The sequence below is a fragment of the Callorhinchus milii genome, unplaced genomic scaffold (assembly GCF_018977255.1).
Source record: "Callorhinchus milii isolate IMCB2004 unplaced genomic scaffold, IMCB_Cmil_1.0 Scaffold1, whole genome shotgun sequence".
NCBI classification, from domain to species: domain Eukaryota; kingdom Metazoa; phylum Chordata; class Chondrichthyes; order Chimaeriformes; family Callorhinchidae; genus Callorhinchus; species Callorhinchus milii.
The window spans coordinates 50,281,000-50,569,357 of NW_024704742.1; the positions used below are offsets into that span (position 1 = coordinate 50,281,000).

The 288,358-nt window shown below is 40.2% G+C and overlaps 3 protein-coding genes across 5 annotated transcripts; 1 reads left to right on the plus strand and 2 right to left on the minus strand.

Moving 5' to 3' along the window:
- Nucleotides 1-37,202: 37,202 nt before the first annotated feature.
- On the minus strand, nt 37,203-63,106 carry LOC103178214 (gamma-aminobutyric acid type A receptor subunit alpha4). The gene is made up of 10 exons (XM_042336670.1): nt 62,968-63,106; nt 62,638-62,759; nt 61,368-61,435; nt 60,193-60,413; nt 55,727-55,809; nt 55,186-55,329; nt 54,889-55,041; nt 42,072-42,331; nt 38,148-38,211; nt 37,203-37,901 (listed from the first exon to the last, which is right to left on the minus strand). Exons 1-10 carry the CDS (start codon nt 63,051-63,053, stop codon nt 37,663-37,665), a joined length of 1,440 nt encoding a protein of 479 aa, XP_042192604.1. The 5' UTR covers nt 63,054-63,106; the 3' UTR covers nt 37,203-37,662.
- A 2,038-nt stretch (nt 63,107-65,144) lies between these two features.
- Nucleotides 65,145-241,724, plus strand: LOC103178136 (gamma-aminobutyric acid type A receptor subunit beta1). Of its 2 annotated transcripts, none has more exons than XM_007892704.2 (9): nt 65,145-65,331; nt 65,561-65,652; nt 65,886-65,953; nt 169,684-169,904; nt 202,711-202,793; nt 217,129-217,266; nt 220,194-220,346; nt 220,924-221,174; nt 241,358-241,724. In XM_007892704.2, exons 1-9 carry the CDS (start codon nt 65,252-65,254, stop codon nt 241,703-241,705), a joined length of 1,434 nt encoding a protein of 477 aa, XP_007890895.1. In that variant the 5' UTR covers nt 65,145-65,251; the 3' UTR covers nt 241,706-241,724. The 2 variants fall into 2 exon arrangements, with proteins under 2 accessions (XP_007890895.1, XP_007890896.1); XM_007892705.2 differs by having other exon boundaries at nt 220,924-221,168.
- Nucleotides 241,725-276,224: 34,500 nt separating this feature from the next.
- On the minus strand, nt 276,225-283,022 carry commd8 (COMM domain containing 8). Of its 2 annotated transcripts, XM_007892706.2 has the most exons (5): nt 282,829-283,022; nt 282,398-282,553; nt 278,627-278,779; nt 277,885-278,040; nt 276,225-277,036 (listed from the first exon to the last, which is right to left on the minus strand). In XM_007892706.2, exons 1-5 carry the CDS (start codon nt 282,871-282,873, stop codon nt 277,016-277,018), a joined length of 531 nt encoding a protein of 176 aa, XP_007890897.1. In that variant the 5' UTR covers nt 282,874-283,022; the 3' UTR covers nt 276,225-277,015. The 2 variants fall into 2 exon arrangements, with proteins under 2 accessions (XP_007890897.1, XP_042197659.1); XM_042341725.1 differs by lacking the exon at nt 282,829-283,022 and having other exon boundaries at nt 282,398-282,693.
- Between the last annotated feature and the right edge of the window lie 5,336 nt (nt 283,023-288,358).

A 288,358-nucleotide genomic window follows, 5' to 3' on the forward strand; every position in this document is an offset into this window, starting at 1 on the left:
TCTGGCCTGTTTTCTGCTCTTTCCTTTCCTATCTATATAGATTAGTTAACAGCTACAATCGCTGTTGCTGTTTGTTTGTGCAGTCACAAGGCATGGCTGGAAACGTAACTTAATGAAAGTGGGGATAAGCACTTGCACTTAGTACTGAGTAGTTCAAAGTATCTGAATAATGCTAAACCATGTAGAAAACAGCAGTCAATGGCTCTACCAGCTAAACTGAGAAACATGTCTACTGAAAAGAAAAATGTAAATGACTGTTTTGTGACACATGTTCCAGATTATGAGTATTGGGATTTGAAAGTCACGCAAAACCAAGACAGAGGAACAAGAGAGCGCAGGTTCAGGGTTGCCAAGGGCATTTTCAGGAGAGACACCAGGAAATATTTATTTATCCAGAGGGTAATTAACAACTGGAACAAGTTACCAGCAGTAGATGAGCCAAGACACAGGACTCATTTAAGAATTAGCTTGATGCTGAACTAGGAGGACTGTGTAGTGGGTATTCTGAGAGATCTGGGTTCAATTCCCAGCAGGGCGAAATGTTGGGCAAGTTTCCTTACTCCCCATGTCTCTGTTTACCTAGCACTAAGTAGGAACCCGATTGTTAGTCGATTGGCGGATCGCTTTTCTGGGGTAATAATTCGTACACAAAAAAAAATTGGTCACTTCAATCCACAACTCTTTATAGGACACTGCTGTGTGCAATTGGCTGCCACGTTTTGTCCACAAAATATACAGTCAATTCACTTTGCAGTATATTCTATGAAGCGCTTTGAGACGTCTCGAAGACGTGATAAGGCTCTATATCAAATACAAAGATTATTATTATATTATTAAAGATCTGGAGTAGAAACATTTACAGGTACTGGTAATGACAGAGCTTCTCATACCACAATATAAATATTATAGTTTAATCTTCACCCAGGTCAAACACTGAGCATTGCCGCTACAAGCAACATGTGAAAGCATGTGATGTGAAAAGAAAAAGTGAAAACGTGGAGAAACGTGACCTCTGAGACATTTTTTCTATCAGTTCATCAAGCTGTTTAATATGATCTATAGAATGTGCTGAAATAGTTCAGCAGTAAAGACTATTTTAGCAAATAATAAGCATTTTTGCGTGCTTAATTTTTTTAATATAAATTTTTGAAAAAGTATTTTGGACCATAATTGGAATGTCAGCATAAGTTACATACTTTCCAATAGGGTTACATGGCTACAATTCTGATGTCAATATTGTTCTCTGATATGATTAAGAAGTTATGCTTCTTCAAATCAGCAGTTTATAAGCAAAATGACAAATACTTATTTCTGAAAGCATTGTAAATTCAACAAAAACTCACCATCAATTGTAGTTGTCTTTTGCTAGGAAACTTAAAAAAAAGCTAAAGATTTATTCAAACATTATTATATATAAGACCGTACCTTTGACCACCCTCCTACCCCTACCCTCCCTGACCTATTAAAAATATCTACTGTGAATTTTGGAGAAAATAATAACATACAACTCCTTTGGGAATATATATTAATATTAGCAGATTTTATTTTAACAATTTTATATCTTTGTCTCTTTACAGCTTGTAAATATTTTAGTGTGCTTATTATCCAATATTTTTGTTCATTCCATGTGTACTTTTCTCTTAATAATGGTTGACTTTGCATTTCTTTTGATGTGCATTTATATAATTAATAGTTTAATTTTCCCATTACTATACTCTCCTATTGGCCTGTATCTATTTCATAATTATGCTTACCTATTTATTTTCAAGGTTTATTTGGCATTTTTTAAATGTATTGCAGTTTGATTTCTTTGTTTCATCTGTATTTCTTCCTTTTCCAATGCATATATTGTGCATTTCAATGTAAAGATGACTGCTACAATTATTGAAGTCTTCTTGGTCTATTGTCTCGTCATTTTATATTGTACAGAATTTTGATTCTTAAATTGTTTTAACTTGGAACCCAATGAACTGAGGCTCTTGAATACAAACCGTGGAAAATCAGCTTCGACATCAAGAATTAATTCACAAATTTGCAAAAATCTTATTAAATTATAATTGAATTATATTAAAATTAGATTGTACTACATTAAATTTTAAGGCAATGAACTGAAGACTAAAACTCTGAGAAATGTTGCTACCTGCTTACTGAGACATGAACTCACCAGGTTCATGCCAAAACTGTGTCCTTGCAAAAAAAACCCTGAAGAGCTTCCATTCACTGTTGTTGATCTGGTCGTCTCTAAATTACATCTCACTTTGCATGTCCACAAGTGCATATCTCCTATTCTGTTTGCTGACAATATAATTCTGCCAAATGCAATTACAAACTCCCAATCAACGCACAGAATCAAACATTACTGGAACCTTAAGATATTTTTAGTCACTGAACAAAATGGTCAAAGAAATAGACTTTGAATGCCTGTTTAGACAATAAAAATAGTTCAGCACCAAATAACACCTAAACAGGTCACTTAATATCCTTACAGAAAATTACAGTGTGCAAAACATGGTCATAGTTTCATCCCCAACAACCTATTGTTGTCAGCAACAAGTCACATTAGCTGAAGGTGCCTTTTGTAAAGTGAATATCAGGAATCTAAAGGCTAAATCATGATCACACAGTGATAGAATTAGATGTCTTTATGAGATAAAAGAAGATCGAGAGGGATTTTAGGTGGTCTATTTGAAGTACCTTAAACTTTTTAATGTTATTTGATTGGTTATCACACCCCTGCCTCTTTAATAGCCATAAAGTAATCAGCATTCACTGCAGGTTAGCAGACAACTGCATAATGTTGACTTGAGACCATCTGTAGAGCTCTGAGTAGTTCTTTAGAAGGAGAGATTTTAGTGCAAAATATGAATGGTGATAATTCACTACAAAAGTATAAATCAGGTATTAAATAGCTCCTTCAAAAATATGTTCTCATCAATCTTTTTATTTGGTCACAATAGGATTCACAAAGGATTTGAAAACATTGTAGCTTGCCAGATTTAAGATGCTGTGTGCACCAAGCTGACTCCTGAGAATTCAGTCAATCTTCTTCAGGGTGCGATAGAGCAGAGTTCTTACAAATCCTCCTCTTCGACCCCATCCTATTCTCCCTGCCCTCCATCTTCCGTGATGTCAACCCCTCGGGTCCAAGTCCCTGACTGGCCAGTGCCTTGGAACATCCTCCCGACGTGAAAGGCGCTATACAAATGTAATTTATTGGTGTTTCCGATCCCCTTTGAAACTGATACCGTTTTGATCCCTATCACGATAGTTTGGCACACAGCAAAGGATAATCCCGTATTCAAACGGTTAAATAGAGAAGGGTTACCTAGCGGTTCACAATTGTTCTTCTTAATACGAAATATAGAAACAAATCAAATCGCTAAGGCTTCATAATTATTATAATTAAGATTGGGTGAAACTGGCAGACCATTGTGGTACACTTACGAATGTATCCAGTAACTTGGTATACAACAAGAACTTTCATTTACATAACGACCTTCACACGGGTGTATTATTCAGCACAACATGCACACATCGGTGTCTGCAAAGAATCATCATCAAAACAATTTTATAAACCACCCACTATATGCCAAAATTAGCAGGTGCAATTAGCAGATAGACCAAGCTGCCTGCAAAACCTCCACAGAAGTTACATTCTGGCATTTTCAAACAGCATTTCCGTATGAGGTAGAAAATATGATATTATTTGCAAGGTTTTATTTTCCCCTATTGATGCATAATAAAATGCTTAACCCTTTTGCATGGCTTTTCTTAAAATGAATCATCCCAGATATATAAGCTGGATCCTCACTGGCAAAATCCCAGGTATAAAATGCCTTATCTCAAGGAGTCTGCCCAACCTCATTGCAATAGGTTACCATCTGATTAGAATACCAGCCTCAACCCCATAAAGACATAACCTTTCAATCTAGGCTGTGGATGTCAACATTAACACTAGATTTTTGGCACTTTCTATTCCACTTCCTTCACCACCCACCTTCCTTGTTTGCCACAGAATACTAAATAGACAGTATTGTATCCAGTGTAGCCTGAACCATGCATGGAAAACATATCTGAAACTAGCCTAAAATGGACTATTTTAGTAAAGTAAATCTGAAGCTACCCTAAAATGGGTTATTCTGGTAATGGTAAAAGTATACAATGGGTGTGAGTTTGATTGATTGCAACAACAAAGAGCAAAATAGATATAAATTGAAAGATTGAGAAAATGTGTTCTAACCTGCAAGAGTTATATAAGGATTAGAATTCTGGTATTTCTAAACACACTCCTGTCTTTAGTTATTGCCAAAAAATAATTAAGGAACAACATGGAAATTATGGGTGAAATATATCCTTAAAACTGATTTGCATAGTTCTCCTTAAACCTGATTTGACCATCCCCGGTGGGGGGTTATCGGCACCAAGGTGACGTGTTTGGCAACGGAATGTCAGAATTGAGCCAGACCCCTGTGGCAGTCTTGTTAGTCCAGTTCCAGAGCCAGGAGGGTCTACAGTATTCCAAGGCACTGCTGATGACAGCAAAGCCAGTCTGGCTCATCAGCAGGACCTGGAAGGGCAGACCTGTCACTTAGGGCAGGGAGTCATCCCAATCAGCTAATGTTAACCCTGCAAGCCAAAACCCTAATCGATAGGGTGGTCCTAGCTGGAGAAGCATCAAGAAAACTTTCATTGCCAAGCTGTGTGATTTTAGCTGGTTAGACGCAAGCAGTACCCCAACACCTACTCTGGTGTCCCCAAGTCTTGCCTCTTACCACCTGCACCTAATACATTCTGGAATTCTGGAATGTATTCCATTCCACCAATCTATCTCTGGGATTTCCTCTTGTAGGTGGGATACATGAAAATCTCAGCTTGGTTTGGGTACTCTTAAGTATGGTGATGGGTTTCCGCATGTGTCAGACATCCGACTAACAGTCCCACTCCTCCCGAAAAAAAATATTTTAATGGGGAGTTTGGAACTGAATGCTCCCCTCATTCAACTCCTAAACAATGGTTTCTCCTGCAGGATTTTCACATTTTCAATCAACCGTAGCCAATTTAGTGAGGTGGCTAAGATTTTCATTCACAGCATTCTAACTTATAATTCCAACTTTCAAAAATAATTGTAGGTTTGTATCTGGCAAAGAATCACTAAATCTCTCCTCTCGGGGGTAGGATTGAAGTTCATTGAAATCCTGATTTCCCTGAGGAGTACATTTTAAAGACCACTATCTGTGATTACATTGGATCTGAGTGGCTTTTGCCAGGTTATCGCCACATTAGTTGACAGCCTGGCTCAGGTGGTAGGACTCTCGCCTCTGAGACAGAAGTTTGTGGGTTTAAGTCCCATGTCGGAACTTTTAATTCTCATTCTGGACCGACATTCCATTGCAGTCCTGGGAATGTGCTGCCTTGTTGGAGGTGGTGTTCTTTGGATCAGACGTTAAACCAAGGTTCTGTCTGCATGTTCAAGTGAATGTTAAAGATCCCGGAGCCTATATGAAAGGAGGAGTTTTTCCGGGTGTCCTGACAAACAAATTGGTCATACACTTCATGGCTAGTTTTGGGGCATCATTGTGCTCAAATGGCTGCCACATTTATTTACAAAATATACAGTCATGACACTTTACAGTAATTCTTGTAAAGTGCTCTGAGATATCATCGGGACGTGAAAGGCACTATATCAAATGCAAGAATTATTATCACCCCCTGAGCCTACTCCTGGAAGATGTACAAGAGTAGGAAAGGAGGATTACAAATTTTTCCTTTTTTTCCCAATCAGAGAATGATAATAATAATCCTTGCATTTTACATAGACCTTATCACATTGTCAAGACAAAGGGCTTCACAGGATATTTAGTAAAATGAATTGACTGTATTTTGTGGGTGTACGCAACAGCCAATATCAAATAATCTTATTGAGAGAATACTCAACAACAACCTTTTATATTTCTATAGCACATTTTACTTCAGGAGGATGCCTCAAAACACTTTGGAAAGCTGACTGGAAACGTCATGGTATATTCACACCGACAAGATCTGCGCATTTACCAGTGACTGAAGGTTACCTCTCTATGGATTAGAACAAACTGTAATAGTGAATTTGGAGATCAGCTCACCAATCTGAAAGAGGATGACAACCAGTGAACATAAAAGCAGCCAAGGCCAATGAGGGGAAAATGACTGGCATTTAAATAATATCCAAGCTATTAGTCTACCTCAAGCTGCAGAATGTGGTAATTTCATGTAAAATTTGGCTGAAGTAAATGTAGATCTCAATCTCAATATGCTTTCTAAAAGGATACAGCACAGAGCAGCCAGGACACCAGAAGGTGCTATTGTTGATGCTTGGTAGCATTTATAGACACTTCAAAAGCTTAATTTCATTTAATGAACAAATTCTGACTGAACCAAATTCCCAATCCAAAGTGACCTGGATTGAAGGAGTTACAATTAAATTACTGAATACGTGAATGCAGCCAATTCAGATAATTGTGTACAAATATAAATGACCCTTTAAAGCCACAGCTCCTATTTACAGAAGTACATCTGTCATAATTGTTCTTGTCTGCATGCTTGTTGTCATGAATGCAGCTGTTTTCTATGGCTAGAAAATGGAGAAACACAGTCAATTATTGATTATAATTACGAAAAATAATAATTGTCAAATGATTCTGACATAAAGGTGAGTTCTGTAGTAATATATTTTGGAATGATTCAGACTTTGGAAAAATACTATTTGTCTTTCTCTTGAGCTCCCAGTGGGTCTTTTTGAGTAACAGACACTGATACTGAATTTCATCATGAGGTCAGCTAACTGTACATATGCATGTACATATTTACATGTTCTAATGAGGCTGTGATGAGTCAGGATTATTGTGTCCTACCAGTCACGTCAGATGGTTTTGTTGCCTAAGGTGTTGGAAACCTGAATTAAATTGAATAGTAATTTTAACACTGAATTCTTGTAGTCTGATTTATGTGAAGATGCTACACATGTGCCATTTGTGCTAATGAGCTGAGCAATCCAATCTGTCTACTATTAAAATACACTGTAGGAAAAATTTGATGTGCATCAAAGAGTAGATAGTTCTTCAAAGGGAAACCCTAAGGCGAGTGTTATTATGCATTGGTATAAAGAAAGAACTCCAGGAGATTGAGGACAGGTTCACACAATTAGGTACAGGAGGGTCTTCGGCACGGCTAAGAATTACCATTCCCTTTTCCTGGTTCTGTTGGGAAATTCAAGGAGTGGCCAGGTTACATATTACAATGCAGTCCTCTCAATTCTCAGTTTTATAACTTATTGGGCTGCAAGCAGGCCAATTTGTCAATGAGAGATTAAATAAATAAGAAATCAAATACAAAACAGAGTTAGAGACAGATATAGCAAAAAGTACTAGAGATAGCATATATTCACTACAGTCACTCCACTTTACAGTATATCCTATGAAGCGCTTTAAGACGTCTCAATGATATAAGGCGCTATATCAAATGCAAGGATTATTATTAGTAGTAGTAGTAGTCATGTGGGGCATTGCTGTGTGCAAATTGGCTGGCCCGTTCACTGACAAAACACACAGTGCAGTATATCCCGTGAAACGCTTTGAGACATTCTCCTGACATGAAAGGTGCTGTATCAAATGTAAGATTATTATTGTATATAGAATTGTGTAAAAGTAATGTTTAGATCACAGTGAACAAATTAAAGTTAAAATAAGAAAGGGCAGAAAGAGAAAATAGAAAGAAAAAATGATGTCAAGGGTAGACAGCTGTTCTACACATACTTGAGGACCAAGATCACAATAGATAAGGCATCTGCTGCTTCATTATAGGAGGTGCAGGTAGTAAAGGATTATGAATATTATACCAGATTCCCCCTGTGTAAGAATTATGGAATTACATTGTAAGAACAATTAGCACAAGAATCAAAAGCACAAAATCATAAGTCAGTGAAATAATGCAAAAATATCAGCCCAATAAAAAGGAAAGGATACATTTGTAAGTCACCCCTCTGCAAATTAGGGAGAAATTCTTCTGGACTCTAGCAGAGTCCTGAAGTAAAACTAAGACTCTGTGTAAGACACCAATCAATCGTGATATATCCGTTTTGGTGCTCTAATTCTTATTCTTCAAAGAAAAAATAAAAAGCTTTTAAAATACACAATCATTACACCTTATAGTAAATCTTGTGAAACGCTTTGGATATCCTCATGACAGAAAAGGAGCTACATCAAAAGCATGGATATTATTTTATTTTACTTTCGAAAATTCATTGCTTTCATTCATTTCATTAGCTTCCTCACTCAGAGATGAACATTATAGTGATGTGCATTGTGGAGAGCTTGCAGTGGTAGGAAAATGTTTGGTCTACAGCATGTGAGCAATTTGCATAAGGACATGTGAGGAAACCTCTTTGTGTTCATGTTATCACATGGAGTTTTTTTTGGCATTTACTCTGCAATGTGATGGGATAATCACATAATTCTGGTTTGTAATAATAGTGGTGTTGCTAGGGATACAGTCACATTAATTCGGCATTCTAAGAGAGCATCCAAAATCCGTATGGTCAAAGGCTAGCCTGCATAAGTAAAGCGTCTGCACAAGCCACAGGAGATTCAACAATGATAGTAAAAGGCAATCAGATACCGATCGGATCATCAGACTACTAGAGAATCAGGCAACTACTCACCAAAACATTGGCAGGAAATTCAGAAGCACATCAAGTGCTGGATCAGCAGTGAATCAACCACATCCTTTCTTTTATACCAAAGGGAAGCAACCATGCTGTAACAGTATGAAGGAATGTGAATGCATACAAACTGCTAGACTATTAGGCAATAGGAAATAGATACCCAGATAGTAGATTATATAATACAGTAGAATTTACATTTATGTAGCACCTTTCAAATTTCGAGGATATCTCCAAGCATTTTATTCAGCTGGCTTGGCACAGAGTTATGGAGATGAAAGGGGAAACTGAAGATAGTGGAAAAGTGACCAAAAACACAGTCAATCAATTAAGGCATGCTTTAAAAGTGGGAAAGGTGGGGGTGAGTCAAATGGAATTCCAACGACAACAACAACTTGCATTTATATAGTGCTTTTTACACAGAGTGACATCTCATAGCGATTTAGCAATGATGGAGCCTGACTCCATGATCAATGGTACAGTCATAGAGGAAAGTCTTCAAGGGGGACTCTGAAGGTGGACAAGGAGGTGGTAAAACAGAGGGATTGAGGTGGAGAGCTTCAGAGTCTCATGGCATAGTGGCTGAAAGCTTAACCACCAATGATGAAGTGGAGGGGACAAGAGACGGGCAAAGCTGCTGAAGGCTCACCCACCAATGGTAAACCAGCCCAAACGAGGTACATGAAACAGGCCAGTGTTCTCTGAGTGGAGTGAGCGGCCAGCAATCAGTAAGATTGTAGGAGGCTACAGAGGTAGGCTGGGGTCAGGCCATGGAAGGATTTGGATATGAGGGCAAGGATCTTGAATTTGATGTGCTATGGGATGGGGAGCCAGTGGAACATCTAAACACAATAAAAGAACCTTAGAGAAAGGGAATAAAGTACGTAAGTACACTGAAACCCATGAGCAACATTTAACCAGGAAATCTTTACTTTTTCCTTTGAGTAGTTATTCTTTGGTATACATGAGTTGCTTCTTTGAAATTATATTGACTCAGGTATTGGAGAGTGAGCAGACAAAATAACTGCTGATTCAGTTTCATCATAATAGCCTTTCTCTTTTCAAATAGTTTTACTTTGATTTTTCCAATTCAACAGCACGACATTTTAAGTGCAATGCATGCTTACTTCAGATACACCTGGAGACAAGTCATACTTTTGAGTTATTTACAGGAGGACATTTTCAACCATTTGATAATTGAAACTGCTATTAATTAGCGCATCAGAATTACAATTTTCATCCCAGAGGCAAAGATTCAAGCAGAAACAGATATTTAGCCTACCCATCTAAAATGATTAATTTAATATATCTATCTCATAATCTAAAAGTAAACTTCTGAAGCTTGTCACTCCAAGGGAAACAGGCTCAGTGAACGAGTTAACTCAGTGGTGAGTTAGACATGTGTATAGATGCATAAATAAATGCGGATGGGATATTGACAGGATGACGACTTAACAACAACAACAAGATTACATTTGTATAGCGCCTTTCACGTTGGGAGGACGTCTCAAGGCGCTGGACAGAGTACAGCATTTCAGACCCGAGCTGGGGTCAGGTGGGGGGGAGGGAGTTAAAGGGTGTTAAAGACTTAAATGGTAGTGACAAGTTTAGCCAAGGTCGAGTTATCAAAGCTTATTAACCTTATATGCAGAAAGTTGGCTAAGTCTTTTCCTTAAATCCCTTTATAATTTCTTGTTCCACCATCTGTGCTGCTAATTTATTCCATTGCCTATCGCCCTCCTAGAAAAAAAGATTCTGTTGCATTTCCTGTTCACTTTTGTTGTTGCTATTTTGAAGCTGTGATTATCTTTTGACTTGAATGTTCTACATGTTAGGAAAACCTATCTGCACTCAAATATTGAGATCCCTGTATAATTTTAAAACACCTCTAACAAGGCCCCACTCTGTCACCTCTGAGAGAGAATAGTTCTTTGGTAGCCAATGTTTCCTCACAACAATGTTCCTGAAATTCTGGAATTAATCCCACAGTTCCCACCCTGCCCCCTCTTCACTGCACTTCGTCTGAAAACTGACCATTTGTATCTCTTTTTAACTAGACAGGCTAAAACAGCCTGTAGTACTCCAGCAGCCTAGAATTTCAGTCTTGGCTTTAATCTTAACATTTCAGAATGCATAGACTTTTTGGCATCCGGTCTTGTTTAGTTCCTAAACAGATTTGCATTAAAATGACCTCAAAACTGAGACTGAATTTAAAAATTTGCCGCAATTCTACACAACATGAAATTTTAAAATAATAGCCATAAAGCTAAAACAGTCCAAAATCACCAAGGCACCTCTCGGCTGGATACCTCCCCATGCATCATTATTTAATCCTGTCAATCAGATAACGATTTATTGAAAAGTAAATAGCTACTCTTGACAATCTGGGTGATCTTCCGATCATTGGTAAAAAAGGCCAGGGTGGCATTAATTTGTTTAACTTCAATACATTTTGAATAAAGGGGTGCCATGGGGGAATCATAGCCAACGTGCATTAAACTGAAAAAAGAACATTCTGTGAAGTCTTAATGACTTGGTCTTTAGTGTAGTTTGGAGTTTGCAGTGTATGAAATGTCTATTTGAGATCTCAGATTTCCTGGAACATTTCACAGTACTTTCAGAATGAAAGTAATGATTAAGATACTGTTTTTTCCTCTGATTGTCTTGTTATCTTTTAGCACCAGCACTTAGCCCTCTTAATTTTAATTAAGCTATATCATTATGTGATCTATGTATTCAGGACACAATGAATGGGTTCAGTGTTGTTTCTAGTGTAAATGGATGACTTTCTGGATGATTGCTTTTGTGAGTTCAATGTTGAGGACAGTGAGTCACCAGTTAACTTAGAACATGTTTGAAGCTATTTTCAAAGTCTAAAAGATTGTTTCCTTGATCAGATGGCATAAATGGTTTTAGAATACATAAAGGCATGATCATCCCAAATTGCTGAAAATCCTCTATGAGGGCATATTGTCAGTGGAACAAAAGCCGAGATTGTATTTAATGTACAGCAAAGCTCTAGGGTGAATTTACTTGTGAATGGAATTGAAGGTACTTCCATTTCTCCGGCTTTGCTCAGAGGTGTAATGCTTTGCACATAGCGATTATAGAACACACAGATAAAAACTAAATTGTCCCCTATTCAAACCACCTGGGAGTGACAATTTATCTTGGAAATAAAGGGGTGAAATGAGGTGTGATGCAATTATCACTGTTGATAATTGTCACATCACACACTGCATTTTTAACCTCTTTATTTCAAACAGTCAAATGGTAATCAAATGTCTTACCAAATATAACAACTTGTACTATGAACAGGTTAAAAAGTGAATGCATGAGTTTATCAAAAATAGTACCAAAAATGTAATTACATTGATTAGCTTGTACATGGAACCAAGTAATGAGATCATTGTGGAAATGTCCTTCTGGTGAACCTTTTAAGAGCTCTGGGAAAACCAGCTCTAAATTTAAAGTGTTTGTAAGAATTTTTTCCAAAATTCTGTATTATGTTCAATTGCAAGACCAACAATTATTTTTGTCTCTGGTGAGAAAACAATGGAAATAAAGCTTTATAACAGAGATCACTAATGTACGATTACCCCAATGTTTTGATTGAGCAAAGAAGTTGGGTGAACTGTAAGTGATTACATTGCAAGATTCAGGGTGTAGTGAACCTCATGCAAGTTAATTTAGAGGTATCTTCCATAAAAAACAATGGTTTCCCACAAGAGTAAACAAGTCCATTTATTAAGAGCACTTAAGGAGAACCATAGAAATTTAGGGCACAGAAGAAGGCCACTCAGCACATCATGTCTGTGCTGGCTCCCTCCAGAGAATCCTTCAGTCGCTTTTTCCACCATCAATGGTTTTTCTGACTTAGTTATTGCTGGAATGTTTTGCCATTGCACTTTTTTCACCTTATGAAAGCATTTACAAATCTCCCCACTATGCTCTTTGAGTCGTGGGCCTTGCATTATGAATATTGGCCATGCTTTCTCAGGCCTGCATGCACTCAGACCAATTGACAGGCTTTGCTATGATGACCCCTCCCCCACTTTAGCCAATATATTGTAGACTATGAATGACTCTTCAGTATTAGTAAAAAAAATCTTTACTGAGTGTTTTCAAACAGCACATCTATATTGTGGAACATATTCTTACAGAGGTTATACCATATATAAGAAGTTATATGCCAGATGTCAGTCTGGCACAGTGATAGCACTCTCATTTCTGAATGTTTGTGGGTCCAAGACCCATGTTAGGATTCAAACTCACATAGACTAGGCTGATACTCCAATACAGTGTTGGAGATGCGTTGCATTGTCAGAGATGCTGTCCTTTGGATGACACATAAACCAGGGTCTTGTCTGCCTGTTCAGAGGGACATTAAAGATCCCATGGTACTACACAAAACGAGAAGGAAGTTTCTCCCAATGTCATGGCCAACAATCCTCCAAATAAAATTGGTTATTTGTTTCATGGGTGATTGTGGGACATTTCTGTGCTCAAAGGGGTGGCACGGTTATCTACAAATATAGTCACTCCACTTCACAGTAAATGCCATGAGGCACTTTGAGATGTCCTCCTGATGTAAAAGACGCTGTACAAACTGAAGGAATATTATTATTACCTTACCTTGTGAAAGTGGTATTTTAAATGTATCCCGTGTCCTGGTCTCAACCACTGTTCTTGGCAACCTATTCCAGTCATTAATTACCCTCTGAGTAAAGAACGATTTTTTGGTATTTGTTCTGAAATTGCCCTCTACAATAATGTTCTCTTATTTTACTATCTTTACACATCATAAAGTTTTGCCCTGAGTTTACTTTTTTAATCTATTTTAAAATGTTATACCCTCATTGCGGTCCTCTCTAAGTCATCTCCAGTCTCTTTTGTCTTCCACATATGTGCTGAATTAAAATTAGACATCATCAAATGCTGCAATAATTTAGTTTTATAGAGGTGCATTATACATTAATTTGAAAACAATTATATCACATTAAGTCATTCTAGGGAATCTAAGTGTGCCGTAGACTGTTTATCAATTTTCCATTGATACAGTGTTATACCCAGCTTCTAAGCCATTCAGACTGTCTTCCAAAATCAATTCACAAGATCAAAGGAAAGTTTTGGATGAAGAAGGTCCCTTGGCCCATTTGATCTCATGCTTCCAAATTCCAAATACTGGATACGTTGAATAGATTGGTGATATATAATAATAATAACAATAATAATAATTCTTTCATTTGATATAGCACCTTATTATGTATTCAAGGCATCTCAAACCACTTCACAGAATATACTGTAAAATGATTTGATTGTATATTTTGTAGACAAAATGTGGCAGATAATTGTGCACTGGAGTATCCCACAAACAGTCGTGCATCAAAATGATCAATTTATTATTATTATTTTCCTTGTCTCACTCTTCTTCTGATCTTTGAACATATTGCTATCTCATTGTTGTTGTTCTCAGTAAAGATTTCCAATAAGTCTCACAACTTTCTCTTTTTTGTTCAAAGTTGCTGATGTAGTTAGTGCCTGCCTGGGAAATGTTATTGTAATAGTTTGAGAACCAAAAGAGGTAAGAATATGGGTCAATTATACAATGTAATACAATTTACATTTATGTAGTACCCTTCACATTGGGAGGACATCACAAACTATTAGATTATGTGATAGAATGGGCAGGGGTAACATCCAAGAATAGTGAATTCCATTTTTATGGAGACCAGAAAGTATGCAACCTTGGCAGTTTTGGATTTGATATCATTTGCAATGTCATTTTCCTGAAGAGTGCTTCCTCAAGATTTGTTACATCAGGTGCTGAAAAGCTAAGCTTCACACTTAAATATTGCATCTGTGAACTAAGAATAGTGCTACTAACAAAAAAAAATCTTAGTGAGCAATGGACTGTAACTCCTCCATGCCTGCCAGCCAGCTTACACTGGAAACATTTAACGCTGAAATAAAGCAGGAACCAACATTATATGGACACAACCAGGTCAATCTTTTACATGTAAAAATAGGTCAATCCAGAAGGGCTGCAGTGATCGAGTTCCTTCAGCTTGCCCTTTCTTCGCCTCCTTCAAGATCTGCCTGAAGACCTTTCTCTTTGATTGCACTTTTGCCCAGAACCCAGTTGAAAGTATAAATTCACTCTTATATTAAAACAACAAAAAGATCACATTCGTATAGCACCTTTCACGTGAGGAGGTCATTCCAAGGCGCTGGACAGTGCACCAGGGGGGGAGAAGGGAGGGGAGGGGAAGTGGGGTGACAGATGGCATGGTCGAAGAGGAGGGTTTTGAGGCGGGACCTGAGGGAGGCTAAGGAGGGGGCGAGGTGGAGTGACTGGGGGATGGAATTCCAGAGGTTGGGGCCAGAGTGGCTGAAGGCTCCCCCACCAATGGTGGGGCAGGTGGGTCGGGGGACGTTGAGCAGGCTGGAGCCGGCTGAGCGAAGGGAGCGGGCGGGTTGGTAGGAGGTTAGGAGGTCACAGAGGTAGGGTGGGAGATTTACATAACAGGTTGTTTTGAAGGAGATTTACATAACACGTTGTTTGACTGGAAACCTTCATCTTTGACAGCAGTTACAGTCACCTCCTCCCTCCCACCAGGCTCGGAGTCGGACTTCGCCACTGTTAAGCGCTCTGAGATGCCTCCCCACATGATAGGCACTGTGTAAATGCAAGTTGTTGTTGTATTGTCTATATAATGGAATTCGGAGTCCTGTAGCTCAGTGGTTAGAGCACTCGGCTTGCAAGCAAGACATCTGGGTTCAATTCCAGGGGCGAAACCTTACTCCACACGCCTAATAATAATCCCTCCAAAAAAGAAAAACAATAATAAATGGGTCATTTTCAATCCACGACTGTTTGTGGCACACTGCTGTGCGCAATTGGCTGCCACGTTTCGCCCACAAATATACAGTCAATTCACTTTACAGTCTATTCTGTGAAGTGTTTGAGATGTCGAGGAGACATGAAAAGCGCTCTATCAAATACAAGGATTATTATTATATTTTATAATTCTCTTCAAATCAATGGAGATGACAAAACTATAGAATTTTATAGCATAGAAAACGGCAACAAGTCTGCACCGGTATTTTTCTCTGCATGTACAACCTCAGCTAACCCTACTGTCCTGTTTGTGTCCCATACCCATTAACATTCTTGTTTTATAAACATCGTCCTAATTAAATTTCAAAAGAACTTGTGTAATTAAAACCATAGAAATTTACAGCACACAAGGAGACCATTTGGTCCATCATGTTAGTGCTGGCTTTCTGAAAGACTATCTATTTAATCCAATTCTGCTGCCTTTCCCCAAACCCTTTTATATCTCTCATTTCAGATATTTATCACATTTTCTAATAAAAACTATTATGGATTTTGCCTCAACCATATCCAGGCTTGTACAATGATTATGGCAGAGCACTTCATATTCTATTCACCATCCATGCAAAGGAATTATTTCTGATAACCTCCCCTTTAATTCTTTCTGAAATGTAGAAAATATATGGGTATGGATGGCAGCTGGCTTGTTCCCAAATCATTTGTTGAAAAATATTGCATTGTAAAATATCAAATCATGTTAATATTGTAATTGCCATTTAAATGAAGTGTAGCGTTTAATGAAATCCAAAATTTAATTTGAAAAAGATCAACCATTAATTAAAATACAGTAACAGTAATGCATTGGCTCCTGTATCACAGGAGGGATAATGAATTCCTATAGTTGAATGATTCACAGTAGATTAATATTTGGAAAAATAATGATATGCATCTGTTTGCCAGTATCAATGCTTCCAATTTAACTTAGATTGCAAATTTCTAGCCATCCCCCACCCCTACACTTAATGAATAAAACAAGTCTGACCTATTCAAATGAAATGGATTCCCTCTCCACTCAGTAATTGTATTCTTTGATGTGTTAGCCAACTTATCTCAGTCTATTATAGCCACATTTAATAGTAAATAAATGCTGTGGAATATGTTTTGGATTAGTACAATACAATACAATATTACATTTGTATAGCGCCTTTCACGTCAGGAGGACGTCCCAAGGTGCTGGACAGTCAGGGGATTTGGACCGGTTTGGGGAATAGGATCAGGGAGGGTGGAGGGCAGGGAAGGTAGCCGAAGCCTCAGTTGAAGGGGAGGGTTTTGAGACTTCCTTGAAAGAGTCTAGGGAGGGAGCGAGGCGAAGGGAATATGGGATGGAGTTCCATAGGTTGGGGGTAGAAAGGCTGAAGGCCCGGCTGTCGATGGTGGGGCGGGCCGAGCAGGGGATGTGGAACAGGCCACAGCCTGCTGAGCGGAGGGATATGGGGTCAGCAGGTCATGGTGGCAGGAAGAAGCAAGGCCATGGAGAGCCTTGAAGGTGAGGACGAGGATTTTGAATTCTATCCTCTGGAGGATGGGAAGTCAATGGAGCCAGGAAAAGGTGGGGGTGATGGGGTCACGGAGCTTGGTGTGGGAGAGGACACGAGCTGCAGAATTCTAGATGATCTGCAGCTTGTGGAGGGAAAAGTTGGGAAAGTCGACAAGCAGGGAGTTGGTGTAGTCAGCCTAGATATATAATAATGATAGGACTATAGAATAAAATCTTTGCATTTGATATTGCATTTTAACAAGTCTCAAAGCACTTCACAGGATATAGTGTAACGTGAATGACTGTACATTTTGTGGGCAAATTGCGGCAGCCAATTACCCACAGCAGTGACCCACAAAGAGTCGTGGATTGAGTCACCAAATTTATTCATTTTTTTTGGAAGGATTATTGTCCCCAGAAAAGCGATCCATCAATCAACTAACAACCGGGTTCCTGCTTACTGCTAGGTAAATAGTATCTCCAGTATCTGCAGAAAATCTTTTGTAGGTATAAATGCTCCGGGACACGACCCTGCGTGAAGGGTGCTATATAAATCCAAGTTGTTGTTGTAATCCAAGCAAAATCCTACTTTAATCTTTTGCAGCATTCCACTGTACTAAATATCTATGAACTTCCATTACCCAGGTATGATTATTTTCATAAATGAACAATGTCAGCAAATGCAGATTTACTAATATTCAGAATGCTAAATGGTACTGGTCTTGCACATTGAAAAATCTTTAATATCCTAAAAACATTCTTGTACAACAAAACAATGAAGTGTTTCAATGCAAACCTGTTTTGTATCTGTTTTGTTGAAATGGAGACAGTTACAAATATCATGCATTAATCAACGCTGCATTTATTAATGTATTTGTCAGGATTCTTGATGTTTTCTATTTTCTGGAAATAAAAAATAATCAATTGATTCAAATTAGATAGATCACAGGAAGAAAGAAAAAAATCCAACTGTTTTGTTGCATGATTTTAAATTCTGATCATGTTCCATATTATTTCTCATCATAGATTCCAAGCATTCAACATAGTGTCACGTAACAATCCCCCCCACCCCGACATATATCGTGAAAGCCTTTTCTCATACAGTAGAGATGGGATGCTTGCGATCATTCCCACTGCATTTTCTTAAGCAGTTGCCATTTTATTAGCCTTTTTGTGATGCAGTGCTTGGTTGAGTTCACCATGAGATGAACAAGATGTGCTTTCTCTATTGTCTATTTATAGCAGTCTGTGCCCTTAGCATAAAATGTACTAAAAGCTCAAGTGGTCTTCGTATGAATTGAGCTTTGTTGCACTAAATATAGTTTTAGGCAATGTTTGGCCATTGTATTCAAGCATTTTGTTCAGTGAGGTAGCACAGTTCAATTCAATTTATTGCCCAGTTCAATTAAATTAATTCTGGAATGAAATTGAAACAGGAAATTATTTCTTATCAGTTGTTATTCTCATTAGTGGCCTCAAAGTGCATTTTTAATTGTCAGTACAATGACTAATGTAAAGATGCATGCTAATTATGGTGTCCAATTGCCTAATTGAAGCAAAATAATAAAAGGACTATAAAAGCCAGCAGAGTGGGAAGACATGTTTTCAATGATTTCACCCCATAATATTCTTCACTTTGACCTGATTTCACTACAGTCAGTGAGCATGGAACTGGCCTGTGCACACCATTCCTCAAGAACAAAGAACAATTCTGTCCCTGCTCTGTTTCAGGATAGATCACAAGAGGGTGAAACAGGTCATAGCAAATGCACGATTTCCAGGTTGCTCTGCATAAAATTAACCTGCATCACTAAAGTGATATTTCTGAAAAGATTCCTTAATAAGGAATCTGAGTCATGCTAACAGGGACTCTTACTGTTAACTTGAAATATGTCATGCTGACCCAGGCATTGAAGTAAATTCTAATTGTTTTTTTTATTAATTAAAAAAACCCACACATTAGCACCTAATATTTTGCTGGCATTATCACTGTTTTGCATGCCTAGCATTGCTGTTGTGTCTACATCCCAGTTTACACTATCAATATTAATTACGCTCAGCTCACTAAAGCAGCACTTAACTGTACTCCCACACAGACAGAGCCACATCTTGTGGACAGAGCTCTGCTAAGGTTCTCTCCACAACCAGCACTAACATATTACCTCGATCTTGAAGCATGCAATACTATTGAACCTGTATATGTATGTTTTTGCCACATATAATGAACCATATATGTGGCAAAAAAAATGGCATTATTGTGCATTATAGGAATACAGTTGAAGGAAGATATAAGCAAATTGCAGTAATGTGAAAAGCCTTGTAAGGATTCAAACATACATATAATCTATCATAATTGGATCTCAAAATATATGCATTGACATAGAGGCAATGCAAATGAGTGAGATGTAATCAGAAATACAGTTAATTCCTTCTTATCCTTTTTATAGACTGTGAGGTTTAATTTGAGATTTATTTGAACGTGAATTATAGCTCTGCTTCAAACTGTTACTAATTTTAGTTTGCATCTGTGATCCATCCAAGCCTGTGTCTAAATGCTTTATAAGTGACAGCAAATTAGCCTGTGTTTCCTTTGTGTTTTGAATGCCTACTGTTTTTTTCCGAACACTTTCCTTCTTACACAGAATAATTTTCTTTCTGCAAATTTCTTATTTCTTAATTTGGAAAGCAATGTGAAAAGGCCAGTCATGACTCACCCCATCTTATGTTATACAAGTAGCTAGCAGCTATATCTGTCACACACTGATAATTATATCCATTTGATATTTTCTACATTAAGAAAATACAACCTGAAATGTAGACTTTTGTTAACGATACAATCACAATAAAAATATTTCTGCTCCCTTGTTGAGTCCCGTAATTTAGTGGTTAGCGTGCTCACCTTATAAGCAAGAGGACCCAAGTTTGATTCCAGGGTGGAACAAAACCTTAGACAAGTTTCCTTACTCCACACACTCCTGCTCACCTAACAGCAAGTAGGAACTCGATTGTTAGTCAATTGGCGGATCACTTTCCAGGCATAATAATCCCTCAAGAAAAATGTGGTCTCTCAATCCATTACTGTTCATGGGACAGTGCTTTGCATAATTGGCTGCCGCATTTTGCCCACAAAATACACAGTCACTTTACTTTGCAATATATTGTATGAAGCTCTTTGAGGCATTGCAATGATGTAATAAGGTGGTATATCAAATGCAAAGATTATTATTATTTTATTATTATTGTAAACTATGCCCTATATTCTAGAAGCCTCAAATAGGCACAACAATAAAAAGAATCAAAGATGTAACGATACAGTCTTAGAATTTCAATTTACCATTAGGCTTTAGTTAATTTGTTTTATATAAAATTTCTAATCCAGATTAACAACAACAACAAGATCACATTTGTATAGCACCTTTCACGTTGGGAGGACATCCCAAGGCGCTGGACAGTGTACAGCATTTCCGACCTGAGCTGGGGTCAGGGGGGAGAAAGGAGAAGGGGGGTGACCAATGGCATGGTTGAAGAGTAGGGTTTTGAGGCGGGACTTGAAGGAGGCTAAGGAGGGGCCGAGGTGGAATGATTGGGGGATGGAATTCCAGAGGTTGGGGGCAGAGTGGCTGAAGGCTCTCCCGCCAATGGTGGGGCGGGTGGGTCGGGGGCCGTGGAGCAGGCCAGAGTCGGCTGAGCGGAGGGAGCGGGCAGATTGGTAGGGGGTTAGGAGGTCGCAGAGGTAGGGTGGGGCAAGGCCATGGAGGGCTTTGTAGTCGAGGACCAGGATCTTGAACTGGATCCTCTGAAGGATAGGGAGCCAATGGAGTCGGGCAAGAATGGGGAAGATGAGGTCGCAAATTAATAAATTAATTAATTAATTAAGATTAATTCAGCGAATAGGACTGTGATCCATAATATGTTTAGACATCCTATTGTGCAGAGATCAGGAACAAAAGCAACACTTGCAACAAGATGATATTTCTGTCTCCTGTTCTTGTTAATATTGAGGGTTGATCATTTGAGCATGGGCTCAGGAGATCATGAGATCATGTATGCGCAGCTAATACCTGCTAATAGGTTATCAACACTACATAAACAGTAAGATTCCTCTGGTTTTATTTGTGGTATTTCTAAATGAAGAAATCTTGGTCAAATGCAAGAATGGCACGGGAACTCAAATCTATGGTTGGAGCACAGGTCACTTGATTCAGGATGACCTGTGTTATTGGAAGTACTTTCCACTTGTTGATTACGTTTAGGAGCTTAGAGAGTGAGTGCATCGGCTCGGGAGAGGGAGAAGAGTCCATTAAGAAGTGCTACAAATTATACCACAAGGTGTCAGCCAGGCTCAGTTGGTAGCACTCCTGCGACTAACAACCGGGTTCCTACAGAGGCGTACACAAGGAATCTTATCTGAGGTTTCACCCCGCCAGGGATTCGAACCCGTGTCCTCATGCTTGTGAGGCGAGCATGCTAACCTCTACGCTATGGGACTCCACGAGTGGAGTAGAAATATTTGTATTGCTTTTTTTAGCATGAACAAGAGCCTGCTTATTCAGGTAGTATTTTCTTATTGTGGAAAATATCATATGGATATAACTATCAGTTTGTGACAGATCCCTGGCAAGAATGTTGAAGGTTGAGTGTTGAAGGTTCAAGTGCACATTGGGACTTTGAGTTTATATTTAGGTTGACACTGCAGTGCTGGGGGCACCGTCCTTCAGATGAGAGGTTAAACTGAGGCCTTGTCTGCCTGCTTAAGTGGATATTAAAGATCCCATGATACCATTCGAAAAGAGAATATATACATATATTTATATAAATGATCCTGAGGTAGATGTAAGGGATACAGTATAAAAAATTATGAATGGTACCAAGCTTGGAGGTATAGTGTATTGTGAGGAGGTTGGCAATAGATTGCAGAAGATCTTAAATAGATTGGAACAATGGATAAATCAGTGGCAGATGACATTTAATGAAGCAAGCTGTGAGCAGATTCATTTTGGCAGATATCCGAAATCATATAATCCTTACATTTGGTATAGTGCCTTGCACATCAGGAGGACAACCCAAAGCCCTTCAAAGGGCATACTGTAAAAAGTGCAGTAACTGTGTGTTTTGTGGCCGTGCAGCCCTGGGAGCAGAGGAGCAAAGAAGCTTGGGAGTGTAGGTGCATATGTTTTTTAAGTGGCAGTGCAAGCAGAAAGGGCTTGGGGAAAAAAGCTAATGGTATTCTGGATTTTACACATAGAAGCGTAGAGTGCAAAAGTAAAGAAATAATGTCAAATCACTGGTTGGTCCGCAACTAGAGTACTACATTCAGTTTTGGCATCTCATTTCAGGAAGGATGTTAAAGCCTTAGAAAGGGTGCAGAAGAGGTTTACAAGAATTATACCAGGAATAAGGGCTTTTATTTATGCGGAGAGGTAGGAGTTGGGTCTATCTTCATTGGTAGGTTGAGAGGAGACCTGATAGAAGTGTACAAATTTATGAGGGATTTTGACAGGGTAAATAAGGAGAAGCTATTTTCACTAGTAGGGGAGTATATAAGTATACTTATAAGATAGTCACAAAAAGAACAAAAAAAGACCTTAGGAAAATTTATTTTCACACAGAGAGTTATCGGGATGCCGAATGCTTGCCAAATAATGTGGTAGAGGCAGAGGCAATTCTGGGATTCAAGAGGGAAGTAGACAGATAAAAAAAGAGACCTGAAGGGATATGAGGAGACTGGACAGTGGGATTGAATGAACAGCTTGCTCTGAGAGCCAATGCAGACTCAATGGCCTCCTTCTGTGCTGAAAATTTCTATGATTCATTGAAGCTGCAACAGAAAATTCCCTTGGATAATGCAAAAAGAAAGTCAAGTTAGAATCAGGTGGTAAAATGACCTTTCCCCACTGTTACCCTGCCTACACACCTCATGAAACTGTGATGGTAATTATCCACTAGACCTCAGAGACAAAATCAGAAACTTAGCATAAATCCAATTTCCACAGACACCAATAGGTAGAAAATTGTTACCATCAGCACTGATTTCACCCAGGGTACCTTTGCTAACTTTCCGAGTGGTTTTACTGCGTCAATGAAACATTGCATTTCAAAGTCTTAATTTAAAAATAAGTGTTCGTCACATCTCGTGCCATTTTGGGAATGAGAAAGCTGCATCTTTCTTCTCAAAATAACGTTGTATTATGCACACGTACTGTGATGAATCATTTTGGATTGATTGGTGCCATCATATTATGTACATGAGAAGAGTTGGAGGCTCACCACCATCTGATAGCTAAAAATAGCAATCTTTTGGCTATGGCTGTAAAATGGGATATCCCATTAAAAAGGTGTAAGGCAAAGGGCCATTTGCACTGTGTATAATAGTTCCTAGCTTTTCTTAAACTGCATTTGCAGGCCTAAAGTGTAGTGGAGTCCAATAACTTAGTGGTTAGAGCACTCGCCTCGCAAGCGAGAGGACCTGAGTTCAATTCCCAATCAAAGCAAAACGTTAGACACGTTTCCTTTCTCCACACACCACTGTTTACCTAGCTGTAAGTAGGACCCGATTGTTAGTCAATAGGCGGATCAATTTTCTGGGGATAATGATCCCTTCAAAAAATCAATCCACAACTTTGTGGGTCTCTGCTCTGTGCAATTATCTGCTGCATTTGGCCCACAAAATATACAGGCAATCCACTTTACAGTATATTTTATGAAGAGCTTTGAGACATCTCAAAGACTTGATAAGGAGCTATATCAAATACAAGGATTAATATTATATTATTAAAGATCTGGAGTAGAAACATTTACAGGTAATGGTAATGACAGAGCTTCTTATATCACAATATAAATATTATAGTTTTAACCTTCACCCAGGTCAAACACTGAGCATTGCCGCTACAAGCAACATATAAAATAGCTTACCATTTATGTAATTGTGCAAAACGATTTAGCACTTTGTGCTGTAAAATAGTTTTGCACCACTGCAAAACTGAATTAGATGTTGCCTCTAATTTGTAGTACATTCATATGCGTTTACAAGCAAATTATTAATGAGTTTATGATATGAATTATGGTGCATTTTAGTTTGCAGCATGTTTTACTAAAGGAGAAGAGTGCAAGCATTCAACAATACTACTTTATCACATCTACTGAAATCCTGAAAGCACAATCAACAACTTTGCTATATAAAGTATAGTTACTACAACAACAACTATATTAAATAGCACCCCTCAGGCAGGATAGTGTCTTGGAGCATTGTAAATTATTGTAATGCTAAAATCTAAAATCCACCAATAATTTCCAAAAACAGATTTGACTTGATGCAAAATACTGCTGATGCTGTCAATCTGAAACAAAAACAGAAGGCGCTGGGAACACTCAGCAAGTCAGGCAGCATCTATGAAGAAAGGAAAGTGAGTTCACGTTTTGGGTCCACTACCCTTCCTGACCTGCTGTGTGTTCCCAGCGACTTCTGTTTTTGTAATAGATTTGACTTGGTTCAATTAAGAAACTGCCGATTTTAAACACTATAATTCATGGTAATATTAATCAAAGTATTACGTAGATGATTTGCAGTGCAGAACATGACTGTTTTTGCACAACTATTACGCTGAAGTGTCATTCCTCCTAGTAGTACAGCAAGAAGGTCTATTTATACATACCGCTCAATATCTCTGTAAATTAGACCTAATAACAACACCCAAAACCATCATCTATTTAATTAGTCCGGATTTATTTTGTTACCCATCTTGTATTATTAACCGAAGGGCAATAGTCTAAGTTATTTATGAGCGGTGCGGAACCACAGACTTCAGTAGTTATTATATACAGACTTGCACCTCATTCATGACTCCTGTTTGGTCCTTTCCAAGCTCTATACAGTGTAGTAAATGCAAGTTGTTGTTGTTACAGTGTAGTAATGTCTGAGAACTTCTCTCCAGCCCAGAATAGCTGGCTGATCCCCATTATTGCTGCCACAAGTACTTCTATAATGACCAGAGCAAAAGTTGTTTTATATCTCTCAATTGACCAAGGAGTCTTTACACTACACAATTGGATTATACCATCAGCTGCTATTAAGCATCATTACTGGGCATTGCAATCTTCAGCTTCATTGGACACCAGTAGATGGTGATTAAGGCAAGTGAAATCGAACTTGCTGATTTCAAGGTCCAAAGAATTGGTGCTGTTGCCAATTGCTATTTAGCCTAAAATACACTAAATGGAATTTCCTTACAATTCTCATTAAAAACCCTGTTAGTAGCAATTCTGTCTCTTGGTATCATGCCAATAACCTGGTTGTTTACCAATGCATCTTACTGTCATGTTGTTCTATACATATCTCATTCTGCTTATCATTATTCTGGTAATTATCGTTATTGCTGCACAGTCAGTAAGAACTATTGCTGTCATCTGCACTGGATAGAATTCTGAAGCACGAAATTCCACCTAGCCTTCGCCTATCAAACCAAGTTGTCTTAAAATTTAAGATCCTAAGTTTTGTGGAAAAATCTTAAATTGATTTGTGATTTGGGAGTCGGTTTTCCACAATTCCACAAAAGAACTAGTTTTCAAATCACAAATATATTTAAGATTTTTCCACAATCCTGCAGACCCTTAAATTTTAAGATAACTTGGTTCCATAGGCTACGACTGGCCGGAATTAATAGTAGAGGCCAGGACAATGAGCACATTGAAAAAGCAGCTTGACCAGTGATGGGGGAGACAGTAGGGTGGGTATTCTGTTAGGGATGAGATCAGATGGGCCAAACAGTCTTCTTCATCCAGAGCAATCTTACGATCTTGTGAATACCAATATAAGCTGATTTCTTCTCCCTATTCCGGGGTCACCTTAGACAATTTTAACATATTTACCACTACCACAGGCACAGATTAAGCATTATCTTCCTGAGATCTTCCTGCCCTGCTATATACCACTTTGAAAACTTTTTAATATTTGTTAAGAAATTACAACAACTTTTATTTATTTCTATTGTGAATGCATTAATTCATGAAACCAAATCCATTCAAACTACATTGAAAATGTGTGAATGTAACAAAGTGCAAGAAGCAAATACAACCTGGAAGTAGAACTATGCATGAAAATGATAGCCAGAAGGATAGCGTCTATTGTATAAGAGTATTATTAATCACTGTATTAACAAAATCAATAACTTCACACTTTTTTGCAGCAGTATTGTTAATATGGTGCATTTTTTCAGAGAATACACACTGACAGTATTACTATAGTTACAGAAAAAACAGTGCAATAATCAAGCAAATTTGCAGTTATCGAACCATCTGCAATCTATTTATATAAATCAGCCGAGTTGTGATGATGTGACCAGCAGGAAACCACATAAGAAGGTTGAATAACTTCTTTAATCTCTGACCTATGCAATGTGGCAAAATAAACCAAACATTAGATAATGATAAAGGAAATATATGTAGATGTGTAATCAGTCTTTGCAGCAAAAATGTAAAAAAAGAGAAAATTATTTAGATTGTACCCTGGCCTTTTAACAGGCCTTTGATAACAATATCTTGCTTCAGAACTATATATTCCTACATGTAAATAGGGGCTAATTGTGTCAGTGTCTGAAATTACTGAGACATAATGAAGCATTCTGAGACACTACTTGCGTGAAGGGCATTATATAAATGCAATATGTTGTGTTGTTGTTGACTCTGATTGGTATGTAGGATTGGTTTTCCAGAGAATTAGATCAAATGGCCAAAGAAGATTCTTCATTCAAACTGTTATCTTGCATTTTCCTATTATAAAGATGTTTGGATCAGTATCAAAACTTCATCAAGACCATGAGACTCAAACTACTAAAAAAAATCCCTTTCTTGTTTTGTACAATGTATCTACTTTTACCTAGATAACAACATTTTATATCATACACAATAGAATTATTCATTTCCGGCTACTCATCCTATTCTTGATTTGGTTATTAATTACAGGTTCTATCTTATCTGCCTTCGGTCCGGTTAAACTTTATTATTTCAAACTGGGTCTTTCTCCCAGTTATCCTAGTTGATATCCTCCTCTGCTAACCTCCTCTTTCCCCATAGCAGTACCCGCTGCCACTGTTCTTCTGGGTCCGGCATCCTCCGTGTCCCCCGAATCCTCCGCTCCACCATCAGTGGCCGTGGCTTCAGCCACTACGCCCCAAAACTTTGCAACTCCCTCCCTCAACCCCTTCACCTCATCTCCTTCTTCCCCATTTTCAGGTCAGCCTGAAGACCTTCCTCTTCGACTGCCCCTACGGTCACCTTGCCCCTACCCCTGGCTCGGCCTTGGGCTCAGTCATTGTTAAGTGGTGACGCCACCCGGCGTGGAGGGCACTATATAAATGCAAGTTGTTGTTCTTATTGACTTTACTTTGTAAAGTGCTTAGAAATGTTTATTTTTACACAAAAGATACTATATATACTCAAGTTATTATTATCACTTTGTTTCCTTTCTAGGGCCCTGGTGCTATTCTATATTTTCCTGTTAAGAGGATGGTCATGAAGCTTACTGTGTTAAGAGCTATGGCCCAACTAAGATCTTGCACAAAAGCTGCTTTCAGCATTACTTTGTACCACTCGAACTACACAGGTTCTGTGATCCCTGACTTCCAGATTTCAATCATGCCATTCTTTTGCTAAGTGGAAGCCAGTTACTTCTTAACAAAAAAAGAGAAAAACCTAGCATTCAGTGAAGTGATTTAATAGGGCCCTTTAGCTTGCTTCACGGAATTTAGAATAACCTGCCACAACATGATTCCATGGGGATCCAATTTGTGGTATTTGTTAATGGAAGCCCTTAATGAGGAACTCAAGTGAGGCAACTGGGGTCTCTTTCTGGTAATCAGCAATATATCATTCTGACTCCCGGGAACTCCATTCCAATGAAGTCCACTTTGGGAGTAGACTTAACGTAGTTCCCAATTCCATTGGGGTTTCTTAATAAGGAATCAGGTCCAGAAATATCACCGATTAGACCACCTTGTCTTTTACTGGGTAGCAATAGAGGGAAGGAAACTGAGTTCCAGCTCCTGCAGCTTTGTACAACAACAGTAACTTGCATTTATATGCTGATTTATGATGCTCAATAATGGTGGGGTTAGACATTGAGTGATGGAGAGAGCGGGGGTTGACTATAGGTGCATTATATCTGTGAAGTGCTTTGAGAAATCCTCCCTATGTGAAAGGCGCCATATCAAATATAATTACAAGCACTACTCGTTTGTGACACAGGACAAGATCATTCATTGTTTAATTGTATGTCTCTCTCTTCCACAGTATTATCATAGTAAAAGACCAAAGGGTATAATTTGTGATATTTATGACAAGTCCTCAGCGTTTCCTAATGTTCGAATCTAAAACTGGGAATGTATGTTTACCGACCAATGGGGCCAACCAGCCACCTATGGGAATTCCCATTACAATTTTCACCTTATTGTTCAATAGAATTTTTACTCCCAGGTGGAATATTGCATGTTATACCTTAATTATAAAACTCATTGGCACATTAATGTCACATCCATCAAACTACTCTCATGCTTTGAGTTGGAGAGCAAATACAAGTGCTAATCAATTTCAGGTCTAGCTCATTAGATAGGATCATGTATCTTCTCAGAATTGGATTAAGCCAAACATAATGCCCATGTGGCAAAATTATATCCTATTTCTCAACAAATACAATACTTGGTGATCCAATTTTACAGCTGTTCTGCAACATCAGCATGAATCACTTCAATCAGCACATCATTTTCTGATGCAAAAATTGTTTCAGATACAGTGGAGTGTAATTTGTGGTCTTTCTTAACAAAGTAGAGAGCTTGAGTTGTGCAAATGGGAACTACTTCTGGTAACTGAAAGTAGATCACACCATCCCTTGAGTACTCAGCTCCGACTCAATCTACTTGTGGAGCAGACAGCCCGCAGATCAATGGGAATGCTAAAAGGGTTGCTTAATAAGGAATCCTTTTTAAGTAATACCACAAATTAGACAGCCTTCTTCCAATATTATTAATTCAACAGGAAAAATGCATTGGTCAGAGGTTAATTTGAACAACAGTATTAATAACCTGTTATGAATACATAGGACATACCTAGTGTAGGCCAAATAAAATTACTATTTTTTTCACATTCAGTCATCAAGAGGGAATATTGACCTTTTCAGATCCCCAGGATGATGATGCTGCTACAGACAAAAGCACAAATCATAGCATTCTGGCAGGTTATTCACATGTAAAAGATGCAAAAAGATTTTGCCAATTGAAATGAAACGTTGTGAGAACTGTGTGAATTTATAATTGCCTAAGTGAAGCAGAATCTAGAAATTGACTGATACAAAACATGTTTTGATGCTGCCAATCATACTACTAAATGTTTAGACTGTATTTAAGATGTCCCACACTTTGAGTGGTGTGTACTCTTTTGGGTATACCAATATAGGAAAGCTATTAAAGCAATAGAAAAAATAGCAGTGTAGAATAATTAGGTTGGTACAAGGCATGTGGGGTTCCAGTTACAAAGTCTTGAGAAATTATTTTTTTCCCCTGGAGTTGAGAAGGTTAAGGGTGATATGAAAGAGATCTTCAAGATTATGAAAGATTATGATAGACTGAATAGTAATAGACTGTTTCTATTGGTCAGCGAGTAACTAACAAGAGGCCCAAATTTAAGATAATCACAAAACAAATTAAATGGGAGGTCAGAAGAAATATATTTAAACAAAAGGTGGTGGCAATGTGGAATTCTCTGCCACAAACCATAGTTGAAGCTTAGCCCATCAAATATTTTAAAAGGGAATTCGATAAATCCTTGGAGAAGATAAATATTAATGGATAATAAAAATATAAATCACTGGGAAGACTCATCAGGTCAGGCGGCATCTATGGAGAGAGGAAAGCGAGTTAACATTTCAGGTCAATGACCTTTTGTATTATTATTAATGAATATTGGAGAGAGCAGGAGAGTGTGATGAGTTGGTCTCTGGTGGAGATAAACAACAGCACAGCTTTAATGGGCCAAATTGTCCTGTTTTATGCAGTGACATTCTAGGACCTAGAATCTAGGTAATTATTCTATTTGGCCAATGCTACATGCACAATGCATAGTGCTAAACATATGTGGAAAAAGGATCTAGTAAAACCTTTATAGTAAGAACCTATATCAATTATGAGGCACAACCAACAAGTTGATCGTCACATAATATACAGTGGAGTGAATGAATTATATCATCTCATAATTATCACTGGTGATAGTAACCAAATTTTTGAAATCTGCGATGCAAACCTGTCCACCATCTCAGGCTTCTCCTCCATCCTCTCTCAACCTCTCCCTCAGCATCCACTCGGCTACCCACGTTCACAGCCACCCGCTTGACCTGGTGATCACCCAGGGCCTTAGCGTCTCAGATGTCACCATCACAGACAAGGCCACCTCTGACCACCATTTCATCTCCCTCAACTCCTATATCCCTCTCTCCACTGCCTCCAAACCTACCACCATCTTCTACCGCCCATGGAAGAAGACCTCCCAACAATCCCTCCCCACTGTCCTGGAGTTCTCTGAACTCCTTCCTCTCTAGCCCACCTCCCGCACCAACCCATCCTCTGCATTTACTCTCCTCTTCAGCACCCTCTCCACCACAAACAATGCCGTTGCCCCCTTCACCTCCAGAACTGCCTCCTATTCCTATTAAGGTTAAGGTCAAGGGCCAGATGTGGGCTGCCAAATGCACTTGGCTCAAATACACCCTAATGGTCTACCGGCACATCTGGCTAGACCACATCAAAACTCCGCTCCACTCTCACCTCAGCCAAATCGTCCTTCTACTCCAGGTTAATCCTGGAAGCGAAGCGCAACCCCAGGCTTTTGTTCTCCACCACTAATCGGCTCCTCCGCCCTCTCCGCCACGCCTCCCAGATTCTTTCCTCCAACTCCCACTGCAAGGAAATGCTGGACTTCCTCGAGTTAAAAATTGAGGGAATCCGCTCAGCTGCCACTGCACTCCCAACTTCCACCCGCTCTCTAACACCCACCCCCACACTCCGACCACTGCCCATCCCTCCTTCCACACCTTTGAAACTGTCATCCCCTCCTCTGTCATCACCACCATATCCACCATGAAGCTCACCACCTGCTCCCTGGAACCCATCCCCACCCTTCTCCTTAAATCCCAGCTCCACCTCCTTGCTCCACTACCTGCCGACATCATCAACTTCTCCCTGTCATCTGGCACTGTTCCTTCCCCCTTCAAAACAGCCACTATCACTCCCACCTTGAAGAAACCTTCCCTTGACCCATCACAGCTATCCAGCTATCAGCCCATCTCCAACCTCCCTTTTCTGTCCAAGATCCTTGAGAGAGCCATTGCCTCCCAGCTTCGCTCTTTCTCTCCTCTCACTCCCTCCATGAGCCCCTCCAATCAGGTTTCCATGCTGCCCTTGACTGCTCTGGTTAAGGTCACAAATGGCATCCTGTGTGTGACCATGGGCTCCCTCTGCCTCCTCGTCCTATTCAACCTCTCCGCTGCTTTTGAAACTGTGGACCACTCAATCCTCCTCCATCGCCTCTCCTTCCACATCAGTCTCCAAGTTTCTGTCCTTGACTGGTTCAGGCCCTACTTTTCACACTGCCTCCACTTTGTCTCAGCAAATGGCTTCTCCTCCAGCCCCCGCACCGTCTTGTGCGACATTCCTCAGGGCTCTGTCCTCAGTCCCCTCCTCTTCACCCTCTATATGCTTTCCCTTGGTGACATCATCCGCAGACACGGGGTAAATTTCCACATGTATTCGGATGACACCCAATTTATCTCTCTGCCTCCACCTTGAACTCCAGGACAACTGGCATCCTGACCGACTGCCTGTCCGACATCAGGTCTTGGATGAAGGACAACTTTCTCCAACTCAACGTCGGCAAGACCGAGGCCCTCCCAATTGGCTCATGCCAGCGCCTCTGCACCTCAGGCGCCATGGCTGCACACTCAACCTCACTAAGTCAGTCAAGAACTTGGGTGTCTTGTTTGATCCTGAACTATCCATTCACCCCCACATCCTCACCATGACCCGCACTGCCTACCAACACCTCCGCAACATTGCCAGACTCCGCCACTGCCTCACCCCTCAGACTGTTGAAACCCTCATCCACACATTCGTCACATCAAGGCTCGATTATGGAAACTCCCTCCTCATCGGCCTTCCCAACTCTTCCCTTCACAAGCTGCAGATCATCCAAAACTCTGCAGCTTGTGTACTCTCACGCACCAGGCTCCGTGACCCCATCACTCCCACATTTGCCCGACTCCACTGGCTCCCCATCCCTCAGAGGATCGAATTCAAAATCCTCGTCCTCACTTTCAAGGCAATCCATGGCCTTGCCCCCTCCTACCTCTCTGACTTGCTTACTCCCTACCAACCTGCTCACTCCCTCTGTTCAGCGGGCTCCGGCCTGCTCCATGTCTCCCGCCCGACCTGCCGTACCATCGGTGGCCGGGCTTTCAGCCTCTCTGCCCCCATACTCTGGAACTCCATCCCACAGTCCCTTCACCTCACTTACTCCCTTGCCTCCTTCAAGGCCGGTCTTAAGACCCTCCTCTTCGATCGTGCCTTCAGTCGCCCTTCCCACCCTCACCCCTACCCCACCCCTCCCCATGCTGGATATTGACCCCTGATTGCCCAGCACCTTGGGACGTCCTCCCGACGTGAAAGACGCTCTATAAATTAATTTTGTTGTTGTTTTCCCTCCTTTGACAGGTTTGGGAGTGAACAACCTTCCCCTATCCCTGATTTTGGAGCAATAAAAGAGGAAGTTTGGAGGTGCCTAAGCAGTGTTAATAAATTTCAACAATGGCTAGAAGTTTTTTTGCTGAGTATATTTTTACAGCTTCCATAAAAGCATTCTTTGCTGAGTGAACATTCCTCCTGTCACACTTTGTAACCTGTTTGTCATTATCCTCACTCAGAGTATATTGAACCATCTGCAGTTGACGTTGTTGGTTTGACCCCATAACCATCCAGGGCCGTTAATTGCCACTATCTTTGTGTCTCCCACAATCATGCCCTTTCATCCCTATTGTACAAATTACCATCTTAACTCAAGAGTTTTTCTCCTGTGATAGTTATCACCAGTGACAATCAGCATATCACAAACTATAATTTCCACTCCAATATTAACCCAGATACAGTCACTAAATCAATTCCAGTATGAGTAAAATCTTACATTATGCACTTTCCCTAGGAGTGATTCAACCAAGGATGGTTCAATAATTCATGAGTGAGGAAATGACAAATAGCTTACCAGGTTATCTTCAGGCATCTGACAGGAAGGGTGTTCCCTCAGCAAGCAATGTTCTATTCAACCTGTAAAAATGCACTCTAAAAAACGAATATTGCTGAAATCTCATGTTTTTATATTGTGCTGATGCTGCCATGATCGCAGCTCCTCCAGACTCCCACTTTCCTTCTCCCAAAGTAACAAATATGCCTTTCTGTATTTGCTTCCTCCTCCCTGCATGTGTGTGAAATTCAATCTAATCACCAACAGTGTACCAAAATAGTAAAAATAAATTCAGTATGTCTTTATATCAGGAAAATAAATACCCACTCCTCCAATGACTCCTACTTCTAAATTATTCTTTCTCAGAATCTGAAATATATGAAACTCCTTATAGAAACATAGGAACAGGAGTAGGCCATTCAGCCCCTCAAGCCTGTTCTGCCATTCTATTAGATAACGGCTGATCTGTATTTCAACTCCAAATACCCATCTTACCTTACCTTCCCAAGTCTTTCCTTGTACAACCTGACAATCCCAATCTTGTTATCAGCTATGTTTGTCTTCCTGGCTTAGCTTGTGTTTTTTCTAATCTAACTCTGATAATGTGTTGTATTATGGGTCTTGGTCTTTGACCTGAGTTTCTCTGTTTAAAACAAGCGATCCATTTATCATCTTGTATGTGGAATGCGGAATTGTAAAAAAAAGCAGCGCAGCTCTTCCTGCTCGGCGATATCATGCGATATTGGGACGTCCTCCTGACATGAAAGGCACTATAGAAATATGATTTGTTGTTATTGTTGTTGTTATCACACCAACCTCCAAAGGCAGTGAATGCAATATCAGAAAGAGAGTGATTACTCAGACAAATCATGAAATAGAAAAAACAATATTTTTGTGAAGTAACATTAATATCAATCTACCTTCAGCTTAGAGGATGAACTTGCAAATTCTTTGTTAATATTTCACTTCTCTGCAACCTTAAGTCTTTTTCATCTCTCATATTGGGAAATAATACATCGCCAATTTAAAGTTCACACTGTTAGGTGCTGATACTTTTATTCCACATTATTCTGATGTACTTTGTGCCATGCAGATGCCGTCTGGGAATTGTTGGAATGACTGGACAGAGAAGCACCATATTCCTTTACATCTAGGTACACAGTTTGCCAGATGACAAGATTGGCTAGCCCTCCAAAATTGTGATAACTCTTGACAAAATTCACATTTACGTACATAAATTCATTAGAATCCAAATATTGCTTTAAGAAACCATCAATGCTTTAAGTCAAACTTCAAAATGGAAGTATACGAATGAAGCAAATGATGTGATGGATTTTATTAGTAAATTAACATTGGTCTGGGGCCTGTACTTATAAACCACACAATATATCATTTGATCAATACATTTCTATGGTCTTGTGTCCTACAAATATCTTTAAAATATAAAATGTATATTTTTACCTTACATTCTATTCAGTTCTGGCTGTTAAAATTGCATTTGGTATAATACAAATCTACAAAGTATAATTCTACAAGCATCAGGAAAGTAAAGCAGGCTTATCCCAGTGCAATAATATATACCCAGTTTTCAAATACCATGTTCACAAAATAATCTTTTTTTTTGCAGGGGCTTCATTACAAGGTGGGTAACAGCAAGACAAACATCAGTTTATATACTGTAAAATAAAACTGTCTCTTAAACTCCGGATACTACAACACACAAGATATAAAACTTGGGTGAGAAATTTCTCATATCACTGATAATTTGTTACATTTGTGTAAGATTTATGATGAAAGATTCCTCATGTATCTAAACATAGCACCAATGATTATGTAGAACAATAGGCTGAATGCTGAGTGCCAGCAGTCACACTAGTTAATTGCTTAGCCTAGTGTTTCTTAACTTGCAAATTCACCTTAATAACATTTGGAGCGTTTTGTTAAAGCTCTGCTCAAGTATGTTAAAACTTTTTTAAAAGATCCTGTAGGAACTTTGCCAAGGAACCACGCAGCCTTGAACAAGAGTATTGTAACATCCGTTCTGACCGGCAGCAGCATTGTTCCACATGTTGTTCAGACCAATTTTGCAGGTGGAAGAACGTGTGTGTCCCTTTAACATAGTACTATCACTAACGCACACCATTACGGCACCGTTAGCCAACATTGCAATTGGGGTCTAACTTGCAATCCAAAATAAGAAATTCCTCAACTATTGAATATACTCAACTACCCAGATGTACTGGATGTGGACATCCCCTGTTTCCGATACGGGTCTATGAAGCTTATGTCCAGCTTCCAACTTGCTTTTGACTACTGTTAGAGGGATCACAACTTCAAACTCAAAGTCAAACCACAATCCCACAAACTAGTAGTCATAAACACAACCACAAGCTGGAAGGCAGTGTGTAACCTGGGTTCAGGAAGTCAGCATTGAGAATCGGTTGGCTAGTTACATTCACAACAATGCAATTCATATTCCATACTCCAGAAATCTCTGAATTTAAGTGCTAAGTTAGACCCTAACATTGCTATATTAAGCAACATGAAGAATCTTTCTCTGTACAGATCTCAATGATGACTTAAATAAATGGAATAATCATCCAACAGAATTCCAGCATGAGAAACATCCATCAAGTGTTTAATAATGTTATATATGTTATATTTGCCTTTAATAACAATGCATTTATTTAAAAGTACGGATACAGGATATATACAATTAAAATTTCACAGTTGCACAAGACATTAATTAGAAGCACAACCCGACTTAACACAAAATTAGTTGATTCACAATCAAACTATCTCGTCATCAGAATGTGCAACACAAAGGCAAGACTTAGATGTTCCAGGAAATTGAAAGAAGGATCTTTCAAAGATCTTTATGATCCTCAAACCTATTCCTCATTTTTAATATTACTGTTTAAAACAGTGTGATTCTGGTTATGTTGTTCCAGCAATTTTCAAAGAATATTTCCTGCCGTTTACTTAAAACTCCCTTTTTGGCTAGAAATGCCATAATAGGCAATTGGATGGTGTGGACACCTAATGGATCACAAATCAGTAATGGATTCTCTCATGATACATACTTCCTCCAAGAATGCTTATTTAAAATGTTCCCAAAATGGTTTAAAATCTATGACATACATGAGCCTGAACACCACATAACTATCACACCAGTGTCATTGTCTCTACTACTATCTTAGTTACCCAATAATATGTCAATTACAAGGGGTAATAATTCCTTAAAAAAAATTCACTCAATTCACGACTGCTCGTGGGACACTGCTGTGTACAATTGGCTGCCGCGTTTCATCCACAAAATATACAGTCAATTCACTTTACAGTATATTCTATGAAGCACTTTGAGATATCTCAAAGTCATGATAAGGCGCTATATCAAATGCAAGGATTATTATTATGTCCCTGGGCTAGCCGTAATACAGATGCATTTATAGTATTTTTGCCATCAAACCCAATATTTATCTCAGAAATGATGACTTAGTGGGTAAAAGATGCCAAATGTGGTAAATTGTTGAATTCAGTCGTAACTGTAGAGCCATTGTTTTTGCCGTTATTAAAATAACTTACGGAAAACAAGTTCCAAATGTATGGCTCTGTACGAAAATCTGCCAAATTATTGTAAAACTAGTTGCAGGTGAAATGGCTCTGCATAAACCATTTGGCAAGATTAGATCTCAATTCAAACTCTACCTTCACCTTATTGAAGCTCCGGTGTACAGTATTTCTCTTTAGAATTCATAGGCACTTTCCCAACCATCAGAAAAAATATTTATTTTTGAACAAAACTGCCAATATTCCCAAAAACATAATTTAAAAAAAACTAATGTTAGAAATGCTAACAATTGACTTGTTTTGTCAGTGGTTATATATATCGGAAGTTCTATAAAAGTACTATATTACTTTAAAGGAGTGTTGCACAGCCATGAAAAATGTAAAACATTTGCTTAGAGTGAATCTTCAAGTTCTAAACTTGAAACTTTACTTTATTACATTCATATATGTTTGTTTTTCTTAACTATAATTCTCTTCCATGCGGACCTCTGTCACATTACTCCTGCTTTCTATAATATATATTAAAATATCAACCAATTCAATATTTGGTTAGATATGAAGATGTAAATAGTAATAGAAGCTCGGTCTCAGTGATGAGTACACATTTTAGCTTGTAACAGTAGGATACAATCAGTTACCACTGGGAAACCTGCTGTTCTCACACATTCAACCAATAAACCTTTAATGAAACCGCTGCATTACTTCATGGATTCAAATTGTTATAACATACACTAAAACGTTTCTGCAACAGCAAAATTACAAGTCACCTTCTGATTTCTCCATTGTATCCTTCGAGAGGTACACCACCCAATAGACCATGTTAAATGCACTGAACGTAACCGGGAAAAGTATGCGAGCGTATTTGTCAATTTTGCTTGTTCCGCTACCTGGAGGCGAAAGTGCAGGAGGGGCGAAGGCAGACGGCGCAGTGTTGGGTGAAGAATGTTTCAGAGTTGGTTCAAATAGTTTGGGTGCAAGTGGGTTCGATTCAAATGCTGTTCCACATAGAGGGTGAACAGGAGTAGGTCTATTTGAGACTAGTGTGGGAGTGGGAGGAGGTGGTGGAGGGGTGCTTCTTGCTCCAGGTAATGTCACTGCAGGGGATATATGTATGCGACCAAAAGAACCTGGACTTGGTGTAGAAGATATCTCTGGGATAGCTGTGCAGGATACCTGGCCAATTACAGATGGTCTCGATAGTACATTCTTGCTATCATTCCCCAAGTAATCTCTTGGACTGCCAAGAACATCTGACTGTGCCAAGAAGTTAATTCTCTTCCTCAAATTGCCATTCGAATCTGGTTTCTTTGGAAGAAAAAAAACATCATCATTAACTTGCTTCAATAGTAGCAAGTTGCATTTCACATTTCAGCTGAATTGCTGATATTTAAATAGCTTACAATTAAATTTGTGATTCAAAAAGCAATGATTTTGACCAGGTTAATTTTCTACATTACTGGCTGTTCATTGTGTCAGTGAAGAAGGACTCAAATAGTAAACACTTGTAGATCTGCAAACTCAACTGCAATCGTCAAAGAGAACCAGTCACTACACAACATTTTTGGCCTGACATCCCACTTAATAGTGCAGTTATACAGTGCCCTTCACATACGATGATATCTCATAACACTTCGAAATCATGCAGAATTGTGAACAATGCTTAAATTCAGGCTTAATTTACAACCCTTTTTATGCAGGTCTTTGAAAGGAAGTTTCCAAAGTAAAAGTGAATTGATGAATGTTCCGTAATTCAAGGCTAGCTTTAAATTTTAAGAACAAATGCTCTCATGGGCTAAGAACAGGTGGAATCTCAGCCCTAAAATTTCCATACTCAAAAAGTTCATTAAAAAAACCTCGAATAATTACAATAGCTAAATCCAGTCACTATTTGCCATAGAAGGAAGATTCTAACCAGTGCTTTGTCAGACTATCTAATGAAGGAACCTTATTGATGGTAAGGTAACCCATAGAGTACTTATACACCTATCCATCATTCAGGTCCAGATCAGTAAATTGAATGTCTGGAAGTCTATATTCTAGTGTAAATAATGCCTAGTGGAAAAGCAAAGGAGTAAGGGATAAGGAAAAATTACTTAGTTTGTTAACAAATTTGTAATTTATCTGTGTTGAATATTTATCAAAGCCAAATGAAACTCATCAAGGCAAACAACGTGCAATATTGATGGAGCCAAACACAAGTGTCTGAAGGTAAAGACTAGTACCTGTGATTGTGTTGAAACCGGAAATCTGCAACATGCCAAACTCTAAACCAAAGATTCCAAAAGGTAAACCAAAGCAACATATATTTAACTCAGTTTCACCAGAAATACTTTGAGGGCATGTAATCATTTTTATACCGCAGAACTGATAGATAATTACTAAACACGGAAATCTTTCCTGTCTTGTATATGCATCTACTCAGTCACATTGCCTCAGAAATGACATGCATATTATTCAATTGTTTAACTGCAAAGAACAAAAAGAGCAAGATGTAAAAAAAAACATCAAATGCAATTTGTTTCCTGTGCAGTCACTATTTGTCATAGAAAGAAGATCAGTATCCTAACCAGTGCTTGGTTAGATTATCTGATGAAGGAACCTTATTGGTGGTAAGGCAACCTATACAGCTCACATTGTATCTGTGAAAGTGAAAAAAATGTTGATCAGCAAAGCCGACCAAGAAAAGGTAATATGTATGCTTATATATTAGGTCTAACATTAAAATTTGGGCCCAACCTCTGAGAATCTCAGTAAGATTTGTAAATAGTAAATGACTACAGAAATTAACACTGTATTTAAGAATTTGCCAAATTATGCACACCCTCCAAGAATTTTTCCCCAGCGATGTATTGTGGATCACTCTCTGGAATTCCACTCCAACCCTGACTTCATGGAAACTGAAACTAAAATTAGATTCCGAGCAAAGTCACTGTGACAGATCCAGGATCCGTGATTTAAAGAACTGAATTCAGATATTCACCAAATTAAGTGAAAGCATCTTAGGTTAATTCATCTCACTTTAGTATCTAATTTAGTTTTAATTAGATTCATTGTCAGTGTTAATCGTGCAATCTTTATACATTTGGTTTAGCNAAAAACTAAACTGATTCAATTGTATAACTCAATGACTGAGATAAACTAATGAAGAGGATCCTAAATTGGGTGAGATAAGAATCGGAATCAAATCAACCAAACATATTTGGAGCAGAACGGAAATGAGACAGCATTTCCCAGTGAAGGAATGGAGGTAGATAAATATTTGTTAGGTATTAATGGATATGGGGCAAGGGGGGGTAACTCGACTTGAGGCACAGATTAGCCATGATCTTATAGAATGGCATAACAGGCTCAAGAAGCTGAATAGCCTACTCCTGTTTCTATGTCCATGTATCTATGTATAAGAACTGTATATTTGTAAGCAATATCTGCATTTGCCTACAAACTACACTCTACAACAAATTACAACAATTTCTGTGCAGCGCTTTGAGACATTTCCCAAAATGCTAGTATTATAAGATTTGGTGGGAGGGAAGAAAATTAATTTCCTCAAAATTTCCCATGGATTCGTGGCTTCATATGTCTATTCATCAGGCACGGTGAATCCTTCCAGGCAACAAGTTCAAACAGCCCCCCAAAAATCTGAATTTTAATATAATAATCCTTGCATTTGATAAAGCGCCTTATCATGTCTTTGAGACTTCTCAAAGTGCTTCACAGAATATATTGTAAAGTGGATTGACTGTATATTTTGTGGGTGAAACATAGCAGGCAATTGCGTACAGCAGTGTTCCACAATGTAACCAAATAAAATGGACAATTTGTAAACACTTTGATATTGACATAAAGACCAGCCTAGAATAAACATCAACCAGCAAAAATGACATCAAAAGGTAACTTCACAATAATCTGGGATTCACAAGTGCATACAGACAGAATAGTAATTGTAATAAACCAGATATCATCATAGAAAACAACTAATTATACACACAGTATTATTGATGTGGCCATTCCAAGTGACTACATTGGATGAAATAAGGAACTAGTGAAGATCAGGAAATATGTTGATCTACAGATTGAATACAGACGCATTTGGCAGTACAAGACAAGCATAGTTCCTATGAATCATTGGTGCAACTGGGACTATTAATAAAACAATCTAGAAATTACTTGACAACATACCTGTGCACAAAATGTCCACGTCATGCAGAATGTATTTATTTTGGGAAGTTTAAATATACCAAGAAAAGCTAAATCCAATAAAGAGTACAGCAGTGTTATTGGGGAGGGAAAAACTTCCTTACTCCACTCGCCTCTGTTTACCCACTTGTTAGTCGATTGACGGATCGCTTTCCGGGTGTAATAATTCCTTTTAAAAATATTAATAATTTGGTTACGCAATCAATGATTGTATGTGGGACACTGCTATGTGCAATTGGCTACCACATTTTGCCCACAAAATATACAGTCACTACATTTTACAGTATATTCTATGAAGCACTTTGAGACATCTTGAAGACGTGATAAGACACTGTACCAAATGTAAGGATTATTATTAATATCACTGAAAACCATTTATAAACTACCTCTATGGAGTGATCCAAACTGCAATAACAAAATAATAAAAATAATCACTGCATTTGATATAACCTTTATCATGTCACCCAGATATCTCAAAGAGATTCACAGTAAACAGATGCATCTTGCATGGGTAAGATGAGGCAGCCAATTTGTGAACAGCAATGTCCCACAAACAGCCATGAAGTGAATGACCAATTTTATTTGCTAATACTCTCTACTCAAACATCGAAAACTACATTCAAATCTACAATTCAAGGGCTGATGGGTATGAGGTGTGAGACTGAAGAATTATTTTGTAATTATTTCCAAAGTTCATGAAGCCAATGGCTCTCCACAACCACAGCCATGTAGCTCTCTCCCACCTGCCCACACAACCTCCAGCTCATGATCTAAACACTTCCCACCAGAGGGTCAGTCAACTGTGATCCTCACCATCCTGCACCAACACTCAACCTGTATTACACGATAGTCACCAAATACAAGTACAATTGTTTAATTCTCAAAAAATCTTCACTGCTACTCATAAACATCCAAATGGAATTGAGTGGGTTCCTGCTTTATATTTATTAATTGAACTACAGCATTACCTGAAGTACTTCCTCTGAGTCAGTCACTGTCTTTATTGGAGTGGGTGGAGATGTAGCAAAAAGCTTGGCTGCCCTTTTTTTGGCTTTCTCAGCTTGGGCATTGGTGAAGTAGTTAACAGCAGCAAACTCAATCAGAGCAGAGAACACAAAGGCAAAGCAGACAGCAATGAACCAGTCCATTGCAGTGGCATAGGAGACCTTTGGAAGAGAGTGTCGTGCACTGATACTCAGCGTTGTCATAGTTAGAACTGTTGTTATACCTTTAAAAAAGCACAGGCCACAAGAAGAATACACACAAAATAATAATTTAAGTCCTGAAGTTAGCCAAAGCACAAATAAAGCAACAATATACAGATATATGTTTGTATTATGATTAATTAAATTATTCTGATACAATATTCAACATAATATCTTAGTTTCAAATACTGAAAACTTTGTCAAAAGTGATATGTTGTTATTTCTTAAAATATTTCAGAATTGGAAATGTTTCATTGTGTAAGTACTAAAATATTGATTATGATAAAGAATACATTCTTCAGCGCATTTGATGGTTTAGAAATTCAATTGTTTCTTTTCAAGAAAATATGTTAGGAAATAACACAAATTAAACTCCTACAATTCTAAAAAGACACCAATGTAACAAAAGTGCAAAAAATATTTGACTGTTGCTCGTTATCCTTGTAGCTAATATTGGGCTCCTAATACTCTGAATAATGAGTGAAACCCAGGACATTTAATATCTCAGTGATAGGAGTAAACCTATTCAGGATTGCAATTTTACAATATTTCAACATTAATCTTCTAGTTATGGCTTGTATTGTAGTAGATGATGATAAATTATATTTACATTAATAAACAACAACAACTTGGATTTATAGGCGCCCTTCACGTTGGGTAGCATCTCAGAGCGCTTAACAATGGCGGAGCCTGATGCCAGTCTAATGGGAGGTGAATCTAAACACAGTTGAAGAGGAAGGTTTTCAGGCATGATCTGAAAATGGCGAAAGAGGGGACAAGGCGGAGGGATTGAGGGGGAGAGTTCCAGAGTTTGGGGGCATAATGGCTGAAAGCACAGCCAATGATGATGAATGATAGACAAGCAGGAGGCTGAAGCCAGCCAAGCAGAGATGACGGTTTGTTGGAGTGGGGAGTAAGCAGTTCAGAAAAATAGGGAGATGCAAGGCAGAAAGGGCATAAATATAATATAACAATAATCCTTGCATTTCATATAGTGCCTTATCGCATCTTCATAACGTCTCAAAGCACTTCACAGAATATACTGTAAAGTGAATTGACGGTATATTTTGTGGGCAAAAGCTGAACAGAATAGTTTGAACCATAATTATAGTAAATATGGTAACATTAATAGTTTCAACTTTTAAAAAAAAGTTCATTTGCACATTTCATGTGTATATGGAGGCGCAGGTACCTGATTTTAGCATGCAGAATATGTTGGCCGCTATTATGCGAGCAGTGATTGCTATAGAATGCTTGTGGCTGTTTATTGTAAATGATGTTTTTTTAACGCATCATAAAGCATATGATCCCCTCAATTAATTACACATTCCCAGAGACTGAGAGGATAAGAACCGGCTCTTTGATATTGTCAATGCCACTCATCCAGCCACCTGGAGGCAATCAAGAGTTGACAAATGAAACGTTATTGGTTACATTACTACTTACCCACCGCCAGCCAGCAATTATTTAACAAATGTAGAATTTTTTTACCTTTCTCAATAGAATTAGTATTCCTTATCATAAGTAAATAGGAAATCACGATTAAAAAAATGCTATTTGGCCAATCAAACCCATTCCGTAACACACAATCTCTCCTACCATAGATTCTAACCCAAAGCACCCAAAGATCTTGCTCAGGAACAAGGTCTGCTTAACGCCTTGGATCTTACTTTGTTCTTGTCCCCCTCAGTGAAAACTGGTCAATGAGTATTTCAATGAGTATGTCCTCTTCACTTAAAGCTTCAGTCAGTGTTTTGCTGTCACATTCTAAAGATTCAATGTATTTGAAAGTTATGATCCCTAAATATCATTCAGATTTGACAAATTTCAAATTTGCGATTCATCATCTATTCATCACTTTTATCTGATATTCAAAATTTTATGTTGATATTTGAAGCCACAATTAATGCTCAAATCCGGTTTACAACTATTACAAATAAGACCCTTTGGGCTGTTATCCAGTTTTATCAAAGCAGAATCAAATCTCTCCTAGCCCTGTATTGATGTTTTTTCTCCAGATTTTAAAGCTACATCAACATTTGAGACATTCATTGGAGGCAGATGTCAGTATCAATCCATCAGGGTCCAAAGCATCTCTATGCTTCTCTATTCAAATTTATTTTGTTAACCTTGAGGGTAAGAAAAAGATAATATTGCATATAGGTATCACCAAAGTAAATGTGTTTGTTTTCTGCACGAAAACTAGTCTATTGTGTATTAATTATCCAGGATGATGGAAAAAGAAGAGACAAACAAAATATAACTTTATTTGAGTGCACAGGATTCATTGTTTGACTTAATCGAATCAAACGGGAATCCTACTTTGATTTAAACTGCACGAAAGCGTGAAATATTGAAGAGGCATCAACGAGGAAGCTAAGGCTTGTATCAGCAGGAATGTGGGAGAAGCCACTCACTCTCAAAAGGTCTGTTGCCTGAAGGAAGGAATTAACGAGTGGGGAAAAGAAGGTTCAGTGCCTTCACAGGCGTATGCATAGCTTCAAAACAAAGACAAAAAGGTCTGATCTGAAGAGATCTTCTGCAGTCTTTCTTTTGTAAAATAAAAACCTTCAACTTGTTAAGGCCCTTACAGTTAATTCATTTTGTCAGTGTTATACCATGCTGCAAGCAGCATAATAAAATCTACCTTTTTCTCAATATTAAAGTACAACACTGACTAGCATATGCCGAAGCTCTGAATTTATGTAACCGCATGGCCAAATGTCACCATATTCAAGAATGCATTCACTTAGAAATAGCAAGCTCCTCCTTGCTGAGTTTGGGTCATCACTCTAACACTGAGCAATAGATAGACTCCCGTGCATCTGTTTTGTCAGAACTATTCAATATATCTGCTGTGTATTGAAAATCTTATTAACAACTGCTTCGTAAAGGTCATGGACCCAAAACGTTGACTCACTTTCCTTTCTCCATAGATGTTGCCTGACCTGCTGAGTTTTCCCAGCTCTCTCTGTTTTTGTTTCAGATTCCAGCATCTGTAGTATTTTGTGTTTTGTTCATAGGTTTATATACTCTGCCACAGGAAAACTACCCCCCCAGAACTGTGGGTAGACCACACTAATGGTTTAAATGTATCTACTATGTAGCATAACTCACATATGGAACTCTCAGTTTGGTTTGAATGCTCTTAAGCATGGTGTGGGGTTTCTACGTGTGTCGTAGACCCAGCTAACCAAACCAATAATTGTACCAAATTAGGGAGCGTGGAAAACTGTGACCGACAATGGAGGAAACTACAGAGAGCTATAGATCAGTAAGCAGAGTAGCTGTACATGTGGCAGATGCAGTTTTAGGTTCAGAAATGTGAAGTAGCATATTTTTGCGGGAAAAAAGTAAAACATTTTTAATAATACTGAGGGCTTGGGAGATAAAGGTCCAGATACATAGTTTTAACGACAGAGGGCAGGTAAGAAAAGACAAATATGATTCTGGGATTTTTACATATATATATATGGAGAGAGAGAAGGGGGGAAAATGAATACAACAGCAAGCAACTAATGTTAAATTTGGTAAGGAGCAGTTAGCTCTAGTGGTAACCCAGGAGCAGTCAGTGGCTGAATGGTCCCCTGCTATGTTATGATTCTCTGATTTTAAGTGGTAGCAAACAATTCATTGTTAAAGTAGAAAAGCTTAAACTATTATTAGATTTCACAAAGATTATTTCAAAATAGCAGAGAGAAAATTTATATTTAACCTCTGGATATTAGAGTGGATTAATCCCATTAACCTCTGAAAGTGAGTGTTCATTACCCAAGCCGTCTATGTAGGAATAAAGGCAATAAGGTGAATGAGGTCCATTTCACAGGAAAAAACATAGTTCATCTGTCCACAATGAAGCTAATAAGCCAATTTAAAAGCTACTATGGGTCATCTAAATGGTTTGAAACCTGTTAAAACTATCAATGGTATGAAGAAACAGTCCATCCAATGGGACGTTATTGTATGGTAGCATATATTTTACCCTGCAGTGTAAATGCAGATGAGTTAGGGCAACATTTGAGCCTGAAAAAGCCTCCTTCACTCTATTCCTTTTCTGATTTCTTACATCCTGAGCTCAGTGTTTTTCTCTCTCTCTATCTTAATTCTATATTATTGTCTATAAAAATAGCAGCTCTGAAACAGGCAATGTTTCGAAGATTTTCCTCTCAAAGGAATGTAGAATTTGTTTGTAACAGAATATTTACTTAAGAATGATAGGCCAAGCATGCCTGCAGCTGTCATCTCAGGGTAGTAAATGTTAGCAACAGTGGTCAATTGACTATTCAGCCCGATGTTTTCAACATGGTAAACATTAAATCATCCTTATTAAGTTGGCTAGTGTGTAAATTGAGCCTTTACTGAGCCCTAGAGTAGAGCAGATTCTTTATTCCACTTTGTGCCAACCAGCAATAAATTTCTGCACTTGTCTAACCATCTTTGCCACTTGTTGGTTACAATGTAGATCAGATATTATCAACAAGGCCCCTTGTGTCTGTGCCGGCTCTTTGAAAAGAGCTATCCAATTCAATCCCACTCACTTGCTCTTGCCCCATAGCCCTACAAACTTGTCCTCACCAAATAATTATCTACTTCTCTCTTAAAAGTTGTTATCAAATTGGCTTCCATAACCCTTTCAAGCAATGCCTTCCAGTTTTATTTTCACTCTGATTTGCTATTGCTGTATCTCAAAAGAGGCAAGATACTTTGATTTGCATGATTGATGTCCTTTATCTTATAGAACATGTAGCTTAGTAGTTAAAGCACTCGCCTTGCAAGCGAGAGGTTCTGGGTTTGATTCCTGGGTAGGGTGAAACATTGGACAAGTTTCCGTATTCCACACACATCTGTTCACCTATCAGTTCGTAGGAACCCGGTAATTAGTCGATTAGCAGATCGCTTTTCCGGGGGCAATAAACCCTTCAAAAAAATAATATTAATTTGGTCACTTAATCCACAACTTTTGTGAGACACTGCTGTGCACAATTGGCTGCTGCGTTTCGCCCACAAAATATAGTCAATTCACTTTATAGTATATTCCGTGAAGTGTTTTGAGAGGGTTTCGAAGACGTGATAAGGCACTATATCAAATCCAAGGATTATTATTATAACATCCTCAATAATGCTTCAAACACCTAAAGATGAAACTGATAACAATGCTTTAGAAACGGTGCAGAACCATATAATAATAAAAAAAAGCTTGCATTTGTTATAGCACCTTACCAAGTCATCAAGACATCTCATTCTGTTTCGCAGGATTTTATTGTGGAATGACTGTGTAAGTGAATCCAGCGGCCAATTTGCAAACAGCCATGAAGTCAATGACTATTTTTGTACATCCACCTGAACAAGGACATTGGTTTAATGTCTCATGCTTCTTTTGGTCAGCTGGGTCTGCCACATGTGGAACCCCTCACAATGCTTAAGGGTATGCAAACCAGACTGAGAATTCCATGCATCCCACCTACCCGTGGAAATTCCCTTTCTCATCTGCAGGACAACATTTCCAACAATGCAACACCTCTATTGGCGCTGGAATGGAGTGTCAGCCTAGACTGTGAGTTAAAAATCCCAATGCTTACCATGCTTATGTTTGAAATAAACAATCCAATTTTTAATTTCCTTGCAAACATCCTGTTCATATGTGTTCATATACAGTTGGCCCTATTAGGGAGCACGTTAGTTTAACACAGATTTCCTTAGTTAATGTATTACTGTTTAGCACAAAGTGGAATAGTTCCTTACTTCCTTCATCCCTACTGTGGACCCTGTGGAAGTGCAGTACATCCAGCTTACCACACTAAATAAAGGCCAGCTTCCAAGTTGTCAAGTCTCTGCATGGACACTACGCACAGGAAGCATTGCTGACTGCTTCTGGCACATAGCATCTACTCACCGTACCCAGGAAGTGGGTACATTATTCCTGTGAATGCAGCACATGCAGACAGCATACAGGAAGAGATGTCAGTGGTAAACTGATGAGCTAGAAATCAGCCATTTTTATTGCTTTGCTACAATTCAGCCTCTAAAATATTGGACCCAAAAGACCATATAATAACAGGGTTGCCCTATATGGAATAAAGCACTTGTCATATATTCTTATCTTATTCTATATTCAGGGAAATCTAAAGGAATCAGGTTTCAGATTACGAAGAAATTGAGTAATGTAGACACTTTTACTTGAAGGTTTAATTAAACTTTTGACCCAATATCAGCAAAGAATTATTGCAATTTCTTTAGTAAGACCTAATTTTTTTTTAAATTACAATTTAGTCCACGAAATGCACCAATAAACCTGAATAATACATGCCACAGAATAATTGCAGACATTTAAAGGGTGAAAAAGACAAAATGAAAGAAAACTAACCAGCAGTTGTAATGTGAATATGAAGTAAGTAAAGTGAGTAAAGTGATCGTTATCATATTGTGTTCTCTTCTGCTCCTGGCTACCACCTGGATGTCTCAGTCAACAATTATGACAGGATAACACCCTATAGGGTGAAAATACTCTGCTCACATTATCTGCCACGTTCGCCTACAAAATACAGGCACTACACTTTACCATAAATCTTGTGAAGTGCTTTGAGACATCATTCTGACAAAAAAGTCTCACTAACAAAAGCAAAGATTATTATTACTTTTATTATGAAAGTATGATATGGAAGTGATTAGTTGATTGCAAGGAGGGATTGCAAGGTTGTAATCTAATCAAGGAATTCCAATGACATACTAAACAAGATATAAACCTACTCTCTCTCTATTTTGAGAGCAAATGCTCATGCATTTTTTTTAATTTGCTCTTTCATTTATTGTCTTTTTCATTTACTGATTGTCAATAACGTAACTTTAAAATCTTTAAAGTCTTATCATAAACCCAGAGATTACAGTCTTCAAAGGCTTTTCATTTTTCTGTTAATTTATGGAATGCTGAGCAATTTTTATGTCATTATTTCTTTAGGCATCATGCTGGGCTGGGTTATAGTCCTGTGTCTGAAAGTGATACATAAATTTTACATTAACAGTCAGCTTTTCTCTTGTGGATCCAATGCAGTTCTTGGATTGGTACATCAAAAACATTTCTAATGAATGGTCCTGACCACCATTGGTAGAACTATATTCCAAAGATTGTGCACATGCCACAGCACTCTCCTACAACGGAATGCAAAATTCAGGCTATCATGTGATAATTATCACACCATGGGACATTTCAATCCTGGATATCCCAGTCGATAACTGCTCTGGGGAACATGGACATCTCAGAACGCTTCACAAGAAATATTGTATAGTGTAGTCACTATGTACTTTGTAGATGAATGCAACAGCCAATTTGGGCACAGCAATGTTCTACAAATAGCCACAAAGTGAATGATCAATTTTATTTGGAGGATTGTTGGCCAGGGCACCAGGAGAAATTCCATTCTTTTATCCAATAATGTCAATAATCTTTAAGATCTACCTGAGCAGGTCAATGAGACCTCAGTGTAACGTCTCATCTGAAGGACAGCTACACCAACAATGCAGCATACCCTCACACCTGCTTTGAAGTGTCAGCCTAGACTATATCAGTTCAAAGTCCTGATGTGGGGCTTGATTCTATAGTCTTCTAACTCAGAGGTGAGAGTGCAACCAATTGAGCCAGGGTGATATTTTAACTTTGTTTAAACAGTTTAACCCAAAGCCAAGTGTTGAGGTGCCATTTTCTACCACCATATATTTCCCAACATTTCGGTGCCATTGAGGGAAGGCTGTCTTAGTTCAACTTCAAACATTGCACTAAAATGGTCAATGTCAAACATTACGCTAAAATGTTAATGAGGAGCACTCTTCTCGCAAAGCGAGAGGACCTGGGTTTGAATCCCGGGCAGGGCAAGATGTTGGGCAAGTTTCCTCCACACCTCTCTGTTTACTTAGCAGTAAGTAAGAACCTGGTTGTTAATCGATTGCTGGATCGCTTGTCTGGGGATAATAATCCCTAAAAAAAAATTTGGCCATGACTGTTGTGGGACATTGCTGTATGCAATTGGCATTTTGCCCACAAAATGCACAGTCAATTCACTTTACAGTAAGTATACTCTGTGAAGCATTTGAGACATCTAGAAGACGTGATAAGGCACCATATCAAATGCAAGAATTATTATTATTATTCCTATCAAGCATTTCAATTATCATTATTATTTCCTAAAATTACATCTGGCGTATAGCATATATAAAATTACAAATGCGTGTGCAGCAGTTATTAACTGAGACATCTCCAGAGCAGAATGTCACACAATATCATAATTATCACACTATATATCTCATTTTTCACTCCTTGAACTGATGGCTAATTTTCTCCCCAGCTACATTTTGTCATTTTCCAAGATGGCTACTCTATTTCCTACATTTTTCTTTCGCCTGATCTAGCCCTCATTCATCCTCCCAGTAGCAAAACCTTTTCTCAGAAAATGTAACAGATTGATTAGCATCTGCAAAAGAGAAGGCAGCATATAATGATCTATGAATGGAACCAGGTTTAATTAGGCATCTCTTTGGTTCAATGGTATTTACTTTTGTTCTTAATTCCAGCTTTATTTTAATGACTTACATAAAGGATGCTATATAAATGCAAGTTGCTCTTGTTGCTGTTGCTTTGTAATTACAGTCTGAATCACGATTACAGCACAGAAACAGCTTTGGTCAGAGAGACAAATGACATTTTGTCCATCTGTGATAAGGGCTCCCTCTGCCCCCTCATCCTCCTTGACCTCTCTGCTGCCTCTGATACCATTGACCACTCTATCCTCCTCCACCGCCTCTCCTCTCACCTCAGTCTTCATGATTCTGTCCTTGAATGATTCCAATCCTACCTCTTACACCGTCTCCACTATATTTCCACAAATGGTTTCTCATTTAGCTCCCGCACCATCTCATGCAGCGTTCCTCAGGGCTCTGTCCTTGGTACCCTCCTCTTCAATATCTATATGCTCCCTCTTGGTGACATTATCCTCAGACATGGGGTCAACTTCCACATGTATGCGGATGACACCCAACTCTATGCCTCCACCCTTGACTCCACTGCTGTACTGACAGAATGTCAGTCAGACATTAAGTCCTGGATGAGAGCTAAATTTCTTCAGTTGAACAGCACTAAAACTGAGGCCCTCCTGATTGGCTCCCATCAGTGCCTCCACACCTCAGACACTGACAGCATCACCATCCATGGTTGCACATTCCACCTCACTGAGCCAGTCCAGAACCTTGGCATCTTGTTCGACCCTCAACTATTCTCTCTACTCCACATCCATGCCATGACCCGCTCTGCCTTCATAACAGGCTGCCGAAACCCTCATGCAAGCATTCATAATATCCAGGCTTAACTATGCAAACTCCCTGCTTGTCAGCCTCCCCAGCTCCTCCCTCCATAGGCTACAGATCATCCAGAAGTCTGCAGCCCATGTCCTCTCCAGCACCAGGCTCCACGACCCTATCACCCCGATCCTCGCCTAACTCCACTGGCTTCCCATCACACAGAGGATACAGTTCAAGATCCTGGTTCTCACATTCAAAGCCCTCCACGGCCTTGCTCTCCCCTACCTCTGTGCCATCCTAACTCCCTACCAACCTACCTGCTCCTTCCACTCAGTGGGCTCCGGCCTGCTTCACATCCCCCGCCTCGCCTGCTCCATCATTGGTAGGCAGGCCTTCAGCCACTCTGCCCCCACCCTCTGGAACTCCATCCCATAGACCCTCTGCCTCTCCCCTTCCCTTGTCTCCTTCAAGACCCGTCTCAAGACCCTCCTCTTCGACCATGCCTTCTCTCACCCTCCTTCCCCCCCTGCTCTCCACCTTCCCCGATTGTGATCCCCAGATCGGGTCCGAAACATTGATTGTCCAGTGACTTGGGACGCCCTCCCATGAAAGGCACTATACAAATGTAATTTTGTTGTTTTTGTTGTACACTAACAGACAACAGGCCTGATAGTATTTATTCAGTTGCTGTCTCCAACCAACATAGGATGTCACAAATACCCTTTCAATGTCAGCAAATCATTACTCGAACTTTTATTTATTTTTAAAATACATACTTAAATATATGGTCCAACCAAATTAGCACTGGATATTACACATTGCGGCAAATAAACCATTTACCCTTGAAGTAATCACTACTATTTCTGCCCTAACTAAAAGCAATGCTTTTATTTATACGTATTAGTTTTGAGATGTCACTTTGTTCTAGCCTTTTGCTGTGTGTTTTTTTTCAAAAGACCTGTGTGCTTCATAAGTAAAGAAAGGTTTGCAGTATCATTACAGCAGATTTACAGAGAAATAATGTACAGTTAGTTACAGTGAAAATATGTGTCCATATGTCATGTTGTAAATGGTGCTGAGTGTTACTTTGATTGAAGCGGAAAATGAACTGTGATACTGAACTTGAAAAAGTATTCCTTGGGAAAGTATTAGCGTAGGAAAAGGAAGTAAAAGAAAGAGAAAATAAAGTTTAGAAAGAAAGAAATGTGCTAACTGGCATGTAAATTCAATCACAGAGCAAGTGCCTCCAAAGCCAAATTGTTGAAATTTGAGTCAGCTGATATTTAAAACTCACCTGCCTTGTTCAGAACATCATCTTAAGTTACATCTTTAACTCACTTACCCTAGTTCAGCATATCTTACCAGTTCTTAGCTAGGCCACTAGATGGAGCAATGTGCAACAGAGGAGCAATCCATGTTGCAGGGGAAAGGGGAGAACTGAAGAACGTATCCTACCCCATAGAAATAAAACTCATATCAATGGCATCAATGACAATGACAGCAACAAATTACGTTTGTAAAGACCTTTCTTTTTTGCCTTTCACATCGGGAGGACGTCCCAAGCCAGCAGAGACAGAACAGATCAAATGGCCTTCTGCTGTAACATTTCTGGACAAATCTGTAGACTATTATTGGTCATGTATGTCAAGCTTTTAAAGCCCATCTGAGCGTTACCTTTTGTATTCTCCTTAGTCTGGTTTATACTGCTCAGCATTGGACTTTACCCACTTATTAATTCTGTGTAATAATAATTTTCAATGCTTGTGTTACAGAGCGATTTACACAGCATATTTTTGCGAAAAAAATATTTTGGGGCACATAATGTTCAAACTGCAAAAGCAAAGATTTGATTGTCCTCATTGGCTAATTTAATAATGTTGCTATAAATTCTGATGTTTTATGTGTGCAATAATTGAACATTGCAACAATATTAACAATATCGGTGATTGATTATGCAGATTCCACAGTCATAAAAAGACAAGTTCCTCATTATCTCATTTAGAGTTCAGTGTTCCCTCGAGGGAACTAGATAAGTACCTTAAAAAGTCAGCTAAAGGGGTAGAGGGAAAAAGCAGGTAAATGAAAGGATTACTCTTGAGGGAGTCTGCACAGACACAATAGATTAAATGGCCTTCTGCTGTGCCATAGATTCATCTGGTTTCTACGGTTCTAATAAATATTATAGGAGTAGGAAATTTGGCCAATAGAGCATGTTCCATCATTTTATCAGATCACAACACACATATTTATTCCTTTGCCCCACCTTTTTTTTCCATATCCCTTCATGTATTTACTTACCAAGTATCAATTGTTCTCTCCTTTCAAGCCATCTCAATCTATTCACCCACAGATATACAGTCAATTCACTTTAGATATATCCTGTGAAGCGCTTTGAGACGTGTAGAAGACATGAAAAGCGCTATATCAAATGTGAGGATTATTATTATTTAATTTTATTCTACATCTATGGGCTCTGGGATAGCACATCTCACCTTCTCATAACCTTTTGTATGAAGAAATGTTTTCTGATTTCACTTTTCTTTCAATATTGCTGGATTTTTGTTGCGTTGAAGGTCAGAAAATACCAAATGTTATTGATTTGGCTGAAATTGATTGTACATTGCGTAATGATTCTGTGCATGTATGGCGATATTGGTAGCGTCTGGAGAACCCTGCTGTGGTGGTTGAGCCTGAGAACTATTTATGGTTTTTCATCTGCTCAGTATGGCGTGTCTGAATGGCAGCTAGATGGGACTCCCTCATGCTTGTTCTGGTTGAGGTAAAAGAAACACGTTACCATTTGTACGTGGGGTGTGGATCAGTTATTGATACCAATAGCGACAACCCTCCCCTTACTTGGAAGAAATATTACAATACTTTGCTTGATTATGAATTCCAGCTAATAACTATATGTTACCAAATTAACCTATGGCTTAATTTCTGACATGAACATTCCTTCTGCATCTTCTGCCATACATGAAGGCTATTACGGCTCCTATAAAGACTATAAATATGCAGCTCAGAGAAATTACGAGCTGGTGCAACCTAGTCTGTGAAGTGCTTAAATTCTTGACAGACTTTTCACAGACCTCCATTGACTCAGAGGGCCTTAGCGGAAACTTTAGCCCTTTATTGCGCATATCATCTTCTTGACTAAAACAAGAAGACTCACTGCAGAAAGGTAGACAATGTGAGAGTAAGTGAAATGTAAAAGCTTAGAGAGAGAAAATCAGAGATAAGAGACAAATGAAATGAAGTAATATATTGTTTTATAGATTAAAAAAAAACTACCTACCAAAAACTGTTCGAGCTGGAACAGATTCCTTATTAATCCAAAATGACACTTGAGAGAGAATAACTGTCATAATACAGGGTATGTAAGTCTGGATCATAAAATAACCCATTTTTCTCTTCAAATGAAAATGGACTGTCATCACCACATATTCTCCTGTAAAATATACAAATGTAGAGCAATTGTATGAATCCCAATGAATTAATTCTTGAATTAAATGATTCAGTTGAAAGTATCTTGCTATTCATATTTAGCACAGCGCATGAGATTTACATCAAAATATTCTTCAGATGATTTTACCTGTAATGGATTTAACTGTACCACTCGATACAGTTTGCCCAACAAGGTCATACTGTACCAAACTGGATGACTCTTTGGGCACCTCAACTGATTTTTCAGGTCCTTTGGTCCATGTGTATATCATCTCACTTTTAGGATATGCATCTACAACAGGTGGAATAATTGTTTGCATAATTATAACAGTAAAATAATGAATCATTTCAATATTACACGTTCCCCCCACCCTCATTTTTGAAATAAAATCAAAATATTCTAAAATCATCCAACCACTGTATTGTATTTGGTCAACTTGGACTACTGTATTCCACCTTTAACTTTCTAAATACATATATTCAAGTTATCTATCAATTATATTATCTATTAATCAAATTTTCAAGTCATCTAATAATTCTTTATGACAATTAAGCCCCCTCATCATTTTAATGATAATACCCTGTGCCAATAAACAGAANTTTTTAAAAAAGTTTCATTTTTGCAAGAGTAAAACAGTGAAAAATCAAATATGCTATACCTATACTAGAAATAAACCTGTTTAACTCACAGCTTCCAAATTTAAGCGGGCAAGCATGGCCGTCCATTGGGAAATCAACCAGTCTCATAGGACACTCTGCATTTATGGTAAGTCTAAAACAAACACATAGACCATGTGAAAATTCCAATTATTCTAAAACTGAAATGAGTGTTTCATATTATTTTAAGCATTTTTTCTCGTAACATAGGGTCTGTAATTTCTCTGGTTGTTCATGCCAGCCAAATATAGACATGTGTAAACATTGGTGAAATAGTTGCCAATCACCCAAATTAATTGTTTAGCGTTATTCTCAAAATTTCTATTCCTTGAATGCTGCCAAAGAAATTAATTGTAATTTAAAACTAAAGGTGGCAAAGTTCATAAAGTTAAGGAACAATTTATGCGAACTTCCACAGCAGAGAAGGACCTTCAAAGAGTGAATATCGAGCCCCTAGATCAGAACTGTGTTCATGAGCTCAACAAATTGAAAGTAGGAGGCAAGTATTGGGAAGAGTGAAGTGTATAACATTTTTCCAGTGGAGAATTTGGACCTAACAGTTAATACTGTGACTATCAAAGTGGAAGAAAACGAGAGGAAGGTCCAGGAATTCAGAGAGCATTGGATGTTCACAAATTGTAATAAGTGTCACCTCAGGCAATGGATCTGCTGCAGCAGAGTGAACCATCTGGCTATGATAGAGAAGCAGAGTATGAAGAGACATAGGCTCAGAAATGAAGCTGTGATTCAGCTGTGGCCCCTCATTCATAAAGATAGGCAAGGACTGTCCTCCAGAAGTACCGCATTACCAGTAAAGGTCACCAGTGCCCTCAACTTCTGTGCCACTGGGACCTCTTCAACACCCACAACAGGCATTTATGGAGTCGTGCTGTGTTGAGGAGGCAACACTGTTAGCACAAGGTATCCCAAAACATTCACTTCAGCAGGAATTAGAAGCAGCAGCTGCAGATTCAGGAACAGTTTATAACAAACTGCTGGCTTCCCACAGCTACAGGGCATGAACGACTGTACTCATGTAGCCAATTATGTTCCACTACAAACTCAATGGTATATCTGAATCAGAAGCAATACCATTTCATCACCATCCAGAACACCTGCAATCATCACAGGAAAACCATACGAATCAACCCACAATTCCCAGGAGAAATTTACAATTTGTTTATTCTCAGGGCATCACACATAGCACATCTTTTAGAAGCAGATGGAGTAATGCAAGCCTGGTTCCTGGGAGATAATGGGCAGCACATTGTTTCTATTGTTTAGATCACTCCTGTACAATTCCCATATTTCAGCAGACAACCATTCAGGCACATTGAGCAAACCATTGAGAAGATGTAAGAGGTACTCAAACAACACTTCAAGTAAAAGGATCACTCAGAAGGCTTTACAGTAGGTTAAAAAGAAGATGGTACCATGCTGCATACTTCACAATGTAACCAATGAGCAGAGAGGTCTTACCCTTAACTTAAAAATAAGCAGGCAGCAAAGAATGGTATAACATAGGACCTGGCCGACAGCAGCAGATCAGGCAGGAGAAGTGTCAAGGAGGGTTTATTCCCCAGTTTCTCCACTGAGCTTCTAATTGGATATTATTATTTCATATGTCATGGAACAACTTTGACATATTTACTTGCCTTTTGTTGCTTTCCATGTAGTTAAATGTAATTATATTTTGTTTTCCTTTTATAGAATCACAAATATTACAGCTCATCACCCCTGCACTGATGCTTGTCCTTTTACTGGAGTCTATTCTTTTTCCTCCCCATAAACTTTTATATTGATCCTCTTCAAATGCTAAGCCAATTCTCTTTTAAATGTCATTGGGGTCTCAGCCTTCATAGCAACACGTGGCAAATAACTTCATGGTTTAATAAACCTCTGCATGAAAAACATCTCTTAACCTCCTCGTACTGCTTCCACTGGCAAATTCTTGATATTATACACCCTCCCTACCTATCTTTAAACCAGCAGTAAAATGCTTTCACTATTTATCCTCTCAAAACATTTGAGAATGTTGAAAACCTCCATTAAGCCCTCTGATGATCTGTGTTCCATTCAAAATTGCACTGATTTGCAACAATTATAAGCAAATCTAAGAGTTTTAATGCCCAAATCTCTTTGTACCACAGGTGAGAATATTCAAGAATAACATCACAATAATTCACATTTATATAGCACTTTTCACATTACACACCTAATTGAGCACCTGAACTTGAGGGGAAGGGGAACTGAGGTGAGGGGGCAGGAAATTTATTCAAATGTATAGGTCTTAAGGTGGGCTTCAAAGGTGGGGAGGGAGGGGTGAGGCAAAGGGTCTCTGGAATGGAATTCTAAAGAGCAGAGTCAGAAAGCTCACCCACTGATGGTGGTTAAGATTAGGTAACATTATTATAACTGGAGTCTCCAAAGCAAGTACCAGAGACGGTGCCTTGTCCTCAATGGCAAACTGTAGTGCAGAAAATCACAGCCACATTAGGGAGTCTAGCCTCATACATCTGTGGTTTGCCTCTCCACGCTAGCCAGACTATCCTTCAATGTCATGTTAATGATGGCAAATAACTTCTTCACACAGCCTTTTGTCCACAAACCTCCATAAAAGCATAGAAATGTCACCTCAGAAGAAGCCATTTTGATCAATGGAACCAACTATTCTTAATTCTATATCCCTCCCCTTTCCCCTTATACTTTTCTATCTATTTTTTCCTCATTCTCTTTGATTTGTCTTAAATAAACACAAGTGGTAATGTGCTCTACATTCTAATAACAGTTTTTATTATTTTAACATCTCCATTTAAGCCTCGGGTCAGAATTTAGCATTTATACTCCTTGTGCTGATTCACCAAGGAATGGGAATAATATTTCACTATAACAGGAAATCTCGTTTGTTGAGGCACTTTAGCAATCACACATTTCAAGTTTAGAACATGCTAAATCCATTGTTTTTCCTTTATATGCTCAGTCATTTATAAAATATCTTTGCATTTGATATGGCACCTTATCACCTTGTTGAGATTTCTCAAACACTTTGTAGAATATACTCTGAAGTGTAATGGCTGTATTGTAAGCAAATACTCAAAACAATTCCTCGACTCACTTCTTCAGAAGAACTGACCCGATTAATCTAGGACCACTTTTCCTTTGGAAGTACATGACTATTCCTGCGCAACCCAATCATTCTAGGTATTCACAAATGAAAACGAACGCCCTAATGTCTTCATTGCCATTCGCCTCAGCTGTGACAAGCAAACCTGCTGCTGGGTCTCCACACTGTACCAGCACGGCCCTTTACAGCCTACCTTTGCTAACCATAACTAAGCAATGCTTGGGGCTCCGCCCTGCACATCCACAACAACTACATTTTGTACAGTGGATGGATCTGAAAAAGTGTTTTCCTCAGGTAAATGGGGCGCTGATCGTTGTGGGATGCTTCTGTGGTGGGCGCTCGCTCCACTGTGTTCCCTATCTTCTGTGAAAAGAACAAACAATATACAGTTGGTGCATATATACATATGTATTCATCTGTCTGCTGTCTTGGACTCCTACACTGCCCTTAGTGTCATTGTTATATATATATATAGTAATGCACTTGTGCCCAATCAGTGTGTATGGATATATTTATGCATCATATTGATTATCTTATACAATATATGAATAATATGGTATCCATTATTGCTTCTTTCTTCTTTACCAATAGCAACAGTCTCAACTACTTCCAAAATCTCATTCCTGAATAAATCAACTATTGTTTCTTAATATCATATCCATTGTTTGAGTTCTGCACCTGTTGCCTTTCGCAATCTTTTGCTGCGATTGTCTCCTTTGAGGATAAAGAGCGATTGAGACACAATAATTTGATTCATTGAACATCCTTACGACAGCCCATTCACCATCCCATCATCGTGGCATAACTTGTAACTTACCAACCTATCTCATTTTCATGTTTATTGTGTTACTTATTATGTTAATGCTGAGCCACTACTGAGCATCAACATTAATACTTTACCTTGGTGTTTTTCTTTAAGTCATTCACTTTCTTCCAGTCCTGCTACCAGGACAACACATATTGTTTTGCTATCCTCCTTGTTTGAACAATATTGTCACTTCATGGTGTTGTCCATAAAGATTTTCATTCTCTTGTTGGAAGATTTTTTTTCCATTGTTAATGTTGTGTCAATTTCCACCTGAAATATTGCACTGCAGTGCTGTATTAAAGGACGTTACTCATTGATCAACCCAACTTAGGTCCTGGGGTACTTTAGCATGGTAAATATTCGTCACTGAAAGTGCCCTTTCATCAGTTGCAAATGGAATTATAATTCTCATTCAGTGCTACTCAGCACTGAAGATTTTCAGGTACATTTCAATGATCAATCCCAATTGTACTACTTGACAATTTTTGTTGGACAAAATTTTTTTGTTGAACAAACAGAGGAATTTTGGACCATTGACGTTTCATAATGTAAAGTGAAAAGCAAACCTCATGGTGTACAGAATGGTCCCATTCTGCATAATTCTGAATAGCTTGTTAGGCGCTGTCATATTGTGGGAAATTGATTTTTTCCCATTCCTAAAGAAGGTATCAGGCGTCCAGACTTTAGTGACCATCAGATTATTGAGACGAAGAATTTCTATAGGGCCATCATACTTTAGCCTTTTGTCCACCCAGGTTTGGCGAAAAAACACATCCATTGTGTACTCCTGGAATTGGGAAGATAATTAATCTGTGTTATAAACTACTGGCAAATATAAACCACTGTCTCTGAAAGATGAAGGATATTTAAAATATGGGTTTAGTAATATGATGTGAGCTTCCTATACAAATTGCAATTATGTCACTATGATGTCTGTGTTCATTCTCAGTGCAAAACATTATTTCATATTGGGTCTATTCTGAAGAGGAACTCTAATCATAATGCAACAGTACAAAGAACTAATTTACTGAAATCTAAACTAACTTCAACAGGCGATTAAGCTTGTGTGTGTCCTTTAGCTTCCATTCAACTAAAACGAGTGCCATTACATCCATATAATCTAAACAATAATTATTTCATTTGATATAGCACCGTATCACATCTCCGAGACGTCTCAAAGTGCTTTGCAGAATATATTGTAAAGTGAAGTGAATGTACATCTTGTGGGTGAAACGCGGCAGCCAATTGCACACAGCAGTGTCCCACAAACAGTCGTGGATTGAGGTGACCAATTTATTATTGTTTCTTTTTTTGAAGGAATTATTACCCCCGGAAAAGCGATCCACCAATCGACTAACAACCGGGTTCCTACTTACTGCTAGGTAAACAGGGGCATATGGAGTAAGGAAACTTGTCTAACATTTTATCCTGCTGGGAATCAAACCCAGGGCTCTCGCTTGTGAGGCGAGTGCTCTGACCACTGAGCAACAAACAAGCTCCAATGTGATTTTTTAAAAAATATGATTCGATGTTAATACAAAAGTTTCAGTGTGGTTATGTGTGGGCAAGGATTGTTGGGAAACATAATAAATGGGTTCCTGTTACAGTGCAGGGTTGGGGCGCCACACAGTTTGTAGCATTGCAATTAATATTTAAACTGTCGAGAAATAATAAGACAGGAATCAAATGAATTGGGAAAATCACTCTGGCAATATTTAAGTAGTGCAAGCAGCAATCTTACCATCTCGACATCAGACACTGGTCCAAAGCTCGTCACGTATATATCTGTTTTGACTTCTGTAACTGCACCTGTGGAACAGATTTGAACAGTTTTTTGAAATAAGATCTCAAAACACAACGAAATATATATCCATTAGTGGATGAATAACGATACCTCCACGTAATATAAACCCCATTCTATGACACAGTTTACGTCTTGCATTTGTCTTTCCTGTGTTTTATTCTGCAATTTCTTTCAACTGTGCTGCTGAGTTCTAGCAATAGCAATCACTAAGTTGCTCTCGGATGCCAGCCACTCTACGGTGAACATTTGTTATCACTTTATTTAAGAACTCTGCTCGCCTTTCACTTCAATAAACTCCTGTCTGTGAGATCTGGCATGTTTAGTCAAATAGTGGAAAGCAGAACGAGTTTAGACGAGAGGCTCACTTACCCCTTTAAAACATTGCAATCACACAGTGCATCAAAGCAGACGCGGTTTTTGCAGTTTATTCTTAGATTCACCGTCGTATTCAAACGATCAACAAATGCACTTAAGAGAGACAATTACGCAGTAGATTGGTTCCAGTGCCTATTAAAACTGCCCTCGGATTTGATCCAAATCTGAGCACAAGAAGCAGGTAGCGTGGCCCCAGCCCGGGGAGCAGTCCTGCTGCTGTGCGAGTGGATCATACAGAAAGAAACAGACCAGCCAGTGCCTGGCAAACACCCCACACAGACCAGCCAGTACCTGGCAAACACCCCACACAGACCAGCCAGTGCCTGGCAAACACCCCACACAGACCAGCCAGTGCCTGGCAAACACCCCACACAGACAAGCCAGTGCCTGGCAAACACCCCACACAGACCAGCCAGTACCTGGCAAACACCCCACACAGACCTGCCAGTGCCTGGCAAACACCCCACACAGACCAGCCAGTGCCTGGCAAACACCCCACACAGACAAGCCAGTGCCTGGCAAACACCCCACACAGACCAGCCAGTACCTGGCAAACACCCCACACAGACCAGCCAGTGCCTGGCAAACACCCCACACAGACCTGCCAGTACCTGGCAAACACCCCACACAGACCAGCCAGTGCCTGGCAAACACCCCACACAGACCAGCCAGTACCTGGCAAACACCCCACACAGACCAGCCAGTGCCTGGCAAACACCCCACACAGACCAGCCAGTGCCTGGCAAACACCCCACACAGACCTGCCAGTGCAGTGCAGGCAATGTGCATTTCTAAACTGAGACGGTGGTGTGCAGTAAATGGATGTACATACCCCCGAATCCAGGTCGCAAGCGGTTATCATAGCCATCTAAGAGTCTATCCAGTATCCGGGTAAAATTTTCTGGATATAATTTCTCCTCCTTCTTGATCTTCCCGGAGGTCTCACCTACGCTGCTGAGTGAATATATAACATCGACGTGATATTGCAATGAGAGCGATCAAAAGGTGGTCGGTTGCCCCACACCTGATAGTGATCCTTTTGGAACCGAGAAACGCCGGACAGACAGTGCAGAGCCGGGAATCTGACAGGTACACACACGGGGAGATGGGCAGCGGGGGGTGGGGGGGTTGGGGGGGGTGGGGGAGACTTTGCTTTACTCACCACATTGCCACGTAGAGAAGAAAGTAAACCAGAGTGGAGAGGTAACCGGCGGAAAGCATGTTCACAGTCTCCTTGGCAGGAACCATCTTTGCATGCCATACTGTAACCCTCTTCCCGTCCCTCGTCGCCAATTGCCTTGTCCTGAAGAAAGATCACAGCCGTCTGTGTGTGTGTGTGTCTGTGTGTGTGTGTCTGTGTGTCTGTGTCTGTGTGTCTGTGTCTGTGTGTCTGTGTGTGTGTCTGTGTGTGTCTGTCTGTGTGTGTGTCTGTCTGTGTGTGTGTCTGTCTGTGTCTGTGTCTGTCTGTCTGTGTGTGTCTGTCTGTGTGTGTCTGTCTGTGTGTCTGTGTCTGTCTGTGTGTGTCTGTGTGTCTGTGTGTGTACAAAAACCTTTTGCATCTACACTGCGTCCCTTTTTCCTCCTGCCAGCTTTACAGGAATACATTTCCTTCCACATTAGCCCGACCCACTTCCCAAATATTTTCCTTTGGCCAACAGCCCTTGTGGCATCCACAGTGATGGACTCCCGGCATCGTGTCCGAATTCAAATCCTATTTTTTTTTACACTGGCTTCTGTTCTTGGTCTCTTTTTTTTTATATATCACCTGTGCTGCTTGACAGGAGGGGGGGAAAGCTACACAATCCACAGACAATTGTCAACAAGCATGTCAACCCAGAAATGCACCACGAATAAATAAATCTATGCTGGTGTGTGTCCTCCACTGACTTACAATGGATGTTTTAAATCTCTGAACTGTGATTCCTATTGTGTTTTGGTCTCGATTTCCCAGAGTGAGTCCTATTGTCGACACTGAACTGTCCACCAGTGATTATTGTGTCGGTGTCTGGGCTCGAGTCTTGGGTAAACCTATTGCATTCATGGCAGTCAAAAGGTGGTGCTCTTGGACTCCAGGAGATTAACAGATTTCACTTCGCTCTCATAGTTATGATACGGATGGATATCTGTGCAAACAGACGAAAGAAAACGAAATTGTTTCTCCTCGAACTGTTTATTTGACCTGTGAGCCACGTAGACCGACAGACCAGTTAGAACACATTTGTGCAGAATCCCACCCATTTAAGACTCACGATAACATCTGCAACGGTGAAAGGGCACTACCAGCAGTCTGGTACCCAGCTCCTCCTTATGAACCCTGCTATTTGCAAACTGATCTGTTGACGAGCGCATTCTGCAATAAAAACACTGACGCAATCACATGTTTTGGTTTTGCATTTTCTCAATTTCGAGGTCGTGCAAAAGTAATGGAAATATCTGTAAATATTGGTTCTGGGTTCATTTGTTTAATCATTGAGACGGAAGGCGCTTGCAATCTCATCCTCTCCACTGAAACTCTGCCCCTAATAGTAAAATCATAATTTGCGTTAAGTACAAAAAAAGAGATCCTCCGACAGAAATTCACCACGAATGCACACAGCTCTTCATTATTGGCATTTTGAACAAGTCTCACATTGGGGTGAAAACCGTGCCAATTCGTGCAAAAAAAAAAAGAAAGAATAACGACATGGAAACAAAACAGCTTGAACAGTTTTCGGAATTGTTTCGACACTTTTTTTATATATATATATTCCCCTGTCACCATATGAAACGCCAGTTGTTTGTGCGTTTCTGCTTTTTTTTTAGTACAGAACAGGGGATGGCGGGTTCTGTACTTTTGCATTCTCTGCAATAGAGGCACAGAGACATGTGATATTTCCTCCCCCCCACCACCACCCCCCACCACCCCCCCCCCCCCCAACAATGGTTTGCAGTTGCCGAATAAATATACATCATTACTATTCCTCACACAGGCGTGCGGGTGATAGGGGGGTTCAGCAGCGACTGATCACATCTGCCTGAAGCACTGTGTTTGAATGCTCCTGCACCTCCTGATCACCCTGTATCATTTTTTTCTTTTGCAGCCTCTCCAAAAAGGGGATCACCTACGATTCCGATCTCAGACGCACACAGTGCCCCCCTTTTTTTTTTCTTTTTTTTTGCTTTTTTTTTTTGCTTTTTTTTTTTTGCTTTCCCCGCAGAACAGCTTCCAGCAAGCAAAGAGATTGGAAACCTGCGATCAGGTTTTGGGGAGCCGAGGGAGAAAAATACCTTTAAGGATCTGGTGGTTCTGACTGTTTTGCAAGGGAAATTGCATCCAAGGCGAACTCTCCATCTGCTGTTTTGCGCGCATGCGTTTGCGCCTCTGAATTATTGCACCGCTCCGGACTAAGTTGCATTCCTCGAAACCTTCCCCTCTCTCGAAGGCATTACTGCAATCAAAGTTAGGAATGTGGAAAATTCAACACCGAGGATGCTTCGGGATCCTGTCCATCCCCGTGATGGTGGCCATGGTTTCCTACGCACAGAGGTGAGCTCCGATCCCTTCGCCGTTCCTTTTTTTGCGGTTGTTTTGTTTGTTTTTGGGGGGGTTTTTTTTTTTTTGTTGTTGTTGTTTTTGTTTTCTCTGCTTTCGATCTCTCTCCGGTGCGATCCTGAATGTAATCCACATTTCTTCCCCCCCCCCTTCCTTTCCCTTTCCCCCCCCCCCACACCCCCCACCACCCCCCACCCCCCACCCCCCTCCTCTCCTCCTCCAGCGTCAACGAGTCCAGCAACATGTCATATGTGAAAGAAACGGTGGATAGTTTGCTGAAGGGGTATGACATTCGACTGAGACCGGATTTTGGAGGTAATCCCATCTCCTCTCGTTACTGTTACACATATCTGCATTCAATGCGTTCTGTTCGCCAGACACCACACGTCCGTCTCTCTCACCGAATAAATACTATTCACAGACTGCACGACACAGAGAGTTTAACTGCAGAGCAGTGACTTGTCAGATGCTGATCATTTGCAACCGTGTATTTTGTGTTTTGCCGCTGAATTGAAATATCACATGTGGGTCATATTGTTTATTTCAAGGTCTCCCTGTGGATGTTGGCATGAGGATAGACATTGCCAGCATAGACATGGTCTCCGAAGTAAATATGGTGAGTGCATCATTTAAACTCCCCTGATGTGCAAATTGAAGCTGGCGTGGGGGGGGGTTTTTTTCCAAAAAAAAAAAAAAAATCCTTTTTATGTGCGTAATTCTATGCTTCGTGCCTGGGAACTGGGTGATGTTCATCATGGCGAATTTACGTGCAACTATTTCCAGAGTGTTTTCCAGAGTGTGGATGCCTCAGTAGGAGATCCAAGCTCTGTTACTGCAGTTGGCAGAATAAATACCTTGGAGATGAATACTACTCGTGTTATCGAGGCGAGCTGCCCTCATCCACGGCTGCAATCTACTTGTAGATGGAATATAATGGTGACAAGGCGTTTAATTTCCTATAATGTGTAATACTGCCATCTGCTGATTGTAATAATTCACTGCCTTCACTGAGCGCTTCTGCATGTCTTGCTCATTACATGATCCATAGGGAGGGGGAGAGAGACAAGGTTTAGCACTTCAGACAGAGCATAGCCCTTTAACCTCAATTATGCATTGGCTGCAAATGGTTAAATGGATAGTTAGGATTTCATGTGATAATCCTGATGCTATCCCAGTCCCACAGCCTAGTCAGGTCTAATATATTGTTGACAACTTTCATGTGATATATTTGCAAAATGAATGTTTATTTGGCCAGTATTATATTCCCCATGCAGCTGTTTACTATCTAAACAGCACCTGTGTGAAAAAAAAGTGGTGTCCCTTTAATTGTGTGGATGATTCAAAACTCGTTTTATCAGTGGAATGGGAAACAAACGGGTTAAAATAATAGTTTCACTTTCATTTGACGGTGTGTCCATGGAAATATATTTGTAGCAAAAGTGCCTTAATAATTCATTCAGCAGCAGCTTTGCATCTATATGTGTGTTAAAGTTTTGTAAGTACTACGTCATGGCAACCTCTGCTGTTGTAACTTAATGTTAGGGCAAATATTGGACATGCACAGAACCCAAAGTATTTGGTGGGTGAATGTAATCTGCTCACAACGTCAAAAGACAAGCACTAGGCACTGTTGACAAAGTGAATGCTTGGCACTGCTGAAGTCGGTTTGCATGTTGAATATAAAATATTTCTGAGGCAAATTATTTCACTCACAAAACGTGTGTGGGTGTGAGCAATGGTTCGCCAAAAATCTATGCCCAAGTGAGTAATGTTAGATCTTATATCAAGTTACACGACAGATGTGCTTGTGTTGAGGTCAATATCAACAGTGTGATATATTTTACAAGTGACCCATCTTCAACATGTACTTTGCTTTTATTCCCATTAGTATTAGAACCACTGATAGCTATTTTGGTCTGAAACCTATGGCATACTCACAATAATCGAAACTAGACTGAGAGTTTCACATATGCGTGCTACCCACACGAGGACATTTCCCTACGTCTAGAATTCAATACACACTCTCTCTGGAGGGACGCACTCTGATTATCCAGTCATAGAGCACTTAGGAGCAGGTTGGCAAGGGCCAAGGCTTGGAGTCGCCAGAGTATGTTTTTTGGGGTACTCCCAAAGTTTAACCAGCTAAACCTGCGTAGCTTGCCATTGAGAACACTGCCCAATGCTTGTCCAGTTAGAGTCACCTGACTTTTTAGAGCAGTGGTGGCCAACATGTGGCCTATGGCCCAGATGTGGCCCAAGGGACCATCAAGAAACGCCCCCCTCGAACATTCAACCTAGTCTAGATAAGTCCGCATTCGATCAGTAGTGTGTTTTCAGTTTTCTCTTGATTTATTATTTCTTGATTTATGGCATGAATCAAGAAATATTCAATCAAGAACATCTATTTTGTTTGCCAAGCATAAAGGACGGGCACCACTGTGTTGGGGATTTGGCTTGCAGGGTTAAAAGGAAATAGTGGCAAGAGTTCTTGCCTCTGCGCCTCCCATGACTGTATGACTGGTCTGTCCTGCTAAATTGCGCCAATGAGCTAGGCTGGTTGGTCTATCAATAGTACTTGTAGTGCTGTTGACCCACCTGGCTGAGGAACCAAATTACCCTGACTATTACATAGGATTGACTCAATTCAGTTCCATTGCCAGGAAAATCATCTTGGAGCCAGCTCAGTCACAAGGAACCTATGCCTGGTTTCGGATATCCCACCTGCATCTTCACCAAGGAAGATAGTCACTAAACTGCCTAACAGGCACAATTCATAACCCACCAGCTATTAAACCCTCGAACATCATACCTCACAAGTTGTAAAAGCAGACGATATAAGATGGTTATTGTTTAATTCTCAAAAATATGCTGAGTGATACTAGGCCACATAGCTCATATGCATAGCAACAACAACAACTTGCATTTATATAGTGCCCTTCACAAGGGGTAGTGCCTCAGAGCACTTATGGGTGCAAACCTACGTTGGGATTTTGAGCTCATAGACTAGATGGAAGTTTCAGTATTGGGTGAGTGCTGCTTTATCGGAGTTGCCATCCGTTAGATTAGATATTAAATTGAGGCTCTGTCTGCCTGGTCAGGTCAACGTTAAAGACCCCATAGCATTATTTGAAAAGAGAAGGGAGTTTCCTTCAGTCTCCTGCCCAACAGTCCTGCAGGTAAAATTAATCATTTACTTATAGACTTCTTGTGGGACATTACTTTGTGCAAACTGACTTCCGCATTAGCATACAAATACACTGCCCTACACTTGTGAAGTGCTTTCAGATATTTCAATGACGTGATCAGGTGCTATGTCAAATACAATAATAATTATTATTTTTGAAAAGTGAAGGGAGTTTCTCTTGATGCACTGGCCAAAATTCTCCCAGAATTTTAAAAAAAGTGGTCATTCACTTGGAAATTTTTAGGACATTGCTGTGCACAAATTGACTGTCATATTTGCCTTCAATTACACAGTCACTAAATCCCCAAATTCCTATGAAGCACTTTGAGATGTTTTGACTTGATAAGGCACTATATCATATGCATTGATTATTATGTTATTTGAAGGAATTTGTTGCTACAACATACAGAATTTGGTGATATCGCCATTTCACAAATGAGTCTTACTTCATTTTGCAAGTTTGGTAAACAATTGCATAAAGAGACAATTATTTTTGAACTTCAATAATATAGATTGGAATCAAGTCAATCCTTTGTGTCAGTTTCAGTTGTCCAATTTCTGAGCCAGACAAGACCACGTTATTTCAAGCACTGCTGATCATGGACCAGCCAGCCTAGCTGCTGGCAGGACTTGGAGGAACAAACCAGTCAGTGAGATCTGGAATTCTTCCTGCTCAGAGCCTGTTAACCAAGAAAGCTGAAGCCTTGATTGGTAGAGCTGTCTTAGCTGGACAAGTAGCAGGAATCTTGCCAGTCAGTGTTCATATGCCAAGGTATGCAGATTTAGTTGGTTAAACTCCAGAAGGATCCCAAAGCCTTGGCTCTTGCCAACTGCTCTTAAACACACTATAATTTGGTTTAAGGAGTGCACCCATCCGGAGAGAGAGAGTGTGCAATTCATAATCAGAAAAAGAAAAAGCATACATTATGTGAAACGAAGTAGTTTGGTTTGGAGAATTTTAAGCATAGTGATAGGTTTCTGCCTGTATCAGATATCCAGCTGACCAAAACAACTGCAAAGACTTAATATTATAGGTTCAGACAAATGCTGAAAGATGAAGTCTGACAGACTATTGTGCAGACATGTTTCTATCATGTTTTTAACAAATGACTTGCTTTTCCTGAGGAGGGAAGGAATATAATAATTTTCATAATAAAGAATAAGGTTTAAAAAAATTCAAAAGCATTTCGCTGTGAGGATATCAAATGCCTCTTTTTCTTCCAAGTACTTATAACGTCCCAGGCCACACCGATTACCAGAAGGAAAATTTGGAAATCTGTTCTCTGCTGCTCATCAATGTCAATCAGACAAGACAGAATAACCTGGTGATCATGCAGTCTTTGATATTTCTTCTGCCCTTGGGGAGGTGACCAACTTCCTTTATGCAGTATGTCCCCACAAGAACACAACTGTAATTGTGAAATTGACAACACTGCACACATTGGTCCTCTCCTCTTAGTCATGGTACCAAAATGCTTCAAGTGCATCATACTGTGCCACAACAGTATAAACTGGGGGGGAATCTCAGCACAAAGATAATTTGAACTAGTTCTTAATGAGATCGCTTAACGAATCCTTATTAAGGAATCCATATTTAGGTATCCTGTTGAAAATACTGCAAATTAGACTCTACTGCTCCAAACCTACTCTCTACTCATTTGCAATGCCTGCATTTGCAGACTACTTCACAAAACCAATTGGCTTGAGGCCTTGTATTCTTTTGACATGGCCTGTGCACTCTGAAAGGATAGACTTTATTGAATCTGAGCATGAAGTATTAGAATAAACAAACACTAGAAAAGCAAAACACCGAAGAGATGTCTATTCTGAGAATTAAAATAAAGTTCAATAAGCAGGCTGAGTCTCCTTGAAACTGAGGCTCTTTCGTTGAAAGAGTGCAGAAAATGTAGATTACATTCCGCAGTTTTAATAATTTGTTGAAACATGGACAATTCTTTACTGAATCACCGAAGACGTAGTCCGCAGAATGCAAATAGGATTCTTCAGCCCCAATACATGCAGCTTCCAATTAGTTATGTCTATGGAGTTTCTTGACATCATGCAAACATTTGGGGGCTAGATTCTCACTTGTGTTCCCAAGGTGTTCCGTTTTGACTTTAAAGCTCACATTTGCATGCATCCACTGGGGAACATAATTGAGGTTCTGGTTTTGATCAGTGAACGCACATTTCCTTGCATTTATTTATAAATAATGAAGCCGGGGACATGATGCATTCCATTTCACATGTCTTCTGCATTGCTTCTTGTCCCTGTTTGTGCCAAGGTCACTGTCAGATGCTGTTCATAAACAGAGCATTTAATTGGAACTCCTTGAAGAAAAATCATTAATAGTCATTATTCTAATCTCGTTTTGAAGAAAACAAGACAAGACATAATTTGCAAAATCAGTCACATTGAAAGAGCTCAATAATGCACCCACTTAATTTTCTAAACAATTGTATACTGTATTTGTGCTGCATTGAAAAGTGAAATGGGAAGTTAGTAAGTGCTCTTGTTTTCCTACACTACATAAAATATATTGTCTTTAAAATACAGAATATATTGTCTTTAAAATTTCCGAGCAGAAGTAAGCATTCTAATACAACATTAAAGGATGCCTTATTGACATTTTATTGCATTTGTAATCAAAATGTCAATTGAAGCAAAATGTCAAAGGTTCCTTACTTTACTCTTGTTTTAGACTCCTGTAAGGTCAATTGAATTGCTGGCTTGGTTATGTAACAGTCTAGGAACAAAGTGTGTTTTAAGTGAAATTACTTTCAGGAAAATATAGACACTTATTACAGGGCAAACCCAATTATTTAGTGGCTCACAAGGGCATGAGTTCACTTAAAATGTTGGTCTGCTGTGGACCCACAGTTATTAGATATAAGGGCTACTTCTGTATTCCCACACAGATTGGCTAGATTCCTGTACATGCACACAGCGTGCAGGAAGTTGGCTGGCCTGCTGTATCTGCACTCTCGAACGATTTTTGCACTGGAAGATGGCCAAACCTCACTGGAAGCTAGAAGTGACATAAATGACAACCGGACAATTCAAAGGGGCCATTATTTGTGTGGACTGATGTGACATGGTCTAATTTTTTGGATTGACACACAGGATTTCCTTACCCGTGGGCATTTGTTTTTCAAAAGATCAAAAAAAAAATGGTTGAGATGAAGAAGGCCCTTCAGACCTTTTGATCTCATCCTTCTAGAATGCAGAATCAAGCTATTTGTCAAGTTAGTCCAGTGCCCTGGGCCGCTACCATCATTCCTGGCAACCTTTCCAGCTGTTACTTCGCTTCTGTCATTAATTACATTGTAGTGTTTGTCCTAACGTTGCCCTTCACCAGCACGAAGGTTTTGCTTTGTTGGTGTCTGAAAGCATTGTTCTAAAGGTAACTTTCTTTATTCCATTCAGCATCACATATATACTATATATTGATACATTTATTTATACATACACATATACAGTATATGATTCTCTCTAAGATGTAGCGTTTCAAGGCTGAAGAGCAATAAATTATCTCATTGTTCCTCATAGCTCATCTCTTTGGGGGTCATTCTCTTTCCACTTCTCTTCACTATTGCTGGGGCCTCTTCACTGTCTCCACCCACCACCCCTTATAGAACAACCAGAAGTGTACATTTTCATATGAATTTAGAAACAAAGAGTTGGATTTCCCCCTGTGAGTGTTATGTCCTTTAATAAAGTTCCAATGGTAAGTCTGTCCTAATAGGAAGAAGCAATTTCCGACTGAGCAGTCTTATGTTGTCCAAGGTTTGTGAAATGTAAGTAATCAATCAACAGAAGGCAGTGTGAAGCATTAAATGAGCTCCCAATGAATAGCCAACAATGTCATCAGAGTGCAGAAGGAATGTGCCCAGTCAGGAGGAAAATATTGTACAAAAGAAACACAAGAGTTATTTTTCACTGAACCTGCGTTTTTTTTAAATACTATTTTAATGTGGTTTTTTAAAAAATCTTATTTTATTTAATTATGTTTTGCATTTTAAGCTTTCTTTTTTTGTTTTGATCTAAGGAAAATGTAATGGTAACTGTAGGATCATTATATCATAAACGTCACAGAGCTAACGTTGCAAAAGAGGAGTTTATATAACGTTTGCTGCAGTGTTCAACATGTATATGCACAAAGGCAAAAAGCCAGCACTCACTTAAAATAAAGGCATACACAAACTCAGCGCAAGTGATTTGAAAGTGAATTTATATTTCTCAATCAGAAGCTAAATCTTATTATGCAGATAATGAGCAATGCTCTCCTGTTGGTGGGAGCTCAACCTTCTCCTGGAACTTGCTTGATTGCCTTTGGGAGTTGTGGAGGAATTTTCCAGGTAAATCATTCTTTCCCTGAATTGGCCATTGTTTGTTTTTGTTTTATTGCCTCCCCTAGGAGGGAGAGATGTGTCATTGTGGGAGGCGGAACAAGGGGACTCTGTCAGCAGTGAATTTGATGGGTCTCTGAACCTTTCTTTTACACTCTTTCCCATTTATGGAGGTAAAATTACATTCAGCGTTATGTGTCACACCTTAGGTGATGTCGACCTTTCGTGAAGTTTCCCAACGCAGTGGTAAGTGTAGCACTAAACAGAATTTTTACTCATATGCATCCATGTATCTATATGTTTCTGTGTAATTTCCCACATGGTGAGCTGATCGCAAATGAGCTGTGAGAAAGACAGAATGCTGGATATAGACTATTCTTTTCACCACAGGACACACAGCAAAATTAGAGGTATTCATTCCCCTCCCACCATCTGGTTAAAGGGTAACTTTGACAAAGAGCTGAGAGCAGGTTGCCTGTCCACCCTCCTAGTCACAGAAATAACACCTGATGGCGAGCTTGGAACAAATTCTGAAATATACATATTATTTTTAAAAATGTATAAAATAGCTCTCCCTTTTTATCCAGTTCCTTTAGTGCTGTATTTACACTGCCCTTTTCATGGCAGAGATGTTCCCCACAATTCACCAAGTGAATCACAAACTCCTGGGACAGGATTTCAGCAAGAGTTTGATTTGGTTTATAAATGCAGCTGGTGCAAATCCTCCAAAATGATCCTTTAAAAGTTTTTGGTGATTCAGTGTGTAGATCAAGAACTTCCACGGAACTGTTCAAGTAAGTGTGAGATGACCAGTTTTTCTTCAACGATAACATTAAATGAAAATCAGATATCAGAATCAGAGCTCAGTGGGCTCTGGTGTGCTTCACGTCCCCTGCCTCACTCGCCCTACTATTGGGAGGCGGGCCTTCTGCCACTCTGACCCCAACCCTCTGGAACTCCATCCCGCAGTCCCTCCACCTCGGCCCCTCCCTTACCTCCTTCAAGACCCATCTCAAGACCCTCCCCTTCGACCGTGTTTACGATCTCCCTGCTTCCCCCCCTCCAGCTCTCCACCCTCCCCGATCCCGACCCCCAACTCAGGTCCGAAACTGTCTGTCCAGCGCCTTGGGATGTCCTCCCAATGTCAAAGTTACTATACAAATGTAATTTTGTTGTTGTTGTTATGTGTAGGTTCATGTCTGTAGAATCCTGAAATCAGATCTTAATTTTCAACAGCTACATCCGTGGAGTACAATTTCACTTGTGTCTAGAGAATTGAGCAAATTATTGAATTGAGTTTTAACTTTAAAGTCCATTTATGTAGTTTGTAAAAACTATATATCCTTAAACTCTAGGGAAATTTCGTAGACCTTTATGTTCTGTGCTAAAACTTTTTTTTAATCAATGTAACAATTGTATACTCTGCCCTCATGAACAGGTGAAATGTAGGCAAGTATTAGTTTACACTGTAAGTTGCATCGTTTTAGATTGCTTGAAATCCACTGCTGATTATCAGCAAGAATGCTAGAGGCTGGTGTAGAAATGCCCAACATGGCAAATTGGTTAACGGGTGCAATAAGGAACATGTTCCTTTAACTTATTTACTTTTCAGCTAATTCTGCTTTAAGCCATGATTTTTTTTAACCTTAGTCGAAAGTTATTTCTTTTTTTTATAAATATCCACATCTTATTAGATCTTCTTCTGCACAATACAAGTCACATCCCACACTGCTGGGCCCTTGATGGGGATTTGTAATGAAGGAGCAAACTTGGAAGAGGGTTAGAGCGGAGGCATTTCTAGGACCAATAGTTTATAGACGAGAGAAGATGATGAGTATTCCTCTATGATGAGTATTCCTCTGTTCCTCTATGGACAACAGTTGACAATTTCCAAGGATGTTACTACTTCATATAACTCCAGCTTTAAGGCAAGACTAGTTTATGCCCTTACAGACAAGACCAGCTCCTCTGCTTTGACACAAAAGCAAGCTCTACAAACATCCTGAACAACAAGCTTCACAAATTATATTTCTGGATGTAGTGGCCTTGCTGTTGTATACTCGAGAAAGAATGCTTGAATCTCATAAGGAAATTTTGTTTAGAATGTGTGGCGTCACTTGGCAGCTAACAGCTTTGGCATGATCCCTGTCCTGCTGTGTGATAGACTTATGAAACCATATAGAATGTACCCCAGCATTGCTTGGATGATCAACATTCAGATTATGAGGGTGTCAGTTATCCTCCAGGAACTCAGTTTACCTTTGCTGATCCTGTTATCCTCGGCCCTTGTCTGATCTATGGCGATTGGAACTGTTTGCCTTCCCCTCCATTAGTCCTGTGGCATTATCTAGTGTTCAAAGTAACAACACTTCCCACTTTCCGACTACCAGGGACAGCTGGTCACTTTCAATAGTGGTACTCATAATGCACAATCTTCCTTCAAAGTAGAAGGAAGCAGCTGGCGGGAAGTGGAGTGGCTCTAACATTGAGGAGGCATGACGTAAATCACAGCCCTCTTAGTTGAAGTAAGGAGAAATAATCCTTCTCCACCTTAATGTTGTTTACGAAGAATACCTCAAGTTATTCCTTTGCTCATGCCTACTAACTCATCTATTTGGTTTCAATCTTCATCTCTGTTGAACAGTACCGGACTTCAGAAACGTGGACATTGTTTTATGACTCTCATAGAAATAAAGCTGTGTTTAAAGCATCTTTCATTAGGCTTTGTTACAGAAAACAAATCTCAACCTTCCAAGAAATGATGGTGTGTAGCAGTCTCCTTTAAGACTGATGTTAACAACAATTGTCACAAGCCTACCACCAGTCCCAATCCTAAAACATCTGTGGTTATTTATTGAGGCATGTATATTAGTATAAAATCTTCACTCGGGTATACTTTGTAATGACATAGGAATGTGAGGGTACAATGGTTTTAATGATACTTTTCTATTTGGCAACATTTTTATAACTATGCAAAAACTTTCAAATTGTCATACCCTAATTTAGAAGAAATATTAATAAAATATTATTATTGTGTACATTGTACATTTATGGATGCAATTTTTATCAATCTCCTAATATTTTTCTTTTTGTTTTCACTAATATAAATGGCTGTACTGTTTTGTTAAGGCATCCTGTACTCTAGCACAAATTATAATAAACCCTTACTGACACAACAACAATGCAACAACAGCAACAACTTGCATTTAGGTAGCGACCTTCATGCAGGGTAGCGTCCCAGAGCTCTTGACAGTGGTGGGGCCTGATTCTGAGCCAGATCCCTACGAACGTTTGCTTTGTTTTTGAAGTTTGCATGTTGTTTGGAGTAATCATGCAAGATGATTGACAGAGCTGGTAGGGTTTTGGTGTCATAAGGAAATGTAGCCGGAGGACAACAACAACAACATTACATTTATAAAGCGCCTTTCATGTCGGGAGGATGTCCCAAGGCGCTGGATAGACAGAGTTACGGACTCGAGCAGGGCTCGTGGTGGGGGAGGGTGGAGGGCGGGGAGAAGCAGGAAGATCGAAAACAGGGTTGAAGAGCAGGGTCTTGAGGTGGGTCTTGAAGATGGCAAGGGAGGGGGTGAGATGGAGGGACTGTGGGATGGAGGTTCCAGAGGGTGGGTGCAGAGTGGCAGAAGGCCCGCCTGCCAATAGTGGGGCAAGCAAGGTGGGGGACATGAAGCAGGCCGGAGCCCGCTGAGCAGAGGGACAAAACAGGGTGGTAGGGGTTAGGAGGTCGGAGAGGTAGAGGGGAGCAAGACCGTGGAGGGCATTGAAGGTGAGGATGAGGATCTTGAACTGTATCCTCTGTGTGATGGAAAGCCAGTGGAGTTGGGCAAGGACATGAATATTGAAGGGAACAATGGTAGGCAGTGTATTCTGGAGGAATGAGATCAGATGGACTGAAGAGCCTTCTTCATCCAGACCAATCCAGTGATCTGGTGAACGCATGCCCAAAACCTAATAAAATGTTTCCTGAACACTCTGTGTTGCAGGCTTCGGAAGTTCCTTCCCCTTGTATGGTTGTTAGGTGCTATTATCTTGGTGAGCTCTCTAGATACCCTGAAAAAGGCCCCGTCACATTGTCTGTATCACTTCCTACTGTGGGACAGTTCTAGAAAATGTGTGCATCTCCCTCAGACATTGCTGTGGCGCAATGGCTGCCATATTCTGTCTACTAAATACACAGTCAATCCACTTTACAATATATTTTGTGAAGTGCTTTGACAGGTCTTTTCGATGTGCTAACACGCTATATCAAATGCAAGGATTATTATTATTAATATGAGCTCTTCTGAACCAGCCCAAATTTTTCTGGTGGATGGCATTAAGTGTTCTGAGACGCCGCCCGGAATGAAGGACGTTATATAAATGCAAAACAAAAACAGAAGTCGCTGGGAACACTCAGCAGGTCAGGCAGTATCTATGGAGAAAAGAAAGTGAGTAAACGTTTCAGGTCCACGACCCTTCGTCAGAACTGGGGCATGTTGGGAGGGAGAGGCTTTTAAGGGCTAACAGAGAAGGTGAGGCAGGGCAAGGAAGACAAAGGAGAAAATGGGGTAGAGGACAGGGGATTCTGGGTTAAAGAGATGTTAATGATGCAAAATAAAGGGGGGATTGCAACAAAGCAGGGGATTAGAGGTGTTAATACTGCAGAACAAAGTGGTGGGGGGGGGGCGGAATTGCAACAAAACAGGCAGACCAGAGAGATAAAAGGTGTGTCTGGGACCCAGATGATATGGTAATGGTCACAAAAGAGGGGGAGGGGCAAGGTAAGCTGTTATGGTCTGAAATTATTAAAATCAATATTGAGGCCAGGTCCCTAGCAGATAGATGAGGTGCTGTTCCTCGAGCTTGCACTGCGGCTCATTGGAACAATGTAGGAGACCGTGGAATGGGAGATCAGAGTGCGACTGGGAGGGAGAGTTGAAGCGGCAAGAGACCGGAAGCTCAGGGTTGTGCTTACGGACAGAAAGGAGGTGTTCGGCAAATCGGTCACCCAATCTGGGTTTCGTCTTCCCAATGTAGAGGAGATCACATCGTGAGCAGCGAATGCAGTAAACTACATTGGTGGTCGTACACGTAAATCACTGTCTCACTTGAAATCTGTGTTTGGGGTCCTGGACTGTGGTATGGGAGGAGGTGAAAGAGCAGGTATTGCATCTCCTGTGGTGGCATGGGGAAACCTCCCTATATATGAATGTAAGTTGTTGTTGTTGTACCTCTTTCAACATTTTTCTACTGGAATATTGACCCAGAAATGTTTACTCTGATAGTTGTGTTTTGCTTCCAGGCAAACTTTAAGCTTTCCTGATTTATATTTTAATATTTTTGACAATCTTGTCAGCTGGAAATAGTTTCGAGCATTTGATAAGGCCACCATTTTTCAGGTATTTTGAAAATTTGTTGGGAAACGGCAAGCTTTCATCAGCCATGTTGAAAGCCCAGCAAGTCATTTAAAATGAGTAAACATATGGAGTCATTGAGCAGATTGCAGCCAGGTCAGTAGATGGAGTATGTTTGGCTTTAATGTTCCTTGTATAAGTAGGCGGTGGAATCAACTAGGTTCCCATTTTTGATCATTATCTAATAACCTCTGACTTCTGGAGAAAAGGTAAAAATGAAATATTTAGTTAAAAAATAATAACCAGTAGCACAATATGTATCCAATGTTATTTTCTTGCCCATATGTTTTGCTCTTCCAATTTTGGTCTGTTGCTGGTTCCTCATTCCCTCTATCCCACCACTGGAGACCACACCTTAAGCCATTACATCCCTGCTCTCTGGACCTCCCTTCCAAGATCTTTTTGCCTTGTTTTGTCCCCTCCTATCTTCAAAACCCTCCTAAAATATATCTATTCAGCTATGAGTTTGGTTTATGTCCTTAATTTGTTAACACTTTGAGATGTTAATCCTTCATGAAAAATAATAATAATTCTTGCATTTGATATACTTTATCACGTCATCGAAACATCTCAAAGCGACTGTAAGCAGGCAAATGTAGCAGTCAATTTGAGCAAAGCCAATTTGCGCACAACAGTGTTCCACAAACAGTTATATAAGTACAGGTTGTCATGTCTTTTACTCCGCTCTTGCTACCTAATATTATTTTCAGTGATAGTTCAAACATGAGAAACAGAATAGGGCAAAATCTCTGCTTCTCAGTGATCATATAATTTTGAATATATTAAGATTGGTAGCACAGTAACAGGTTAGTTTAGTGTTTAGTTTTTCTCACCACTGAGAACTGGACAGAAATCCACCCAGGTAATGAGTCTTCTATCTCTAACAGTCTAATAGTCTTAAGGTTCCTTATGAAATGTGTATGGATAATTTCTACTTAATTTCTAAAGGCACACATTTGCCATAAATTGATATCCTCATTTGTATAGATCATCAAGCCATCTGGTATTGAAATGTAAAACTTTCTAACAAATTATATCCATTAGATTATTAGGAATGGTGAAATAACTGTAACACTCAGATTACATTTATATACTGTACTGACAATGCATCACTCTTGTGATACACACATAAGGAATACTTATTTCATAAGGAACTCTTAAGACTCTTAGAACTCGTAAGACTCTTATGGTGTGTGATAGTATTCACTATTGTCTTTCAGCACATAAAACATTTCCACACATCAGGTACAATATTCCAGTATTCCTAAACTAATGCCAGTCCATATTTAAGAAATGTTAATAAAATGTGATTTGAAATATGCCCTCTGCTAACTTCTGAATAACTGTTAGCACCCAAACCTAATCGCAAAACACTTCTTGGATTCCCAGTTAGTGAGGATTACTTTTGAATGTCGAAAATAGCTATTCTCTATTTTTTCAGAGAATACTGGCCTAACTCAATAACTCAGTCTGAGTTAGACTAGCATTCACAAGTAATGAACTGGGATATTGGCAATAGCGAAAATTGCCACAATTCGATAATATTACTGGTGATAATTATTCAATTGAATGTAGGTTTTCTCACTGTTGAGATTTTAATATTTATGCAGAAACATTAGATAATTTTTATGTTGTTTATTCAACTCCCAAACATAGAATTATATGTTATTTGTTATAATACCTGGACAGGATATTAGAAAAGACATTTGATGTCATCTCTACCCTTCATCCTCTCACTCTCCATCATGAACTTTCTTGGTTCTGGAACACTCTTCTTCTATCCATCTGCCTTGCCCCCTTCTTCCCCTTCACCCTGCTTACAGTCACCTTCCCTCTCCCCCTGGCTCAGCGTCACGCTCCACCACTGTCAAGAGCTCTGGGACGCAACCCTGCATGAGAGACGCTATATGAATGCAAAATGTTGTTGTTATTGTCTATATATCTTGACAGGATCTGTTGATATTATTGGAAAATCACTGGTGTTAATAATCTGTCAAATGCATTTTTTTAAATAATACTTATTTCAAAATAAAATTAACTGAAAAATACTTTACCTGCTTCTGTGCCAAGACTAACATTTGCAGCGTGGGCGGACTGAGGGAACAGCGAATGCACACTCCTGCCCACCAGCAGCCTGACCCTGCTTCTCAGGCAGTGTGTGGTGCAGTGACAAAAGCAATCAGCTCATTGTCTGTCTGAGGGATATGGGTTTAGGGACAAAAAAAACTAAGTTGAAAGATCAATTTCTTAACTTAAAAGACAAAACTGAAAATCTATGTGCTGGCATAATTATGTTCCAAGAAAATAATAGCAGCACTCATATGAAGAACAAGAATGCATTAAAATTAAATGTAAATGATTTATTTCAGCCCCTTTTGAACAAGTGAAACTCTGGCAGATACTCTCAGTCTCATTAATGATCTGCATATAGTGAAACCAGATTATGAGCTCCCCTGACAGTCTGGTGGGCAAATGCCCTGTTTGATGTAAGACATATCAATTGTGAAGAAGAGATCAGAAAATTGCATAGGGACTGAGACAGATTAAGCGACTTGGCAGAATTATGGCAGAGTTATGGCACATAGATGATGTGTGTTCGTACACTTTGGTCTTAGGCAGAGCGAAACCTTGGGCAAGTTTCCTTACTCCACACAGAGCCTAATAATAATCCCTCCAAAAAACCAAAAACAATAATAAATTGGTCATTTTCAATCTACGACTGTTTGTGGGACACTGCTGTGCGCAATTGGCTGCCGCGTTCGCCCACAAAAATATACAGTCAATTCACTTTACAGTGTGTTCTGTGAAGCGCTTTGGGACGTCCTCCCGACGTGAAAAATGCTATATCAAATGCAAGGATTATTGTTATTATTATTAGGAAAAGCAGATGGGAACACATTGTAACTGGAGAATCATTAGCTGGTGAACAAAGGTGAACAAAGATGTTTAGGTGCAAGTTTTTAAGTCACTAAAATCAGTTCCCAGGGGTTAAAAACAATTACCAAGATTAATGGGATGCTGGGGTTTCTTTTCAGTATGGAGTACAAACTCTCTCTCCAAAGGGACATACCTTGTCTACATCATCCTGGAGAGTTATACTACTACTACTACTAATAATAATAATCCTTTCATTTGATATATCACCTATCATGTCAGGAGGACATCTCAAAGTGCTTCACAGGATTCATGATTTATATGTTGCACACCCAATTTGCACACAACAATGTCCCACAAACAGTCATGGAGTGAATGACCAATTTTATCTGTGGGATTGCTGGCCAGGACACCAGGAGAAATTCCCTTTTCTTTTTGAATAGTACCATAAGACCTTTAACATCCACTGGAACAGGCAGACAGGACCTTGGTTAAATGCTTGATCCGAAGGATGGCACCTCCAGCAATATAGCACACCTCCAGCACTGCAATTGAAGTGTCAGCCTAGACTATATGAATGCAAAATCTTTTCATACTTCAATTATTCTTTGTTTTTCTTCTCTGTATTAATTTCACTTGATTATCGTTGCATGTTAAATTTAATGATTTGGTTCCATGTGCTTCTAGGGTCAATGCCTTGTTATGATTGTGCATTGTATCTTAGGGACATGCGATAAATATGTGGATAGAAACATTCCACTCAAAATTAGTTCCACCCATTCTTTCTGCCAGGACCATGTTAGAATTGAATCCCGTATGAGGTTTTGTTTATGGCCTATTTGCACATACTGATATGTTTTGCATTTAAATCAAATGATTAATATACCACTAAAGGTTATTCCAAACATAGATAAATTTGTACCCTTGAGAACTACATAGTCAAAAAGAACCATATTGTGATGATTTAACTCTCCCAAGTCACAGACATGCAGTCACTATCATATTGTACTCTATGGATACTTCATTCTGCATCAATAGGAATTCTCTAATCTATTCCCTCTTCCCCAACACTCTATGGCAATCAGTGATGCTTCTCACTCAGTTCAATGTTAGAAACTTAAAAAAGAATCAACAACACAACTAGGAGATAGAAGCTGAAAATAATACAGTAGCGAAGATAACATGTGTGAAATTGCTAGCCATTCAGTCTAAATGAGAAACATGGACAAGATTGCAAGCTGTGCAATTTAAATGACACCACAAAATGCAGACAGATGACTGAGCAGAGACTACCTAATAGATTGAACTCAAGTTTTTGCAGGCTGCAGTGGTATCAATTCCCTCTGAGGTACTCACGTGGGTGCAGCCTAGGGGAAAAATATGTCCTGGTGAATCAAGGAGAAGGAAATGCAGGCACATTCATGGAAAATGTTCAATCTTTGAATTTATAAATACTTTCCAAAGAAATATTTGTCTTCAATCAGGATGTTAGTTGAATAAACATTTTTCTAAAGTCAATTTTTTTTAGATTTTATTTCTCCAATATTCACCTAATTCCTCCTGAAGACACTGATATGTGTTGCAGTATGGATTCATGGCCCCAGGCATCTTCCAATAACTTGCCTTAGTTTCAATTCTTCATGTGTGATTCTAAGCTGTGAGTATCAACAACAACAACAAAATGACATTTGTAAAGCGCCTTTCACGTCGGAAGAACGTCCCAAGGTGCTGGACAGTCAGTGTTTCAGACCCGAGCTGGGGGTCGGGATTGGAGAAGGTGAAGGGCAGGAGGGGGAAGCAGGGTGATCGAAAGCACGGTCGAAGAGGAGGGTCTTGAGATGGGTCTTGAAGGAGGCAAGGGAAGGGGCGAGGCGGAAGGGCGGTGGGATGGAGTTCCAGAGGGTGTGGACAGAGTGGTAGAAGGCCTGCATACTAATGGTGGGGCAGGCGAGGCGAGGGACATGAAGCAGGCTGGAGCCCGCTGAGCAGACAGAGTGGCAAGATGGTAGGGGGTTAGGAGATCGCAAAGGTAGGGGGACAAGGCCATGAAGGGCATTGAAGGTGAGGACCAAGATCTTGAACTGTATCCTCTGTGTGATGAGAAGCCAGTGGAGTCAGGCGAGGATGGGGTAACAGGGTCACAGAGCCTAGTGTGGGAGAAGACACAGGCTGCAGAGTTCTGGATGATCTGCAGTCTATGAGGCAAGCTAAGTAACAATAGAGATGGGGGGGGGGGACGGGGGCATTGCAACCAGATCTTTTTCTGTCATGGATAATGCTCATTCCCAGGTATTTTCCAAAAGAATCATTAGATAGCAATTAGGATTGTAAACCCTTGCTGCTTTATTATTCTATAATCTAGGTTGATGCCTAGTGCCTCTAGCATTGCTAACTCAGCACAGATTTAGTACCTTTCTAGCCTGCGAGTCTACACAACTCGCAAGTTTTATCAACTGAACCAATGGGGGAGCTTGGTGTAGCTACTTTAGTTGTTCATTAAGAAGTTCAGTCTTGGAAAGAAGGAAGGGAAATTAATTTGGGCTATCTATCCTTTAAAATGCAAATTACCCTCAACATCCAGCTAGGAAAAGTAAATTATTTTAAAAGCTGCTACCCCAATGGGGATGTTAATATTTTGAATGCTGTCTGTCTCGCAGTGTCCTGCTGAGAGTTTCTTACCACTTGCCAAGGTTTTGCACTTCTGAGCATTCTCAGTCACCATTGCACCATTGCAGAGCTAACTGATATCTTGTGTCACTGAAAACTTTAAGACTCATATTAGCAGGTTTCTAAGAAACTGTGAGAATAATGTTAACAATATTACTCCTCATTCAGCTACCTAAATCTCAGATGTAAATTTAAGTGAAATTACTCTCCTCCATATATGTCTTGTGTAAAGTCAGAAAGGTGATGTTTTAGGGAGGGAAATTCCATTGCTCAGTTTCTGAAAGAGCTAGGAATAATGTTCACCACTAAAAGTGGGACAATAACATGACACAGTAATATATTTATATCCTTACATCATGTTATTGAGGAGGTAACTACATTAGCAAGGCTCATCGAAAAGATGCATTGGACTTGGATCTTCAGAAAAGATATGGTACAGTTTCACATCTGAGATGGAATGGAATTAATGACAGGTTAGCTAGCTGCTTGAAATGGACTTAACATTGGGCAGTCGAAAGTAATGGTGATACATTTTCAAAGCTCTATTTTGAGGATCCAGGGCTGAGTGACACACCACGCAATGTAGTATAACAGCAATTTCAAATGCAGACACTGAGGAATTCTTCCTGAGGTGGTTTAGAAATCAAATCAATGTGCACTGTGCACGACTGTAATATAACTGTGTGACATACATATTGGATCTTCATTGTCATCATGACATCACAAGTTTCTTTCATAAAATAGTTTAAACCTCCAAAAATAAAATCCAAATCAATTAGCGATTCAACTTTTATTCAACCGTGTAATATGACTGAATAAAGGATTGTAAAGTGTGATTACAATATTATGTCACATTGCCTCCAGGAGCATAACTGGAGGTATGGTTACAAATTGAAATAGATTATTTTAACTCACAAGGGAGCGAAATAATAATAATAATAATAATACTTGCATTTGATATAGCGCCTTATCACTTTTTCAAGACGTCTCAAAGTGCTTCACAGAATATACTGTAAAGTGAATTGACTGTATATTTTGTGGGCAAAAGTGACCAAATTATTATTCTATCACAGATTAAAATAATCACAGATTAAAAACTGAAGATATAAAACTTGATGAAATTTGATTCCCAAACACTTAAAGGTAATTGAATGAAAACACCAGGGTAGCTGTACTGACATCACAGTGCAGTCGAGCTGTGGCAACAGATAGTGATGTGGGGAGTAAATAGGTCGGAGAGATAGGGAGGTGCCAGGGCATGAAGGCATTTGAAGCCGAGTGTGAGGGTCTTGAAATCGATCCGTTCTGTGAGAGAGAGCCAGTGGAGCCTGGCTAGAACTGGTGTGATGGTGGTACAGAGTTTAGTATGGTTGAGTATATGAGCGGAGGATTCTAGATTAACTGTATTTTGTGGATAGTGAAACTAGGGAGACCAGCAAGGAGGACATTACAGTCCTAGGTGCTGGTCCATCAAATGTGTACATAGACTCCCATGGTGAGGAGTGGGTGTGCATTAGAAGTGTGCCATTCATCCCTGTTCAGTGACACATTGAAGCTAATCCAGTTCCTTGTCATGCATCATTGTTATTCCAACTCACCATGTTTCAAGTGGATGAACATGACTTCTTTGCTTCTTTATGGAAGGTCACCAGAGAGTGAGGTACATTGCCATAAACATTCTGGACTGTAATTACGAGTATTTTAACAGTACTGGATAGTTGTCATTCAAAATAGACCATTATAACCATACTGAATAACTCAGCATATCATGCACTTGGTTTGCCACTAGTTAAAGCTTCTAAGAAGATGACCAAGAAAGAAGATGATCTTAGGTACCCAGGAAAAAGATGATACCAAAATACAACAACAAACAACATTTATATAGCACCTTTCATGTCGGAAGGATGCCCCAAGGTGCTGGAGGTTACCTTCAGTGACAGACTGAAGGTAATTCAGTTTCTTGTCTTGCATCATTGTTATTCCATCTCACTAAAACACAGTAATTGATGTAATCTTGGTTTGGAATGAAAAGTGTTATCTCATCCATTAGTCACTATAAACCATTCGAGCAATGTGCTGTTTCCTATAGAATACAGTAGACGTGCTGAGCTCACTTATGCCCAGTAATTGTAACTTGAGCGATTTAACAAAATGCCTGTTCCATGACTCTCTTGTTGGTGATCAAATACTCCACAGAACACTGTGACTCCAGGCTTACTGGGGCCATGAGAGCTACTTAGCACTAATATATAGGATTAAATAGTGGACTGTTGTGGACTGTAATATTAAACTGTTCTCCCAAAGCTTTCAATCAATTACTTTTGAATCTTCGATAGTAAATGTCAGCCTACCTTAATTGGTAGCACTCTCGTCTCTGAGTCAGAAAATTATGGGTTCAAGTCCCACTACAGGATTTGCAGCTCACAGTCTAGGCTGAAACTTCATTGCAGAGCTGGGGAGCACTGAATTGTCAGAGGTGCTGTCTTTCGGATGAGGTGTTAAATGGAGGTCCCCTCTGCCAGTTCGGATGGACGTTAAAAATGTCATCCAGGACACCGGAATAAACTCCAAACTCTTTTTGAATAATGCCCTGGTTCTTTAACATTCACCTGAACAGACAGATGGGATCTTCGGTTTAATGTGGCATCTGAAGAACAGCACGTCCAGCACTGCAGTTGTCCCCAGCATTGCATTTGAGTGTCCACCTCGATAGTGAGCTGGAAGTCCTGACATGGTGAGATTTCTAGCAACTCAGCCAAACTGGCACCAAAAGGGACAGTTTAGGAATCATGCAGAAATTCTGAAGAGATTTATCTACCTAGAATTTAACACATTATTTTTGTTTTTCCTCATTTCACATTTTTATTATAATTCTGTTCATTGAAAGTGAACAGCTGTGCCGTTATATGCTTATATGCAGTTAGCTATAACAATCATCAATAATTCTGGAAAGAATAATAAATGACGATCCTTACATTTGATATACTGCTTTTCATATTGGGATGAGGTCTCAAAGTGCTTCATAGGATATATTGTAAAGCATAATGACTGCATTTGGTAGGCGAATGCGCCACCAATTTGCACACAGCAATATCGCACAAACAGCATGAAGTGACCGACCGGAATTGTTGACAAGGGCACCAGGGAGAAACTCTCTACTCTTTTTGAATAGTGCCATGGAATTATTTATGTATCATATTTACCAAAAGCATATTTCTGATAAAAAATCACCCATAATTGTCCCACATTATACATAATGCTTGTTTGCTTCCTAGCAAGTATCAATGACCATAACAATTTTCTCACTGAGGTTTTACAAATTGCTGCAAGCTTCCTTTAATGCTTCTTAGACTAATTGTTTTCCTTTTCTACACTGCAGTCAACACAGATAAAGCATAACCTTTCAGTCAAGGTATGAGTGATGCTAAGAGGCAAAGAAAGGTAAAACATCATTAGAATAGAACTATAGAAATGTAAAGCTCAGAAGAAGGCTATTCAGTCCATTGGGTTTGTCCTTGTTCTTTGAAGGAGCAATCCATTCAGTCCAATCAAGTTTTTTCCCCATACCCCTGCAGACTATTCATATTTAAATGTCTATCTAGATCCCACTGGAAGGACAATTTAGATCCTACCTTGACCAGGGCATTCCACTCTATGTTAAAAATATTCATCCTATTCATCCCCTTTGTTTCCTTCCTAACTATTATATAAATTCATACCCTCAAATTATTGGACTCACTGAATGATTACTGTTGATGTATTTCTGGGATTTGTTTATATTGTTCAAAGGGATTAATCAGAAAGGCCATAGCAAAGACTTTTGGAAGACTTTGTACAAAAACATTTCTACATCTAGGGCCAGAGTCTGACCTTACGACAACGTAAAGGAGCTTCCCAGGTTCCAGAGGCTGTGCAATGAGAGCAATGAGGATGATTGCCAGTGTTATAGAAATGAACTATGAGCAATCATTAAGTAAGCTACAGTCCTTCAGTCTTGAGAGAAGATGACCCGAGGGGGTTCATAGACGGATAGAAAAGTAAACGCAGAACAATACTTTAGGATGACCAAGCCAATAGAACAAGAGGACGTAGGTTTACAGTTATAAAGGGCAAGTTCAGGACAGATACCAGGAAGTTTATCTTTGCTCAGAGGGTTTAACAACTGGCACAGGTTGACAGCAAGTGTAGCTGAGGCCAGTACACTGGACACATTTTAAAAAGCAGCTTGATGCTGTTATTGGCGGGGTGGGGATGGGGGGAGGGGTGCGTCTCTGGAGGGATGAGATCGGATGGGCCGAAGTGCCTTCTTCATCAAGACCAATCTTGTGATCTTTTCCCAGCTTCTCTGCCCATTTCAAAATTTTGTTTTTTGTCTCACTTCCCATGGACTCTTTAATGCTGTTAATGTGTGCAGATCATCTTAAATAGGTGGAACTTCAACAGATAGTGACTGTGTCCTCCACCATTTTCCTGTGAATTTTAAGAAACCATAGAATGCTTTCCTCTTTGGTAAATTCATCCTCTATTGCAAGTCTCTCTCACCTGAGCATGGGGACAAATGTCCATTGCTGTCATTGACATGCAACAAACAGTAGCTAACAGGCAAGAGGGGAGTCACTTCACAAGAAAAAGATCAGCGCTATCTTCCCATGATTTCTATGTGTTCCAGCAAGAATAGGTGGAATTGAGAATTCCACAAGTTTATTACAAACTTGCCATTTTCCAGTCCAGAACACTTGCATGTCATCGACTGTGTCACTAAACTATCCAGAATATCTATGCCTGATCAGAAAGAAAAGATGTATTAGACTAAAAATAATAGTTAAATAACGGAGTTGATTTGCGGTTTAGGTAATGACCCATGTCTGACTCAAATGTAGTTGTAGGTTGGCTAGGTATTTGCAAGTGCATGCAACCTAAAGAATCACTTTAATCTATTTCATTGACAAAATTAGACTCCAGTATCTAAAATGTTAACCTTAATACAATAAACTCTAGAAATATTTGAAATTCTATACAAGTTTTATTGCAGCACAGGCACTAATCTTTTTAAATGCTCTTTAACTGCCCTGTTAAATGAACATTGGGGAATAAAGACAACAAACATGAATGATTCAATCCCAAACCATAATGTTTGACCGTTTGTGAGCAGACATCATGCTGTGGCTTCATCAACATTACAACTGCTCTAAATATGGAAACCCAGTGCTTATGTGGCATTAATGTAAGCCTGTTCCATGCAGTGCGGAGTAATGGAATATTCTGCCCTTTGTCCTTCAGTCTTGCGTCAGAAAATTCAAGAGGGAATTAGATAGCTAGTTGGGAAGAATTCATTTGAGGGGTATGAGAGATAGATTAGTCTTGGATTATTTATTATTTTTGTATCACATTGATCTTTTCTGGTTCTGTAGATCCCTATATCCCTATATTCCTATCAAGGATTTCAAGTCCAAGATCAGGAGCATCATGAGTGAGAACTCCTTCACTCTCAACAACAAGATTTCATTTATAGAGCACCTTTCATGTCGGGAGGATGTCCCAAGGCTCTGGACAGAGCAAGGCTCTGGATGTCCCAAGGCTCTGGACAGAGCAAGGGGGAAATGGTCAGGGTGAGGGGAGGGAAGGGAGGGAGCGAGGAGGGGGTAGAGAGTCGAGAGGGGAGCTGAAGGCAGGGTCAAAGAGAAAGGTCTTGAGACCGGCCTTGAAGGAGGAAAGGGAGGAGGCGGCGAAGGCACGGGGGGAGAGTTCCAGAGCCTCGGGGCTGTGAGGCTGAAGGCCCGGCCACCGATGGTAGGGCGGTTGGGGCGGGGGATGTGGAGCAGACCGGAGCCAGAGGAACGGAGGGTATGGGCAGGTAGGTAGGGGGATAGTAGGTCAGAGAGGTAAGAGGGAGCGAGGCCGTGAATGGTCTTGTAGGTGAGGATGAGGATGTTGAATTCGATCCTCTGGGGGATGGGGAGCCAGTGGAGGCAAACGAGGGTGGGAGAGATGTGGTCGCGAAGCCTGGTGCGGGACAGTACACGAGCTGCAGAGTTCTGAATGACCTGCAGCTTGTGGAGGGAGGTGCCGGGAAGGCCGGCGAGGAGAGAGTTCCCATAGTCCAGCCTTGAGGTGATAAAGGCGTGGACCAGTGTTTCAGCAGCGTGAGGGGTGAGGTAGAGCCTTAGCATTTAATAGTAATCCTTGCATTTGCTATTGCCTACAAATTTAAAATATCTGAAAATACTTACTGTAAAGTGTGGTAACTGCCAATTTGCAGGCAGTAAATTTTCAGACAGCTATATTCCACAAAGTGTCAAAAAGTGATCAACTCATTTTAATAATATTATATTAACCAATTTGTCTGGAGGATTGTTAGCTGAAAACTGGGGAAAACTTCCATCTCTAAGAGGGATTTTTAATGTCTCATCTAAAAGACCAGCACCTTGGGCTGTCCTGCCGACGTGAAAGGCGCTATACAAGCATAATTTGTTGTTCTTGTTGTTGATGGCACTTCCAACAACGCAGTGCTCCTTGAGTTTATCGTGTTGATCCTGAGGCGAGAGTGCAACCACTTGAGTCAATCCGACACTTGAAATTGTTACCAAGAATTGCCAAGTTATAGCAGATTTGGGCACGATGGTGATGCAGCACACTGGAACCCCGAAGTGCAGTAAAACGGAGAAAGAAAATAATAACAATAAACCTAAAACAATTTTGTGGTACAGCCTGATTGAAGTTGAACTGAGGAAAATACATAAATTCATATCATACTGTATTGGGGAATTGGTGATGTATGGAATAATATTTTAGACTGCAATTTAGGCTTTTTCATGCATGAATAAAATGTCTTGTGTAAATAAAGTCTAAAGACTCAGCTATCTTTTCCTGAAGAAAATCTTCAAAATCAAATGAGGTTAGAGGTGCTTGATGGCCACCAGGTTTCGATTAATGGCATTTGTATTTTATTCCTGTAAATAAATTATGTAAGACATGCATAGAAGTATTCATTTTGTTCTGCACTGCCTTGTTATATGCCGCTGGAAAAATTACATTGTACCACATTGCACCACACAATGTAAACTACATTTCATCATGGAACCTCCTCCACATGTAATGCCTTAGCTCTGACTCCTGATCTCCTCAGTCAGTATGATCCTGCTGGTAACTCTGTTTGTACTGTGACACGTTGGGTCTGGCAATGAGGTGCAGTAAAGCTACCAGTTTTCCAAGGAGTGATTTTATGTCCTGAATAATTGTTTTTTCCAGTGGTAATAATCACAGCACAATCACAGCACAACTAATCGTGACAGATTCACTGACAGAGAATCCTGTTTGTAACCAACAGAATGTTGAAAGTCGGCCAAGCACAGTTGGTAGCATTCTCGCCTCTGAGTAAGAAGATTGTGGGTTCAAGCCTCATGACAGGACTTTGAACCCATATAGTTGAGATTAACACTCCAAATCAGTGCTGGAGGTATGCTGCATTGCCGAAGGTGCCTTTGGATAAGACATTAAACCGCAGTCCTGTCTGGCTGTCCAGGTGGATGTTAAAGATCCCATGTCACAACACACAAAAAAAAGGGAGTATCTCCCAGTGACCTGGCAAACAATTCCCCAAATAAAATTGGTCACTCACTTCATGGCTATTTGTGGGACAATGCTATGTGCAATTTGTCTGCTTTGTTCCTCTGCAAAATAAATAGTCACTACATTTTATACTAAACTTCTGTGAAGTACCTTGAGACATTCTCTTAACATGAAAGATGATATCAAATGTAAAGTTATTAACTTTTATTATTTATGTCATGTCTAACTCATGGAATTCCTCGGGTGAATTACCAAATGTAGGTTGCTGGGACATTACCGATGCATTCCCTGTTATTGGATCTGAGTCCCTGCGAGTGAAGCCCATCGAAAATTAGCTCTTTTTTAAGACCCAATTCCTCCCATAAAATCATTCCCACATTGTAGAGCCAGAAAAATCTAACAGATTCCTCTGAACAACTAAAGCTGTAACATTGTATGCTGAAATTGTGCAGAAAATAACATAATGAATCTGCATTTTAAACATTCAGTTTCCAAACGGTCAATACATGTGAACTTCCCAGCCAGCAGCATTGAACCTCGGGAAACGTAGTCTTGATCCATCGCCGCATGCAAAGAACTTAATTTCCTGCAATTCAATGTGATTTTAATGCTTGCTGGTAAGTGTGCATCCGGTGATAGGTCAAGACGGATTAAAATGTAGGAAACATACTTTTGACCCATCACCCCAAGCATACTTACCAGCTGTAGTGACAAAGTGCCACAAGCACACTTACCAGCTGTAGTGACAAAAGTGCCACATGCGGACTTACCGGCTGCATTAAATTACACATGCACAGTGTATATTATTGATTCAATTGGATTTTATACAACTTACCTATTTTATATGGTTTGCTTGCAACTCGTACCTCGAGTAAGTCATATTAAATGTTATGGTCCCGACTGATACGACTTATGTGAGTTTTACTGTATATCCTGTACAACGCTTTGAGATGTCTTGATGACATGATAAGGCACTGAATCAAATGCAAGGATAACTAATCTGCAGGTGAACAAATGTTGCACTTTTGTATCATGTTGACCTTTCCTCATAGTTCCTCCCCTTTCTTCTCAGGTATGGATGTCAGTCGCTTGCTAAATCTGTAACATTTCCATGTGATTTTCATTAATTATTACAATTTGACTTTCACACCACAGTCACAAGTGCACTGAAAATAGCACACTTGTGATTTATTGGACTAAATGTCACATTGGAAACACAAATTACATTTGCACTGTGCCTTTTCTAATTCTTTTGAACATTTCAAAAATGACCACAGCTTTTGAATTTCTATATATTTATACACAATGGGATGAAATCTGTGATTCATAATGTGTTTAGAGAGAAGTGATGATTACAGTGATAAACGCGAGCAAGACAATCAATAACTAAAATCTGTGTGACCCTTCCCCCTACTGCAAATCTGTGACAATAGTTAGGAATTATTTTTTAGTTGATAGCTTATTTGGAATAAATGAAATTAAAATGGAATGGAGTTCTGTAAGGTATTGGTTAGAGCACTCATCTTGCAAGTGAGAGGACCCAGTTTCGATTCCCAGATGGGACAATTAACGGATCACTTTCCTCCCCAAAAAAACAAATAATAATTTAATCATTCAATCCACGACTGTTTGTGGGACATTGCTGCGTGTAATTGGCTGCTGCATTACACCCATAAAATATAGTCAATTTTCTTTACAGTGCTTTGAGACATCACAATGACGTGATAATGTGCTATATCAAATGCAAGGACTATTATTATCATATAATCTATAGAGCAAAATGAAGTTGCATTTTTGTTTCAAAAGAACTGTGTCACTTCATAACCAGTAATATCTTGTTACATTTCTGAATTGAATGAATGGTTTAGTCAAACAGACTTTGCTGTGTGTTGTATTATATTCTACAAGAATAGGTAAATGTTAATAGTCAATTGTTCTCTCGTGTGCTATATAATGTTCTTTGAGTGTGTCTGAATATTTGCAGTGGGAGTTGAAGAATAAAATTTCTTAGGAAACATGTAATCAGCTGTAACCGTACTTTGCGTTATTCCGTATGCTATTTTATTCCATGACTGTTTGTGGGACACTGCTGTGAGTCAGTGGCCAGAGGACATAGTTATAAGGTAGTCGAAAGGAGAGTTTAGGAGAATTTAGACAGGATAAATGAAGAAGAGAGACTTGAAAAGGTATGGGGATAAGGCAGAGCAGTGGATTGAATGAACACATAGCTCTGAGAGCCAGTGCAAACTCAATGGGTCAAATTGCCTACTTCCATGATTCTGAGAGTAGCAGCTGAATTTTTCACTATGTAGGTACTGTGGATTGTCCTGCAGATCATATAGTAAAGCCCTTCTCTTTGTAAAGCACGGAACAGCAGACTGAGGCAACTGCACTGGTCAGTAAACTGGACAGAAAAAATAGGCCATGGTTACTTGTTTCCATTTTGTTTTGTGCAGAAGGTAACCAAACCTGGCAGTCAACCTTTATAATGGAGGCAATGCAGGAAGTTTATACACTGAAATTGTCCCAATAATAACTTACATTCATATATATATACAGTATTTTCTTTTTTGATTGAGTTAGGAGTTGCTGATACACAGCACATCAAATGTATGCCTGTCATCAAGTAAGCCAATGTTTCAAAATATGGATGACATTAATTTTGTGGAATTGGTTCCTAGATTTAGGAGTCCTAGAAGTCCTGTAGCTCAGTGGTTAGAGCACTTGCCTTGCAAGTGAGACACCTGGGTTCAATTCCAGGCAGGGCAAGTTTCCTTACTCCACACACCTAATAATAATCCCTCCCCCAAAAAACAATAATAAATTGGTAATTTTCAATCCATGACTGTTTGTGGGACACTGCAATGCATAATTGGCTGCCGCGTTTCGCCCACAAATATACGGTCAATTCACTTTACAGTATATTCTGTAAAGCGCTTTGAGACATCTAGAAGACGTGAAAAGCGCTATATCGAATGCAAGGATTATTATTATTATTATTGTTTAACATTGAAATGCCATATATCATTAAACAGCGTCATTCTCAGGTACTAAAGTGTGGAAAACAAGTTGATCCTAGCTTTGAACTTCAATTAAGAACTCAGTGATGCTGGGATAGAACAACTATGCTATAATGCTTAGTAATGGTTTTATATCGTCAAATTCAAAACCTATTGAAGGATAAGACATGACTAAAACTAGTAAGAAAGAAAACAATCAACCAAGAACTAGTGAATGAGGGTGGATGAGGATTTTGGCATCATTTGGTATGAGATAGGGTCAGACATGGGCAATGTGATGGAGGTGAATGAATGCAGTCTTAGTCAGGCACCTGATATGAGGTAGGAAGCATGTCCGAGGATTGAATGACTTGCCAAAGTTGAGCACTGGTTCAGTGAATTTGAAAGAGAGGCCAGGAAATCAGAGCAGGAGGTGAGAAGATGCTTCCATCTTGTCCATGGTAAGTTGGTGCTCATCCAGGCATTGATGTTTGACAAGTAGGCAGACAGAACATCAGTGGATCTGGTATCACAACTTGATGTAAAACAGCAGATTTTGGTTTCATCTATATACGTGTGGAAGTTAACCCCATGTCTACAAATTATGTTACCAAGAGGAACAATGGAGACCATGAAAAGGAGAGATTGGGGATGGATCCCTGAGGTACACCGCAGGTATACGTGTGATGGAGAGTATCTATTGGAAATGGTAGCTCAAGTAGGGTTGGAACCAGGAGAGGTGGGGTCCCTCAGAGGTAGTTGAGAAAATAGAGGTTGATTGAGGATGATGGAATAGACCATAGGTCAAAGGCAGCAGAGATCAAGGAGGACAGGGAGGCAGAGGAAGCTCTCATCACAAAGATAGAGCACATCACTGGTGATGTTGACAAGGTTTGTCTTAGTTCTATAGACAGGGCAGAAACTGGACTGAAGGGGCTTGAGCGCAGGGAATGGAGAGAAAGGTGACAACAACACATTTTCACAGTGTTTTCATCTCACTGGGCTGATGCACAATCACTATTAAAGCCAAGCTTCTGAATGTAGCTGTCAATTCAGACTACTGTGTCCAACTTTCAGTAGCTCAATATTGAATTCAATGAGTCTAAGTGGAACACTTGGAGGAGTATAAATATATTAACGCCAATAGCCTACAGCAATCTTTGTAAATGTCCAAGTGATGTTTATTGGCAGAACACCACCACTGCACCAACTCTTCAATTTTCTTCGACATTATAATATTAACTGGTTGTCTAATGTGGACAGCTTTAGGTTACTCCTGTAGTGTTTAATTGGAAAATTGGATTTGACATTGCCCTTCAATGTCAAAAAAGCAAACGCATATATAAGGTAAATGATCAAATTAGGTCAACATGCAATAATGTTGGTGTCATATCGTACTATATATTGTGTGATTTTCTTACTAACAGTGAAAAAAATTGGTCACTCAATCCACTGCTGTGTGCTTTTGGCTGCCGTGTTTCGCCCACAAAATACACAGTCACTGCACTTTGCAATATATTCTGAGACACCTCAACAATATAATTAGGCACTATATCAAATGCAAGGATTATTATTATTAAATAAATGATGGCAAGGGCTTCAGAAAATGGAAGGTTGTATTGGTAAGTTGAACCTTTGACCTGCAATGTATAGCTGTAGAATGGTAAGATTTATGGAACAAGAGGAAGCCATTTAGCCCATCAAATATATACTGACTTTAGTTCCTCAGTAGGTCTAAATACTCTAATCCCAGTCCCCCGCTCTTTCTCTATCTTCTTTCACATTATCTTTTCCAATACTTCTTGAGTTGGATCAAAACTGTTAAATTTTGTTTTGATCCAAGCTTCAGTAGACATTTGTAACGAAGTATTCAGTGTTCAAATCACCCTCTCCATAAAACAATTTCTTTAATTTCCAATTAACTCCTCCAGTGACAATTCTAAAACTTTTCTCCTTATTACTGACTTAATGACCAGTGGAAATAATCTTTTAATAACTGTTCTCTCAAAATCTTTTCAATTTTGATCACCTCTGTTGCACTAAAAACTGCTTAGCTTTTCAAATCTATCTTCAGAAATATAATTGTTAATTTTTGGTATCATCCTTGCATTCTGAGTTCGCCTACAAAATACAGTCACTGCACTTTACTGTACCTAACCTTTGAAACTCCCTGCCTCAATCCTTCCACCACATCAACTCCTCATCTATTTTTAAATCCCATCTCCAATGGCACAAATGGTCCTCTCCTTAGCTTTGCATTCAACCATGCAATTGTACAGCGCTCTGAGATGCCATCATGTATGAAGGGTGCTATACTGTTGTCCTGTGAAGTGCTTTGAGATGTCCTCCTGATGTGAAAGGTGCTATGTCAAATGTAAGGATTATTAATACATGTAGGATGGTTATAACTGCTCTAACTGCTGCCTAACAACATATTTTATAAATCCAACATTATATCTTTGCTTTTGTACCGAAAGATCTTATATAAAAGTGCAGAATCCAATTTGTTGTTTATGGCCGTTTCTGCTTCTGTTTTTCTACTCTCTTTAAAGAACTAAATGTAGAATTGGGTTAACTTATTTAAGTATATCCAATTATATATAATATATATATATATGGAAATGAGTCTTTAATATTTTAGATGGTAGGGTCTTGTTTGCAGATCACAGTGTCTTCTTTCCTTGAAAACATTGGGAACATTAGTATATGTTTGACTATAATATGTCATTACGCTTTGCAGCAAATCTTGTGAAATGCTTTGAGATGTTTCAATGACGTGATAAGGCATTATTACAAAATGTAAATTTTTATTTTGTTATTATATAAGAAAAGGCATCTTTCTGGGGTATGATGAACTTTATCCCTGTGTTGCTTTGTCAGTAGGATTTGTGTTCAAATGTGTGGCAAGATTAGTTTGTCTCTGAAAGCTTGACCTAGTTGGATATCAGCATTCATTAACAAAGTCAGCGTTTGAAAGTTCAAGGTTTTGAAATCACTGAGCACACGTGATTCAAAGCGTTGAACACAAGTGATTCAGCATCAATGAGCAGAAGATTCTCCAATATAAAAGTGAAAAAGAAGTGAGCTTTTTCATCTAATGTGCTTGGTCCAGTATCCATTAGATATTTATAATAATTGACAATGGCCAAGGGCCACTGTTCAAAATACCAACAAGATTGAAAAGATCTCCATGAAGAACAGTGTTTATTCACATTTACATATAAAGGGAAAGGATATGACTAAAATTGAAAGAATAGAAGAGCAGATGAGTTGCATCAAGACGTGAAAGGTGATCATAGGTTGGCTTTTGATAGCCTCTATATTGTAAGCAGAAGGATTGAATTTGGAGAGTATGGAGTTCCATAGTATTGATATTCCAGGAAAATGAATTTTGTTAGGAGATAATAATAATCCTTGCCTTTGATGTAGCACTTTATCATGACAAAACATCTTAAAAAGATTTCCTGTAAAGTGTAGTGGCTGCATATTTGTAGGTGAAAGTGGCAGCCAACTTGCACACAGCAATGTCCCACAAATAGCCATGAAGTGAATGAATATTTTTTTCATCTGGAAAATTGTTATCCAGGAACCTCCCTTCTCTTTTGAAATAGCACTGTGGGATCGATAGCATCTACCTAATAGGCAGTCAGTACCATAAAACAGCACTTCCAACAATGCAGCACATCCCCAACACTTCATTGGAGGGTCAGCCAAGGCAATTAAATTAAATTCCCAATGCAGGGCTTCAAGCATAACCTTCTGATTCCAAAGCTGGAGTGCTACCTACTGAACCAAACTGATCCTTAATATACTGCGAACATAATGAATATACAAAGTAGAAGAAGAACATGAAACTTGGTGTATTTGGATTCTGCAGAAACAAGAAATGAAATTTCAGGAGAGCAATGACCGTAATATAAAATAAGAAAATAAGAACCTTAAGAATTTGCTAAGCGAAAGAAGACCAAGGTCCATCCAGTTCACCTTCCACCATCTTGGCAGTCGCATGGCATGTCGTGTCCCAAACTCGATATTAAAATAGATCAAATAGACAAAGGAGTTGAGAAAGTACCCCACAGGAAAGTGATAGCATTATCACTTGCACTTAGCTGCTAGAACCCTGTTCCAAGATAACTTATAGCTGAACACTTACAAGATATTGTGACGTAAGTGGGTTTGCAGCAGTTCATGTTGTGCTGTTTTTCTGGTGATAAGTTGTCGATAATGCTACCACTTTCCTGAGGAGCACTTTTTCAGCTTCACTGAGGTCAGCATTAAGAGGAGACATTACCAACCAGGTCGCTATTCTTTCCTTATGTTCTGTCTGCAGTAGCAAGAAAGATGCTAGAGAAGCCTCTTTCAATTTGAAAGTAATATTAAAATCTCAGATGGACTTGAACTCTGTAGAGTTGTTTACAGAAAAGGGAGTGTTTGCTAGAGCTAGTTGGATGCAAACATTTCAGTGAGCTTTCTATTGCCATTTCTAAGTGGGAAAGTAGCTTCACTTGGTTTATTCCCAGGACACTGCGCCAGTTTAGATTGGCATAGGTCAGCTTCCCCTGGATAAGCTTCATTCGTTAAACCCAAGGCTTTTCAGATGGGTTGAGCATTGCTATAATTCAGAAATCAGAGATTCTATCCAAACAAATTTAGGAACATAATTTAAATTTTAGAAAATGAACATTCGCTCATGGCTATGTGTGGGGTATTGCTGTGTGCAAATTGTTTGTCACGTTTGCCTACAAAACACAGTCACTATACTTTACCGTAAATCCCATGAAGAGTTTTGAAATGGCCTTCTGACCTGTATCAAATGCAAGGGCTACTATTGTTAAAATAAGGAACAGAATGTGTTTAGGAATTTCACAATTTTGCCCCTTAAATTACTTCTCAGAGTCAAAATAGTGATATTATCACATTGACTGTGTTATGAAATTTTACTCTATGCAATGGTAGAAAACTATGTTTAATGGGACACTGAGAATAGCATTATCTCTGCAGTATCATTTGATTTATGTATTTTCATTCCCCTGGACAGTTTTCATTGCACTGAATGTCATCTCACAATACTTCCTTTGAGGTCAATTTATCTCCCAAGCAGCTCCTTAGAATACTATTGGTATAATAGACTAATAACATAACGTGCCATTTTTATAACCTCCACAAGAAATGTTCTTGGATGAAAAGTGTGTTTGCTAATATATCAATATTTATAAGTAACTGAATACAAGTAAACACTCCAAAGTTTCAAACAAAACTATTGAGTTAACCAAAGACACTGTTCCACAGGATGCAAGTGCATTAAAATGGGAAGATATTGCAGATATTCTGAGCTGTTTATGGGTTTTCAGTGTTTAGATTTGTTCAGATTTTGTTCGTGACTAGGCAAGTTAAAATATTTTTTTAAAGTGTTGCTGTAGTAGCTGAAGCTGCTTCATACATCGTGCTCCTTATTAGGAAGAATTCTTCATTTAGACTTCAAACTCCTGATTCTGAGGACAGGTTTGCAGTTCTGAACTGGTTTTGCAGGCAGAACAGAAAATTGGGGATGATATGATTCAAATTATTAACATGGTGAGCGGCTTAATTGATAAAGCTATAAGCAATGCATTTGACTGAGATTGAGAGTTAAGAACTGAATCTAATATTAAAAGCTACAGTGGAATTAGAGATATTAAATATTTCCCCCACAGATTATAATAATATTAATAATAATCCTTGCATTTGGAATAACACTTTTCATTTGGGAGGACGACTCAAACCGCTTGTGTATTTGTGTAGGTAAGTGCCTATAGTTAGATTATTGAATGTCTAGAATAGACTTCCAGCAATATCAACTGATGCTGCATTAATTATCTCCTTCACAAATAAACTGAGGAAATAACAGGTTGAGTATGTTACTGTAGGTTTTGGGGCTAGGTCAGACTGAAACAAGACACAATGGTTTGCTTACTACTTGGGACTGAGGTGGGATTTTTGCTGGTAGAAGAAGAGGGACAAGTTTGAGTGGTGAAGATGTGGGGATGAGAGTCTCACTTGGAGTTATTCGATTGTCTTTGGGGGACAAAACATTTTTTTATGCAGAGGTTTCCCCCAGGTGATACAGAAGATGAAGTGAATTCTATGATAAGATAGAAAAAAAAACAAAATACTGCAGATGCTGGAAATCGGGAAACAAAAGTCGCTGGGAACACTCAGCAGGTCAGGCAGCATCTATGGAGAAAGGAAAGTGGGTCAACATTTCGGGTCCAAACCCTTCGTCAGAGGGAGAGGCTTTTAAGGGATAACAGAGAGGGGGGAGCAGGGCAAGGGAGACAAAGGAGAAAATGGGGTAGAGGACAGGGGATGATGGGTTAAAGAGGTGTTAATGATGCAAAACAAGGTNGGGGGATTGCAACAAAGCAGGGGATTAGAGGTGTTAATACTGCAGAACAAAGGGGGGAAAATTCCAACAAAACTAGGATAGGTTTTGTGTGAACTGTGGGAGAAATGGGCTTGATGAGTTGAATGGGTTCTCTTGGTTTCTTTTTATATATTTAATTTTCTGTGAAGCCAGTATGATTCAGATCTTCACAACACTTGATCAACCTATGGTGTTTGGCTGTAAACGGAGATTTCAAAGCTTTAATCTCCAAGAGAACATTGACAGCAAGGAAATTGAAGTAAAGATGAGAACACTTATGAAGGAAAAATCAAAAATGATGTTAAGAGACTCTTCACTGTGTAGGTAAGTTTAATGTACTATAGCAATCACTCTGGAAGAGAATATACTTCTTATTGAAAATGAAAAGGAGAGTGTATGAGGCTAGTCTTTAGTCAACACTTCACCATCCTACTCAGAGCTAGATCCAAAGCAAAAAGTAAGTGCTTTGAAACATGCTATGTCAGAAGAATGTTGGATATTAGATAAGATGGCAGTAGGAGCAATGAGAATAAATGAACTGCAGGCAAAGTAACAGAGCATGAAGAATGTAATGGACAATGAATATTGAGATTGGGTCTTCTTCGGGAAAAGACCACGCATAACATCAGCCTTAAGTTTACCCGTGCATGAGAAGGTTTGAATGAAAAATGGAAAATAGCTGCAGGAGTTGATGGAAGAATGAGTATTATGGTCAAATTTCACCAAGTCTTAGCCTTTTATTTTAATTTAAATAGATCATACAGAATTGTAGAAACATGAAGTGGTTACCAAATTAAGGCCGAATTTACCATAGATTTCCACAATCTTAGTGTTTGAAACAAAAGTAGCTTGTTGGCGTTTCTAAGTAAGACTAACCTTTGTAAAATCCATATTGTGAGTTACATTGCTGCATACAAGAAAATTATGTGGTTGGGAAATTGTTAATGAAAGTTCCTTAGAACTATAACATAAATTATGGAAGAGAACCAAGTGTTTTTTTCCAGCACTTTCACTCTGATTCCTTGTTATAATAGTTAATTGATCATTAAACAAAGGTGTTTCCAATGTTCCAAACCACACATCCAAATTGGCAACCAAACCAATTGCCGTTGTCAACTAGGAATTATAGCTAAGTTACTGCAGACCTCAGATGAAGCTTATTCAAAAAGAAACTCGGTGAACATAATATTAGATCTAAAGACCAAGTTTCAGACTAAGAACATTAATTAAGAGGATATCAGCAGCTGCTGAAGGAAATGTTCATTCAGGATAGGAGACTCAAAGACCACTAGATTGTGGTCGGGCACTATTAGACATTTGAAAAGGATGGATGCCTTGGTGCAGAGATATGAGATATGGTTGTCTGAATAGTAACAATGTCTATTGAAATTGGGGGAAATAGTAGTAATGGAAGCTATGTTCTAAGAAGTGGAAGAACCTTTGGTTTAAGTGTACTTTTGACCAAGTGATGGTAGATACAGTATTTTGGAATATGACATTCAACATTTATTTCATTGCATTGATTTTTGCAAGCTGTCCAGCTCAATTTTTTTATTTGATTTATTTTTGCAATGATGCATTATTTGGAAGTGATAGTTTGTCTTGTGGGATTCAAATCTGTTAGGTATCGGTTCTGGTGACAGTAAAAGTTCTTGCAAGAAGTGTTTTACTCATATATTGGGAATAATTATTCTCAGTGCGCACAGTGGAAGAACAATTGGAAAAACAACACCTCGCATCTTGGCTGACATCCCATTTTTCCACCACACTTTTCTTAGTTGTAGATTCAGTTCTACAGTGTTTGGATACATGATGTCTTTAAGATACCTAAGTCAATCAGCATTCATCATGGAAAACCAACAGATGTAGACAATTGCTTGATAGTCAAGGATAAGTAAAGTTCCAAAAAAGGAACATATGAGACTTTACCACATAAAAACACTCAGACCAATTTCCCCTGCTGTTTGATTTTCCAGCAATATATTATATTCTATAAAAAATGGAGGAGGTTTTGGAAGTGCTCACTATTTTTGCATTTGTTGGATTCCTCTGGAAATCTTAAGGGTAAGTGCTTCATAGATTCTTATCCTACAGAATTCATTTGTGCTTGTACACAAAGTAGAACAATAATAACAACAACTTGCATTTATATAGCGCCCCTCATGCAGGGTAGCATCCCAGATCATCTATCTGCGAGGGACCTTTCAGCCCTCTGGCCTCAATAATGATTTCAATAATTTCAGACCATAACAGCTCACCTTCCCCCTCCCCCTCTTCTATGACCATTACCATATCATCTGGGTGAGTCCCAGCCCCACCTCTTCTCTCTCTGTTTTGTTGCAATCCCTCACTTTGTTTTGCATTATTAACACCTCTTTAACCTATCATCCCCTGTCCTCTACCCCATTTTCCCCTTTGTCTTCCTTGCCCTGCCTCCCCCCTCTCTGTTAGGCCTTAAAAGTCCCTCCCAACATGCCCCAGTTCTGACAAAGGGTTGTGGACCCAAAACGTTGACTCACTTTCCTTTCTCCATAGATGCTGCCTGACCTGGTGAGTGTTCCCAGTGACTTCTGTTTTTGTTTACTCCTTGTGGTAGCAAGTTCCACATTCCCACCACTCTCTGGGTAAAGACGTTTCTTCTGACTTAGACTTAGACAGAGCAACTGTCCATTTAGCACATCAAGATTGTGCTGGTGTTTTTCTCCACACGAGCCATCCAATCTAATCCCATTCTCTTGCTCGCTCCTACTATCCTTTAATATTTTTTTTCAGGCATCTAACCAAATAATTCCATTTGAAAATATGAATGGGCTTTGCTTCAACAATTGTTTGTAGCAGATAATTAATAATAACCAAGGTTATAACCAAACAACAATACCATTGTATGTATGGCAGCCAATTTCCATTAGGATAAAACCAATAATGTGGTTCATTTGTTTATTAGTCACGCAACAATCTGACATTTTCTGTTAAGTCCTGTAAAAGTCAAACCGCACTTAAATAAAATATAAATATGGAGAATTAAAAAATAAGCTTCTTGGTCATGATAATATTGGATCTTTGCAATAAATTCTTAGAACCTTCAATAAAGAACCTTTTTGCTAAAATCGCAAAATGCAGTTTTCTTATTGATTGCTCTGGGGAGAAATTCCACCTGGGTCTAGATTTACTTTAAATAGCAGCATATTGGAGCATGCAGAATTTGACAAGTTATTGAATTCAGTCTGAACTTTGAACAATAATTTACATCAGAAAAACAGCTTGAAAAATAAGGCTATACTGAAGAATTTGCAAAATTTTGGAAGCTCTGAAGTATTACATAAATACAGTAATTCTGAACCAGGCAGAAATTTCTCCCATTCTTGTACCCCTAAAATATATTAGTTTTGTCTCTTAGTTCTAACACGGTCACCCAAGGGCTTCAAAACTGCATTATAGACCCTTATAAAATCCTTTAACTTGATGCTTTACGAAGCACCTGTTCTGAGGCATTGTTCTCTGCTTGCTATTAAATGTACTGACCTTTACCTATGTTTACCTATAGCAAATTCCTAAAATAGCAACGGGAATTTTCCACCCTAGGCACACACGATAAATTTATCAACAAGGAGGGAATGGCTCTCAATTGTACAAATGAACAATGGAGGTTAGATGCCACATTTTTAATAGCCCAAAATGTTGTAATTGGTTTCAAATTCTGGAATTTTTACCCTTGGATTGAAATGTTCCCCACATCTACAGCTCGGGCTCCCAGACAACTCTGTGAGGCACTTTGAGACTTCCTCCAGAATACTATCTAAAGGCACTATATAAATGTAAAATTGTTGGTTTTGATTATTGATAAAGAAACACCAAACAGATTAGCTTTCCACATGTTTGAGTTGAATGCTAAAAATAATCCAATTTGGATGAACGTATTAAAAACAAACAAGAGCAACATATAGTTCACCCACAAATTTTTCACCTACAAAATACAGTCAATTCACTTTACAGTATATTCTGTGAAGCGTTTCAAGACGTCTCAAAGACGTGATAAGGCAGTATATCAAAGGCAAGGATGAATATTATTATTTTAGAACTTTTAAACAACTAGAAGTCATTTATTCAGCAAAGAATTAATACAATAATTGCATATTAGGATAAAATAAATTGTTTGATCCATAAAGCATTTTTTTCGTGAAATTTTTGATCAGGCCTTTAAAGGAAACACTTTGAATGTCGTTCTGCCGACCTCTCTTATGTGTGAGATGTGAAGTTGGAGTTGTTTGTGCCAAACAGCTCGGTGTTACAGTGATCCATGGGATGAATTATTGCAGCACTTTGCAAATTAATGAAAGACAACAAGGACAAAATAGTCAGATCATACATCTGACACTTTAAAGTGCACCTGGTGATCCATATCTGCTAAACTGTAAACAAATGTTCTAGTCTAATGTCTAGTGATAGATGTGATTCCATTGCATCGGTTGGATGTGTTTGGTTTGTTGCTATCCTGCTAAATTTCATCACGAATAACCAGAATTAAATAGATATTTTGACTGTCAGTGGTTGAATAATGGCTAATTCGCAGTATGGATTCTGAGGTGTCAGAATGACAACATAACTTCAGCAGATCAGTTCTGTGATGAGTTGTCATGGGGAATGTCAGATGTGTCATCCCACCATAAAACAGAAAAGGGACAAATAGAAAAGAACAAGAGCTCTGCAGTAAACACAGGACTCCATTGCTATGGATTTAAGATTTGAGACTATTAATGTTACTGGTATCATTAAGGGTGTTTCGAAAATGACAATTTATGCAATTAAGTTTTTATCCATTAACAATTTTTTTGTTTTAACCAGCTGATTATACGTTCAAAGGTTTTGTGTGTGGAACATTTGTCACTGAGGTAATAACTGCCTGGGTAACAGAGTTTAGTATTAAAGCAGTGGGATCTAATTTATTGTATGTTCTTAACAATAAGAAATGGGTAATTATTGTATTTCTAAAACATTCAAATTTTAGAAATGTAGTAATTACATATTTTTTATTAAAAATCTGTTAAGGAATACCACATATTAGTATTAAGTATTAAGATGGGACGTTATATAATAGTACACACTCATGATATGTTGTAAGACCTTTTGTTCATGATAGAGTCTGAGAGTTGAACAACTGGGATTATTGTTTATTATTTGGGGGCATTTTTGCTGCTGATGGGTGTGATTGCTTGAAATGAGAGAGAAATATATTAAGATGGAATAAGTGAATCAGAGAACAAAAAATACTGGATAACAGATTGGAAAATGGATGCTAAGGCAAACATTGTCATATGGCTAGCTTGACGATTATGCTATTTAGTGTGCTGAGAGAAGCGCTTACAAAAATGTTTTTTTTTATATTCCTGAAAGAGTAAGATGGCCGTGTTTTCTACACTCTGCTCCTTACCTAACATAGCAAGTTAGAGAAAAACCCTGTTATACCGAATAGGTCAAAATGAACAAAATGGCATGTAGTGTATTGTCGGGAAAAGCACATTAAAAAGTACTGTTGTGCTTCGTAGATAAGAATATCATTCGTATTTCAACACAGCTCAGTTAGACACTGATCTCCACAGGTATCCTACGTAGAGGCAGAGAGACAAGCCAGTCTACTTTTCTATAGCAGAGGAATAGAATCAGAATTATTAATGTAGAACATGGAATGAATTGATAATAAAAAAAACTATGCGTGAAGCCAGAGTGGTGCAACATTCTGCAAGAAAAGCCCCAATACCGAAACACAAATCCTTCTGCTAAATTCTTTTGAAGCTGCAAATCAGTTGAAGCCATTTGCACGATGTCCNTTTTTTTCTCTCTCTTTCTATTTACATAACAATGGGTTCGAATATGCAATGATTTCTAACGGGATTCCTTAATAAGGAGGCCAGACATCTTATTAATTCATGCATCCACACTCCCAACCAAATCTGCTTTTAGAGCAGAGTTGTTGTGGGATAGCCATATGTGAGAAATGTGTTCTCAGTTATGGAAAGAGATTATAATGTAATAATCCTTGCATTTGGTATAGCGCCTTTCACATCAGGAGGGCATCTAAAAGTACTTCACCGTGGAGTTGAGTAACTGTGTTTCTGTGGGCGAATGTGGTATCCCAATTGCACACAAAAATGTCCCACAAACAGCCATTAAATACAATTTATTTGGGGGATTGTTAGCCAAGGACACCGGGAGAAACTCCCTTTTGTTTTTTAGTAGTTCATTGGGATCTTTAACGATCACCTGAACAGGTAGATGGGACCTGGGTTTAACTTCTCATCCGAAGGATGGCATCTCTGACAATGGAACACCCCACACTCCCCCTCCACCACTATATCATATCCAAAATTAAAATTAATGAATATGTTATATAGAATAATATATATTTCACAGTGTTTAAAGGCTGTCATCTATTTATATGCAGATGATGTCTGAGACACTCTGAGACGCTGTCCTACATGAAGAGCACTATATATTGTCCTTAAATTATTTGAGCTACATTCTCAAAATATGATTTTAACTCAACCCTCAGCCCATTGACAGTGCTAAACTCTTAATGGTGTTTATCATATAAGACATTGAAGCAAGATCCCATCTATTTGTATTTTGTAGGTGGATGTTAAAGATCCTATAACAGTGTTAAAACTGAGAAGGGTTTGTCCCAAAGTTCTTGCCAAAAATCTTCCAGATGAATCAGCTCATGATTGTTAGTCAAACCTTGTTGGTGCAAATATCTGGCACTTTGCCTACAAAAACAGTCACTACATTGATAGCAATTACTGAAGCACTTTGATGTGAAATTCACTATATCAAACGTAAGAATTATTGTTTATTATTACTTGTGAAATTCTTTGAGATGTTTTGAAATAAATCACAATCAAAACAATTTGTTTTGCAGATGGACCACATTGCAACAATAACTTGCACTTATATAGTGTCCTTCACGCAGGGCAGCACCTTGGAGCACTTAATTGCACATGCTATTAATAAAAGATTTAGACTTAAAACAAAACAAAATTACATTTGTACAGTGTCTTTCACGTCAGGAGGACATCTCAAGCGCTGGGTAATCACTGTTTCGACCCGAGCTGGGGGAGCAGGATCAGGGAGGGTGGAGGGCAGGGGGTGGAAGAAACATGATCGAAAGCACAGTCGAAGAGAAAGGTCTTGAGACGGGTCTTGAAGGAGGAAAGGGAGGGCTGAGGCGAAGGGACTGTGGGATGGAGTTCGAGAGGGTGGGTGCAGTGGTTGAAGGCCCACCCGCCAATGGTGGGGCGGGCGACCCGGGGGACGTGAAGCAGGCCGGAACCCGCTGAGTGGAGGGAGGGGATGGTTGGTAGGAAGTTAGGAAGAGGTATGGGGGAACAAGGTCATGGACTGCTTTGAGAGTGAGGACTACAATCTTGAACTATATCCTCTGTATGATGGGAAGCCAGTGGAGTCAGGCAAGGATGGGGGTGATAGGGTTGCGGAGCCTGGTGCGGAAGAGGACATGGGCTGTAGAGTTCTGGATGATCTGCAGCCTATGGAGGGAGGAGTTGGGGAGGCCAACAAGTATGGAGTTTTTGCGTAGTCAAGCCTGAATGTTATGAATGCGAGTATGAGAGTCTCGGCGGCCTGCAGTGTGTGACAGTGGCAGAGCCGTGTGATGTTGCGGTGGTGGGGAAAGGCGGAGCGGGTCATGGCACGGATGTAGGGTATGAAGGACAATTGAGGGTTGAACAGGACGCCAAGGTTCCATATTGACTCCGTGAGATGTAGAGTGCATCCTTGGAGGGAGATGCTGTCATCGCCGAGGTATGGACGAACTGACGGGAGCCAAGCAGGAGGGCCTCGGTCTTGTTGACATTCAACTGCAGGAAGTTAGCTCTCATCCAGGACTTGATGTCCGACAAGCAGTCTGTGAGGATAGCAGTGGCCCTGGAATTGAGGGTGGAGGCAGAGAGGTAGAACTGGGTGTCATCCGCATACATGTGGAAGTGGAAGGTCCGTGAAGATTGAGCTGAGAGGCGAGGCAGTGCAGGAGGACAGAATGGTCGACAGCGTCGAAGGCAGCAGAGAGATTAAGGAGGACAAGGAGGCAGGGAGAGCCCTGGTTGCAGATGTTCAGAGCGTTTTATTGGAGAGGGAGCAGACATTTTGTAGACTGATGCGGAGGGGACAGTTGGTGGTAGAGGAATGTGGGAGACGGGGTGGGTGCGAGTCAGAGGATTGACAGGGAGGATGGGGATGTGGATAAGGGAGGAGAGGTTGGCCCCTGGGGTCAGGGACCGATGAGCCTTGCGGCGAGAATGGGGGATAAGGCAGTCAGAATAGCTGCTGTTGGACAGCCAGTGGAATCTGCCACAGTGGGCCTGATGGAGGATTCACAGGCTGGAGCAGATAGAAGCTCTGGGAAGGTCGAGCAGCGACAGGAGTCAGAGAGGGCGATGAGAGAGGAGGACCCAGTGGGAGTAGTGGAGAGTAGAGGACAGGGGTGGAAGCATTTTGGGGAGCAGCTTGGGTCAGGGGAGGCAGCCAAAATGCACATACCAAGATTAAGAGCAAACGGGGGTGGGGGGGGGGGGGGGAGTGCAGCGTGTAGTGGTTAGCCCACTGGCATGGATCATCATGGGGAGAGGGAGACAATGTTGTAGTCCCTGTGAGTCCAGGCTCAGAAGTAGCCTTATGTACACCAAGGTGTTTTTTTCCCCTTATAAACACAGAGACCGCCATCTTCCTTACAATGGATTAAATTCCACCACCATATGCTTTATGGGACCCAGGTGGTGTGCATATTAGTAAGATGTGGTTTGCAGTCTAACACCCTTCCACCGTGAGAACACGACATAGTGAGTTATTATTAAGACTAAACAGAAGTACAGAGCAATAAGTAATTTAGAGAGAACCTTATTGATTTTTTTCCATGGAATAGAGTTGTATCATATCCGTGGTAATTTTTTGTCTATGTTATGTTTATTTTACACTGCTATGAAAAGCAATATGTCTTTTCTGATGTAACAATAGACTGGTTTATTACTATTTTATTTCATTGTTATTTCAGGCTCTTTACATTGCTAGAAATTGCCTGGCGAATGACACATCAAGGCTCTCATATACTGTACAGTTTTCAATTGTAAACCCATTGAAACCTTGACCATATGATAAGCCGCTCAGTGCGAGATCAGCTGTTCAAAGTATGATGATGAAAATGTGCCCGTTCAGACAAACCCAAATACACTTAACCATTGTACTATTAAAAATTTACCTGTATAAATTGGGCTCAATTTTACCTTTGTGCACTCCGATTACCTGAAATGCTATTGCTTTGAACACCCTTTGGATACAATTCACTGCCTCGATCCACCCCTCCCCCACTCAGCACACACACACACACATCTAATAGTCAAGGACTGAGAAACACACATAAGTGAACAGTGAAGGACTGAGAAACTTTTCCTATTGTTAGGGATAAATTCTATTAAAGTTAGATTCCACGAAGGTTGTGGCCATTCACGCACAAGGTTACTCTGCTTTACAGTATACCCTGTAAAAATCTTTGAGACATTCTCTTGACTTGAAAAGCGTGATATGAAATGTAAAGATATTATTATTATTACTCTATTTTCTTAGCATTTCAGAGCATGCAGAATTTGATGAATTGTTGAATTCAGACTTAGGTTAGAGCACTCGCTTTGCAAGCGAGAGACCTGAGTTCAATTCCAGGCAGGGTGAAACCTTGGGCAAGTTTCCTTACTCCATACAGAGCCTAATAATAATCCCTCCAAAACCAAAAACAATAATAAATTGGTCATTTTCAGTCTACGACTGTTTGTGGGACATTGCTGTGCGCAATTGGCTGCCGTGTTCGCCCATAAATATACAGTCAATTCACATTACAGTGTGTTCTGTGAAGCGCTTTGGGACGTCCTCCCGATGTGAAAAGCGCTATATCAAATGCAAGGATTATTATTATTATTATTAGCTTTGAAGCTGTTTTCTGTAGTCCTTGAAAGAGCATTCACATTGTTTTTGGATACAAGTTCACATTGATTGGTCATTCACCTCATGGCTTTGTGGGATCTTGCTAATACAAGTTGCTGCTGCATTTGCCTCAAAAGCAAAGTCACTTCGGTAAAACTCACACAAGTCGTATTAATTGGGACTGTATCATTTGATATGATTTACACAAAGTCCAAGTTACAGGCAAGCTTTATAAATCGTATAAAATCGGATGTAATCAATAATCCACACTGCGCGTGAAGTACTTCATCATTGCAGCCGATAAGTGAGCTTGTGGTGACAGGTCTAGACCATGTTTCCTGTGATTCAATGCATCTTGACCCATCTCCAAATGCGCATCTATCAGCAAGCATTGGACTAACATTGAATCTCGGGAAATTAAATTCTTCTGGGCATTCGGCAGCAGATCAACACTACATTTCCAGCAATTCAATGCAGCCGGTCGGGAAGTGTACATACGTTGACCGTTCAGGACATAATTTCCCCTGATTCAATGCATCCGGTAAGTGGGAGTAATGGAGGATTAGGGGAGCGGCGTTATGAGATAGGAGATAATAAATACTACTAGTGCAAAGAAATCTAAGTGATTTAGATAGGAAACTGAATGGGACTCAGGTGCATGTAGGACAATTATATGATATATAAAGATAAGACTATATATACTTGTTAGCAATTACTTGTGAAGCGCTTTGAGATGCTGTGATGTGATGAGGCGTTAAAAAAATGCAAGTTCTTTCTATACCAACTGGGCCATCTGTGGGAGCTGGCTATATTTATGTCTGTGAACAAAGAAATATGTGATCAGTGACACGATAATGTCACTGTATCACCAAACATGCTTGGCATTAAGTTATTTCAAAAGGTCGTGTGAAAACCTGAAAAATGCGTCTTAGTAACTCATGCTGCTGAAGACACAGCATCTGCTGCAGTGCGACCTTTCCCAGATGGCCAACATGGTAGTGTTAATCTGAGTGTTTGGAGCAGGCTGTGACTGCCTGTTCAAGGAGTCTGTCCGCCCAAAAATAATGTAACAACAGTCTTTAAAGGGGAACTGTACCTTAGTATAATAATATTCCTTGAGGTTGATATAGCGCCTTATCATGTCTTTGAGACATCTCAAAGCGCTTCACAGAATATACTGTAAAATGAATTGACTGTATATTTTTTGGGCAAAACGCAACAGCCATGTTCATTATATACATTATATGTGCATTATGTACTTACAGTGTATAGCAAAGCATTTGTTTTAAAAAGAATTGCTATTTTTAAGAATATTTATCTGCTGAAGAGTTCCTCACCAATATTAATGAATATGCTCGATTGCCGACAAGGTCTTTGCCATTAACTGTACCTGATTCAAACCATTGATTCCTGTATTTTCCTCTTAAAAAGTGTGTGAGTATTGCTGTCACGTATCAGGGAACACTGGGAATCTAGGGACATTGGTTGCTTTCACCTGCAAAATATACAGTCATTACACTTTACCATAAATCCTAAAAGATTTAGTCTCTTTGAGAATCTTAGTTTCAAAGCCAAAATAATACGTTATTCAGATTGATGACATTTCTTGTTAAAGAAGTGTGTTTTTCTTTGAAGTAAACTGTCAACCACATGAAACAGTTCATAAGTGCATCATGTGTGAGTTGAGTCCATTAACATGCTCTTTGTGAAAATGCTTAGACCCAAAGCAAACCACTACCCATTGAACCTGCCATTCACCCATCACAGCATTTCAGTGACACTTTGCTGACTACTTGCTCAGTTTAAACGACAAGTGGCAGGCTGGCTTAAGGATTGGTAGGAGCCTTCGGGGCCAACTATTTTGATAAGGACAGAGATGTGAGTTATCCAGATAAGACCAGTAATCAACTGGAGTATTTCCGGATTCTGGCAGTTTGATGAACACCAGCGATAATGATGAGGTTTGATCATGTTGCATTTTGCACCCTAGAGTGGTTAAACTCTAAATGTTACAAATGTGGAGGTCCTGAGATGTGTGATGTGATAATTAACACGTTAGATTTACATTGAAAATTTAAGCCATTTTTGTTCTCTTTTACAATCTTTATGATACGTCATTATTAAGGGATTGAATCTATGGAGGAGGAGGAAGCCTGATTTGTATAGTACAATCATTCTTACATTTGATGTAGTGCCTTATCATGTTAATACATCTCAAAGCTCTTTACAGAGTATTTCTGTACAGTGTAGTGACTGCTGGCAAATGTGACAGCCAGTTTATGCATAGCAATGTCCTACAAACAGTCATGATCTGAATGACCAAGTGCATCTGGAGAATTATTGGTCTGTACACTGGGAAAAACTCCATTCTCTTTTTAAATAGTGTCATGGGATCTTTACACTTCCACCTGAACAGGCAGTCAACACTTTGTTTTAATGTCTCAATCTGAAGGATGGCACCTCTGACAGTGCAATGCTCCCCCAGCCATACATTAACATATCAGCCCAGACTGTGAGCTCAAGTCCCAACATGGAGCTTAAATCCACAACGTTTTGACACAGAGATGGGATTGCTGCCAACTAAGCTATATTTACACCTATATACATTCAACTTTGCCTTGAAAATCTGTAGTAAAAAGACAACTGCCTGATTTCGATGTACGGAGACGCTGCACTCCAATATCATGTATCAGTTTAATGTTATTGAAGAGTTGGTTAAAAAATTATCAGTTTAATCACAGTCTGCTGAAAGTTCCTAAGTGATTCAGTGAGATGCTCGAGAGCTTTTAATGGACCACAGGGAATAAACCTAGTGTGATTTGGACCCTGTTTATATGGCAGGGGTGAGATTCATACTATTAATGAAAATCCCTCTCCTAGAAAGAGCCAACAGAGGGACGCCAGAGCAATTTGTATACCCTTGAACCTCCATCCCCCCCCATTTTCACTGCATGTTTGCTGGTGAAACACCACCAAACTCACAGCGATTTGTTGCCAACTGTGAAGTATAAAAGCAGTATAAATGATACATAGCAAACCACTGCAGTGTTTCCCTGAAATAAAATTAGCTGCTGGAACAAGAACAATAACATGGATTGAAACAGAAGCATGCATTTCTAATTGGAACAGATGTTTCAGTCCAAAACCTGATGTAAACTGATGAATTCTATTAGTCTGAGAAAATAAAACAGCAGCGCATATTGTTCATAAGTGTATTGATTAAATTATTTCCCAATAGGGGTCAAAGCACATATGAAATTGTTGCATTTATAGCAATTTAGGATTGCGCAGTAATAGGATTTATAATATAATGCAAAGAGCCACAAATGGCATTTAATGGAAGAAATGCCAGAACTAATTGTCATCCTTGTTATCGAGGCAAAACCAAAAGGTGAATGATGTCACTTCCTGGTTATACAACAGCTATTTAAATTGAACAATAAACAAATGGAAGGTACGTGGGAGTGAAACAAATTGGCGATAGTTCCCAAGGCCAGTTTATATGCATAGACATATTCAGTCAGATGGAGCACAACGCAATAATTTATTTTGAAAAGCTTGGTTTGAATCCCCAAAGCTGCAAATACGAGAAGTAAATAAGGAGAGAGCTTCTCTTAAGTAATAATCCCTACATTTGATAAGGCACATATAATGTCAAAGCATCTTGCAGTGCTTTGCAGGGAATTCTCCTATATAATTAAAATAATAATGATAAGGGAAAGACTTCCACCCCTCCCCATCTGTCTGACCTCTCCAGGTTGGTGTTACAGAGATGTAAGAGAGAACTCCGATTCTTAATATGTCATGAACTCCTATCATCCCCTTACCATGAAGTTAGTTTCTCCATTTTAAGTCAGGGGACGAGAGAGAATAACTCCCGCATCTTTATTACAGATTCCATTTCTCCCAAAGAATCTACAAGTCAATGGAGTCTAGTTTGTGACATGCTCAAATACAGATACCATACAGATATTGTACGCAAAGGCAGCAGGTGCTTTGTGCTGGTGATGTTCCACAAAAACCAATTAGAGACCCACAGACTGATGTAAGCATTGCAATATTGGAAACATTTAAGTTTTTTAAAAAGAAAATCACCAGCATTATGACTCACAGTACAATTCAGAAGTAATATATTTCTTGTTAAATGACAGATTCAACCAGTGTTTTAAGCCTGTAAGTAAGCCTGCAAGTAAGCAAATCGTTAATGTAAATAGTTGACGCTATCCAGTTGAACTACAATAACATCACAACAGTAATAAAACTGTGCTGGTGCACTGTTGATGGTATGGGTGTGAATGGGCTGTAAACTGGGCGGACATGATGAGTTCAGTGGCTGGAAACAAGATTGCTGCTGTTTGCGGATATTGTGATAGGTTACACTGCTGGCAAGTGTTTTCTTTTTGAAGCATTATCCTAATAATTTCACCTCTGCAATACTGGAAATAATGCTTCCCGTAATACGAATGGATACATAATTTGTTCAGCTCGGTTATTTTTTCACAAGATTCCCAGCAGTTAGCAATTCAAGCTGAAAGCTAATTAGACCTCAGCACATTCCAGGTGTTGTTCTCTCACTTGCTGTGCAGAGCGCATGAGTTCGAATCATGTAATAATACAGGCTGTTGTGCCAAGCACACCCCAGCATGGTGAAGCAGGTGGCAATTCAGATTACATGCTACCGTAGGTCAGATTGCAGTGTCAAAATGTAAAGACAAAATGTACTTTATAATAGAACTGATTTTTAAAAAGCACAGATTTTCATCAGTTTCTTTTCACCTCAATACTCACACAGTTAATTTTTGTTTTCCTTCCGTATTCTCCTGTTTCATTAAATAACGTGATAACTTTCCAATAGAGATCATGTGAAGTTGTTAACTTTGGGTGAAATGTTAAACCAAGATTACATCTGTCCAAGCAGATGGACATTAAAGATGTATGACATTACTCAAAAAGAAAAAGGAGCTTCACCTGGTATCTTGGCAAACAATCTTTCAGCTTAATTGATTATTCACCTCCATGAGGATCTTGCTAATATAAACAAATTCTATGTTTGCTTAGAAAAACAGTCAGTATCCTTCACAGCAATTACCTGTTGAAACATTTTAACATGATAAGGTGCTATAAAAATACAAATTATTTCAAGTTCTTTGTTACTTTTTATTAGATCCCTTGGCACTGTTCGAAAAGAGAAGGGAGGTTCTCCCACTGTTATGCCCATAATTCCACGGATAAATGTCATCATTTTAATTTATGGCTGTTTATGGGAATTTGCTGTGCACAAATTAACTGCCATACCTTCCTACAAAATGCACTGTCACAACACTTCACAGTAAAATCCTTCCCTCCCTTATCCTTCTGTCCCCCTCTCCTTCACACTTTCAATCAGTGAGTCCCACAATGGCGTGTGGTGTAAGGAAACTTGCCTAAGATTTCGCCCCACCCAAGAATCGAACCTGGGTCCTCTCGCTTACGAGGCGAGAGCTCTAACCACTAGGTTACAGGACTGCACAGTGTATAGCCAAGTATAAACTATACATTGTATGCTATACCTGACTTATAGTGTTATCTCACCTAGCTCTACAGAGGTAACCAAAGTGTAGTACAATACGATACGGTTTACATTTATGTAGAGCCTTTTATGTTGGTCGTACACCTTAAAGCACTTGACTGCTGCCTGGGCACCCAAGCTGGGGATGGGAGCCAAAGGGGTTGGGGAAGGGAAAAGATGAACAGAAGCACAGAGTGAATATTGTTACAAAACAGAATATTCATTGCAGAGCAAAGCTTCTGCTACTCCATCCTAAAATATCTCTTATGCTAACTTTACAAGAGCATCTTCCTCTATCTCTTTGATACCTTTTCTGTCCCGCACCAGGCTTCGGGAACACATCACTCCCACCCTCGCTCGCCTCCACTGGCTCCCCATCCCCCAGAGGATCGAATTCAAGATCCTCACCCTCACCTACAAGGCCATTCACGGCCTTGTTCCCTCCTACCTCTCCGACCTACTATCCCCCTACCTACCTGCCCGTACCCTCCGTTCCTCTGGCTCCGGACTGCTCCACATCCCCCGCCCCAACCGCCCTACCATCGGTGGCCGGGCCTTCAGCCTCTCAGCCCCGAGGCTCTGGAACTCTATCCCCCAGTGCCTTCGCCTTGCCTCCTCCCTTTCCTCCTTCAAGGCTGGTCTCAAGACCTTTCTCTTTGACCGTGCCTTCAGCTCCCCTCTCGATACTCTACCTCCTCCTCGCTCCCTCCCTTCCCTCCCCTCACCCTGACCATTTCCCCCTCCTCTCTCCCTCCCTTCCCTCCCCTCACCCTGACCATTTCCCCAATGCTCGGGTCCTGACCCAACTGTACAGCGCCTTGGGACGTCCTCCTGACGTGAAAGGCGCTCTATAAATGGAATCTTGTTGTTGTTGTTGTTTTTAGAATGAGAGATAAGCTGGCTTTGAAGTTAATATAATCCTTGCATTTGATATAGCGCCTTATCACGTCTTCTAGACATCTCAAAGCACTTCACAGAATATACTGTAAAGTGAATTGATTGTATGTTTTGTGGGCAAAACGCATCAGCACAGCAGTGTCCCATGAACAGTCGTGGATTAAGTGACAACATTTTTTTTTTGAAGGAATTATTACCCCCGGAAAAGCGATACACCAATCAACTAACAACCAGGTCCCTACTTATTGCTAGGTAAACAGAGGCATGTGGAGTTAGGAAAATTGCCCAACGTTTCGGCCTGCTGGGAAACGAACCCAGGTTCTCTCGCTTGTGAGCTGAGTGCTCTAACCACTAAGCTACAGGACTCCTAGTTAAAACTAAATTCAAAAGTTTAGCGTAATTGTGAAACTCTGAAAAGAGTGAATCCAGACCCAGGTGGAATTTCTTCCGCACAGTGGTGAAAAATGGGTCCATTGATGTAATAGTTATAGATTGAATCAGGACGGTGATTTCCATGAGTCAAAAGGACTTGTGTCCAGTTTCCTTATCTGAGAATGATGTTGAAGTCACCATGTATTAGAACTAAACAGGACTAAATATTCCTATGATGGCGACTGCAGAAATATTCTGATTCAAAGCATTCTGATTTTGATTTTATTCATGTTTGAGAACTGTCTGATGATCAGTTGCTGCCTTTTCCTTCAACGCTTTGACATCAGCCTTTAATTATTTGAAAAAGGAAGCATCCAAAAAAAGCCGGAGGCATGAGATTAGGCTAGGAGTGATCTTTGCACTAAATGTGTTATCTGTTGAAAAATTCAATGAAACTCTCAACCTTTCCGGAATTACTTTTCGAGGGTTTTCAGAATTTCATCTGGTAAGGTCTGTAATATGCAGCCACAGCAGCAGAGAAGTGAAGAAATAGATTGATGGCATGTGGTGAATATAAGATGAAGGAATTGAGGCATGTGTGAACAGGAATCATTGGAAAGAGAAAAAAATGGAATAGTGGATCTGATCAAGCAAAATCATTGTTTTACAGATTACATAAAAATTAAGAATTAGTTAATTGGTCTGCGAAGGATTCTGTTTGAGCGTATTTTGCCAATCTTCCCATATTTTAGTTGTCATTTATGATGCCAAGATTTAATTGGAATTCTGCCTATCATAAAGGGGAAAACCAAACACTTCCAGCTGTCAACTTCTGTCTGAATTCAGAAGTGATTGAAAGTAGCAACAAATGTGATTTGACAGTCCATAGGTATTTAAATAATTTACTGTGATTATCTGCTCCACTGAATTGCAGTTACAGAACAATCATTGTGTTTCCCAACCACCTTGGGTTAAATGCTAAATATATCAGGACAGAACCAGAACTTGTTTGTGCATGTATGTGGCAGACCACTGCACTGGAGGATAAGAATTACACTGCTGAGAGACACTTTAAACAACAAAGTAATGGGGCCAGTTAGTGAACATATTCTGGAAGACACAGAATTATTATTTCAGATATGATAGAAATCTGTGACAGCTTCCATAGCATATTTCATGCTGTTTTTTTACATGAAGAATACTGTACTTAAATGAAAGATGTAGAGAATCTGTAAATAAATCAGGAAATATGGGAAGGTGCATGGAATAATAGTTAACTAAGGAGAATGAACAATAATTAACCAGTCTAAAACTGTTCCTATGGTACCATATAGATGTCAATTTTGCAGTTTTGCTTAATGCATTTCTTATTTAAGAAATCTGTGTTAGTTTCCTTCCAGTAACCACATAGTTGCAAGTCATCCACATCACATCCGTAGTTGGAGTCCTGTAGCTCAGTGGTTAGATCACTTGCCTCACAAGCGAGAGACCTGGGTTTGATTCCTTACTCCACACGCCTCTGTTTACCTAGCAGTAAGTAGGAAAATGGTTGTTAGATAATTGGCGGATCGCTTTTCCAGGAGTAATAATTCCTTATTTAAAAAAATCCGCAACTATTTGTGGGACACTGCCGTGCACAATTGGTTGTGCGTTTCGCCCACTAAATATACAGTCAATTCACTTTGCAGTGTATTCAGAGACATAAGATGCAGAGACATCTTGAAGACTTGATAAGGCGCTATATCAAATGAAAGGATTATATATTATCAATTCAAGGGAACCCTCTGCTCTGAAAATACTTTGAGTTGAAGCAATCCTGCAATTCAACGTCATAGACATCCGGATTTCTTAATTAAGAAATCTAGTTGAAAAATACTTCAAAACTAATCCTTGTGGTACTCTGCAACTTGCTTTTCATCTTACAAAAGTTCCTGTTTTCATTAGGGAAATAGACTGGTGTCATGTAAAGAATCCATGTGGAAGAGACTCACTGACCTAACACTGAGGTTATACTTCCTATTTCATTTTGCAATTCAGTTTGAAATGAAGGTCAAACAATTGTGACATTTCACTGTGAAATAAACACATTGTGAAGAGGTTTGTAACAAAGTTGGATCAGATAATAAAAATAATCCTTGTGTTTGATATAGCGCCTTATCACGTTTTCTAGGCATCTCAAAGCGCTTCACAGAATATACTGTAAAGTGAATTGACTGTATATTTTGTGGGTGAAACACAGCAGCCAATTATGCACAGCAGATAGTCCGTATTCACATGTGTTTATGGCAATCTAGTTGGAGTCATGGAAACAACCTCATGGAGGGCCTCCCCTTTAATTCTTTCAATGATAATCCATGTGTTTATGCCCCTTTTTTGCAATTTTGGATCCAGTGGGAATAATCCCCAAAGACCCTGAGGTTGTTGTATTCTTTAACTGGTGGTATTGGTGATGGAATTTCTAACATTCTTGTTCTACCATCATAAGGTTAAAGGGAGTCCTCCTCCTGCTGGTCCTCCAGAAGTGCCAATTGCCAATGCAGCCTGGCAGAGCAAGTTACAGCTGCACATTCCTGGCCACATGCTGCCTGACCTCATTTTTCAGGCTATGTATGACACAACGCCAGATGTGATAGGTTCACTATGGGGTCTCTCACTGCAAGTACTTGAGAGGAGATGTGACCAGCTGCGTGAAGGAATCGATTCCATACTTAGATTTTTTTTAAATACAAACATTTTTAAAAGTGTACTCACTTAAAGAATGATGCATGATCCTTCCATTGCTTTGAAAAGGAATACTTTTAGACAGTTGCTTGTGGGTTCAAGAAAGAATTTGACTGCACTGTTATATGATAATAATAATAATTTTAATTAGCACCTTAAAACTTTCCTATTTAAAATCATCTCAAAGCTGTTCATAAAGTTTTCTGTAAAATGTGGTGACTATACATTTGTCGGTGAACTCAGGAGCCAAATTGCACCCAGCAATGTTGCACAAACAGTTAAGTGAATGATCAATTAATCTGGGGATTCTTGATCAGCACATCAGGAGAAAGTCCCTTGTCATTGTGGAATACTATAGGATTCACCTGAACAGGTAGATAGGATTCATCCAAACTACAACACGTCCAACAATGCAGAGCTGCACCACCACTTCCCAAGAGTGTCAGCATAGACGACATGCTCAAAGTCCCGATGTGGATCTTGAAACCACAAACTTCATAACTGGAGATGCGAGTACTACCAGTTGAACCAAGTTAAGCACCATGACAAAAACATTGGGTTGTCTGGTAACAATTTACTAATCCCAAAACAGATCTTGTGGAGCTAGAGCAACAAAAGATAAGTGAAGTATTTTGGAAGCAAAAGTAGGTGATTTGTTGGAATCAGCAGACTAGACTTAGTCAGAACCTTAACTGTATTTTACCATCACATGGTTCTGTGATCATATAATTTCTACAACTTCCAGAGTGGTGATACATATCATGCCTAGAGGTTGCAATATATTGTCTAATATACCAGCTCTTCAGTTTCCTCTGACAAAACATATCTATCAGTAAAATATATGTGAATGCAATGAACTGTAAAACAAATACTGGCAAAGAAATGCCCAACCCACAAAAACCGCAACACAACAATAAATTGTATTTATAAGCCCTTTCACACCGGGAGGACACCCCAAGGCACTGAAAAATCAGAAGTCTTCATCTGAGCAGTGGAGTGGGACCAGAGAGGGGTGGAGGATGGGGCTGGACTAGGGGAGTGGAGGAGTAATGATAAATAATCATTTAATAACTGTTGGTAAATTATTCTTAATAAAATAATTATTGTATTATTTCATAATTTTTTATTGATAATAAATAATGATACTCAATACAAAGAAAAAATAAACCAGTGAATTAATAACTCCTGCATGTTTCATGGGGGCTTTCTGTTGCAACGTCAGGTTTACTTTGGAGATGGACTCCCAGATAAGGCCTTAGAACAGTTATACTCCTAGGTAATTCTTCGAAAGATTTATTTTTATATAACTATGATTTATTGAAAATTACAAGGTTTGTCTCATAATAGCTGGTCTTCCATCTGGTACTCCATCTTGTGTATTCGTAAGGCCCAGTAAAGATCTAATCTTTGGGTCTATATCTCCCAGCATCACTAGTCCACTAACTACTGCTGCACCAAATAGTTGCAATGCTTCATTTATAAGTGACTGAATCGATGGGCAAATAGCATCCAATGCTGTGCTTATATTGTGATACTAATCATTGCATTTGGTATAGTACCTTGTATGTCTAAGCTTCTCAACCACGCTGAGACCTCCAGCAATGTAAAAAAAATCCCCATTAACAGTGCTACACTCATAACAATTTCAGTACAAAATACAGTGTACATTGGTAGTCTTCTCCACTGGTGTTAGTGGATCCTCAGCTGGCCCCAGCCTCCTGCACATCCCTTGCCCCATCCTGCCAACATCAGATCACACCTGAAGTCCTTTCTCTTCGATTGTGCCTACCGTCACTTCTCCCCTCTCCACAGCTTGGAGTCAGTCTCCGCCACTATTAAGCACTCTGAAACGCTACCCCACGTGAAGGGTGTTATATAAATGCAGGTTGTCAATATTCAGAGGTGTTTGTATATCATTTATGTGCACCTGATTGATTTCTCCCATTGAGGATACCAATGAACTGAGTGAAGAGCCAAATCTTACCTTCCAGAAGCCCTCTGCTGGGTTACGTGAAATAAACTAACACTTCATTTAATTTAATAGCTTTGACGACTAAAGAAATAACAAATGTATTTTTATGGTGCCTTATTACGTTGTAAAGCATTTCACAAGTGTTCTTGTAAGCAAACAAGGCATCCATTTACACCATCAAGGGCCCACAAATAACATTGAAGTCAATGACTAATTAATATGGAGAATAGTTAGCCAGGATACCAGAAGAAATTCTCCTTTGAAATAGTACCATAGCACTTTTAATGTCCACCTAAACAAGCAGAGTTTAAAGTTTAAAATTTCATCCAAAAGACTCCATGCTTTATCATTGTGGACCCTGACACTTATTTACCAAACAATCCAAACTGCGAACAGAAAGCCAAGCAATTCAAATTGTTGGCTGACTTCTCGCATGCTAAAACATGTCTGACTTCTGCATTAAAATTAAACTACATTATGTAATGTTGTTGGTGACCTGGCTGATGGACCTTGTTTTGCACGGGAAGCTGGCTGGCATGAGAAACTCTTCCTGCATGCTGTGAATGCAGAAGCTCTCATTATCAATCGTGCCTCATGATAACACTGCGCGGGATTTTATGGACCTCCCCAACCACAACTACCATTTTAAAACAGTGTTTTACTGTAGCACTACTCAGTATGAGATCAGTGCTGCATAAGGTGTAGCTTGTAACATCCAGGTAATCATTTCAACACTGGTGAATATTGACTATTTCACACTGTACTTTTAGGAGGAACTACTTCATGCAGAGGGTGGTGAAAATGTGAAACTCACTGCCCAAACCTATGTTCAATCCAATAGTATAGATGCATTTAAGAGGAAACTAGATGTAGACATGAGGGGAAAGTACAGGAGGGAATAAGGAGTGGTTGGAGACTCATGTGGAGTATAAACACCCGAATAGACAAGATGGGCTAATTAGCCGGTTTCTGTGCTATACCGCTCATGTACATGAAATCTTTTGATGTTAGTTCAGAACCTGAGAAAATACAAAACCAAGGCAAAATAAGAAATGACATGCTGATGTTGCTTTGAATTACTCAGTTGATGTGATTGGTACGTATTATGAACACAGATTGGCAGAATTAATTTTAGAGTTGACAAATACAAGGGAGCAATCATCTGCATAGTAACTAAACTCAATCAAACTTTACTTATTTGAATGCATCAAATCTACAACACCCAAAGGAGTGTTTGATATATTTTCTAATTGTGGATTCTCTACACTAATTGCTTTGTAGTTTGATGGTCTGACCCTGACTATGTACTGATTACTAATGTTTATATTTATTCTGCAATAATAAGCCCTCTTGCAAGATTGCTTCTTCATCTCTCCTCTGGTATTCTTCCAGTCTGCAGCAATTTGCAAAGAGCACTTTGCATACAAAGCAGAGCAGAGCACACCAGAGCTCATTAAAGTATTATTTTTTTCTAACTGATGATTTTTGTCGTTTGCCATTAAGGATTTCTGTTTTCTGCTAGTTCGATTAGCTGCTGAAAGCTAAACAACATACGCATGAAATTTTTAAAAATCAGACATGAATAGCACACAGCAGTTGACTGATAATCCATTCCTGTTGCAAAATGTGCATTGGTTCTCTCATGCAGACTGCACCATAAATAGAGGGCACCTGACGAAAAGCTGTGGGGGGCAACTTTTATCCCAGGAGTTGCCTGATATTTTAACTCGCAAGCAACAAAATTGCACATGACATATCGATTGTTCCCACTGCTTCATGTTAGCCAAGCAATTAAAATGTTAAATAATAATATATGATTTTTCTTACATTTTAAATTGATGCATGGATTGCAGACAGCTTCCACTGACCTCATGAGAAGAAGGATGTGGATTCAGGACCAATGTGATTCTCGCATGAGATGGAATTTGCAATTTAATCGTGATTCATCATGTCAAACATCTCAAAGAGCTTTCACTGGCAATTACTGTTAAGTGAAGTGACTGTTATTGTAGGCAAAAGCCATTTGGCACAAGCAAGGATTTACAAATATCTATGAAATGAAAGACCAGTTAATCTGGGGTTTGTTGGCCAGGATGCAATATTCCACTGCATTTTATCCAAATATGTGTCATTCCACTGCAACATACTGTAACATGAAAGACTCAAAATTCCACCTACTCATAGCCTGTAAGATCATTTTTTTCTTAAAATGTAAGATTGTTCAGAATTGCAGAAAAATCTTAAATTCAGTCTTAATTTGGCAACTGATTATTTTAAAAAGCTGTGGAAAACCAGCTTCCAAATTAATACTGGATTTGGGAATTTTCAACAATTCTGCACAATTTTGAATTAATTCACTCAAGTAAAGACACTGAAACCTTTGGGTCTGTACCTAGCAAAGGCAGAAGTCAGACTGCCTTTGGCTGATGCTTTTTATAAATCACTGGCTGTGTGCAAACTCACTGCCAGTAGAATTTTATATAACAGACATCCAACATTTCTTCCAGAATGTAACAATTTATGATTAACATGATGAAGCTCGCATTCACTGCCCACAAGAACAAATGGCTAAAAGAGCCAATGGCTAAAAATGTCACTCAGTCACAAGCTAGGAAAGTGTAACAAAATTTTATGTGTGATGGGAAAGAATATTCAGGTTACCTAGTTGGACAATATTCGGTAAAGCTTTCTGTAACTCTAAGTTATAGGAAGTAAATTAGTAATATTTCATAACATATTGAGTATTATGTTGAACGCGTGGAGTTCTGTAGCTTAGTGGTTAGAGCACTTGCCTCACAAGCGAGAGACCCGGATTCGATTCCCGAGCAGGGCAAATGTTGTGCAAGTTTCCTTATTCCACATGCCTCTGTTTACCAGTAAGTAGGAACCCAGTTGTTAGTCAATTGGCGGATCACTTTTGCAGGGGTAATAATCCCTCCAAACTAAATAAATAAATCAATAAATTAAAAATAATAATAATCTGGTCACTCAATCCATGACTGTTTGTGGGACACCTCTGTGCACAATCGGCTGTTGTGTTTTGCCCACAAAATATAGTCAATTCACTTTACAGTATATTCTGTGAAGCACTTTAAGATGTCTCAAAGACATGATAAGGCACTACATCAAATACAAGGATTAGTGCTATTATTATGTGGCTTTGAACCCTTTGTAAAATCCTACTAAATTCATCCCAATAGGTGTACATAGTTCTCATAAACAGACCAAGTCTCCTATGATCTAGAATATTTGTCACTTAGGGATCACTATCATTAATCATAATAAACCCTAATCAATACAACCATATAATAGGTGATATAATATAGTATCAACCTACAATCTCTCTACACCCTATGGTAATTTCCAAGAGCTGATTTAGTGACACAAACAATAGCCAATTGAATTAGAACTAAATGTATTTAACGGAGAGAGATTTAAATAATTTAGCTAAGAAGTACAACACAAAAATACAACAGTAGCTTAATACTAAGAAAACAAACATCTTTGCAATAACCTTAAGAGTGTTCATACAGCTTAGTATTGTTTGAATTTAGTGCTGGGATTTATAGGCTCCCAGGAGTGATCTGCCTCTAAACAAGTAGAGTGCCAATGATACTCANTTTTTTACACACAGCCCAGGAGATGGCCTATTGACCTGTTCTCCACTTGAGTGCTTCAACAACTCACTCAACAAGAGGAATAGTTGGTCCTTAAATAGAAAAACATCCATTTGATATTTGTTGTTGACTCCCTTGGAAATGTATGGATCGCTTTGATGTCCTTTCAAATATTTTTTGAAGTTGCATTTTCCAAATTCTCAAATATAAAATAAATTAACCCCAAATTCTCAGAAAGAATGCTCGAACAAGTGACACATTATCACTTTAAAGTCTGATTTTGCAATATTCTTCTCACATCCAGCGAAAAGGAGTACACTGTCTCTGAAAGTCTGTTTTATCAATTGGTTTTCACACCTTTGAGAACCCTTAAGGCAAAGAAGCAATCCTCCTCACCTTGTAACCCTCACATTAAAAAAAATAAGCTCCAGAATTTGAAATCTGTTAGTGTAACACGCTAAGAACATTATTGTTCAGTTCCACAGCCAGACTTTAAGAATGGAAAAATATAATGTGGTCGCATCAGATCTGTTAAAAAATGTTCAATTTTCTCCCTGTGTATGCAAGAGGGCAGCAGTTGAGATGGCTTACTGATGCAATAAGGTGCCATAGAAAATGTAAGGATTATTATTGTTGAGTAAATGGCATTTAATCCGTGGATAGGGTATGAATGTGATGAAACAGAAGTGACCTTTAATTGCTGAATAGGCTCTTCTCATTCTATCATTTTCCAAAGTTCTTTAGATAACATTGTTCCCTTTAAGGCAATTGCACTTGAGTGTGCCTGGAGGATCATAAACTCAGTAAAAGAGGCCCTTTGGCTCTCACGAAACCAGGTGTTCCTCTGGCAGAACAAGGGGAGGGTGAGGGCCTGCCTCAGGCTGGCGCACGCTAGGATCAAGGACTATATACTGAGGAACAAGCTGAAATTCAGCTCAATCGTGGAAAAGGCCAGATGGAGCCTGACCTTGGCAGGAGCCACTCCAACACATCCCGCTCGGGGCACACCCACCGGGTAGCCCACAAGCGCACCCAAAACTGACTGAAATAAACGTAAGGGTACAGCAGGACACTCGAGATGTAACCAAACAGTGTCCTGAAAATGTAAGTACGGTAAACATGTGCTAGTGCAGGGCACATCGGGCGCCTTCCGAAAGCGACAAGTGCACCTTATCTTATCAGGGTGTGTGCAGGTGCCACGTGGATGTGATGCACACAGGGACAACTCCTGACAGTTTTAAAGGGAACGTCCCAAAAACCGTGTGCACAACCTACATACGGTGAAGGAAGGTACCATAAACAATGGAATGTTTTTTGTCTCGGGTGAAAGGGGAAAACATTGTAACAGAGGATGTTGTGTTTGTTTTGGATTTCTGTTGTACCAAATATATTTATAAATAAATATATATTTTTTTAAAAAAAGCAATTGCACTTTGTTTAGATTTGCGTCCTTAATAAGGACCTGTTAGTCTTTAGAAAGGTGCCAGTTAATTCGCTTTACAGAATATTCTGTGAAGCTCTTTGAGACGACTCGAAGTCTTGATCAGGCTCTATATCAAATGCAAGATTTGTTGCTGTGATAGTTATGCGGAGACTATGGATACGGCATTTCTAATGTTTCAAAAGCATTTACAAACTGCAGTAATATTGATGGTACAATATGAGTGGATAGAGAGCTGGAGAATGTTTCTCAAGCACCATCGCTGCAAGAAACAGCAACTGAATCAGCATTGCTTAAACTCACTACTAACTCTGTAATTACTGACTGTTTAGATTTTTAACAAACTTGATTCAGACTATCTGCTGCAGAAGTATTGTCTGTGGTAGTTGCCAGTGAACTGCAGTTGAAATGGTTCGATGCACTGTCTGTGGTGGTTGTCAGTTACCTGCAATTAAGACATGTGGTGAATCTCCAATCTGTAAGAAAATGTAAGACGTAACATATGTAGAACCAGCAGAACAGTGAGAGATTGGACTAGGTGGATCACGCAGAGAAAAAACATCAGCAGAGACATGCTGAAAGGACTGTTTCTGTGCAGTAACCTGGTGGTTTGATCTGTAATTGAACTTAACAATGCACAGCTTACAACCTTTGACCATCTTATGTCATATTTCTACTGTCTAATTGGCAGTGAATTGCCACTATTTTGGCCTTACTGCCAAAAGTGCAGTTTTACAGGGGTAGTGTAATTTGCTTCAAAGTCCTGCTCCTAACACCAGTGGAGGAGATGCTATCTGGAGCAGTGAGAGAGACACCCACACAACATGAACACCATGGTACACATGTGTAGACTGCACATGTAAAATGCAGATTGCTTCTCTTTAGCCCCACTTTAATATTCTTTTATTGCTGCATGAATGAAGAAAATGTAAATATTTTAAGAAATATTTCAAATGGCCTCATTTCAAAGCAATTATTTTCAAATAAACCGGATTAATATGAAAAATTTAAATATAGGTTAATTAAAATGCATGATTATTTATGAGTTTGCACATCTCTCCATATCAAGGTGGCATTGATAGAGGGGAACACGGCGGTGTAAATAATTAATTTATGAAAGGCTATTATATAATATGCTATTATCAATGTAGCTTTAAGATTACAGCTGCAATTTCCTTCACGAGCAACAAGAATCATTAACTTTTTTGGTCCTCAGGGGGTTATTAGCTTTATGGTCAGAATCTCACTCAACAATATCTGATGTCGGTGGACTTTCTTGCATGATGTCCATTGGATATGTTTTTTTCATGAGACTCTTGTTACTTAATTACAGTGGCTGCTCGATAGACACAATCTTGCAAACCAACCGTCATTTTATTTTTATACTGCAGTACTGTTCCAATAAAACCTTCCCATGTATTAAAAATGAAGGGAAAATTCCACCAATATTTTGAAGAAGCAGCAGAGGAAATAGAGTGCTGAGCATTCTAAGAAAAGAATTACTCTCTTTTTCACTTTCAGTCTTTTCTAAAATGTTCTTTTTTTAGTCGGGTGTCTGAAACATGCAGAAACCCATCGCCATGATTAAGAGTATCCAAACCAAACTGAGATTTCCATGTATCCCACCTGCACATGTAAATTCCAGAGATAGATTATTGGAATGCGATGCGCACTCTGCCCTTGGAGGCATGTACCCTGCTTACCTAATTCGGGAAAGTATTAGGCTCAGGTTGGCAAGAGCCAAGGCTTAGGGACCCCAGAGTGTGCGTTGGGGTACTGCTGGAGTCTAACCAGCTAAAATCATGTAGTTTGCTATTGATATCACTGGCTCGCAAGCTTTCCAACTGCTTGTCCAGCTAGGACCAACAACGATAACAACAGCTTGGATTTATATAACGCCCTCCACACTGGACGGCATCTCAGAGCACTTCACGGTGACGGATCCCGGGGCCAAGTCAGGGGGAGGGGGAGGAAGGTGACCAAAGGTGCGGTCAAGAAGAAAGGTCTTCAGCCGAGACCTGAAAATAGGAAGAGAGGGGGCGAGGCGAAGGGAGTGAGGAAGGGTGTTCCAGAGCCTCGGGGCATAGTGGCTGAAGGCACGTCTGCCGATGGTGGAGCGGAGGATTCGGGAGACAAGGAGGAAGCCCGACCCGGTGGAGCAAAGGCAGCATGCACTGTTGTGAGGAGAGAGGAGGTCAGAGAGGTAGGGGGGTGCAGAGGAATGGAGGGCTTTGAAGACAAGGGTGAGGATCTTGAAGTCGATCCTCTCTGGGACAGGCAGCCAGTACAGTCTGGTAAGGACTGGGGTAATTGGGGAGCGGAGTTTGGTGCGGGTAAGAATGTGGGCAGCAGAGTTTTGGATGAACACCCTACCCGTTAGGACTTTGGCTTGTAGGGTTAACAGGAGCTGAGTGGGATGATTCTCTGCCCCCAGTGACTGGTCTACCCAGTCATATGGTCATATACACAGATGATCTTATGAGGCACAAATTCTGGAGTTAGATATGGTTAAAAATACATTGTGGAGTACAAAGATTAGGAGTGACAGATTGTGCAACCAAAGATTAAACCCAAGGCTTCAGTGGTTTGTAATATTTTATGGAGAAATTGTAAAGGATTGCTTATGAAGCAGTTGTTTTCTTCTGTTTCATATTTCTATTGGTAATAATTCCAGTAAGTTGTGTATTTTTAACATATTACATTTAAAAATTATAGTAAGCATTAAAAATTTTCTTTTTTTTAATGAATTTTCTACTTATAGTGGCTCATGTTCATTTTCCCTCCTTTGAATCAGAAGAAAAAAGATGACTATCCATAAGTATTGGAGCCATCCTGACACAATCCTGGCCAGTTTAGCACTTTCTGCTCTTGCAAACATCTGAGACAAGTATATCCTGCCCTGGGGGAGGAGGAGAGCACATCCCTGCATTAACATTGATAGACAGAAAATAATAAAATTGCAATAAAAATAAGCCATTTTGCCTCCAGGCTTCGAAAATTGGGAAACAAATTCAAGAACTCTGCTACTTATCACTGTTGTGTAAAAGACAAAATGCTCCGTTTATCCATCAGCAATGCTCCATCATTTATAAGTTTTAGATTTCGCACCTTTTCAATCACTGAGATGCTGGAGACGTGCTCTTACTGTAATCTGCTGTAACAGGAACTGTTTCCAAGCAGGATTCATGCCAATTGCTTATTTTTTCTTCATACTGAAAATCCAGACCACCTGACATGTCACAGTGTTATAACAATAATAATTCTTACTTTTGCTTTAGTGCCATATCACGGTGTCAAGTGCTTCACAGAATTCTTACTGTGAAGTGTAATAATTATATTTCTTGTGCTCAAATTGGTTGCTGTTTTCACCAACAAACAGGAGGAGGAAAATGATAGGACCCCTCCCTAAGATCAAGAAATATTTTACAGCTTTCGCCACACTGCCCCTTTGTTTCTAAAGTGGCTAAGGTCGCTCTCCAAGCAAATGCATAGGTTCCAAGTTCTCTTTTCTCTTGGATGTTGGTGAAGAAAAAAATACATTTTTGGTAGTTCCTTAAAATATTGACATGTCTTAAAACAATAATAATAACAGCTTAAGTTATACAGCACCCTTTACGCAGTGCACTGAACAATGGTGTAGTTTGATGCCAAGTAGGGGAGAAAGGGGAGGTAACCATAGGCAAATCTTGCAATCTGAAGACTGGCAAGGAGAAGGCAAAGCAGAGGGATGGAGGCAGAGAGTTCCAGAGCTTTGGAGCATGGTGGTTGAAATCATGGCAACTGATAGAGGAACATGGAACTTAAGCTGTTATTATTATCACAATTAATTATTGTGCAGTGTTGTTATTGTACGCAAAAATGGCAGCTATTTTGCACCATTAAGGTCCCACAAGCAGTTATGAAGTGAATCGTCAATAAAATCTGGAGCTTGTTGACCAGGAGAAGAGGAAACTCCTTTCTACTTTTGAATAGAATTTAAGCAGCAGCAGACCCTCAGATTTAGGGATAAAAAAGAATATTCATTGGCTTCTGGTCTCTCTATGGCACAGCATCCTCCTCCTGGAATTCCTGGCCGCCAGCTGTTACAAGGTCTAACCATTTACAAGGCATGGCATAAGAACTGGATTCTCTTATATAAGCTAGCTCTCTACATGGGCCAGATGAAGCTTTTCAAGAAATGAGATATTCCACAGCAAGATTTCTGGCGTTATCTTCCCAGTCTGGTTAAACATCACAACATGTCTGCTAATGACATTTCACCGGGAAGTAAGTCAACACCCCTTTAATTACAGAAATTAGGGTTATCAATAAACACAGTGGAAGAGCTTGAACGGAAGTCCTTGTCTACCATGGGAGCTGATGGAAGAACACTTCCTGGCAACATCTGTCTCACCATCATTATCATTGCTTCTGAACAAGAAAACGATTAATTTAAAGAGCATTTCTACCAGTAATTACTCGATGTTTTCTTTGGTGCAATGTGCCATTTTCCCTCGCATTTTGCCTACAAGGACTTTTACCTTTCTTGTGACTTAGAAAAAGAAAATGTCAGTTTTCTACCTTTACCTTTCTTCTGATGTTGACTGATGCTTGAATATAGAATGATGCATTTTGAAACGAGAAAGTTGATCTGGATATTAAAATATTAAAGCAGTTTCTGACTTTCTTTGAATGTGCTAGTAATTGCCTAAGCATATTAAAACATTCTAGAGGCTGAAGGGCAAGAGATCCAGATAAAGACAGGATCACAAAGAGACTGGGGCTGAAGATTTCCACAGAATTGGAACCCAGTTTTATGGGATGGATGATGCGTTAAGACTGAACTTAGATGGAATTTCCAGCACCAGGTATTTACTGCACGAACATCTGGGCTGACTGAAATATTAAGAAGGAGACAGCCCAAAATATTTTCTGGTGCTTTGCCTCTCTCATTCTTTGGATTTTCTCTTGAAATTGCACTTCCGTCTTTATAACCGAAGTGATACATTACACATGGTTATTCACAGTCCGATGTACAGAGTCAGTAATTGCAAGTCTAGATTGCAGAGAATCAGAATGATTTGTAGATGGTCCTCCATAACTCATCCACAATATTCCTACACTCATCCTTTCTAATTCACATTTGCTTCCTCCAAGTAGGGCCCTTCAACTAATGCACTAACAATGTCTGTAATACAGAATATACACACTACAGCCAAAGTATCACATTATTATAACATTCATCTTGTAATAATCTGAAGTATTTTATGGACATACAGTATATGCAGGCGTCAAGAAAATACCTTGTCATTGGGAATGTGCCTTTGGGAATAAACTTAACAATTATCATAAGAAATCGCAATTCATTCTTTGTTAGACATAATTAAACATAAAATCCATGTGCCAGCCATGTCCTGCTAGACAGGCAATTAAATAAGGTCCCAGAGCTACAACAACAACAAAAACCACAAAATTAAATTTGTAAAGAGCCTTTCACGTCAAGAGGAAGTCCAAAGGCGCTCGACAGACAGAGTTACGGATCCAAGCTGAGCTTTGGGGTCAGGGAGGGTGGAGGGCAGGGGAGCAAACAGGGAGATCGAAAGCAAAGTTGAAGAGGAGGGTCTTGAGATGGGTCTTCAAGATGGCGAGGGAGGGGGCGAGGCAGAGGAACTGCGGGATGGAGTTCCAGAGGGTGGGGGCAGAGTGGCGGAAGGCCCACCCGCCAATAACGCCCTCCACACTGGACAGCATCTCAGAGCACTTCACAGTAACGGATCCCAGGGCAGAGCCAGGGGGATGGGAGAAAGGTGACCAAAGGCGCGGTCGAAAAGAAAGGTCTTCAGCAGAGACCTGAAAATAGGAAGAGAGGGGGCGAGGTGAAGGGAGAGAGGAAGGGAATTCCAGAGCCTCGGGGCATAGTGGCTGAAGGCACGGCCACCGAGGGTGGAGCGGAGGACTCAGTGGACAAGGAGGAGGCCAGACCCGGAGGAACAAAGGTAACAGGCACTGTTTTGAGGAGAGAGGAGGTCAGAGAGGTACCAAATGCAAGGATTATTATTAATATTATAGGGGGGTGCAGAGGAGTGGAGGGATTTGAAGACAAGGGTGAGGATCTTGGAGTCAGTCCTCTGGGACAGGCAGCCAACAACAACAACAACAACAAGATTCCATTTATAAAGCGCCTTTCACGTCAGGAGGACGTCCCAAGGCGCTGTACAGTTGGGTCATGACCCGTCTGGCAAGGACTGGGATGATCAGGGAACGGAGTTTGGTGCCGGTGAGGAAGTGGTCTGAGATAGCTGGATTTTATGGATGGTAGTGGATGGGAGACCGGTGAGGAGGACATTAGAATAGTCCAGCCGAGAGGTGACAAAGGCATGGACTAGGGTTTCAGCGGCCTTCGGAGAGAGGTATTGGCGGAGACAGGCAATGCGTTGGAGGTGGAAAAAGTGGTGCTGGTGAGGGACCGGATGTGGGGGAGGAAGGATAATTGGGGGTTGAACCTGATGCCTAGGTTCCGTACGGGTTGGGAGAGTTTTAAGGGGAGGTCTGGTAGGTGGAGGAGGTGAGAACTGTGAGATTTGAGACGTTGACGAGAGCCAAAGAGCATGGATTCCATCTTGTCAATGTTCAGCTGAAGGAAATTTGCGCTCATCCAGCCCCTGAGATCTGACAGGCAGTCTGACAGAACATCAGGGAACTGGGGGTCGCAACGAGAGGTGGAAAAATAGAGTTGGGTGTCATCCGCGTACATGTGGAAATGTACCACATGTCTGCGGGTGACATCCCCAAGAGGGAGCACGTAGATCAGAAAGAGGAGGGGGCCAAGGATGGATCCTTGGGGTACCCCGCAGGTGACCGGGTGAGAGCGGGAGGAGAAGCCGCTTATGCAGATGTACTGCTGGCGGTTTGTGAAGTAGGGCTCGAACCAGGTGAGTGTGGTCCCACTGAGGTGGATGATGGAGGAAAGGCGGTGGAGGAGGATGGCGTGGTCGACTGTGTCGAACGCAGCAGAGTGGTCCAGGAGGACAAGGAGGCAGAGGGAACCCTGGTCACAGATGTCATTTGTGACTTTCACAAGCGCAGTCTCTGTACTGTGGGCAGGATGGAAACCGGACTGGAGGGGCTCAAAGAGGGAATGGGAAGAGGGGTGTGCGCGAAGTTGATTGGCAACAACGCATTCTAGGGCTTTTGCGAGGAAGGACAGGTTAGAAATCGGGTGGTAGTGGCTGGAGTTTGAGGGATCTAAGGAGGGTTTTTTGAGGAGGAGGGTGATAACAGCAGTTTTGAGGGGAGCAGCAACTGATCCGGAGGAGAGGGACTGGTTGATGATGTCAGCCAGTAGTGGGCAGAGGAGAGGGAGCTGGGTGAACAGTAAGTTGGTGGGGAGGGGGTCGAGGCAGCAGGTGGTGGGTTTCATGGAGGTGATGGTGAGTGAGAGGGATTAGGGAGAGATGGGGAGGTGTAGGAATGTAGGATGGAGGTGGTGGTAGGAGCAGATGATGGGGAGGGTAAGGGGGACAGAGAGGGTGTGGTGGTGGGTGACAAGAGGCAGGTGGATGAGGCTGTCTGGCGGATGTTATGTATTTTAGATGAAAAGAAATCCATGACCTCCTCACACTTGGCATTTGATATGAAGATTGAGGAGGCCTGAGGGGAGGCACGGAGGAGGTAGTGGGTGGTGGAGGGTCTCAGGGGGCAGACTTTCCCAAGGGCGGTAGAGGATGGTTGAGGGCTTGGTGGAGGAGAGAGGAATGTGAGAGGAGAAGCAGATGAGGAAGTGGTCTGAGATAGCTTTGTCCACTATGCTGAAGTCGGAAATGTCAAGGCCGTGGGTGATAACAAGATCAAGGGCATGACCACTGTTGTGGGTGGGTGAGTTTATATGAAGGGTGAGGTTTAGGGGGGAGAGGAGGGCAGTGAAGTCGGCAGAAGTAGTGCAGGGGGAGTTTAGGTGGAAGTTGAAATCGCCCATTATGAGCAGGCACCCGGAGCAGAGGGACGGGGAAGAGAGGAGAGTAGAGATGTCTGTGTGGAAGAAGCCGGGGGGCTTAGGGGGGTGGTAGTCAAGGAAGATTTTCAATGGGAGAGAGGGGTGGAAGAGGGTGAGGAGCTCGAAGGAGGGGAAGCAGCCAGAGGAGTAGGGGGTAAGACCAAGGGAGGCTTTGGAAATGAAGGCCACCCTGTTGCCACGTTGGTTTGGATGGGAGTGTGGTGGAAGGTGTAGTCTGGAGGGGAGGCTTCCACTAGGCGAATACCGTGGAGGGCTTTTAAGGTGAGGACCAGGATCTTGAACTGTATCCTTTGTGTGATGGGAAGCCAGTGGAGTTGGGCGAAGATGGGGGTGATAGGGTCATGGAGCCTAGTGCGGGAGAGGACACGGGCTGCAGAGTTCTGGATGATCTGCAGCCTGTGGAGGGAGGAGTTGGTGAGGCCGACAAGCAACGGGTTTGCATAGTCGAGCCTCGATGTAATGAAAGCATGTATAATGGGTTTCAGCGGCCTATGTTGTAAGACAGTGGCGGAGCCGGGTGACATTGCGGAGGTGGGTGAAGGCAGAGCAGGTCATGGTGCAGATGTGGGGTGGAAAGGAGGTGTGGAAGCGCTGATGGGAACCAATCAAGAGGGCCTCGGTCTTTTTGACTTTCAACTGAAGAAAGTTAGCTCTCATTCCAGGACTTGATGTCCAACAAACATTCAGTCAGGACAGCAGTGGTCCTGGAGTCAAGGGTGGAGGCAGAGAGGTAGAGCTAAATTCATAAATGAGAAAGAATGGGGAAAAGTCAGCTAACTAGTCAAAACAGAATTCAGCCCATGTAGTAAGCTCAGTCAGAATTTGCTTGAGTCTCTTTATGACTGTTATCTACTAGCTAAAATATTGTTTTGGTTGTGATGCATTGCCCTGCAAGTGAGACACCTGGGTTCAATTCCAGGCAGGGCGAAACCTTGGGCAAGTTTCCTTACTCCACACGCCTGATAATAATCCCTCCAAAAAACAAAACAATAATAAATTGGTCATTTTCAATCCATGACTGTTTGTGGGACACTGCTGTGTGCAATTGGCTTTTGCGCTTCGCCCACAAATATACAGTCAATTCACTTTACAGCATATTCTGTGAAGTGCTTTGAGACATCTAGAAGACGTGAAGAGCACTAAATCAAATGCAAGGATTATTATATTATTATTATGTTGTAGACTTTTCAATATGTAGCCTTTACAGGAATATTGTGCTGATCTTCAAATCTCTTCACAGCCAGGCCCCATCCTACCTATGCAATCTTCACCATCTAGTCCATACTTCCATCCTTCCAAGTATACCTCTCTCTCTATCTTCAGAATCTCCCAAAAACTGATCTGTTCGACTATGGCTTTGGTCAAAATCTTTAAATCTCTTTCTTCCCTGCTCAGTATTCACTATTTTATTTGTAAAACGCTTTGTCACATTCTCTTACACAAAGCAACCCACAGTTCCCACCCTTAGCTTGGTTGCTAAGCCATTAATGTTAAGAGTCTTGAGATGTCCCCTGGACGTGAAAGGCACGATATAAATGTGTAATGTATTCCTATTCCTATATAAGTGCAAGTTATTCTTTTTGAATGGAGGCATGTTGTGTTACGACTGCAGGTTCTGAGACACTACCCTGAGGCTGAATGTATCCATACACACATACAAATGTGTATATGAGCACACATGGTAATAATCCTTACATTTACTATTACACCTAGAAATGTCAAAACATCTCAAATTGCACTTATATAGCGCCCTCCACAACATGATAAAGCACTATATGCAAAATAGTATTATTATTATTAAAAGCATATTCAATTTGCGTCACTTTAAATCGAGGATATAATTTTGCGTAATCATAGGAGTTAAGTTTCAAAATATCGCTTAAACTCCCTAATGCGTTGCGATTTACAAACAGCAGACTCACAGCAGAACCATATTTAGGAGAAAATATACAGAATATACTACATATATAGCACAAAAAGGAGGAGAAATTGGACACATTGAAATGTGTTTGTAGCACATGTGTCAACCGCAATTCCTCAAAAGGGCAGAAAATGTCTGTTTGGTTCACTTTCATCAAGTCAACTCTTTATACTGTAATTGATTCCATTTGATGTTTCGGGCATTATATGGTAATCCATTAAATTGGCTTAATCCCACATTGAAGATACAGACTTGCAGTAATTACAATAAGTTCTGTATTAGCACAGTGGCGGCATATTGCCTGGTCAGCATGCAGTGATATTACTGCACACTAGATGATTTCTTCAATAAATTGATTCTTTAATTATTGTTTTCAACTGAAATGGTTGTAAACCCACAGGAAATTTTTCAGCCATAAATTATTTCCATCATTACAGCTCTGTGGAGAATTTTTAACTGCCAGGTCTATGTTGCTTTAACAATGAGTTTCTGAATGTAGTATGGTTTTAGTCGATAAGAAAACAGGTGGTTGGCAAAGAATCTTGAAGAGGTCATAAAGCACAAGAGCGAAACACAAGCAGTTTGTGCAGCCAGCTCAACCTCAGGGGGCAAGAAAGGCAATTAAACACACGTCAGTCCTCTTTTGTTTCTTATTATATATACTGTGTGAGTGCAAACAACAGAATGGATCTGCAGGTTCAGTTTACGTATAGACTGAGATCATCACATGCTCCAAAGGGCATGATATATCTATTTTGTACCAATTGCTGGAATATTTTATGCAATAATGCCATTTACATTTATAAAGTGCCTTTCATGTCAGGAGGATATATATGATGGTAGCAGGCATCATGGGAAGTAAGAACTATGTATATAGAACTTTCTCTCAGAAGATCAAATAGTTGGGTCGGGTATACAATGGGGTAGGAAGTACATGGCCTGTGGAAGAATCTAGTTTGATGTGCTCAAAGGTTTTATTTAAAAAATTCTGCTTTCTTATTTATGGCCCTTTTTATGTTGGTGAAATTTATTCCTCCAATTTGAGGTTAGTCCTTCAAGCTCACCATCTGCTTTATTACTACCAACAGTTACGACCAAAAATATTGCGTCACGTAATCAAAAGGGGGAGGGGAAATATTGAGGTGAAATTCCAGGAACCAATCTTCGCAACATGCATCTGTAACGGGATCTCTCCATTATAAGTGCATATCCCAAATTCTATAACTTTACTGGTTCCCTCTGTCATCAGATGAAGATCAACATTACCCCAGAAAAAAATTGGTCATTCACTTCATTACTTCATTCACTTCATTACATTACTTCATTCATTTCATTACATCCTATTTGTAGGATGTGCTCTGTGTAAATTCACTGCCAAGCTGCTTACAAATACACAATCGCTAATTTTTACAAAAAATCTTGTGAAGAGCTTTGAGATGTTTCAGTGATGTGATCAGGCAATATAATGAAATGCAAGAATTATTAGTAATATTATTTGAGACCTATTGTGCTATTCTGGTGTAAAAATACCTTGGTAAAATCTGATTCTTGGTAAAAAATAATCCTATATTTTAAAATAACGTTTTCGTCAACAGCATCTCCTCTAGTAAAATATAATGTACAATAAAAATATAGTGTTCTCACTTGACAAGTAAAAATGTTTTACTACCAAAGGAGAGCAATGCATTCATGTCTTAGACTGGGTTATAAATCTCATAGTTTATATAAGAAAATAATCCCGAAGAAATGCAGTGAATAATACCAGCAGCTCCCATCTCCATGGAATGCACACACTAGCTGTAGAATTAAACTTTAACAACAACAAAATGATATCTGTATAGCGCCTTTTGCATCGGGAGGACGTCTCAAGGTGCTGGACAATCAGTGTTTCGGACCCGAGCAAGGGGTTGGGATCAGCGAGGGTGGAAGGCAGGTGGGGGAAGGAGTGTGATCGAAGGCACAGTCGAAGAGGAGGGTCTTGAGATAGGTCTTGAAGGAGGCAAGGGAAGGGGCAAGGTGGAGGGATTGCGGGTTGGAGTTCCAAAGGGTGTGGGAAGAGTGGCAGAAAGCCCGCCCGCCGATCGTGGGGCGGGCGAGGCGGGAGACATGAAGGAGGCCGTAGCCCATTGAGTGGAGTGAACAGACAGGTTGGTAGGGGGTTAGGAGGTCGCAGAGGTAGGGGGGAGGAAGGCTGTTGAGGGCTTTGAAGTTGAGGACCAAGATCTTGAACTGTATTCCCTGTGTGATGGGAAACCATTGGAGTCAGGCGAAGATGGGGGTGATAGGGTAGCCAAGCCTGGTGCGGTAGGGGACATGGGCTGCAGAGTTCTGGATGATCTGCAGCCTATGGAGGGAGGAGTTGGGGAGGCCAAAAAACAGGGAGTTTGTGTAGTGAAACCTAAAAGGTATCAATGCATGTGTGAAGGTTTCGGCGGTCTGCGGTGTGAGACAGTGAGGGAGCCAGGCGGTGTTGCGTAGGTGGGGAAGGCAGAGCAGGTCATGGCACAGGTGTGGGATAGAAAGGATAGTTGAGGGTCAAACAAGATGCCAAGGTTTCAGACTGGCTCAGTAAGGTGGAGTGCGCATTTGGATGGTGATGCTGTCAACACCTGAAGTGAGGAGGCACTGACGGGAGCCAATCAGGTGGGCCTTGGTTTTGTTGGCGTTCAACTGTAGAAAGTTATCTCTCATCCAGGACTTGATGTCTGACAGACATTCTGTCAGCACAGCAGTGAGCTTTAGAGTCGAGGGTGGAGGCAGAGAGATAGATTTGGGTGTTACCAACTGTATGCAGGTGACACCCAACGCTTTCTCTCTGCCTCCACCCTCGACTCCAGGCTGTCCTGACAGAATGTCTGTCAAACAGCAAGTCACGCATTCATGTGGAAGTTGACTCCATGACTGCAGATGCTGTCACCAAGAGGGAGCATATAGATGTTGAAGAGGAGGGGACCAACGACAGAGCTCTGAGGAACACTGCATGAGATGGTGCGGGGGCTAGAGGAGAAGCTGTTTGTGGAGATCAATGGATCTCTCACTATTTTAAAAGCCACTTGCCGAAAAGAATTCTAATGTTTTACCCATCCTGTTACAAAAGGTTTAGCTCTACAGGAGTGAACACTATCGCACCAGCATACTCAGCAAAACAAAATATTTGCCTTACAACAAACAGCCGTTCTGGAGACTGTAACAATTTGAGATGTGATTAGTCTGTGGACTCTTCACTTCAACTCTTTCACAGACTAAAATTTCCATCAAGTAAACACAGAGATGTATTCTTATCTGTATGTTGCAGCAGGGAATAACTATTTTGCAAATAAAGCAGGTATTTGTTTAATTGGACCAAGATCTATCCAACTAAATGTAACTTGTGAACAATTGCCCTTTGTCTGGTGCTTCACATGTCTGTTGACAGCTACATCTACACGGTGCAAAATTAGTAATTGTGTTCACTGGACAGGTTCCAATTAATGTTTTAATTCTCAGCAATCCGAGAACAAAGCATTGTGATTGCAGTTCCTATCTGTTTAATATTCCCTCAGCTTCTTGGGGTCGTCTGCTGCACATGTATCATTGCATCCAGACCACCTGCAAACACAAATGCATCTTGTCTGGTTTTCATGGTAGAAATTTCCAAGCAAACTGTCCCAAACCAGGTTATCCCAAACCAGATATGTGGAATCCGAGCAAAAGGATGGCTTAGACCTTAAGGCTCAAAATTCTGGAAGACAAGCGTTCAAAGTTGTTGTCAGTTAGAGGGTTTATTTGGCCAGTTCAATTGCACTCAGATATTCTGATAGAAGTGCACAGCTTCCTTTGAACTATCCAACAAATGGAAAGTAATGCAGCTAATTACACAGAGTCTGGCATGCAAGTGAACCTCTGAAAGGGTAGTTAGTTGTTCAGCAACGTTCTGGCAGCTAGCAACTAACAACAACAATTTGCATTGATATTGCACCCTTGGAGCGCTTAACAGTGGCAAAGCTTGATCCCAAGCCAGGGAGAGGGGAAAGGTGACCATTGGCACGGTCGAAGGGGAAGTTTGAAGATTTGCAATCTGAAGGTGGCAAAAGGGGGCAAAGCGGAGGGAGTGAGACAGAGAGTTCCAGAGCTTTGTGGCGTAATAGATGAAAGTACAGCCGTCAACGGTGGAGCAAAGAGGATGAGGGATGTGCAGAAGGCCTGAACCAGCTGAGTGAAGGAGGCAGGTAGAGAAGTGGGATGTGAGCAGGTTGGAGAGGTAGGGAGGTGCTAAGGCATGAAGTGACTTGTAAATGAAAAGCAAGGATTTTGAAATCGATCAGTTCTGCAAAAGAGAGCAAGTGGAGCCCGGCAATGGGGGTGATGGAGGTGTGCAGTTTCATATGGGTGAGGATATGGGCAGCAGAGGCTTGAATTGATTGGATTGGATTTCTGAATGGTGTAGCTGGTAAGAACTATGTAACAAAGAGTAGCTTCCCATGTCTGAAAAACAGAGTGATCCATCCTCCCCAGGAAATAGCATTGCTAAGTTCATGTCCAGGAAATAGTATTATCTTAGCTGTTGGGAAAGATGTGCCTCTCCATTCAGGATTCGTGCAAAATGCAATATTTCACCATTGATATGGAATTTGATTTCACTTATAGGATGAGAAAATAATAGGGTATAAAATACAAGATTGATTAATAACCCCTAGGCTAACCATATTCAAAAGCAGACAGGTGCCTTATTTGAGTAATTACTTACCAATGAAAAGGATTACAGATAATTCTTTAATCTTTTCCATTAACACGTATACAATTAAGAAAACTTTGAGACGTCCTCCCATTGTGAAAGGCCCTATATAAATGTAAATGTAGCTGTCATATTTGCCTTGGTAACAACAATCACTTTGTTTCTAATCAATTTTATTTTGTAAAATACATTGAGAGTTTAGTTTTTACATGAAAGGTGCTAAATAGGGCTCATTTATAGAACGCCTTTCACGTCGGGAGGACATCCCAAGGCGCTGGACAGTTGGGTCGGGACCCGAGAAGGGGGGAAATGGTCAGGGTGAGGGGAGGGAAGGGAGGGAGCGAGGAGGTGGTAGAGTATCGAGAGGGGAGCTGAAGGCACGGTCGAAGAGAAAGGTCTTGAGACCGGCCTTGAAGGAGGAAAGGGAGGAGGCGGCGAAGGCACTGGGGGATAGAGTTCCAAAGCCTCGGGGCTGAGAGGCTGAAGGCCCGGCCACCGATGGTAGGGCGATTGGGGCGGGGGATGTGGAGCAGACCGGAGCCAGAGGAAAGGAGGGTACGGGCAGGTAAGTAGGGGGATAGTAGGTTGGAGAGGTTGGAGGGAGCGAGGCCGTGAATGGCCTTGTAGGTGAGGATGAGGATCTTGAATTCGATCCTCTGGGGGATGGGGAGCCAGTGGAGGTGAGCGAGGGTGGGAGTGATGTGGTCCCGAAGCCTGGTGCGGGACAGTACACGAGCTGCAGAGTTCTGAATGACCTGCAGCTTGTGGAGGGAGGTGCCGGGAAGGCCGGCGAGGAGAGAGTTCCCATAGTCCAGCCTTGAGGTGATAAAGGCGTGGACCAGAGTTTCAGCAGCGTGAGGGGTGAGGTAGTGCCGTAGTCTGGCGATGTTTCGGAGGCGCTGGAAGGCGGTGCCAGTTGTGGTGCGGATATGAGGAAGAAAGGACAGCTCAGGGTCGAACAGAACACTGAGGTTCCTGACGGCTTTGAGAGGTTGAGAGTGCAGCCTTGGATGCTGATGCTGTCTTATGACTCAACCTTATGAGTCTATGAATTTAAAGACCTTACGTGGGGTGTATACCTTTCCAAGTTTTCCATCGTTTTGTTTTGCTCACGGATTTTAAATCGTGAGCTTAAAATGTTTGTCATGATGCTGGAGCATGTTATGTGATTAACAGGACAGCAATTCATACCAGTGACTCCCCACAAGTTGAGTTCACACTCTTGCCAATAGCATCGACAGAAGATGTGTAAAGGAGAAACGCTTCACTGAAACGAAAATTTGAAGGGCAAACAATTCTGTGATTCTTATGCACCTCCAAAGGATCCGTTCAAGAACTGCAGTACTGTATTTTATGGCGGTGTTTATTTTTGGTGAATTTATGGGCTCACCGAGGCACCGGATGTTAGACATGTGGAAAGCTGGACGCAATTGCTTTGAGTTCATTTTTTCAACTCTGGTACTTGAGCTGTAAGGATTCTAAGTAAAATGAGGTTGGCAGTTTCAATCCATTTCCTACTGAGGTTGAGTCTGCAGAACAAAATTACCCAGTGTTCAACACCCAATCGACACTAAATTACCAGTGATAATTGACACTAAATTATCGAGAGATAAAAGCAACATTAACAAAGACCCGGGAGCAGCTGCTTCTTGTTTTCGTTCTCAGCATTTGTTTACTGCAAGACGTCACAGGATCATAATATTCTCTCAATTCTACCTTAAATGGTCTTTCAGGCAGTTGGTCAGGACGCCAGTAGTCCTGGAGTTCAGGGTGGAGGCAGAGAGATAAGAATTGGGTGTCATCCACATACATGTGGAAATTTACCTCATGTCTGCGGATGATGTCACCAAGGGGGAGCATGTAGACGGTGAAGAGGAGGGGACCGAGGACAGAGCCCTGAGGGACGCCGCACGAGACGGTGCGGGGGCTGGAGGAAAAGCCGTTTGCTGAGACGAAGTGGAGGCGGTGTGAAAGGTACGACCTGAACCAGTCAAGGACAGAACCTTGAAGGTTGAGGTGGGAGGAGAGGCGGTGGAGGAGGATTGAATGGTCCACAGTGTCAAAAGCGGCAGAGAGGTCGAGGAGGACGAGGAGGCAGAGGGAGCCCTGGTCACACATGGTCAGGATGTCATTTGTGACCTCAACCAGAGCAGTTTCTGTGCTGTGGGCAGCACGGAAACCCAATTCGAGGGGCTCATGGAGGGAGTAGGAGGAGACGAAAAAGTGAAGCTGGGAGGCAATGGCTCTCTCAAGGAACTTGGACAGAAAGGGGAGGTGGGAGATGGGATGGTAGCTGGATAGATGTGATGGGTCAAGGGAAGGTTTCTTCAAAGTGTGGGCGATAGTGGCTGTTTTATGGGGGTAGGAACAGTGCCAGATGACAGGGAGAGGTTGATGATGTCAGCGAGTAGTGAGGCAAAGAGATGGAGCTGGGATTTAAGGAGAAGGGTGGAGATGGGGTCCAGGGAGCAGGTGGTGAGCTTCATGGAGGATATGGTGGTGATGATAGAGGAAGGGGTGACAGGTTCAAAGGTGTAGAAGGAGGGATGGGTAGTGGTCGGAGTGTGGGGTTGGGGTAGGAAGGGGGTGGAAGTTGGGAGGGCAGTGGCAGCTGAGTGGATTCCATTGATTTTGGACTCGAGGATGTCCAGCATTTCCTCACAGTGGGATTCGGAGGAAAGAATCTGTGAGGCATGGTGGGGAGGGCAGAGGAGCCGGTGGTGGTGGAGAACAGGAGCCTGGGGTTGTACTTCGCCTCCAGGATTAACCTGGAGTAGAAGGATGATTTGGCCGAGGCAAGAGTGGAGCGGAAGGTTTTGATGTGGTTGAGCCAGATGTGCCGGTGGACCATTAGGCCATATTTGAGCCAAGTGCATTCGGCAGCCCATTTAAAAGTTCCTTAAACTATCAAATGTAATTCACTGTGAGTTTCTGTCCAAAGAATATGGCTATAGGTTAGTTTGTTATACGTTCTGTGAAGCTCCATGACCCTATTACCCCCATCCTGTAGGATGCATTACCCCCATCTTGTAGGAGTCCTGTAGCTCAGTGGTTAGAGCACTCTCCTCGCGAGCGAGAGACCTGAGTTCAATTCCCGGCAGGGCAAAACCTTGAGCAAGTTTCCTTACTCCACATGCCTGATAATAATCCCTGAAGAGGAAAAAAACAATAATAATTTGGTCACTCAATCCACCACTGTTTGTGGGACACTGCTGTGCGCAATTGGCTGCCACATTTACCCACATAATATATAGTCAATTCACTTTACAGTATATTCTGTGAAGCGCTTTGAGACGTCTAGAAGACGTGAAAAGCGCTATATCAAATGCAACGATTATTATTATTATCCTCGCCTGGCTTCACTGGCTCCCCATCTCTCAGTACCACTGTGACCTGCTAACTCCATACAGATCTGTCCGCTCCATCTGCTCTGGCTTGCTGCATGTCCCCGGCCCCACTATCGGCATTTGGGTCTTTAGCCTCTCTGCCCCCACCCTCTAGAACTCCATCCCAGAATTCTCTTCACCTCACCCTCTCCCTTACCTCTTTCAAGACATGTCTCAAAACCCTCCTCTTCGATCGCACCTTCAGTCACCCTCCTACCCCTACCCTCCCTGTCCTCTACCATTCCTGATTCCAACCCCCTGCTTGGGTCCAAATCCTTTACTGTCCAGCGCCTTGGGACATCCTCCCGACATGAAAGGCTCTATATAAATATAATTTGTTGCTGTTGTTCGCCTACAGAAATACAAAATCACTACACTTTATAGTGAATCCTGTGAAGCACTATCCTCCGATGTGAAAAGCACTATAACAAATGCAAGGATTATTATTGTTACTGTTATTATAGCACTCTGTAGGAAAGTGTGACATTTTTAACAAAACTTTTGTGCAGCACTGCTATAAAACAGAGTCAAAGTTTGAGGCTGAGCAAAATACAGGCTAAATACAGCTGTCACTCCAGATATTCCCCATAGAATAAAATCAGAACATAACTGTGCAGAGCAGCACATTAAATCTTGTTCCTCTCAAAGCACCTTTGTTCAGTGGGTCTTTGACCCCCTCATATGGTATTTTGATTTCAGGCAAAAAAAACAGTTGGTTCTAGGAGAAAATTGCAACAACCATTGAATAACTAAAACCTTTTAGACAATCCCAATTTCAGATTCTTCTTAAACACTGAATATTTCTGTTGTAGAAGCATAGAGCATAAATAATTTTAAGAGGGAATTAGATAGATGCCTGAAAAAGAAGCATATTAAAACTTTATGGGCAGCAAGGAGGAGAGCAGGATAAGACTAAGAGGCTTGTGTGGGAAAAAAGCACCAGAAAAGCACTTGATCAGCAAAATGGTCTATTTCAGTGCTATAGCATTATCTGCTTCTATGACTACCTTAGAGCATTTTACAGTATTGTTACATAAGATTATGCTTGTTCAGTTTTCAGGTACGAAAGCTTTTAGATTTTCAAGCCCCGTCCTTGACTCTCAGTCGCCATCACCTCAATGCTCCTGCCCAAGGGGTTGTCAAGACTGACAAGGTTGACATGATGTGGAACAAACAAAAAAGCATTTTATTCTTCTTTTGTTTTCTTGGTGAATTTAGTACACAGCAAGGTGAAGGATGTTTGTGGTAGAAAATGGAACAGGGTGCCTAAAATAGGAAAGTGTATCAACAATGTCAAGCACTCCCAGGTGATGAATAGCACATTCAGATCCAGAGCAAAACCTACGCAAACGATGTGCCCCAACCTCAAGCTCACAAGGGCTCCTTCAGTTCAACATTTCCCTTTTCCACATCAACAATCCTATGGCTTCTCTAGGAATAGAAATTGGCCATTTAGCCGATCAAGCCTGTTCCTACATGATATTAGGCCACAACAGCATTCTATTTTTAAACCCATTTTGCCTACAAAATAATAATTAAAAACAATTATCCATGCATTTGATATAGCGCCTTATTATGTCTTCGAGACGTCTCAAAGGGCTTCACAGAATATACTGTAAAGTGTTCCACAAACAGTCATGGATTAAATGATTATTATATTATTTTTTTTAAATGTTAACAGAAAATGCACAGTCAATGCACTTGACATTTACATTGTACCAGTCTGGCTTAGTTAGCAGCACACTCATCTCTGAATATGAAGGTTGAGGGTTCAAACCCAACTTCACAACTTTGACATATAGTCTAGGTTGGCACTCCATTGCAGTGATGGTGGTGCACTGCATTGGCAGAGATGCCATTCTTCAGGTGAGACACTAAACCAAGGACCTATCTGCTTGTTTAGGTGGTTGTTAAAGATTCCATGGCACTGTTCAAAAAAAGAGTTTTTCCCAAGTCCCAGCCGACAAAATACTGGAAAAAACTCATCATTCACTTCATGGCTGGTTATGGGACATTGCTGTGTGCTCATTAACTGTTGCATTCACTAATAAAATACACAGGTAATAAACTTTACAGTAAATGCTGTGACACACTTTTAAATGTCTCCACGACATGATAAGAGGCTATATCAAATGTAGGGATTATTATTATTGTTAGATTAATCCTGCGAAGTACTTTGAGACGTCCTCCTAACATGAAAGGCGCTATATCAAATGCAAGGATTATTATTATTATTTTACAATAAATAATAATAATAATCCTTGCATTTGATTTATCGCTTTATCACATCTTTGAGACGTCTCAAAGCGCTTCACAGAATATATTGTAAAGTGAATTGACTTGGCTCTGGAACTCCATCCCCCAGTGCCTTCGCCTTGCTTCCTCCCTTTCCTCCTTCAAGGCCGGTCTCAAAACCTTTCTCTTTGACCGTGCCTTCAGCTCCCCTCTCGACTCTCTTCCTCCTCCTCGCTCCCTCCCTTCCCTCCCCTCACCCTGATCATTTCCCCCCTCCTCTCTCCCTCCCTTCCCTCCCCTCACCCTGACCATTTCCCCCCTGCTCGGGTCATGACCCAACTGTGCAGCGCCTTGGGACGTCCTCCTGACGTGAAAGGCGCTCTATAAATGGAATCTTGTTGTTGTTGTTGTTGTTGACTGTGCATTTTATGGGCTATTTTGAGCTGTTTCGTCATATTACAAGAATCTATCTATTTTCCCTTTTAAATCCTTCAATTGATCCTGCATTTATGGCCCTCTGGGGCAGTGCATTTCTTAGTCTGTGAAGAAACAACATGCTATTGGAATTTATGGTTCTAATTTCTTCAGCAAGGTTACCAGTTGATACCAAATTAAGGTCAGTTTTGTGCTGTGCACCTACACTCACAAAGAACTAAATTGAAGCTACACAAACTCACTTCACATAGGAAGCTTGCAGTCAGTAAACCAAAGAGGCTTTCATCACATTGCTACCAGCAGAATTAACAGGACTTAACATTATTGTATAATAATAAAACTATTCAATGACCAACACCATTCCTGTAATATCAAGCCTATATTGTAAACATAAAATGCACTAAACATTCAGGAGGAATTATTTTCCTAAAGACTAGAAATGCACCCTACCCATTGAAACAAGGTCCTTGCTCCCACTCCATCTGTCTTTAAAAGCCTACTGAATATCTACCTCCTGTAGCATTTCTATGGTCGCCTCCCTCTTCCCCGTTCCCCTACCCACCATGCCCAGTGCCTGACACTATCTTTGTAAAGTGCTTCAAGGTGTTACCTTATGTAAAAGGCATTTGACATAGAGGCTTCTTAGCACATCATTGAGATGTTTGAAAGCTCTTCACAGGATATACCACCAAATGATTTGACTTGTGTATTTGGGGGTTTGTGTACAGCAGTGTCCCACAAACAGTCATGGAGTGAGTGTCCAATTTTATTTGGAGCATTTGTTGGCCAGGACACCTATATAAATGCAAATGGATACAAATGTTTTGTACACGTGTATAGGTATTCTCCATGGGTCTTTTATTAGTTACATTTCCAAAAGACACTGAAGAGTTGTTCTAGGCTGAGTGGAGTGTTTTCAGTGGAAGCTCAATACCTGGAACATGTTCTAAATGTTCGGCAGCTGACAAAATATCTGTTGCAGCAAAATATTTTTTTCAGTCTTCTTCTCATTTGTAAGTAGGCTAAAGAATCTTGTTAACATGATGTTGCTGTCATTTAAAGCATTCAGGTGGAATTATATTCTGAAGACCTGAATGATTTCCAAATTGCGATTGGTATGAATTATCCATGCAGTGAGAGTATAAAGCGGAAAGCATGAAGTACTTTTACTGGGAAAGTCCCTCAAATCGCAGTTGATTGTCACAAAGCCTCTATTTATGTGAACATGTGAACTCCGTATCGAACAAATTCTTTTGGTGCAATAGTTCACTGAAAATTAATTTTCCAGGCTTAAATTCTATCTCCGGCCAGCAGATCTCATTCATTGAAGTAAACTGACAATCTTAAACAATCCAAAAAATATATCAACAAATTAATTTATATAGTGCCTTTCAGGTTGGAAGGATGTTTCAAAGTGCTGGGCACTTAAGGATTTGCACCCGAGCTGGGGGTTGGAATCAAGAGAGTAAGGGGAGTGTGGCCGAAGGCACAGTCAAAGAGGAAAGTTTTGAGATTGCAACTGCTTGAGTTTTTAGTGAATCATCTTCCATATGATTTTAGCTTTAACAGCATTGTTTAATAACAGGATTGAGCAGAATTTTGGAAAATTCGTAAAATTAAATTTAATTGAGAATTATATCTTCCACAGTTCTTTTTAAGAAATGCACAAAACTAATACCCAGATTAATATTGAATTTACAAGTCTTCCAAATTTCTGCAGTCTTACATTTCTAGCCCCAAGGCTAAGATAATGAGAAATTTGGAGTCTGTAATCTTTTAGATGTGTTTATCATAAATTATATGGTCTGTATCCTTGTGATTGATCTTCATCATTCCATCATTACTTACATGGCAATTTATAATTGTTTTATATTGAAGCCTATTAGAATTGACCTACATTTTTTAAACAATTATAATATTTATAGTGTGTTCATGTATAACTTCAATTGCCTCTTTGTCTCTTCACTTTGTTTCCATGCCACACCTCTCTATGTAACTCTAGGTACATGCTCCTCTTATTTTTGCTTCCTATATGTAGTTCCTTCCTAGGGTTAGGGAAGGTAACTACAGCAAGGGTTTTGCTCCTGATCCCTCTATAGTTCCCTGTTCTGGAAGTCTATATGTGTGGCTGGATGATGAAGGTTTGGCTTAGCTGTGATGCCACGAGAGTCAAGTGGCCGCTGAAACTGACTGCCGAGGCTCACACATGACTCAGGCAGGGTACCAGAGGGTAACCAATGCTCATGGAATTGTATCCCAATAAGCAGCAACCGAGGAAGGAAAGCACACACAACGATCAAAACACACACACACGGTGCTTTTCTTCTTACCATTTTACCAACAAATGCATAAAAAGGTCAAAATACACTTGCATAAGTCATGCGAATATGAGTATTGAGATCACACACCCAACGACAGTGTCTATTACTCATTTTTTATTTACTAATCAAAAATGCAATTTCGCCACATTTGGGTTCCCAATTCACCACATGGCTAGTGGCTAATGTATGGACAATTCTGCCCTGGAGTACCGAGGAGTCATGGGAGAGGAAGCCAGGTCAGTTCACAGCCCTGAGTTTATATTGTGGTGGTGGGGGGAATCCAATGCTCACAGCAAATCATGTCAAGCAGGGCTCCAGTATGATTCACATCTATGATTATATGCCATGTTTAAAGGTAAATTCCCACTCAAATTATGACCATTCACCACCGACCATTCATTGTAGATGTATTGTTTGAGTGAGTTAACACATACACTGGTTTGGAGCAGGAAATGTGAATCTGGTTTCTTACATCAAATTATTCTACTATTGGAAGCAACGTCTCATAGCTTTCAAAGCAAAAAATGAACCATAAGAGTATTGAAAGGTACAGCCCTTCAAAGGTTCAGCGCATACCTTAGAGGAGACTTTTGCACTAGCCGAAGGCACTAGTGAATAGAAGATGCACATTTTAATGCACTAACTAATACTTAGGTTACTTGTGTAACTTCAACTACTCAACAATGAAACTCTAGAGCTCACAGTTCTTTATTTTGTAAAATCACCTTAGAATCAGTAGAAATCAGAGCACAACTGGTTTGGTCTGGGCAGAATTACATTATTCTATTACACAGTAAAACAGCACGCTTGGTTAGATTCACGTACCCATCAATTAACCCACCAGCAGGTACACAATGCCCTCATTATAACACAGTCCTCAGAGCCAAGGTTGTGCTTATTATAATGAAGTAGAAACCGCATTGTGTTGCATAACACAGCAAAAAAAAATACATTAAAGCTTTCAAAACCAAGATCCATGAGTCTTATAGCCATTACTTTCTTCCAACATGCAATGGGCAAATACGTCTCATGGGTGCACAGATTTCGGGTATTCTGGTTGTTCTAGCACTGGTATTATTATGTATACATTTGCATGGCATATTTTTTGTCCTATGTATAAATGAGTGTGTTGTAAAGTATTGGGAGGGATATATTTGTGCCTCTTCAATGCATTGTTTAAGGATATAAGTAGCCTGTTTTAACATCTCATGCAGCTTAATGTCCATGTTAGTGGTTTTAAGGGTATGCAGAGTGTTAATAGTACTACCTCAGTACTGAGCGACTAAACATGCATTGAGTGTGTACAACAACAACAACAGGATTGCATTTATAGAGCGCCGTTCACGTCGGGAGCATGTTCCAAGGCGCTGGACAGTTGGGTCGGGACCCGAGCAGGGGGGAAATGGTCAGGGTGAGGGGAGGGAAAGAAGGGAGCGATGAGGGGGTAGAAAGTCGAGAAGGAAGCTGAAGGCACGGTTGAAGAGAAAGGTCTTCAGACCGGCCTTGAAGGAGGAAAGGGAGGAGGCGGTGAAGGCACTGGGGGATGGAGTTCCAGAGCCTCGGGGCTGAGAGGCTGAAGGCCCGGCCACCGATGGTAGGGCGGTTGGGGCGGGGGATGTGGAGCAGACCGGAGCCAGAGGAACGGAGGGTACGGGCAGGTAGGTAGGGGGATAGTAGGTCGGAGAGGTAGGAGGGAGCGAGGCCGTGAATGGTCTTGTAGGTGAGGATGAGGATCTTCAATTCGATCCTCTGGGGGATGGGGAGCCAGTGGAGGTGAGCGAGGGTGGGAGTGATGTGATCGCGAAGCCTGGTGCGGGACAGTACATGAGCTGCAGAGTTCTGAATGACCTGCAGCTTGTGGAGGGAGGTGCCGGGAAGGCCGACGAGGAGAGAGTTCCCGTAGTCCAGCCTTGAGGTGATAAAGGCGTGGACCAGAGTTTCAGCAGCGTGAGGGGTGAGGTAGTGCCGTAGTCTGGCGATGTTCCGGAGGTGATGGAAGGCGGTGCCAGTTGTGGAGCGGATGTGGGGAAGAAAGGACAACTCAGGGTCGAATAGAACACCGAGGTTCCTGACGGCTTTGAGAGGTGGAGAGTGCAGCCTTGGATGCTGATGCTGTCAGCGCCTGAGGTGCGGAGGCGCTGACGTGAGCCAATCAGGAGGGCCTCAGTTTTGTGCACGTTGAGCTGAAGAAAGTTGTCTCTCGTCCAGGACTCGATGTCGGACAGGCAGGCTGTCAGGACATCGGTGGTCGTGGAGTTGAGGGTAGAAGAGGAAAGGTAGAGTTGGGTGTCATCCGCATACGTATGGAAGTTAACCCCATGTCTGCGGATGATTTCACGAAGGTGGAGCATATAGAGGGTGAAGAGGAGGGGACCGAGGACAGAAGCCTGAGGGACACCGCACGAGACAGTGCGGGGGCTGGAGGAAAAGCCATTTGCAGAGACAAAATGAAGACAGTGGGAGAGGTAGGACCTAAACCACTCAAGGACAGGGCCTTGAAGGTTGAGGTGGGAGGACAAGCGGTGGAGGAGGATAGAGTGGTCGACCGTATTGAATGCGGCCGATAGGCCGAGGAGGACGAGGAGGCAGAGGGAACCCTGGTCGCAGATGGTCAAGATGTCATTGGTGACCTTGACCAGGGCGGTTTCTGTGCCATGGGCAGCACGGAAACCCGACTGGAGGGGTTCAAAAAGTGAGTGGGTGGAGAGGAAAGAGCGCAGCTGAGAGGCGACGACTCTTTGAGAACCTTGGACAGGAAGGGGAGGTTGGAGATGGGCCGGTAGCTTGATAGCTGCGACGCATCAAGGGAGGGTTTTTTCAGTATGGGAGTGATGGTGGCAGTTTTGAGGGGAATGGGAACAGAGCCAGAGGAGAGGGACAGGTTAATGGTGTCTGTGAGAAGTGGGGCAAGGAGATGGAGCTGGGAAATAAGGAGTGGAGTGGGGATGGGGTCCAGGGAGCAGGTGGTGGGTTTCAAGGACAGGATGAGTTTGGTGACAGAGGGTGGGGAAATGGGTTTGAAGGTGTGTAGGGGAGGATGTGTAGGAATCAGAGTGTGGGAGGGAAGGGGTGGGTGGTGGGTGGAAGTTGGAGGGGCAGTGACCGCGGAGCAGATTCCCTTGATTTTGGATTCAAGGAAATCCAGCATCTCCTCGCAGTGAAGGTTGGAGGAGATGACCTGCGCGGGGTTGTGGGGGGGATGGAGGAGTCGGGATGTGGTAGAGAACAGAAGCCTCGGGTTGTTCTTCGCTTCTAGGATTATTCTGGAGTAGAAGTTCGACTTGGCCGAGGCTAGAGTGGAGCGGTAGATTTTGAGGAGGTCCAGCCAGATTTGCCGGTGGACTGTTAGTCCAGATTTGAGGCAGGTGCGTTCAGCGGCCCACACCTGGCTCTTCAGTGAGCGGAGGTGGGTGGTGAACCAGGGGGAGGAGCGAGAGTAAGAGACAGTACGGGAGGTGATGGGGGCAAGAGTGTCGAGTGTGGAGGAGAGGGTGTTGTGGAGGAGGGTGAGAGCAGAAGAGGGGTCAGTGAGGGATGAAGGCCAGAGGGAGAGGAGTTCAGAGGACTCCAAGGCAGCGGTTAGGGATTGTGGGGGTAACTTCTTCCAGGGGCGGTAGAAGGTGGTGGTGGGTCTGGTGGAGGTAGGGAGGGGGGTGGACGTGGTGAAGGAGATGAAGTGGTGATCGGAGACGGCCTTATCGGTAATGGTGACATCTGAGACACTGAGGCCCCGGGTGATCTCCAAATTGAGTGGGTGGCCGTGAATGTGAGTGGCGGAGTTGATGTGGAGGGAGAGGTTGAGCGAGGAGAGGAGGCAGGAGAGGTCCGAGGAGATGGAGCAGGAGGGGCTGAAGTGCAGGTTGAAGTCGCCCAGGATGATGAGGCGATCAGAGCAGAGGCAAAGAGATGTTAGGAGGGTAGAAATATCAGAGATGAAGGTGTGAGAGGTTTTAGGGGGCTGGTAGAGGAGGAGGATTTTCAGTGAGAGATGGGAGGGGTGGGAGAGGGTGAGGTGCTCAAAAGAGGAGAAAGAGCCAGAGGAGTAGGGGGATATGGCAAGTGGTGTCCTTGAGATAAGGGCTACACCACCGCCCCGGCGGTTGGGGCGAAGAATGTGGTGGGAGGGTTCTGTGTTTGATGAACTGCAGGGGGCAGGGGAGGGGGAGATGGGGAGGGGGAGAAGCAGGGTTTCCTTGGAACTGAACTGGCTCCAAGGTGACATGATTGGCAATGGAGTTTCAGAGTTAAGTCAACCCACTGTGGAGTTCTTGATCGTGCGGTTCCAGAGCCAAGCAGGTCCGCAATATTCCAGGGCACTGCTGATGACAGCACAGCCGGCCTGGCTCATTGGCAGGACCTGGAAGGACAGACCAGTCACTGGGGGCGGGGACTCTTCCCACTCAGCTCCCGTTAACCCTGCAAGACAAAACCCTAATGGATAGAGTCATCCAAGTTGGATAAGCAGCAAGAAAGTTTGCCAAACAGCACTTTCAATGGCAAGCTATGTCTTTTTAATTAGTTAGACTCCAACAAGGTCCCCAAGCCTTGGCACTTGCTAATCTGCACCAAATACTTACCAGAATTAGGTAAGAAGAATGCTTCACTCCAGGGAGACGGTGCATACTATTCCAATAAATTGTGTTGAAATCCAGGGAGGATATTTACACCTGAAACTGTACTTCTTGCACTGTGTGACTGCAACTGTGTAACCTACAGGGTGTGACTGCCACTGTGTGATTTACACTGTGTGACTGTCACTGTATATTACACTGTGTAACTTACAGTATGTGACTTACATTGTATGATTACACTGTGTGACTTATGCTGTGTGACTTACACTATATGGCCTTCACGGTACAGGAGGTTCTCCAATCAGAACTGCCCTCACTCCTAGACTGGTTATTTGTGCCTTAACAACAGGGACGTTAGCTTATTCTGCAACAGATGATTGATTTTTGTCTCTTCAATTGTTAAATACACAAATGCATAATCTTTCATGTAGGTGCAAGATTGATATGATAAATTGGTATGTGTGATTTGATATCAGCTAGACAATTTTATGACACATCTCACCTTGATGTGGGAAATTGCTTGATCCAAAATGAGTATCAATCAGATTGTCCCTAACCTAGCACACCAATACTAAATAATCTGCAGACAGTCACAGTGTTTTATACCGTGCATGGCTGTAGTATAAATATGTTCCTCACTCCGTCTGAATGGTGAGATTATGCAGTATGCCTCAAACTACAGTTACTCTGGACATTTATTCACTAGCTCATGTTCCTTCTCAAGTTTGCTTTTTTTTTGAAAATATATATTTATTTATAAGTATAATATTTGGTACAACAGAAATCCAAAACAAACACATCTTCTGTTACAATGTTTTTCCCTTTCTCCCGATACAAAAAACATTTCATTGTTTACGGTACCTTCCTTCACCGTACGTAGGTTGTGCACACGGTTTTTGGGACGTTCCCTTTAAAACAGTCAGGAGTCACCCGCAAACACCCTGATAATGTGCACTTGTCGTTTTCAGAAGGCGCCCGATGTGCACTGCACTAGCACATGTTTACCGTACATGCATTTTCAGGACACTCTTTGGTTACATCTCGAGCGTCCTGCTGTACCCTTACGTTTATTTCAGTCAGCTTTGGGTGCTCTTGTGGAGTCCTGTAGCTCAGTGGTTAGAGCACTCGCTTTGCAAGCGAGAGACCTGAGTTCAATTCCAGGCAGGTCAGGGCGAAACCTTGGGCAAGTTTCCTTACTCCACACAGAGCCTAATAATAATCCCTCCAAAACCAAAAACAATAATAAATTGATCATTTTCAATCTACGACTGTTTGTGGGACATTGCTGTGCGCAATTGGCTGCCGCGTTCGCCCACAAATATACAGTCAATTTACTTTACAGTGTGTTTTGTGAAGCGCTTTGGTACGTCCTCCTGACGTGAAAAGCGCTATATCAAATGCAAGGATTATTATTATTATTACCCGGTGGGTGCGGCCCGAGCGGGATGTGTCGGAGTGGCTCCTGCCAGGGTCAGGCTCTATCTGGTCACGGTTGAGACGAACTTCAGCTTGTCCCTCAGTATAGAGTCCTTGATCCTAGCGTGCGCCAGCCTGAGGCAGGCCCTTTCCATCTGTCTCTAGTTTGCTGTTCATGTTCATGTTCTACTAATGTTGCTTCATCATTGGTAGTTGTCCCTTCTGCTACTGTTTCCCGATCGTCTGGAGCTCTCTTTAATCTTGCCATCAGTCATCCCCAAATGACTCACACATTTTGTTAAACACATTGTGACATCTTTTTACATAAATGCACTATGTGACCAAAAATTGTCATTGTTATTCTGGGCTGTCTGAAAACTCTTCAATCAAGGATGATCCATTTTAGGCAGTCCTCATGTGTAGCAACGATTAATTTTTTTCTCTCGGTTACTTATTGGTGAATTTCTTCTAAATAGAAGGAAAAGAAGTAGCATAAACTCAAGGTGGCAGAGAATATTGTAGAACCCACAAGTAATAATAATAATATGAAGAAGAATCCTGGCATTTGGTATAACGCCTATCATGTCAGGAGGATGTCCCAAATGACTTTGTATTTGTGGACAGTCACAGCACCTAATTTGTAGGCAGCAATGTCCCACAAACAGCCCATGAAGTGAATGACAACATTTTATTTGGAGGATTGCTGACCAGGACAAAAGGAGAAACTCCTCTTTTTGAATAGTATCATAGTATCTTTAGCGTCCACCTGAATGGGTCTTCAGTTAAACGTCTCATCCATAGACGGCCCTTCTGTCGACACACTATCTCAGACTATGCAAGACTATGTGAGTTCAAATCCCAATGTGGGCTTGAACCCACAATCTTCTGACTCAGAGGCAAGAGTGCTATCACTGCGCCAGGCTGACACACACAATGAGGAATGTGCTGTAAGGTAATGCTGAATAGTGATGTAGCGTGCTGAAGTGGCTAATGTATGATTTAGAGAAATCAGGAAAAGTTACCAGATTTTTTCCAGATGTCCTAATGCTAGAAGAAAGTGGAGTATCTAATCCTGATTTCCCTTAATTCTGAGAGTGTAAGTTGTAAAAAGTATGTTGTCATTCAGCGTTTGCTGAAATAGGACTCTTATTTCACTGAAACTGTCAGCATTGAACTCTCGCAAAGGAGAAAGATACAGTAGAAAATCCAGACACTTTTAAAACCAGAGTTAATCATGGAACTCTGCTCTGACGTGCCTGGAAGTAGATCACAGTATTGTGCGTCAGTGTGATGTACATCTGGTTACCTGCAGGAATAGCTATTTGCGAATCCAGGTTGTGAATACCTAATTTTCAATGCCAATGGAGTCACATTTTTGGATTAACAACCCATGTGCAAATCTGTGGGTTGGTTTAAACCATGTGCAACTGCTTGTCAGTATCTTTGATTACAGAACATGTCATTGTGCTATCAAAAATCTGGGTTCTGCCACAAACGATGAGTCTGACCGTCATATTAACTCCATTGTCAGAATTTTTATAACAGCAAGGTACCTTAAAACTATATTCACAATTATGCGTTTATTCAGCATTGCTTTCTTAATATAAAAAATATATTAATATCCTCAGATATCCTCAGAGAATATATTTTAAAAATCCTCAGGTTCTCCAGTTACGTGAAATTCCATCTAACATTTAACTTTTAGATAATTTTGTCTGGATAAATAATACCACACAGAATTCTTACATTGAGTTGGAAGTTCTTTTTAAGAACTGCAGAAAAACAACAATTATTCCAATTGAACAATAATAATAATAATAATCCTTGCATTTGATACAGCACCTTATCACATCTTCAAAACGTCTCAAAACGCTTCATAGTATATACTGTAAAGTGTAGTGTCTGTGTATTTTGTGGGAGAAACGCGGCAGACAATTGCACACAGCGGTGTCCCACAAACAGTCGTGGATTGAGTGACCAAATTCCAATCTTTTTAAATTGAATAACAAGTGTGTAACTGCTTACTGCTCAGTAAATAGAGGCATGTGTGTGGACTAAGGAAACCTGCCTAAGGTTTTGTCCCGACCGAGAATCGAACCCGGACCTTCTCGCTTGAGAGAGGAGCGTGCTAAGCACTACGCTACAGGATTCCAATGACTCAGTAAGGGAGGGGGGGAGGAGAGACAGGCACACACACGCCACATCCATATGTATAATGATTAATATTCCTATAGTAAAATCAAAGTGCCTCCAGGTTTCAAGTATTGCCTGCTCTCACACAAGTGTGTGTGTGTTGCCCGGTCCCTAGCACACACACGTGTGCTTTACCTGGTCCCGCACACTTGGGTGTGTGCATGTGCGTTGCTCAGCCGGTCATTAACGAGTCTCCCTGAGCTGTGGTCTTGGGAGTTTCTTCAGCCAATGGTTGTGGGCACCTTCTGGGGTCTGGGCTGGACGTCCACTGGTCTGGGCTGAATGGAGGCTGGGCTGGGCTGGATATCTTCTGGTCGGCAGCACGGGGTGTGGTTCTGACATGTGCTGGTCTGGGATGGATACCTCCTCCTGCCCCTCCCCCTCGCCCTCTCCTCCACGGTCAGCTCTGGTCAGTGCAGTCACCCGCTATGTTCCCAGAGCCTCAGACTGGTGTAAGACTTCACCACAAATTTGCACAATGTTAAAGTTTAAGACAAAACAGTCTTATAAGGACTGAGGCAGTATTTCGGGCCTCTGATGTGAATATAAATATTTTTGGTTTATTGAGGAGAAAAATAGTTTTACTGGTGATTTAGGTAAAGTTTAGTTTGACATGAATAATAATAATTGGATGTTCCAATGCAGGAGAATATTCAAGGTGTTCAGCTGCAGCTTCAAAGAAGCGGGGGTTGCTTTGGCTGACCTATTATAAAAATAAAGTAGAGTATAACGTGGAAGAAGCATTGCATGTTGGCTAATATGTGACAGCACAAAACACTGATTTAAACATCAATACATTTCTACAGTCAATATTCCAGAGTAATCCACCAATTGCTCCCATCTACATGTACCATTTTATCATAGTATGTTCTCCAAGACTGAAATATCTGTCACAATACACTGGACAGGGACCAGATAAGGTTTTAGCATACCCAGAAAAAATCTTACAGACACTCCTAGTTCAAACGGCAATCTGCTTGTTTCTACTCCATCTCAAACCAAGCTGTTGTGCAGCATATAAATGTTAAGCCTGATCCTTCTGGCAAATGTCCTTGTAAATGTTCCTTCAAAGCTGGCACCTTTACATGAAGAAAGTCTTCAGGAGGTCAAGGATACTCCACCGATCAATCATTTTAAAAACAAAATTGTTTTTCATCAATATGTTCTATTTAGTCGAGGGCTGGGCTACTGGTTTGACACAGACATGTGCAAAGCGGAAATGCAAAGCGGAAATCTGTCCAATAAATCCTTTTTACTGCTTGGTCTAAAGTGTGTATCTTAAACTCGAGTCTTCCTGAGATTAAAATGCAAACACAGACTGCATCAATGTAAACTGAGCTCAGACAGATAAACTTCACTATGTTGTTTTCCTTTTTTGGCTTATCACATTATCTCTGAATGCAGACAAACCTATCCACATGTTCAGTGAGCCCAGAGCATGGATTGTGCCCAAATGAATTTGCAGATTGTCCCATACACATATAAAGATTGTATGTTCAAATATTTGTGCTGATCAAAGCCGGGTACATCAGGAAGCTATAATTGGCCTTTGTTGTCCCTGGAGGAAAATCTGCTTCTGGTCATTAATCAGAAAAATCTGTGTTCTCCCCAGCCCCAAATTAAATTAGTACCAATCAACTCAAAGTCCTCAGGCCGAGCTTGCTCAATCAGTAAAAGATTCACCAGATCATGAGATTGGTCTCGATGAAGAGAGCCCTTCAAACCATTCGATCTCATCTCTCCAGAACACCAAGCCCAGCGTCCCCTCATCACTGCGTCAAACTGCTTTTGAAATGATTTTGTGGGTTCTGGCCTGTACCATCTTTCCTGGCTGCCTGTTACAGTTGTTGATTACCCTCTGCATAAAGAAGCACTTCCCGGTATCTCCCCCAAAATCGCCCTTTACAACACTAAACCTATGTCCTCTTGTTCTATTGTCATGGTACATCCTAAAGCATTGATCTGGGTTTACTTTTCAAATTCCATTTCAAATTTTATGTGCCTCGAAGACGTCCTGACTAAGTCATCTTCTCTCAAGACAGAAGAACCCGAGCTTGTTTAGTCATTGCTCATATAGTTTATTCCTCTAATACATTATTTTTTGATTCAGTGGAGCATGGATTTCACCCATTCTTGGCAGATCGCGCTTGAAAATATTGAACTTTAAAAAAAAATTAAAAAACGTAAAATTTATAAACCAAAAAAAAATCAGCTCAAAATAAAATAAAGTAGGCATTGGGACACGACAGGGATAAACCACAGACCTGGAGAGGTATGCTGCCACCTGGTGCGAAAAAGTTAATGCCGATGATAGTTAAGGGATGCTGCAAATATTACCCCAATAATACACAGGAAAATATTGGAGACTACCATTGGCCCTATTAACTTTTAGTTATCCTGATACCTAAATTAAACAATGGAAGACCATTCGTTATTTATAGTCATTAAGTGTATCTTGAAATATTTTACTGAGTTCATTTGTACTTTTAGCACAATATTCAGGTTTGGCTGGCATTTTCACCTACTCCCAGCAGACATAAAATTAATCCCTATTTATTTTATTCAGAGAAAAATATATGTTAAGATGTTGAACAGAAGAATTATTTCTGAATGCTGGCACCATCTGACTATCCTAATACAAGACAAAGCCATGTTGAAGGTTTTTGTCGGTCATTTTCATGGACTGGGGACTCAATATGAGTCATGCTGATGATTTAATAATTGTTCTATTATTATCTTGTTCTGTAGGTGTCTTTAGTGCTGAACAATGGATCCAACTTGTCAGTCCTATTCAGCCCACTGACAGTAAACTACTCTCACACTGAGGAGAGATGTGGTTCTATGGTAACAATTTACCCTACGATTTTCAAAGAGAAAGTTAAAATGTCATTTATTATAAATCATCCTGAGCTTTCTTCTGCCCTTGCTTTGAAAAGTGCCTCGTATTATACATTATTACATGGAATAAGTATTTGGCAAAATGCATACGGGGGTTGATCCATTACTGTCCAGAAATAATTATGCAAAAACTCTCGGGTTGGTTTTAACTTCTTTGTTCCACTTACCTTTAATGAATGCCCTTGTCTGTTTTTTTTTAATACAACTTTCTAGTTCAGTGTATCCATCAATCATAGAATCACTGTTCGGAATTAAATGTTGTTAATATAAACAACATTTATAATACTTATTATTAATAGTTAATATTTATTGCAGTTGCAGGTAAGTAATTTATATTAGGTCATAGTTAGCTTCTGTCTTCAGCAATTCTAATAAACACATTCACTTATCAACATTGAAATTATTATTCCTGTCTCGGTATGCCTCTACATCATCATTATTATTAATAGTAATTATTATTATTATTGTTGTTACTTTTAGGAATAATCATCTTTGGATTCTCAAATATATTAAGAAAAGTAACACTTATTCATATATAACGTGGCAGTGTTATTGGTCCGGCTGATCAATCACTGAAAACCAAGATATTTAAACTACAACAATAATAATATTTGCATTTGATATAGCGCCTTATAACATCTTTGAAACATCTCAAAGCGCTGCACAGAATATACTGTGAAGTAAATTGACTGTATATTTTGTGGACGAAATAACAATAATAATCCTTGCAATTAATATAGCTGCCTATCACATCATGAAAGTCTCAAAGTGCTTCCCAGGATATACTATTAAGTGGTGACTGTGTATTTTGTGGACAAACAAAGCAACCAATTTGCACACATCAGTGTTCCACAAACAGCCATGGAGTAAATGATGAATGTTTTCCAGGGATTGTTTGTCAGAATACCAGGATATCCAGCAAACCTCCCTTCACTTTTCAAATAGTGCCATAGAATCTTTAATATAAACATGATCCTTTGTAACTTTTAGTAACCATTTAAAAAGTTGAAATGCCATTTATTACAAATCATCCTGAGCTCTCCACTGCAATTGCTTTAAAATAAGTCTGGTATTGGAAATTTAAAGGAATAAGCATTTTATTTTCCCTTTCTGCACAATTGTGCAATTGCAAAAGTGGTGCATGGGATATAATCGTATGATCCATCCACCAAAGGCTAGCACACTGATTTCTCTGAAAATACTATTCAGCATTGACACCACCACCTTTGTCACAATAGATGCACCTGAAATTGTGATTTATGTTAAAAACAATTCAACAGATCGGAGCAGAATTGTCCTTATTTAATAAAATATTCTTTGTAATAGTGACTGTAGTTATTACATTTTGTATTCTGACATTTGATAAAGGTTAATATAATTTGTCTTAATAAAAATCACAGTCTGTGCTCACACGAAAAACAAGTCTTATTTGTCATTTCATTGTATTGAATAGATTGCAGTGGAGGATTCAATGATTGACATGAATTTTTCATAACATTTATGCAGGGTTCAAACTGTGTTATATAGGGTTTTGGTCTTCCACAGTAATTGAACTACAACTGACATGAGAGAAATCGATATTGAAGTCATTCAATTAATGAAGTCATTCTGTATCTCTTGTGTTCTTTACTCAATGTGGGGGGAGGGAGGTTTTGCATTAAATTATGACTCTGCTCCTTCTCTGAGGAAATAGACAAACACTGGCAGCTGCATTGAAAAATGCAGACAAAGCTCCTGGAACAAAACATTGATAGATCTATACAGAATGGAGTCCTGTAGTTCATTGGTTAGAGCACTTGCCTTGCAAGCGAGACACTTGGGTTCAATTCCAGGCAGGGCGAAACCTTGGGCAAGTTTCCTTACTCCACACGCCTAATAATAATCCCTCCAAAATAAAACAATAATAAATTGGTCATTTTCAATCCACGACTGTTTGTGGGACACTGCTGTGTGCAATTGGCTGCCGCGTTTCGCCCACAAATATGCAGTCAATTCACTTTACAGTCTATTCTGTGAAGCGCTTTGAGATGTCGAGAAGATGTGAAAAGCGCTACATTAAATGCAAGGACTATTATTATATTACTATACCATGACAGAAGATGTGTTTTACATCCAGTTCAGTGGCAAACAAGCACACATCCTCAGCAATACAAACAAGAATAATTAACACTTACGAAACATGTAGGCAGTCACACAAGAAGGTAGCAGACATTGGCACAAACAAAGTACTTAAGCGTTGGTTTTGGTCCAATATATGCAGTGTTTGGTATTCCAAGAGGATGCAGCATTTGCATTTGAATCCAAGCTTATCTTGGAATATCAAATGACAACTCTGCCACAATGCCTGAGTTTTCCACTCGTTGAGATCTGCCTCTTTTAACCATTTAAGCAACTCAAAATGTAATAGTTTGTCTGCTATTAAAGTAGGCAACCAACAACAACAACAACAAAATTAGATTTTTAAAGCGCCTTTTACATCAGGAGGACATCCCAAAGCGCTGAACAGATAGAGTTTCGGATCCGAGCTGGAGGTCGGGGTCAGGGAGGGTAGATATAATATCAGCGAAATGCGGCAGCCAAATTGCGCATAGCAGTGTCCCACAAACAGTCATAGAATGAAGTGACCAATTTATTGTCTTTTTTCTTGAGGGATTATTATTAGGCATGTGGACTAAGGAAACTTGCCTATGGTTTTGCCCTGCCGGGAGTCAAACCCAGGGCTCTTGCTTGAGGGTCTTGAGATGGGTCTTGAAGGAGGCAAGGGAGGGGGCGAGGCGGAGGGTCTGTGGGATGGAGTTCCAGAGGGTGGGGGCAGAGTGGCAGAAGCCCCACCCGCCAATAGTGGGACGAGCGAGGCCGGGGACGTGAAGCAGCCCGGAGCCCACTAAGCGGAGGGAGCGAGCAGGATGATAGGGGGTTAGGAGGTCGCAGAGATAGTGGGGAGCAAGACAATGGAGCGCTTTGAAGGTGAGGACCAGGATCTTGAACTGTATCCTCTGTGTGATGGGAAGCCAGTGGAGTCGGGCAAGGATGAGGGTGATAGAGTCACGGAGTCTGGTGCAGGAGATGACATGGGCTGATCTGCAGCCTATGGAGGGAGGAGTTGGGGAGGTCGACTACCAATGAGTTTGCATAGTCAAGCCTGGATGTAGTGAAAGCATGTATGAGGGTTTTGGCGGCTTGTAGTGTAATTTAATCTTCACCCTAAATCCCAGGCTTCTATATAAAATGGCAACCTGACTCAGTTGGTAGCACTCATGTCAATTCTCTCTGTCAGTCTCGGTCATCCAGTTCCTGAGCCAACTGGACAAGCTGGAGCTAACAACTCAGAAGTCAGTCATCCTTAGTGCAAGAGCATCATGCTTCCTGTTCTCATATATCCACAGTACACTCGCACTTTAAACTACGCAGCATTTAACCAAGTCACTATAATGCGTTTCCACAAGTGTATGCTAAATAATTGACTCACAACCAGGTTCCTACTTAAATAAGCTAGTTAGATTCATTAAAGCTAATTGTGAAATATAACTAGCAGCACCAACCAGTTTAAATTGAGTTAAAGATGTAGCATCGTTCATTAACGATGAGTTTGCCTACAAAAGATTTCTAAATCTCAGATAGTGGCAGTGGGAAATTACAGTTTCATTAGGTAACAGTCAATTACATTATTTAAAAACTCCAATTAAGCAATTCCTAATTGCTACTTTCATTCAGGTAAGAACAAATGAAAGAACGTACAGTGCGGAGGGAGAGAGAGAGAAAAAACACAGAAGTGGTTAGAGCAGTTAATTGCCTCTGCAACAGAAGAAAATGCTTTTGTCACATCTTTTTCAAAATATCTTTTTCAATAAATGCCCAAAATGTTACTAAGCTGTCAGTTATACTCACATGATCATGTGTATAAATACATTAATGCTTTGTACTGTGGAGCTCAGTGATTGGAGCTCTATAGCTCAATGATTAGAGCACTCGCCTCGCAAGGCGAGAGACCTGGGTTCGATCCCCAGCAGGGCGAAATGTTGGGCAAGTTTCCTTACTCCACACAATCTCTGTCTACCTAGCAGAAGTAGGAACCGGGCTGTTAGCAGATTGGTAGATCGCTTTTCCGGGGATAATAATACCTCAAAAAAAATAATAATAATAATTTGGTCACTCAATCCAAAACTGTTCGTGGGACACTGCTGTGCATAATTGGCTGCCGCGTTTTGCCCACAAATCTACAGTCAATTAACTTTACAGTATATTCTGTGAAGCACTTTGAGATGTCTAGAATACGTGATAAGGCGCTATAACAAATGCAGGGATTATTATTATTATTGTTGTAAATTCTAAAACAAAGTCTCCTCAAAGGAAGACTGAAATAATGGGATGAGAATTATGACAATTATTCTTACGATGGATGCAGAATATTGCAGCAGGTGGCATAATTTTACTTGAAGTCACCAGACATCAATGTAAAATACAATCACGTTTTTGAATCGTTATTTCAAGGTATCTCTTCGTGTCAGCAATTAAATGTATCAAGGTTCCAATTGACATGCTTCAAACCCGCGGTTTAGCATGGGTAAATTTCACCCTTCATAGAATCATAGAATTATGCAGCACAGAAGGAGGCCATTCAGCCCTTCCTGTCTGTACCAGCTCTTTTAAAAGAGCTTCCAAATCAATCCCACTCCCCCGCGCTCTCCCTATAGCCCTGCAAACTTGTCCTCCTCAAATAATTATCTACTTCTCTCTTAAAAGCTGTTATTGAATCGGCTTCCACCACCCTTTCAGGCAATGCATTCCAGATCTGAACAACTCGCTGTGTGAAAAAGTTTCTTCTCACCTCCCCTGTTTCTTTTAACAACTATTTTAAATCAATGTCCTTGGGTTACCGACCCACCCGCCAGTGGTTTCCCATTGTCACCCTATCGAATCTCCTCATAATTTTGAAAGCTTCTGTTAAGTCTCCTGTTAACCTTCTCTGCTCCAAGGAGAATAATCCCAGCTTCTCTAGCTTCTCCTGATAACTGAAGTCCCTCATTCTTGGTACCATCCTGGTAAATCTCCTTTGCACCCTCTCCAATGTCTTGACATCCTTCCTAACGTGTGGTGCCCAGAACTGAACACAGTCTCCAGCTGAGGCCTAACCAGTGTTCTATGAAGGTTCATCATAACTTCCTGACTTTTGTATTCTATGCCCCGATTTATATAGCCTAGTATCCCATATGCTTTTTTAACAGCTTTATCTACCTGTCTGCCATCTTCAAAGATTTACTTATATGAAGCCCCAGATCTCTCTGTTTCTTCACCCCCCTTTAAGATTCTACCATCAGCTCCTATTGCCTCTCCTCATTCTTCCTCACAAAATGCATCACTTCACATTTCTCCAAGTTAAACTTCATCTGCCATGTGTCTGCCCATTTTACTAGTCTGTCTATGTCCTCTTGCTGTCTGCTACTATCCTCCTCACTGTTTACTACGTTTCCTAGCTTAGTATCATTTGCAAACTTGGAAATTGTACTCCTTCTACCCAACTCCCTTGATCCTACGTTTTATTTTGGAAGGTCAGAAATTTGGATCCTTTCAAATCCAGAGTACAAGTGCAAGGCTGCAGCATTGAAATCAAAACTAGCAGCGTTTATTAACCATTGCTCCTTAAATGTTAATGGAATTTATACGTTCACATGATTCTTAGCACATGTGGTCTGTGTTCATGTCTTGAGGGACCCTTCATCCGATATACTTTATTGATGAGTCAGGAGGTAGCCTAATACTCATGATGCACTCATCTGCTCTATGATATAATAATAATAATCTTTGCATTTGATATAACGCCTTATCACGTCATTGATCTGTCTCAAAGGTTTAACAGAATATATTGTAAAGCGGGCGAAACGTGGCAGCCAATTGCACACAGCAGTGTCCCACAAGCAGTCATGTGACCAAATTATTTTGTTTTATTCTTTTTTTTAAGAGATTATTATCCCTGGAAAGCGATCTGGCAATCCAACTTACTGCTAGGTAAACAAGGGCATGTGTGGAGAAGGAAACTAGCCTAAGGTTTCACCCTGCCGGGAACATTGTCTGATTGTCCATTATATTATATCAAGTTAAAATTCACTACACTAAGAACCATGGGTACTTCTATTTTATAAATAGGCAACGCAATCACATATGTACTGAATGGTTTAATTAAGTGTTACCCAGAGTACACCGGCAAATTTTAATAAGCAGCGTTTTCTAGCTGAAGAAAGTAGCTTTTCTCTAACATTTAGCCTCATGTTTCATACAGGGTATTTGAAAAAAATAAAAAATAGTATTTGAAATAATACTGTATTAGAATCATTCATTAAGTGTTCCTGGCCCAAAATTATTTGTTTCAAAAGGTTTCTTACATGTACCAGGACTTTACAATTATTCCCCTCACAATTATTCCCCTAATGCCATTCAATTAAGACAGCCTTAACAGCAGTATCACTGTGATGCTACACATAAGAAAGATTTTTTTTAAAACAAAGCTCTAATGATGTGGGAGAGCTCACAGATTGTTTTACTTTTTTTCAAATATTTCTCTTTAATACTGCCCCCAGTTGTTATGAAAACACTCGGCTGGGATCTCATTACTGAGTACAATACTTCAACTGAGTCCCTGGTGAAAATTGATCATTTCAAATATAAATCAAATTAGGCACTAAATAACAATAGGAAAGAAATAATCCTTACACTTAATATAGCCCCTTTCATGTCGGAAGAATGTCTCAAATTGATTCATAGGATATACTGCAAAGTATAGTGACCCCACTCTCCCACTGGCTCGGATCATGCTCCACTTGAGGAGGTGCTATTACAAATGCAAGTTGTTGCATTTAATGGGCTGAAAGTCATAAATCTGGTGGTTGTAAGATTCCTTCCTAAGTGAAGTTGTTGTTGAAGTTGTTGTTTTATTTTGCAAGCGAAGTTAGTTTCTCACGATTTTTCTCTCCTTTCCTGATGGCAATGCTGTAGCATGGTTCCACCAGCACTAATGACTCTCCTGTACACTTCCCAAGTGACCATTTTTTCCGCGTGAGTCTGGATATGAAGGGTCAGCAGTCTCTTTACTCATGAAGGACATCAAAGACAAGGCTGTTTCTGTCCTCAGCCAACAACACTGCACAAATTAATAAGAACATAAGAACATAAGAATTAGGAGCAGGAGTAGGCCATTCGGCCCCTCGAGCCTGCCCCGCTATTTGATAAGATCATGGCTGATCTTCAGAACTAACACTAATTACCTGCTCGATCCCCATATCCCCTAATCCCTCTATTTTTTAAAAATCTATCAGTCTCAGCCTTAATGTCAGTATGTAAGAGCAGGCTGATTTCTCCGCCTCCTTATCCAAACATATTGAGGTTTAATCTAACAGTCTTCCTAATGTTTATTTGCTGTTGTGAAATGCCATGGAATAAATATTAATCAATTGTATAGAAGTAATAATTTTTATTCTAGATTTAGGGTTCAATTTCTGTTTAATGCATTCAGGATGAAAGGAAAAGTCCACCCTATAATTGTTTTCATTTCAATATCATTAACCTGCAACCTAAACGTGTGTCAGCCTGGCTTTGTTGGGAGCACCTCCGCTTCAAAGTCAGAAGATTGTGGGTTACAGCCCTATGTCCAGACATAGAACTATCAGCCTAAAAACAGATTGCAATACAGTCCAGGGGAGGTGCTGTTTTGTTCGAGGTGCTGTCCTTCGGAAGAGATGTTAAATAGCAGTCTGCTTGCCTGTTCAGTTGGATGTTAAAGACCCCATAACCGTGTTTTGTAGGTGCACCAGTTTGCGCACAGCAATGTCAGCCATGGAGTGGGGTGGGGGGCAACCAATTTTATTTGCTGGATTTGTCCTCCAGGACACGGGGAGAAACCTTTCGAATAATGCCATGGGATCTTTAACCTTCACCTGAACAGGCAGACGAGACCTCGGGTTAAAGTATCATCTGAATGACGGCACCTCCGACAATGCAGCCTAACCCCAGCACTGCAGTGACAATTTTGACTTTATGATTCCAAGTCCTGAGGTGGGACTTGAACTCATAACCTTCTGACACAGAGGTGAGAGTGCTTCCACTGTGCCAGGCTGACAGCATTTATACCCACTGTAATAAAAACAAGCAGTGATGCCTTAGCTATGCGCTTGTGTAAAATTACTGAGTAGATAAATAATTGACTGACAAAATATTTGAATGTCAATATAAAAGTAACCAGATATCATTTATGTTGTTGTTCTCCATAGGATTATACTCTGACAATGTACTTTCAGCAGTCCTGGAGAGACAAGAGGCTGTCTTATTCTGGAATACCTTTGAACCTCACTCTAGACAACAGGGTGGCTGACCAGCTCTGGGTGCCTGATACCTACTTCATTAATGACAAGAAATCCTTTGTGCATGGAGTTACAGTGAAGAACCGTATGATTCGACTACATCCTGACGGAACAGTTCTTTATGGCTTGAGGTTTGTATTAATTACAGCTGGAGAATAGAATGAAAAGGTTACTGGCTTGAATGTCAGCGTGGGGCTAAAGGTTTCCGTGCAATCTGCCCACTGCCATAACATGACGCTTCTGTTCTTTAACTTTCTTTTCCCCTGGAGACTGTTGCGCTCAGCAGGGAATATAATGTTAATGCAGTAACATGAAACAGTTTCCCCTTTTGAGCATCCAAAGTCAGTATCCAGCATTCTTGTGCCTAAAATAATACAACGACGGATGAAAAATTAAGCCTACTCTGCTCCATCCATAGCTCAGTTGAGCATCCTGTTGTGGCTCAGTGAGTTAGTGAATTTAGCATCAAATTAAGAGTACTTTTGTGCTTTGAACCCATGCCCACTTGGGAGATGGACTGTAACTCTTCACACTCATTTCATGTAGGAATCTTACAACCACCAGATTTAGGAGACTTTCATTCCATTAATCGGGGATGAAATAAAAATATTAGGTTACCAATTCACCAGGCCTCCCAGTTTCTGATTCTAATGTTTTAAAAACAAATTCTCTTTATTTTTTCTCCACCCCTCAATATTTGCCTTCTCACCCTTTTCTTTATCCAGGTATGACCTTGCCATACTCTGGCTAACAACTGTTTCCATTCCTACACCAATCTAATAATAATAATCCTTGCATTCGATATAACGCCTTATCACATTGAGACATCTCAAAGTGCTTCACAGGATATAAAAGTGCTTCACAGGATGTAAAGTGGATTGACAGTATTTTGTGGGCGAAGAATGGCAGCCAGTTGTGCACAGCAGTGTCCCAGGGAGTGAGTGACCATTTTTTTTTATCTTGGGAGATTGTTGGCCAGGACACCAGGAGAAACTCCCTTCTCTTTTTGAATCTTTAACATAACATCCACCCGAACAGGTAGATGGGGCCTCAGTTTAACATCTCATCCAAAGGACAACCCCTACACAACGCAACGTGCAGCGATCCTATAAGGAGGCACAATAAATATGCCAGTGGCTTGGGAGGATTCACTCCTTCCATCCTGTGCAAAACCATTTGCACTCCACAGAAGGCACAGCAGAGGGTGAGAACACATTGTGTGGAGATATTAAGGAACAGAAATGGCACTCAGTGGGAAACTTTATTGGATATCCATTGCAGAGTGGTACTTCCAATTTCAATTCCAAATGGAATTTTGTGTTTATTTAACTTAATTTGCTTTGGCGTTCTCTATTTTCTGCCTTTACTTGAAAAGTCGCACCTGTTTAAAAAATTGAATGATAGCAAGCAGGAATACAGGACGGAACAGGTATTTGTACAGGAGGTCAGTAAACATGGGATTTTTTTTAATATAACGGGGCAATGAACACAGGATAATTGAATATTTCCATAAGATGACAGATAATACAAGATAATGAGATGTTTTGTATAAGAGAACAATAAATGAAAATGTGCGCTTTTGTTGACTGTCAAGCTTCCATTGTCTTCAGTGAGAAATTGGTAATGAATACTGTATTATATTATTGTGATGAAATGTAATTAATCCTTTTCTGTGATTCTAAAGTGACATCCCCTTTAAAAGCAGGTGAACATAATGAGAAAGAAAACTGCAGTTGAGCAGTGGTAACTAGCTTATGTATACGGTACATTCAAGAAACATAACGTTACCACATCCATTAAATCCTCGATTCTCTGATACTAATACTTTCAAATTATCTTTCCCAAATAACTGAAAAGAGACTTGACAGAGTTTCATCCAATGCTGTGGGCGTGTTCCGCATTAAACTTTCTATGCAGGGCTCAGTTCAGCCTGAAGTTCAGGCATGTTGTGCAGCATGTCTGTGTGTGGTCGGGTGGTGTAACAATGAACCAGTTCAGTTCTTTGAATCCGCCATGGATTTGTTACAGGAAATGTTATCAAGTTCACAGAGGACATCTAATCTGTCAGAAGGAGAGATGTGTTCATCTTGTGGAAATTTATGTGCAATAAAAGGGTAGCCACAGAGCACAGTACCACAGGAATGAACTTGATATACTGCGGCAAAGAGAGGTGAGTTTAATGGCCCATTAATGAATTCCCACCTCTCTCATTATCATGAGGCTTTTGGGTGCCACAAAGGAATATAAATTATTAGATGCATAATCTGTACTAATATTCTACAACCTTAAAGACTCCAGAGGGAAAGTGAAACCATAACAACAATCTGTCAGGAAAGTGTTAAGGATAGAAAGCAAAGGTGACCGATTATAGAATAGAAACAGATAGAGAAGTGTAGAAATGTAGATTTTTATCAAAAACTTTAAGGGATTCAGAGGCCCCCGCTAATCTCGCCTCATGACTTTTTATGCTTCCCTTATAATTAACAAAGAGAATATGTTTCAATTCATTCCTCTTGTACTGACAGTTAGATTGCTTAGTCATGTCATTTATGGTGAATGTGTTTATGCTTCTTTCTTCTAAATTTTTAATACACATGCAACATATTTCTGCTGTGCGCAATTGGCTGCCATGATTCGCCCACAAATATACAGTCAATTCACTTTACAGTATATTCTGTGAAGCACTTTGAGATGTCTTGAAGAAGTGAAAAGCGCTATATCAAATGCAAGGATTATTATCTTATTATATTTGAATAACATAGAATAAATGGGGTAAATTTTGCAGTATTTCTTACTGGATTTCTTAATTTTTTTTTGTTGGGACTCCTAGTAAGTGGAGCTATATCACACGTGTCAATCCAACTTCAAGAAATACCAGTCTGAAATTTAGTTGGAGTGACATTGCCAGGAGTCATCATCATGGATGTGTTAAGTACCTCAAAATTAACCCCACAGATTAAGATATAAGAAGGTTTATGAGACGATCGCGGGACATATTAAACAGGGTCACTCAAACCTACAATAAGTAGGTAACAAAAAAGTGTAAGAACCTGACTAAAGAGGATCATCAGTCCTGGCCCCGGGCTGAGAAGAAAGAAAGGTAAACACATTCACCAGAAATGACATGATTAAGCAATCTAAATGTCAGTACAAGAGGAACAAACACATTTTCTCTGTTAATTATAAGGGAGGCACAGTAAGTCATGGGGATGGATTGGCAGGGGATTCTGAATCCCTGATAGTTTTTGTGAAAAATCATCAAAAATGAACTTGAAAATCAATGCCATAGTTTTTAGTATTATCAGCACTAAAGGTGCAGACGTGCAAAACGTAAAATGCAGCCAATTTAAAGTACAAATCCATGCTTAAACCATAGATACAGGTTTGCACAGAGTGAAATCTTATTACACTCTTGTTATATTTCTGACAGCACACAAGCACCAAATCTTAGATGGTTAATTAATGATATTATATTATATTATTATATTATACAGCAGTCCTCAGTGAAGGCGATGCATCAAATTCAAGTTAACCTTTTTACTAACTATAGTGCACTGATGGCTGATGTGTCTCTTATTTACTTTTGATATGAATAAATTAGTAGAATAAACAAAGCCTTGGATACTTGGATTATGAAACTCGTACAGAAAAATGTCATCAGCATTAATGCTTTGATGTGCGCTTGGGATGCCCTCCCGACGTGAAAGCCTCTACACAAATGTAATATTGTTGTTGTTGTTATACGGGTTCTCCTTACTCCATGCTCACAGAATAAACTGTGTCTCTTAATCTGCATCATGTTGTGTTCTGTGATGGCACTTCATTTAAAACACCCCTGGACCAGGCAATAATTACGACAGGCCTTGGAATGTATTTCTCACCAGGTGTTAATCCAATGATAAGTAGCACATCACACTGTACAATTTTCAATGGATATAAATGTTTTATAAAAAAAGGTTAAAGTAAAAATGGCTCTATTGTGATGCAAGGACAGATTTTAAGTGATTATCAGATACTTTATCATTAATCCCAAACATTACACATTTCTAACTGGGTTAATTTTAAAGATTGACCAAGAGTATTCAAAAAGCATAAAAAATGTGTTAAGCTTGCAAATGCTTATCAGAATTCATAAGATTTGTAACACTGATACATAAGTAGCAAGTATTACAACCTGTGTTAAATATCTATTGTATATTGACGATTGCACTGGGGTCTAATTTGTTCATTGGGCTAACAGCCTCAATGAAAATTTGCGCAAATGCAAAAAGAGAATTAGAGTTGTCTTTAATGATAAAAATAATAACCAATGACAGGAATTACAGGTGGTTATATAATTAAGGGAACCTGTACACTTAGCAAATGATGAACCCAACTCGTGAAGTGTATGACCTAAAGAAAGGCACTGCCAGGCTAAACAACAAACAACAAAATTACATTTGTAAAGCGTCTTTCACATCGGGAGGACGTTCCAAGGCATTGAATAGTCAGGGATCAGGACCCAAGCATGGCGAGGCCAGGGTTGGGATGAGAGAGCGCAGAGAGGTAGGAGGGCGACTAAAGGCATGATCAAAAAGGAGGGCCTTGAGTCGTGTCTTGAAGCAGGTTGATAGGGGGCTAGCAAGTCAGAGAGATAGGAGGGGGCAAGGCCATGGAGGACCTTGAAGGTGAGGACGAGGATTTTGAAATCTATCCTCTGGGGGATGGGGAGCCAGTGGAGCCAGGCGAGGGTGGGAGTCATGGGAATCACGGGGCCTGGTGAGGGAGAGAACACAAGCTGCAGAGTTCTGGATGATCTGCAGCTTGTGGAGGGAAGAGTTGGGGAGACCGACAAGGAGGGAGTTTCCATAGTCAAGCCTTGAGGTGACGAATGCATGTATGAGCTTTTGGCGGCCTGATAGGTGAGAGAGTGGCGGAGTCGGGCAATGTTGCGGAGGTGGGGGAAGGCAGAGCGGGCCATGGCACGGATAGGGGGAGAAAGGACAGTTGAGGGTCGAACAAGATGCTTAGGTTCCTGACTGGCCTGGTGAGGTGGAGTGTGTAACCATGCATGCTGCTGCTGCCAATGCCTGAGGTGCAGAGGTCCTGGCGCGAGTCAATCAGGAGGGCCTCAGTCTTGCTGAGATTCAGCTGTAGAAAGTTGGCTCTCATCCAGGACTTCATGTCTGGCAGACAATCTGTTAGGACGTCAGTTGTCCTAGAATCAAGAGTGGAGACAGAGAGATAGAGTTGGGTGTCATCCGCGTACATGTGGAAGGTGACCCCATGTCTGCAGATAAAGGCTTTCAATGTGTACCCCTTTAGTAGAAGATAAACAGTTGGGTAAATTTGTGCTTTGCTTTCAGAATTAGCTTTGTATGGTTTCAAGTCTGACTCAAGTTAAAGTGCGAATATCTGTTACCCGTGCATGGTGACTTAGTGACGGAGTTCCAGTTGGGGGCAACAACATAGTGGCTGAAGGCTCAACTGCTGATGGTGGAGAAGAGGGGACAAGGAACATAGTGTAGAATGAAGTTATCAGGCGGAAAAGGGAGACAGGTGACCGAGGCTGCAGAACAACAACAACAACAACAACAACAAGATTCCATTTATAAAGCGCCTTTCACGTCAGGAGGACGTCCCAAGGCGCTGCACAGTTGGGTCATGAAAGTCACAGAAGTAGGGATGCATAAGGATGTGTAGAGATTTGTAGGTGAAAGTGAGGATATTGAAGTCAATCTTTGGAGCCTGGCAAGAATGGAGTTGATGCACAAACCTTGAGCGGAGAAAGCTATTAGCAGCCAAATTTTGTGGTTGGAGTTTGTGATTAGATAGTGTATAATAGTAATAGTGGGTAATTGCAGAAGTCAATTCTCAAGGTAATAATAGTAATCCTTGCATTTGGTATTGTTCCTTATCATGTCGAAAGGATTTCTCAAAGTGCTCCACTGGATTTACGGTGAAATGATTGATTGTGTATTTGTAGGCATTCGTAAGCAAAAGCGCAGCTAATTGCACACAGCAATATCCCACATACAGCCATGAAATAAATGTCCAATTTTATTTGGGGGTTTGTTGGCCTGGACACCGGGAGAAACTTGCTTCTCTTTTCGAATAGTGCCATGAGATCTTTAACCTTCACCTGAACAGGCATGCGGGACTTCAGTTTAACATCGCATCTGAAGGAAGAGCTTTGGATAAAGGCATGGATAAGCATTTTGACCACATTGGGCAAAAGGTAGGACAGAAGTAAAGAAAAGTGGTCTTTATCAGAGACCTGCTGTAAGAAGGAGAGTTGAGGATCGAACTAAACACTGAGGCTATGTTTCTTTCGAAGTGTTTCACAGGATTTACTGTAGAGCGTAATGAATGTATTTTGTAGGCGAACACATCAGCCAATTTTCGCAATACAATTCTTCACTAGGAGACTGTTTGCCAAGACACCAGGTGAAATTCCGTTCTCTTGTCAAATAGTGTCATGGGAGTTTTATCCATCTAGACAGGCAGACAAGACCTCAGTTTAACATGTCAACCAAGGAAGGCACCTCTAACCAAACAGCATTGGTTTGCATAGCTAGCCTAGACTGTAAGTTCAAAGTTCCAACATGGGGCTGGAACTCACAACTTTCTTATTCAGAGACAGGAGTACTACAACTGAGCCAGGCTGACATCTAAGGTTGAGGTAAGGTTGAGGTAAGGTTGCCCAGAGGAAAGGAGACATTGGCAGGATAGCCAAAAAGAATGGCTCCTGTTTTGTTGACATTAAGTTGATCCAGATTTGATATTGACAGGCAGGTGGTCAGAACATCAATGGATGTGGATTCAAGGGTGGAAGAACAGATATGGATTTGTATGTCATCAGTATACATGTGGATATTTCTGCAAATGATGTGGGTCAAGAGTCAAATGCTAATGACTAACTGAATGATATTTCATTACTGCAGCTATGCCAGGTATTTAAATTCCTTTTCTGTGCTCATATCTCTGTGTATTGCACATAAGCAGTGTGGATGTGTACAAAGACTTAGAGACAATCAATATGTTGGAGATACCATTTTAAACAGCATGCAGGAGCTCCAGTTAAACAACTAATTAATTTTATTGCCCACGGATAGAAATAAATCAGAAAGAATGTGTAAGTGATTCATTTGCTGCACATTATTATTCTCCTGGATAGTCAAGTAGTGCTACGTTCAGTTCTTAATAATGCAGCCGTTTGTTCTTCCACTCTCTGGCAGCTACCTGTCATGGTGATAAGTATCACTGATATCTTGTCAAAGGTATAGCTGGTCCAGTTATTTTCCTGTCTCTGTTCAACATTCACATTTAATCAAAGGAACCTTTGCTTCACATCATTTGTTCATTGTCCTCTTTATACCCATCATTTGTCAGTTTCCCTATCAAAAATAGAAATCACTGTTTTTAATATTTATGTTTTTATAAAAGGATTTCTCTACAGCTATCTATAAACAACTACAGTGAACTGTTCACTGTATCCATGGGGTAAGTTTAGTGAGTTCTCAGGCAACCCAGCCACTAGATGGAAGTGATTTATATGGTGGGATATATTCTCTTGTTCCTTCTCCACATCAATTACATTTTTTATTTCTACAACCCGACTCATACTGTTGACAGGGGCGGATCAAGAAGTTCATGGGGCGAGGGGACCCGTGAAATGTTAAAAGTATTTTTAACAAAAAAGGTTTTTCTTTTTAAAAAATTATGAAATGTTAAACTTGTTGAAAACCAAGAGTGAAATGTTAAAATAACAACTATATTTCCAGTTCTAAAAACTTAAAAAGAATGTATAAACATATACACAAAGTGTTTACTGAATGTATTCAAAACAGATTCACAATGAAGAAAATAGTCTGCATGGGTTTTTTCTGATAAATGTATCTACAACTTGATCAACATCTATATTCATGGATGCTTCACATATATTTGAATTTCCTGCTGTCTGTAAAGACACTGGTATCCCTATGTCAACATCATTATAGACAGTGGAAAATTCTAAATAATAAATTTCAAAAAAACTCTGTATCTCTATCGACCAGAGCCTCTGTCTGTCTGTGTCATTTGCCGAGATGGACAGACAGAAGCTCCCATGGATAAAGAGAGGCCATTAAAAAAAATACCTTTACCTTACCTTTACCATTGGCCTCAAATTGAGGACAACGGTAAATGTAGGCATTGGAACTTTATCTCTGTGAAAAATGACTTAATGTTAAAGTGAATGCTTTGGTCTTGGAGGGCCAAGCCTCCTTTTGCCCCCCCCACCACCCCGATCTGACCGTGGATGATTCCACTCTCTGCATAGTTTCCTTCAGATAACTCAACTATAAGGGTTAATTTAATTTACATTTGTGACCCTGTGGGGAAGTAAGGACTAACACAAACGTTGTACAATTAATCAAGGTTTATTAATTCAGATTAATAATGCTTATAAGTAATTAAACTTATAATTTAGTAATTTAAGGCAGGGCGAAACCTTGGGCAAGTTTCCTTACTCCACACGCCTAATAATAATCCCTCCAAAAAAACAAAACAATAATAAATTGGTCATTTTCAATCCACGACTGTTTGTGGGACATTGCTGTGTGCAATTGGCTGCCGGATTCGCCCACAAATATACAGTCAATTCACTTTACAGTAAAGCGCTTTGGGACGTCCTCCCGACGTGAAAAGCGCGATATCAAATGCAAGGATTATTATTATTATTATTAAAAGAATACATCCAATTATGCTTACGTATCCACGTATACTGTAGTTCACAACAATTTAAACTGACCAAACCAAACGCTGCGGGAGAGATAGAGGAGCAATATCCAATTTAATCCAAATATATTTCCATGAAAAGGTAACCAAGTATTGTTGTACGGTTTCCAGTTCAATATTACCCAAAAGTATCCAAGTATTATTGTACATTTAGTATTGTTTAAATGGTAATCTTCATCTTCATTCTTTAGAAGCTAGAATATGGTTCGTGACTCCAAGTTCCAATTTCTTCCTTCTCTCTTTCGAATCGATCTCCATTTATCCTGTTGATTAGTTGACCTTTCACCTTTTGTCTTTTGCAAGATGGTTCCTTTATAAAAATAAATACAACATAGCTCTTTCCAGCTGCAGACCATGTTTCCATGAGAAAATGACTGATAAGGAATGAAAACAGTTTGTTTTTCATAAATAGTCTTTTGTTTCTCCTCCTTGAACAAGGATCTTCTTCGAAGCTAGTCACAACCCCTCATATGAGATTGATCATGTTTCAAATATATATATATAAAAACATCGCAAATATAATTCGAAATATTATTTAACACATTATTTACAGAAATTTTACACAACTCAATGTACACAAACTTCACTCCTCTTTCACTGCAGTGGGAATGTAATGACATGTTGACCCTCCCTTGCCTACTTCAAGACCCATCTCAAGACCCTCCTCTTTAACCATGCCTTCGATCACTCTGCTTCCCCCCCTGCCCTCCACACTCCCCGATCCCGACCCCCAGCTCGGGTCCGAAAATCTGTCTGTCCAGAACCTTGGGACATCTTCCCGACGTGAAAGGCGCTTTACAAATGTAATTTTGTTGTTCTTTGTGCCCTTTATTGGGCAGAAGGGTCAAATCTTTCCTTTTTTTAAAAACAAAGTGTCGGTTGCAATACTTGAGAACAAGAAATGTGTATTGAACATGTGCTGAAACATTTAATTTCTCCATCTATTCCTAAACACTGGAGTACACTGCAGTGACCACACCTGCTTCCCCCCGCCCCCAGCCCTCCCCCCCCAAAGACAATATCAGCAAAGTTGGGTCCAAAGACCAGTTCCAAGATTTATGTGCCTCATCCCCAGTTTCTTTGCATTCCTTGAAATGTCAGTATCGGAATGCCAGACAGAGGGGCAGAAATTCCACCTCACTTTAGACTTCGACTTTTTTCTTAGCATTTTGGAATGTGCAAATTTTGAACATTTCTTAAATTTATGAGAAGAACTACCTTCAAAATTAAAACCGATTTTAAGAATGTCAAGATTTGTGCATTCAGAAATTGAAGAAAAACATCTAAGTACAAACCCAAGTGGAATTGTTCCCCAAACTAGTCAGGTGCAAGTAAAATTGCTCATTCACTTCAGGGTGGACTATTGCTGTGTGCAAAGTGCAAAATGAATTGGCCTGTTTGAATAATCTTGGCTAAGATAATATTAAGCCACATGCATTATCAAAGTTTATAAACTACTTGAGATATTCTGATACACATCAACTACTAAAACCTAAATCAAAAGCAATAATGAGAGTTTTCATGTGATGTTGCGTGTTACTATCATACTGAAATGGGGATGATGACAAACCAATATAGATTTCAACATCACTATTATTATCATCATTTAAAATAAAATCCATGGAAGTGAAAATTGTGATGTTATAATATGTTAATAGCATTATAGATGTTAATTAACACATCACCATATTACAATGTTCACTTCCATTTTGGAGAAGGAACCTGATTTGTGTTACTTTTCTTAACAGGTTTCCAATAGAATTTCACTCAGTCCATTCAAAAAGATTGTGCAAAGGTACTCATAGGCTGGTGTGACTACTTAGTTACCAGAAGGAACCTCACTTGTGGGACTTGGATTCCTAAGTAAGGAATTCTGCTAAGATTAAACCCGACGTTTCTAAATACCATAAGGTTTTGAATCATATTTTAATTAGTAACTCAATCATGCTAAAATTGTGCTCACAATTGTGGAATAAGCATTTTCTCTAAAATGAAACCAAATGACAATAAAATGATTAGACATTGGTCAAACTTGCAAATGTTCTTTCCTGAATCTCCAATGCCCTAAACTCAGCTCATCCTTGGGGAAATATTTCCTTTCTCAGCATTTAACAATATTTCATGCACATTTTTCTGTCCATTCCTTCCACTTACAGAGGGAGGGAGAGTGTGAGACCTCTTTTTTAAACTGTTTTATTTCCCCCGAGATTTGAAAGGGATGACTTTAATATATCCCAGATCCAAGTAGATGGCACAGGTAGCTTTATTTTGTTGAATTGGCTTTCCTTTCCAATATCTATTAAAGCTGCATTGCTTTCATGTATACTTCAGTCATAGGATTCCGTTTGAATTTACAATGTCAATTCAGACAGGCTGAGATGGCAGTGCAAATCACATACTGATGTGTGGTCTATATCTATCTCTGCACGTTCATTTCATTCAAATTTATGTACTGATTTGTTCAAGTGCTATTCAAGCATTAATCTAAACGCAATTAAAACAAATTCAATTCCGTCTACATAAAAAGGCCATCAACATAAAAGAAAAGAACACGCCACGAGCAGTGAATTACAGGGATTAGTCCCCTTATGGGATCTGACCTTTTGGGACTAATAACACAGTGGGGAATTCATTGCTCATAATTTAGGTCTCATAAATTATGGTCCATTAACATTCATTAAATACCTCCTATAATTCACCAAGATCGAGCAATTTTATGTATATATTCGACCTGAAGTTAAAACTCTTTTACCAGTTCAAAACAAAAGAGTTTCAAATCCTCTCAATTCTTGCCCTTAGGTTACAAGACTTTTCTGTGACCATCACCATTCAGCCATGGTTCTTCATAAAAGCTTTATCACATAATAATTCTCTCATAAACACAGGGATAATTACACTCCAAATGGTATGTGTTTAGCAATACAGTATTATGACAAAGTACTACATTCTTACATTCGTCCTAAATTTCAATAGCTCACACACACTGTTTCCAATTACGAATATTATTGCATACCAAAATGTTGGAATAACACATTAACATTGGTATCAGTTTTACATATTTTCTTCTCACTATTTGTTGGTCAGTCGGGTGTCTGACATATGTGGAAACCCATCAACGTGTTTAAGAGTAGCCAACCAAAACTTGAGATTTCCATGCATTAACCTAGTTATGGTAATTGCTGAGATATTTGTTGGGGTGGAATGTGCACTCCCTCTCTCTTTGGAGGGACACATCCTGCTTACCTAAATCCAGAAAATATTAGGCACAGATTGGCAAGAGCCGAGGCTTGGGGACCCAGAGTGTGCTTTGGGGTACTGCTGGAGTCTACAGCTAAAACCGTATAGCTTATCATTGTCTGGCAAGTTTTCCCACTGTTTATCCAGCTAGGATCATCATAAACTTCAGGACTTTGGTTTGCAGGGTTAATGAAAGCTGAATGGAAAGTGTCCTTGCCTTCAGTGACTGGTCTGCCCTTCCAAATCCTGACAATGAGCCAGCCTGGCTGCACTGTCATCAGCAGTGCCTTGGAGTCCTATGGACCCACAGCCAATTTGGATCAATTCATCTAAAGTGTGTAGGTATAGGGAATCAGAGATAAAAATGGTAAAACCAAGCTTTGATAGATCAAGAGACAACTGAACAAAATCTAAATCATTGGCTTCAAATCTTGCTTTAATATTATTTTGACCTTCTACTTTCTAATAATGATGGATTTACAGGAGATACTGTTTAATGTTTCTACTGGGACAGATTATTATATCATCTGTGCAAATGTCAAATAATATGGTGGCATTCATAGAATATAACTTTCAATCTGAATCTAGCCTCAGAAGAACAAGGTTTATCCTAGTTTTAACACACCAAACCTTAGAGGCAGTCAATAGAAACCTTAAGATCGCTGGAATACATCAGGGTGAAATTCAGTGAATTTAATAGATTTCTTCAAAATTATGAAAGGTTTTGAAAGATTAAATAATAGTCGTCTCTGAAATACCAATACTCAGAAATGCAGTAACAAGAAAGAATAAGCATAGTATTATTACTGGAAAGAGTTAAGGGAAAAGATAGAAGACACTTTTTCATGCTCATCAGAACCTAGAACACTTTGCCACAAGTGTCTATTGAAGGCTGAGACCACAACATTTGAAGAGAAACAACAAAACACAATAACAACAAAATTACATTTATAGAGCGCTTTTCACATCGGGAGGACATCCCAAAGCATTGAGAAGAGGAAGAACATAAAGGAGTACAGGGAAATTTGACCTAGAGTCATTAGCTCCCTCCTGTAGATGAGCTGGCTCCATCTTAGGCTCAATTGACTGAATGGCCTCCACCTATGCTGCAATTTAATTTATACTACCATCTATGAAATTGTGAGAACAAATTTTAATGGCAGCTTGTACTGTGCCAAGATTTTTCTTTGTTCTGTTATTGCTCAGTATCTAGCTTCTTGCTTATCCTTGTAGATAGTTAATGAGCATCTGAACAAGCATCTGGGCCTGTCAGATAACGTGATGTGGGAAATATATGAAGTAGAACTAATGGCATAGTCATTTTACATTAGAACCTTTCTACTTCTATAAAACCTATCAGAAAAAAACAGCTTGAAATTAAAATCATAGTGACTATACTATTTGGGGAACAAGTAAGCAGGATCTGCTTGGAATTCAGCTGGTTCCAAGGTGACATGTTTGGTAACAGAATGTCAGAAGGAAGCCCACCCTGTGTGGCGGACTGGATAATCCTGTTCCTGAGCCAGGCAGATCCTCAGTATTCCAGGGCACTGCTGATGACAGCACAGGGGGTTCATCGACAGGACTTGAAAGGCTAGACCAGTCACTGGAGTCAGGAAATCATCCCACTTAGCTCCTGTTAACCATATAAGCCAAAGCCCTAATGAGTAGTCTGGTCCCAGCTGGACAAGCAGCGGGAAAGCTTGCCAGACAGTGCTTTCAATGACAAGCTATGTGGTTAGACTCCAGCTGTACCCCAACTCTGGGGACCCAAACCTTGTCTCTTGTCAACTTGCACGTAATGCCCTCTGGAGTTAGGTAAGCATGATGCATCCCTCCTGGGAGACAGTGCATATTCTATTCCAATAAACGTCTCGGGAATTTCCATGTTTAAGTAAGATACACAAAACTCTGTTTGGTTCGGATATGAGTTTCCACATATGTCAGACATCCAGCTGACCAAAAAAAATGAAAATCATTCATGAAGTATTTGAATTGGAATAAAAGCTCAGTATGTGGCATTACCTGGATCACTGAATACCAAAAACAATACAGTATATTCTTAAAATTGTCCTTAGATTTTAGCCCTTCCGTTCTCCCAACTTTGGTCATTGTGACATAGAGATGCTGTCCAGCCCTTAGACTAATTGCAGAGGAAAGCAATGGTGATGATTCCCAGTTGTTGGAGGAATGAGCAAAGAGCAATGAGAAATGATTAGACAAGCTCGGGATCTGGAGTCTTGACTTCTCCAATACCCTCCTTATTGAATTCCCGGCTTTACCATCCACAAATTCCAATCTATGTAAACTTTATCCACTCACAATCTTATCCACACTAAGCTTCACAAGTTCATCACCCCTATCATGACCAGGCTCCACTGACTCTTTGTTGTTCAACAGATCGACTTCAAGATCTTCTGTTTCAATATATTCTCTGCGTCTCCCTACCTCTGTGACCTTCACTAGCCTCACTCTCCTGCTCGTCCCCAATGCTCAGCTAATTTGGGTTTGGTGCCCTGACCCCTATCCACATTCAATGACTAAGTCTTTAGCCACTGTGCCCCTAACATCTGGAACTCTCCCCTTAAATCTCTCTGCCTCACCCTCTCTCTCTATCTTTACAAGCTTTTTTTCTCTTTAGCCATGCGCAAGATCATTTCCCTTCACCAATGTCCCCTACCATCTCTGTAAAGCAGTTTAACAGGTTACTATGTAAAAAGTGCTATATAAATGCATGTTGTTCTTAATTCAACTTTCAAATTAGATATCCCTATTGCAGAATGGAACTAAAACCTTATGATCTAAATAGGAACCAGGGGCAGAGAAATAATTTGCTATGATTATTTCTTCCGCAAGACCGATTGAAATGGAAACAACTTATTGTGTGTGGAATGGTGCAATCAGATGTTCCTTAATCACAATTTTAATTTTGTGGTTGTGTTCATCGCCCATTAATTGCTGAGGGAGCTTTCTGCAAACAAGTACAGTCCATAATCACACTGCTGGCTTGTGGAAGCAAGGTCAGCTCAGGGATACAGGGAGGCCAGCACTCCGTTAGCTAGCAGGAGAACCACACACATTTGTTTTTCATGTTCTATTGCCCCAGATGCAGCATGTTAGAAAATAAAATCAGCCATAATCCATTTGCAACCAGATATCAGACTGTTTTATTATTATTCGTTCGTTATGCCTCAATATTCCGATGGGTCAGACCAAAGGCCGGTACAATCAACAGATCTTATAACAGAATAATACCACCGTAGATATCTCGAGTTCAACACCGTGACTTTACAGCACACAAGCTTGATTCTTCATGCTTTCAGTCTTCTTGCTTACAGCTTTCAATCTTCCATCTGATATCTTCAGTCTTAGCGTTTCTAGCTCTCAGTCGTCCATCTCCCGTACCCTTGTTTCCGCAGCCCGGGACGGCCCCATCTCCCGTACCCTTGTCTCCGCAGCCCGGGACGGCCCCATCTCCCGTACCCTTGTCTCCGCAGCCCGGGACGGCCCCATCTCCCGTACCCTTGTCTCCGCAGCCCGGGACGGCCCCATCTCCCGTACCCTTGTCTCCGCAGCCCGGGACGGCCCCATCTCCCGTACCCTTGTCTCCGCGACCCGGGATGGCCCCGTACACAAAGTTATCGGAGCTCTTATACCGATATTCGTCCAATCATGGTGCGGACATTAGATCTCCTGTCGAAATCATGCTGGGTTCACGTGAACACCTCATGGGGTGTACGTGCCTCAGCACACATACACATTGTCCTTAAGACCCCTGTTACCTGACCCTTGTTAATTTGTTAGGTAGGATCATTAGTACATTCCTTTTAAGTGACTGGTTATTTCTTATCAGTATCCCGGGATGGTACCAAGGTCCTCTAGCTTAAGCAACTTGCTCATTAGCTGCTATTCTTGAGGGTTGCCTTTTGTTGCTCTTGAGTGTTAATCATGAGTGTCAGTCCAGTTGCCCCCCACACTTAACTTAAAAGTTAACCCATTCGCAACATCTATTATGATTCTAACATTATACAAAAAGTGTAAATTCTAACAAGGATGAAAACTTACTTTGGGTTTCTCTTCTGGAGACATGCATCATTTATACTGCAAACCTAAAGAGTATTTCTACATGCAGATTTCTCTCATTAATCAATAAGTTTTAACGCTTTATTTATTTTGGTGCCAGATATTACTTTAGCTTTCTTGCAGTATTCCCTCATTCTGATCGCTTTATGTCACTGAATATCAATATGAGCGCTTGTCCAAGTCAATAGCCCAGTTTACACTGATCCAAATGAATTAACTACCCCTCCTCCATTCTTCTGGTTGAATGGTCTTCTGGTTGTATGTGAATTTTAATGGTCCAAGTTCCTACATTCAAGTGGATGGTGATGTCTGAAGGTCCCCAGCACTGAGTACACTACTATCAACTACAGAGGGGTTGATGAAACATTTTATTAAGTTCACTCCAGCCTGTGTGTTTCTATCAACTAATTCAAACTTACTTTGGAGCTAAAGCAATTGCTCTGGTGAGATTGAAATTTGCTCATTAGAGTTTGATCCCAGTACAGTTGATGTGCACCATTTGGGCAGTGACTTTTAATGCAGAAAACGATTAAATTAGAACTCAGCTTGAATTGCCAGTGCCGGATAAATGAGGTTTAAAATAACATCAGTGTATAGGTGGAAAATTCTTGTAAAATGTTAGAGATGACTTACAAGTCTACGAAAGGCATGGCTGGGAATGAAGGTTAATAACAAGAAATGATTTATGTAATGCAATGATTATTGAAGGAATACATTTGGTATTAGTCATGATTCATGAGTAACATCTCAAAGAAAATGTACGGTCGTTGTTCCCATTTGTATTTTCTGTTCTGCTATTTCCCATCTTTATGTGCAGTCATACGTATCACTGCAAAAGGCAATTTGCTCGTCTTAGATCTGCTGAAGTTCAGAACCAGCTCAATTATTTTCATGTAAGTTCCTGTATTTTAAGTGAGACGTGTACTACTATAATGCTCTATACTAGTAATAATAATAATAATCCTTGCATTTGATATAGCGCTTTTCACGTCAGGAGGACGTCGCAAAGGGCTTCACAGAACACACTGTAAAGTGAATTGACTGTATATTTGTGGGCGAACGCGGCAGCCAATTGCACACAGCAATGTCCCACAAACAGTCGTAGATTGAAAATGACGAATTTATTACTGTTTTTGGTTTTGGAGGGATTATTATTAGGCGTGTGGAGTAAGGAAACTTGCCCAAGGTTTCGCCCTGCCTGGAATTGAACTCAGGTCTCTCACTTGCAAAGCGAGTGCTCTAACCACTGAGCTACAGGACTCCACAAGCATGTGTGCCTTGCACCACTGGCGGGAGAGCCTTCAGCCACTCTGCCCCCAACCTCTGGAATTCCATCCCCCAATTACTCCGCCTCGCCCCCTCCTTAGCCTCCTTCAAGTCCCGCCTCAAGATCTTCCTCTTCGACCAGAGCATCGGTCACCCCCCTTCCTCTCCACTTCCCCCTGACCCCAGCTTGGGTCTGAAATGCTGTACACTGTCCAGTGCCTTGGGACGCCCTCCCAACTTGAAAGGCGCTATACAAATGTAATCTTGTTATTGTTGTCTTGAGTCTGTCACTTTGAGAATTGGGCTACGTAAATCTCATAAACTGTTTAAAAGAGGAAAAGGGTGAAAATAAATCTGTTGAATTTGGAAAAACATCCAGGTTTCAAAATTAACACTTAGATAGAGTAATATTGCAGGTTTCATATTTGGCATTCTATGGAGCCTAATATGTGCCATATCTCCTTCGTCTTTCACTTTGTTTCTCACCACTCTTTGCATGAGTCATTGCAATCTGCCTTCCACCTTTCCCATGGCACCAAGACAGCTCTGGTCAAATTCACAAAAGACATAATCTCCATCTGCAACTCTGGCTTCCTATGCTGTCTTGTCCACTTTAATCCCTCTGCAACTTTTGACACTTTTGACTACTTTTCATCCTCCTTGGTGGGAAGGTAAGCTGGATGTCCTTGGAGCTGAGTTGGCTCCAAGGTGATATGCTTGCAAATGGAATATGGGAGTCAGTCCTCTGTGGTGATCCTAGTAGGTCAGTTCCTGAGCCAGGCTGGTCCAATAGTACTCTAGGGCACTGTTGATGAGAGACCAGCCAGTCGGGCTCATTGGCAGGACACAGAGATGCTTATTGGTCACTAGGGGCAGGGATTCTACCCCTTTGGCTTCTGTTAACTTTGCAAGCCACAGCCATGATGGATAGGGTGGTCCTAGCTGGACAAGCAGTTGGGTGTTTGCCACACAGTGCTCTCAACGCCAAGCTATATGCTTTCAGCTGTTGAAACTCTAGCAATTTCCCAATGCACACTCTGGAGTCCCCAAGCCTTGGATTGTGCCAGCCTTTGCCAAATACTCACTAGAATTAGGTACAAGTGACTGCAGTGACTTCCATACTTACTTGGATGACACCTAACTCTACCTTTTTGTCTCTACCCTCAACTCCAGGACTACTGTTGTCCTGACAGACTGTCTGTTAGATATCAATTCCTGAATGAGCTACAACTTTGTCCAACTCAACATTGACAACAACTCTGAGGCGACCATGCTCCCACCAGTATTCCTTCACCTCAGTCACTGACCGTATCAACCTCCCCACTTGTTCACTGCTACTCGCAGAGCATGTGCAGTGTCAGGGTTTTGTTTGTCCCTGAACTCTTCTTCAAACCTTTCATCCAGTCTCTGAACAAGTTGCTTTCTTTCATCTCCACAACAATAACCGCTTCCATTACCTCACCCCAAAACAGCCAAAATCCTCATCCACACCTTGTCACCTCCAGACTTGATTTCTTCAACACCCAGATCTCCAACCTCCCCAGCTCCACCTTCCACAAGGTCCAGATCATGCAGAACTCTGTAGCTTGCACCATCTCCTTCACTAGCACCTAGGCCCCAACTCTACTATTCTCAACTGGCTCCCTGACCCCCAGCAGATCAACTTTAACATCTTTGCTCATACGTTCAAATGCTTCTACAGTCTTGCCAACGTATAGCTAAGTGATCTCCAGAGACCCTTTGTTCCCGGACAGTTCCTCTGCTCCACCGAATATGATCTGACTTATGCCACTCACCCGTTCTGCTCCGTTCCATCTTTGTAAAATGCTTCACAACATTCTTCCTAAATGAAATGTGTTATTTAACTGCCAATTATTGTAATTGTATGTAAACCATGTGTAACTATATGGTGCTAGTGAGGGAGAATATATGTGTGCTGAAAACTGCAGGTGCTAGTAATTGTGTATTTAACGATTGAAAGTAATTGGTTGTGAATTATATCATTGTTGGCATACTAATTCCCTCTGTATATTTTTATTTGAAGGTGATTTAATGCATATACATTTAAACATGGCACATAATAAACCTCTCTTGCTCCACTAGTCAAACTGGTGTCAAACCAAGTTGTGACCACATAGACTCATGGTTTACCTTTCACAATGACACTTCATTATTCTGTACATGTTAACTCAGAAAGAAATACAGAACCATACGATCAATTATTGTGTGTGAAAGAGACCTTGTATCACCCCATACAGAAAGACTACCAGCCAGACCTTTTCAAATCCTAGTATTGACCTACATTCATTCCCTAGCTTCTGTGAGGAGGCAGGTTTGTTAGATTAAGTCAGAAAAAGGAATGTTAATAAGGAAACTTCATGTCAGATACTTGCTCATGTAGCTGTCAAATTGATGGAGACATCTGCGATCTGAATCAGCAATCCAGACCAAAGAAGACATGGGAAGGGGAATGAGGGAGACACAGAGAGGAAATATAAGTGACATTGAACCAACTAATGTGTTTTTTTCCTCAAGAAAATAAAATAATGGGGTCTAATGCTAGCAAAGCTTTTATTCTGTCCTTGAAGTGATCTAGGGGTACAAATATATGGATCTTCAAAGATAAGAGATCTAGGTACAAAACACCATCAAAAGGCAAACGGGATTTAGGGGGTTATATATAATAGCATTAAATACGATAGTAACAAAGTGATAAATTTATACAAAACGTTGGTCAGATAGCATTTGAGAGAATACATGTAATCGTGGGTACCCCATTATAGAAAGGACATAAGAGCTATGGAAAGAGTACAGATGTGAATGGCTGTAGATTGCGTTAATAGGCTAAAAAATGTGAAATCCTATTTGACTATTATTAGAGCAGAGAATGTTAAGAGGGGATCTCCAGAGATTTCTACAATTCTAAAAGATTTTGAAAGTAATGGTATTGAAAGATCATTCCAACTGGAATCCCATAGCTCAGTGGTTAGAACACTCGTCTCGCAAGCGAGAGACCTGGGTTTGATTCCCAGCAAGGTCAAAACCTTGGGCAAGTTTCCTTACTCCACATACCTGATAATAATCCCTCAAGAAAACCAAACAATAATAAATTGGTCACTTCAATCCACAACTGTTTGTGGGACACTGCTGTGCACAATTGGCTGCCGCGTTTCATAGAATTATATAGCACAGAAGGAGACCATTCAGCCCATCGTGTCTGTGCCAGCCAGCTCTTTGAAAAGAGCTATCCAATTCAATCCTATTCCCCAGCTCCCTCCCCATAGCCTTGCAAACTTGTCCTCCCCAAATAATGATCTACTTCTCTCTTAAAAGTTGTTATCGAATTGGCTCCACCATCCTTTCAGACAATGCATTCCACATCCGAACTATTCTTGTGTGAAAAAAATTCTCCTCACCTCCCATCTGTTTCTTTTAACAACTATTTTAAATCAGTGTCCTTGGGTTACTGACAACATGCCAGTGAAAATAGTTTCTCCTTGTTCATCCTATTGAATCCCCTCACAATTTTGAAAATTTCTATTAAGTCTCCTCTTAACCTCCTCTGCTCCAAGGAGAATAATCCCAGCTTCTCTAACCTCTCCTGATAACTGAAGTCCCTCATTCCTGGTACCATCCTGGCAAATCTCCTTTGCACCCTCTCCAATGCCTTGACATCCTTCCTAAAGTGTGATGCCCAGAACTGAACACAGTCTCGCGCTGAGGCCTAACCAGTGTTTTATGGAGGTTCGTCATAACTTCCTGACTTTTGTATTCTATGCCCCTATTTATAAAGCCGAGTATCCCGTATGCTTTTTTTTTAAAAACAGCTTTATCTACTGAGTCCTGCTACCTTCAAAGATTGATTTATATGAACCCCCAGGTCTCTCTGTTCCTTCACCCCCTTTAAGATTCTGCCATCAGCTTATACTGCCTCTCATTCTTCCTCCCAAAATGCATCACTTCTCCACATTAAACTTCATCTGCCACGTGTCTGCCCATTTTACCAGTCTGTCTATGTCCATTTGAGGTTTGCTACTATCCTCCCCCCTGTTTACTATTTTTCCTAGCTGAGTATCATCTTGGAAATCTGGAAATTGTACTCCTATACCCAAGTCCAGGTCCTTTATATAGATCAAAAACAGCAATGGTCCCATTACTGACCTCTGGGGGACACCACTGTACACTTCCCTCCAGTCAGAAGAATAACCATTCACCACCATTCTCTGCTTTCTATCTCCCAGCCAGTTCTGTATCCATGCTGCCGCCGTCCCTTAAATACCATGGGCTTCTATTTTGCTTACAAGCCTCTTAATGTGGCACTTTATCAAACACCTTTTGAAAATCCATATAAACTACATCAACTGCACTACCTTCATCCACCCTCTCCGTTACTTCATCAAAAAACTCTATCAGGTTTGATAGACATGATTTGCCTTTAACAAATCCACGTTGGCAATCTTTTATTAACCCATATTTGTCTAAGTGAAAATTTATTTTGTCCTGAATTATAGTCTCTAGATGTTTCCCCACTACTGATGTTAGGCTGACGGGCCTGTAGTTCCCGGCTTTATCTTCCTGCCCCTTTTTTGTGCAGGGGAGTAACATTTGCAATCCTCCAGGCCTCTGGCACCAACCCAGTGTCCAAGGAGGATTGAAAGATTGTTGTCACGGTCTCCGTTATTTCTATCCTTATTTCCCTCAGTAACCTAGGATGCATCCAGTCCAGAAGACTTATCTACCTTGAGCACCGACAACCTTTTTGCACCTCCTCTCGGCTTATTCTTATCTTATCCAATTTCTCTACTCTCTCCTCCAATACTGTGGTATTGGTTGCATCTTCTTTTGTGAAGACAAATGCAAAGTATTCATTCCGTACGTCAGCCATGCCCTCTTTCCCTACAAGAAAATTTCCTCTTTGGTCCCTAATTGGACCCACCCTACCTTTGACTAACCTTTTATTCTTTATATGCTTATAAAATACCTTAGGGTTCCCTTTTATGTTACCTATTAATCTAATGATGTTGTGATTACTGTTGTCCGGATGCTCTCCTACTGAAACCTGCTCCACTTGCCCCACTTCATTCCCCAGAACTAGATCCAGCACTGCTTCCTTCCTCATTGGGCTGGAAACATACTAATCCAGAAAGTTATCGTGCACAATTTCAGGAATCCTTCCCCCTCCTTGCCCTTTACACTATTAGTTTTGCCAGTCTATGTTAGGATAATTGAAGTCCCCCATTATCACCACTATTATTAGTTTTGCATCTTTCTGAAATCTGCTTGCAGATTTGCTCGTCTATCTCCTTCCCATTATCCAATGGTCTATAGTATACACCTAACAAAGTAGCAGCTCCTTTTCTGCTCCTTAACTCTAACCAAATAGATTCTGTTTTGGGATCCTCTAGCACATCATCCCTTTCCAGCGCTGTAACCATGTCTTTAATCAATATTGCCACACCCCTCCTTTTTTCCTTCCCTACCCTCCTGAATACATTGTAGCCAGGAATATTTAGCTCCCATTCCTGCCCTTGTTTGAGCCAGGTCTCCGTTATCGCCACTACATCATAACCCCATATGGTAACTTGAGCCTGCAGCTAACCAATCTTATTTGTTACTCTCAATGCATTTATGCACATGGATTCCAAGACCGACTTAGTCTGTTCTGCATTTCTCCCTATCTAATCCCTCCTTTGTCTGGATTACTCCTTATTACATTGCTATCCATCTCTCCTAGCCCTCTATGTAACTTGTTTGTCCTCTCTAATGCTACATCCTGATACCCTTCACCCCTCGAAATTGGTTTAAACTCTTCCCCAGAGCACTAGTTAACCTCTCTGCAAGGGCATTGGGCCCAGCCCTGTTCAGGTGTAACCCATCCACCTTGTACAGGTCCCACCTGCCCCAGAACTGGTCCCAATGATCCAGGAACCTGAATCTCTCTTTTCTGCACCATTTTTCGAGCCATGCATTCCTGTGTTTGATCTTGCTGTTTGATATTCACTTGCATGAGGCACAGGGAGTAATCCAGAGATCACCAACTTTGAGGTCCTACTCTTTAGCTTTTTTTCCCTAGCTTCTGATACTCTCTGTAGGATCTCAGCTCTTTTTTTCTCTACATCATGGATCCCAACATGAACCATGACTTCTGGATGTTCCCCTTCCCCCTGTAGAATGTTTTACACCCGTTCCGTGATGTCTTCAACCTTAGCACTAGGGAGGCAACATACCATGTGAGAGTCATGTCTTTGGTTGCAGAAATGCCTGTCTACTCCTTTCACCATTGTATCACCAATAATAATTGCTTTGACACTCTTCTCTGTGTCCCTCTGTGCATCCATTTCTTTTGACTCCTTTCCCCATAGGTGTCATCACCCTGACCGGTATACAGTACAGAGAACCAATTTGTGAGACACTCTCAGGGGATTTCTGCACTACCCATCCCCTCTTCCTACCATGCCAAGTGGTCACCTACTCACTCTCCTTCTGAATCCTCTGTGGCTGTGGGGTGACCACTTCCTGAAACGTTCGATCCATGAACTCTTCAGCCTCCCGTATGCTATGTATTGACACCAGCCTCTCCTCAACCTCAGAAATCCTGAGCTCAAGCTCGAGCAGCCAGAGGCACTTCCTGCACTCGTATCTGTCCAGGGCACACAAAACATCCTGGAGTTCCAACATGGCACACATTGTGCAATCAACCGGTTTCAGCTGCCCTGCCATATTACTAGATATGTTTCATATTATTTTAATATAACTATTATATATTTTATAATTCTGCACCTCTTTCCCCCTCTGCACCAAATTCCCACTCTCACTAAATTCCTTAACAGAATTCTCACTCTGTTCCACCTCACTCAGTTTGTTCCTCACGCTGCTGGGCTCTCTGCTCCTCTCTGCTGTTTAGCCCACAAATACACAGTCAATTCACTTTACAGTATATTCTGTGAAGTGCTTTGAGATGTCTAGAAGCTGTGAAAAGCGCTATATCAAATGTAAGGATTATTATTATAACTGATTTGTAAATCAGTCACTAAGGGCATACATTTAGGATTATCACCAGAAGAGTTCATGAGGTGGTTGGAAGAAATGCTTTCATGAAGATGGAATAGTTGGCAAATCTATCAAATGAAGCTCAGACCATAATAATATTTAAAAAGGTAACTGGATTTTTTTAAAAAGAAAAGATATAATAAAATGTTAATGGAGACAGAGCAGGGAATTTGTGTTAGAGCCCATTGAACCAATGGATGAACTGGCACTATCATAGATTACAGGGAGGAAAAGCCTCTTTCCGTATTGTAATTCTTATATCATAATAATAGGTCACATATATTATTAGTAGTTTCATAAGAATTGATCACAGTACAGAATATATCAGTTCTGTGAAAACACAAATAAATATTTACCAGTTTTGATGAGAATAGTACACCCGATTTATTTTTGTGATGAGATTTGCATGAAGATATAATTCTCTCCTGATATAGCTCATATTATTTGTAGTTCATTGATGATGAAGCAACCCCCCCAAAAAAAACCTCTCTCTGCATTATTAATGCAGTTCCTGGCTCCCTTAGGGAGCGTTCTAGAGAGGGGTTGCTGCACTTACAATAAAGATTTTTAAAAAACGGAAGGTTTCACGGTAATGGAAGTGCCACTCCAAAACACAAGGAAAATAAAAATAGAAAAACATCATCTAGTTCAGTAACTCTCGCTGAAGGTTGAGATAATTCATCTGTAACTGAATCACTTGGAAGTTTCATTATCTTACTCCTGATGTACCCTAGTATTGAACCATCCAGGACCTGACCACTTCCTAGTGTGATTTGGAATTATTCACAGTGGGTGAGCTCAGGACTTATTTGCAGCCAACGTAAAAAAGGAGAGAAAAATTAATATGTTTAAATGCACGGCCACAATGTCCTAGGAGAAAATTCATTTGTCTGTTCTACTCTTGTAAAAGAGAATTGCAATGTAATACACTTGTAGAGAACAAGAATAACTCGGTTCAATGCAGACGAGTCAATACAAAATTGTTATGTCCCTCCAGTGCTATTTGCCTTGTGGAAGACCAAGGATAAAACATCTTAGCACATCCAGCTGTTTCCATGACTACATGAAGGGAATAGTACATTCACTTCACTAATCATGGGGAATAAACTCAAAGTGGAAGCGAGTACTACTTGCCTGACACTGATGGTTCAATTCCATCACCTTCTGACATTGGGTCAGCACCGAATTATTGATGACTGGTCTTGCTCGTATAGCTTACAAGGCTACAGCATAGTACCTGGGAAAGGTACATGTAGCTTTGTAATATAGGTTTCAGCTTCACTTGGACAATCTGTCAACACATTTTAGAAACTGGAACCCATAAAAGCTCCAAGTTATGCATATATAAATGTTTCAATTACATTAAGCCCTAGCTTCAGTAATAAGAGAATATCAGCTAGTAATCTTAAAGGAGAAGTGAGAACCTACACAATAACCTACCATAAATAAGGAGGTATGGTATTAGGAAATAAATTTAAATTCAGAGCACAGCAGCTAACTGTTTGCACCAGCAGAATATTATAGTTGACAAAGCTTAATTTCTTATTTATTACAATCTGAAACAAAAATATTGTTTTCATCTCGCAAGCTAGAAAACTCTAGTTTCATAATATTCAGCAAGGTTCACCTTCATGCAGAGAGCATGCTGTTTAGCAGTGCAAAAATGCTGCTGAGAAATACAAATCATTACAACAAAAATACCTAGGATGAATTCAGTGGTGCTCTCTGCATGAGAAACAAAAATGATCATTGCATTGCACATTTGTAATTTTCAAGGCAATCTGCTACCTCTTCCTGGTGCTGCAGACTGGCAGTCCTGACATTCTACAGCACTGCAGCTATTTGTGAATCATTATTGATGGGCCAGCCAGTGAGTTTCTGTCTGACTATGATCTCATTCAGCAGGACCATGGCACAGTTGATAACAGAGTTAACAGATGTCACACGTTCTATTTGTCTGCAGGCAAAACTTGGATTAAAGCATCTTCTGTGTAATTAGCAATGAGGTGCTCCTCAATGGAGGAAAGTATTTATTCAGCAGTTTATTATTCTCCCTTCGCTGGTGTTTCAGTCTTCATACACTTGTCAAAAATCAAATTTGTTTTCCTGTTTGTTGTTTATTTCTCATTTAGTTGTCACAATGTCACATTTAGTTGTCAAACCATATTGTCTTAAATGTTAAGATTGTGCAAAACTATGGAAAATTCTTAAATTAGTCCTGATTTGAAAGTTGGTTTTCCACACCTGTTAACAAGAACTGGCTTCTAAATTAAGACTGAATTTAAACATTTTCTGCAATTCTGCACAATCTTAAATTTGAAGACAAAATGGTCTTACAAGCTACAGGTTTGGGGAATTTCAGGCCTGAGATTCAGCAAAATGATAGATCACCAGAGGTTCAATTACTGCTTCCCTTCAGTTCAAGTAATGTTAATCAGATACAGCAGTATGTTTGTAATATAGCTCATTCATTCTTTATCACTTCAAAGTACTCAACAAATCATCATTTACAGATCTGATGTACACTTTCTCAACAATAAACTAGACTTTTGTTTGTATTTTCATAGAATCATAGATATTAATAACATAACTGATGGACATTTGGCCCATCAAGCCTATATTGGTGCAAATTCGTCCATTGGGATAAACTATTTTGAAACCACAAACACATGAAGGAAAAAGGAACAGATGGGGGTGAGCGAGGGGAATAGGAGTGGTGGGGGCCTGTGTGGAGTATAGATATCATCACTAAGTACCTGAGCCAAATGGTTTGGTTCTGTGCCATATCACTATATGTATGCTAACATATAATATATAAACAACAACAACAACAACAAGATTCCATTTATAGAGCGCCTTTCACGTCGGGAGGACATCCCAAGGTGCTGGACAGTTGGGTCAGGAACCGAGCAGGGGGGAAATGGTCAGGGTGAGGGGAGGGAAGGGAGGGAGTGAGGAGGGGTTAGAGAGTCGAGAGGGGAGCTGAAGGCACGGTCAACGAGAAAAGTCTTGAGACCGGCCTTGAAGGAGGAAAGGGAGGAGGCGGCGAACGCACTGGGGGATAGAGTTCCAGAGCCTAGGGGCTGAGAGGCTGAAGGCCCGGCCACCGATGGTAGGGCGGTTGGGGCAGGGGATGTGGAGCAGACCGGAGCCAGAGGAGCAGAGGGTACGGGCAGGTAGGTAGGGGGATAGTAGGTCGGAGAGGTAGGAGGGAGCGAGGCCGTGAATGGCCTTGTAGGTGAGGATGAGGATCTTAAATTCGATCCTCTGGGGGATGGGGAGCCAGTGGAGGCGAGCGAGGGTGGGAGTGATGTGGTCGCGAAGCCTGGTGCGGGACAGTACACGAGCTGCAGAGTTCTGAATGAGCTGCAGTTTGTGGAGGGAGGGCCGGGAAGGCCGGCGAGGAGAGAGTTCCCATAGTCCAGCCTTGAGGTGATAAAGGCATAGACCAGAGTTTCAGCAGCGTGAGGGGTGAGGTAGTGCCGTAGTCTGGCGATATTCCGGAGGTGATGGAAGGCGGTGCCAGTTGTGGCGCGGATATGAGGGAGAAAGGACAGCTCAGGGTCGAACAGAACCCCGAGGTTCCTAACTGGCTTTGAGAGGTGGAGAGTGCAGCCTTGGATGCTGATGCTGTTAGCACCTGAGGTACGGAGGCGCTGACATGAGCCAATCAGGAGGGCCTCAGTTTTACGCACATTGAGCTGAAGAAAGTTGTCTCTCGTCCAGGACTCGATGTCGGACAGGCAGGCTGTCAGGACATCGGTGGTCGTGGAGTTGAGGGTAGAGGAGGAAAGGTAGAGTTGGGTGTCATCCGCATACATGTGGAAGTTAACCCCATGTCTGCGGATGATGTCACCAAGGGGGAGCATATAGAGGGTGAAGAGGAGGGGACCGAGGACAGAGCCCTGAGGGACACCGCACGAGACAGTGCAGGGGCCGGAGGAAAAACCATTCATGGAAACAAAGTGATGACGGTGGGAGAGGTACGACCTAAACCACTCAAGGACAGGGCCTTGAAGGTTGAGGTGGGAGGACAAGCGGTGGAGGAGGATAGCGTGGTCGACCGTATTGAATGCTGCCGACAGGTCGAGGAGGACGAGGAGGCAGAGGGAGCCCTGGTCACAGATGGTCAGGATGTCATTGGTGACCTTGACCAGGGCAGTTTCTGTGTTATGGGCAGCATGGAAACCCGACTGAAGGGGTTCGAATAATGAATGGATGGAGAGGAAAGAGCGCAGCTGGGAGGCGACAACTCGTTCCAGGACCTTGGACAAGAAGGGGAGGTTGGAGATGGGCCGGTAGCTTGATAGCTGCAACGCATCAAGGGAGGATTTTTTCAAGGTGGGAGTGATTGTGGCAATTTTTAAGGGAATGGGAACAAAGCCAGAGGAGAGGGACAGGTTAATGATGTCTGTGATATGTGGGGCAAGGAGGTGGAGCTGGGAGATAAGGAGTGGAGTGGGGATGGCGTCAAGGGAGCAGGTAGTGGGTTTCAGGGATAGGATGAGTTTGGTGACAGAGGGTGGGGAAACGGGTACGAAAGTGTGTAGGGGAGGATGGGTAGGAGTCGGAGTGTGGGACGGAGGGGGTGGGGGGTGGGTGGATGTTGGAGGGGAAGTGACCGCGGAGCGAATTCCCTTGATTTTGGATTCAAGGAAATCCAGCATCTCCTCGAAGTGAAGGTTGGAGGAGATGACCTGCGCGGGGTGGAGGGGGGGACGGAGGAGTCGGGATGTGGTAGAAAACAGTAGCCTGGGGTTGTTCTTCGCCTCCAGGATTATCCTGGATTAGAAGGACGATTTGGCCAAGGCTAGAGTGGAGCGGTAGATTTTGAGGAGGTCCAGCCAGATTTGTCGGTGGACCAGTTAGGCCAGATTTGAGGCAGGTGCGTTCAGCGGCCCACACCTGGCTCTTCAGTGAGCGGAGGTGGGTGGTGAACCAGGGGGAGGAGCGAGAGTAGGAGACAGTACGGGAGGTGATGGGGGCAAGAGTGTCGAGTGTGGAGGAGAGGGTGTTGTGGAGGAGGGTGAGAGGAGAAGAGGGGTCATAACTCTCAAACTAGTCCTCATCAATACTTCAGTTATTACTTTTAGAAAAATCCTACACAATTTTGTGTTGATTCCTCTTTATAACTTTAGGGTTTTTAGATGCGCATTGACAACATCTATACAATGTTTCCAAACATTGTCGCCACTGCAAATATTAACCTAATAGATGTGTGATCTCTAGGCTTATATCTCACTCCTTATTTGAATCAGTGGATAAAATTCTCAATCCTCCTTTCATTGGGTGCAGCTCAAATGTTTACAGAGCTTCCCAAAATATTAATGATACTTGCAACTATTTGTTCAAATTTACATAACCATACTTTAAACAACTTAATTTCCCTGAATACTGTTATTGACTCTCTTTTTTAATTGTATTCACCGAACATCCTGGACCAAAGCACACTTGCAAAATACATATAATCTGCAATTTCGTGTGTCATGTCTTCAGGTACCAGCACATTTCCCATCCTCTTATTCACCACAGTTCTCACCATCACCTGAAGGAGCCTTCCTCCAATACTGGTAAAAGTACCGCTTATACTGCATGAGAGTGAAGCAAAGTGGTTTCACATGGTTTGTTTTCCTGTGACTAAGTATTTCAGCAGCATGCTGTAATTTGGCATTTTTGCACAACGCACTGGATGGAAGGCATCAGTCTAACCATGATGTATTAAATGAGAGGTCATCTAATAAGTGGAATAGGCTTACACCAAGAGCCTTAGCAGCTTGAGGGTTTCCCAATGGACAGTATCACAGCTGCTGTCTGTCAAATGTGTTCTAATCTCTAAGGAGCCATCACTGTTGGTTTTGTAAACCTTGGGTATGGATTTCAGTCAACCATGAGGGAATGTGTCAGAGATCTCATAGATGTGCCATGTTCAGTCCTCAGAAGGTTTATTGCTGTCTATGAGCATATAGCCTCCACCAATAACAATTTCAGATTGTTGGAGAGAATATGAGAGGAAACTCAAACCAGCAGGTGGCTTTTTGAGTTGTAGATCCTGATCACATACTTAGCAGAACTTTCCACAGTGACAATTATTAGGCATCTGAACCCTGTTCCACTACCATCAAGGATTGGCCATAATCCCAAACTCTATCTCTCCAATTCCATCAAATGCACCTAATAAGTTAGATATATGTCCATCCAGGGCTGGTATAGTAGATCCCCATTATAACATGAATAGTTGGGGTCCATAAAATCTCAGTCAGTGCTATAACAATTGTATGATAACAAGTCAATGCTTCTGTATTCTACATTTAAGGTATCAGCCTGTCTCAGCTGGTATCACTTTAGCCTCTGAGTCAGAAGCTGAGAGTTCAAGCGCCACATTAGGACTTTGAACTCATGGTTTCGGCTGACACTCCAATGCAGTTCCAGAGATGCGCTGCAGCATGGGAGATGCCAACATTTGCATGAGACGTTAAACCAGGGTTCCATCTGCCTGTTTAGGTGGACATTAAGATCACATAGCACAATTCGAAAAGAGAATTGTACTGACCAGCAATCCCCGCGTAAAATTGGTCATTAATGTACTGGCTATTTGTGGGACGTGTTATAAACAAATTGGCTGCTGGGTTCAACTACACAATACACAGTAAATACACTTTACAGCAAATCCTGTGAAGCCCTTTAAGACATTCTTCCAATGTGAAAGGTGTTATATCAAATGCAAGGATTATTATTATTATGATTACTATTATTCTCTGTGCTTACACACAGGAAAATGGCTGGCTCCAATAATGCTCTGATGTCCAGGAAGTCAGCAATTTTGGCTTCTGGTCACCAGCCGACATTTTGAAGCACATCTGCAGCTGGCAAACACATCTTTGACCTTTTCATATGTACAATGCTGGAATCTACACCAAGTGACTATTATAATTGAATGGGTTATGTTGGGATTCCACTGTAGAAGGGGAGCACGGACAGCAAAAACACATTGTGAAAGTATATCAGTAGCATCAGGGAAGATTGTGGGTTTAAGAACCACAATGGGACTTTGAGCTCCTAATCCACGCTATATAGAGAATACTGCATTAACAGAGGTGAGATGAAATGTTAAGCTAAGGTCCTGTCTGCCTGTTCAGGTGGACATTAGATGCAATACGATTGACACTTGTATAGCGTCTTTCACATCGAGAGCGCTTGGCAATTCTGGCTGAGCACCGGAGCTGTTGGTGGGAGCTGAAGAAAGATGAGGAGGGGAGAGATGACTGGCAGTGTAGGCAAAGAGATATTTTTTGAGGCATACCTTGAAAGAGAGGATGGAGGGAGCAAGTCAAATGGACCTGGGAATGAAGCTCAGAGCGTGGGCACCAAGTGGCTGAAAGCCCACCTGCTGATGGTGGGACGGATAGAAGGGGCGATGTCGGGTAAGCCGTGTCTGCTGAGTGAAGGGAACGGCTGGGTTGATAAGGGTAAAGGAGATTGCAGAGCTAGAGTGGGGCGAGACTATGGAGGACTTTAAATGCGAGAACATTAAATGCGAGAATGTTGAACTCAATCTGCTGAGGGATGGGGAGCCAATGGAGCTGAGCAAGGATAGTGTGATAGATTTGTGAAGCCTGGTATGGGAGAGGACACTCTCAGTATTAAATTACACCTTTTGAAAAGAGCATCTCCTGTATACACAGTTTACAGTAAAAATCATATGAATGTGATCTCACAGAGTCTAGGGTAGGCTGACAATTAAAAGCAGTGCTGAGGTGAGCTGCGTTGTTGGAAGCACCATCCTTCAGATGAGACGTTAAAACCAATTCCCATCTGTCTGTTCTAATGAATATTAAATATAGAAGCTTGAAGGGATATGGGGTTAGGGCAGGGCAGTGGGACTGAAGGCTCAGTTTGCTCTGAGAGCTGGTGCTGCCTCCCATTAACCCATGGCAGTACCACTATGGAAGTAATCGCATAGAGGTGGATGTCCTATGGGTCAACAAGAACTGCTTCTAGTCAGTGGAAGGATTCACTATTTAAGTGATTCTGACCCCTCAATAAGGAATCCTATAATGAAGAACTCCAAATTAAACCATGATATGGTTTATTAGTTTAAAGATGAAATTCTGTTTTTCTGCCTTTAGCTCTGGGTATTCTGATTTCTGAAACTTTCCACATCCTCACTAATATTTTACATTGATTTTCAGATGATAAATGCGATGTATAGATTTAATAGGGTTATCATCCAATACCAGTACAAGAGGGTATTTATTACATTATTCTCCAAATAAAATGAAGTATTTTGACCTCAGCTGATGTACCAATGGCTTCTATAGATGAAAGCAGTTATCAGAAGCAATAGCACAGCTGCTTAGTATTCAGCAAGCTTCAGCTTACCCATTGTTTCACTCATGCAGAACAATCCTTGAACTAGAATTCATTTGGATGACTTTCTACGCAACAGAGTACAAATCAACAAAAACTGCAAATTATCCTGTGAACTGTCAGTCAAAGAGGTTTATTTTTAAACAAGTATAAAGATCTTCCACACTTCTTTTTCAGAATCACAACTACAGCTGCTTGCATGATGGACCTGCGGAGGTACCCCTTAGATGAACAGAACTGCACGCTGGAAATCGAGAGCTGTAAGTTTTCCAGTCATTTCACAGTTACACTGAGAGGCAGTGTTCAAGAGAGGTTAGAAAAATGTTTTTTTACACATAATGTTATTGAGACAAGGAATAGCTCACCAAAAAATGATGCTTGAAACAGAATCCATAATAGATTTTGCAGGGAAAGAGACAAATATTTGAAAAATTATATATAGTAATAGAGTGTGGAGAAAGGATGGGAGAAAGGAGTGGGACTAATTGGCTAGTGTTTACAGAGAGCTGGCACAGGAATAATGGCCAAATAGACCGCTTTTGTGCAGTAATATGTTATGATTCTATGAGGTTAGCTTGATGTGTATCGTGGGTGAATCATTTCTGTGCAAGTTTAACTTTACCCACAAATGGTCATTTGGAAATAGTTTTGGCGAGTGTTTATTGGGTTGCCACATGTTAATGCTCAATGGACCAGAAACACATTGCTCTAGGAGACCTGAGTTTGAATTCTTCCTATAGATGGCATTTACTTAGGCCCACACTATAAGGTACTTTAAATCACACTCAGGTTACCAGCACAGGTCCCACTCAGATCACCCATTGGAAATGATGGAATGTGAAGGTATTCCACCTCAGGCTCTTACTGATGTAGCACAGAGTTGCAAGACACATTGTCTCCCACAATATGAAGAATAACATTTTAACACAATTCTTTGGGCTTATTCCCAACCCCACCACACACACACACATACTTTCTCCCTATCCTCTCTTTATTAATACTCTCTGGAATTAGGTAAGCAGGGTGCATCCCTCTGGGAATAGAGGGTGTATTTTCTGAAATGAAAAGCAGGGATGCACCCTACTTATCTAATTCCAGAGACTATTAATAACAATAATACTTGCATTTAATATACCACCTTATCAGACTTCTTTTAGACTTCTCAAAGTGCATCACAGAATATACTGTAAAGTGAATTTATTGTATATTTTGTGGGCGAAACGTGGCAGCCAATTGCACACAGCAATGTCCCACAAGCAGTCGTGGATTGAATGACCAAATTATTATTTTTTTTAAAAGGGATTATTATCCCCAGAAAAGCGATCCGCCAATTTGCAAGCAACCAGGTTCCTTAGCTACTGCTAGTTACACAGAGGTGTGTGGATTAAGGAAACTTGCCCCACATATCGCTCTGCCTGGAAATCTAATCCAGGTCCTCTTGCTTGCCAGGCAAGTGCTCTAACCATGAAGCTACAGAACTCCATTAGACTAAGGTCGGGAAGAGCCACGGCTTGGGGACCCCAATGTGTGTGTTTGAAAATGTTGAACCAGCTAAAACTGCATAGCTTGCTATTGAAATGACTGTCTGGCAAGCTTTCAACTGATTGTCCAGCTATGACCACCCTGCCCATGACGGCTTTTACTTGCAGGGTTAATAGGAGCTGATTAGAAAGAATTTCTGCACCCAGTGACCAGTCTTTCCCTCCAAGCTTGACTGGCTCTGGCCTCTTGCATGTCCCTCATGCCCTCCGTTCCACCATTGATGGCTGCGCTTTTCGCCACTGCGCCCCGAAACTCTGGAACACTCTTCCTCTATCCCTGTGCCTTGCCCCTTCCTTCCCCATCTTCAGGTCTTGCCTGAAGACCTTCCTCATTGACCGTGCCTACGGTCACCACCATCTCTCCCCGTTTCGTCATCGTGCTCCACCACTGTCAAGTGCTCTGGGATGCTAACCTTCATGAGGAGCAATATATAAATACAAGTTGTTGTTGATGAGCCTAGCTGAATAGTCTGTCATCTACAATGCCCTAGAGTACTATGGAACCACATGGCTCAGAAACTGGACTACCAAGTCCACTATAAAGGATTGACTGGATTCCAACATTACCAGTCACGTTATCCTGGAGTTAGTTCATCTTCCCCCAAGCATGGGGAAAGTAACCCTGGAATACAACAATAACAATTTACATTTTATACTGTGACTGGGAGCCCTTGATGGGGTGGGGGGGCACCGGGGAAAGGAGAGGAAAGATTGGTCAAAGTAAGAACAAAGTGATAGGTGTTATAGTGGATTTGAAAGCAGAAAGAGAGAGGGCAAGGTGGAGGGATCCTGGAACAGAGTTCCAGAGTGTGGGGGCAGAGTGCCCGAAGGCTCAGCTACCAATAGCAAGTGTATGAATCAGGCCAGTGTTTGTTAAGCAGAACAAGCAGTCATGGCAGTGGAGTTTCAGGAGATCATAGAGGTTTAAATGTGAGGACAGATATCTTGAATTCAATCCACTGGGGGGAATGGGGTGCCAGTGTAGCTGAACGCGTATACAGTGCCTACATCAGATAATATTTACCACTTGTTACCCAAATATTATTAATAATCCTGGCGTTTGGTATATAGAGTCGGGGGTCATCCCAAAGTGCTTCACAAGATTTATTGTGATTGACTTTATTTGTGGGCGAACACAGCAATCAATTTGTGCACAGCAATGTCCCACAAGCAACCATGAAGTGAATGGCCAATTGTATTTGAGGGATTCTTGGTCAGGACACAGGCAGAAACTCCATTCTCTTTTCGAGTAGTGCCATGGGATCTTTAATGTCCACCTTAACAGGCAGACGGGACTTTGGTTTAACATTTCATCCGAAAGACAGCACCTCCGACAATGCTACACACCATTAGCACTACATTGGAGCGTCAGTTTAGACAAAGTGATTCCAAGCTTGAACCCAAATTTTTCTGACTCAGAGGTGAGAATGCTACCACTGAGCCAGACGGACAGTTTTACCCAAACTTCCTGCTCTATCCTTTGTAATTCATCAGGCTGTTCCTTTACAATTCCCCAATTTATAACCAGCACCTTATTTCTCCTCTGCTGCCGAGTCACTCGTCTGCTGCACATTTTCAGCACTTTTGTTTCCATAATATTTTTACATGATTTAGTTCTGAATGAAACAGTTTTAATTAAAATAATCCTTATCAAAGTCCAGCTGGGATTTCAAACAGTACAAGAATAATAGTGTTTTATTCTGAAAACTGGTTGAAATTATTACCTTTAGTGCCGTAAATATAGATCCATATAATATCTGCTGGTTAACACTACAATATGATTATTCCAGTGGAGCAAAAAGGTAATTGGGTCAGCATCACATATCATTATAATTATTCCCCTAAACTGCATTATGGGACCTGATAAATACTTTTGAAGTAAAATTTTACATTCATAATGCTTTTTGGAATTCACATTTTAATTTAGAATTTCCTTTGCAATTTTCTTTCAATTCAATTACATGTCTGTGAATAATGAGTGATGAATTAGTAAAGGAATCTCCCATTATCTGATACAGTGATCATGGCATTGATTTGAACAATGATGCATCATTGCTGAACAAAGATGTGATGAGCCTATGATACCTGACAGCATAATTTATCAGTACTGAAAGTGAGAGGAAAAGTTTAATTAGTGCAGCAAGATTTCTACAGCCTAATAGATTGGAAATGTTATGGATTATGTATGTCACTACAACAGTCTGTGAAGAAGGAATCCAACAGCAGAGGTACAGTGGACTGAAAGCTTTCAATTTCCTTCTCCGCTCTGATATTTTATAACCCATTGGAGGCACGATATTATTGACTCTCAGGTCACACAGCTCTAAATCAAATAATAAAAATAATAATCCTTGCATTTGATATAGCGCCTTATCATGTCATTGAGACGTCTCCGGGATCCATTACTGTGAAGCGTTCTGAGATGCTGTCCGGTGTGTAAGGCGCTATATAAATCCAAGTTGTTATTGTTGTCTCAAAGCGCTTCACAAAATGTATAGTAAAGTGAATTGACTGTATATTTTGTGGGTGAAACCAATGCACTGGGTGAAACCCCCTCCCTCACCAAAAACAATTGAATGGGCTTTTTCATTTATTTCATCTATTTGAAAACGTTTTAATACCACACCTCAATCCAAGTGTTTTGCAGGATTTACTGTACTGTGTATTATTGGTGTATTACTGGTGAATATGGCTACCAATTTAAATACAGCCATATCCCACAAACCGCTATGAAATGATTGATCAATTTATCTGAGGGATTTTTGGCCAGGGCACAGGGAGAAACTCACTTTACATTTCGAAAATTGCCATGGGATCTTTAATGTGCACCTAAACAGACAGGTAACACGTCTTCAATGAACAACACCTCTGACAATGAAGCACTTCCCAGCATTGCACTATTGTCAGCCTTGACTCCAGATATGGAGCTTGAACCCACAATGTTTTGACCTAGAGGCCAGAACTGAGCCAGGATAGCACTTAAGGCCTTTGTAAATCAAATGGCCACTGCAGTTCTTAACCTTAAGATTTTCCTGTTGTAACATCCATTCTTCCAGCAACTAACTATGCTTGTGTTTTGAGCTACCAAAACAAGTTTGTGATGGCACTGTGATAATGGTGATAAAATCGTCTACCTACTGTGAATCAGAAGGCCAAAATGACAGTCATGACAATGTTAGCGAGTAATTAGATCAATAACATGTTAAATCTGTCTTCACACAGTTTTTTCAGCCTGTGTCAAATCACTGACGCATTAAGGACTTTAATTAGGATTCTTTCAGATCTTGGCTTCCTGGCTTTATTCGTATTTGAATAAACATCTGCAGGCAACACGTTAGGAGTTCAGACAGTGAGTTAAACCCTGTCCCTAATTTCTATGGATTCTCTACTTTTATCTAAAGGAGAGTGTCATTTTTTTTACTTGTTTTAAAAAAGGTGCCTCAATAAAAAAAATTAAGTGAAGGAAAATGAATTTACAATTTACTTTGAAGGAACAGGGTGGAGAATTGAATTATCTTGTAACTGCACTAAATTGTAGTTGAATGCATTTCTAAAACTATGCAGTAACTCCAATAATGAGGTGACAACTGTTGACTTTTTGTTTTGATCAGCTGGCTGTGTGAAACATGCAGAAACCCATCACTATGCTTCAGAGTATGCAAATCAAGATTTCCACATATCCCAGCTACACATGGAAATCCCAGAGATAGATTGTTGGATGGAATGCGCACTCTCTCCCTGGAAGGATGCATCCTGCTTACCTAATTCTGGAAAGCATTAGGCGCAGGTTGGCAAGAGCCAAAGCTTGTGGATGCCAGAGTGTCTGTTGGGGTAACTGCTGGAGTCTAACCAGCTAAAGTCGCATTGCTTGCCATTGACATTGCTGTCCGGCAAGCTTTCAAGGTAGTTAACATGGGCTGCACTCCAATTAGGGATGTTTGAAGTTCCAGCCCTAAGTGTTAATTGGGCATCAGCAACCGGTTAATGAAGCAGCACCAATATTCAGCCGGGTGCTAAAGAGAGGGGGGAGAATCTGGAGAAGACGACTATAAAAAGCAATAGCTCCCTTACCAAAATAAAGCTTTTTTTTGTTGCTAAAACCCTTGGTGCTAGTTTGTTTTCTGGGTGCAACCCCTACCCTTCAACACCAATCAACTCTTATTCCAAAAGGCAAAATACTCTTATTTTTCTTGAAACAAGTACTGACATCATAATGCTGCCAGTGAGACCTCAACCTTTGAGAAATTGATTCCCCTGAACATACAGAAATAGTTTCCATAAAAGTTTGTTATCTTTCAGTATTTTGAAAGAAAATCTTGTCTTATTTTGCAGTTGAATTCACTTTGTAGTCTCTTCTCTATTTATTATCTGCAAAACTGTTCAATCAGTCCTACAGGCAATAATTTATTACACAGCTTATCACTTGCATGTGAAAGTTCCTTGTGGCAATGTTGCTTTATTGTTTTACGAACAGAAGAACTGTGAGTATTGTGAATAATGTTCATTTAACAACAACAACGATATTACATTTGTAATGCGCCTTTCATGTCAAGTGGATAATTTCAAATACATTTATTTTCATACCATTTCATGTCAAAATCTACTTATTACTATAGAATTCTTAATCCATCTTCCCCCATCATTTTTGTGTAATGTTTCCCATTTTATATTATGAGCTGCAGTATTGCAGAGGTAGTGGGGAACAAGGCCATGGAGGGCTTTGAAAGTGAGGACCAGGATCTTGAACTGTATCCTGAGTGTGGTGGGAAGCCAGTGGAGTCGGGCGAGGATAGGGGTGATAGTGTTGGGAAGCTTAAAAATAAGAGGGTCAAACAAGACTCCAAGGATCTGGACTGTCTTAGTAAGGTAGAGGAAACTCAGCTGTGGAAACTTGGCTCTCATCCAGGACTTGATGTCTGTCAGACATTCTGTCAGGACAGCATGGTTCTGGAGTCGAGGGTGGAGGCAGAGAGTAGAGTTGGGTGTCATCCGCATACATGTGGAAGTTGACCCCATGTCTGTGGATGATGTCACCAAGAGGGAGCATATAGATATTGAAGAGGAGGGGACCAAGGACAGAGCCCTGAGGAACGCCACACGAGACGGTGCAGGAGCGAGAGGAGAAAACGTTTGTGGAGATGAAGTGGAGACGGTGTGAGAGCTAGGATCTGATCCATTCAAGGACAGAACCATGGTGGTTGAGGTGAGAGGAGAGGAGGAGGTTAGATTGGTCAACGCTATTGAATGCAGGAGAGGTCAAGAAGGATGAGGAGGCAGAGGAAGCCCTGGTCGCAGATGGACAGAATGTCATTTGTAACTTTGACCAGGACTGTTTCTGTGCTGTGGGCAGCACAGAAACCCGATTGGAGGGGTTCGTAAAGGGATTGGTGGGAGAGGAAGGAGCGAAGCTGGGAAGCAACGACTCGTTTCGGGACATTGGACACGAAAGGAAGGTTGGAGATGGGATAATAATTTGAGAGCAGGGATGAGTTCAGGGAGGATTTTTTTAAGGATAGGAGTTAGGATGGCCGTTTTTAAAAGGGTAGAAACAGTACGAGTGGACAGAAAAAGGTTTATGATGCCTGTGAGTAGGGGGGCAAGGAAGTGGAGCTGAGAGGTAAGGAGGGGTAGGGATGGGGTCAAGGGTGCAGGTGGTTGGTTTCATGTGGGTTATAGTAGTGGTGAAAGAGGAGGGGGAGACATGTTTGAAGTTGTGGAGGGAGGGATGGGTAGGGGCCAGGGTGTGAGGGAGAGATGTGGAGCGGTTAATAATCGGAAGGGCAGAGGTAGCTGAGTGGATCCCCTCAACTTTAGTTTCGAGGAATTCCAGCATCGCCTCGCAGTTGGCTTTGGAGGAGAGGATGTTGGAAGCGTGAGTGGGTGGGCGGGGGAGCCGGATGGTGATGGAGAAAAGGAGCCTGGGGTTGTCCTTGGCTTCGAAGATTGTCTTGGAGCAGAAGGACGATTTAGCGAAGGCGATGGCGGAGCGATAAGTTTTGACAAGGTCCAGCCAGATCTGCCAATGCACTGTTAAGTTACATTTGAGCCAGGTGCATTTGGTGGTGCACATCTGTGCCTTGAGGGAGCGGAGGTGGCTGATGTACCAGGGTGACTTCAGTGAGTAGGAGGCGTTTCGGGAAGTGAGGGGAGCAAGGACATCGAGACTGGTGGAGAGGGAGTTGTGGAGGAGAGTGACCGAGGAGGCTAGGTCATTGTGGGAGGAAGCCCAGAAGGGGAGGAGTTCAGATGACTCCAAGGCAGCGGAAAGGGAAAGGGGGAGATTTTTTTCCAGGGGCGGTAGGAGATGGAGGTGGTTTAGGTGGTGGTGGGAAGAGTGTTTGAGGAGTTAAGGGAGGTGAAGTAATGATTCGAGATCGCTTTGTTGGTGATGGTGAGGTCCAAGACGCTGAGGTTATAATATAATAATAATAATAATAATAATAATCCTTGCATTTGATATAGCGCTTTTCACGTCAGGAGGACATCCCAAAGCGCTTCACAGAACACACTGTAAAGTGAATTGACTGTATATTTGTGGGCGAACGCGGCAGCCAATTGCGCACAGCAATGTCCCACAAACAGTCGTAGATTGAAAATGACCAATTTAATTATTGTTTTTTTTTTTGGAGGGATTATTATTAGGCTCTGTGTGGAGTAAGGAAACTTGCCCAAGGTTTCGCCCTCTGCCTGGAATTGAACTCAGGTCTCTCACTTGCAAAGCGAGTGCTCTAACCACTGAGCTACAGGACTCCACAAAGGTTCCGAGTAATCACCAGGTCAAGCAGTTGGCCATGGACGTGGGTGGCAGAGTGGATGTGGAGGAGAGGTTCTGAGAGGAGAAGTCCTCAGAGATAGAGCAGTGCAGGTTGAAGTCGCCTAGGATGAGGAGGCTTTCAGAGCAGAGGGAGAGGGAAGATAGGAGTGTGGAGATGTCCAAGAGGAAGGTGGGGAAGTGTTTGGGGGGATGATAAACAAGGAGGATTTTGAGGGAAAGGTTAGAGGGGTGATAAAGAGTAAGGTGCTCAAAGGAGGGGAAGGCTCCAGAGGAGTAAGGGGATAGGCCGAGCGGGGATCAGGAGAGGAAAGCCACACCGCCACCACAGGTGGTGTGGCCTCTGTTAGGGGGAAGGTGTCACCTGGGGCCCAGGTTTCTGTGAGGGCAAGAATGTCGATGTTTGGATGGTGAACGTTTTGCAGGAAAGGGAGCAGACATTTTGTAGGCCAATGCGGAGAGTGATGGTGGTGATGGTAATCCCAAAAAGTACAGCTGGCACCAATGCCCACAACTGTAAAACAGATTAAAACTATGCACATTCCACATCTGCATTCCACTGGACTGGATAAACTAAACACATTGAATCTCTGTTCTCATTTGCAAACCAACAATTAACCCTCTGCAAAAGCAATTCCCCTGTTTGTAGAACAAAATTCTGGGAGAGAATTGTTGAAAGAGTTAATGTCCTTTAAAACATTTTGTTGCACTGGTTCAAATCCACTGATATTCTGGGAGATGCACCCCTTTTCTCTCGCATTAACAAGCAAGTGGGAAATAACATAACCAATCACAGAGGGACGTATGAGAAGCCCTCTGACAGAGTAATCTTTAACACTTTCCCAGCCTGACAGGCGCTATACCAAAGGTAAGGATTGTTATTTACTTTATGGCTGTTTGTAGGATACTGTTGTGTGCAAATTGACTGCTACTTTTGCCTACAAAATACAGTCACTCATATTACAGTAAATCCTGCAAAGCACTATGAGACGTGAAAAGCAACTATTATTATTGTTCTACATATCTAAATGCCATAAATTTTGGATTGGGCTTACTGCAAGTTCACTTGTAATGCTGACAGTGATAGTATATTACACACCATGGCAACATGTGGAAGTGAGCAACTTAGCCTCTGCAAGAGCAAGAAACTCATTTGATTTTTTTAAAATGTGTTTACTAAGAGATCTTAAAATAAAGTATTCCAGTGGAATAAACATTATGTGTGATCAGTATAGATATTCTTTAATACAAAAGCAATTATCTTTAGCTTCTGTAGGTAATAAATATTGACATTGTAATATTTTTAAATGATCCACTAACAGAATGGAGTAGGAGTGTTTTAGCACAATAATGTCCAATAAAAAAAATTGCAAAATTCCCATATCCCTTGTACATTAAACTATCAGCTGAAATTTTTCATTTTTGAAAGTACACAACTTTTTCACAAATGTAAGGAGTGACTAAGGGTATGTTTCAGTGGTACTGCAGTCCAGTAGCTCAGCTGTGGAACTTATTCTCTCAGTTACTCCTAATATATCAGAGAACACATATGGGAGCAATAGCTATCTAACTGAATTAACTCAGACAAGTTATCTTGATGAAGTTTGGTCTAATTGATATTGGACAATCAGTTGTCAATGACCTTTAGAGATAAGTAAAATTATAACTGTATTATTGGTGTTTTACTATGAAAGGCTCAAATCTACACAATGGATCTATGGTGCATATTAAACATGTTCAAACACGAGGGATTGATTTAAAATGAAAAGGATTATGAATTACCTGTAACTAATTACGGGTGGATAATTTGTTCCACTCTGAGATGCCAGCTGACATGAAGCATGCCATATAAATGCAAGTGGTGCTGTAAATTACATATTTAAAGGCTCCTTTATGCATTGAACATGTTTATTAACTAGAGAGTCCAGCAAGGAGGGGCGTATACCCTTGACGTGACAGTCTTGGATATGAGTTTCAGCAGTACTAAAAACCATTAGAAAATTTTACAACACTTATCTCACTAGGATTATTCTACTCATTAGGACTTTAGTTCATAAGGTTGAGGACATGTCTAATAGAAAAGTGTGGGTGCACGTGTTCTGCATTTTCCGCCTCAACGGTCCTCGTCTGCTACAAGCCTGCTACAAACATCCCCTCGGGTACCAGCTTTTACACGCAGTGCGCAAACTAATAGCAACTAAGAGGCACAGGCCTTTTGCGCTGTTTGCTTGACGCCGCTACTATGGCTGGAGCGTCTCCGATAGCGCATTCGCTGCGCTGTGAATTTGAGGATTGCGGAAGCAGATTGTGCAGGAAATCAACTTCGCTTGTGAGTAAACGTCGATAGGAAAAGCAGCTGCTTCACACTACTGTACTGCGATGAATACTTGGTAAGTGCTGTACTATTCAAATTAAAATATTTAGTATTTTAAACATAACTACATTTTCAGCAAATATATACCTATAGTTTTAATCAGGGTTGTTTCACTTTTTAGGTTGTACAATACAAAAATGACCAAACGTTTTTGTAAATCCTGTAAGGAAGCCAAGGGACAACACTTCTCAATTTCCGTCTGTCCCTCAGATAGAATTGTATTCTATCCAGATGGCCTTTACGAAGACAGGAGCAGTTGTTTTGCCGTGTTTGCTGTCATACAATTGACCATGTTAGCAAGTGCACCCTTGATGAGCACATGAAATCTCAGCAACAATGTGAACGCAAAGTAGCGGCAATAAAGAAAAAAATGAAGGTAAAATACTTTTGATGTATATAATATTAAATGAAATTGTATCATTATTTGTTTTCACTTTAATTTAGAAAGAAAATCTTAATTTGTATGATTACAATAGTTAATCTCCTTCCTTTTTGATTCAATTTTAAAAGCACGTAAAGCAACCACAGCAAACAAAAACAAATGGAAAGAACATTTCTAACGACAAATGCATCATGAAGATCAATTGTTATATTTTTCTTTCTAGGCAGATCTGGACCTCAAAGACAACTTGCTCTAGTGACCTGCTTCTCTAGAGCCACTGCATCATCTATGGAGAGGAAAGAATTCATATTGGACTTTGTGCAGTGTTTGACTCGAGCAGACATATTGCTTGAAAAAGCTCCTGCCTTCCATGAGTTTGTATGCAAGACACAAAACAGGGAGGGACTATTCCAACACCATCAAGCTTCGTAATACATATTTGAAGGAACTTATTCATGAGCATGAAGCATTTTTGAAGAAACATGTTGAGGACACGGAAGTTTTTTTTTCCAATAATCTATGATGTGTTATTTCATCATGTTTAGTTTTTAAAAATGAGAAAAGAAAAAATATATAGGTTAGAAGAAAAATGTGTCTCTGAATAGCACCAACTGGCCCTCCGGAATTTCCCGCAAAATACGCAAAGTGCTCCACAATTTTTGCAAATATTTTCGTACTTTTCTATTTTCGTACTTGTCCCAGGTTATGACTCCCTAACAGTCGAACCACGTAAAAGGATTTTTTTTTAATAATACCTCTCTTATACTACTGAAGCAATAATACAATGCTTTCTAAAGGTAAGATGTGTTGATTATGGATTATGAAACAGAATTTCAAAATTCATAGAATTTAGAAACTGAGTACTCTAAATGAAGGTCCCAATGAGATGTATTTGTTACAACCAAGTCAAGAATCTGATGTTTCTGTTTTATGATGTGCTCACATCTGAAAGATGGACTGAAAAGAGAAATATGAGTTTAACTTGATGATTCTGATGGCAAAGTGAGGTGTTCTGTTTGTGATGGCAGCAAAAGACTAAATGTACAGGACATATGAAGAAACCAAGAAAACCTGTGATGTCTGAGTTGGTGCAGATGAAGAGAATGCAATTGATTGAAAATGCCGAGTGCGTGTATAATGGCAAGTCAACTAGTCAAGGACTGGAATGTGAACCAACAGACAAAAGAATTACACAACCAAAGCAGGAGTGAAGACTTTATTAAAGATCAACAGTGGAACCCACAAATGTGTTTGCAAATGTTTTATTAAGAGGCAGAATGGAGATGAGCCTAAATGAGATCAATGTATAGCCACAGGTTACAATTTCCTATCTTTATTTCTAATGTTTTTGGGGGAAATATATGGGTTAATTACTGACAATCGTAGATGGAGTTATTTTGTAAACAAATCACAAAACAGGTTGCAAAGGGGCTTTGAAAAACCTGATGGGAAATAAATTGTAGAAGCCAATGCGAGAAACAGAAATAATCCTCTGAAATGAAATGACCTCATCACACTAGTCCTTGCTAGGCTCCAGTGGCTCCCAATTACTGAATGGATCGATTTTAAAAATCCTCTTACTCATTTTCAAATCTCTTCATTCCCTCGCATCTCCCTACCTATCCGATCTGCTTACCCACCACTCCACCACCCGTGGCCTCTGCTCGGCTGTTCCAGCCTCTTGCTTGTCAATCATCCCTTCTGCTCCACCATTGGTGGCAATGCCTTCAGCCACTACCCCCCAAAACTCCGGGACTCTTTCCCTCAATCCTTCCGCCTTGCCCCTCCCTCCACACTTTCAAATCCCACCTAAAGACCTTCCTTTTTGATCGTGCTTACGGTCACCACCCCTCTCCCTCTTCTCCTGGCTCAGGATCAGACTCCGCCACTGTCAAGTGCACCGGGCCACTACCCTGTGTAAAGGGCGCTATATGAATGCAAATTGTTGTTGTTTGCAATTATATTAAAGGTTATTTAAATTTGAAGAATGAACAGCTATGGGGAGCTCATTCTGCACCAGCATTTCACAAGGAAAGGCTCACTCTGGGTTAAGGACAATATTACATTAGTAAACAATTTCAGTCTTTGTATAACTTTATTATTGCAATATTGGCAATTACCAATATTAATAGGAAGTGCTCTGAGTTGCTATTCTGCATGAAGAGTGCTATATAAATGCAAGTTGTTGTAATTTTCAGTGTTACTGTGCAGAGACTAAAAATGTACTGACTGTCAGACCCCAGAGATGAGTCTTCAAATACCTGCTGATAATCTGAGAGTTTACAAACTGTATTCCAGACTTCATATAGAATTTGTTTTAATAATGACATCAAAAATATTTTAGATTTTAATAATTAAAAATTAGATTTGTTCATAACTATAAGAATAAGTCCATTTCATTAATGTGATGTGGCAAATTCTCGCTGTTGGTCTGTAACTCACTACAATACTTATCCCAGAATATAAGTGAAGACAGGACAAAATAAGAGTCATTCAGTTTCCCCCCCCCCACACACACACACACACTTGCTACCTCTGCTGACAATATACAACCTGTTCTCTCATGAACTCTATCCAACCCACTGACTATATACAATCTGCCTTCTCATGGACTATCCACCCACTGATGATACACAATCGACCCTCTCATGGACAATCCATCCCACTCGTTTTAATATAATCTATTCTCTCAATGGACTCCATCAAATCCACTGATTATATACAAACCAATTACTCAAAATAATCTGCAATCTCGTGGTCTCCCTTCAACCCACCAAATCTACTGAGCAAGACACCCGGTGATGTGACAATAAACAGACAGTGAGGGTATAAGTTACAGTGCAGGCATCTAACAAATGAAATATCTTTTCACTGAAGTATACCATGATTTACATTTGATTGTTACTGTAATTTGTCTTGTGAACACACGTTCTAGAACGACTTGAGACGTCTTCCCAACGTGAATGGCGCTATACAAATGTAATTTTGAATTGTATTGTACTGTTCAAAAAAATTCTTAATAATAATAATAATAATCCTTGCATTTGATATAGCGCCTTTCACGTCTTCTAGACGTCCCAAAGCGCTTCACAGAATATAATGTTTGCCACTGAACTGGATGTAAAACACATCTTCTGTCCTGGTATAGTAATATAATAATAGTCCTTGCATTTAATGTAGTGCTTTTCACATCTTCTCGACATCTCAAAGCGCTTCACAGAATAGACTGTAAAGTGAATTGACTGTATATTTGTGGGCGAACGCGGCAGCCAATTGCGCACAGCAATGTCCCACAAACAGTCGTGGATTGAAAATGACCAATTTATTATTGTTTTTTTTGGAGGGATTATTATTAGGTGTGTGGAGTAAGGAAACGTGCCCAAGGTTTCGCCCTGCCTGGAATTGAACCCAGGTCTCTCACTTGCAAAGCGAGTGCTCTAACCACTGAGCTACAGGACTCCACTTATTCTTATTCATCACTTATTCTTATTCCTCACTTAAAATACTTCATCCCTTTATTTTACAGATGGCTACACAACCGATGATATTCAGTTCTATTGGAGCGGTGGTAAATATGCAGTCACAGGAGTAGAAAAGATTGAATTGCCACAGTTCGACATAGTTGATCACCAGATGATTTCAAAACTAGTGGTTTTTGCCACAGGTAAACCATTTAATAAGAAATTCAGACTACGTCACTTCTATCAATGAATTTTGCGTATGATTGTTGTACACTAATAGGTATCATAAACTTAAGTAGATTATGTCAGACCGTTGCCTAAATATATTTAGAGCCCATTAACATTGAGATACAGTCTAATCTCATTAGGAATTGTAATGACAACTTCTTGTTATAACAAAGCTTTTCCACTGTCTCAGTTTCCCATTAACATCTGTCAAGAAACTCAAGCCTCTATAAGATGAGCCAATGATAAGAATTGCTTAATTGATTCCCTTACATTTGTTAAATGAAGTCTTGACTGTATTCCAAGAATCTCATGCTTTCTTATTGAGTCTCATTAGGCCTTTAATTTGTTCCTGGAATTTTGAACAAAGTTGGAATATTCACATGTGAATTCTTGAATTGAATTTGACGCATATATTATTATTATTGATCTTTTGGTCAACAAAGATTAGTAATTATATCCAGAGTAAATCTTTACAAATAGTCTGTCAGAAATCAACATTGCTTTTGGTATCTTTGAATTTTGGTCTTATAATATTGATAACAGAATCCAACAGTTCCATTCAAGTTGTAAAAGCTGTGTGCCTACGACACTGAAATTTGCTGTAGGGTTCCTGTAAAGGCCAACAGGGCAAAGGTATCTCCTGGTGAAGACTGGCATTCAGGCCGCAGTCACAGATTCAAATCCTCGCCTATTCCTTTAACATTCAGAGACATTACCCCAAGTTAAGGGCATTATATAAAGCAAGATGTTATTGTTGTTGCTAATCAGCCTAACTCAATTTGTTTGACATTTGGGGCAGTACGATTGTCTTCAGCACCAGGAACAGGAATGGGAAAAATTATGCTTCACTTTCCAAACTGTTAAACAGAGATCACTGCATGTAGGTGTGTGTGTTTGAATGTTGGGTAAGATAGGATTGGACTCAGCTTTGATGGCCCATAGGCTAAGAGTGACAGACACAGTCTTCTAATAGCTCACACAACAACATTGCATTTATGAAGCACCTTTCACATTGGGAGGACGTCCAAAAACCTAGAAAGCCTGGCGAGTTTGCACCCAAGTTGGGGGTTCGATTCAAGGGGGGTTAGCCAAGATGCGGTAGGGAAGTTGGGAAAGATGGACCTTGAAGGAGGCAAGGCAAGGAGGAGGAACTCCACAATGGAGTTCCAGAACAGGGGCAGAGAGGCTGGAAGGCCAATTGCCATTGGTAGGGCAGTTAGTGGAGACGTGAAGCAGGCCAACCAGCACTCGCTGAGGAGGAGGTGGGTTGATTTTACAAGATTAAAGACGTAGATGGTGTAAGACTGGGAGAGCTTTAAAAGTGAGGACAAGAATCTTGAACTTGGCGGATGGGGGAGCCAGTGGAACCGGGTGAAGATGGGAATGATAGGCTTGTGGAACCTGGTTCAGACACAAGCTGCAGAGTTCTGGATGGTCTGCAGTTTATGTAGGAAGAATTGGGAAGAATTGGGAAGTCCGGCAAGCAGAGAGTTGGTTTAGACTAGCACAGGAATAATGAGTACTTGACTAGAGGAAAGTCTTGGGGCATTATTCCAGTAGGAGTCTGCTATCTGCCAGAGAGGAAGAAGGCAGAATAAATTGGACGAGAAAATTAGTGGAGGTAAAAAGCAGTTGTAGGAAAGTATACCCAATCTCATCATGTAATTGATAAATTTCTTGGGACATGTTGATAAGATGGTCTGCCTTGCTCACTGAAAGCTTCAAGATAATAAATTTCCAAATCAAATCTGGCTCAGACGTGAAGAACAGCTAGTTTATTGAGTTAGCAACAGGTGAATGGGGGCTATATTCCAGCAAGTGTATAACAATTTAAATGGGATTGAAAAAATAAACCCAGATCGATACTTTAGGATGTAGCAAGACAGTACAAGAGGTCACAAGTTGAGAGTTGTAAAGGGCAATTTTGGGACAGATTCAATGAAGTTTCACTTTACTCAGAGGGTAATCAAAGACTGGAAAGGTGGTTGAGGCCAGGACACTGGACTCATTTAGCTGTGATGGTTGGTGAGGGGGCAGGGTGTGTGTTCAAGAAAAATGAGATTGGATGGGCCAAAGGGCCTTCTTCATCCAAGTCAATCTTATGATGTCAATAACTTCTGGAGAAGAGGAAGAAAAACATTTAACAAACAATAGAAACTGATAGCTTAAACCAAACACTGTATAATATATTTTATCCTCCTCTCAAATACTTCTATTTCAGCCTGTTAGAGCTAACATAGTTGGATATGGTTTCACTGAAAAAAATTGAGCTTATTTCATTATCAGGTACAGTACAGATTCTTAGGTAAGTTTACTGACTTGACAGGTGAGCATATGTTATTCTCTGCTGATCAGTAAATTTACTGACAGTCAGCGAATCACCTCTGTATCAATTTTAAAACTCACACTTTATATTAGTGTTAACTTATTTGATGTAATGCTACGAGCAGACATGATTATGATAAAGAACAGTGCAGAAAATAATGTCATGTATTGCTGGAGCTTTATATTTTCTGCATCATGAAGCTGTGGACAATCAACTAGAACCTATTATAATGACTTATTATGTAAGTCATAATAATGAATGGAGGCTGAATTACACAAACATAGAATAGTTACAGGTTGGCCATCTCTGACTTGCTAATGTTTTAAAACATTATAAACAGTGTAGTTGTTCCATAGTTTTAAAGCACCATTTTCATTACACAAGTGTTTTATAATGTTATCAATGGTGATGGATTTTCAAGCAAAATGTCTTTTGATTATTAATGGTTTTTCCTTTATGCTGTACATAGGTGAAATCTGTCCAAATGTCATTCTGTGGAGGTAATACTCGTGAAATTTATGCGTATTCATTTATGTAGTTGTAAAGCTTCATATTTCTATGCATTTGTTTTTTCAGGTTCTTATCCAAGGTTATCATTGAGTTTTAAGCTGAAAAGAAATATTGGCTATTTCATCTTACAAACATACATGCCCTCAACCTTGATCACAATTCTCTCATGGGTATCCTTCTGGATCAACTATGATGCTTCTGCTGCAAGAGTTGCCCTAGGTATTTAACTACAATCACTAATCTGGAACTGTGCTACAGTCTGAGGATGTACATTACCTACTGAGCTATGGATACCTGGAAATGAGTACAAAGCATCAATCTTGTGCGTATGTGTTTAAATATCAGGCGAAGTTCACATAATGATATCAGTCAAGACTGACACTACAATGCGAAATAACAAATTCATCACCTGCAAGCCCAAATAGTTCCTCACATTTATCCTTTCAAACACTGTTTTTATCTGAAATATTTTGATTATATCACCCCACTAACAAAAGTGACATAAACTTATATTGCATTCTTCCTGTGTGATAATGCCCAAACCAAAGGATTAACAATGTTTTAGTATAATTGGTGCATATTTATCAAATAGTAATGCACTGCTGACAACCAGAAAATAACAAATCTATATAATACTTTGTTATTGTCAGATGGTTATACTCTTAAAAAGAGAAGATGTGTCAGGATCAGGCAGTCACAGTTGGCTTCAGTAAGTGTGTGTGCTTTGTGTGATCAGCATGTTGCAGTGTAAAGATGTTCCTGTGTATTGATTCTGTTTTTTTTCAACATTTTACAGGAATCACAACTGTACTCACCATGACAACTATCAATACTCACCTCAGGGAAACTCTTCCGAAGATCCCCTATGTTAAGGCCATTGACATTTACTTGATGGGCTGCTTTGTCTTCGTATTCCTGGCTTTACTGGAGTACGCCTTTGTAAACTACATCTTCTTCGGGAGAGGGCCACAGCTTCAGAAGAAAGCAGCTGAGAAAGCTGCTCAGACCAACAATGAGAAGAGCAGGATGGAAACCAACAGAGTGCAGGTACATATAGCAGTTGTAATAGTACCAGACAATAACCTCTTACGCAGAGGCCGGTGGAATGTGACCATCTATTTCACAAATGATTGTTGAATTATTCAAGCAGAGTCCATAAACTGCAGTAAAGGAGAATTAGATAGATGCTTGAAATGGAGGATTATTAAAGGACATGGGGAGTGCACAGGAGAGTGGTATTAAATGAAGTGACCCATGGGAAGGAAAACACCATCGTAGTTTTAATGGACTGAATGGCTTGTTTCTCTTCTGTAATATTCTGTGATACTGTGATCTCATGTTGTTTTCAAATGTTGTTTTCTTCTGTGTATTGTAAAGAGCAAAGAATCATTTGGTGGTGATTTTATTTGGTTCCTGAATTTAACAAATCATGTGGGGGTGACGGGATGAAATAGAATGATGTAAAGCTCAGGAGCATGTATAATGTTGATGTAAGTCACTATTTGAATTTGATCACAAGCACAGTACCAAAGAAAATAGATTTACAATTAATCGGTCTCAAGTGGAAGTAGTGTATACGTAGAGAGATTCTCAGCAAAAGTAGTTTTAAATAAATATCTAACTACATTTATGTTTGTGCATAAAGTTGAATAGTTTAGAGGCAGGAATGGAATGAAATGAGCAAATATCCTATCAAACCCAATGTTTCCTGTGCTGTTAGGGTGGGGAGTATTATTGGTGGGGTGGATGATCAGTGGTACACATTTAACTAGAGAAAACATTTCAGATAGATGAATATGTAGCAGATTTGCTTTATATCACTCCCACCTCTGAATCAAGAGGTTGTAGATTCAAGTCCCAAAGTCAGGGCTTTAAATACATAGTCTAGGATAACACTCCAGTCCAGAGCTGGGGGAGCGCTGCTTTGTCAAAGGTGCCGTCCTTTAAATGAGATATTAAAGTGAGATCCTGTCTGCCTATCTAGACAGATATTAAAGATCCCATGGCACTACTCAAAAATAGCATTACTTAAAAAGAGAAGGGAGCTTTTTCCAATGCCCTAGCCAACAACCCCCCCCAGATGAAATTGATCATTTACTTCATAGCTGTTTGTGGGATTTTGCTGTGTGAAACTCGCTGCCACATATGCCTATGAAACAATTTAAGATGTTTCAACAACATGACAAGGCATTACTTCAAATACAAAGATTATTATAGAGATTATGATAGAGTCCCTGAAAGGGAAGAATATATACGGTCTATGAGAGGAGCAGGCTTTCACAGACCATATATTTTAGACATTTATAACAGCCTGATTCAAACTTGTTACTTCAAAGAGCAGTAAAGCATGAACATTTTCACTCTAAACCAACCTACAATCTAACATTTATCATCTAAAACTGTTTACTTTCTTAATAGTTGCATAGACAAGAATGATCTTTCTTAACTTATATTCCAATGGAGACTGCACTAATAATGGATAGGATTACACTAGTTGAAGCAATCTCTGACATTGATGTCCGCTCCAAAGTCAAATAAATGTGGTTTAACTAAGGACAGTAATGTATTTAGTGATATAAAAAATATGATATGTGATCAGAATCCACAACATTTTCTATCTGGTTCCTACCAGACTGAAACTATGGTAGACATCCAATTTATCTCCTCTAGCCCTCGGACCATCTCGTGGCATTCCTCAGGGCTCTGTCCTGGGTCCCCTCCTCTTCAATATCTATATGCTCCCTCTCGGTGACATCGTCCGCTGACATGGGATCAACTTCCACATGTATGCGGATGACACCCAACTGTACCTCTCTTCCTCCACCCTTGACTCCAGGACCACTGCTGTGCTGACAGAATGTTTGTCAGACATCAAGTCCTGGATGAGAGTTAACTTTCTTCAGTTGAACGTCAACAAGACTGAGGCCCTCCTGATCGGCTCCCTTCAGCGCCTGCTCACCTCAGGCGCTGACAGCATCACCATCCATGGTTGCACACTCCACATTGTTAAGCCAGTCCAGAACCTTGGTGTTTTGTTTGACCCTCAACTATCCTTTCTACCCCAAATCTCTGCCATAACCCGCTCTGCCTTCCCCACCTCCGCAACATCCTCGGCTCCGCCACTGTCTCACACCGCAAGCCGCCAAAACCCTCATATGTGCTTTCATTACATAGAGGCTCGACTGTGCAAACTCATTACTTGTCGGCCTCCCCAGTTCCTCCCTCAACAGCCTGCAGATCATCCAGAACTCTGCAGCCCATGTCCTCTCCCCCACCAGACTCCATGACCCTATCACGCCCATCCTCGCCCAACTCCACTGGCTTCCCATCACACAGAGGATACAGTTCAAGATCCTGGTCCTCACCTTCAAAGCCTTCCACAGTCTTGCTCCCCCCTACCTCTCCAACCTCCTAACCCCCTACCAATCCTGTTCGCTCCCTCCGCTCAGCGGGCTCTGGCCTGCTTCATGTCCCCCGCCTTACTCGCCCCACTATTGGTGGGCGGGCCTTCCGCAACTCTGCACCCACCCTCTGAAACTCCATCTCGCAGTCCCTCCATCTCTCCCCCTCCCTTGCCACCTTCAAGACCCATCTCAAGACCCTCCTCTTCAATCGTGCTTTCGATCTCCCTGCTTCCCCCACCTGCCCTCCACCCTCCCCCACACCGACCCCTTAGCTCCAGTAACTCCGTCTGTTCCAGTGCCTTGGGAAGTCCTTCCAACATGAATGGCACTGTACAAATGTAGTTGTGTTGTTGTTGTTGTCGTTGTTATCTTATATTCCAATGCAGATTGTACTAATAATGGATAGGATTACACTAACTGAAGCAATCTCTGACATTAATATCCACTCCAAAGTCAAATAAATGTGATTTAATTAAGGACAGTAATGTATTTAGTATAAAAAATGATATGTGATCAGAATCCACAACATTTTCTGTCTGGTTCCTAACCAGACTGAAACCATTGTAGACATCCAATTTATCTCAGTCTTTGTTTTGCTGCAGAGTAGTTCCTTTCATGTTAATTTTATTGTGTCCTGTTGGCTGAAAGATCTCCCTACTGAGCTACTTCGATTCTTTTGTCTCATGTATCACTGAATTACTGTCTCAAATAACTTATACTTTGTATTTAAGGTTATGAATGGATTTGATAAGGTGGACATTAGTAGGTTGTTACTACTTATTGACGAGTCCAAAGCAAAGTGGCATAAATATAAGATAGCCAGCAGCAGATTTAAAGGGAATTTAGGGGGAACATTATGAAGAGGGTGGTGAGAATGGGGAAATCAAACCCAAATATTTGGATGAAGCAAAATGTATCAATGTATTTATGCGCAAACTTGTTGCATACATGAGGGAAAAGTTAATTGAAGAGTATGGGAAAGAGGATAAGGAAGATGGATGCTTGTGTGGAATAAAGGTCTTCACTGACTAGTTGAGACGGGTGGTCTGTTTCCATGCTACAATGTTTCATCTAATTCTATGTAAGTCAAAGGTAATGTAAAATAATATGTGTATATATATTTTGCAGTTCTCAATAATTTCTAATACAGCTACAGTGAAGACAAATGTTTTAAATCTGTATAATAGTGTTGCAGAGGCATACAATTGTTGTGATATTGCAATTGAGGGAATAGTATTCGTGGGTGAGCTGAACTGAGATGTAAAAGATTATGGAGCTAGAGGCTAGAGATATTGAGCCGCAGAACTGGGAGACTGACTCACAAGATCACAAGATTGGTTCGGATGAAGGAAGCACATTGGCAGCGTCTGATCTCATTCCTCCAGAATAGCCCTCCCGTCACAGCATCAAGCTATTGTTTAAATGAGTCCAATGTCCTAGCCTCAGCCACCCTTCCTGTCATTAATTACTCTCTAGAGAAAGAAAAACTTCATGATGTGCGTCCTGAAATTGCCCTTTGCAACTCTATACTTCTGTCCTCCTGTTCTACTGCCTATGTCCTATTGTTCTGAAAGTAGAAGGTCTGAAGAGAACACAGAGAAACAGAGATTGATAATTGAAGAGAAATGAGAGACTGAGAAGCAAACAGACAAAAAAAAGCAGAAAGAAACAGTAAAATGTAGAAATAAAATGTAGAAAGAAAAATAAAGACAGTGAAGAAAGATATTTAGAAAATGGGATGCCTGACAAACAAGACTTTTTTGAAAATAAATGTTTCAGAAAGAGATCAATTGAGCCTGCCAGCTTCTTAAACTTGAGTCGTTTTTAACTCACATTTCACCCAACAATTTTAAAAACTAGAATGTTGACTCATTACTTGAAGGCTTAGCATGTTTTTTTATCCTGTCAAAATTATTTGGGAATAATTTGTGACCGTGCTACTCCACTGAGTAATGATAATGTTCTAATTTATTCAAATGCTTTTATATCATGTAAACAGCAGCAAAATGAATATTTGCTTGGAAAGATTTGAATTTATAATAGGGTTTAATTACAACAATAATAAGTTTGCTTTTATCTAGCAACTTTCACATCAGGAGGTATCTCAAAGTGCTTCACGCAATTGGGGGGTGGATGGGGTGGGAGAGGAAGGAAGGTGACCAAAAGCATGGTTGAAAAGATGGGTCTTAAAGTGGGCTTTGAAGGCAAAGGTAGAGGGCAAGGCAGAGGGACTCCAAAATGGACTTCCAGAGAGAAGGGGCAGAATGGTGTGAAAACACCAGTGGGGCGGATTAGTCAAAGATCATGAAGCAGACCGATGTCATACTTAAATAATGATATTCACGAACCAGATTTATTTCATTAATTGCAACTTAATTAATTTTGGATTGAGAAATCTACAGCGTAATTTGTGAACAGTCTGAAAAAAAAGCCATTGCAAGTTAGACCTCAATATATTGGACAAAATTAGGAAACTAATAGACTGACGGAACAAATCCACATCCTCTAAGCAAATTACAAAAAAAATCTCCAAAAGTAAAATGGATTGGAACTAGCTGAATGCCAGTGAGCTGGTATGATGTATTTCTGCTTTTATTATTAAGAAATCCCATTAGATATTGTCATATAATAGACCCCAGTGTCAGTCAATGACCAAGTAACATGGAGATGGGGGTAAAATGTCCAATTAGGCGCCAACCAGTATTGTTAAGGGCCCGCAGTGTTGCAACAACAACAAATTACATTTGTACAGCGCCTTTCACGTCAGGAGGACTTCCCAAGTTTCATTCCCTGGGGTGATTCTGAAGTCCAGCAACTATTACCTTCAAGAAGAATGCCATAGTTACCATAGTGACTGTTACCCCATCAGCCAACTTACACCGCAAAAGTGATTTTTTTTCTCTCTTCCCTTTTAATCAAAAGCACTCCTGCAGTAAACAAAATATATGCTGGAATTATCATTCAGAGAGATCAAAAAGATAAAGTATTTTTTAATATGATGATGTTCAAAAAGATGTCTCAGGCACACAATGGCAGTAGTTAAAGTGTCGAAAAATGGCTGTCGTATCAAAATTTAAACATAAAAATAAATACCAATGTCTACCTGCCTGCACATAAGTTTTTTTTTAAATTCTGTTACAAAGAATGTACAGCTCGAAAACAGACTGCTCAGCTCAACAAGTCGGTGCTGACTTTTGTTTTACTTTGTGATTCGTGATTGAATCAGAATCGTTAACAGTGTCAAATTAGCATAACTAAGTTGAATAACTCTGCTCTAGTTTCACGTAACTCAAAAGACTCTCTCACCGGGCACAAGCTCAGAAGCAGAAAATATATAATTGTACTGGTGGGGTGCCTTCTGCAGTTTAAAAGAGAGAACATAATATGAAAATCTTTTATGCGCACCATTATACCTTACTGAACCTCTGAGAACTGAACGCCTGAAACTTTGTCACGTCTATATCAAAAAGGATCTCAAGACATTAATAATAATAATAATAATATTACTTGCATTTGATATAACGCTTTGTGGAATCCTGTACCTTGCCTGGCAAGCGAGAGGAGCTGAGATTTGATTCCTGAGCAGGGTGAAACGTTGGGCAAGTTTCTTTACTCCACGCGTTTCTGTTTACCTAGCAATAAGTGGGAACCCATGATTGGCGGATTGCTTTTCCAGAGATAATAATCTCTTCAAAAAAATAAACAAATGATAATTTGGTCACTCAATCCACGACTGTTTGTGGGACAATGCTGTGCACAATTGGCCATTATATTACAGTAAATGCAAGTTGTTGTTTTGTTGTTATAAACTCTCAAAAGGGTGAGCATTCCAGAACAACACTCTTTGCTTTCACTCAACACTCAATTAAAAGAATCATATGATTTATTAAAATGCAGTAATCATTTGTGACTCAACTGTATAAAATAGTTGAGCTGAATTTGATATAACTTAAGGACATTCCAGGCCTCCAAGGGTTAGTTAAGTTAGTCTTTGGAAAGTGAAGAGATCCATAATACAGTATTGCACACACAGGTCATTCATGACGTAAGTGATGACACAGTGTAAGGTTTCATGCGTGATTTAAAACAACATCATGAACCGTAGAGAGTTCCTTTAAACCACCTCCAGAAACATTAATCACATCAAAATGACGTCTTAGTCAAAGTTTCAACTGTGACTAAGGGAAAATACTATATCATTAAAGGATTGTAATTGTAAAGGAGGTTGTATGAAAGAAACAGATATATGTTTTTGCCCTTATGGTTTCTGGTTGTCAATACTGCAGTGTTTCCTTTGAGCTACAGCCCTGTTTTACAGAGCAGATACACTGATCAGATTGTGCACTGACACATATGTGGCATTGTGGATGTTTGCTTGAAATCTGGCCATTTGAAAGTGTACAGAATAAATTCTGCACTGTATCCAAAATGCAATTATTCCCTGACTGGGTCTGTGTTTTGTAACCCTGTTAAAAAAAACATACATTTTATTTTTTAATCTTTTAATTTCCTATCCTGTATAAGTAAATGCAAGATTTTGTTGTATTGGAGATTTCTCAAACAAGCTTTTGTTCACAAATCTCGGTGAACATCTTATCACAAAGCCATAAATGGAGACCACTCGGGTGCTAAGGATTGTAAAGCAAATACGTACTAAAATGAAATCTTGCTTTTCAGTAAAAAACATCTCAATTCAGGACTTGATTGCATCAATCTGCTCCCTCTATCTCACAGAGCCATTGTGAAACCTCAGTGTCTTGTTTAACCCTCAACTGTCCTTTAAGCTTTGCATGTGGCTCTCCCTTGCTCTCCTTTCCCTCACTTCCACAATCTTACTCACCTCTATCACTACCTCTTCCTCCAAGCTACCAAGACCCTTGTTCACACCTTCATCACATCAAGACAGACTATTCAAATGTCCTGCTCACTCTGCTCCACTTCCTCCCAACACAAGCTGCAGACCATCCAAAACTCTGCAACTCATATCCTCTCACGCACCAGGCTCTATGAGCTTATCACCCTCAAACTTGCTCAGCTCCACTGACTCCTCATCCCCCAGCATATCAAATTCAAGGTCCTTGTCCTCATTTTTAAATCGCACCACAACCTTGTCCCCATCTACCATTGTGACCTCCTGCAACTTTACACCCATCCACTACCTCTGCTCAGTAAACACTGGCCTGCTTCATATCTCCCGCCCACCCTGATCCACCATCAGTGAGTGAGCTTTCAGTCCTTTTGCCACCATTCTCTGGAACGCCATCCTCGAGTTCCTCAGCCTCATCTCCTTCTTCCCCATTTTTAAGGTCTGCCTTAATAAAATCTTTCCTTTCAATTGCACTTTTGATCACCTTTCTAATCCCCCCACCAACTTCCCCCACCCCTAGCTTGGGCTCCCAGCTGATTCCATAAAGTGCTTTGAGACATCCTCCTGACATGAAAAGTGCTGTGTAAGTGTAAAAGTATTGAAGTTGTTCACCAAAAGGAGCAAGATTTTCCCTTGTACATGTTTCTGGGATGGTACTGTGTCCAAATTTATGTTTAAAGTAAATAGATTTGGCTTCTCGTCCACCTATTTTGACATGATTAAAGTCAAGACTACTGGCTGGAGAATGCTTTGGGAAATGAACACTTCTGGCAACATTTGTTTCTACACAAGCAACTAAATTATGTCAAAATTAAGATGCTTGTTTAACAAGTTTAAGCAAAGATGTGTGTGAGCTGAGTGTGTTGTGTCAGCAGCAGTCAAATTGGCATTGGCATTGGTTACCATGGAGATATCCACTGCCTCATTAATCCAGCTCAACCAAAATGAAAAGGAATGTAAATGAGAGAAATCATCTATTCGTTTTAAGTACTTACTTTTGTATCCTTATCTTTTATTCCCTTGGTTTCTTCTTCTTCTCCTTGGGTGGAGTGTGTGAGCCATAGACTTTTCCATGACCAATGTCAGTGCAACACCATGATTACATTACAGGAGGAGGCACTATGGCAGGAGAGAGAGCCAGCAAATCCATACATAAATGGAACACTGCAGTTTACAGGAACATGTTGAGTTGGATAGAGGAAGAAAAATAACAAAATAGCAAAAATAACAATAACCCTTGCATTTGCTGTCCAGAATAGTGAGACACCTTAAAGCCTTTCACAGCGTGTCTGTAAAGTGTGTGGACTATGTATTTATATGTAGGCATTTGTAAGTGAATTCGACGGCCAATTTGCACATCCAGACACAGCCATTATTGTAATTCCACAGTACCTGAAGCCCCAGTTGCTTTCTGCTTAATTACATAATGTCTGCCCTATGTTTGCAGGATTCAAAATAATGCCTAGCAAAATATATAACAGATATTTCCGTTCATAAACTCATGATTGAATGGCGGGGCAGGCTCGAAGGACCGAATGGCCTACTCCTGCTCCTATATGTTATGTTAAACAGCTGTAGGAATTTATTTGTTTGTGTACTTTCCTCGGAGCACACAGGAACAGCCAAGGGAAATAATCAGGGACGTAGATGGGAAATGAAGAGGAAGCATATGTAGTAAACAAAGTCAGATCATGATCTGAAAATGCTGCACCAGTTTCCTCTCTCAAAGATCAGATGCTTCACTGTGGCAAATGCGCCATCTAGTGTCTAGGTACAAACAGGTTAAATTCATTTTGTGAGAACAAGTGATAGGGTTAGTTCCAATTGCGGTTTAAATTGGAACTTATGACCCTCTGGTTAGGAATTCAATTCGCCCTCCTGTAACAGACCGCCTGACTGAATGGAAATGTTTATTAAAACAGTGAGAAGAATATATGGTTGTGCGAATTGGCCTTTACTCCATAGACTACATGCAGAGAAACTAAATTCCAAACCCAAATCAGGCTGGTTTAAATTAATTTGGGAAGTAACCCAAATTTAATGTATTTTCATGCTTCTGATATAGGTAGATTTGTTTCTTTAAAATAAAATGTGCAGAGGATTAAAAGGAGCTTTGCATTTTACCTATTGCACCACAAGGTTCCTTGTTGTTATTGAGGTTGCTGGGTGTGTGCTGCCACCCAGTCTGTTTAAATATAATTGGAGTAAACAAAATTGCAGTTGTGCAGCATTTGTTTCTCTGGTGGTTCAGTTGTGCATCAAAGTTTGCAAAGTTTCACATGTATTTCCTTGTTACCAGACAGGCCACTGAGACTGGCACATGGTAGTAATAATAATAATAACATTCAGGGTGAGAATGAGAATCTTTGTGAATGCCTAGATTTTACACATCCCAAAGTCAAAACCTTCAAATACAGCAGAACACTCAGGGTTAAGGTTAACTCTAACACTCAGTCCTAATGTAGGTATTGTTGAATCACCCGTGAGAGGATCCACACCAAATCCCTCATGATCCCCCTTTCAGGTGACTGATTGTGGAAGTTTGATGATTTCTGGTTTGCTTAGGAAGCAAAAAGCCGAATCTGAACCCAGTAAAAGTGGAACTTCTCCAGTTCAGATATGCCTGGTCTGTGGGTCAGATTTGCCCTTGTCCCTCATGGTGTAGCAGAGATGTAGTTAGAGAATCACAAAATACATTCATGAAATGGGTACAGTGTTTTATTGTTAATATGAATGAATAATGGACATGATGGTTATTTGCCGGCATTATTCATGAAAATACTCTAAAAGCGCTGAAGGGAATAATGCATTAAGCATCTTAGTTTGGTTGATTAGTCAGATCTTGGGGCAGTGAAAAAGATTTAGGATTCCTTGCTTCCTAACTCCATTTAAGCGACTCTTATTTTTAGAACCTTTCCCCGTTTTTTTTCAGAGCTGTTTTGATGGTGGGATATATGGAGTGTTGTTGTCTGCCAGATAGATGCTCCATGTATGATTATGTTAGCTAGTGTTGAAAAGTCATATGAAGGGACATCACAGGCAGAGCTTTGCAGAATGCATGTTCTATGCCAAGTACCACCCGGAGCCGTTGTTTTTAATAGTTCCACCTGGAGCAGTTGTTAAAAAGTCAGAATGCATCAGAGGTTACACAAGCCTTTTACTGAATGAAGCTGCTGGCATATTTTGGGAGCACAACAAGCAGGGTTTTATTAAGTGGAGGCTTCAGGCAGCCCGCTGATAATACACGATTGGAGCTGCAAGTTACTTGGTGCGAAGCTGTTACTATTTCTGCAAATATTTGATTTAAATATAAAGGTTAGGCTTTAGGAATTTGCCTTTGCTTGGGAGCCACCATCTGGAATCATGCTCTAGCCAAACTACTGTAAGGGAACTGAACTCAAAAGTCTCGAAATAGGTCAGTTCAACATAGATACGGCTGACGCCCCCACACCTACGGCAACTTTGGCTTCAACATAATCCAGTCACTAATGGGTATAATTGAATAAGATGTGACAAGAGCTTATTTAGGACCTTGACAACTTTCCATAGCAAAGAGAAATTGCATCAGTCTCTCCTAAAGTTTTGAAAAATTAAAAGTGTTCATATTCGTTGGCCTTTCCCAATGTAACTAGAATATGTTAAGGGGAGCATTTAAATATGTGCATGGTACATGCATTACTTTCTGTTCTTAGCGGGCTCCTGCCATTAAACCGTTTTTTGTGTTTTCCATTTGGCATTTCATGGTCAGAGAGAGTCATCATATATTATACTTAGCCATATAAAGATCTCAGGAAATGATTCTATTAGAAGCAGAACCTCTTCATACCAATGAAGAATTGTGTTACTTTAGTGAAAGCTGATTTCTGCTCACAATAAAATATAATCCTCCAACACTCTCACTTTCTCCCTGTCACCATGGCTACTCAATATGAAGAGCATTCAATAATGAAGGTCATGAATGCTGAATTAAATCTATTTTTTTCTCTCAAATAACACGTTGCGTCTCAACAGATAAAATACATTTACAATCTGTCAGTTGATAATCAAAGATGTTAACTGGGCATGTGAGAGACAGCTCATGCAGGTTTAGTTTTATCAGAAAACTGAACCAAGTAATGGTTTTCAATCTGAAGCTTTCAATCCAATAATAATGCCTTCAACCACTTCCACTGAATCCTTGAATTAATTATTGCCAACATACAGTTAAGAAATGGCTTATCAGTTCGTGATAATAATTAATGGCAATGGTAATTAAAGTCAATTTTAACTGTAAGTTTCATACAGTTTTATAATTAGTAAAGGCAATAAAAAGATGAGGAATATCTTAAGGAATACCACAAATTCTGCCTGTATCTATTTTATGTGCATTCAGATAAGTTCTATATGACTTACTTAATTTATCTGGAAGTATATATCTGAACAAGATGTTTTGTTCTACATTGATATAAAAGATTCAGTCGCTCACAACAACAACTCTTATATAACATCCTTCACATAGGTAGCATCTCGGAGCTAACATTTGATAAACTATTAGATATTATTACTTTTAGCTGGCATGATCTCACACAAGCTTGATTTGGTTCATACATCTAGCTGTATGAACACAGAATAAACACAGACAAATATATATATGCTGTGTTTAGACTGCTGGGAGCAAAGCTGTCTTTATGTTCTGATTACTAAATTCTGGGGGTGGTTTTTAATGCGGTGAAAATCAGATGTTCCATAACAGATTGCATATGCAGGAGGACTGAACCCAGAGTTTGTGTATTATAGGCAGCAGGAGTGAGAGAGATAGTAATAATAATAATAATAATAATGATAATAATAATAATCCTTGTATTTGATATAGCGCCTTATCACATCTTCAAGATGTCTCAAAGCGCTTCACAAAATATACTGTAAAGTGAATTAAGTATATATTTTGTTGAGTCGAAACACAGCAGCCAACTGCACTCAGCAGTGTCCCACAGTCATGGATTGAGTGACTAATTTTTTTTAAGGAATTGTTACCTCTGGAAAACCGAACCGCCAATCAACTAACAACCAGGTTCCCAGCACCTTGTGACGTCCTCCCGACGTGAAAGGTACTATACAAATGTAATCTTGTTGTTGTTACAGCTAGGTAAATAGAGGTGTGTGAAGTAAGGAAACTTGCCCAACATTTCGCCCTGCTGGGATTCAAACCCATGTCTCTCGCTTGCGAGGCGAGTGCTCTAATCACTGAGCTGCAGGACTCGACAGGAGATCTAGTACAGGCACAATATAATGTTAATGAGAAACACACAGAAGCATGTACTGAGTGAGAGACAGGCACAGAGAGAGATACAGAGAGAGAAAGAGAGAGAGAGGGAATGAGAGAGAAACAGACAAACTGGGATTTGACAGTACAATTTCCAGTGGCGAAAATTTTGTTAGTACTGTACATTATATTTCAATTCATTATTTGCATTACAAATAATGCAAATATTGGCTCTTTAATTTGAATGTTGTAATAATAATTTCAGGTACAAAAAGGATAGCAGTAAATACACAGAATTTTAAATGCTAATCATATAATCAATGTTTGTGTTGAATTTAAAATTTTGAATTTAAAGGTTTGAAACTAACTGTTCCCGCTGACCTCTGAATTTAGTTTGGTTGAATGTTTCTGGGCATAGGTGAGAGATTGGATAATAAATGAATTATTGCATGTGTGGTTTGGTTACATCGAACTGAAATACCTTGAAATGCCATGAATGTTTTGCAGTTGATGAATGTTCATTACTATAAAATCCTATGAATATTTTTCAGCTAATTTAGAGCCAGTTAACAGTAGAGCAATAGAACCAAATTAAAGTTCACTGAAAATAGCACAGATTAAAAAGAGCTAAATATTAAATTCCATTACAATAAATCATTTTACAGTTTTCACCATTGATTTGAATAAAATAAAGAATGTAAAGCCCCAAAATCACACCTTATCTTATCCCCTTACACAATGCTGTCTTAACTCTGGCTCTGGAATTCCCTTCCTCACTCCCTTTGCCTCGCTCCCCCTCTTCCTATTTTCAGGTCTCGGTGAAGACCTTTCTCTTCGACTGCGCCTTTGGTCACCTTCCTCCCCCTCCTCTTGGCTCGGCCTCGGGATCCGTTACTGTGAAGCGCTCTGAGACACCATCTGGCGTGGAGGGCGCTATATAAATCCAAGTTGTTGTTGTTAACTGTTAAGATTGAGCGTCATTGTGGGACAATTCTTAAGTTCAAGCTTAATTTGGAAACCAGTTTTCCACACTCCTTAAAAAGAACCACTGGTTTCCAAATTAAGACTGAATTTAAGAATTTTCTGCAATTCTCTGCAATCCTAAAATTTAAGACAAAATTATCTTTTCAGCTAAGACAATATAATTATAAAATAAAATAACTTACAAATTAGAGCTAGGCCACTTAGGAGTGAAATCAGGAAGCATTTTGTCATAGTGGAAATCTGGAGCTCTCACCCCCAAAAGGCTGTGGATGCTGGATCCATTCAAATTTTCAAGACTGAAGTGGATAGAATTTTGTTAGGTCAGGGTATCAAGGGATATGGGACGAAGGCATGTAGATGGAGTTGAGGTACAGATCAGCTATGATCTAATAGAATGGCGATACAGGCTTGAGGGGCTGAATGGCCTTCTCCTGTTTCTAGGTTCCTAAAGTAGAATTTCAGACCAATAATGCGAGATGCAATAAGACTGCAATATCAGGAAAGGATTGTTGTTTGTGTCAAAAAGGGATTACAGGGCTGGCAATAAATTGTTGACATCGTTTTATTTATTATCCGCTATGCATATAAAACTGAAGTGTCAACTGGAGTTACAGTGGTTGTTACCGAATGAAAGAAGTATTGAGCACTAAACCAAATTAACAATTTTTTTCAGAGTAGAATTTTTAAAGCTGGCAATAAACCTTTTTACTGTAACATTATTGCCAGCTGCTTTGCTCTTTATTAATACCAGGGTTGATCCTGGGCTACCACGAGATTGGCAGTGCTCTTCCACATCTTTTTGAAAGGGGACACTTTATTCTATCTCATTTTATGTTACACTGTATGAAAATCTAACTTCATTCATAATGTGCATTAAATTATTAAACAGAAATGGATACTCAGTTTAATGCATATTAATTGGAATCATGACAAGAATTGACTGAAGATAGTGCTAATAAACAAGACATTACTTTGTCTTCGTACTGTTTTAATTAGTGTCTGGTATGTTCTGCCCTCCAGTAATGTAGCTTTGCTCCTGTGACAGTTGGTAAGATGAAGTCAGGCAGTTCCCATGAGCCACTTTGTCTTATATCACAACTCAATCATAGTAAATAATGCAATCTTCATTAATGAATTTGTGCTGCTGTGCTAACTGCTTACATTTAGCACACAAAGGGGATAGATTTCATATCTAGCACATATTCATTCTTTAATTCTTCATAGCAGGTAATACCGTCGGGTACTCATAGTCTAAGTTGATAGTCCAATGCAGTACTGGGGGGAGGTTGCAATGTCGGAGGTGCCATCCTTTATTTGAAGGGTTAAACTGAGGTTCCATTCGCCTATTCAGCTGGACATTAAAGATCGCATGGCATTGTTTGAAAAGAGAAGGGAGCTCCTCCCAGTTGCTCCGGGACGCTGGCCCAAGGGAAGGGCGCTATATAAATCAAGTTGATGTTTTTGTTGTTGACTTCTATGTGCAAGTTAGCTGCTGCATTTACATGCAGTCAAAATACAATCACTATATAATTTACAATAAATCCAGTGAAGCTCTTTGAGACGTCCTCCTGACATGAAAGTCGCTATATCGAATGTAATGATTATTATTTTATGGTACAAATGATAGGTTAGCAATAACATTAAAATCTTTTAGACTTACTCTACAGGGATGCAACACTAATGTTCCCTAATGTGAACATAAGGTCCATACACAAGCTCTCTATGTTTAGAAGGACGAAGAGAAATCAACTGGAAAGGCTTGTGTTGGTTGTCAGGGAGTCAACAAAATGCTACACATATCTTCAAAGGGAAAGTTGTCTGAGTTAATTTAGGTAGAAATCTATGACAGCAAGGATAGGAAGCTAATAACAGGACCCTGTCACAGATCATTGAAACAGAGTGATGAAATCAATATGGTATTGTTTGAGCAGATCAGGGGATTTCTGCAAAAGCAAGGGTATTGATCATTTGAAACTTTAATTATCTTAGAATACAGTGGACACAAGGGTAGTTACTTTGAAAATGGAGAACACGAAGCAAGACAAAACAAGCAACCATAACAGAGGTCACACAGGGGAATTAACATGTAACAGTGAACTCAAGATGCTGCCAACCTAAAAATTAACAAATACTGTACATTAGTGATGATCATCATAAAATAATATTCTCATAAGGAACATCAAGAGTCTGTTTTTCATAAGTAATTTATTCAATACCTCTCTCACGCCTAAAACTGGCTCGTGAGGAGCGTTCAAGTAATCTAACTTAATTAACAAGTTTTTTTTTGGTGATGTGATATTGATCACAGGTAATCACTGTAACATGTGGTAATTATCACATCACCTGACACATTTCCCCCCTCAATTCCCCCCATTCCCCCTTTCCAAAATCTGAAACATCGTAATTTTCACTGAGATCAATGTGGCTATCTCAGGTGTCTCATTCACATAGAATGCTGAAAGTTTCCACGATGATGTGAGAGTTCAGGAGTCAAGCACTGTGAGTAATAAAATAATCATAATTGTTGAAGTTGGTACAGCACCTTTCAAGTTGGAAGCACATCTCAAAGCACTTCACGGGATTTTCTGCAATGTCTAGTAACTGTATTTTATAGGCAAATGCGGCAACCAATTTGCACACAGTAATGTCTTACATGAAGTGAATAATTTTTTTTACCTGGAAGATTGTTGGCTAGGACACAGGGAGAATCTCCTTCTCTTTTCAAACTGTGTCATGAGATCTTTAACATCTATCTCGAAAGACAGACTGATCTTTAGTTTGTGGAGTCCTGAGCTCAGTGGTTAGAGCATTCGCTTTGCAAGCGAGAGACCTGGGTTTGATTCCTGGCAGGGCGAAACCTTGGGCAAGTTTCCTTACTCCACACGCCTAATAATAATCTCTCAAAAAAAAATTTTAAAATAATAAATTGGTCACTTCAATCCACAACTATTTGTGGGACACTGCTGTGCAAAATTGGCTGCTACATTTCGCCCACATAATATGCAGTCAATTCACTTTACAGTATATTCTGTGAAGCGCTTTGAGACATCTAGAAGACGTGAAAAGCGCGATATCAAATGCAAGGATTATTATTATATAATTAATACTTCATCCAAAGATGGCACTTCCATCAATGCTGTGCTCCCCCAGCACTGTGTTAATCAAGCCTAGAATCTAAATTCAAAGTACAGTACAGAAATTTCAATTTCCTATTGAGCTTCAGATAATACCTCATACACTATTTTTGTAAAGCTTTTCTTTGAAGGTGTTACATATGGAGGAGCATGAGAGGGAGGTCAGTGGGGGAAGAAAAGGGTAAGATAAACCTTTTGCTCACCAATGGTCACAAGGTTTTTAGTAGCATTTCTGATGCAAAAAACGGTTGCCAAGTAACAAAGCAGGTATTTAAGGTGACAAAAAACATGATCATACACAAAATGAAAGTAATTGCAGGATTAAAAACAGGTCAGGCATCATTGGAATGAATTTGGAATAAAACAGATACAAGTGCTTGACTAAAATTATTCACCAATCTTGAGAAATAGGGTAATCTCAGAAGAAGGGAAAACAACATCTGATTCTCATCTACAGAAAAGACACAGGCAGAATGATGGAAATTATAGACCAGTTCGGTTGACAGTTAGGTGTTGGAGAAAATTCAGCAGCCCACTAGGAAGAGTGTGATTTAACATATCAATACTTTGCAAGAGTTCTGTAGCCGGAGTTACCCTGGAGTCAGCTATGGAATCTCTGTAGATAGGTGATAGGATGAATTTTTTCAAACCCCAAAAAATGATAATTAACCCTGGTGAATTCTTGGAAACTTTCATGGTCATACTTTGGGAATATCTGAGAAGAGCAGGTTAGTGTAATTTATGCCACACCATCTCGAATTCCTGCGAGTGAGCCTCTTTTTCAAAACACTATCTTTAAGTAATTTAGCATATTTTTTCTCTGGTCTGTTTTTTCGCCCTGTGTTAAGTTGTGGGAGTCACCAACTGGTATCACGGAGGGCCTGAAATCATTACCTCCCTTTGCAAATTGGAGATGGAAGGAGTTGGAAAGAGTGTTTATGGCCACTGAGAGCAGTGGGGGATGAAAAAAAGGGATAAATGATAAGGTTACAGGAGAAAATGCCTAAACCTCTAACTTCTCTGCACCAGTAAATTAATAAGTAATAGAAATACAGTTGTTTTATGGCATGATGCCTCTGATGTGTCCTAGGAGGTTCTTTGAGTTCTCAGGCAGCTGCTCAGTTGGACGCCCCGGGTGCTTTGGTTGTCACAAGTCCAATTAGGCTGAAAAGGGAGCTCTCCTCCCTCAAGTTTTTCTATCAAGTCAGTGGACCCTATGGCTGCAGGCCTGGGGTTCTACAGTGAAATACAGAGTATATCAGTCTATAGACATAACTCAGGGTTTTAGTATAAGTGTTACTTGCCTGAAGTGATATAATCTGTCATCAGTTAGACAGATAGTACATAACAATATATTTAATTCAGAAAGCATACAAAAGTTTAAATTAAAGACATGATAAAATGAGAAGGATGCATACTAAAGCACATGTGTCATATGTTGAGTGTTAAACTATGTCTTCCTTCTACCATAATAATCTTGCACCAGTAAATGTTTTACAGCGCTTCTTGAGATTTATTGTAAAGTTTAGTATCTATGTATTTGTAGCAAAAGTGGTGTCCAATTTGTGCACAGCAATATCCTGCAAACAGCCTTAAATTAACAATCAATTTTATATGGAATATTTTATGCTAGGACACCAAGAGAGAATCACTTATTGAATGATGCTATGGGATCTTTAATATCTACATGAACCGGCAGATGGGACCTTGGTTTAATGTCTCACCTGAAAGATAGCAAAAGTCCCAAAGTTGAGCCCCACAACATCTGATTCCGAGGTGATAAGTGTTCTCAAATGAGCTGAGAACCTCCATGGCACAGGAGATTATAGGAGAGTCATGAAGAGAGCACAACAACAATAACAATTGACATTTATATATAGTGTCTTTCATGTCAGGGAAGGACTTCTCGCACTGCTGACTAGGAACCCAAGATGGGAGGGGGCGCAATTTACAGTAGTGGAGCGCAATGGAGATTCCCTCAAATAATGTCAACAACTTGCATTTATATCGTGCCCTTCACGAGACATAGTGTCTCGGAGCACTCGACAGTAGCAGAGTCTGACACCGAGCTATGGGGAGAGGGAGAGGGGAGGTGACCGTAAGCACGATCAAAAAGGAAAGTCTTTAGGGGGATTTGAAAGTGAGGTGGGAGGGGGCAAGGCGGAGGGATTGAGGGAGCCAGTTTCACAGTTTTGGGGCATAGTGGCTGAAGGAACAACCACCGATGATGGAGCGGAGGGGACGAGGGACAAACAGGAGGCCGGAGCCAGCCAAGCAGAGGCAGCAGGTGGTGGAGTCAGTGGGGGGTAAGCAGATCGGAGAGGTAGGAAGGTGCAACGGAATATAGGAATTTGAAAACAAGTGAGAGGATATTGAAATTGATCCATTCGGTAATTGAGAGCCAGTGGAGCCTGGCAAGGGCTGGTGTGATGGGTGTACGGAGTTTTGCGCAGGTGTGTATCTGGATGGTGGAGTTTTGAATTAATTGAATTTTGTGTCTGGTGGAGATTAGCAAAGAGGGCATTGGAATAGTTCAGCTGGGAAGTGATGAAGGCCGGGACAAGGGTTTCGGCTGCATTGGTTGTGAGGTACAGACAGAGGCGTGCAATGTGACGGAGGCGAAAGAAAGAAGTCCTGGTCAGGGAACAGATGTGTGGTAGAAAGGAAAGCTGGGGATCGAACCTAACACCTAAGTTGCACACAGGTTTGGAGAGTCTGAGGGAGAGCCCTGGGAGATTAAGTTCAGACCCACAGGAGAGCAGATGTTGACGGGAGCCAAAGAGTAAGGCTTCTGTCTTGCCGACATTCAGCTGCAGGAAATTTGCGCTCATCCAGACCTTGATGTCCGTCAAACAAGCTGACAGGATATCAGCGGACTGGGAATCACAGCTGGAGGAGAAGTAGATTTGGATGTCATCTGCATACATGTGGAAGTTCACCCCAAGTCTGCCGTTGACATTGCCGATAGGGAGCATGTACAGGCTGACCAAAACGATGTGATACCAATACAATATCTCTTAAGTCTTAAAGAGATGATGGTTTTTTTTAGATAATAGCATAGATATCACGACTCTTTGGTCACTTTGCAGATAGGGAAAAGAAGGGAGTCAAGGATGGAGCCTTGGGGTACCCTGCAAGTGACCGGGCCAGGAGGAGAAAACATTTGCTGGTGGTTTGTTGAGTAGTACAGAAGGTTGAGAGGGAATCTAAAAAAATTCAAAATTATGACTGATTTTAATGGGATAAATAGTTTACTTCTTTTGAATCCTGAGTCAGTGATGAGATGGCATAAATTGAGGATTATCAGCAGTGGAAAAAATGGGAACTTTTTATGTTAAAATATGGAATGCATCACCTTGCATGTTTCTAGAAGCCAAGTCAATATCAGAATTTAAAAGCGAATTGGCTAAATACTACAAATTGGTCATTCGATTCCTGGTTATTTGTGGGACAGTCTACGACTTAAGTACTCCTCACTGTTTGAGATACTCATTTTGTGAAGTGCACCACTTTCTGCAATCGCTGGTGACATTAACTGCAGGCATTGTACAGGTCAATGCATCTCCCGGTTTCTCAAAATATCTCTCTTTTTATTGCAGGTTGATGCCCACGGAAATATTATCCTGACAACACTCGAAATTAGGAATGAAGTCACCGCTTCAGAGGTGCTGACAAGTATCAGTGATCCAAGAGGGACCATGTATTCTTATGACAGTACCAACATCCAGTATCGAAGGCCAACTGCAGGCAGAGATGGCTACGGTAGAAGCACGTTGGAAAGGCATATGGTTCAGAAGAAAGGACGTTTACGGAGACGGGCGTCACAACTTAAAGTCAAAATCCCAGATCTGACTGACGTGAACGCCATAGACCGGTGGTCACGGGTAGTCTTTCCTATTACATTTGGTTTTTTTAACTTAGTGTACTGGCTCTATTATGTCCACTAAGCCAAACATTATGTACAATGCAGGTAGATTTTTTTCTTAGTTTCTTTGTTAACCCTTAAAGAACTGCAAAAGCAATATAGCATGAACCTCGAGGTACAATATTCAGCCATATCTTTGTTTAGGTTAAATGCATATTGTGTTTGTCAATGAACTTGTATATGATCAATATGAATGGTTTGGCTTTAAAATACGTAATTCAATGTAATACCTAACTCCGAGTGGTGGGAACTCCAATACCTTCAGTTTTCGACGAGTGCTACAAGGGAGGTGGAAAAAAATGATGAGTCTAATTAGCTCCTCTTTCGGCACATCTCACAACGAACACACTAGACTCACATACATAGGCACGATAACCAACACTAGGCTTAATTGTACGCAGATTTTTATTTTCATTGCCACACAATTCAGACTTGTATTTTTTTCCAAAAAATTCAATTCAAATGTTACTTTCAGGGGATATAAAGAAAAGAAAACATAGAAGATGTGTAGATGAATAACTAGATAGGTAGACAGAAAGAGAGAGAGGAATGAAGAAAAACGTGAATGTGCATGTTGTATATTGCTGAAAAATAAACTTTTGTTTAAATGAAATCTAATATTTTAATCTAAAATGTAATCTAATATTGCAAGATTGCAATATGCAAGACATTTTGATGATGTGCAAACATAGAAAAATAATTAGATAAACTTTAAGAAACTTCTCAAAGACAGATTATTTTTTTAATAAGAGCTGGTAAACCTGGAAGTAATGTGTTTTGATAATATACAGAAATGGCTAGCAAAATTTGCTAGACTCATTGAGCACTGTGCTATATCTACCAAACTGCAGTTGCATTTTCTTTTATATAAACTCATGGGAATAGAATACTGTTCTATTTTGGGCATCCAAGGACTCCAGGTCAGGTATAGCATGCTCAGATGAAGAGTAAGACGCTTTACACCTGGGCCAACCATGTGCTATAAATCCAATTTAGCACCAAACTGTGGACAGATTTTGCTGCAGTCCTGCATCCACCTGAAATTGGATTGAAACCGTTTACATTAGGATCCTTACAACAGCCACGGCGATAAAACAAATGTTTCCATAATTTCTGGGATAAATTTGAACCACCATCCCAGGGTGCTGACCCGCTAACACATTGTATCGTCCAGTATCTTATTTTCTGTTTATTTAAATTTCTCCTTCTTATCCCAATTTCTGTTGCCTTCCAACCTTTATATCCTTGTTGTTTGCACAGAACATTTCAAAACGAAATGTGATGGACTCTGTATTTCTGTAGACAAAATTGTTTTCCTTTCCTTTCCTAGACAATGGAAATGGATGGTTCTGTGTGTATTTTACTTTGACCTTTCTATTGTTTTAATAGAAAGTTAGACAAAAGAGAGCCTTGCTTATCTGCATTGATAAATGGTATACTATTTTGTACACAAAAATAGAGCTGTCACCAATCAGAAATATGTATAATAAAAGAGAGGCTTAATTCATAATGTTCAGAAAATGTTTCACAATATTACATTCATATTCTTTAGTCCACAGCTATATACTAAGTGTAGGTATAGAACAATTTACTTAATGTACCTAGGAACACCAACTTAACTGACCATCTTGGATACAATATACAGCTTTTTTCACCCTAAGAATGTCACTAAACCCCAATTCTCATAAAAACCCAATCCACTTGTATAAATTCCATGCCTATTACATAAACACAACCCTCTTCTATAAACTCTAACTCACTGATATAAGCCCAACCCTCTTGATGCAGAGTTAGCCTTTCCATTCCCCATCTCTTTTCCATTTGAACCTCTAATAGCTTCTCCAAATGAGATTTCCAGATTAACGGGCAGTTTTGTTTTGTTGCCAAGTCCATTTCACAGAGAAATTCTATCAGGCAGAGATCCTCATCCTATCTGTCTGGATTTTTCAATTCATTCCTCAGAGATTTCGAGGCAGAGTTGTGATTCACTGGACTTGGAATAAAACTGCATGTTTAACAAAAGACAGCCTTACTTATAATGATTGTGCACAGGTTTTGCAGTAAGTAGTGGACAAATTTTCAAATGTATTTATCCTATACATGGCTGAATGTTGTGCCTTAGTTGCTTATTAAATCACACACGAGGAACACTAATGCATACAATTCTCTACAGATTAATAGACAAATTTTTATAAGGATTTAATGATTGAAAATGTACACTGAAAGCATAAAGCTTTCTTTAGACATTCCAAGAGAAATAACATCACTTATCTGTTTTTGATAATGAAAAGTGGCATCATGTCCTGCAGGCAGTGGTCGGTAGTATAAATTAAGGATGATGGCAAATGGAGATGTGTCTCAGCTGAATTACGGGCCTAGCCGTATGTCATGGTGTTTGCTAGTGCTATTATTTACTGTTGTACAAATTGCAGTGGAACTCACTAAATTTCAATCCTATTAGTAAAAGTTTAATACCATTTAGTACAATGGTATAGAATGGCTGAATGTGTCAATACATTATAGGACATGTTGGCTGTGACACCGGGTTATTTTGGATTTACCCTTGATAATGTTTCACAAGGGCACTGCTTGTGAAACACTTTCAAGTTTTCATACCACAGCCAAGATTAGTATAAATTCTGTATATATGTTAATCATTGAATTCCATTTTGTTACATACTTCTTTGTAGACTTGGGTGGTATATTTGGCCATAGAAGTATTTTTGGCTTCTGTGCCTGTATCTCACATTGTTGCCTGTGCATTCTATTATCCAAATGTCACATATTTGATAAGTCCACGGAGCTGTACCCTTGCAGTGTAGAAAGGGAAGGGTAGATCTGTCAAACCTTAATAACTGTGTTAAAAAAGGGGTTCCATGGAATCAAAGCCTGCCCTTTTTTCAAAAAAAGAAAAATCACTGTTAGATCTTAATTCACTCATTGAAGTACCAAAGGAATAAGTTTAAGAAAGAGAACACATTTTAGAGAGCTTTATCATGTTAAAATGTTTCAAAGCGCTTTACAGAAATTACTGTTATGTACATGACTGTTTTTGAAGACCATTTTGTGCACAGGAAGTCCTACAGACAGCTATGGAGTGAATGATATATTTAGTGGGAGGATTGTTGGCAAGACATTTGGAGCAAATGTTTTCAAATAGTATCTGATATCTTCAATGTCCACTTGAAGAACATGCAGATAGGTACTAGTTTAATATTTCATCCAAAGGACGGCACCTTCATCAATGCAGCATTTCCCCAATACTGCATTGACATGTCAACAACAACAACAAATTACACTTGTCAGCCTAAATCTCAGCCTAATTACACTTGTCAGTCTGAAGAGCTCAATTTCCAATTCGGGGCTTAACCCCACAACCTTCTGAGCCAGAGATAAAGTGTTACCATATGTGCCAAGTTTGAGACAGATTTAAGCAGCATTTTATAGTGAACACCACTATATATAGAATTTGATTCCCACTTGCAACAAGAAATTTGAATAAATTTCAGTTTCAAAAAGCAAGAATCTTCTGGACGACATACCTGCAGCAAAGAAAATAATATATAGATTAGGTTCAAAACAGCTTCTTCATATTGTTGATGAGGAGTTAAAATAGATAGGCTTTCTTTTTTGAAATTGCCATAAACTGTTGGATCCTGAAGTATGATTGCATGATAATAAGGGTTCAGATGGAATTATAATAACAAGTTAGGACCATAGGAACAGGGAGAGGCCATTCAGTCCATTGATCCTGTTCCACCAGTTTATCAGATCTTGGCAGATCCTTTAATCTCAATGTCCTGCCATTTCGCCATTCCCCTGAATACCTCTACTACTTAAGTCTCTGTTTGGCTCATTTTTAAACATCCCTTTTGATTCTGCCTCAACAGCTTTCTGGGCATAACATTCTGTATCTTCACAACTACTTGTAGAAGGAACTGCTTCCTAACCTCAGTTCTAACAACAGTGGAAGCCACTTAAGATGGTCAAAACACCTGACCCCGTTGTGTCTGATTTCTGCGGCTTCCACTGTATCTTGAGGCTTTAAGCTAAGTTAAACATTTTTATGCTGTGCCATCTTTGTAACAGATCCATCTAACATGGGGAAGAATCGTCCACTATCTAAACTGTCAACTTCTTTCATTACAACAATGAAACATTTATATAGCGCCTGTCACATCGGGAGGACCTCCCAAGGTGCTGGACAGTCAGGGATTTGGATCTGAGCAGGGGGTTGGGATCAGGAGGGGTGGAGAGCAGCAAGGATAGGGGTAGAAGGGTCGACTGAAGGCATGGTTGTTATTTTAAGTACATCAATCAAACTTTGTCTGCTCTAAGGAATAACCCAGTCTACTCAATCTCTCATCATAGCTAATTTACATAACATTTTTCAAATACTGAAACATCTTAAGGAGTTTCACAAAATAACTTGAAATAGAATGAATATTGTTGAGCAGCTAACTATTCAAACCTGAGCGTGAAATCATTCAGATTATAACTATCGTCCAAAACCCAAAATGAATTTAACAATGAACCACTAGTTTGACATCTTGTTTTTTCTAATCTGGATATGGAGTTGATGGAGAGCTTTTATTGAAACTTGGTTTATTTATTTTCTCAACATTGCTTGTCATTGGTGATGATGCTTCATGACATTCATCAGTATTGATGTTGACACTGAAGGATTATCGTGACATATTTACTGCATGTCCAAGTAATAATTCACTGTTGACTACCATGTTCATTGTGGTGTGACTAACTTGTATTACAAGATGCTAGTGCAATGTAATCATTTATAAGTCTACTCTAGAATACGGCCCTTATCATTTAATTGTTCTTGAGTAAGTGGCTGAAAAATACAGCTCTGTGTTTAATGAAACTTAGATACATTATTTATAAGTGAACATTTAAAAAAAAATAAGGTCACAAGTCGGTAACTGGCTTCCCAGTCAGAACCACAATGTTTTTGTCATGTTCTAGGCTGGGGTATGAAAATAAACTTTCTGTTGTGTTGCTGCTGGCAGTTGCTTGGAGCCAAGACTAACTGATGGAATGTCCTCTCTCTGTGAAGGAGTCTTGACAATGTCAAATAGTTAGTTTGGGTTGTTAGCTACCCTGTCATCAGTTTTATTTTATTTTAAAATATTTTATTTTAAAATAAGTGATAATCTTTAAAAAATAACACAAGGCTGTATTTTGTACTCAATGGAATTGGACAGCCTGATTGATAAATTCCTTTTAACATTGACTGATATATAATTTCAGGACAGTGATAATTTCTCCAGTAATCGTTATAATGAAGACCTACTGTTATCTGCATGAAATCCCAAACATTTCATTAATGCACATTACATTAGCTTATTTATAAGATGGCTCATAACTTACTCAAAAACAATACTTTAAAAAGTTGTACACATTTGTACTGTACTTTTTTAAATTTGTTCTGAGCCGTCTTCTGCCTGAGATCATAGTCGTTTCTTTTCCCACTGACTGAGATTGCAAGAAGATTTTGTGGAATTCACAATCACTTAATTAAGAAAGTAAGCAAACGTGGGTGGGAATGCGTATATGTGCATATGTGAATATGTTAGTGTATGTACGAGTGAGGACAGAATCAGGCATGATTTCATACTCCATCGTCTGTGCACAACATTTACAATCTGTACTAGCATATGAAGAATAACCACAAGACAAGGTACCAGACGACCTCTGCAGGTCAGCAGCTTAAGAGAGGAGGATGAGGGGGAAATTGACATATAAAACAAGCTTTTAAATAACAGTAAGTCAGAAAATAGGCACTGGGACTAAATTAAACAGGAGAGTTAAATGTAAGTTCTAAATTTCATTAGTTTGATTGCCCCAAACCAATAAAATCGAATCCACATTTCATGATGCACATTTTCCAGCTTTCCAAAACAAAATCTTATAACATTATTGCCTAGAATTTAAAGATGTGTCGTTGATTGTAATGTGAATGTATCATTCAGGTTCAGTTTCTAGAACAGCCATTTGTCAAAAGCTTCACTAACAGACTGTCAAATTGGTTGCTGTGACATATTTGTACTATAACAGTTATTATGGGGTGAAAAATATAATGGTCATTAGCAGATCTGATGTCAGATGGAATTTGTTAAGAAACATCACTATTTCAGTCAATAATTATCAACTGTTTTCAGGTATTAACACCCACAACTTAAGACCACAAGTTTGGTCTGAAGATTTCAGTTTTCCTGTTGCTGTTTCTGATTGCTAAGAGTAGTGTTTCAGTTCTGTTTCAGGAGAAACTGTTTCTTAACTCAGGTTGAATCAGACCAGCGATCCATGAAGCAGCACTAAAATGCCATTTTTTGTATTTTGGAAACAACAACAGTACCTAATGAGAACAGAGATGACTTTGGACCTATTTTTGGGCCGAAGTTGGGTACAGGATGTTCACTCTCAAAATTAGTATTATTAATTTTTACTGAAATTCTTAGCAAATCTGATCACATTGAATCTTAAACGTGACATTTTCACCTCCTTAATAGTGTTACATGGTGATATCCTCCTGATATGAAAGGCTCTATACAAATATAATTTTGTATTGTATTTACAGCAATAATATGGTGTGAAGGCCAATCAGCATCTTGAGTATATCACCATTGGACCACCAGACTGTAGATGAGACAAAGGTGCTCCTTTAAGAGGGGTTAAACTTTTACCGCTTATTGCTTCACAAGTAAATTGTCTATTTCCTAAATCCTAAATCAAAACACAGCATGTGTTTGCTGTAATATATTGCACGTACATCAATAGCACTGCTCTTACTTAATTTGGATTTCAGTCAATTCGGTTAATAGAATGTCCAACTTGCACTCGATAACCTCATACTTGTAGGTTCAAACCAACTCAAGTTCACCTGCTCCTGCTTGGAAAACATGTTGCCACTTCTTGAATAGGCTACAACATAGGATAATAATAATAAAAATCCTTGCATTTGATATAGCGCCATATCACATCTTCAAGACATCTCAAGGCTCTTCACAGAATATACTGTATACTGTAAAATGAATTGACTGTATATTTGATGGTCGAAACACGGCAGCCAATTGCACACAGCAGTGTCCCACAAACAGTTGTGGATTGAGTGATCAATTTATTAGTATTTTTTTTGAAGGATAGCCCATTAAGATGGGTCACTGTGTCTCTGGGAAAGTAAACTGAGTAAAGGGCAGCTATTCCCATTGATTATTGAGGCAGTAACAAGAAGGCAATTGAGGATTATCAACAGATGGAAAAAGGAAATTAGAAGATTTCCTTTTACACAGACGGATGTTGTTATGTGGAATGCCTACTGCAAATGTCTGTTGCAGTTGAGTTCATAACAGCAGTGAAAAGGGAATTTGATTAGTACTCGAGGGAAAATAATATTAAAGGATACTGGGAAAGAGCAGGGGAATGGACTTGAATTAGTTAGTACCAGTGAGGAAACTCGTTAATACAGACACGATGAGCTGAATTCCGGTCTGTATTCATTCTGGTCTGTAAACTTCCTGTGATGAAGTAAAGGCCTAGTCACTGATCCAGTGCTACTGAAAGTAAGGGTGCTGCCAATGGACCATTGTCTGTGCTAGCTAAAGTTGTGCAGTACTGAGTAATTCAGTAATAAAACATGTTACTTAGGGGTATTGGTGTTAAAGTTATTGTTTCTACTGACTGAAACCAAGTCTTATCGCAAAAAGAGTCATATGACAGTGTGCCACAGTTCCACTTTTTCTAAAACTTTTTAACGGGCTGCAAATTCTGAATATAAATTGTGTTCTGCTTGTTTTTTGAAGTTATCGTCGATTGTGTACTCCCTGAGACACCATAATAAGACCTATTTTAGTGTTTTGCTACAAATTTGTGTCCTTGTTAAAAATCTGAATTTTAAATCTAAAATTACTGATATCAAATGTGCAAAAGTTACACCTACATGTTTTACATTTTCTTCAATATTAAATATATTCTGGAAATATGTCATATTTAAACTTACAAATCAAAATTTTACAATAATAATAATCCTTGCATTTGGTATAGCGCCATATCACTTAATTGAGCTGTCTCAAAGCGCTTCACAGAATATACTGTAAAGAGAATTGACTGTGTATTTTACGGGCCAATCACAGCAGCCAATTGTGCACATCAGTGACCCACAAACAGACTTGGATTCAGTGACCAAATGTATATATTTTTTGGAGAGATTATTATCCCTGGAGAGTTATTTTCTAGATGAGACAAGAAGCAAGGATGCGGGTAGGTGGTGGAAAGAGTATTTTGCAGGGCTTTGCAACCTGTACGCTGGATTTTATGGTAGGTCACACTTTGTCTTTTATTTCCAAATTTGTTTGCAGAAATCTGTAACTCGCCTTTTATAAAAAGCTTTATGGTAATGAATATGCTGGGTTTTTAGAAACCTTGGACTGTGTCAAAAACTTTGCCTTCTGCAACATGCTCTATTTGCCACATTTCCAAAATACAGAAAGATAAACAAACCATTTTGTCTGTAACATTTTAACTTGCAATGGCATTTGTTTTCATTTAAGATATCTCAAAGACGTGATAAGGCGCTATATCAAATGCAAGGATATTTGTATTATTATTTTTTTACTCCTAAGTGCTGTTTTATTTTTGTTTGTCACATTTTGGATCTTTTTAAGCATTGGGCCTGCCTGGTTTGTTAAAGAGCTAAACACAGGCTATATGCAGTTCAGTTACTTTAAGGGTTACTTTTTTAAATTATTATTTGCTTGTATTTGTGCACGTTTTAGACAGAATGCTCTGATCATGATCACAGGAGTTCTGATCCTAATTCACATCTTTTCTGTTCTTTACAAAGCTTCATAAATAAGGGTTTGAGAAATGTTGTGGTCTGACTCAATGGAATGGTTAAAGAGATGGTGTAACATGCTATTAAATCTCTTCCATTTTTTTTCAGATATAGTCATCAGTCATGCTTACAGTGTCTTGTTCAAGCAAATTTAATTTATTTGGGCCATAAGCTGTAAAATAAATGTTACTGTTGGATGGGTTCCAAAGTTATTCATCTAGTAGGGAAAAACAGCACGTTTTACCAGATCCTAGATATTGGATTAGGATTTTACCAAAGAAATAGTTCAGTCGGGAGCTCAGAAGCTGAAGTAGGTTAAGGATATTACTACATCTGTACGCCAATGCTTCAACCACCAGCAATCACTTGTATCAGTATGGAGCTTCACTATGAGTAACTCTTAGGAGTCAATGTTTCAGAATTCTGCTTCCATTCATCAGAATAAATGGTTGTTCACAGCACTAGAAATATCAATTTCCTCTGGCACAATGATTAGTCATTGCAAAGTGCCCTAAAATGGCAGGAAAATAGTGAGACGATGGCAAAAAATAAAAAACATCCTGATTAAATGCTCACACAATGTATCTCTAATCATCAGCAGGAAATCTGTGCAAGCCACATGTGAAGCCAGTGCCAGAATCATTCACAAGTCCACAAGAGAAGTTTGAATGAAGATGGTCCTTCATCCCATTTGATCTCAACCTTCGAAAATGTAAACCCTACATTTTTTCCATTACAGCATCAAGCTGTTTCTCAAATGAATCCAGTGTACTGACCTCTACCATCATTCCTAGTGACCTGGTCCAGTTGTTGACTATGCTCTGTGTAAAGAAGCAATTCTTGGTGTCTGTCTTAAAATTTTCCTTCAAAACCCTGAACCTGTTCTTTTTTGGGATCCTAAACATTGCAGTTTTGTCAATTACAGTATCAGCCAGGTAAATATTTTACTAGGGCTTGAGAATTCTGTTTATACTATTTTATAAAAATAGTGATGCAGTGTCTATTTTATTGTTTTAAACATTTTAAATCTTGCAGAATCTTTGTGTCAGCTGGGAAGCCCTAGGATGAAATCCAAAGTTATTGTTCAATATAACACACACTTTTAATTCTTTACTATAACAAAAATAAATTTGAGGGGGGTGGGAGAAGAGTAATTTCATTGTTAAGATTATGATGACAAAGAATCATCTGTGAACCTACAGAAAAGATGTGATTATCACCAAGCTGCTCTGAATCTGCTTGAACCCATTAGATATTTATTTTCTCTCCTTTAGTTCTGCAAACATGTGATGCATCTGTTGAAAGGCTGTTACTGCACTGAATTTTGAATTTAGTACAGCTGCGTGTTTGGATTTCAGTTTAAGCAATGGGTTTTCAGGAACACAAATGGTTTGCACTAAATTTAATTTATATTTAATGTTTTTATGTAACACAAAGTGCCATCTTAAAATTACTTGAGGTTTAGTCACAAAGATCTCTAGGAAAGAATGTCATCTACATGAAAGTGTTTCTGTCCAAACAAATCTCGGTATGATTGCCTTTTAAAACCTTTCCTGCTTTTTGAAAATCCTTCAAATATCATTGCAAATGGACTTGAAGCTAAATATTTTTCCTAAACATTGAATTGTTAAATTGTATGAAAGTAAATTGGCATGAGTCTATTTTAATAATGCTGTTAAATGGTGTTAAATCCCTCATCTGCTTTTGAAATCACAATCATGCTAAAATGTTCAATGTTTTGTTTGCAAATGAGGAAGAAAAAGAATGGAACAAGTTCTGTTTTTTGTGTACATTTTGAAGAATGCTTCACTTGTAAAGTAGCTTGCAGCAATCCATTGCTCAGAATGTGAAGGTGAACTTCATGAATGCTAAAGCCAGCAGCTCACATTCAGCTCACATTCTTTGCTGATGATTAGAAGCTAAAACATTGTGCTCATTAGTACTTGGGTAATTAAACCAGACCAAGAACCAGGTCTGGCACATCAGAGTTTTCAACATTAGCTTTACACAAGATCATAAGTAAGGTTCAGATGAAGAAGGTCCTGAATTCAGCCCACTTGGTCTCATCCAACCAAAATACCCACCCTGCCATCCTCTCATCATCATAATCATATTTTTTAAATGAATCCAACATCCTGGCCTCAACTGCCCTTCCTGGGAACCTGTTTGAGTCGTTAATTACCCTGTGGGTTAAGAAATACTTCCCAGTGTGTCCCGAAATTGCCCATTAAGAGTGAAATTGTCTGAAAGTAAGACTTTCCATAGCAGCTACTTGTCTGTGTGTTTTCTCAACAACATGAAAACAAACTGAACATGAACAAGAATTGGAATATTTAGCATTTATAGAAGGACACTTAGAAAACATTCTTCCAAGCCAGTGATTTATTGATTCAAAATCTTATTTATTATGAATTACTACCCTTCAAATAATTACAAAGTCTGAATTATTAACAGGGCATACATTTGCAGAACACAGTTATGAAGCATTCATGCTTAGTATTCAGTGCATTTGTTTCAGAATATGATACTTTCTAGGAAGGAGTCAACATTGTGACTCTGACTTGCTTTTAATATTACACTGTTGAATGAATACAGAAATTTTGTTGTGATAATTAGCTTTCTAATTACTTTAACATTTTTATGGGAGGAATTACACCCAGGTCTACATTTACTCCTTTATGTGGCAATTATATAGAGCATCCAGAATTTAGCAAATTATTGAATTCCATCTTAAAATTTAAGACAGTTTTTTGTACATTAAAGAAATACACTTTAAAATTAAAACTCAATTTAAAAATTTGCGAAATTCTGGACGCTCCAATAATCTACATAAATCTAGACTGAGAATTTCTCCCCTGCTTTCTTTAGTTCTATAATTCATCAAAGAGAAATAAATAAGAACAAAGTAATTAATAAGTGCAGCAAGTAGACTTAAGGAATAAACAAAGATAAAGGAAGAATGAAGAGGTATGTGACCTATTGATATTCCTGCATGTATTCTTCCTCAGAAAAATAACAAAGCACTGAAGTAAGCAAAGCTGGCAATGTAATGGTGATTGTGTCTTGCTGAACAAACTGGGAGAAAGGGATAGTTGCAGGAATTTTGACTCTTTGTCAATCTTTGTTTTACCACATTGTGTTCTGTTCTGCATACGGCTTTAACACACTTAATTCTTCAATTGATTTTCGACCTTATAAAGCACAGGATATGATGGTTTCTCTGCTACTGAGGATTGTAGGGATGAGATAATTAATGTGTATGAAAAGGAAATTAGCCCACGTTAAGAAATGATATAATCTCGAGTTTCATTGGCTTACTTTTAGTGATCTAGCTTGATGAAGGATGCAGAGATATGCTCCAAGATTTGTCTGCCCTAAAATTGCCCTCTCACATCACTCTCTTGTCCTGTTATCTTGGAAATACTTACAAATGTTGTTCTATCTTCACTATTCCATTAAGCATCTTATGTGTATATTAATGTTCCTTATAACAGGTAAGTTAAGGCTGAAGAGTCCTAATTTATCTAGTCGTATCTAAATTAGTATGATGTTGTGACGAAAAACTATTAAAGCAGTTCCTACAATGTCTCTGAAATGGAGCTGAGTTTGTTCAAAATAAATCATATAATCATATGGAAATCTTTCTCCTAACTCCAGATTTAGATGGTGGGAGGTGATTAAGGGATACAAATCGAGTGACATACCTTGTATCCAATAAATATGGCACTGATCCCAGATGGAACATTGCTGCTGCAATGAAGATTTGGAGGAATTAAAAAAAACTTGTGTTTGATATACTGTAGAACCTTTCATGTCAGGAGGACTTCTTAAAGCATTTCATATGGTAAAGTGGAGTGACTGGGTACTTTGCAGGCAAACTGAATCTCAAATGGTCCAGAATCTGCACCAAAACCTACTGAACTATTTGGTAGATTTGGTGTCATAACAATAAAGCACAGCTCGGGATGACTCCAAACAACTGCAGATTTCTCTCATTTGTGACAGACTTATAATATGAATCATTAATACAGATTCCAAGTTACAAATAGGGGATTGTGCCAGTAACCAGAAGTGCATCATGCAGACCTGCAGCAACCTATAGATTAGTGTACATTTCTGGTTACTATTAGGGTGATCAGAATCTGTGCAACTATATCATAGTATGGGGAGGGAGGGAAAGAATCACAATGCCTTTGGTAGCACATTTGCCCCTGAGTCAGAAAACTGTGGGTTCAAGCCCCATGTTGGGACATTGAGCTCACAGTCTAAGCTGATACCCCAATACAGTACTAGGGGTGTCCTGTATTGCCTAATAATAATCCCTCCAAAACAAAACAATAATAAATTGGTCATTTTCAATCCACGACTGTTTGTGGGACACTGCTGTGTGCAACTGGCTGCCGCGTTTCACCCACAAATATACGGTCAATTCACTTTACAGTCTATTCTGTGAAACGCTTTGAGACAGCGAGAAGACGTGAAAAGCGCTACATCAAATGCAAGGATTTTTATATTATTATTATTGTTGGAGGTGCTGTCCTTCGGATGAGACTTTAAATCTATTTGCATGTTCGGGTGGATGCTAAAGATCCCATGGCACTATTCATGAAGTGAAGGGAGTTTCTCGAGTGTCCTGGCCAACAAGCCCCAAATAAAGTTGTTCACTTACTTTGTTTGTGCAAAATTGCTGCACACAAATTGGGTGTTGCATTCACCAACAAGATACACAGGCACTTATGACAAGATACACAGATGAGACACTTCAAAGTGTATCCAGTAAAATGCTTTGAGCCGTCCTCCCATGTAAAAGGTGTTATATCAAATGCAAATATTATTAGAAATATTCTGGTAACTATTCAGGGCACCCTGGATTCAAATCATTTCCATATCCTGAAGCTAATAAACTGGAAACAATATAATGCCATTATATCTTGAAAAAGATTATATTGTTTCCAGTTTATTAGCTTCAGGATATGGAAATGATTTGAAACCAGGGTGCCCTGAATAGTTACCAGAAAATTCACTGGAAAGGACAAACCTTAGTTTCTGAAGTTGCAAATTTCCCTAAAATGGGTCAAAATCATGCTGTCATTCCATCAACAAGACTCTCTTCACCACTACGTTCTTGCATAGTGGTGAAGAATATAATACCACATAGGCAAAAACAATGCCATTCCATGTGTGCTGACCATGCTGGATGGAAATTAGTTCCTAGGGGTCCTTAGAACATATAACATTTACTGACAGAGCAAAATAGGCTCAGTATTTTACATTTGTTTGTTTAAAGGAATTAAAATAATGGTTTAAGGATGAATTGAGAATTAGGTGTAGTCTTTATAAAGAGTTTGGACACGTAATGCATATTCTGAACTTGCTCTAGCTTTCACTTAGACAGCTCTCAAAGCAATTCTATTATCAAAATTAGAAAGGGGTAGCAAACTTCCTTTAAGTTTTATACAGCTAGCCATAGTTAATCTCCTGTATAATAATCATATAATACATGAGGTATAAACCATTTCCCTTAGTAAATTCATTGTTACAATTTGACTTCAAACTAGTCTGAATATTTACCAAAATAGGAAACCATTGTGCCCTGATTTCTGTTCTCCACTTTCCTGTCATTGCACAGCACAAAGACAAAACGTTTAAATTTCAGTAACATTTACAAGCCAAGTTGTACGTATGTTGTGTAGTGAGCTGTTTCCCATAGAAAGGGATGGGGGGTTTCATTCTAAAGAATGTTAAGAACAACGTCTGTATGGTACATAAAGGACTCTGTTTTCAATATTTTCATGTGTAGATAGCTTACCATTTGTTCCACTGGCAAACATGCTTGTAGATAACTGCAGATTTTCTACTCTGTATCTGAAATTGCTGCAATTGCTGATTTCTGATGCTTATCTGTCATGACAAAGTGATTTTGAGTATTTGTTTTTTCATGAAAGACATTCATTTGTGTCTGACCACTTTTTTTCCCATTACACAATAAGTGTTTTTTAAGCTAAAGTTAACCGTGCTTCTATTCTCCAGTCAGTTTTTTTCCTTTCTTTAAATATTTGAAAGAACTGATCAGTAAGAAGAGGTCAATTTTTTTTCTTAAATATCAGTTTTATTACACTCCAGTGCTGAGCAAGCTGAAAAAGAAGCAATTAACAGGAAGATGCCTAAATGTCTCACATTTCTAATTCTGTAATGAGTTTTAAATGATCTACAAGAAACATAAATGATTTTTATGAAATATGTAATTCCTTGATTAGATGATGTTATTCCAAAAAAAAGCAAAGGTGTTGTTTTGAATGGAAAATCACATTAGAGGCTTAAAGGTGGCACATGTTAAAATGGTAATGCAAACACTGCATTTGTCTTCAACACTGTGCAGACCTTTCAAACTGTGGTGGAATTACTTCTTTAAGCCTCTGCAGTGTCCTTTGCAATTCTTAATAAGGACGCAAAGACACATACCAGATTATTTCCCAGCCTGTGTTCAGTAAGATTGAGGAATAGAGTGTGTAATAATGAAGTGGTGCTGTGCTATTTGTATGAAATCTTTTGTGCCACATGTTTATAAACTTTCTGCACTGTAAATATAGTTATCAAATGTTGGCCTGTGTGTCACCATGGAAAAAGAATAACATGTTACAAATAAACTGAGGAAATTCTAAACCTTTTTTTCAGATTGTCAATGTTGCAATGGACTATTCGTTTTAAATCATAAATTCAGCATTAGAATATTGAAGTGTATTTTGCATTATTCCAATCCAAGGGATAAAACAAAGACAAATTCAGCTGTGAATTGACTTGAATTGAAAATCTTCTCGAACTATAGTACATTTTGGCTGCTTTCAGTACCAACGACAGTGAACAGCTTAAAAGAAGAAATATCCTCCATCCAAAACATACAGAATAAATGGTTACTGATGCACGACAAAGTAAAACACAGAAATAGCTGCATAGTCTGATGTTGTTGCCTGTTTGCCCACAGAACGATGATTTTGATTCCCATAAAACCATCATTAAAGTGAAATTTTGATTTCTTTCCATATTACCAAAGAGTTGACAATGATTCTGGAAATACATTTCTAGCAACTATCTCTTTAACTAATGTCATTAACTCTAACCCAGCACACACCCAAAGCAGTATTGGGGATCTACTTACAACACTATTGAAGTCTTCACAAAAGGATATAAATTTCCATTTCAATCAGAGGTTAAGGCTATGGTAGCTTAATGGTTAGACCACTCACCTCACAAGCCTCACGAGACCTGGGTTCAATTCCCGGCAGGTCACTTCAATCCATGACTGTTTGTGAGATACTGTGCACAATTGATTGCCACGTTTTCCCCACAAAATATATAGTCAATACACTTTACAGTATATTCTGTGAAGCACTTTGAGACATCTCACTTACATGATAAGGGGCTATATAGCAAATGCAAGCATTATTATTTACAAAAAAAATTAAACACAATATCAGTACTTATCCAATGTTACCTCCACAATAATTCAATTTGGAAATATCCATCTCACCAAAAAATACAAACCACAACTGGTTTGAACCAAACTGTGAACTGTTGGCCACAGAGGAATATTAACCATTTTCTCTCATCCACAAATTATTGGTCCTAGAAATACTTCTTTCCAAACCCTCCTCATTGTTTGTTCCTTCATTAAAGGCACAGCAGTGGAAAAGTGTGGGATGTGAAACTTATTGTGCACAAAGCTTTCTGTGCAGAGGAAGATTACTGATGTAGACAACTACACACATAACTGACTTTCAACTAAGGTAATCTATATGGTTGAGAGCAGAATTGGAAAGAATGTTTAACTTAAAGGAACATGTTCCCTATTACATCTGTTGTCCAATCCATAATGTTGGGATCTTTCATAGCAGCCTGGAACATACTTTCACCAATACTTGACCGTAAATCAGCAATGGCTTTAAAGCAATGTGAAATAATGGAATTTACAGAGTAAGGTCCCGGGCAGGGCAAAACCTTAGGTAAGTTTCATTACTCTGCACGCCTCCGTTTATCTAGCAGTAAGTAAGAACCGGTTGTTAATCAATTGGCGGATCGATTTCCAAGGGTAATAATCTCTTTAAAAAAATAATAATAATAATTTGGTCACTCAATCCACAACTGTTTGTGGGACACTGTTGTATGCAATTAGTGGCTGCATTTCGCCGACTAAATATACAGTCAATTCACTTTACAATATATTCTGTGAAGCGCTTTAAGATGTCTCAATGACATGATAAGACACTAAATCAAATGCAAGCAACATTGTTTTTTATATCACCCATATGAGGGCTCTCAGGTGTTTATGGTGATAAAAATGATATTTTTAATACCAAAGGAAAAAAGGCTTGCAGAATTTGGCTAGAATTTAAACATAGGGTTAGGGTTAGGCATTATTTTATTCTAAATTCTGTCAGTAACTGTACAAATATTTGAACTAATTTTTTCCTCTCCAGAGATAAAGTTCATGTTGTACACGGAACCATATGTATATGTACATCATCCTAACTCATAAGAGACAACCTTGGGTTGGAGTTGAGGTCTGACGAATAGTGATGTACTCGGATTCCCTTAGCAAACATACGTTACATCCTTCAGTGCTTTTCCAAATGAACGATTTTCAACACCAAAACCTTATGTTTGTTTGAGCCAAGATGCTTTCAGGTTAGCTGTACTTTCTTTACTAGAGATAATAAAATTTTGCATGCAGTATAGCCATTTGAGATCAATATCATTTTATGAGCAAAAATATGATCAAGTTGGATTTACCTAACAATGATTTATTGGCAGTTCTAAAGTAAACAAACTTTACAATTCAGTAATTAAATGGATCAATTGATTGAATTCTAAAATGAAATGTATTTTGAGAATAGGTTTACAAATTAATAAAATTTGGAATACAAATTTAAAATATAAAATAATTTAGAAACTTGATGCAATTCCACACAAGACGCAAGCATTTGCCATCCAATTCACTCACTTTCTCTAATTCGTGCTGAATTATAGTTCCACGGACATCAGTTACTCTCTGATACATTTTCCAAGTGATTATTCTTCAGTTTCCTGGACAGTAAATGTCTGAAGGCTATTAAATTGTGGAGCATTGCAAAGGACCTTAATCTTGTCCTCCCTGATACAGGCACACTCCTTCCAACAGAGGTCACTGGATAACAAGTGGAGGAACCCTCCATAATCCAGGGTGTTTGTGACAATTGCAGTGTCTTATTGAAGCCCTGACTACAATCAATTAACTCATCATTTCAGGGATCAACCAAGCATCTACCAACCAGGATTCAATATTTTCAAACCCTTGCAAAATCAAATTGTGAATACCAATCAAATGATATTTGAATTCTATTGTCAGAGTATCACGTTGCTACTAAAGTAATAACAACAACAACTTGCCTTTATATAGTGCCTTTCATCTCTAGAGTAATGTCTTGGAGTACTTTACAAAGACATGGTGAATAATGCGGGTTGTTGGAGATGGAAGGAAGGAGTTGACCATAGGCCTCTCTCAGAGACAAATTTGCTGGCAGGTTTTGAAGACAGATTGAGAGGGGGTGAAATGGAGGAGTTGAGGGAGGTAGGATGGTGCAGTGATGAGGCTGAGGAGACATGAAATGTGCAAAAGACCCAAGTTTGGTGAACAGAATGGATGAGTAGAAGAATGAGACTGGAGAAGATTACAGAAAAGAGCTGTGAGGTCGTGTATGGATTGTATGTGAGAGTGACCATTTTAAAAATGATCCATCGGGAGATAGAGAGATAGTGGAGCCTGGCAAAGATAGGGATTATGGGCATATAACATTGAGATTTGTTTGGGTAATGGCAGCATTACTTAAACAAATGGTAAGATCCTGGGAACAAAGTTTGGGATGAACTGGAACATTAGGATTGTAGTCTTGGGGAGGCTGTTGGGGAGACATTTTACAAACTGAATCTGGAGGTTATGATAGCATGAATGAGGGTCTCAGAAACATAGAACGTGAGATATGAATGGAGTTGGGCAATGCAGATGAAGATCCAGGAAAGCAGTTTTGGTCAGACACTGCATGTGAGGGAGAAAAGAGAATTTAGGAACCAAACTCCAATGTCATGCTTTCGTTCAGAGAATTGGAGAGAGGCCAGGAAGGCTGTGAAAGGCAGAGCCAGAAGCAAGAATGGAACTATGGGACAAAGGCGGGTAATTGTAGTTGATCAGACATGATCTAATAGAATGGCAGAACAGGCTTGAGGGGCTGAATGGTCAACTTCTGCTCCTATGTTGCTGAGAAGGCAAGAGCCAAGGAGGATGGCTTCTGCCTTTTCTATGTTCAGGTGAAAAACATTTAGGCTTATCCAGGACCTCATGTCTTACAAGCAGGCAGTCATAATATCAATAGATTTGGAATCAAGGGTAGAAGTTAAAGCAGGTTTTGAAGATGGGGTGAGATGCGGGAACCCAGAGGGACTCCAGGATGGACTTCCAGAATGTGGAAGCAGAATGGCTGAAAGCTTACTCACTGATGGTGGGTCAGATGGGGCAAGAAGCAGACTGGCGTTTGCTGAGTGAAGTGAGCGCTCAGGACAGTGCTAAGGATTACAGAAGATCACAGTGGTTGGATGGAGCAAGGCTGTGGAGGGATTTGGAAGTGAAAGCAAGGTCTGCGTAAGAACAAACTTGAATTCGGGTGCACTTTAAAAAAAACAGAAATTCTGACATATTCCCTACTATAAACAGAAGATATGGCATTGATGCAAGCAAGTTGCTTATTACATGTTCAAAACACAAGTACTTAGTATTTTTTGTAACCTTGCCACAGATGCTTGATTTTTCAAATGGGGCCTGACATTCCTCTTCTGGTTGAACACAGAGTTAAGCATGTTGAACATGGTTTTTAAAGGAGCTCTTAATAAAATTCCATGAGCTCCCGGCATTTCCAAGTGTCATGCATTTGAAATGAGATTCCATTTGCATTAAGCAAAATATACCCTCCAATTATGAATTCATCAGATGCTGAAGTAGATATTGAGCCACTTGGTTGATATAAAAGGTGAAAGGGTCATGAATACAGCTGTGGACTCTAGTATTCATGGAGAAAGTTGACCCACCAACAAACAACAAGGCAGAACACATGACTGCATAACAGTAGAATTCAAGATCCTCATCCTCACCTACAAGGCCATTCACGGCCTCGCTCCCTCCTACCTCTCCGACCTACTATCCCCCTACCTACCTGCCTGTACCCTCCGTTCCTCTGGCTCCGGTCTGCTCCACATCCCCCGCCCCAACTGCCCTACCATCGGTGGCCGGGCCTTCAGCCTCTCAGCCCCGAGGCTCTGGAACTCTATCCCCCAGTGCCTTCGCCTTGCCTCCTCCCTTTCCTCCTTCAAGGCCGGTCTCAAGACCTTTCTCTTTGACTGAGCCTTCAGCTCCCCTCTCGACTCTCTACCTCCTCCTCGCTCCCTCCCTTCCCTCCCCTCGCCCTGACCATTTCCCCCCTGCTCGGGTCCTGACCCAACTGTACAGCGCCTTGGGACGTCCTCCCGACGTGAAAGGCGCTCTATAAATGGAATCTTGTTGTAGATGACGTGGAAACACCAATGCTGTTGTTAAGACTTGGAGACTAAGTGGGGACCTGAAAGGAACTACCTGCCTTGAAGAAAAGCAATAATGATTAATGGGGAAGTACAGAGTTACTTTGTTATAATGTAGTCCTCTGGGTTTACTATCTGGCCATGTTATAAGCATGAAAAATGCTTGTCATCACTGATGTCACTTCCTATGGGTTGTGTGTTATTTATTGGAAATGGTGCTGATAATGGTGGCAATGTTCATTGACAAAATGTCCTAAACTACAATGCAGTGCTGGGGAGGTGCTGTATTGTTGAAGGTACCATCATTCTGATGAGATAAAATCAAAGTCCCATCTATTTTTCAGATGGATATTAAAGATGCCATGGCACTATTTAAAAACATTACTTCCTCACAGTGTCCTGGCCTACAATCAACTCAATAAAATTGGTCATTTACTTCATGGCTGTTTGTGGGACATTCCAGTTATATTACAATAAGATTACATATGTATAGCACCTTTCATGTCGGGAGGACATCCCAAGGTGCCGGACAGTGTACAGCATTTCAGACCTGAGCTAGGGTCAGGGGGGAAGAAGGGAGAGGGGGGAAGGGGGGTGACCGATGGCATGGTCGAAGAGGAGGGTGTTGAGGCAGGACTTGAAGGAGGCTAAGGAGGGGGCGAGGCGGAGTGATTGGGGGATGGAATTCCAGAGGTTGGGGGCAGAGCGGCTGAAGGCTTTCCCGCCAATGGTGGGGCGGGTGGGTCGGAGGACGTGGAGAGGCCGGAGCCGGCTGAGCGGAGGGAGAGGGCGGGTTGGTAGGGGGTTAGGAGGTCGCAGAGGTAGGGTGGGGTGAGGCCATGGAGGGCTTTGTATGTGAGGACTAGAATCTTGAACTGGATCCTCTGAAGGATAGAGAGCCAATGGAGTTTGATGAGAATGCAGGAGATGGGGTCACGGAGTTTGGTGCGGGAGAGGACACGGGCTGTAGAGTTCTGGATTATCTGCAGCCTGTGGAGGGAGAAGTTGGGAAGGTCGACAAGCAGGGGGTTTGCATAGTCGAGCCTGGAGATGATGAAGGCATGAACAAGAGTTTCAGCGGCCTGAGGGGTGAGGTAGTGGTGGAGTCGGACGTTGTTATGGAGGTGAGGGAAAGGAGAGCGGGTCATGGCTTGGATGTGGGGAAGAAACGACAGTTGAGGGTTGAACAAGACACCTAGGTTCCTGACTGATTACCCCCTGTTACATTCATTTGTGACTCCCTTACTGCGTATTACTACCTTATAGTTTCCTCCTAGCTACACATTATTCTTTTTATATGCAATATATATTTATTATTACATATAATGCTGTATCTTAAAAAATTCAAAAGGAAACAAGGTATGAACAAATTTTGTACCAATAAAAGGACATACATGCAATTTTCCTCTTAACAAAAGTAGCCCTTTTGTGTAAAGATGAACAATCTTCAAATGTACTAAACACCACAATGGTTGTTCCCTCCCTTGCTGTGTGGCATTACTATTTGTATTGACATTTGATTTCATTCACCAGGAGAAATTATTGCTGCTTTGTAGATAGGAATTGAGTGCATCAGCACTTACAATTGAACCCATGCCTAAAGCCGTAGTGAGTGGTTCAGTCTGCGGTACGATGAGGAAAATCGCAGCGTATCATTTTACCGTATCAGCAAGCTTTCTGTCCAGTAACATGGAGTAGCCTCAATGGTAGCTCTGCGGTCAGCTATCTTTTATGCAGAAAAAGAATAACAACTTGCATTTATATAGTGCCCCTCATGCAGTGTAGCATCCCAGAGTGCATAGCACAAGGACATGAAGCCTAAAGGAAAGCCAAGATGTGGGTAAAGATTACAAAAGGTTTTTTTTAAAATGCGTTGTTTAAAACTCAATGAGTCAGAAACATATAACCATATGTGAAAGAGTGAAACTGATCACATTACCAATGTGCAATTGTCATAATTATTTTAAAATATTCAATTAGGCTGCAAATACTGTCCTAAAAAACAATATTCATTGAGACAATATTTACTTTCACTGGAGAATGATTAATGATAATTTTTCAAAAGCTTTGGCATTTTGTTTTCATTAGAATTGCAAAAAAAAGTCTTTCACTTTCCATTATGTTGCACGGTTCACAGCACCAAATTATTATCCTGCAAAATATGAGCCATGAGGAGTATTTGCTGCAGTCTAGATGGTGATTGTGTGTGGCATTGTAATATGCATTGTACTGCTATTGATCCAGATCATCAAATTGAAATTGGCAAGTAAATACACAGACAGCTGTTTGTGTTTAAAGGATTTTCAGTGGGCACTAAGTCCAGTAAATAAAAATCAGATAAAGCTAAATAGAATTCTTAAAAGGTTGCATTTTTTTTATATATCTGCATACACATTATTTTATCTCAACAATGCAGAAAGTGAGTATCTATTGGAGTAAATTTTAGTTGTGTAAGTTGCAAGATCTACATTGTTTTTTGCAAAGGCTTTAGTTCCTGACTACAAAAAAATAAACTTATAACAATTTCTAGACACAGAATGTATGTACACCAACCACATGCATGTTCTCTATTCAGATGTTGTGGCATTTTCGTTAGGTTCCTTCATATGCTCCTGCAAGAATTGAAAGAAGCATTGCCTTAGGTTGAAATTTACTGTACAGAAAGAGGCCATTCAGCCCAATATGTTTGCACTGGCTGTCAGAGCAAGCTGCACTTTCAATTCCACTGCCCTGCCCTATCCCCACACCCTTTCAAGCTTCAAGCCTCCACATGAGACTAATTGTCAAAGCTTTATAATAATCATTATGGCATTTGAAAGCCAAAAACAAGTTTGATACTCACTTGCTCTCATTCATTTTCTTTTTTCTCTCCCATTGCTGCTAAAATCAAATGCCAGAAGTTGTATTTATAGTTGAGTTGCAAATCTGCATTTGAATCAAACCATGTACTCAAGTACAGATGTACTCTTACTTAATCTGATTTTAAATTTATGGGTTCGGTTGACTTGAAGTGGTTACAGGCAATTTGTGTTTAGCTGTTAGAAAGAGCCGATGCAAATCCCGTCTTTGGCCAGGTAAATTAATACTTCCGTATCTATAACTGAAGCAACTCCGTCAATGGACGTATAGATAGCTTGGTACAGGAGGTAAATTATCTTGAAGAAAGAATAGCTATTATTTGGAACTGACCTAGTCTGTCACCCATCATACTGGTTAGATCTTCAGCTGCAGAAACCAGTGCAATAGTATTGGGGCTACAGCAGCAAAGTCAGTTAGACTGGGACTTAGTTTACTACAATCAAAAGACATAATTAAAATTTTGAGAATACAAAAGTTGAGAAATGATTAGTCACATTGTGAAATCTCCATATGAATGAACGGGCAATTCGTGTTCCTTTACACTCCAGGAGGCTGGAACAAATAATGCTTACTTGTATGATAGTGAAGAAGAAAATGGTATCCTCAGGAAATATTCTGAAAATAGAGGAGAACATTGTGGAATCTAATCAGTCAAAATTGGATGTAGAATCCATTTATGTTCACAGCTTGCCTGTCAGCTTCATAAAGTAGGCAACAAAGTCACCTCAGTGTCAAAAAGTTGTAGGTCATGGCTTAAGTCCATTAGACCATGCTGGCACTCCAAAACAATGGCAAACTCTGCGGATTTAATTGGTTAGACTCTAGCAATACCCCAACGCACACTCTGGGATCCCTAAGCCTTGGCTTTTGCCAACCTGCGCTTCATACTTTCCAGAATTGGGTAAGCAGAATGCATCTCTCTCCCATTACTGCCATGTGCATATCATTCCAACAATCTATCTCTGGGATTTTCACATGCAGGTGGGATGCACAAAAATCTCAGCTTGGTTTGGACACTCTTAAACATGGTGAAGGGAGTCCGCATATGTCAGACGCCTGGTTGACCAAAAAATCCTCCAATCAGTACTGGGGGGGCGCTGTATTGTCGGAAGTGCAATTTCTTGTAAATGAAACCTCATGTGGGTTCTAGCAGATTCAAAGTCTGTCAGATATCAAGTCCTGGATGAGAGCTAAATTTTTACAGTTGAAAGTCAACAAGACCGAGGCTCACCTGATTGGCTCTCGTCAGCGCCTCAAAAGTTCAAGCACTGGCAGCATCACCATCCAAGGATGCACACTCCATCTCAGTGATCCACTCCGGAACTTTGGCATCTTGTTTGACCCTCAACTATCCTTTCTACCCCACATCCATGCCATGACCCGCTTTGCCTTCCGCCACCTCCACAACACTCCCCGGCTCCTCCACTGTCTCACCACAGACCGCCGAAACCCTCATATACGCATTCATAATATCGAGGCTTGACTTCACAAACTCCCTGCTTGTCGGCCTCCCCAACTCTTCCCTCCGTAGGCTGCAGATCATCCAGAACTTTCCTCTCCCATACCAGGCTCTGTGACCCTATCACCCCCATCCTCTCCCAACTCCATTGGCTTCCCATCACACAGAAGATACAGTTCAAGATCCGGGTCCTCACCTTCAAAGCCCTCCATGGCCTTGCTCCCCCCTATTTCCGCAAACTCCTAACCCCCTACCAACCTGCGGGTTCCAGCCTGCTCCACGTCCCCCACCTCGCCTGCCCCATCATTGACAAGAGGGCCTTCAGCCACTCTGCTCCCACCTTTTAGAACTCCATGCCCCAGCCACTCCGTCTCGCCCCCTCCCTTATTCCTTCAAGACCCGTCTCAAGACCCTCCTCTTTCACCAGACCTTCAGTCACCCTTCTTCCCCACCTTGCCCTCCACCCTCCCCGATCCCGAGCCCCAGCTCAGGTCCGAAACACTGACTGTTCAGTGCCTTGGGACATCCTCCCGACATGAAGTGTGCTATACAAATGTAATTTTGTTGTTGAAGTATGACACACGACAAACGACTGTAAGGGCTACTACTGTTGAAGAAATTCTTGATAAATGATTTTGCAACATTTTGTAATTGCTGAGATCAATAAATTCTTTAGTTCAATGCTTTCTATATTTAACCCTGAATACTTAACCATACAATTATTTATTTGCCATTTTCTTCTTCTCAAGCTTAAAAGCTCGACTGAGTATGTTTCCTTGAGCACCATTGTCACAAATGTGTGACCATTCAACAGAAAGTCACCTTGTGCCATTCCCTCCTTCCAAAGAGAGAAAAGATAGAGTTCTACATAACTGGGAACTAGTGCAGCTCAACTAACTGAAGCAGCAGATATGTGTGGCCAGGAGACTGCTATACTGTTTCTGACACTGGGCCAATCACAGCAGTCATTCCTTTCTCATTTCCAGTAATATGGCACACTCCAGTTTGTTGCACACAACTAGGTTAATCCTGCCCACAAGATGAAAAGTTAGATGTTATGAACAGCACAATATTGGGCATCAGACACAGTCTCAAAATGCTCCAGGGATGACATGGTCATTAAAGTTTGAATAATTCCTGTTGTAATTGTTCCCTCAGTGATCAAGCTGCTGAATATTTCACACAAGAGAAATATTGGATCAGCTAGATAGTGGCATGCATCCAAGTATAAGTTATGAAAAGTATGGCCACTGTGGAACATTTGCAGACTTTTAAAGTTGTAGCATGATTTTACTGCTGAGCCCTGGATTTCCTTCAGTTATTTGGTTAACCGGATGTCAGTGATCTGCAGAAATCCATTACCATCTTTCCTCTGGGAGGGTATGCAATCAATGTTTGAATAATGCCATGGGATATTTAATGTCCACCTGAACATGCAGGCAGAACCTTAGCTTAATATCTCATCTGAAGGACAACTGTGACAATGCAGTGCTCCCCCAACACTGGAGTATTAGTCCAGACTGTGAGTTCAAAGTTCCAACACAAACCCACAAACATCTGAATATGTAGAAATCTAAGAAACGGATTACCAATCCTGCCAACAGATTGACTTGATTCCAATATTCCATTACCAAGCACGGTACCTTGGAGCCAGCTCAGCCCCAAGAGACCCCCAATTACCTCCCCTACACAGTCTAGCTCATCGGCAGAACTTGGAGGGGCAGTGCAGTCACTGAGAGATGGATTCTTCTGACTCAGTTTCTGTTATCCCTGCAAGCCAAAGCCCTGATGGTATATTGTTGCTAATTGAATAAGCAGGGGGAAGCCTGCCATACAGTACTCTCAAACTAGGTAGTTTTAGCTGGTTAAACTCTGGAGTCCCCAAGCCTTGGCTCTTTCTAGCCTATGCCTATTGTTCTCTGGAATTAGGTAAGCAGGGTACATCCTTCCAGTGCCCTTCCATTCCAGACACAGGGAAATGCAATGTGTAAGTGGCATATTTAGGAGGAAATGGAAACTCTAAATTATGGTGATGAGTTCTGCATGTGTCAGACACCCAGCTTACCAAAACAAAGACATTTCAAATTTGATTTGTTGCCTCATCTTTAATTAGACTGCAATTAGGGTCAATTTAGCAATAGATTTAGCATTTATTATGTTTAATTATGGTTTTACATTTTTATACAAGCCAAAATTACTTTTGTTTTCATTTAGAATACAGGTACTTGCAGTTCTGTTTGCTCTCTGTTACTTGAGCAACATGTTCCTGATGGCTGCTAAGTCTCTGTATGGAAGCTACATGTACATGTGTTCACCTGCAAATACACTAGTTGACTTACAGCAGTTTTTTAAAAAAATTCTGTGGTAAATATTGTCTTTTAGTGTTCTCAGTTATTCAATTCTTTTCCTTAGTCACAGGATTTCACTCAAACCATCCAAGATCTAAACCAACACAGATCTCCTCCTAAAATCCTTCCTCCTCCCATCTTCCATTTCTTTCCTCTGTACAACTCCCAAAGTCATAAATCTAAGTGATATTTCTAATCCATTAAATAATGCATACAATTTTTTTTTTAAACCATCATTTATTTCTTATTAAATTCTGTTTATTGGACCTTTAGCAATTTTCCAAGAATCCTTACTTTGCCTTCTGCATGAATAATCATTGTCTATTAGTGTTAATATATTTTGCAATTATCATACATATAATATTTTCCTCATTATATTTCATCAATCAGCTCCCATTTACATTCGTAGACAACATTCAGTATACACAAATGTTTTATCTTCAAATATTTCTACACACATGCAATACTCTAAAATTAGTGGTGCCTATCCCCATTCCTAAAGAAAAATTCTCAACACAAATTATACAAATTGAATAATAATAATCCACTGCAGGCAGAAAAAAATCCCCCAAACAAAAAAATCTCTCGTGCAAACAAACAGAAAATTATTGGAAATAGAAAACCGGCAGCTACTCCCCCACATAGAAGCTAGAAAAGCCCAGATACAAGGAATAATGCTTTATTGAAACTCCTCTTACTAGATTGTTATTGTATAAATTACATAAAAAATTAATGGGAATTTATTACAAGACCATAAGATTTGCCTACTTTTACATCACCCACTTGCCCTGTTTGGCTACCCAGAACCAGATCAAGTACTGAATTGTTTTTTGTTGAACTTCTGATACATTTAGATACATTCTAATAATAATAATAATAATCGTTGCATTTGATATAGCACTTTTCACGTCTTCTAGATGTCGCACAGCGCTTCACAGAATATACTGTAAAGTGAATTGACTCTATATTTGTGGGCGAAACGCGGCAGCCAATTGTGCACAGCAGTGTCCCACAAAGAGTCATGGATTGAAGTGACCAATTTATTATTGTTCTTTTTTCTTGAGGGATTATTATTAGGTGTGTGGAGTAAGGAAACTTGCCCAAGGTTTCGCCCTACCGGAAATCGAACCAAGGTCTCTCGCTTGCAAGGCAAGAGCTCTAACCACTAACCTACAAGACTCCAGAATCCTTCCCCCGTCTTGACTACAAATATTTGCATTATCCCAGTCAACCCTGGGATCACTAAAAGTCTAGTAACAATGACAATTGTACAAGTCCCTTTCCAGTAATGAGATGCAGTCCTTAACAAGGGCACCTCTCCTCCCTTCTCAATCTATCCTGAATTTTGTTTGCTATCTGTGGAAAGACGTTAGATGAGCCAAACAATTTTTTTTTCCTCCTACTTATTCTTAAGGAATTTTAATAAAGATTAAATATCTGTTCCCCAAATTATAGTTAATTCACTAGGTGCATTCGAATTTGATTTAAAATTAATTCCTACTGAACTTTTTATTATTTTCTTATAAAATGATTCTTGTGGTTGATGAATGTGTAAGGTTTGGTTCATTGGGGCTTCGGTGCCTATATTGCTTCTTTCATTCGTAATCATAGGCTTCATTTAATATTTAAACTGTAATGAATAAAGAAGTCATGTATTACTACTGAATAATGCAAGATTGCATTAAGTGTAAGACAAATTATTTTCGCATGGCATCAATACGATCACAATTTTCCTTTCTAGGCTGTCATTAAATGCTCAGGTTTGTTTCTACGCATTTAAAACTGTAGTAGGTTTTAACGTTTTATATATTTATTCTTAAAAGTTTTAACAAAATGAATGTGCATAGTATAAATTATGGAAGTGCAAGGATTATCATACTTTTACTGTAATTTCATGTGGATCATTTTCTTTATATACTAAGCTGTTGATAACTCGTTATTCCGAGGGAAAGGGGCTCAGGAATGGAGAGTTAGGCATATATATATATATATATAGATAAATAAATGTGGCTAGGATATTGATGGTATGATGACGTAAGTGGTAGTGACAAGCTAAGACAGGTTTGAGTTATCTGAGGAATTAATTTTATGTGTATTCTACTTAAGTCAGTAAAATTTTCTGGTGTTGCTGCTTCAAATTTGTTTGTATAAAGATGGTGGATTATATATTTTTTGGTCAGTCAGCTGTCTGGCACATGTGGAAACCCATCACCAGAGTGTCCAAACCAAACTGAGAATTCTGTGCACCCCACCTATAGATGGATTATATGAAATGAATCAAAATTGAGTGTGAATTGCTGGACATGGAATACTAGATTAAGCAGCAAATTCATCATGAAGGGGACAACATTTCCATTCAGTCATTACCTGTTGTTGAAATTTTTAATTTCTTGAATTCTTGGGTCTTAAATATTATTTACAGATTTCAAAATATCCACATTTCTTTCATGTGCGATATAGATTTGCCTTTCGTTAAGTTTCAATCGCTAAATGCTGTAAGGTAAAATTAGACATACAAAATCAAGCTATATTCACTCTAGATTGGCTTTTATCTGTAAGTTCTCATTGGACCAAGTTCAGACATATTAGGGTTGCAAACAGCTGATGTTAAACCAATGCACCATCATCGAACATCCCATGCCATTGGGATGTGGAACACCCTGTCAAGTAAAGTGATAGAAGCAGAATCCATTGTGGGTTTCAAAAGGGAAGTAGGCAGGTATATTCAAGGCTTGAAGCGTAGGGAGAAGGTAAGGCAATGGGATTGAATGAACACCTTGCTGTGAGATGTAGTGCAGACTCTATGAGACGGATGTCCTTCTTTACTCTAAATTTCTATGATAAGGAATGTTAAGCAATCTAAAATATTCTTAATCAATCTCAAATTATGTCTTTAATTTCAAAGTTGAAATGTTTGTTGGTCAGAAAAGTAAACAGCTGTGCTACTGTGGGCTAAGGAAAAGAAAATTGTAGGTTCAGTGGTACCTCACTATTCCGGTCACTCAAGTGACTGGGCAAAAGTGACCTACTCAGTGAGGTGACCTGATTACTGAAATAGGTCGGGTGATTCAGGTCACTGATGTAATGTTAAGGGCATTAGTAAAGGGCAAGGGTGATGAACATTCAACAACCATACTTTGCAATCTCATCAAAAGCATGGTCACATTTAAAACAATAGCTGTCATGTATTCAGCCTTTCTTTCGAGAATGCGTCCAACTTGTGTTCTGCCAATGCTATAGATCACAGCTAACTATCTATGACTTTTGCTCTCACTGTTTTTGATTATGGCCACTCTATCACGTAAAGACAACGCCTTTCGTGGTGGCATGTTTACAACACTTATCAACAGTCACTAAATCAAAACAATGTACACACTAACCATGTGCTCTGAATACAGCACTTACCAAGAAATGGCCGCAGGAGCTCAGGTTAGACCACAGGAGTCGGGCGAAGTTGATTTTCCACTCACACCGCTTCTGCAATCTGAACACTCCCCGCGCCAGCACGACCGGAGCCCACTCCGCCCACAGAAGCAGTGCTGAGGAAACAGCGCGAGAAGCCCGAGGCCTAGCACACAGTAACCTATAGCAGAGGTGGGTGTTTGTACTGCGTTTGAAGAGGAGAGCGCTGTAACGGCTGGAATCAATGACTGTTGTCCTGAATAGTGAGGTGCCCGGTTTACTGAAGCAGACAGACTATCTTTTAACATTGACAATGAAAGAGACTGTGAAAATGTGTCCGCAATTGTGATGTGGCTGGATAGCTGAGGTGACCGCACACCGGGTTTCTACTGTAATCTCTCTGTTCCATGGACTATTCTCCAGCATTTTTTTCACAGGTATCAGGTTGAAAATGTCACTTGTTCCATCGTTTCATTCAACTAAGTTTTAGATATTCATAATAGCAGCTGGGATTTCAGCATTTCCTGTTTCTCCTGGTGTCCTGGCCAACAATTCCCTAAATAAAATTGGTCACTCACTTCATATCTGTTTGTGGGACAAATTGGCTGCTGCATTCACCCACAAAATATAGTCACACCACTTTACAATATATCCTTTGATGAACTTTTAAATGCAAGACGCTGTATGAAATGCAAGGAATATCATCATCAGCCCAGGGATGGTGTATGATAAGGGAGACTGAAAACAGAACTACATTGAAAATCCAAGAGGAAATTCCATTCCCTATCAAATAACAGGTCATGAATCAAAGCAGACGTATGTAGTAAATTCTATTGCATTCATACATTAACCTTCAGAATATCTTTTTGTAAAAAAAAGCCATCTCTTCCCCCCACATTATTCCTCTGGTTGAGTTAGTTTTATTTTAATTTCTAAATAATTCTGCTTATTGTATTTATAATTTGTATCTAGTTTATGAAAGCTGCGCCAAAACAAATCTTTTCAGATATATTATAATTTAACAATCTCCAGATTGGAGATTATGGATTAGATAACCATTTTATTTTTAAAAACAATTTTATTTTTTCCCCCCAACGGAGAACTGCAAATCATTCAAACACATTGCTAAATTAGTAGGGGAGTTGTGAAGAGGACAGCAAGTTATTACTGAATGATTCAACTAATTATCATTTAATGCCTGCTGTCATAACAATATCTGAAATCACACTGATTTTTTTCCCCAAGTAGGAGAATAATGTCAATTGGATTGAGTTGTTTATGCAATGGTTTATGGTGCAGCAAAAACTATTTTAAAAGATTGAAAGGTCATGCAAGAAAAATAAAAGGTTGCACAATGGTACCCTGAAACTTCTTTGCCAAAGCTTCTGAAATTTTTGCCTTAGAGACAAGTGTTTAAATGGGTTAGAACGTTGTCCTTAACTTCTGGAAATTGAGTTTGCATCCTACAAATTTGTCATTCTGAATTGCCTCTTCTTATAGGCTGGAAAAATTCTAAGTGAATTTGTGCAGTCGCAAACTACTTTTTAGCCAATGCACACCATGGCATAAAGCTGTTAATTAATTTAGTACATTAAGAACTCATGATATACTAAGTGAGAAAGTTCATGATAGCAATGAGGTTGGAGGTAAGGTACATTGTTAAAGCAGATCAAAAAGAAGTTTTATTCTGCAACTGCATCTGTCCTGAGAGTAATCCAAAGGTAACCGATAATAACCTAGCTAATGCATTTGTCAGCGATTAAATTGCTTAATTTAAATTGTAAGATAAAATGGTCTTACAGGCTAAAACTAGGTGGAGTTTCGGATCTCAGTATTCATGTAGCTCAGTGGTTTAGAGCATTCGCTTTGCAAGTGAGAGACCTGAGTTCAATTCCAGACAGGGCTAAACCTTGGGCAAGTTTCCTTACTCCACACCTAATAATCCCTCCAAAACCAAAACCAAAAATTGGTCACTTCAATCCACAACTGTTTGTGGGACACTGCTGTGCGCAATTGGCTGCCACGTTTCGCCCACAAATATACAGTCAATTCACTTTACAGTATATTCTGTGAAGCGCTTTGGGACGTCTAGAAGACGTGAAAAGCGCTATATCAGAATGCAAGTATTATTATTAATAATGGAAGAACGCAATTGAAAGCTAAGTATTGGAACAGGTTCAAGCCAAAAGAGAAAACTCATTCTCAAACTGGCCTCCAAGCAAATTGTTTAGAATACACTGGAAAAAGCCTCCCTGCTTTCTCAGATATAGACATGAAAAGCACTGTATCAAATGCAAGGATTATTATTTTATTATTCTAATTTTTTCATTTGATATAGCATCTGATCACATCTTTGAGATGTCTCAAAGCGCTACACGGAATATACTGTAAAGTGAATTGACTGTATATTTTGCGTGCAAAATGTGGCAGCTAATTGCAGATGCAGGTAATGTACAATCCAGAGAGAAAGGAGTACTTAACAAAACAGAGATTTTCAAAAGCAAACACAAATGTAGATTGCACTGCTTTAATTTCATTTAACTTAGCCCTCCTGATTAAACAACATGATAGTATAATCACATATTTAGAGATATATAGCATATTGAACACTGTTTAAACATGGTGTTTATTAACAGCAGCATACATAGCATATCAAATACTGTTTAAACATGGTGTTTATTAACATAAAGGTATGGAAATGAAGAAACCTCTAATTTATAATAGGTAAAAAATGGAAAATGTTATGAAAAAATAAATAATAATGCTTGCATTTGATATAGTATCATTCACGTCAAGAGGATGTCTGAAAGGACGTTTCACAGCATATATAGTAAAATGCAGTGACTATTATGTGGACGAATGAAGCAACAATAAAGTATAAATGATAACCTTTGCATTTGATATAGCACCTTATCACATCATCCAGATGTTTCAAAGCACTTCACAGGATATATTATAAAATGTAGTGACTGTGGGCGAGGCGCAGCAGTTAGTTTACACAGTAATGTCCCACAAACAGCCATGGAGTGAGTGACAAATTTTATCTTTATGTATGCAGGTACAGCAAGCAATTAGGAAGGCTAAAAGCATGTTAGCGTTTATTGCAAAGGGGTTAGAGTACAAGAATAGAGAAGTCTTACTGCAATTGTATAGGGCCTTGGTGAGACAGCACCTGGAATATTGTGTGCAATTTTGGTCGTCTTATCTAAGAAAGGATATACTCGCCTTAGAGTAGGTTTCACTAGGTTGGTTCCTGGGATGAGGGGGTTGACCTACAAGGAGAGGTTGAGTAAACTAGGCCTATATTCGCTAGAATATAAAATTAGAGGGATCTTATAGAAACCTATAAGATTCTTAAGGGTCTTGACAGGGGAGATGTTTCCCCAGCTCACACTACTAGTGGTCAGTCTCAGGATTAAAGGTCAGCCCTTTAGAACTGAGTTCAGAAAACATTTCTTCACTCAGAGGGCAGTGAAGTTATGGAATTCTCTGCCCCAAAAGGCTGTGGATACCCAGTCATTGAACATATTCAAGACTGAGATCAATAGATTGTTAAAAACTAAAGAAAATAAGGGATTTGGGGATAGGGCAGGTAAATGGAATTAGGTTAGAAGATCAGCCATGATCTTATTAAATGGCGGGGCAGGCTTGAGAGGCCGAATGGCCTACTCCTGCTTCTTATGTTCTTATTTGGGGAATCTTGACCAAGACACCAGGAGAAATTCCCTTCTCTTTTCAAATAGTGTCGTGGAATCTTTAGCGTGCACCTGAACAGGCAGACAGGACCTCGATTTAGCATCTTATCCAAAGAATTGTACTTCTGACAATACAATACAAACCCAGCACTGCAGTGGAGTGTCAGCTTAGACAAGGCAATTCCAAGTCCCGATATGGCGCTTGAACCCACAAACTTCTAACTTAAGTGTGCTACTCGAGCCAGGCTGACACAGTACACATATAGCAAATACAGTAAATATGTATACACCTATATAAACAGACATACATACCATATCATACATCAAATGCATCATTTGGTAAGTAGCTTTATTCTGTCAATTGGTACTACTACTGAAGAAAAGCTAAACTATAACTTGTTGCAACAGAATTTGAATGCGGTCTTTAAAAATAAAATGTCATGAAACTGCCTTGGACTCAATTTTTTTTCTCAATAGTTGAGCTGTATAATTCATTTATAAAGTATTGTTTGGTAACGGAAGGAGAGAGAGCGAAAGCCTGTGGAAGTCTACAACTTTACCTATAAAAACAAACAGCTCCATTATAATAGGTCACACATTGACCTATATAAAACAACTACAACTTGCATTTATATGAAAATTATGTGTGAAAAAGGGGTTCACATGATTTCTAAATAGAATATAGGAAGGGATGGCAGAAAACAACTCATAATTTTCTAGTGTAAAGCAAAGTAGTCATTCATCACATCTCGAAGTAATGGTATCAAAATAAACTGTAGATCACTAATGAAACAACAGAAACAAAAACTTTACCACCGTATATTTCAATTACATTGGCACATTTATATAAACAAAACCAACAATACAATCAAATGCTGTCCATGAGCAACCTCGTCAACATTTAGTTTCAAAATTTAACCACACATTTTAAGAACAGGATTTTCTTGCATTTCATCCAGTATGATAGTAGATGGCAGTTTTGTGAATTTTATTCAGCTTTCTTTTGCTTATTCACAAGATCTTGATGGTGCATTTACTATCCTTCTGTGCAGTGCATACTATCCTTGGGTCCAGTTCTCCATGGAAAGGTCAGATTTATATGGTTGATTACTTTTATGGCCAGTCATTTCAGTTGTAAGACAACCTGTCAGAGAAAAAAAGCTGGTGAAAGGAGGTAATAGTCTCTGCATAAGAGATTTCATTTTGAATAATCTATAAACATATTGCATTAATCTATGAATGAATTTAACTAAATGAACTTCATACCTAAACAAGCAAGCTTTGGCATTTTGTCTTATCACTTTACGTCCTCAAGTATGCCCCTCAAATAAAATACAGTATTAAAAATGTTCTTGTTAAACCAGAAGTGTCAAAATAGCAAATTTGGTTAGTGCTTGTTAATGTGGAATAAATAAATAAAACAAAAGTAAATAGAATACGCTGCCAGTATTAAAATAATTTATTTTTTTGCAAATTCAATTCTTTTCAATTCACCAGTTTCTCTAATGGTGCTGGCAGATAGCCAAAGAATGAGTTCCAAATCACACATCACAAAAAAATTAAGCTATGTTATATGATTCACAGGAATAGAAAATAATAGAAAAGTTCCAGCCTGGATTTATAAACAATGCACAACTAATTGACTGATGTCCCTGTTAGCATTGTTACACACAATCTCAACATTCACTGACATAACATTTGTGGCACACCAACTATTGAAATGCAGAGCAGCCAAGGCTACGAAGTTACTGTGGAAATACAGATGTCTCAAAACTTTCATCAATGTTGCAGAACCAATGAATGGTAAACAAATTTTGCCGTGTACAATGACGCTCTGAACTGTTCAATAAAAAAAAGGACATACTTGCCCTAAAGGGGGTGCAGCGTAGATTCACTAGGTTAGTTCCTGGGATGAGGGGACTGACCTATAAGGATAGGCTGAATAAACTATATTCCAATTCAGAGTTAAGATGACATTAAAAAAAACGATACCTTGTTTGCTGCCTCAAGAGAATGGATTAAGTTTTGTAGCTCTTCCTTATTCATCTCAATTGAAACTGGTTTCAGTATCCCGTTCTCCCGGACATCGAGGTCAAGGTTTAACAATGGTGTTTGAAGAAAAGCAATTTTATCACTCGACAAAGGTAACTGTAATGGAATAAAAATTGGTAAATTCCAGCTTAAATCTACTAAGGATTTTATTCCAGGCTCACTTTGAATTTTATCCAAATAGTCATGAAAAGCATTTGACCTTTCCCCATTTTTTGTTTAATACCAATCCCTAAATATTTTGCAGTGTTCATGTATCCATGCTTAAATTAAATATCCAGTATAAATAACAGCTGAGAAATGTTTAAATGCAAAAATGTATAGTAATATACTATCAAAAAGATCAAATGTCTCCATTCAAGCAACATGGACTTGAATTTGCACTTACACAGCATAATGTTTAACTTATTCTTAATGTTTTTGCTTTCTTGGTCTATTCCTACATATTCTTCTCCATGCTAAAGGAGCTTCGTGAATCTAACTGATCTGACATCTGATGAAAGGTCTCACTTGAAATTGTAACTTAGCTTTTTCAATTGCTGCGTTTATAGGGCATCTTTGATGGCAAACAGCTTATGGCCTATATGGGTTCCCATTACAATACATTTAATGTGGAGAAAATGTTTAATTTGAAAGAAAATTTAGAGGCTGAGATCAAACCCAGTCAAGCAAAAAAACAATATACCTTTAGTTGCCAATCAAAGTCCTGCAATTGAGCAGAGGACACATCATTTGTCTTCTCAACCATTGCCTGTCGGAGCTCCTCTTTTCTTCCTTTTAAAGATTTTAGGACTGCTTCCTGGTGGGGTAAACCCAGTCCATCCAACAGCTGGAGAATCTTAACACAACACAGAAGACTATTCTTATAGGGGGTTGTGTAGATTCGCAAAAAATTAGACATCGATATTCATTGTTCATTGATGTTCCACATTCAAACAAATCAATTTTCATTTATTAAAAAGGCAAAAGGATTTGATAGCGCAAAAGACAAAGAATTGATAAAAAAAAGTCTGGAATCTTGGAAATGGCATCTTGCAGAGTCAAAGGTGAGCAAGAGAGGGGAAATGCTGATCACCATTCAAATGTTATAGGTGCTATAAAATGCAAGGATAATAATTATTATTAGTCACAATAAAGGCACAACATATGGAAAACATGTTTTAAGCTAAGTGGCTGCATTAAGTTAAGACGTTCACACAATGGATGACCAAATAGTACATTTTTTATTAAATTAATCTTTCTACTAAACGACTATGGATTTAAGTACTTTACACCATAATTATCCATCTCTGACTCATCTGCCACTGTTGTGAATTACATTCTTCAGTTTTTAGCCAAGCTGCTGGATGAAGCACTAATGCAACTGTGTGACTCAATAAATAAAAATGCTTTTTATTTTGATTAACAGAATGAGACTCTCTAGTTAATTTGCACACAAATCATTTATGTGTGAAAAATAATTTTTAAAGATGGACTATAGATGTTATGATGCAACATGTAGTTAATATTAATGTTCCATCCCCACTTTAGCAAGTTCCCAATCTCAGGATGATCTGCAGTTTGTGGAGGGAAAACTTGGGGAGGCCGATAAGGAGGGAGTTTCCGTAGTCAAGCCTCGAGGTGATGAATGCGGGTATGAAGGTTTCGGCAGCCTGAGGGGTGAGGCAGTGGTGGAGTCGGGCAATGTTGTGGAGATGGCGAAAGGCAGAGCGGGTCATGGCACGGATATGGGAGAGAAAGAACAGTTAAGCGTCGGACAAGGCGCCCAGGTTCCTGACTGACTTGGTGAGGTGGAGTGTACATCCATGGTTGCTGATAGTGGCTGAGGTGCGGAGGCACTGGCGTGAGCCAATAAGAAGGGCCTACATTCAGATGTAGAAAGTTGGCTCTCATTCAGGACTTCATGTCTGACAGACAGTCTAGCAGGACCTCAGTTGTCCTGGAATCGAGGGTGGAGGCAGAGAGATAGAGTTGGGTGTCATCCGCATACATGTGGAAGTTGACCCATGTTTGCAGATGATGTCAACAAGGGGGAGCATGTAGAGGTTGAAGAGGAGGGGACCGAGGACAGAGCCCCAAGGAAAACTGCACAAGACTGTTCGGGGGCTGGAAGAGAAACCATTGGCAGAGACAAATTGGAGATCGTGTGAGAGATAAGATCAATAGACTGAACAGGAAAATGTAGCAATGGGTATAAAGACCAAAATGAAGTTCACAGGCAGTATAATAATAATAATCCTTGCATTTGATTATTTGATTATTTGCATTATCACATCTTCTAGACGTCTCAAGGCGCTTCACAGAATATATTATAAAGTGAATTGACTGTATATCTGTGGGCAAAACAGGGCAGCCAATTGCGCATAACAGTGTTCCACAAACAGTCGTGGATTGAGGCGACCAATTTATTCTTTTTTTCTTGAGGGATTATTTATCAGCTGTGTGGAGTAAGGAAACTTGCCCAAGGTTTCACCCTGCCGGAAATCGAACCCAGGTTTCTCGCTTGCGGGAAGAGCGCTCTAACCACTGAGCTAGAAGACTCCACAAAATAAGTGCACTATCTGCATTAAACCATTGGAACCAGTAGTCAAAATCCAGCTTGTGAAGGGGAGTGTAAACATTTTACTGTATAAATTAAGATAAGAAACTACCTTGGATTAAAAACAATGGATGAGATCTAAATATTGAACAATCAATGAGTGTGGCATAACTGTCGGTGTCCGGTGCCTGATGCTCAACAACAAGCTTAATTTTTTTTTTGGTGAAATGCAAGGAAAGTCTCGAGGTGAACAAGGATATTCATGGCCAATTTGTTCTGTACTTTTAGAGCCGAATTCAACTTGGAAAGGGGAATTGAATGAAGCATTGAAAATGTTGTATAAGTCCAATTTGTGGCACACAATCTGAAATAAATTTATTATGTAAGATGAATGGCAAAATGTACTTCAGTGGTACGTATGAAAAGAAGGGATCACTCTGAGGTAATGTAAACAGTGCAATGAATCACTGCCCCTCACCCATTTGTCTTTCCTAATAGCCAAATGTATTTGAAAGAATTAAAAGTATAAATCCTATCTTACAATAATGGCTTCAGGATCCTTTCTTAAATTGTTTCACAAGTGTCTTACAAGTGCATGAATTACCAACCGATCACCATGCCACATAACACATAATTGAAACTAATCAAACTAGAAACAATACTGCATTGCTTGCAGCAATATTAAGTGAGCATCAATTTTTATACACTTTCTGTAAAGGAAATTGATGATATGGAAAAAAATCAGAAAAGGAACCGCCTTGAAGAAAAAGCATAACTGCTACCACAAGGATGTAGCTAGAGGTTGAGCTGAAGTAGATGAGCAACCTCCAGGTTGCCCCGACATCATTTTTCACTTTGAACATGTGAAGAAAACTGGAAGAAACTGCGGTGACCTGTCGGCCTAAAAGTCGGCCTTTATTCCTTTAGCTCACGAAATGGCCAACATACACGTTGCATGCTGGCCAGTTGTGTGCATGTATAGTAAAACCTGCTATTGGGCTTCACTATAATATGGGGAAGAATTTTATGGATCTCAAAACATTGCACTGAGGCTTCACTGCAGTAATATACAGCAACTTACATGTATATAGCACCTACAAGCAAGATAGCACCTCAGCGCTCAACAGTGGGTGGAGCTTGACGCCAAGCTGATTTACAAGACTGGACGAGGGCATTTGGACCTGGTCTGCCATCTTATTACCTCATGAAATGAGCCACGTCATTTGCACAAATGTACACTGTACAAGATGACGTGGCTCCTTCTCTTTGCCTTTCGTATGCCATTTCTCTACATGTTCCCCATATCCCTAAAGTCCAAGTGTTTAGCAACTTCCTCTTATAGACCTCAACTGATTCCGAAAAGGCATAGTGTGGTGTGTTGTCACTGTGTTGAAACAAAAACAGGCTCGACTGTTAATTTTACCCCTGTGATGTTGAATTGCCTGCAACCACTATTGTTGAGAGCGCCCACATAAACCAAATGGCCACTTGTGCACTCACGGGCGATCCTGAAGAAGAACATTCGTCAAATCCCTTCGGGGTGCAACGGATGGAAAGGGGAGAGAGAGAGAAAAAAACTGTACCGGTAAAATAATAATAAAATCCACAGAGCGGACTGGCGTTTGTTTGGATAACACCGAGAGCTGCTGAAGGATCTCCATCCACACAGTGCTTGAAAAGAAGTCTCGGCTTAGCTGAATACACACGTTCAAATAAAAACGAACTGCTGTCCCGGTGAATTGTCCTATTGGCCACTTTTACGCTCATTTCTTTCAGAGGCAGAGAGAGAGAGAGAGGGAGACATATGAAATGGCTCCAGATGGACACGGAATAACCCCCCCCCACCTCTTTCGTGCACGTCCCCTCCTTCAGGGCAATCTCACCCGCTGGAGAGACCGCGCAACTTAACTCACTCACCTCCTCGTCCGACAAATGCTTTCCACCGGCGCGCTTCAGAAATGACGTGGTGCCCTCCAGGATCTCCATCCACTCTGTCAGGGTCCACACAGCGCCGTAATCCCGAAACCGAGGGAGCGCACGTCCACAGACGCCATCAATCACCTTGTGAACGAACTGCAGAAACGATGAAAGGCAAAAAGCCTCGAGCGCGCCCCCCCCCCCACACACCACACACACACACACACACATTATTATAGTATGTACCCGGCCGCGCCGCCATTGATTTTAAAACACGCTCCGCCCCCCCCCACCCCCACCTCCTCCCTCTTTAACTCCGACCCGCGCCCGAGTTCGTAGGAAACGTCGAGGCTTCCAGCGCGGCCTCGCCTGTCCTCCGGTTCATTCGAGACCAAGACAGCAAAAGCGCAGCAGAGGGTAACGCTACTCACTTTGGGACAGTCTTCGGCAGGAAGTCTGTTCAGTAGCACAACCATTCTGCTCCCGCGCCCTCCCTTTGCTGTCTCTCTCTCTCTCTGTGTGTGTCTCTCTGTGTGTACCGGGGGTCGGCGAGAAGTTTCCAGAAGCCGGAGCGCCGCCGCCGAGGTCCGGCCCCGCCCCCGCCCGCCCCGCGAGAGGGTCACGTGCTGAAGCGGGCGGAGCGCGCGGCAGCGGAGAGCGTTTGAAAACAACCGCCGCCAACCGCCGACTGGAGGCCACGAGCGGAGACGGAGACAAACCCCCCCTCAGTCCTTCCCGAGACGTCACTCAGCCTTAATAATAATAATAATAATAATAATCCTTGCATTTGATAAGCCTTCACCGCCTTCCCAACGCAAGGACAGTAATCTCTGCTTCTTTTGGTTCATTGTATTTTTTTTCTCCCCTCTCCTTTTTCGGCGCAGTTGCTCCTGTTTCTCGCCCCTTCGAGCTGAAGGCGCGCTGACTCCCACCTGTCAGCTCCTCCTCGATCCATTCGCGACTCAGCCCTCTCGCCGTGTGCCTCCCACCCGCCCGCCGCTGGAAAGCTTCACGATCCCCCCTCCCCTCCCCCGTCGGCGGCGATAATAAATGATACTCCCTGACCTGTGGGCACCGAGAGAGACATCCGAGAGTGCTTCACCGGGGAACACCCACCAACGGGGCAGATGTGAGGCTGATGGGCGGTTTTGCGGGAGGACTGTGGACCAAAAGGCAGCGGAGAAACTTCCTTTTCGAAATGGTGTCGCGGAGTTGTCACCATCGGCCTGTGGGGGACCGGGTTACAGTCTCACTTTTAAGGATAGCACTCAACACTCCCGAAGTGGAGTTTGAACCTACAGCTTCCCCAGTGGCAAGTGTGCTCCCAACTGAGCCACACACTGACATTTAGTAAAACTGCCTCAGGCTCCGAGAAGCTCAGTTTTCTTACCTGAGACTTGTCGGCCCTGAAGAAACAACATAACCAGAGCGAAGACTCGGTTGAGAGCCGTGAATGTGTGAGACAAAGGTGACCCTCCTAATTTGGGGAAAAAAATAGGCAGAGTTAGGAATGGATCCGATGCCAATATGTCTCGTGCCCTGTTTTTTTCCGGCCAAATACCATGCAACCCCTTGGAAAACAAAATCAGAGTCCGTTGGGTTTCAAAACATTGCAATTAATGTGAAGCCACCCTGGGGGGCAGCTGAGAAACACGCCTTGAACAACAACTTGCGCTTACGCTTTTTGTAGGATAACATCCCAAAGCACTTCACATCATTGTGTAGAACCACCAAGGAGAGTGGGAAGAAGACGAGGCAGTGAGGAAGATGACCAAAAGTACCATTGAAGAGGTAGATTTTAGTACAACTTGCATTGCAATAGTGCTCTTCGTGCAGTACAGTGTCTAGATTTCAGTAGGAGTTTGCAAGAGGGTGAACTTTTGGAGGGATTGCCAAAGAGCAGGGGGAACAGTGGCTGAGAGCACAACCAGCTATCCAACAAAGGGGGCAAGGGACATTTAATAATAATAATAATAATCCTTGCATTTGATATAGCGCTTTTCACGTCGGGAGGACGTCCCAAAGCGCTTCACAGAACACACTGTAAAGTGAATTGACTGTATATTTGTGGGCGAACGCGGCAGCCAATTGCGCACAGCAATGTCCCACAAACAGTCGTAGATTGAAAATGACCAATTTATTATTGTTTTTGTTTTTGGAGGGATTATTATTAGGCGGGTTATCATTTGCAGAGTTGAGGCAATGAGAACAGGAGTGGATCTTGCATTGATATTATGCTGGGTGATGGATCCAAAGTAGTCTGGCAATGATGGGCATGATGGTCACACAGAATGTAGTGCAAGAGAACATTTCGGCTGCAGATTTCTGAATTGGCTGAGTCCATGTGGAAGTCCATAGCTGTTAAGCTAAGGGAGGCCATCAAGGAGAACTGTTTTGAGAAAAAAATATAATTTTCTTACATTGGGAACAAATCAGTTAATGTTCCATAAAATAAGAAAAAAATATAAAATCTTACCAAAAATGGATACATTTGGTTTTAGGGGCTAATTAGTAAAACGATTTTCACTGGGGAAATTTTGCATAAAGTGTTCTTTTGATGTGGAACACATTAAGAAAGAATGAACATGCACTTTTAAAGTACCTTTGGAGTCAAAATGTCTCAAAAAGTTTCACATTTGTTGCATTGACTGTTTCCAGCAATGTAACAGTCATTTGGCACATTAAAAAGTCCTATAATCAAGTATGTGATGAATGACCAATTAATCTGGAGGATTGTTAGCCACAGCACCAGGAGAAACATCTTTTGAATCCTTAAGAATGTAAGATATCTGTATCCACCAAAACAGAAAGATAGTTCCTTGGTTTAGCAGTACTGGATATGGCTGCCAAAACCCTCACCCACGCATTTGTCACATCAAGGCTCGATTATGGAAACTCCCTTCTCATCGTCCTTCCCAACTCTTCCCTTCACAAGCTGCAGATCATCCAAACTCTGCAGCTCGTGTACTCTCACCCACCAGGCTCCGTGACCCCATCACTCCCACCCTCGCCCGACTCCACTGGCTCCCCATCCCCCAGAGGATCGAGTTCAAGATCCTCGTCCTCACTTTCAAGGCCATTCATGGCCTTGCCACCTCCTACCTCTCTGACCTGCTGATCCCTACCAACCTGCCCACTCCCTCCGTTCAGTGGGCTCCGGCCCACTCCATGTCTCCCTACCATCAGTGGCCGGGCTTTCAGCCTCTCTACCCCCACACTCTGGAACTCCATCCCATGGTCCCTTCGCCTCACTTCCTCCCTTTCCTCCTTCAATGCCAGTCTCAAGACTCTTCTCTTCGATCGTGTCTTTGGTCGCCCTCCCACCTCTCTGCCTTCCCTCACCCCTACACCACTTCTCCATGATCCTCGGGCCTCAGCGCTTTGAGACACCTTCCCGACGTGACAGAAGCTCTATAAATGTAATTTTGTTGTAGTTGTTGTTGTACTGCACTGTAGTATGAACCAGGATCGAGAGCATAATTCTCAATATGTAGCTTGAACCCACAACATTCCAACCCAGAAGCAAAAGTACTACCAATTGAACCAATCTACTACCTGTTAGTATAAGTGGCTATTGAAGATGAGTCGATTACATAATTTAAAAGGATATTATATCACAGGAGAGGTTTGGATAAAGAAGGCCCTCTGCCTATTTGAATTCATCCTTCCAGAATACCTGCCCAAGTGTCTTCTCATTACAGCATTAAGCTTGTTTTTTAATTAGTCCAATGGCCGAGCATCAGCCACCCTTTTTGGTAACCTGTTCCAGTAGTTAATTAATTTTGGGTAAAAAAATGCTTCCTGATAACTGTCCTAAAATTGCGTTTTGCAACCTTAATCTTATAATAATGATAATAATAATCCTTGCATTTGATATAGCGCTTTTTCACGTCTTCTCGACGTCTCAAAGCGCTTCACAGAATAGACTGTAAAGTGAATTGACTGTATATTTGTGGGCGAAATGTGGCAGCCAATTGCGCACAGCAATGTCCCACAAACAGTCATGGATTGAAAATGACCAATTTATTATTGTTTTGTTTTGGAGGGATTATTATTAGGCTCTGTGTGGAGTAAGGAAACTTGCCCAAGGTTTCGCTCTGCCTGGAATTGAACTCAGGTGGCTCGTTTGCAAAGCGAGTGCTCTAACCACTGAGCTACAGGACTCCACAATCTTCTGCAGCTCAAACAAAAGGGGGGTTAGTGGAGGATTGATGTCACGAAAAATGTTTGGCAAATCATGTTTTTAATTTATTCACATACAAACTCAGTGATATATTGCTTCAAATGCACCTTCAACAAAAGCTTGCACTTATATAATGCTCTCCACGCAGAGTAGCGTCTCACAGTGCTGAAGGCTGACTCTGAGCCAGCGGATGGGGGTGGGGAGGTGGTCGTAAGCAGTCGAACAGGAAGGTTTCCAGGCGGGACTTGAAAAATTAGAGAGGGGGCAAGGCTTAGGGATTGAGGGAGAGTGTTCCAGAATTTCGGGGCATAGTGGCTGAAATCGCGACCTCCGATGGTGGGGCGGAGGGTGTGAGGGACGAGCAGGAGGTCGGTGCCAGTCGAGCGGAGGCGGCAGATGGCGGATTGGGGAGTGAGGAGGTTAGAGAGGGAGGGAAGTGCCAGAGAGTGAAGGAATTCGAACACGAATGTGTTCAACACAAATCTTCATCGCTCTTGTACATGGCATTCTTGTGATGAAAATCCTACATGACTTTTTTAACATTTAATTTAACCCAAACAATTGATTTGTGAACACCTTTTCATGAGATACTGCCCCTTTAAATTTTAAATAATGTGACCATATTGGTAATTTCCCTGGAAAATAAGGAGTTTGATTTTCTCTTGTGACAAAAAGGGATTGCTTTATTGACAACAACAACAACAACCAGGATCAGATGCTAAACCGAGGACCTATCTCTGTTTTGGTGGATAAGGATATCTTTGTTTCTTAAGGTTTCAAATAAGTTTCTCCTGATGTTCTGGCCAGCAATCCTCCAGATAAATTGGTCATTCATCACACAGTTGTTCAGAGGACTTTGTTGTTATTATTGTATTGCTATACTGAAGCATAATAGACTTTCTTACATGTTTGTAATGCTGTTATGTATTATAAACCAATACCAATCTGCAGCTGCTGTCCTTTAGTTGTATTAGTATGTACTGTTGGATTATCAGTCTTGGAAACTGCATATTCAAGACTTCATAAACAGTCTTACTATTTCAATTGTATCATAAGTAACCTCATTTTTTGTGACCCAATTTGTCTAAATCATTACTTTTCGAATGAAACTTCAAATAATTGAGATGGTTCTCTCATGCCTTAATTTGTCATCTGTTAGATTAGACAGTGGATCTGTACTATCCTCTTGTTGTGGAGAAAACAGGGAAGGTAATTTCATAATTTATTTCTCTAGTAAAGAATTACCCTCAATTATATTCCTGAATGTTAGGTCGAGGTGTGTTCAAATCTACTGAGCAGACTGCCCTCTGGTGGAGGATGCTATAATTTTTTACAAGCTTGGTAAAGCATACATGCCTTCTTAGAAAGTTACAGAACCTGTGCATGAAAAGGAACCGACCATTATTTTAACAGAAGGTTCCTTAAATCAATGAATATGTACCTGAATAGTAACACAATGCCTGTATATGCATTTGGGGAATTCAGGAAAGACAAATAGATTGAAAAAATTATGCAAACTTTAATCATCTACAATCAGCCATGTATCATTACATCCCTCTCTGTCATAACAAACCAAGTGAATATCATTGTTCACAAAATTAAAGTTAATGACAACAATTTACATTTATACAGCTCTTTTCAGCTTGGGAGAACAGCTCAAAGCGGTTATCAGAGCGGTTCACAGCTGACAGGTTATGGAGTGCTGGGGAGGTGAGTGGGAGGTCTGAAAGTGCAATAAAAAAATAGGATTTAAGTTGGGTTTTGAATGTGGAGAGGGA

What these genes read in the sequence shown, in the direction of transcription:
- LOC103178214 (XM_042336670.1), bottom strand. Translation starts at nt 63,053, where the DNA reads ATGGTTCCTGCCAAGGAGACTGTGAACATGCTTTCCGCCGGTTACCTC. An exon ending in CTTGCGACCTGGATTCGGGG is followed by an intron (nt 61,436 to 62,637) that starts GTATGTACATCC and finishes TCTGTTCCACAG; the next exon opens with GTGCAGTTACAGAAGTCAAA. An exon ending in TACAGTTAAATCCATTACAG is followed by an intron (nt 55,042 to 55,185) that starts GTAAAATCATCT and finishes TATATTTTACAG; the next exon opens with GAGAATATGTGGTGATGACA.
- LOC103178136 (XM_007892704.2), top strand. Translation starts at nt 65,252, where the DNA reads ATGTGGAAAATTCAACACCGAGGATGCTTCGGGATCCTGTCCATCCCC. An exon ending in TGCTGCAAGAGTTGCCCTAG is followed by an intron (nt 220,347 to 220,923) that starts GTATTTAACTAC and finishes AACATTTTACAG; the next exon opens with GAATCACAACTGTACTCACC. An exon ending in TGGAAACCAACAGAGTGCAG is followed by an intron (nt 221,175 to 241,357) that starts GTACATATAGCA and finishes TTTTTATTGCAG; the next exon opens with GTTGATGCCCACGGAAATAT.
- commd8 (XM_042341725.1), bottom strand. Translation starts at nt 282,628, where the DNA reads ATGTGTGTGTGTGTGTGTGTGGTGTGTGGGGGGGGGGGCGCGCTCGAG. An exon ending in AGCATTTGTCGGACGAGGAG is followed by an intron (nt 278,780 to 282,397) that starts GTGAGTGAGTTA and finishes TGTTGTGTTAAG; the next exon opens with ATTCTCCAGCTGTTGGATGG. An exon ending in ACTTTGATTGGCAACTAAAG is followed by an intron (nt 278,041 to 278,626) that starts GTATATTGTTTT and finishes ATTCCATTACAG; the next exon opens with TTACCTTTGTCGAGTGATAA.